This window comes from Myodes glareolus, chromosome 12 (assembly GCF_982192425.1).
Source record: "Myodes glareolus chromosome 12, mMyoGla1.1, whole genome shotgun sequence".
NCBI classification, from domain to species: Eukaryota; Metazoa; Chordata; class Mammalia; order Rodentia; family Cricetidae; genus Myodes; species Myodes glareolus.
Window position 1 is genome coordinate 28,383,461 of NC_142037.1, and position 288,358 is coordinate 28,671,818.

General features: G+C 43.2%; 7 protein-coding genes, 2 long non-coding RNA genes and 1 pseudogene across 11 annotated transcripts; 6 read left to right on the top strand and 4 right to left on the bottom strand.

Annotated features, from left to right (window-relative positions):
- The first annotated feature begins 46,107 nt into the window (after positions 1–46,107).
- Positions 46,108–53,747, top strand: LOC148120238 (uncharacterized). Of its 2 annotated transcripts, XR_015739465.1 has the most exons (3): positions 46,108–46,511; positions 52,690–52,755; positions 53,173–53,747. It is a non-coding gene; the product is annotated as an uncharacterized LOC148120238 (long non-coding RNA). The 2 variants fall into 2 exon arrangements; XR_015739464.1 differs by having other exon boundaries at positions 52,690–53,747.
- A 6,755-nt stretch (positions 53,748–60,502) lies between these two features.
- On the bottom strand, positions 60,503–65,343 carry LOC125392427 (uncharacterized). 2 transcript variants are annotated; one of them, XR_007229510.2, is made up of 3 exons: positions 65,245–65,343; positions 64,534–64,724; positions 60,503–61,163 (listed from the first exon to the last, which is right to left on the bottom strand). It is a non-coding gene; the product is annotated as an uncharacterized LOC125392427 (long non-coding RNA). The 2 variants fall into 2 exon arrangements; XR_007229509.3 differs by lacking the exon at positions 60,503–61,163 and adding an exon at positions 61,545–64,259.
- A 5,946-nt stretch (positions 65,344–71,289) lies between these two features.
- Positions 71,290–202,870, top strand: Wdfy2 (WD repeat and FYVE domain containing 2). Its single transcript, XM_048421708.3, has 12 exons — positions 71,290–71,652; positions 117,158–117,225; positions 134,782–134,855; positions 153,385–153,439; positions 163,373–163,523; positions 169,925–170,037; positions 181,874–182,000; positions 190,799–190,904; positions 193,907–194,008; positions 195,093–195,223; positions 197,074–197,182; positions 198,218–202,870. Exons 1-12 carry the CDS (start codon positions 71,516–71,518, stop codon positions 198,245–198,247), a joined length of 1,203 nt encoding a protein of 400 aa, XP_048277665.1. The 5' UTR covers positions 71,290–71,515; the 3' UTR covers positions 198,248–202,870.
- Positions 202,871–217,187: 14,317 nt separating this feature from the next.
- Positions 217,188–217,768, top strand: LOC125392184 (ubiquitin-like protein NEDD8). The gene has a single exon (XM_048421957.3). It carries the CDS (start codon positions 217,249–217,251, stop codon positions 217,492–217,494), a length of 246 nt encoding a protein of 81 aa, XP_048277914.3. The 5' UTR covers positions 217,188–217,248; the 3' UTR covers positions 217,495–217,768.
- Positions 217,769–225,895: 8,127 nt separating this feature from the next.
- Positions 225,896–229,875, bottom strand: LOC125392078 (beta-defensin 109-like). Its single transcript, XM_048421836.3, has 2 exons — positions 229,818–229,875; positions 225,896–226,158 (listed from the first exon to the last, which is right to left on the bottom strand). The coding sequence occupies exons 1-2, from the start codon at positions 229,873–229,875 to the stop codon at positions 225,953–225,955; spliced, it is 264 nt and encodes an 87-aa protein (XP_048277793.1). The 3' UTR covers positions 225,896–225,952.
- Positions 229,876–239,407: 9,532 nt separating this feature from the next.
- Positions 239,408–244,101, top strand: Defb108b (defensin beta 108B). Its single transcript, XM_048422124.3, has 2 exons — positions 239,408–240,045; positions 243,810–244,101. The coding sequence occupies exons 1-2, from the start codon at positions 239,988–239,990 to the stop codon at positions 243,968–243,970; spliced, it is 219 nt and encodes a 72-aa protein (XP_048278081.1). The 5' UTR covers positions 239,408–239,987; the 3' UTR covers positions 243,971–244,101.
- A 6,657-nt stretch (positions 244,102–250,758) lies between these two features.
- Positions 250,759–254,476, top strand: Defb130b (defensin beta 130B). The gene is made up of 2 exons (XM_048422170.3): positions 250,759–250,944; positions 254,089–254,476. The coding sequence occupies exons 1-2, from the start codon at positions 250,827–250,829 to the stop codon at positions 254,268–254,270; spliced, it is 300 nt and encodes a 99-aa protein (XP_048278127.1). The 5' UTR covers positions 250,759–250,826; the 3' UTR covers positions 254,271–254,476.
- A 6,028-nt stretch (positions 254,477–260,504) lies between these two features.
- LOC125392042 (beta-defensin 43-like) lies at positions 260,505–265,122 on the top strand. The gene is made up of 2 exons (XM_048421771.2): positions 260,505–260,562; positions 264,968–265,122. Exons 1-2 carry the CDS (start codon positions 260,505–260,507, stop codon positions 265,120–265,122), a joined length of 213 nt encoding a protein of 70 aa, XP_048277728.1.
- Positions 265,123–272,464: 7,342 nt separating this feature from the next.
- LOC125392020 (dehydrodolichyl diphosphate synthase complex subunit Nus1 pseudogene) lies at positions 272,465–274,648 on the bottom strand (annotated as a pseudogene).
- Positions 274,649–280,856: 6,208 nt separating this feature from the next.
- On the bottom strand, positions 280,857–283,555 carry Defb135 (defensin beta 135). The gene is made up of 3 exons (XM_048422192.2): positions 283,415–283,555; positions 281,651–281,822; positions 280,857–281,061 (listed from the first exon to the last, which is right to left on the bottom strand). The coding sequence occupies exons 1-2, from the start codon at positions 283,470–283,472 to the stop codon at positions 281,653–281,655; spliced, it is 228 nt and encodes a 75-aa protein (XP_048278149.1). The 5' UTR covers positions 283,473–283,555; the 3' UTR covers positions 280,857–281,061; positions 281,651–281,652.
- Between the last annotated feature and the right edge of the window lie 4,803 nt (positions 283,556–288,358).

The window sequence follows — 288,358 nt, forward strand, 5'->3', positions numbered from 1 at the left end:
ATCAAAAGGTTCAACTCTTCACAGTCATTTTAAGAACACCTGTGACACTACCAAGGCCATCGAGAGTATACATATACACACCAAGTGTCAGAGACATTATTTTAAAGAAGCGATGTGTGCCATTCCAGTGGTGTAACAGTGGAGTCAGTAGTTGCAGCCAGGTCAAACAGTGGGGATGGCCACAGGGTCAGTACTCCCCTGCCCCAAGGACTGATTTTTTTGCTGTACATGCTTAAAAAATGGAAAGAGTAACGCTGAACTTTGGGACTTAGATGTAGTCCTTCATCCAGGTGATCAAAGCACCTAAGATGTGCTGTCAAACTTACAGAGCTCATGGCTGGACCAACCCATACATGTGCTCCCTCTGGGACACTGAGATGGTCCTCACTGGGAAGGAATAAACTGCTCCAAAGCCGGAAGAAGGAGGTAGCACAGAAGAGACATCCTAGAAGAAACTGAAGGAACTAATACAGCATGGGAATAGCTTCAGCATAAAAGAAAAGCAAATACAAGTAAATTTTCCTCGACAGTGGTGGCACACGCCTTTAATCCCAACACTTGAAAGGCAGAGGGAGGCAGATCTCTGAGTTCCAGGCCAGCCTGGTCTACAGAGTGAATCCCAGTATAGCCAGGGCTACACAGAAACCCTATCTCAAAAAAATCAAAGGAAAAAAAGTAATTAAAAAAAAATGTCCCTGTGGTCTTAACAGTCTCAACAATATTCAAAAGTACAAAAGGCACTTCTGAGACTCAAGGTAATCTTTTAACTGTGATCCCCTATAAAATAAAATTTAAAAATCTAACTTCCATACTTCCAACATACAGTGTCACAGAATACACACGAGCACTCCAAAAGGAAACAGTGGGGGGGGGGGGGGGAGTGAGAGGAGAGGACCAAAGGAAGTCCAGCAGGGCAAACCCTAAGTTCTGTGGCTTCATATTTTGCTATCTGGGGCTTTGGTTTCAAGGGGCTTAGACAGCTCTGGCTTTGTCGGACTGGCACTGCCCACTGTATGCAGCTCTCCTTGGCTCACGTCTCCTTGGCTCTGGCATCTCCAACTTCTTAGAGTCTCTATTGAAACTTAGCTTGCATTATCAGACCTTCACACAATGACTTCTCAGGATATCCCCTGCCACACATTACCAGGCCTCAGTGGCTCTCTGAAACCACAGAGAAAGAGTACATGTGTTCCTCAATCTTGTGTCCTTTGTGTCTCCGAAACCGGTACCACGGTGACAGCATTGCTGAGTTGGTTAGCAACTTGGTCTGGCCCCTGGCCCCTTGGACCACAACTGCAGCCGCTTTTGTTTGTTTCAGTTGCTTTCAAAAGTTGGAGGCTTGGCTGGGTATCTTGCCATCGCGGAACCTTTTCTGCTGCTGATAACCTATTCTGTTCAGGGCAGGGCAGGAAGATCCTCTTTAAAGCTGCTAGTGTCTTTAACAATGACAGCCTCTTTTCCTGAATATGACTAACTGCAATCTTAATCTTGCTATTGTTCTTTTCCTCCCCTTTCTGTCTGCCTTGTAGGTTGCTTTTTTCCACCGTAGATCTGAATAAGAGATGACCGTACCTCAGGCACAGAGTTAGGGAACCTTGAAATTTTCTCAACCAAAGTAATTACTGCGGCCCTCACAGAAAAGCCTCAGGATACTGGCAGAACGCAGCTGTATCCCTGCTAAAGTAGCACGTGAATGGCCTCTAGCCCAATTGCTAAGAGTCTAGTTTCCCTCTGAAACGTCCTGAGCTAGGCCTCAAGCCCCGCCCCCTTTACCCTATAGGCACCAACTAGGATGGCCTATTGAGCTCTGCCTGAAGCATTCAACAGTCCCCAAGCCTTCCACGCTCCTCCCGAAATCACGGTCAGGTTCTTCACAGCAGCAACCCCGCTTTTTTTTTTTTTTTTCTTTTTTTTTTTTACCATTTCTGCTGCTGTGATAAAATACCAGGAGCCAAAACAATTTAAGGGGGAAAAAAGGTTTCTTTTGGATTATGGTTCCAGAGGGATGGAGTTCATCATGGTGGGAAGGCGTGGAGGCAGGAGCAGGAGCGGGCTGATCATGTCTCCACCCACAGAGAGGAAGCAGGAGGTGGGGTGTGAACAGGTAGTGGGGTAAGGCTGCAAACTCTCAAAGCCCCCGTCCGTCCAGTAACATGGTTTCTCAGGAAGGCTCCGCTTCCTAGAGGTTCCATTACCCCCACAAACGGCATCACCAGTTGGGAACTGATGCTCAACTATGTTTGCCTTGGAGGAGCATCTCTCGTTCAGACCAGCGCAGGCAAACGAAAAGAATGTGTGCTCATCTCACTGAATGGAATGTAGCGCTTGTGTCTAAGGACTGTGTATCTTCCACAATCTCCCGGAACTGTGCATCTGTCCCTCCTGTAGCATCCCCACTTGCCATCCGCAGCATCCTCCCTGTCGACTAAACTCTTCTCGCTCAAGAGCTGATCAGAAAACCGCATTAGGTGAGCCCTTGGTTAATTCATAATCCCAATATTTACCGGGCTGTTGTTATAATATCTGCACAGAAGCCGGTTGATTTAGCTAATGCTAGATAATATGAATTATTCCACAAACCTGCTCCAGTTCATCTGTACTTTCATGGATAGAACCCTCGTTTTGCAATACACACACACACACACACACACGCTGAATTTTTCTTGAATATTTCATTTTTTTTAAAGACAATATTTTATTATGTAGCACAGGCTGCCCTGGAACTCACTATATAGACGAGTCTGGCTTCAGATTCACAGAGATTCAACTGCCACTGCCTCCCACATGCTGGGATTAAAAATGTGCACCACCACCCTGGGTCAAACATTTCATTACTTTGCTGTGTCTCCCTTTAAGGCATTCAATCTTTTGCGGATAAAAAAAATTAAATTGTTTTAATTTTTGAAGGCATTTTGCAAGATCCTTTTATGTTTTAAGGAATACCATTTTTACTTTCATAATGAGTATGAAGCCTATCCAGGTGTGGTGGTACACATCTTTAATCCCAGCACTTGGAAGGCTTAGGCAGGTGGATCTTTGAGTTTGAGGCCAGCCTGGTCTACAAAGTGAATTCCAGGCTAACCAGAGAAACTCTGCCTCAAAAAAAAAAAAAAGAAAGAAAGAAAAAGAAAAAAAAAAGAGAGGCAAAACCAAAAATCAAACAAATAAAACAAAACAAAGAAGGAAATTTTTTATGTACTCAGATCCTTTCCATAGGTCAGACTGAACAAACTCGCCTGGCAAGAAGCCACCACAAATCTAGCTGCACATTCCTGCCGTATTTCTTCACACAAAGCGCCTGGAAGGTGCTAGTGACGCCATTTCTCTTAGTCATCCTTAACCTTTCCCCAAGAAGAGGAGAGGTGAAATGTGAAGCCTGGGGGTGGGAATGTAAACCTGGAACAATACCGCGTGCATATATTATGGGTAATAGGTGTTCTAAAACAGAGTCTTATTCTCTCAGCTATAAACTGTTCCACAACAATTTTAATCAGTCAATTCTTAAGAAACTATTAAACGTTTTTGTGCGTTACTTCCACTGTCTGAGGTCTGTGGCACTCAAAGGGAAATTCTTTTTAAAAAATCCCTATGTCATTAAATTGTTCTAATAATAAGAGACCTAAATTTGAAGCACTTGGGGACATCAAGGTACCATATCCAAGCTCTGGCAGGACGCCAGAACAGATGTGTTACAGGCAACAGAACCTAGTGTAACCTCGGTGCTGATAACTCCCTAGATGTATCATAAAATTATCAAGATGTATTGTAAAATTATCAAGATGTTTAAGACCAGGAGACTATTTTAATAAGTGAACAAAGCCAGGAGGACAATTTCTAGATGTTTCTATTCCAGGATATGTCTTGTAATTGCCCATTTCTCCTCCTCGAGTGACTGTCTCCCTTCCCGCGTAGGGCTCCCTGAGTTGCTGCAGAACTCTTGAGGGAGCAGTCACTTAAAATAGAGCTATGGAAGCCCACATTTCAGCCTTGTGAGGTGACTTCCTTATGTGATGACCTTGGAGATTCAGCTTCAAGTACACAGTCTGCTCAAGGGGGCTCGCTCAGCCTAGATGTGAAGATTTACTCTTGGTCTTTCTGGTCTCCTTGAGGAAGGACAGTGGGCATTGGTGTAATGTTCTTAAGTCTGAGAGCCAAAGAGTAACCAGGGAAAACCCCATGACTTTCAGATGGTGACTTTGAGGACTGGCACAGGATCCAAGTTTACCTTTGCACTATTAAAAAAAAAAAAGTCACTAGGCTTTTGGTAAACAGTAGAGTTTTTTTTTTATTTTTATAGTAAGCATTAGACTATCCAAGGTCATTTAGCCTCACACATCATAATAAAGAGGAACATCACAGGCACACCAAAACACTTCCGCATTTTGTTGTCACACGCATTTCTTTAATGAGTTTTAAAGTTGAAGTATTCGTAAAAGTTATCGAGTTATAGACTTATTTAAAGTGGACAGATTGACAACAGAGGATGTTTGTGTTTTACTTTTTTTTTTTTTTTTAATTTGCCTTCTCCCTCGTTGGTCTCACCTGGAGACGTTTCCCTGGGAAACATGTCAAGAAATGAGTGAGCATTTTCTGTCTCCCAGTGGTCAAGGGCAGTGAGGACTGAGCTTCATACCCAGTGGCAGTCACTAAATGCAGACACATCTATCAGCTGTGGGACCCACTGTCCCACAGAAATATGAGTTTTCCCACTCTACTGCCAATAAGACAAAGAAAACACAACAAACTCAGTGAAACTTCCACTTTGAACAACCACAGAAGCAGGGGAATGAGCATAGGGCACTCAGGGTTGCCTTTGGAACCAGACGGCTTGACTTGAAGTCCATTTCAGGCTGTGTGTCTGGAAGTCAGTTGTCCTAGTCAACAAGACAAAACAGCAGCTTACAGAATGGGAAAAGATCTTCACCAACCCCACATCTGACAGAGGGCTGATCTCCAAAATAATACAAAGAACTCAATAAATTGGTCGTCAAAAGAACAAATAATCCAATAAAAAATATAGGGTACAGACCTAAACAGAGAACTCTCAACAGGGGACTCTAAAATGGCTGAGACACACTTTAGGAAATGCTCAATATCCTTAGTCATCAGAGAAATGCAAATCAAAACAACTCTGAGATTCCATCTTACACCTGTAAGAATGGCCAAGATCAAAAACACTGATGACAACTTATGCTGGAGAGGTTGTGAGGAAAAGGGAACATTTCTGCATTGCTGGTGGGAATGCAAGCTGGTACAGCACCTTTGGATATTAGTATAGCGATTACTCAGAAAATTAGGAAACAACCTACCTCAAGACTCAGTAATACCACTTTTGGATATATAGCCAAAGGATGCTAAATCGTGCCACAAGGACGAGTGCTCAACTATGTTCACAGCAGCATTGTTTGTCATAGTCAGAACCTGAAAACAACCTAAATGCCCCTCTCCAATGAATGGATAAAGAAAATGTGGTACATTTACATGACGGAGTACTACACAACAGAGAAAAATAATGACATCTTGAAATTTGCAGGCAAATGGATGAATCTAGAAAACATCATATTGAGTGAGGTAACCCTGAACTAGAAAGATAAATATCGTATGCATTCATTCATAAGTGGCTTTTAGACATAAGCAAAGAAAAATCAGCCTACAATTCACAATCCCAGAGAACCTAGACAGCAATGAGGACCCTAAGAGAGATATACATGGATCTAGTCTACAGGGAAGTAGAAAAAGACAAGATCTCCTGAATAAATTGGGAGCATGGGGACCATGGGAGAGGGCAGAAGGGGAAAGGAGAGGAAGGGAGGGAAGTGGAGAAAAATATATGGCTCAATAAAAACAATCTTAAAAATTAAAAAAAATTCAGTTGTCCCATCTGTAAGATGAGCATGACAGTAATACTTGAACATGGAACATTGCTACAAGTAGCAAATAAAATATAAAACAGTGCTTGGCATATGGTATGCCCCCAGGGTTGGCCATTGCAACTACAAATTCATGCAAGTTCTTTCTATGCTAATGAGTATAGGTAAGAAAATGTACAAACACATTTTCTGAAAAAGCTTCTAAATTTAAAAATCTTCAGGCTAGAATCTATTGTGTGCTAGAAGAATCTTGAAGCTTGGCAATCATAATGTACATTGTTCTTAGTGTGTTCTAACAAAGCGGTAGGAAAGGATCAACGAACGCGATGAATATTCCTACCAGAAGAGGATTCACGGAGCCCATCACAGGGGCAGAAGGAGGTTCTTCCCTGGGTGACCTGAAGCAGAGGAGGCCGAACTAGAACTGCACAGCTGATTGTAGCTTATGAGATGCCGCCTTGGGGAGTTCATGGCTAATCTGGTACTAGAAGGAAAACCCAGATCCAAATCAGTCAAGGTGGAGGGCATTTGTGGGACACTTCCCTGAGCCCAGGGTGTACAGATGGAAAATTCTGAGCAGTTCAATGGAGACTGAGACGGAGCAGACCTCTCGCTCTGCAGTTGAACCTAGGCTTTGCTGTTAGTGTGCGGACGGCCTCACTGACGTCACTTTTCACATAGCCCTCGAATGTAAAGCCTAGGGATGTTAGCTTGTGCTCCCTTTAAGGATTTATAAGTACAAAGGTGAACTGGACAGTAATTCTAGAGGTTTATACATTAAAAAAAAATAACAACCCAAATAAAAACGAGGTTACTGTCCATGGGAAGAATAGACTCACTCATCATAGGTGAGTCACACATCATTCGTAAGGACAGAGTAAGGAGCCTGAATCAAAAGCACTAAGATGATAGAAGAATATAAATTACTGTTCTGATATTCCAAATTAAAGTCCTGTCAACTGCCAGTGTGCTAGAATGATAAGTCAATGGCAAATGGTTCCATCATAAATAGGACTGGATAATATCACCATTAGTTTTTCCAAAACAACGGGACTGGGTTATATTGATTCGTTCTCTTTCAAAGACTACCACAAAGCACCAAGTCCCATGTAACTGCTGGCAGTCTGTTGTCTTCCTCAGTCCCTGCTGGCTCCTCCTCCCACCGTCTCACCTTTTGCACTATTAAAGCACTATGCTCCACTATCTTCTCACACTCCATGCTCCCCCATGTTCACCACTCACCTTTCTTTGGAGACCCTCGAGTTGTCTTGCAGGACTGGCACTACTGTGACTTTCTCAGGCCTCCGTCTCCATCCTTGTTCTGTCCTTTGTATTCCAAATATTTTTTCTGATATTCTATTCTAAAACTTACTCATTTTCTTCTTATAGCTCACATCCAGATAGCCATATATCTGTTCTGCTAGGTTTAAAACACATACAGAGCATGGCCTCACTACCTCTTTCTGGGTACCACTAGCTCTTCCTGAATTGCTGTTGTAACCTTCTTCCTGGTCTCTAATCTTTTTCACCTTTATCCTACTTCACAATCTTGTGAACTCTACATCCAAAAGGATGCTTTAAAAGCAGAAGTCACATCACAACAACTTTGCACAAAATCCTCCAATAGGAAGCTTCCTCTATGCTGGTTACCTTTCATCATGTCAGGAGATGCTATTCAGGTTGTTGGAGAGAAAGTCATCAATGATCTCAATAAGCTATCCACCAAGGTATACTTGTGCGTGTAATAGTGGCTTGACTGTCCCAAGAGTGACCAACCCCTTCTTGATTGGATCCGTACTCCATGGGAGGCAATTCATACCTGGTGCTGTGATCCTGGTATAGCAGTCAAAATGAGAATGACTCCTATAAACTAATATAGTGAATGCTTGGTCTCCAGTGGGTGGAATTGCTTGGGAAGAATTATGGGGTGTGGCCTTGTTGGAGTGGTGTGTCACTGGGGACAGTTTGAAGGTTCAAATGACTCTCACCATTTCCAGTATTCTGTTCTCTGCCTCTTACTTTTTGATCAAGAGGTGAGGTTTCAGTTGTGCCTACTGTCATGCCTTTGCTCTGCCATCATGGACTTTGATCCTCTGAAACCATGAGCCCAATCAAATGACTTCTCTTGTAAGTGGCCTTGACTGTGGGGTTTGTAAGAGCAAGAGGAAAGTAACCTGGTCAAAAGCCTGCGTCGCACGGCCTAGGGAGGAATCTACTATTGATGCTTTGCTAAATGAGCATGTAGTCTAACTGCCTTCCAAGCATTTCTGTTTATATCCCACAGACTGGTGCAGCTCCCAGTCTTAGGGAAGCCTCTTTTGACAGTGGGCAGTGGTCTAATGCAAAACTCATAACTAACTGGTCAAAATCTGAGAATAAGAGGCTGCTAAAGGTGAAGCCCTAAGTGGAATGTCTTCGTTACCCATGTAACGGCTCAAGGAGGAAAAATCATGAAAAAGGGAGTAGAGTAACTAAAGCGGAGGATGTGGAACACTCTAAAATATGGCCCTGTGGATGTGGCGTGGATATGGCACAGCGTAACATAATAATATAATCAGAAGCATTTGGCGACACAAGACCTGCACATAAAGAGAAAAAAAGACAGTCTTCCCAAATACCAAACAATACGCTCATCACAGCACCCCATGAAATCGTCTCTAAAATACATCACATTAGGAAACAAAGCAAGTCTCAGCAAATGAAGAAAATTGAAACATTCTCTATCTGACCACATGAGTTAAAACTAGAAATCAATAGCAAGAAAATTACAGAAACCGCAACCTTGTTGAAATTAAACAGCTATTGAATGATGACTAGCAGATCACTGCAGAAATCAAGAAGGAAAACTTCAAAGTTTCAGAATTATTCTCATTTTATGTACATTGGTGTTTTGCCTGCCTGTATGTCTGTGTGACAATGTCAGATCTTGGAGTTACAGATAGTTATTAGCTACCATGTGGGTGCTGGGAATTTAGCCCGGATCCTCTAGAAGAATAGTCAGTGCTCATAACCACTGAGCCATCTCTTCAGCAAGTTTCTAGAATTAAATGATAATCAAAACACAACATGTCCAAATCCATGAGCTACAGTCTAGTCCTAAGAAGGAAGTTTATAGCTCTAGGTGCTTACTTTAATATCAGAAGGAGTTTAAATAAATAAGCTCACAATGATCCTTAAGGCACTGGATAAACAAAAACAAACCAATTTCAGAAGCAGTAGATGGATAAAAATAATGATGATCAGGACAGAAATTATTGAAATAGGAAAAAAAGGATCCTAGCAACAACAAAAACAACAAAAGAGAAATATATAAGTCAATCTCTCTGTATCTGAAGACAGACACAATCAATCAAATACTGTAATAAAGAACACATCCAAAGGATCATTCACCATGATCAAGTTGACTTCATTCCACAGATGGAGGTATGATTCGACGTAGGTTAAATCAGTAAATAGAATTCACCACATAAAAGAGACTCAAAGACAGCAATCACTTGCTCATTTCAGTTGAGAGGAAAAGGCCTTTCATAGAATCCAACATGATTAAAAAGGAATCCTATAGAAACTAAGGATGAAGGAACATATTTCAACATTTTGACAAACTGATAGTCACTATCATATCAAATGGAAAACAACAACAGCAGCAGCTCTGAAGCATTGCCACTAAGACCAGGAACAAGTCAAGGGTGTTCCCGTTCACATGTCCATTCAGTACAGCACTTACGTCCTACTTAGAGCAGTAAAACAAGAGAAGACCACAGAAGGAGTATACATAAGAAAGGAAGAAGGCAAAGTATTTCTATTTGTATATTGCCTGATTCTGTAAATGAGAGACCCTGAAGACTCTACCAGGAAACTCTTAGAGCTAAACACTTTCAGCAAAGTGTTTACAAGATAATATTTAAATCAGTAGCCTTCCTATACACCCAAAACAGGCAAAGAGGGGGCTGAAGAGATGGCTCAGTGGTTAAGAGCACTGGCTGCTCTTCCAGAGGACCTGGATTCAGTTCCTAGCACCCACATGGCAGCTCACAACTGCCTGTACCTCCAGTTCCAGGGGATCTGATATCTTCACAGCAATGCACATAAAATAAATTAAAAGAAAAAAAACAAAGAAAGGAATCAGGGAAACCATCTAATCCACAATAGCCATATATGGCAATAGAATCCTTCAATAAACTTAACCATGGAATTGAAATACTTGTACAATGAACTTTAAACTACTGACAAAGGACATTAAAGATGACACCAGAAGATGGAAAAATTGCCTATGCTCATGGATTAGTAGGATTAATATGTGAAAGTGACCATCCTGCCGAAAAGCAATCTACAAATTCAATGCAATTTCCATCAAAATTCCAGTGCAAAGCTTCACAGGAACAAAAAAAAAGTCTTAAAATAAGTATGGATCACAAAAGACCTAAGTTAGTCAAAACGATGTAGAACAACAAAAACATTGCTGGAACTACCATTATAAATTTCAGGATATAGGCTCAAATAAGGACTTTATGAACAGGACTCTACTGGCACAGGAAATAAGAGCAACAATCAACAAGTGGGATTTTATGAAATTAGCAACTTCTGTACTGAAGAGGCTGTTACGGAATGGAGAAAAAAACTTCTCCAAGTATACACTTGATAGAGGATTAGCATCTAGAATATACAAAGAACTCAAAGACGGAACACCAAGGAAACAACCCAATTTGTTAATGGGCTCTGGAACTGAGTGGAGTTCTCAGAAGAATACAAAAGGCTAAGAAATATTTTCTAAAGTGTTCTCAATCTCTAGCCCTCAGGGAAATTACTTTACTAATTAAAATACTTTGGGAATTCATTTTACCCTAGTCAGAATGGCCAAGATAAGCAAACAAAAGGCTATAAATGCTGGGGTGGGTGTGGGAAAAGGGAGCCCTAATGCACTGCTAGTGGGATTGTAGATTGATAGAGCCACTATGGAAACCAGTGTGAAGCTTCCCAGGAAACTAGAAATAGATCTCCCGTGTGACCTCGCCTATTCCTGTATATATAACCGAAGAACTCTCTTTCCTATTACAGAAGCATGTGATCATCTGTGTTTATAGCTGTGTTATTCACAATAGTTAGGGCACAGAAATAGCCTAGATGTTCATCAACTGAGGACTGGCCAGTGAAGATGTGGTACCTGCACACTATGGAATTTTATTCAGCTATAAAGGAGAGTGGATCTCCACACCCCCAAGCTTACCTCCTGACCCACAGCCTGTGAAGCATCTTTGTTCACTAGCCACCTTTGCCTGATAAGTGTAGGTCTCACACCTCTTCAAAGAAGCTTCTCTTGGCAGCAGACAGAAGCCATCACAAAAGACCACAACTGAACAAAACTGGACAGAGAATACTGACCATGGGGTGCCTAGCCCCAGTTGGTAATATCTACAACACAACTCCTATGCCTACCATCGTGGAAGAGGGGGCAGAAAGCTAGTATGAGCTAGAGAGATAGGAAGTCTGCGATTAGATTTTATTCATCAGTAAAGATAATACACACACATATACACACAAGAGTATAATTAGAGTTACCCTACACAGGGGATTATGTTCATGCAAGAATCCATATAGGTCACCAAATAAAAAGCTCAGTGTCAGCTGTAGGACACTTCCCCTTGATTTTCTTTTTAATCAGAAGTGTCCTGGAGACACCCCCAACTATACAGGCCATTGCCATTGCTCTTGGTTGCCCATTAGAACTTGATAGTACGACCTTACTGCTGAAGACACCACATTCCTCGGTCATGGGACATGGGGAAATCAAGTTGATACCGAGCAGAAAGCTTCCTGTCTGGTGACTAGCTTTTATACTACTGGAAAGTACAACACAAGTTGCTGGGCTTGGGGAAGTCATCAGATCAGGAGTCTGCCCCAGGTGTGAACCACGTAAACTGCAATAAGGATCAGCAAGATAGGATATGTATAGAGGTGAAACCGTGGCATGAATGCTGTGGATTTAAGGCCCGTGCCACAGGAAGAAACATATGCCTGCTACTGTAAATCCGGCCAAGAACCCACAGTCGGGGAGCTCACAGGCCCCAAATAGCAACCTACTGTTATTATTCTGTAAATGGATATTGTACCAAACTGCCTTATAAATTCCCATCTCTACTCACAGATCAGTGCAGCTCTCAGTCCTCAGCAGAGAAGTTTCTCTGTGGATCTCAGTGATTGACGCAGAAGCTCGCAACTGGTGAACGTGAAGGGAGTAAGTGTCACTAGAGTGCCCAGCCACACATAGGACATTTTTATCACACTGCCTTCCCCCAAGCCTCAGGGACCATCACAGCAGAGGCAGTAGCAAGGCTGTAGGAGCTAGAGAACAGGGAAGACCCAAGTCAAAGCAGATATGACCAGGACACCCTTGAACTCACAGCTGCTGTGGCTGCCTGCAGGAGACCTGAAAAAAATCAACCCAGTTAACATTCTAGCATGGAGTGAGGAAATGGTCCCCGACCCAGATCCCCGAGGAGCTATGTACAATCAACGGCTTCTGGAAGATGGAGTCAGTTTTCTTTAAAAACATGGTTCCTGGCTAGGCAACTGTACTTCAGTGGGTGGCTCAAACTTAAGTCAGTAGATTTGTTTGTTTGTTTGTTTGTTTGTTTTAAAGAGAAAAACATGAAATTGGAGTAGGTAAAGATATTCGGTCAGTGGACTTGGGATGAATTAGAAGGAGTGGAGGTAAATATGATCCAAAAGCATTGTATGAAATTATCAACAAATTAGTAATTGGGCAGGAGGGAGCCAGCTCCGTGGATCAGAGTCCATACTACCCTTCCAGAGGATCTGAGTTGGGTTCCCAACACCGGTGTTGGGAAGTGCACAAATGCCTGTAATTCTAGCTCCAGAAAACCTGCTGCTGCTGGCCTCCACAGGCACCCATACACACCCAAGTACACATTATTAAAAAATTAAAATAAGACTTTAAAAGGAGCTCATGTTAGTCAAGTGGTTGTGCTGCACACCTTTAATCCCAGCTCTCAGGAGGCAGAGGCAGCCAGATCTTTGTGAGTTAAAAAATAACCTGGTCTACAGAGGGAGTTTCAGGATAGCCAGGGCTACACAGAGGAACCCTGTCTCAGAAAAAAAGCAACAACAACCAAAAAGGAGCTCATGTATGTGTACAAAACATGAAAGAAAGAGGAAACTAGTTGAGAAGAAGGGGATCTCCAGGAGTTGGGGTGTAAGAGAAGATCACAGGGGTGAGAAGCATCACAGTACACTGGATACAAGTATGACAGTTAACAGTTAAGATGTGCTCACCTCCAGACATTCGCAAGACTGGCTTTCTCTCCTCCCTGAGGTCCTCAGTTCATGGCTTCTCTGCAAGGGCTCCCCTAACTGCCTCCGAAGTTCTTTATTTCTCTGCCTTGCTTTCTTCTTGTTTGCAGTACCTGTCATTGACATAAGCTGCAATTTACATATGTTCTGTCTGCTTTTGTCTCTCCACAGAAGGCCTGATGCGGTCAGTCTGCTTTGTCCACTGCTGGATCTCTGGGCACCGCTTTGTCCATTTGCCTCAATAAGCACTTTTTGAGCAAATCCAGATCTGCTGCTGAACTGTCTGAAACCGGCTCCTGAGGCAGACTACTCTTTCCCCTGAGCATCACTGGCTTTCTCTTGCTAAAATATGTATCCAGATTAAAAACGTGGCAGTTATCATTGCCTCTGGCTGCAGGATGATCTGATTTGCTACTGATTTCTTTCACTGTCGTGGGGTTATTAGAGTCGGCCCCGTCTCTTCTGCCGCGGTCAGCTTTGTGAATGGCTTAGGTTGGCAACAGGCTTGGGTTTGCATCCACTCTCCTCTGCTAACTAGACATGAGACCTTGGACAAGTTCATTGGGAGGGATAGAGGAGGCCTCAGGGCCCCACTGATCAAGAAGGATCTATGTGGAGGGTGGTTATAAATATTAAATAGATAACGTATCTGAAAGCTGGAGTGATACCAGAGACATAGATAATCAGTTGATTCCTTCACGTATGCGTGACGACAGATTTGTGTCACTCATTCTTGCTCTGTCTTTTGTAGCTCAGGCGGGAAGTGATTGACTTAAGATTTTTCAGCCCTGTAGTGGTGCCAAAGCAACACATGCTGAAGAAAAACCACGTGTCGCTCTTGGATTTTTGAACTCTTTCCAAGCTAGCAACATACAGTACCAAACTCTCCGATCATTCTGGTTCATGGCAGGCCTCGTGAGCCACGTGATACAGCCGATGCGTCAGTCCAGACTAGGCTTCCTGTTGGATTACCTTTGCTCGAGGGTGGGCAAAGGAAGTGGTTGGCATTCGTTTACTATAAGCTATGGCGAACTACGATGTCAGGTAGGCGGGGTGAATTAAATGTATTCCGTGTTAGCACATGCTCAATTTAAGACAGGTCTTCTGGGATGTAACACATCATAAGGGGAGGAGCATATATGTATCGCACCACCTCGCGCAAAAACTAACAACAACAAATCTCCTAAATACTGCAGCTGGGTGACATAGCAACCTTCAAACTTTTTCTCCAAATAAATAGAATTGTAACTCGTCTGCCTACTACGCCCCATCTGTTGTCGTCACACTCTGAAATCTAGCAATGCCAGAACATTCACCTAGAGTTCACTTCCCACCAGAGTTAGCAGCCTCCCTTTTTCCCTAGGTGTGAGCATTGATTTATGGACCAACTCGAGTTGATGTGGAACCCACATATTATTTAGTTGCCTGTTTCTCAATTTAATTATTTTTTTAGACAACACTTCGTGAAGTCAGTAGACTTTGTGTGCAGAGTACACAATGTGCAGGAGGACCATCCAGTCAGTTGAACAGGACCCTCAGGTAAAGCTGGGTCAGAGACATAACACAGTGTAGAGCTCATTCCTAGCTTGAGTGAGGACCCGGGTTCTGTTCTTGGTACAAGATGAAAGCAGAGTAGTAACTCTAGAGAAAGAAGAAATTGTGCTCCAGATTGCTGGGCTATTTACCTTTCTGTATTTACATTTGACTATCCCACCCCATTATCCCATGTATCAATTTCTTCTAAAACACTCCTCTGTCTCTCTGTCTCTGTCCCTCTCTCTTACACACACACACACAGCTGGTTCTCAGTGAGTACACTAGTCATGTCAGCCAGCCATTAGAACCTTATTAATTTTTTGCCGGGTGGTGGTGGTGGATGCCTTTAATCCCAGCACTCATGAGGCAGAGGCAAGTGGGTCTTTGTGAGTTCGAGACTAGCCTGGCCTACAGAGTGAGTTCCAGAACAGGCTCCAAAGCTACACAGAGAAATCCTGTCTCGAAAAACCAAAAGAACCTTGTCAATTTCTGGTGGCCCATCTCCTAATCTATAACTCTTCAGCCAGTAGTAGTTAGTAGTTTATTTTTCATTCATAATTTCCTGAACTTATCCAACATCTCTCTTTGTACTTATCCAACGTCTCTCTTTGTGTTGATATAATAATTTTCCTACAAGGATGTATGATTTTCTACTTCTGTTTCTTAGTAGCTGATGAAAGTTGTCTACTATTCTCCAGCCTTTATTGCTACATTGTAAAATGAGGGACTAACTCTCTAAATGAGTCGATGTATAGGGAAGCCACATTCTCACAGTTTTGTGAAACACCGTAGTGGAAAATGTGCTCAATTCCACCAATCCCCTGTGAAGCTTGTGTGGCAATGAATTGAGCCACACTGTATTCAGTCAAGCTGAACAGTGAAGAATGAAGACAGCTCTGAAAGGCTAGTTGGTTAAGAAAAAAAATGGAAGCTCTGTTGATCTATGATTGTAAGGATGTGCACATAAGAACCCAAGTGTGTGTGTACAGCAGATAGACACCAAAAAGACAGGCCACGATGGAAGCAGCCAAGGAGACTCAACTTTCAAGATCAAAGAATCTATTGGCTTTGGGAGAGTAAAGCAATTCTTATGCTTTAATCAAATGTAATGCTCAGAAGAGGAACTCTAAACAGTAAGAAATGAGAATAAGGTTATGAAATCCAAGGCAAATTTCCAGTCCCAGAGACTGGGTTCTCACATCAGCAGAGGAACAGAAGTTATAGTCAGCGTGAAATCAGTGAACATTATGATGACCAGGCTAGCCCTGGAAATGTTCTAGGGACAAGGCCAGTTCTAGGTGACAGCTACAGAAACGTCTACTGATTAAACCCTTGGCATCAGAGAGACAGCAGAGCCCAAAAGACTTCTGTAGAAGCATCTTAAGAGAATCAAGTCTCAGAGGTGCCTTCCTTTATCTGTAGGCCTAAAGCTTTCTCTCTGCGGGGATTGACATCTCTATCAAAAAGTGTGGGATCAGCGCTAAGAAGTTTACTTTGACTACAAAGGTCTCTCTGCTCAGTCACGCAGCAGGATCTGGGTAGGAGTGTGAAGACTAGAAAGTTGAAATTAAATTTTGCCATTGATTCCAGTACATGAAGGCTGCTGATTGGTAGTAGAATAGCCCTAGTTGCTAGGCATGAGGGTGTCTGGTGTAGCATTTGGAAGGCTACTACAGGACTATTATGAGTTAGAGGCCAGTGTGGGCTCTTCAGTGGTCTTTAACTCAAATCAGAACAACCGAAGTTCTATGCTAGGTCAGCATTTAACTATGCATGCAATGGTTTGTCATGTGTAATGTAAAGGGTGAAGTCAGTGCCCAGCAGGAAGTACAATTAGCCATATAGCATTAGGGTAATTTAGTGGCATTTATTAGGGACTGATCCCACGCAGGTGGTACAGTTCAGATCCGGGTCTCACTCAAGGCCCTCATATTAAAGGCTTGATGCTCTGCTCAGCACTAATGGGATATGGTGAAGCCTTGAAGAGGTAGGTCCTACTCTGTGGGGGGGGGGTCTTTAGGTTACTAGGGACAGGGCAATCATAAAGGGTTATGGTACTCCAGCCTCCTCCTTTTCCTCTGTTTTGCTTGCTAGCCACTTAGTGAGTTGCTTTGCTATACCATATGGTTCATAGAGATGCAGGGCCTCACTGTAGGTCTCAAAATAATACTCAAATGATAATGCTTGGAAACTTCTAAAGATGTGGGCCAAGATAAGCTTGCAGTATCTGTTTTATAGTGGAAAGCTGATTAAAACATCTGGTTAAGGGAAAAGACAAAAGGTAAGATGAACTCAGAAGCCGAGCGCTTATGTTTCTTGGACCCAAAGGGGAACTCACGGAGCCTAAAAGGAAAATCAGTAGGTCTTCTGACAGGACAGATGAGTGACCTTTGAGCAAGTGTCCCAGCCAGCTCTTGGCAAGCTCTTAGGCTCTCCTTTCCTTCAAATCCCTTTTAACTAAACTTATTTTAGGAAGCCAAGGAGTATAGACCAATCTGGGTCAGCATCAGACTGAGCAGTCAATGGAGAGGGTGTAGAGTGTAGAATCTCAGAGCAAATTGGTACCTCTGAATCCCCAAGACAGTTAGATCTCCTTAGAACTTACTAACAGGAACAGTAAACCAATCAACTCCGAGCTGTTCCTAGGAGTTTCTAGGCCCTCACCCTGCCATCACTGTAACAAAAGACCCAAGGTAATTATGAAAAGGACTTAGCGTACAGTCTTCGAGGGTCCACATGATAAATGGCCCCCATTACTCTGGTAAGACCTTGGATAACCACAGCAGCTCACCTTTGTAGATCATTTTCCTAAGTTCCCAGCACCCCAGGCTTTTGTCCTGAAAGCGCCCTATCTATATGTGGACAATTCTCTAACTAAAGACAGCATTCCGAAATAGAACTTGTGATAGTTACCGTTAATTTCTTCCCAGATGTTTTCCTCTCAATTCTTCAAATTCTGTTAAAAAAATCTATACATCCATCAAAGTATGTGCTTCAGCACCCCTTCTTCTACCCTTTACAGAGCTCTCTACAGAGCCTTGCTGGATTTTTCTTCAACAAATAAGATCTTTCCCTCCAAATTCCTAAAAACATTTTTCAGTGCTGTTATTTTATCCTGTCCAAAAGAACATTTCTTAGTCCACATTAGAAGCTTTTCCTAAGAATGTCTTTTACAACTTCCCTTAATTTTCTATTTACTATAGAACTGTTTATTTCACAGAGATAGTTTTAGGTTCCTGAGATGGTTAACCTTTTGTCAACTTGACACAAATTCAGATCATCTGAGAATAGGGGACCTCAACTCAGAAAGTGCCTCCAGCAGACTGGCCTGTAGGCAAGTCTATGGGGCCTTTTCTTCTGATGTTTTGTTTTGTCTTGTCTTGTTCTGTGAGACAGGGTCTCACCATGTAGCCTTGGCTGACCTGGAAGTCATTATGTAGACCCAATGGCTTTGGACTTGCAGAGACCTCCTGCCTGCGCTTCCTGGATGCTAGGATTAAAGACATGTGATAACACACACGTAGTAATGATAGATTGGAAGAGCCCAGTCCATTGTGGGCAGTGTCACCCCTGGGCAGATAGGCTTGGGTTGTGTAAGGAAGTAGGCTGAGCAAGTCATTGGAGAGCAAGTATTCCTCCATGATTTCTGCTCCAGATCCTGTCTCAAGATTCCTTCTCTGCTTGAGTTCCTACCCTGACTTCCCTTCATCATGGATTGCAATTGAAACCAATAAGCCGTCCTTTCCTCTCTAGTTGCTTTTGGACATGGTCTTTATCTTTATCATAGCAATAGGAAGCAAGATAGGACATTCCAAAACCACTGTTAAATAGTTGCTAGGTTGCCTTTTTCCTTACAAAGAACTGCTTATGAGTCCGACCTGGTGACTGTAATCCCAACGCTCAGAAGGTTGAAAGCAGGAGCATCAGGAGTTAAAGGTCAGCCCAAGCTACACGGGAAATTTGAGGCTGCGTGAAACTGTCTCTAAAGGGCTAAATAAAGAGATGAGAACTGACTGTAACCAGAGATCATGCACACACAACAAACCATAAAGACAGACTGTGCCCACACAGCTCACCATAGGCATCGGCTGTGCCCACACAACTGACCGTAAGGGCAGATTGCGCCCACACAAACTCATCATAAGGACAGACTATGCCCACACAACTCGCCATAAGGACAGACTATGCCCACATACAACTCACACTGTAGGTACAGACTATGTCCATACATGTTTGGAATATAACCACATCTCATGTGTAATCTCTGCCCCTTGTTTACTAGGATGAAAATATTCATAAGAGTATTTCTCATTTTGATTCCTTAGACAGTAAATGCCTACTAGTCTAGTCTATTTTATAAGAAAAATCTCTTATAGCTAAATATTGTATGCAAAATATGTCAAAGAAAGAAATGAGTAATTAAACTTTTTGCCTGGATTATTGGTGATGCTGTGATAAAAATAACAAAGACTTAATTATATACAAAACAGTAATTTCTTTAAGTTCTTGGTTCAAGGTCTAGGAGTTACAATAATATGGCTTCTTGCAGCTGCATCTTTGGAGGACAGCAATGCTCATATGAAAGAAGAAACAGAAAGACATCAATCTGTTCATAATGGCTCCCAAAAGCTCATACTGGCTACAAGGCCTGAATAACATTATTGCAATCAGTTTTCCAATGCTATCCCAGCATACCTGAGCCTAGGTACTTTACAAGACATAGAGGATTATTTACCTCGTGGTTCTGGGCACTAGAAAGTTCAAGAGCGCAGGACAGCATTTTCCTCAACATCTGGTAAGGATGCATCATAATATGACAGCAGGTATTACATGGTTAGAGCAAGCTTGTTGAGTCTTTTGTCTCATGAAGCCATAAATGGCATATGTGGGCCCCACTCTTATGACCCCATCTAATCCTAATTATTGTCCAAAGGCTTGCTTGACCTCCAAATATCATAGATTAAGTTTCTTTTTTTCCCCCAAGAATTTACTGATTATGTATACAGTGTTCTGTCTGTGTGTATGCCTACAGGCAAGAAGATGGCAACAGATCTCATTATTGATGGTTGGAGCCTCCACAGTGGTTGCTGGGAATTGAACTCAGGACCTCTGAATGAGCAGCCAGTCCTCTTAACCACTGAGCCATCTCTCCAGCCCAGGATTAAGTTTCTACTACACGGACGGACGTGGTGGTAAAACATACACAAACCACAGCAAGCTCCGAACAGATGGCATTCCTGTGACTTTACGATGAAGTACATTGTTCCTTGTTCACTACAGTGGTCTCTGAAGCCTGCTTCCAGTACTTGTTTTCCACCAGTAAATAGAGAAGAACACCAGGAACAGAGGAAGGACGGTGATCACGAACCAGGGAATGACGTTTGCTAAGGAGGTGCTCCAGGGGTCTAATTGAAAGCTCTGTGATGTAAGAGCTCTAACTGGTGATTAACCACTTCAGTTGGAGAGAACAGAGAGGACTGCTACTCAGAGATGTGCTTGAGACTGCCAGGGAAAGCACACTGAAGGATTATCTACCCTTTTGTTGTTGCTGCTGTATTAAAACACCATGATCAAGGAAGAAAACTTGAGGAAGAAAGAGCTTATTTGGGTTATGGTCCCAGTGAGAGAAGCGCGCTTCTTGAGTGAGGCATAGTAGGGGATAGGCACGGTGACCGGCGCAGGAAGCTATTGGTGGGTTCGGGGTCCTCTATACGTGGGCTGGGGCTGGAGGATCTGCTTTCAGTCTCTCATTTCTGTTCATAGGTCTCCCAGTTCCTTACACAGGTCTCTCTCCCTGCGGCTGCTTGACATGGGAACTAGTTTCCCTCAATGTAAGTCCATGAAGGAATGAGTGGGAGGAGCTGCAACCTGGCTTAAGGACACATGTGAGACTCTTGCCATTCTGATAAATGCCTAAGGGCACAACTTCAGGGAAGAGGGGTCTGTTTTGGTTCATGTTTCCAGAGAGAGATTCTGGTCCATCATGGTATGAGTACAAAGTGGTGAGAGAGAGAGAAAGAGAGAGAGAGAGAGAGAGAGAGAGAGAGAGAGAGAGAGAGAGAGAGGTAAGGGATTTCATCCAGGCCCAAGCCTATGCTATGCTATGATACTTCCCACACCTGGGAGCTCTTTCCTTCTTAGTTAATATTCTCTAGAAAATCTTCACAGAGATGTATAGAAAAGAGGTTTTTTGTTTGTTCATTTTCTTTTCTTTTTGGTTTTTCAAGACAGGGTTTCTCTGTGTAGTCCTGTCTATCTTGGAACTCACTCTGTAGACCAGGCTGGTTTGAACTCACAGAAATCTGCCTGCCTCTGCCTTCCAAGTGCTGGGATAAAAGGGGTGTGCCACCATTGCTTGGCTAGAAAGGAGTTTTACCTAAATCCCTAGACATGTCTCAACCCAATGAGGCTGGCAAGCAAGATTAGCCATCAGAAATGCATTCCTTGTCAACTGGTCACTCCAGTACATCATTTTATATCATAATATATCACCCCTAGCCCCCAACGGACTCATGTCTCCCACATAATTCAAGATTTGTTTAGCTCACCTCCAGGAGTCTCCATAGTCTTTACAGTTTCAGAATTGTTCAACTCCCAAGTTCAAAGTTCCCTTCAAGACTCAAGGCCAGCACTTAGCTTGTGAAAAACAAATAGAAAGAAAAAAATTATATCCCTCCAATATAAAATGGTGTAGGGTTAATGTTACCATTCCGAAAGGACAGAGTTGAGGGATAAGAAAGAGTAGCAAGGTCTGGAGACATGACTTAGTGGTTAAGAGTGTTTTCTACTTTTCCAGAGAAGCAAAATCTGATTCCTGGAATCTCTATCAGGTGGATTACGAATTAACCTGTAACTCCCGAGCTAGAGGCTCTGACGTTCTCTGGCCTCTGTGAGCACCTACACTCATGTGCGTGTATGTGTGCACACACACACATACACGAACACACTTGCACATAAACACAGAAAGGAAGGAAGGATGGGAGGAAGGAAGGAAGGGAGGAAGGAAGGAAGGAAGGAAGGAAGGAGAGAAGGGAGGAAGGAAAGAAGGGGAAGGGCAGAGCAGAGCAAAGCAAGGCCAAACCCCAGCAAAGCAAGTATCAGGTCCCACAGGCCCATGTCTGGTGCGGGGGTTCATTGTGGCTGTAAGATAGGAGCCCTAGAAGTCATAGGAAGCCCCACCTCCATTTCTAACCCCTCTGGCCTCTCTCCTGTTAAGTTCTGCTCACAGGACTCCAACATTGCTGGCCCACATGGTCAGGAACACTAACAGTAATTACCTTACTTAACAATTTTCCGCGTTAACCACTTTTGCCTCTGTGACAGAGTACCTGAAAAAGTAAGATGGGTTCATTTTGGCTCACGGTTCAGGGATTTCAGTCACCATAAAAGTATGACAGAGCTAAATGACTTATTGTCACGGCAGTGAAGAAGACAGAATGCCAATACTCATGGGCCCCTCTTTTCTTATCATTTATTTCCAGTTATCAGCCTATGGGATGATGACCTCACTGTCAGGACAGATCTCTACCCTAGTTTACCATTGCTGAAAAGATGCTCATAGACTCTCCCTGAGGCATGGCTTTACTAACTCCTAGGTATTTCTCAGTCTAATCAAGATTGTCACTGATCTAGGATCAGAAGGGACACAGCACATCTGCCTGGTCACACTGGTCAAATCTGATACAAATGGGGAACATGAGTACCAGGAAGGAGGGCGGTATCACTGAAGGCTGCTGTGGAAGCTAACGACCGCTGCCCTACTATGGAACTTTCAATTTAGCATACTAGCTGTGCTGTTTTTGCAAATGGGCAATTCACAAAACAATTTGTGTAGGGGTAAGGAAGACCACCATGGGATACTGCAAGTTTCTGGAACTCTGAAAGACAGAATCTTGGAGAACAGGTCATGAAAAGAGTCAGGTGGGAAGCATACAGCCAGTAATATTCCAGAACCAGCTGGATGGTGGTAGCGTATGCCTGTAATCCTAGCACTTGGGAGGCAAAGACAGAGGCAGGTGGATCTCTGTGAGTTTGAAGCCAGCCTGGTCTACAGAGTGAGTTCCAGGACAGTTCCAGGCTGTTACACAGAGAAGCCCTGTCTGGGGGGGAGGGGGAGGGCGGTGGTGGTCAGGAACCAGCTCACTAACACACAGGTGTGTGAGTGTTAGCTTTGTTTGCCACTCTGTATCCAGTGAGGTCACGAATGCAGGCATCAGTCATGCCTGTTGGGCATAGTGTGCCCTTTGGTACTGTAGTAGTCAAGTACTATACATTAGAACGTTCTCTGTCTTTCAGAGCCAGATGGTCCACATTCACCAAAAAAGCACTGAGCACCATTTTGCCAAGGCGGATGCTGCCAGAGACTGGCAAAGGGGACTTCTGCTCAGGCCTAACTCTCAGGACTTAGGCAAAGCCAAGCACAACAGTGTTAAGTTGGGAGTGTAGCTCCCCAGCCCCCAGGCCTGAGAGTTGTATTGGTCTGGACTCCAAATCCCAGGATGCCAGAGAGTTATTTAAGACACTTTTCCTTCCTCCTGGTGGCCGCGTTCGCAGCTTCCCGGTTCCCCCACAGGGCCACCCGAAAGCGCAGGAATCCCATTAAACCTGGATATTTCTTAATTTGGCTTGTTTTGATTTGGCATGATTGGAAATTTACGTCGGCAGAGAGCTCATGTTAGGAAAAATTCCTAACAAACAGAAAGCCAGAAAAAAAACAGTAGCCTCTTCCACACGGTCCCTAGAAACTGTTTCTTGGGCACAGAAAGTGGGGTGGAGAAGGATTCCAAGAGAAAAGTAGATGTAGTGTAGTAAGGCTGAAGAAGAACACGTAAAAGAAATCCCACACTAGCTCAGAATTGAAATTAATAGAGGGTTATTTATTTAGGGGTAGACCCACAAATCAATGTCCTCTGCTGGAACAGAGAACAGCAACTGAATCTGCAGATGGAAGAGGCCAGATGCATGCTTTACATCTGCATAGATAGTATAAGAGGCCACACCCCAGTGGGCAGGTAATTTAGGGGTTACTGGCTGTAGGATTTCCTACAGCACCTCCCCATTTTGTTTAAAGAAGAGAGTTCTAAGCCTAATACAAAATTATATACAATAAGAACAAATATATTCAATAATTATCCTATCCTAATTAGCTTAAGTCTTAGGCCAAGTCATGAGAGGAAAGTAACTATAGCTATCTAGTCTTCAACCCCATCGAAGACGCGAGAAGGGAAATAATGTTACTTGAGTAAGCAGCAAGTACAACCAAGCAACTTCCAAAATGTGCAACAAATGACAGAGACAACTGGCTACCTGGGCAATCACCCAACCTCTCATTTGCAGTGTTGAAGCAACCAATTTTGGCTAAGTCCTAGAGTAACTGACAGACCATTTTCAGATGCAGGAAATTTTTCCAAACTGTCTTACCCACCCAGGGACACCATGGATCCGCTGCTGGAGATAGACGTGCTGAAATTTTGCTGGTAGGCCATGCCCTCGTGGTGATACACAGATTAATGGAGATTGCTTAAGTTAAGATGTAAGAGTTAGCCAATAAGAAGCTACAGCTAATGGGCTAAGCAGTGATTTAATTAATACAGTTTCTGAGTGGTTATTTTGGTTCTGGGCAGCCGGGATAGACAAGCAGCCCCTTCTCCTACATAAGGCTACATATCAGGGCCTGTTCTGGGCAGTTATGTGGACAGTGGTTTGAACTGTGGTAAGGAAAGCAGATGAACTATCATTTGATGCAATCTGTTTACTTATTTGTTTATTTTTTTATTCAGAGTTGGGATTCAGTGTGTTGCACAGGCTGATTTCCTACCTATTTATTGCAAACTAGTTCTGAGCTTGTACTCTCCTGCCTCAGACTCCTGGATGCTAGGATTACAGGTACGTATGCCATACCTGCTTCTGGTGGCTGATAATTATAATTATGCATGTTCTCTTTTTTCTCTCTTTCTTCCTCTTCTTCCTCTCCTTCCTTCCTTTCTCCCTCCTTCCTTCCTTCCTTCCTTCCCCCCCCCTTCCATGTAATGCTGGAAGCCAAGTTCAGGCCCTGCACTCATACACGGAAGGTATAGACTCCACTCCTGAGTCACACCTCCACCCCCTTCGTTAGATATTCTCAATCCATCTTTCTTAGTCTTGATTTTCCAAATCAATCCTGAATAAATTTATCAGAAAATTGTAAATATTCTCAGGTTGTATCAGAAACTGAGTTGTCTTTATTTACTATAGAGATTATGGGGGAGAGAGTAGTCTTTGTAGAGGACAGATGAGGGTGTATGATCCCTTGGGGCTAGAGTTATAGGAGGTTGTGAGCCTACCAGCATGGGTGCTGGTCTTTCAGAAAAGCAGCAAACTCTTAACCGCTGAGCCATCTCACCAGCCCCAATTTTTAATTTTGGTTTGCTTGTTTATAACAGGAGAACCAACTCTGCCTAAGGCCAGAAAGAATGTATTGATAGATGTGGAACAAGTCACCTGAGAAACAAGGTTCAGGAAGGACAGTCCCAGATTTCCTGGGGGACAGACAGCCATCTGTAAACTCAGACACCATTGTCAAAATAAATTCTCCCTCAATAGCACTTGAGTTACCTGGTTTAAGACACACTAGCCTGGAGTAAAACAAGGCAGGCCTCATTAATTAACAGGCTGTCTAGATTGCTACAGGGAGGGCCAAAACAATTACCTACAAGGAATGCAGAGTATTCTCAAGAACTCAAGAGTGCTAAGAAGCCAGCGAACAACAAATACCCAGCATAGTCTGAGCTGCTCCAGGGTTCCTCCTGTTTTGTGCAGGGAGGATGGTGGCTTTCAGGCCAGCCTTGAGGAATCAACTGGTCTTTCACCATCTCTAGGCATGATGTTGCTAGCTTAAAATGCTATTTGTCACGAGGAGAACTGGTGTTTCAAAACAAAGGTACGAGTCAAGCACAGTGGTACATTCCTGTAATCCCAGCATCTGGGAGGTGGCACCAGGAAGGTCAGGAATCCAAGCTTTTGCTACACAGCAAGTTCAAGGCCAGACTTAACTGCCCAAGACTCTTTCTCAAAAGACAAACTAAAGTCCCCAAAGGTATGTAATAAATATCGATCCTAAAATAGGTAGGAAACGAAAGGGAAAGCTGAAATGTGGTGATGTTTAAAAGAAAACTTACCCTTGCCCACTGATTTTATGACGATAAAGGTATGTTCTAGCAGCATCAAGGCAAAGTGGGAAACCTGGAGTAAGGGCAGAGTGGGGCCACAAACCTTTCCTGTTTATGGGAAACTTGCAATGTCAGTAAGGAAAAGTATCTGGCCATTAATGGCATGGTTTACTGGCCTACCTTGTTCCATGGCTTTCCACCAAGTTCTACTGCCTACAAGTCAAGATTTAGATCACCTGTCTTATCTCTGAGCCAGCCTACCAAATTCAACCATAACCAACCAGTGCTTCCTGCTAATGCCATGAGTTTGTTCATTCTCAAATGTCCTCTTGGCTTCTTACCATTCTCCTCCTCCTTCTTCTCCTCTTCTTCCTCCTCCTCCTCCTCCTCCTCTTCCTCCTCTTCCTCCTCTTCTTCCTTCTTCTTCTTCCTCTTCTTCGTCTTCTTCTTCCTCCTCCTCCTTCCCCTCCTCTTCCTCTTCCTCTCCCTCCTCCTTCTTCTATTCTCCCAAGACAAAGCTTCTCTGGTGTAGCCCTGGCTGTCCTGGAACTTGGTCTGAAGATGAGGCTGGCCTCAAAATCACTGAGATCAACTGCCTCTGCCTCCTAAATGCTGTGATTAAAGACGTGCATGACCTCCACCACTCAGCCTTCTCGCTGTATTTCTATGCTTCCAAGAGTATGGAAAGCATAATGGACAATAATGACAAGCTGAATTTTGGAAGTTTACTGCAACTCTGTGTGTGTGTGTGTGTGTGTGTGTGTGTGTGTGTGCACGCGCGCGCACACAGAAGACAACCTCAACTATCATTCTTTAGTTCTTCCCAATTTTGTTTCTGGGACAAGATTTCTCACCAATTGAGGCCTGGGCCTCACCAATTAGACTAGATTTGCTGGCCAGCAAGCTGAATGGACCCTCGTCTGCCCCTGCCTTTCCAGTCTTAGTGCCACCACATCCAGATACTGTAACTTTAAAAATAAAACAAAACAAAACCTGGTCTCTCAGGCAGAGGCAGGCAGATCTCTGAGTTCCAGGCCATCCAAAGCTACACAGAGAGACCCTGTCAAAACAAACAAACAAACAAACAAAATAAAAACCAACACCAACAACAAACAGTCTCAACTTGAGCCCTGTCAGAGCATTCTGGAAAGTCCCCCACACCACATACCAACAGCTCCACTCTTCCCAGGGTGACTCATCCACTGCAGCCACCAGAGCTCTTCTCCCAGCTGATAAGATCTTGTCAAACCTAGAGTTACCTCATTATGACATAAAAGCAAGCTGAGTCACCCACAATCCATAGCCCTGACCTAACTTCCTAGCCTTCTCTCAATACCACCTGGAAATGTGCATTTCTTTATCCATTCATTCTTTCTTGCCTTCATTTTAACTGTGCGTATGCATTTGTCTATGCGTGTAGATATGTGCAGGTGAATGCCGGAGCCTTTGGAGGTTAGACCCTCTGGAGCTGGGAGTTACAGGCCTTTGTGAGCTGCCTGACACAGATTCTGGGAACTGAACTCAAGTCCTAGGCAGGAGCTGCAAGCTCCCTTAACTCCTGAGCCATCTCTCCAGACCTAACACTGCTTTATTTACTCATTCGTTGGTTTGCTTGTTTTTGAGACAAGGTCTTGCTGTGAATCCTTGGCTGGTCTGAAACTCACTGTGTAAACCATGCTGCACTGAACTCATAGACAATCAACTCCCAAGTGCTGGAGTTACAGGCCACCACAGCTCCGAAACCACTCTCTTACTTCACATTCCCAGAACATTTCTGACCCTGTCCCGCAACGAATTTGGCAGAATCTGCTCCCCTTGTCTTGAGTGTTCTTACATCATCTTCCTCACCTTGCACATATTACCGATGAAAACAAATCATTTTTCCCCAGCAACAATAACTAGCCATCATAGAGAACTGAATAGGGACCCAACATAATGGTTCAGCAGGAGAGTGGGGAAGGCACCGGCCACTTAATCAGACCCCTTGAGTTTTTTCTGAGACCCATATGATGGAAAGAGAAAACTGACCCGTGCAGGGTGTCCTCCCATGCATGCCATGCCCCCTTCAAATAAATGAGTGAAGGTACAATTGGAAGGGGAGGGGAGGGAGAGAGAATGAACCGAAGAGGACTTTCCCGTGGGCTGTCACATTTAGCCTTGACCATAATCCAGCAGGTCAGGAATTACCAGTCCTCATTCCCTGTCCAGTGTCGCGAGGACAGCTGTGCTTCCAAACCCAGGAGAGACTGTTTTAGAAACCTGACTAATGCCTCTGTTTCCCCGTCTGTGAAATGGAGAGGGTAGAGGCGAACACAACCCTTTCCTCTCAGGATGGTGCTAACCAGGCCACATGTTCTTTCGGGGAAGAAGCTAGAGAGATATCCTGTCCAATGCATTGTTCCAGGTCTGTCTCTTTAACCATTCCAGGTAATTCTAGTACATGAACAGCACCTAACACAGGATAGAAGTAGACCTAACATTCACAGCCACTAACGTGTAGCGCAGACGTAATTTGGACGGTGATAAAGTCATTCACGGTGAATGGCTTCTCTTTCCCATTTTCTCTCCTCCCTTTGCTTCCTTCAGCTACTTACATTCTTTATTCAGTGTTTCCCATCAAGAGTACAGGCCTCTGCTTCCAAAGCAAGAATTCTTCCTTCAGTGTTACTATTTATCCATGTTTTAGTTTATTTATTATTGTGTGTTGTATGCATGAAGTATGTATGGGGGGAAGTGCTCCTGCCACTGCACACGTGTAGAGGTAGGAGGACACCTTTACACAGGTTCCAGTACTGAACTCAGGCCATCTGTCTTGCAACCTGGGCCTTTCCTGCTGAGCCAGCTCACTGGCTTTCAGTTTTCCCTGGAAAAATACACAGGTACACACAGACACACACACAGAGACACACAAAGAGACTCATACAGACACAGAGAGAGAGACACACACAGAGACACACTTACAGAGACATAGACAGACACACATACAGAGATTCATACACACACATATACACACACACATAGACACAAAACACACAGATACACATGCACACACAGAGACACACACAGAGACACACACAGAGACTCATACAAACACACAGAGAGACACACAGAGACACTTACAGAGGCACACACAGACACACATACAGAGATTCATACGCACACATAGACACAAGACACACACAGATACACATGCACACACAGAGAGACACACACAGAGACTCATACAAACACACAGAGAGAGACACACGCAGAGACACTTACAGAGACACACACAGACACACACACATACAGAGATTCATACACACATACACACACACACATATACACACACACATAGACACAACACACACACACAGATACACATGCACACACACACAGACACACACATACAATTTTTTAAAAGATTTATCTATTTTTTTATGTACATTGTGGTTTTGCCTGCATGTTTGTCTGTGTGAGGGTGCCAGATCCTCTGGAACTAGAGTTACAGACAGATGAGAGCTGTCCTGTGGGTGCTGGGAATTGAACCCAGGTCTTTGGGGAGAATGGTCAGTGCTCTTAATCACTGAACCATCTTTCTAGTACCCACACTTACTTTTTTTTAATTTTTAAACTTTGTTTTTAAAAAAGTTATAAAATTTTAAAAAGTTTGGTGTGTGATGTTTTAAGTTTGTTTTGTGGCTTTTTTCTTTTTTGAGGCAGGCTCTCATATGGCCCTATAATCTTGAGCTTGCTATGTAGCCAATAATGACCCTAAACTCCCAATTTCCCTACTCTACCCTCCTCAGTGCTAGGATTGCAGGTCTATGTGAACCACATCTATTTTATGCTATATTGAAGATCAAACCACAAGGTTTCATGCATGGTAGGCAACTCTATCAACTGAGCTTCATCCTCAGCCCCGCTATTCCTGTCTTGCCCGACAAAAGCACTTTGCTATAGTTATTGTGTGTTTTAGGAATTCAGTATAAAAACTGAAAACAAGCATGCCCTCTTCATTGTTCTGTAAGTCTAGATACAGAGGAGACCACAAGTTTAGAACTAGGCACTGACAAGATTCTTCGGTGGGTAATGGTGCTTGCTGCCAAGCCTGGCAACCTGAGTTAGACCCATGAGCTCAACATGAAGAGAGGAGAGAACCAACTCCTGAAAGCTGCTCTTTTACCTACACACAACACACACACATTTGCACGTGCATGCACACACCATAGCATGTACCACCTCAAATCAGTAAGTAAATAAATGTAATTAAAATTTTAAGTAGTGTTGAACTATTCCTATTAACCAAGAAATGGAGTTGTCTAAGGTGTCCATTGACAGCGAATGAAGAAACTGCAGTGCATTTATGCAATGGAATATTACTGTGTCAAAACAAAGAACTGAATCCTCTTATTTATCACATGGATGGGAGTAGAGGCTCTTATGTTAACGGAAAAGAGTCAGGCACAGACAGACAAATACAACACATTCTCATCTGTAGACACCAAAAGAGGGCACAATAGTAGCTATTTGGATACCAAGAAGGTCTCTTTGTTTCTTTTCTCATCAATGCGACAAAATAACAACTTAAGGGCAAAGAGTAGGTGGTGCGGGAGAATTATCTGTATTCTGTCAATCATGTATTTTAATAAAACGCTGATTGGCCAGGCAGGAAGTATAGGCAGGTCAACCAGACAGGAAGTAAAGGCGGGGCAATAAGAATAGGATAAGGCTAGGGAGGAGAAAGCTCCCTCAGCCACTCCTGTGCAGACCACCAAAGAGACAGCATGTAACTTGCCCAGCTGAGAAAGGTACGGAGCCATGGGCTAACGTAGATAAGGATAATGGGGTAACAAAAGTTGTAAGAACTAATAAGTAGCCTGACCTAGTGGGCCAATCAGTTTATAACCTTATGGAGTCCTGTGATTGATTTTCATTGGGAGTTGCCAGTTGTGGGGTACCGGGCAGGACAGAAACCCCAACAGGCCGGCCCCCTCATGCTACATATGGCGCCCACGTGGATAACTGAATCCACAGAAAGCTTGAGAAAGCTTGGGAAAGAGTAAAGCATGTTTTCTTGGTAGCAGCAACTTCTCGGGTCTGCTCTGCTTGCTAAAGGCAAGCAAGGCTTTCATCTAAGAGAGGCTTCCTGACTCAGCTTCAGCTGCAAAACCCTGCAGCTCTTTTAAGAGGTCCTGCCGCAAAACACTTAAATGGTGTTGATGAAAAGCTGAACACATGCTTTTCGGTTTTCAGCCGTAGCAGAAAAAAAGCTGCGCTGTTTTAAAATACCGGTTTTCTGGGCTGTCCTGCCAGGTCAAACTCTGACTCTTTTAGGCAGGCAGTCTGACTGAGTGTGGTCTGTGAGCAGAATACTACAGCTTGCTTGCTAGCAAGGACCTTGAAACGCCATAGAGTTGTGGCAGTGAACTGAAGCTCTGGCTGGTATCTCAGCCATGAGGAATGGGCTGGATCTAGCCGTCAAAGCCACAGCTCTCCATATTGCTTAGTAAATTAAAGGCTTATGTAGTCAGAAAAAGAGAGATATACAGTAAAGAGAGATTCAAAGAGGAAAAAACCTCTAAATATTTTACAGTGTGTTAAAAATATATGCAGGCTAAAAGTTAGTTCTTAATGTAAAAAAAGGAAGAAAGAGAGTAGTTGTGTGTGGTGGTACACACCTTAAATCCCAATGCCTGGGAGGCAGAGGCATATTGATCTCTGTGACTTCAAGGGACAGAGGTAGAGATTGACCTCTGTGACTTCAAGGTGTGGTAACACACGCCTTTAATCCCAATGCCTGGGAGGCAGAGACAGATCTCTGTGAGTTCAAGGTGTGGTAGCATACACCTTTATTCCCAGCACTGGGGAGGCTGAGACAGTGAGATCTCTGAGTTCAAGGACAGCCTGGTCTACAGTGTTATTCCAGGACAAAGATATATACAGAGAACCTGTCTCAAAAAGCCAAAAGTTAAAAGTAAAAATAAAAGAAATAGAGGTTAAAGTAAAGCCACATAAAGATGGAAAATATACAGAGAATTTTGATACTGTATGCTATTATGCTCTCTTTGAATTGTTTGAATGCTGAGGAAGGAGCAACAGCTGCTAAAAGACTTTTGTTTATAAATGCTGCTGAACTAACCCAAGATAGGTATTTTGAAAATACCTTGGCTTCAAAACTGAAGTCAAAAGGTATGTTACTTTGGAGAAGAGATTCTGCTTTTGTTTCCACAGAAAATGAGAGGCTATGGATTTATTCAGAGTTAAGAAAAATCATCTTTGACCAAGGGAGGCCACCTGAGAAATCTCCGACAGAAACAGGTGGCCCAGATGACAGAGTTCTACATCCAGAACAGATTCAAGACTGCTGCCTGAGATGATCAAGACTCCCAGGATACTTCAGTCAGGACTTGATTATAACTCTAAATTTTCTTTAGGTCCCCATAAGATCATCAGCGCCCCCAACCAGCAGGAAGTAGCCTGAAATACTACGCCCACGGTTCCCATCAAATGGACCATGGGTATTTTCCTTTGTTTAAAAAAAAAAAAACAGGCCGGCCCCCTCATGCTACAAGTAGGAAGGGTTGTTTTGGCTCTGGGGATACAGTTGATCAAGGTGGGAAGGCCTGACAGCTGGGGCTCATCTCTTGGTGGTGAAATCTTGTGGTGTGACCTCTTGTATCTCTACAGGAAGAAGCAGAGTAAGCCTCAAGCTGCATTCCTAGATCCCCTGGCCCACCCAGCTAGGACTTATTACCAGAGGGTTCCATAACCAACTCAGAAAGCATCACTCCTTAGGGAACAGGTTCAAATACATGAGCCTGTTGGGTGCAGTAAACTTTCAAACCACAACAGAAGGGTGTACTCCAGGGGAGATAGGCGGAAATCTGCCGACAGATCTCAAGAAACAAGTAGGGAGGAAGACCAAGTTCAAGTACCTATCTCACAGTAGGGTACAACAGTTTGTAATAGTTCATTCGTCATTTTGTAAGTAATGAAAAGGTAAGAATTAGGTTTCCCCAACTATATAAAAATATAGATATTTCAGAAGTTAGAATGCTGGCTTTCCAGATGTGATCCTTTTGCATTGTTTATATGTATCAAATTATCACACTGCAGCACATAATGTGTGCAATTATGTGCTAAATTAGTATTTTAAGGGTAAATAAGACTTAGTGCTGGCAAGAGGGGAGTGCTGGAGAGTTGGCTTAGCAGTTAAGATCTTGGTCTGCCAGCTGACCTGAGTTAGTGGGAGCTCACTGACTCTGGACTGACAGCAGGAGGGGGGGGACCTACTTAGGTTTAAACTGGGCCCTCTGAGTGGGGGTGACAGTTGTGAGGCTTGGGAAGTCTATGAGGCCGCTGGCAATGGGACCAGGATTTAACCCTAGTGCTTTAACTGACTTTTTGGAACCCATTCTCTATAGAGGGATACCTTGCTCAACCTAGATATACTGGGGAGGGTCTTAGTCCTGCCTCAAAGTGATGTGCAAGACTTTGTTGACTCCCCATGGGACGCTTTACCCTCTCTGAGGAGTATGGATGGGGGCTGTGGTTGGTGGAAGGTGGGGGGAGTGGGAGGAGAGGAGGGTGATGGAACTGGAACTGGTATGTAAAATGAGAAAAGATTGTTAAAAAAAAAAACCATACACACACACACAAAAAAAAAAACCCAAAAAACAAACAAACGAACAAAAAAAACCACTGTCTGCTGTTTCAGAAGACCAGGGTTCAATTCCCATCATCCACCCACAAGAAAGAACACTGTCTGTAATTCCAGTCCCAGGGGACCAGACAACCTCTTCTAGCCTTTGAGGGCACTTCGGGACCTTAAAGATCAGCTGTCACTGGGGCGGGAGCCATTCTGCCTGCTCTTGAATGAGTGAGAAACAATGACCCTCATTTCATACTAAGAGCCCTGGAGATGTGGAGCAGCTATTGCGAAGCAGGGGTCAGCCTAGAATTGCAGGCCCTCTGACATAGCACCAGGAACAGTTTATAAAGCTTTCTGCATGAGCCGGCCTCCCTTCCCCTTTACTGAGTCATCGGGAAGGTGAAGTCTCAGACGTCACCTAGATCTTATCTTTACATTTGTCTTTTCTTTTTTTTTTTCTCAACAAAACTATGTGTGGGTTCATCTCTACATTTTTCATCCTGTTTATTTTTAAACGAATCAGACACATGACCTTGCAGGCAAGCTTAGCTGTTAGTAATTTTATTCCTGAACCTGTGTAGTCTGGGTGAGAAGGACAGCTTAGCTTAATGGAGGGGACCAGCTCACCCAGCAGGCATTTCAAGGGGCTAGAGTTTTCTGTTCATTTCTATCTGGACCGAAGCTGGCTCCAGGCACCTTGGGAAATGAGCTCACTGCACCTGACATTAGCATCTCAGGGATTCGCCCGCTTCGTTGAAAACATTGGGAGACTGCATTTTTAGTGTTATTTCAATGTGTTATTCAATTCAGTATTTCAATGTAATTAATCATTCTTCTGTGGCTTTATGGTAAGTCTTAAGGCAGATACATTGTCCAAATGTTTTTTTTTATCATGTTTGCTATTTTTACCTTTTAAGAATCCATTTTGAACCAATTTTACCCTGAAACATGGAATATCATACCATTTATTCAGACTTTTAAAATATCTCAGCAGTGTTTTGTATTTTTCAGTCTGCAAGCTTTGCACGTGTTTAAATTCCATGAATATTTCATGTCTTGTATTATTATATACAATCTTAAATCCATTGTCTTTGTCTTCATTGTTGGTTATATTGCTCGTTTCATTATATAAAAACCCAATTGACCCTGTGTATTAACATTGTATCTCAGGAATCACCCCATACAAGGATCTTCTTCGTGGTCCTTCAGGATTTTTTATGAACACAATAGCCTTAATTATGAATAAAGTCAATTTTATTTCTTCATTCAAATTTTATATCTTCTTGTCCCTTCCCTCTCCCCCTCTAATGTCCTTCAAGGATCTCTAGGACAAGGTTGAACAGAAATGCTGACACCAGGAAAAACTTGCTATATTCTCAGAATTCAGGAGAAAACTTTCAGTATTTCAACATTAAGGATAGCTTTAGCTTTGATATCTTCATTTGTTGTTTGTTTTGTAGTTATCTTTCATTAAATCAGCAAAGTCACTTTCCGTTACATTTTTTAAAATATATTTTATTTTTAGAATTGTTTGTATGTGTATGTGCTTGTGGTTTCTCTCTCTCTTTTGCACACACACATGCACACATGTATGTGTGTATGCATGTGTGTGTGGAGAGGGTGTCAGGTTTCCAACAAGTTCAGAAGAGGTCATTGGATCACCCGGAGCTGGAGTTACACACATTTGTGAGCCACCAAACATGCTAGAATTCAAATTCAGATCCTCTGGAAGAACAGTCTATGCTGTAAACACTAGTAAGCCTTCTCTCCACTCCATCTTCCATTTAATTTTTTATTTCATCATGACAAAATTCATTGTAGTGTGGTAAATTACACTGATCACCGTTCATTATGTAATAGCCTTCTCATGTTTGTCAGTATTCAATTTAGAAGGACTTCTGTCTAGGGATTTTTCTCCTTTGTTAATGTTGGGGATCAAGCTCAAGGCTGCACACATACTAGGCAAGTACTCTTTCACTGAAGCGCATCCCCATATCCTAACTATAGCTTTTTAGACTTGGGAATCTTTGTGTATATGTTGGAGTGTTGCCTATGTGTATGTGTGTGCTGGTACCCACCCATCAGAGAGGGAAGAATAGTCAGTGCTCTTAACCATTAAGCCATTGCGCCAGTCACACGGGGCTGTGAATCTTAAGAGCCAGTGGAGTTAAGTCAATCAAGAAACCAGCTGATAAGAGATGCAGGAAAAGCTGATTTTTCAGTCTGAGTCTGAAGGCAGGCTAAGGTCAATGCCACTGATCAAGCAATCAGGCAAAATAAATTTTCACTTGGTCTTTCTGTTTTGCTGAGGTCTTTAGTTGATGTCACGGGGAGAAAATCTGCTTTATCTAATCTAGCAGTTCTCAGCCTGTGGATTGCTATCCTTTGGGGCTCCAACAACCCCTTCACAGGGTTGCCTAAGACCATCGGAAAGCACAAATTTTACATTATGATTCATAACAGAAGTAAAATTGCAGTAGCAATGAAAATAATTTCATGCTTGGGGGTCATCATAACATGAGAAATTGTATTAAAGGGTCACGGTGCTAGAAAGGTTGAGAACACTGCTCTGTCAAGCACCTTCACAGACTCAGACCCAGAATAATGCTTAACCAAATGTCTGGGCATCTCATGATCTAACCGATTGACACATAAATCTAACCATGAATGGCTGGAAGACAGAAATACCAGAAGAATTGGGACTTGTATCCCTGATCTGGTTCCTATAGTGGGTCTTTCTATCATCGGACTTTCTTTGGACCACCAGTTCCCAAATAATGACAATGAGACTTAGTATTAATTATGAAAACTTGGCCTTAGCTTAGGCTTGTTTTCAACCAGCTCTTATAACTTAACCAATTTTTATTAATCTACATTTTTCCACCTGGTTCTTTACCTCTCCTCAGTACTATGTGTCAGACTTGTTTCGAGTCTCACTGGTGAAATCTGCACACTTAGATTCATCTCCTTTAGTTCCTCTCTCTGCCCGGAAGTCCCACCTAACCTCTCTTGCCTAGCTATTGGCCATTCAGCTTTTTATTAAACCTATCAGGGGCCTTAGGCAGGTGAGACAAAGCATAAATACATCTTCATGAAGTGTAAAGAGGTAGCCTGCACCAGGGTCCTCAAGGACTTTAGGACTATTTCTTCAGAAGGGGCAATGCCGTAGTAGCATTGAAGGCTCACCAAGGGAAAGCTATCGCCTCCCACCCAAAAGACTGAAATCTACCTCTGGACTGAGACACGCCACTGTCTCCTGCCTTAAGAATTAATTATGTTGGGCTTGTCAGTCATCTGACTCAGTAAAGTGGGTTCCCCTTAAGCCAATGCTAAAGAGATGGGAGGAATACTTAGCCTTTTAATGAGACACTGTACTTTCCCTTCCCAGAATTCCCACATCCTCACACAGTTCCTAAGAGCCACCATGCATTCTGTTGAGTCTGCCGGGTCTCGTCTTTCTAGCGAATGCTGGCCAGGGCGTAAGCATTCTTTTTCTGGTGCTCTGAGATTCCTTACTCTTTCTATGACATCTCCCACCCTTTTTTGCCAGGCAGTTGCTTGTCCAACATGTAGTTGACAGCTGCCTAACTCAAGTAGCATGACTTCCTCTCTTAAATATCTATGAGTCTATAAGAAAACCCTCTAAAACTCAAAACAAAACTAAACCACCAACAACAAAACAAAACTAACCACTCTACCTCTGAGATGAATTCTCGGAAACAAAATTTCCCAGGTGAAAGCTATATTAGTTAGGGTTCTCAAGGAATAGAGCCGAGGTTGTAATGACATTGAAACCAACCATAATAAGCGCTAAATAAAAATCCTCTAGTTGGCATCCTTGTTTGTGCTCAAGCGATATACAGAGGCATTATGTTCTGACCCCAAATCAAAAATATCCACTCATTTACTTAAACATTTGAAATTCATAGCAGGCGGTACAGGACGAGCAGAGACAGAGTGCTTGCTGACTTCTATGACACAATGCTCTATTGCATAGGGCTGTGGTGTGAGGCCCAGGTTCACTTCCCAGCATAAAAACATGATAAAAATATTTAGGGACAGTAAGATGGCCCGGCTGGTAAAGGTACCTGCTTCCAAGCCCAATGACATAGGTTTGACCCTTGGATTCCACAGGGTGTAAGCGGAGAACTGACTCCCAAAAAGTTCTTCTGACCTCCACACATACCCAGTTGAACTTGCATGCCCATGTACATAAAAACACAGTAAATTAATGAGTTAATAAAAGCAAATTGTGTATATTGGTGTGTGTTCATGTGTGTGTGTGTGTGTGTGTGTGTGTGTGTGTGTTCATATAGTCCATCACTCAGTGCCAAGGCACCTGGTTCTTCTGAGTACTGCCTGTTACTTCAACCTTCCTCTCCCATATAAAACTTACTTTCCTTTTAGGCATTGTAGGTTGTAGGCTGAAATCCTTTTTTTTCTTAAGATAATGATGAGATCCCATTTATGGTTGAGCACTCAATAGTCAAGTATTCTCATCGCTTTGACCAGTTGCGATTAGTCTTCATAGTAAATGCCGACCACTGCAGTTCCTTAGCCAAGACTGAGGGCAGCCACTAATCTCTGTGCATAAACACAAACATAAACATAAGGCAGTTTGACAACATGTCATTTAGCAGTACAACAGCAGCAATGTCGTGGTCTGGTGCCAGCCCAGACCACAAATTATTTTTCAGGACCAGAGGGGAGGCAGGGGAATAATTGGGACAACTCACATGACTTTATCGGGAAAGAGTTTTTCAGTGATCCCTCATGAAATCCTGAGTTGACATCCTGAAAATTTCTCACGTTTATTTTCCGAACAGCCTTTATACCAAAATGTAAACTGAGGGTAAATTCATTCACATTCTGTTTCCTAGGTAACCAGGTGAATGGCTTTAGTCATGTTCACATCTTTCTATGCCTGTTCTGTCACATCTTCCTATCTTCTTGCTCTGTATGCCAGCTCTGTCACATAGGCTGAATTATCATCTCTATCCTAGACGTCCTCCAAATTACAAAGAAGGAGCAGAACAACATTAGCATGTCCTGACCCTTTGTTAGGGATGTGACCACTTCCTGTGTGGCAGGTGCACACTATGGCCTGGAAGTCTGGCCGCCATTCAGTGTAAAAATATGGGCCTACACAGCAGGTTTCCCTTGAAAGACTCCTGTGGGCGTCTTCCCTCGGGAGAGGCTCCGTGCCCCAAAGATCAGTCGAAAACACGCAGCCGGATGCAAGCAGCAAGAGGTTTATTGGGGATACACGGGTACCCGGGGCGACCAAGTCTCTCGGAGGACTTGCGCGCCTGCAGGTTGGGGGTGAGGGGTTTTTATAGGAGAGCAAAAAACGAGGTTTACAGAAGCGAGATGCAGGGTGGTAAATTCTTAACCTAGATAACAATGAGGGAACTACTCAGCGGTTTACTGTTTCTCTTATCCTGCCTCCCCCTTTCCTGGCTGGTGACCAGATGTCTGATTGCACAGCCCCGACTCGTGATGAGCCCCGCTTTATACGTGACTCAGGCCTCGCAATCCTCTCTTTCTTTGTTTTCTATGGCCAGTTCATAAATTCCCTGTTTTGCAGCCAGATAAGGCTGTCCTTGCTCTAACCTCAGGTATCTTTGCTCAGCATTCCGGAGGCACTGAATTCCGGAGGCCTTTAATGGGGCTTGTTATCTGCTCAGCATTCCGGAGGCCCTGAACTCCGGAGGCCCTTAGTTAAGCTTGCTATCTGAAAACCTTTGCAGAACGGCATAACTGTGTTTAAATCGAGTTGGGGTCCTTCACCCTCTAGGGTCTTTGTCCTCCAGACCCAAGGGCCTTTACAAGGTTTATAGTATCAGGCATGAATTCTTTTCTGTAGAGAAGACCTCAAATCCAATCCAAAAGTGATTGGCTACCCCCATATCTTAATGCCACTATTGCATCAGTGGGTAGACAGACACTTTTAGTACACACAGCTTCATTATCCTAGAAATGAAATTCCAGGAAAGTGATTGAAAGGAAAAATGTACATTTTAAAAAGGAAAAAACTGAAAGACTTACATTTTGAAATAGATTTTAAATTTTTGATTATACAAATCCAAAAGACTAAATGACAATTGGTGCATAGAGTCAGTCTGTTTTCATCATCAATTTAGTCTGTGGGAAAGCTATGTAAACCTGTGGGAGTAGAACTGAAAATGTTTTTTTAATTTGTTTTTTTTGTTTTTTTTTTTGTTTTTTTTTTTAGTTTTTGAGACAGGGTTTCTCTGTGTAATAGTCCTGGCTGTCCTGGAACTGACTCTGTAGGCCAGGTTGACCTTGAACTCAGAGATCTGCCTGCCTCTGCCTCCAGAGTGCTGGGATTAAAAGGCATGTGCCACCCCAAGACCACCTGTTTTTAAAATTTTTAAGCATTTGGTTATTGTCAACCTGATGTGGATCATTATGGTATTACTGTTAAGCTAAGTGTCAGAATATGGTCCAAGAACAGAGTCATGTAAGGAGAATTCTGATTTGTTGTGAGAAAGCCCCCAAAACAAAACAAGAGTCTTGTGACCTCAGCTTCTTCAAACCACGGAACTGTTTTTGGAATGTGTTTTTGTGCTCCTCCCAGATAAAGTGGACAGAAGTGAGTTTCCTTCAGATCATTCGTTACATCTGGCTTTTGGTATTTGCTTATGTGCCTCTATGGAAAAACAAGTTTTTGCCTCATGTGACTTGCTCACCATGTGCAGCTTGTCCTTGGGACTGTGTACTTTACACGGGTGACCCCTCTTGACCCTCAGAGTATAAACTGTCTGCTGCTCAGTATGAAGTTGGCTGCTGCATGAGACTTCTGTGGGCCTCATTTGTGGGCTCCATTCCACTGCCTACAGAGCAGCCACACTGAGCAAGCAAAAATAGGAAATGGTCGAAACTGGACGATAGTAGTTTAAAGTCTTGAATTCTTTTTATTTTTATTAGTAAAGAAGACAGTGAGGGGCCTTTTATCATATTAAAATAAGCAGCAAACCAAACACCCAAACACTTTTGTATTCACTTATTCACTGGGGACACTTTTCTTGCGAATGGAGAACCATTTGTGACCTGGGTTGGGGTGCAGAGACTTCACTAGACGCTTCTGGAGACCGATATTAAAACCTTTTCATTTCTTTAAAAAGAAACAATACAAAACAAACTGTGGCTGGGCAGTGATGGTGCATGCCTTTAATCCCAGCACTAGGGAGGCAGAGGCAGGCAGATCTCCGTGAGTTCGAGGCCAGCCTGGTCTACAAGAGCTAGGCTCCAAAGTCACAGAGAAACCCTGTCTCGAAAAAACAAAACAAAACAACAAACAAACAAAACAAACCTATGAATTTCTTCACCCTTGTCTAATTCGAGAGTCAGCTTTACTGTTAATAAAATCATCCTGTGATCTTTATAAAATTGTAAGTTAACAAACTTCTAGCATATTGTTATTAGTATCGATGTGGCCAAGGTGGGAAGTATATATCGGAGTGAAGATCTGTTTTCAGGGCTGGAGATGTGGCTCCGTAACAGCAAGTGTGCGGCCCTGGGATAAAATTCTCCCTACTGAAGAAAAATTTTTATTGTATTTCCAGTTTAAAACTTTTCAAAATTCTTTCTCAAGCTTTTTAATAGCTTTTTGCTGTTCTGGATATGCACTTATCTGTCTCTGTATCCATCATGATAATGTCTAGACAAAAAAATCACTTGGTGACTTTTTACATAGTACAGCAAATCATGAATAATCCTTTTCCTGGTCTACATAGTCCTGATGAAGAAGAGATATGGAGGAGCTGGGAGGATGCCTCAGTGGGTAAAATGCTTGCTGTCCATGCATGAGGACCTGAGTTTGGACCTCCAACACTCACAGAAAAGCCAGGCATGCCAGTAACCCCAGTGCTTGGGGGCGAAGACATGTGAATCTTGGGGCCGCACTGGCCAGCCAACCTATATAAAACAGTGCATTTCAAATTGAATGAGTGACCCTGTCTCAAAAAATAAAGTAGAGAATGATAGAGGAAAGACATCCAATGTTGACCTCTGGTCTCTATGCATGAGTGAGCATATCTGTACACACACACGCATACACACCCTCGTACACATACACACAGAGAGAGAGAGAGAGGGAGAGAGAGAGAGAGAGAAAGAGAAAGAGAGAGAGAAACACACACACACACACAGAGAGAGAAAGAGAGAGAGAGAGAGAACAAAATAGAAAGAAAGAAAAGATTGATGGGCCTAGATTGATGTCACTAACACATTAATGTGTGAACTGAAGAAAAGAGAAACAAGAGAATTAGGCACAGGACTAGATCATGAGGTTAGAGCATGGGAGGGGTTTTGTCTCATCCCAGCATTCCTAGGACACACAGGCTATGGAGCCCCAGCACAGACCTCCCCTGTCAAGAGCACAGTGTCCTCTCAGACTCAGCGCTTCAGTGGCATTTGGGGTGACCCCACCTCCTATTTCCATCATAAATGATTCCACAAAAGCCAAATATGATGAAATTCCATGAAGTTTTGTCTTGAGCTCTGAATGACTCTTTCAAAATAAGTATCACTTTGCTAAATGGTATCTTTCCAAAGCAGAACTTGGCCACACTTCATCCTGAAGTTTGTTTGACACTTGAGAAAGCACAGAATTGATGGGATAGGCCCTCCTTTCACTCATGCGCCCAAGAAAGCCATGGTGCTTCCCAGGGAGAGGTTTCCTTCCACTTTTTCAGACCCGTAGCTGAGACAGCATGTTCTGGCCTCTGAAATCTGGGCCTTGGCACATTTGTCATTTTTGAGTACCCTGAAATATTAACAGCTGCAGTCAGGCCTGCCAGACCATGCTTTCGTGACCCAAAAAGTCTTTCATTACAGTTTTAAATTGTTAAGTACAATGTGAGGGCTCTTCTGCTATTAGCACTGTTGCTGAAGGTGGCTTCTTGTTGGAAGCACTTGTTAGGATTTCGGGATTGGAATATGGAGGTGGGTCAATGGTAGAACACTCACCTAGTGCAGTGGTTTGAATAGGAATGGCCCCCATACGTTCATGTATTTGACTGCTTGGTCCATGAGAAATGACACTATTAGGAGGTATGGCCTAGTTGGAGGAAGTGTGTCACTGGGGAGGCAGGTTTTGAGGTCTTCTATGCTCAAGCTACGCCCAGTGTGACACACAGTTTACTTTCCATTTTCCTGCAGATAAAGATGTAGGACTCTCAACTACCTCTTCAGCACCATGTCTGCCTTCATGCTGTCTTGCTTCCAGCCATTATGATAATGAACTAAACCTCGGAAACTGTAAGGTAGCCCCAATTAAATATTTTCTTTTATAAGGGTTGCCATGGTCATGGTGTTTCTTCACAGCAATAGAAATCCTAACTAAGACACCTAGCATGCATGAAGTACTGGACTTGATCTCCAGTATTACAACAAAACAAAACAAAAAACAAACAAACAAAAAACTCCACAAATTGGAGAATGTCTTTTCCTTAGATTTAACTACTTTGTGCACATAGTAATATATGTATACTAAATATGGTTATAGAACAAATGATCTTCTAGATGAAATAAGAATAACTGAGCTGTTCAACAAAAGTCAAAATTATTTGTGTGTGCATGCACGTGAACTCCTGCACATGTGTGCACTCATGTATGCATGTGTACATGGAAGGCAGAGGACAACCTCAAGTGTTGTTCCTCTGTTTTTCAAACAGAGTCTCTCAACTGTAGTTTACCAAATGGGCTAGGCTGGTTAGCCAATGTGCCCAGGGATTCACATATCTCTGCTTCTCCTGCAATGGTATTACAAGCATGTACCACCATGTGGGCCCTAAGGACAAAATGCAGGTCCCATGCTTGCAAGACAATTATTTCACCAGTGAACCATCTCCTCAACTCCAAAGCCACATTTTCTTAAACTACTTATTTTTATTTAATGGGCATTCATTTTTTGCCTGCATGTATGTCTTCATGAAGGTGTCAGATTCCTTGAAACTTGAGTTACAGGTCGTTATGAGCTGCCGTGTGGGTGCTGGAAATTGAACCCAGAAGACAGTCAGTGCTCTTAACCACTGAGTCATCTCTCCAGCCCCCCTAGTCGCATTTTTAAAAGGTGCCATGACTTGTCAAATTTTGTCATCTTTCTGATACCAAGTCTTCATATTGCTTCAGATTTAGAGATTTCTTTAATCGATTTCTTAAAGAAAAAGGTATTTACGGATATTTTAAAATAATGACCATTTTTTCTAAAGTGTGGGCTTAAGGATATTGATTTCCTTGCTCTGTGCCCCTGGGTAACACAAATGAAGGCCAACACACTGAGTTAGCACGGGTTTCCCTCTTTTATATTAACATAACTTGTTGGGTTCTAACCTCTTCATATCCAGTAATAAATAAAAAAGCAAACATAGTTCTTAATGTTAAGATTATGATATAGGGGATGGGAGATGACTTAGTGATTCAGACCACTTACTGCTCTTCCAGAGGACCCAGGTTCACTTCTACCAGCCATGTTGGATGTTCACAACTGCTTCAAACCCCAACTACTGCATGCATGTATGTACAAATACATATAATATACATATATATAAAAAGATTATGCTGTACTTAAGCTCACAAATAATATTCCTAGTTTCAAATTATAGCCTTAGCTAAGAAGAGATGACATGTCAAAAAAGGTCTTCTTTTTAATATTTTTATTTATTTCATGTGCTTGAATGTTTCGCCTTTATGTATATCTGTGTACCATGTGAGTGTCTGGTGCCTATGGACGCCGCAAAGGGCATCAGATCCCTGGGAACTGAAGTTGTAGAAGGTTGTGAGTGATCATGTGGATACTGAGACTCAAACCCGGGTCCTCTATCACCATTAATAGTTATAAATATTATGTATCTCTTGATAAAGGTTTGGCATATACTACATTATACACCTGTGGGGAGCATGCTAGGGCTCTAACCCAGGACCTCATTTACGCTAGGAAAATACCACTGAGTTATATAGTTACCCCTGTACTTTTTGTGAGCTACAGGAGAACTGAGTATCTGTCAACAAGGATCATGTTAATTAGTAGGAGAATTCAAATGTACATATGAAAATATCATTGCCAAGCTATGCTGAGAACTATAGTGGAGGCTGTGGAATAAAGATTTTCAGAACTGACACTCACTTCTCCAGCTGCTGGGAGTGGTGGCTTCGCAACATTTAGCTAACTTGACCAGAAATGTCCTCACCCAACAGCTGCCTTCCTTAGGTTGGCCGTGCCTCCCTGAAAGCAGGCTATCTCCGATGACTTGTTAAAGACTGCAGGGCAATTGAAGTCTGAAGTTCCCCCCTTGAAGCAGGCTAATTCGGTTAGAACCTCCCATCTCTGGAGCACCCTGTGGGGCCGCTTGACCTTTATTACAACTATCATGGTTTCATTTCCCACTCTCCCCAGCCCACAGGCTTCATGCTCCCGTAAATATTGACCACAGAACCTTTAGAAGATATTTCCTGAACACAGACATCTGCCCCGGAGCCTGATTACTGTGGGAACCCAGATGAAATGGCACCAAATTCCTCCATAGTCAAAACCTGCTGGGTACACTGGAGAGTGGAGCAGGAAGATTGACGGGGGTCTGAGGCCAGCCTTGGATACATACAAGACTCTGTCTCAGTAAACATAACAATCAATCCTAGAGATCCAGGTCTTGTTTTTGTTACTGTTACCATATTGTGTCACGTTTCTCAACTGCCTTCAGTAGGGTTGGACTATCTCTCCAGAGCAACCCATGTCCCTGAAAGCCTGATAGAAGCCATAAGGACTCAACCATTGCTCCTCCTCCTCTTCTTCTCTGGTTTATTTGAGACAAATTTTCACCGCATAGCCTTGGCTGTCCTGGAATTCACTCTGTAGACTGTTGCAGAATATTTGTTCAACCATGTAAAAGGTGTGTTGAATTTGTTTAATTATTTAAAGGTGTGTTGCTGTTTTACCTTGCCTGCCTAAGGCACCTGATTGGTCTAATAAAAAGCTGAACAGTCAAGAAGGAGAGAGGAGGTATAGGCTGGACTTCCGGGCAGGGAGAGTAAGAGGAGGAATTTATTTAGGTTAGGATTAAGAAAGGAAAGAGGCGCCAAGGGCCAGTCAGGCAGACATGAAGAAAGCAGGAAATTAGGATACAGAATGAAAGAAAGGCAAAAAGCCCCAGAGGCAAATCATAGATGAATAAAAACAGGCTAAATTAAGTTAAAAGAGCTAGTGGAACAAGCCTAAACTAAGGCTGAGCATTCATAATTAATAATAAGTCTCCATGTCTTTATTTGGGAACTGGTTGATGGCCTGAAGAAAATTCCAGCTACAGTAGACCATGCTGGCCTCTGACTCATACAGATGTTCCTGCCTTTGCCTCCAGAGTGTTGGGATTAAAGGTGTGTGCCACCACCTCCTGGCAATCACTGCCTTTTTAAATATTAGTACTATCTACTGAAAGAACTAGTGTCAAAACTCAGAGAACTGGATTATTTCCTACATCAATTACTAATTTGTTTGTAATAAGAAATAGACTTCCTGTGTATCTCTTTAAAAGGAGAAGCTCTTTTGACTTGTCTGTGTTCTGATTTCTACACCCCTTCACCCTCCCATCTTTCAGTTCCTTTCTCTGTGCTCATAGGCAGAAATCAGGAAATTCTACTCAATGCCGGTGACAGCTAACCTTGGTTGTCAACTCGATGAACTGGGCGCTCCTGTAGGGGTCTTCTTGATGAGATTACTTAAAGCGGACGACCCACTCCAAATGTGGTGACATCTGGTGGCATCCCAAATAAAACGGCACGGAAGGACACTTTGCCTTTTGCTTGCTTGCCCTCACTCTTGCTGGGACGTTCACTCATCCTCTTGCTGAGGGGTACCTTCCCTATTATTCAATCCCACTCCTTCAGGATTCCAGTGTAGACTGAAGACCAGCAGCTCTCTGGGAATCCTTATGGCCCTTAGCACCAGATTGGAACTGCTGAGACACTGGGACAGCCTCGTGGACAAAGAAATATCAGGTATGTCAGAATCAAACACTACTACACTAATAGTCCTCATTGGTGAATTTAAAAAGAATGAGAGAGACGCCTTTAAAATAATTTGATAAAGATAATAGAAAAATCATAACCAGCCTGGCTGTGGTGGCACATGCCTTTAATCCCAGTAGCTGGGAGGCAGGGGCAGGCAGAGCTCTGTGAGTTTGAGGCCAGTCTGGTCTACAGAATGAGTTCCAGGACAACCAAGACTACACATTGAAACCCTGTCTCGAAAAACCAAAAGTAACAAGAACAAAAAAAAAAAAATCAAATCATCACTGATTTACTAAATAAACTCTATCCAACTAAGTATGACATGTGACTTCCTACTTAAGGTCTCAAGTCCCTGGCATTGTGATTAGGTAATAACCATTGCAACAACCCCTGAAACACCTGCATTAATCTTCTTGACAGGTCACTTAAGAGAAATTGAATCCTCCAAAAGAAGCACATGAACAGCTATTGCTACTGACTAGAATACTGTTTAGGGCATGAGGATGATGATGATGATGATGATGATGATGATGATGATGATGATGATGATGATGATGTGGGTTTCTCTTGCTATTACCTTTTGCCTGCTTACATGTTTTGTGTTAAGATAAGATCTCTGGTAGCTCATGTTAGCCCTGAACTCGAGATCCTCCTGCCTCCACACCTCAAGTGTCTGCCACCCCACCCAGTTTGGTTTTGTTTTACAGTGGTAAGAAGGAATTGGGCCCTGTCCTAAAGTGACAATGACGTGTGAATGACGTGTTTTTTTGTTTCTTTGCATACCCTGCTCCACTGCTGGAACCCTGTTCAACCACCTCCGTCTCTGGTTAGTACCTAACTCCCTTCTCACCCTCAAAGGTCTCAGCTGAGGACAGTGAGGGACCCTCTACAGTCCTCCACAAAGGCCCTAGCCATTAGGATAAGAGCAGCCAAGGATGTTTACGCAGTGACTCTGAATAGGACCTTTAATATTTTAATAGGTGATTTTTAAAATATTTCTTTTTAATACTTTTAATTATTTGCATATGGGGCGGTATATGTGTGCAGATGTCTGTAGAGGCGACAGGTCTGGAATTTCCCCGAAACTCAGATGTCAGGTGTCGGTGAGTCAAGCATATGGGTGATGGGACTCTGAGTTCAGCAGTGTTCTGGTTAGTTGTCAATTTGACACAAGTTAGGTTCGTGGGAAGATGGAACATTTTTCCAACATAATATTTGTATTAATTCTTTGGGCTTTCCACATCATGTATCCCATCACATTTGCTTCCCAGTCCTTCCCTGTTCATCCTCCCCTCATCCCCGATGCCCATGTGTCTCCCCACCCCCAGCAAAATAGGAAAAAAAAAGTCCAGTTTGTGTTATCTATGTACTCACTGAAGCACGGACAAACTCTCAGCAGCCTGCCCCTTTAATAGGGCTGAGTCCTTTCCCTCCTGCAACCAACCGGAAGCCATCTGGTGTGGAGAGAGATACTTCAGCACCCTATCACAGTTTACTACTTTGGGAGGCAGGATTGGAGTGGAGGTAGGGGTTGTCACAGAAGTCTTTCTCAACTGTGTGTCTGCAGTCATCGATATCACTGTCAAAGTAGCTTATTTGCTGTTTTCGGTCCGAGGGAGCAACGGATTATGGGCTTTTACATGGTTTCTGACATCAGCACAGGGAACGAACTCGGCAACTGGGCTCCGCGGCCTGCAATATGAACATGGACCCTGACAGAGGTCTCGGATGCAGATGGGGTCATGGACATCAACATGGCTTCAGGCTGCAACATAGACCACAGAAATCTACCCGACCTTCAGTGGCAACGCAGGCCAGAAGATGGAATATTAATTGAGAAGTTGCTCCATTAGATTGACCCAAAAGCAAGTCTGTCGGGCAATTTCTTGGTTAATGATTAATGCGGGAGGGCCCAGCCCACTATGCATGGTGCCATTCCATGCCAGAGGTCCTTCCTGGGAGGTATCAGAAAGCAGACTGTGCCAGTAAGAAACACCCCTCCACACAGTCTGCAAGAACTCCCGCCAGAGCGCTTGCCCTGGCTTCTCTCAGCAATGGAGTACGCCCTGGAGGGTGTAAAGCTGAAATAAAGCCTTTTCTCCCCAGGTTTGCTTTGGTCGGTGTGTTTACCGCAGCAATAGAAAGTAAACAAAGACAAGCAGTATGCTTTTTAACAGCTGAGTCACCTTTCCAATCTTTGACGAGATGGATGTCATTTTCCATGCTAGGGATCCAGCCTAGGTCTTGTAGGTCTCAGTAAGCACCCTAACCCTTGAGCTACACTCCCAGTCCCACAAATGAAGTCTTTAGACAAGCAAAAACATCACTACCTTTCCAGGTTTAAGGTTTAAGGCATCGGAGAGGCAAGTTGGGGTGGGGATGGGGGAGAGGGACAGGGGACACAGGTGAGGGGTGGGCAGAGGGACAGGGGTACTCCTGGGGCTCTGTACCCACTTAGATGGCTGTGTTTAGACATTTTTTGGGGGGCAGATGTTTGTTTCCTACGAGGCATTCATGCTAGGCTCTCTTGCCCTGTTCTAAACTGTTTGTGTATTAGATCTTGATTTCTATTTTAAAAAGCAAAAGCAAAAACAAAAATGCTTCGTTTAATTGGATAAAAATTCAATTAAAACTGTCACCTCTCCCTCCCATCCTATAAAATTAGAATCATCTTTTGAAGAAAAAAAAATTAAAAATCTTTAGGGTGACCTTTTTTCAGAATACATATTTATCTGATGCTATAAAACTTAGTATGGTTACAACTTCCACTGTGTCAGAGTAAGGGAAATAGTGTTGGGCCCAGCAGACTGTTCAGTTAACATCTTTCTGGAAAAATAAAATCAGCATTCAATCAAGTTTAGACAAGACATTACTTTTTGGTAGGTGTTTGATTGCTGCGAGGCATTCACGCTAGGCTTTCTGGCCTGGTTCTAAATTGTTTGCAATCACCTCCTGCCTCCCCAGGGGCTATGGAGTGAGTCATCAACTTTTCCTCCAGAACACTGTTAAATGACTCCGCAGTCTGCAAGTCTACCGCTGCAGGAGCAGAGCTCAGTGGGCGTTATTTCCAGCAAGGCGAAGGCAGGGAGCAAGGCCACACCACTGGAACAAAGTTGAAAACGGGTTCTAAGGGCTGGAGGAGTCAGGCTAAAACAGGAAAGGTCGATTTGAATGTAGGCGCGAAGGTGAAGCCATCATTTCTTTGAATCCAGAAGCGGTAAGTGTCACCCATGCTGAGAAAAAGACTCCAAGCAACTTCTTTCAGTCTTAGTCTCTCTCAGGTGCCTGTGAAGGATATCCACATGGGAAGCAGCGTTGTCCAAATTCCAGCGTGATGATGTTAAAGGTTCCTTCCACTTAGTTTTAATTTCAGGAAACATCAGTGTCGAACATCAAACCATCATCTATGGGGCTGCAGAGATGGCTCAGTGATTAAGAGCACTGACAGCTCATCCAGAGGTCCTGGGTTCAATTCCCAGCACCCACATGGCAGCTCACAAACCATCTGTAACTCCAGGATCTGACACCCTCACACAGGCATGTATGCAGGCAAAGCACCAATGCATGTAAAATAAAAATAAATGAGTCATTTAAGAAACATCGTCTATAATGAAAATCAAACCTTTGTCGGAAGACCCATGTGAAATGGGAGATGGAGAAACACCTCCTTGAATTCATTCTACACTGCTGTCACTCTGTCCTGGGCAGGGGCCGGGGATGCAGCAGAGAAGTAAACAAATCTCAACCCTACCCTATGGAAAGTCTATTGCATACAGTATAGCACACATACGCTAATAATAGTAATAGTAATAAATCTCAACCCTATTCTATGGAAAGTTTATTCTATACAGTATGGCACATGGCACATACACACTAATAATAATAATAAAATAATAATAATAATGATAATGACGGAAAATTAAACAAAGTGAAAAAGAAACACAATAAAACAAACTTAAATCTTAAAAAGGAGAAGAAAAGGAAAGATGGTATCCAAGTGAGGCCATGAAGGTCTGACTGTGAAGGGAAAGAGTGCTCCAGGCAGAAGGACAAGCACAAGGACCCTGGCATGGCTCGAGGATGGCTCAGAGTGTCACCTGCAGAATGGAGAAAAGGGACCACACTCTGAAATCAACTCACAGTAAAGCACACCAATGAATGACAGATTGTGTAATTATTAAGAGCACTGTGAAGGCCAGGCAGTGGTGGCACACATCTTTAACCCCAATGCTCAGGAAACAGAGGCAGAGGTAGGTGAATCTCTGTGAGTTTGAGGTCAACCTGGTCTATAGAGCAAGTTACAGGATAGCCAAGGCTACATACAGAGAAACCCTATATCAAAAAAAAAAAAGGAAGAAGAAGGAGGAGGAAGAGGAGGAGGAGGAGGAGAAGGAGAAGAAGAAGAAGAAGAAGAAGAAGAAGAAGAAGAAGAAGAAGAAGAAGAAGAAGAAGAAGAAGAGAAGAAAAGAAAAAAAAACCCAAAGATCTTGGTTTTTACTTCCTATGAAGTAGTATTGTTTTTTATATCTACTTGATTCTCAACTCTATCAGATTGGTCTGTGAGCATGTCTGTAGGGATTTTCCTGATGAATGATTGATACCTAGCCTGTGGCTATGGCCTGTGCTGTAAACAGGTTGAAGAAAGGCAAGAATAGATTAAGACAGACACTAGACACCCTGGAAACACTCACCTGTTACAGACTGCATGTTAACATTAAATCCCCTTTACCCCCAATTTTTCTACCTTTTAAATCCTTGTTTTACATTATGTCCTTATTCTCCATGTTTTTCGAGATTGTCTTATATTCACACCGAAAACAATACAATTGCGTTTTTAAAAAATGTTGGTGGGGTGGGAGATGGATCAGCAGGTAAGAACATTTGCTGTGCAAACTTGAGGACATGGGTTCAAATTCCCAGCACCAAGGTAGAAAATCAGGCAAGTTACATGTGTCTGTAACCCTAGAGCTTGACATGGAATGCAAACTGGAGGTGAAGGGGGATGGGGAGCAGGAGACTTCAGAGACAGGCACAGGAGGATGGATTATCCAATACTGCTCAGACATTGAAAGCCACCAGTGTCTGTTGTCCTCATTACCAGCATTAAGTCTTGTGGAAGATTCCTTTACACTGTGTGACTGTAATGTCACTGGAATTGGGTTAATGAAAAAGCTAAATGGCCAGTAGCTAGGCATGAATTTCGGGGCAGAGAGAATGCTGGGAGAAGAAGGGTGGAGCTGCAGGAGTTGCTAGCCAGATGCAGAAGAAGCAGCATGGAAAGTACACAGATGATGTGAACAAGCCAGAGAGGGGGGCAGAAATGGGTCAATTCAAGTTATAAGAGCTAGCTAAAAGCAAGCCTAAGCTACTGACCAAACTTGTAGAATTTATAAGAAGACTCCATGTGGTTATTCAGGAACAGGCTGACAAGACAGAAAAGTCCAGCATGTAGAAGGAAAAAAACACCTCACTAACCTTAACCTGGTTAATAAAGAAATGACATGTCTATGTATGAATTGATTCTTTGTGAGTTTGAGTTGCTTAAATCAACACCTCTATTTCCCCTCTGCTGCCCCCATATTGTTCCATCTGCATCCGGTCTACAGGGAACAATGGCTCTCAGAAGCAATGAACCGCCCTCCAACATGTTGGGCTGGGTGGAGTCAAAAGCAAAGCAGCCTTAGTCCCAGTAATGCCACTTAGCATTTCAAGAAGCACTCCTGGACAGAAAATGATTTCAGATACATAATAGGACAGATTCAGACATAAAAGACCTCGATACAGTGTATTTAAAAATGTACATAGGCTTGGGAGAGAAAAGAAAAAGAGTAAAGAGACAGTAAGTGTAATATAAAAGAGTACAGGCAGTCATAGATTAAAGGAGTAAAGATAACAAAATAAATATTAAACTTGTAGAAAAAGTAATAGAGTAAGAAAAATAAGCCACATAAAGATGGAATATATAGAGAGAATCAGGATTATGAATATCATTGTATTTTCTTTAAATTTTTTTGACTGTGAAAGAGCTAAGTACAGAGAGACATTTTATTGTATGGGCTGCTAAGCTAAACCAACCTATATATTTTAAAGATATATTGTTTCCAACATTTGGGTCTAGGATTTGTTGCTTTGGAAAAGAGGTTTTTTTTTTTTTTTGTTTCCACAGAGGATGAGAACCTATGGCTTAATTCCAGACTAATGTGGTTTGATGGACCAAGATCCCCCCCGAAAGGTACTGTGAGCACTCCCCCAAAAATTACTTCATCCAACAAAAAGCAAGAAGCAATATGGAGAGAACTATGCCCAAATTCCCCAAATATTGTTTAAAAATATTTGTTTACATTTAAAGGGGAATATGCTATAAAGATTTAAACTATTATGGTTCCTGGCTTATTGATACAAATTTAAGGTCAATTTTGTTATATATATTTCTGCTCTTGATTAAGGTATTGTGTTTGTGAAGCTCATTTAAAAATGTAGTGTATAATTAAGAAATATAGGTTAATAGATAATCATCTATAATAGTCAAGCTTCTAGTCATGTTAGTTAGGTTTTCTAGATATATAGAGATATATTTCAGTTAGATAGGTATTCTTCAAATCTTTCAGAGACCTTCAGAATATGACATTTAAATGTTTTAATAACTTAGAACTTTTCCTGACAATGAGACACATCTGCTCCTGGCAGTACCATTTACTTCAAGAGGAAGACAGGCGCTGAAGAGGCTCCTTATAGAATTTGCTAGCCATTTGGGCAAGAAGCTGCTCTTGCCTGGACTGTTTGATGTTATCCTATATGAACTGAACATGCAGGACCCACAGAAAAATGACTGCCGAATTTGTCTAAAGGTGAGATGGTCCTTCAGAATTCCTGCTTCATGAAAGAGTCTGCCAGACATTCTGCAGGACACAGAAGAAAGTGATCGACAAACTGCCAATATAGGAAAAACTGTCTTTGAAATTTCCTGCTTCATGGAAAAGTCTGCCAGATACTATGGGCCTGTAGGCTGAAGATGGATGCTCCAATGATACAGAACTTTGGGTGACTGTCCAGGTAGTAAGATGTCTCTGTCAATTTTAGAGTTTTGGAAGTTGCTTACAGTGCACTTCCTGTTAACTTAGGTAATATTATCCTTCTGGGTTTTTGTTGGGCTTGAAGAAGTGATAGTTTAATTATAGTTTTCTTTAGTTATGATAAAAGATAAAGTAGATATAAATATTGTAACTATGATTCTGGCTTGATACCTGTTTAGTTATATATTATTTTACTATGTTAAAGATAAAGCTTTCTTTTTTATTTAAGCAAAAAAGGGAAATGGTGTGGGAAGTCCTTCTGTATATGTGTTGCTTTTATTAGCTAATGAATAAAAAATCTGTTTGAGCCTGTGGCTTAGCAGAGTAGAGCTAGGCAGGAAAACTAAACTGAATGCTGGGAGAAAGAAGGCAGAGTCAGTTAGATGCCATGTAGCTGCCAGAGACAGATGCCAGACGGAACCTTGCCAGTAAACCACAGCCACATGGCTATATATAGATTAATAGAAATGGGTTAAATTAAGATGTGAGAGCTAGCCAATAAGAATTTATGGCTAATATGCCAAGCAGTGATTTAATTAATACGGTTTCTATGTGGTTATTTCGGGACTGAGCAGCCAGTAACAAACAAGCAACCTCCTACAACACTACCCAGTCTCAGGTGTTTTGGTATAGTAATCAAAGAAGAAAAAGACGGTGCTTTAAATAATATAAAATATCTTGGGGGTAACTTTAATCAAGCAAGTGAAAGAAGTGTATGATAAAACAAAACAAAACTTTAAGACTTTGAAGAAAGAAATTGAAAATGATATCAGAAAATGGAAAAATCTCCCAAGTTCATGAATCAGTAGATTAATTTAGTGAAAACAGAAAACTACTACAGTAGAAGCTTCTTAATATATATACATATATGGAAGATATCTAAATGGAGTCATCAAATAATCTCAAAAAGTCTCAACTGAACATCCCTTTCTACCAAGCAACACCTCTGTTGCCAGGAATAGGTTATATCTAATTGAATTGTTGGCCAAAGAGGCCCCGTGGAAACCCCAAACAACTGAGGCTATTGCCAAGCCTGCTGGTTAATCTTCACCAACTGATGGTAAGACCCTATGGTTGAAGATGATACTTAACATATTTTGTTGAACATGGAAAAGATGTGCTGGTGCCTTCCTAGAGCCTTCCACCTCCTGACTAGGATTTATGGTGATAGAAGACACTCAATACCCTCCACTGACTTTTACATGAGGGCACATTCTGGTCCACACGTATGCAAGTATATCACTCACACACAGAAGCCAACTTTTGGAAGGGTCTAACTCCCAAAAGCTGTTAACAAGTTGACTGGCGGTATGAGATTTTACCCATGACTGGGTGTTAGCAAGTCAGTGTGAAAGCAGCAGATTCTCTCATTCTCCTTTGCCTCATAGACGGTGCAAGGGCATCCTTGGTAGACTCAAACACAGCTGGAGGCCTCACGAGTTTTCAGCACCAGGAAAGCCAGTCCTTCTTCCTCCAGGCACCAAGGAGGCAGCAGCGAGCCGGTCGGAGGTCTCCTGCTCCCATGGACTGGAAGTGGGTCTCCACTGATGGTACAGCAAAGTTTCCTCTACACAGGCGAAGCAGACAACCCATTTTGACTTCTGCAGATCCCTGTCATTACAGTGCATGCTTGCATCTCTCACAGTATCTATACCACAAATATTCATTGAGTAGCTTCTGTTAACAGACTCTGGCAAGTGCTGGACATTCTGCTGTAAATTAGCTCTCAGGCACGGCACTTGCAAGACTTGTGGGAACATAGCCTCATGGACAAATCTCAGATCAGCATGTGAAGTGCAATGGTGGGAAAGGTCCATCAAGCACCCGAGGTGCAGATATAACACACAGAAGGGACTGGTGGACTCCTTCTAGGATGATATCCCGGTTTGGGTTTGAAAGGTTAAAGAATGTTTCACAGGCGAACCAAAGGGAGTGAAAGTGGCGTTCGGAGAGGCACGGAGGCCAGACAGAGGCAGGCACAGTCCAGGAGCTATAAGCTGATAGTGAAAGAACACAATGTACAAGGTACACTGGAGGCAGGAAATTGCTGGGGTTTCCAGCCAAAGGTGTCTGTTTTCTTTGTGAGATAAGAGAGAGGTTTACAGAATGAAACAGGCACAGGCTCGGTCGGAAATTTGAGGCTTAGATGAGCTGCGGAAATGTCCATAAGATGAGGAATGGGGCAAATCTGAGAAAGGCTTACGGGGGACTGGTAAGACAGATGATTGTCCTATATAAAAGACCAAAAGGTATGGAAAGAGCTAAAGACAGAAATTGTTGCCGGGTGCAGTGGCACATACCTTCTCCAATGAGTTATTAATTTTTTAATGTGCATTGGTGTTTTGCCTGCATATATGTCTGTTGAGGATGTTGGATCCCTTGGAACTGGAGTTAGACAGCTGTGAGCTGCTGTGTGGGTGTTGGGAATTGAACCAGGGTCCTCTGGAAGAGCAGCTAGTCCTCTTAAGCACCGAGCCATCTCTCCAGCCCCACAGCACATGCCTCTAATCCCAGCACTCAGGAGGCAGAGGTAGGAGGGTATCTGTGAGTTTGAGGACAATCTGGTCTACGCAGTGAGTTTCATGACAGCTACAAAATGAGACCCTGTCTTGAAAAAACAAACAAAAAGAAATTGTTGTAGAGTCAGGTGGATCTCTAAGTACTGGTCTAAGCCTGGTATACGGAGTGAGTTCCGCACAGAGAAGCCCTGTCTCAAAGAGAAGAAAAAAAAAAGGAAAGGAAAGAAAAGGAAAGGAAGAAAGGAAGGAAGGAAGGAAAAAGGAAGGAAATTATTTAGCAGAAACAAGTAAGAAGCAGGACTGTATGTGCCAAGCTATATTTTATGTAAAGACCACGAGAGAAAATTAGCATTTCCTTATATGCATAAGGCCCCTCTGGCAAGGTGCGTAGGAATATGACTACTTGGTGCCCATGGTGATGTTCTGGGGCTGAGGAAGGAGGAGCTAGGAGATTATACTGTGTAGACCTTTGAATTAGCATAGACCCCTACCACCCTAACATACCTATAATCCCAACTAAACTATGTAAAGGAATTCTCTAAAATCTTTGAAGTAAAATACTTTAAAGAATAATATGGCGATAGTGGAAAGTAACATTTAAAAGAATGTCTGGGGGTATTGGGAAGTAAAATAATCACATTTTGACCTGGTTGTGTTCCTTGAAAAACGTATGCTTAAGCCTAAACTTGACAGAGGTGAAGTGAAATATTCATTTCCAGGAGGGATTCCTCCTATCAGGGTAAGGTGAGTTGGTTGAGCCATGGGAACTAGAATGGAAAAAAATATCTTTAGAATAAAACGAAGGACACGCAGGTGCGTGCACAGGCGCAACCAGACCTGCTAACTGCTCTGGGATAACATGCCTCTAGCCACTCCCTCCTCCATAGTAGCCACGTTGCTTTGGTTACAGAGAAGCAACATCTCATAAAGATTTCTTATCACTTTATTGCATCTGTTGATACAAAAGTCATATAAGGTGAGTTTATAGCCTCCCTAAAGGATCTAGGGAATTCACACACTCTAAGTATCATATCACAGATTAGAAACTAATGAACCAACTGGCTTTGGGTGTGGATTGTTGAATAAAAAACATCATCTTGTTGTTATGCCTCTTTTTCTTCAAAAACAATATTCTGGGTGTTGTTCAGCAATGAGCCTGTGAAGTGTTGTGATAGGCAAGATAGTGTCAAGCCAGAGAAGACTAAATCATGGTCTCTATTGTCCTGGACCACAGGTAGCTATAAAGAGTAAACTAGAATCAACTGGGAGGCCAAGAGATGGCTCAGCCAGCAAAATGTTTGCCTTGTAAGCAAAAGGACCCGACTTGGATCTTCAGAATTTAAGTTTTAAAAAACTGGGTATCACACTCAGGAGACTGAGACAGGTAGAATCCTGGGGCTTACTGGTAAGCCAGTATAGCTACTTAGGGAAATTCAGGCCAGTAGAAGACCCTGTCTTAAAAAAGAAAGAAAGACAGCTGGGCAGTGGTGGCGCACACCTTTAATTCCAGCTCTTGGGAGGCAGATGCAGATGGATCTCTGTGAGTTCAAGGCTAGCCTAGTCTATAAGAAAGCGTTCCAGGACAGGCTCCAAAGCTACACAGAGAAACCCTGTGTCAAAAAAAACCGCAAAAAAACAAAAAACAGAAAGAAAGGAAGGAAGAAAGAATGAAAAGAAGGAAGGAAAGAAGGGAGGAAGGGAAGAAGGAAAGAAGAAAGAAAGGAAAAGAAAAGAAGAGAAAAGAAAAGAAAAGAAAGGGACCAGCACCTGAGGAACAATGCCTGAAGCCAACCTCTGGCCTCTAGATGCACATACCTGTAAACATCACACACACACACACACACACACACACACACACACACACACGAGAATAGAATGTGATTCATCTGTGGAATTCTGTGGCAATCAAGAGAAGGCAGGGGCAGGGAGTAACTCAGAATGCTTTGTGGAGAAGCAAGTTAGTAAACCAGTGTAAACCCTGTCTTAAATGAGGAGCTGAAGTGAAGGTGGGGAAGACATTCCACCCAGAGGTACAACTTTGTAGATGTAGAAAGTTTGCTTTGCACGCGTGAAGCCCCGGGTTTGACCTTCAGCACAAAAAGAAGGAAAGAACAAAAGACAATTCAACCAGATGACACATGAGACAGTCTAGGCCGACACCTTCAGCGGGCGTATTTTTCATGAATTGACAAGAATCCGTCATGGGGACGCAGGTTGGGACAGGTTACAAAGTATCTAATGTGTCTGCTTAACAAGTTTGGACTTTGCCTTGTCTGTAAGACTGTCTTTTCAGTGGGTGCCTGGAGACCTCTTACCTTTGCCATTCCCAAACACCTTTCAATCAGTCTGTCCTTCTGTCGGCTTCCCTGGTCTTGGAAGAGTTAGGAAAGTTGCAAACTTGCTGTTTTCCCCATTCTTCCTATTGGCTTGTTTGTTTTAAGGGTCTCACACATCCCAGGCTGGTCTCAAATTAACCATGCAGCTAAGGACGGCGTTGAATTTCTGATTTTCCTGCTTCCATCTGAATGTCAAGATTATAAGTGAGCCCCACTGTTGGAATTTAATCCAAGGCCTCCTGCATGCTAGGCAAGCACCCTAGCAGCTGAGCTACACACCCAGCCTTACTTCCTCTTTTATTTTTCCCTCATCTAGTAATCAAAATCTGACATTCTATCACATATTATTTTTCCTTTGATAAACCATTTAGCAGCATTTTCCTGTGGCAAGGACTGGAGTCAGAGCTTTATAGACTTCTCTTATTCTGTCCTCAAAACCACTCCTGGGAGATTGTGTTCTATTCCAGATTCTTGCTAACAGTAGGTAACTGGATGGAAAAGAGGACAGGATTGCCCCAAGGAAAGGTGGAGAAAGTTATTGTACACGGGGGGATAGAACAGTTAGAGGAAAAGTCCAGACTGAACCCAGGCCATGAGGAGGGGAGAGGGAGAGAGGAAGAAGAGAGAGAGAAGAAAGAGGGTTCAGAGAGGAGCCACAGACCAAGAGGTCAAGAGAAGAACAAGGAGCCAAGAAAGTATGCAGGCGGAATGGCTAGGTTATATAGGAGAAAGGAGAATCTGGGGGAAGAGAAAAGAAACTTGGGGGCTGGAAAGGTAGGTAGGGGGCAGGGTATGACTGCCAGGAAGACTGTAACAGGTGTAGTAGGGACTGGGGAAGCCTAGGGGCTAGCATAGACCTTGATATACTAATAGGTACCACAGGCACAGGTTAATTAAGAGTCTTTTGCCAGAGACAAGAGAATGATGCCTTCTAGCAGGTAAGAACTATCTTCTTAAATCCCTGGGGAATGCTGGCTTTTGTCTAAATACCAGACTCTGGGAAAAGGAATTTCTTGGGGCCTGACAGTAGCTTACGGAACTAGACTTTGTAGAACGTGCTTAGGCAACTCAGAGCACCCACTGGAAAGCCGAGGATTAGAAACAGATGGGGCCCAAGAGAAGAGGCAGTGCGTGAAGTGAAGTTCAGACCCTATTTCAGTGACAATTTATGCATTTTATTTCAGTGGCTTTGTTTACAGAGTCTACCCCTACAGCAGTCTGACCTTGAACTTGTTAAGTGACCCAGAGTAATCTCCACCCCACTGCCTCCTGCACAGGCGTGTGCCTGTGGATTAGCTGCCAGAAACAGAGAAGAACAGCTTGGTCCATTCCAGTCAGGAAGGCTATTCAGATAGCAATACGAAGAACACTTGCTGTACACATCAGCTCTTGACTGTGGGCGTGGACGAGAGAAGAGACTTAGGGTAGGCCGACGGGTTACCCAGGTAACTTGGGTAGACAGTGGCAGGGCTGGAATTGGAGTCCAAGCCAGGTTATCTGCAAACAACCCACGCTGTTGTGCAATAGGCGATGTTGCTCTGGCTAACCATTTCCACTGTATTCCACAACTCCCCCAGGAGGGTGGCTCCATCATTCCGCTTATAGTACAGTCTCCGACCTGACCCTCTTGCCTTGTCTCACTTCCCTTCATTTTCCACCCTGTTGCTATGATATGATTTTTAAAAGTACGGTTTTTTTCATGTCAGCCTCTTGTTCAAAAATCAGTGACTCGACCCCTTGAAGAGCCTTCCGTGACTAACACCGTCTCATCCTGATCACCCCCTCCGTAATGAGTCAAGGGATGCTGTGACTGGGCTGCGAAGACACATCATTTACAGCATACCGCCTTATACTTATTAGTGGTGACTCGCACTTGCATTTGTATGTGACTTACCAAGGTCACAGAGCTGTCTTCTGCCAACTTTATAATTCGAATGAGATGGAAACATATATAATGGCGCATGTGTTGTCGTCAAATCCCAGAACCCTTTAGAACAGCAATTCTCAACCTGTGATTCATGACCCCCCCAAAGATCATCAGAAAACACAGATATTTACATTACGCTTTATAACATATCAGTAGGAAAATGGCAGTTATGAAGTAGCAACGAAAATAATGTCATGGTTGGGGATCACCACAACCGTATTAAAGGGTAGCAGCCTCAGGAAGGTTGAGAACTGTGAGTTGTCATTGTCCTCATTAGTGTTTTCAGAATGAAGCTCATTGGCTTGTTCATTATTGGCCTATCTGAAATCCCCCTTTGTTTCCCACATTTCCTGGCTGTAGATCCCATACCTAACCAGGAGTAGATGTACTAAAGACTACTAACCGTAATCATTATCTTCCTGTCTTTGAAATATTTGATTCCTTACCTCCACAACTGTTACTGAATTAATTAATTGACTGATTAATTAATTTATTTGTTTTAAGCTCTGGGGCTGGGCCTTGTCCGAGTTAGCTAAGCGCCAGCCACTGAGCCGGTAGCTTCAGATCCTGTTAACTGTGGAAAAGCAGCGGTAAAGTGGACAGTTTTCCCAACTATAAGATGGGAAGGTGCTGGGGTGTGCTCCCCCCTTTTGACTAGGGATAAGAACGGAAACATGGGTGTAGATCGGTGACTGCCATTTCTTCTCTTACTTGCTGGTGTCCTGGGCTCCCGTGGAAGTTTGGTGGGCTGTCTCTTCAGTTTGCAATGCCAATGCAAGCCACACCTATAGCGGAGAACACAGTTTGGTTAAAAAAAAAAAGACTTTCAGCAAAATTAATAAAATAAAACCCAGAACCTGGGGCTGGAGAGATGGCTCAGTGGTTAAGAGCATTGCTTGCTCTTCCAGAGGTCCTGAGTTCAATTCCCAGCAACCACATGGTGGCTCACAAGCATCTGTAGTGAGATCTGGCGCCCTCCTCTGGCATGCGGGCATACATGAAGGCAGAACGTTGTATACATAATAATAAATAAATCTTTTTAAAAAAAAAAAACCCAGAACTTATGCAAGGGGATGCTTATGTATGCTCTGGTCATTTCATAGTACCAAGAGTTAAAAAAGAAAGAATGAAAAGAAGAAAGGAAAAAAGAAAAATAATAACGAAAATTAAGACAGGGACTCTCCCCCAAGGACTTAACCTTCTGTCTGGAGACACCATGTTCCAGTAGAGATAAGACCTCAAGTCTGCTGTGACACACAGTAAGAATGCGGGGGGGGGGGGGCTGAGGTTTGGTTGGTGGTGGAGTACTTGTTTAGATGTGAGAGGCCGTGGGTTTGATGAGGAAAGCAGAGTCACAGAGAAGGGAGTAGTAGGATGGCTTTAGGAAGGATTAGATAGTAGTAGATCAGAGGCTAAGAGAGTAAGAGTTTACCAGAAAGCTGAGGAGGAGCATGGGGGGCGTCTGAGGAGGCAGGTGGGGAGGTGCACCAGGGCCTTAGAAATGGCGAGCAATTCAGACTCTGGAGCTGCCTATTAACATCTATTCTCTTCCCATTCAAATTTCTCAGTCACAGAGTTAAGAACAACTGACCTCATTCCTAGTTCTTGGGTGGGCCCCAGTCACCAGGATCCATTCTCTTGCCACAGATGGTTCTCAAAAATCATGTCCTCCAGGCCTAAGCGAATTAGTCATGGCATCCTCAGGGGACAGGGACACACTCAGTGCTATTGGACACGGAAGAAGCATGCAAACCTAAGATGGCTGTTTCTCATTTTGTTAGGATAAGGAAAGCCAACAAGAAGAAAAAGCTGTCACAGAGAACTAAGGGGATTGCACAGAAACGGAGCCGGGGACTTGACTGGGCTTTGATGAAATGGCCAGAGGCCCTGCTTTCAGTGTTTAAACAAGCTTTTGGGATGGCTTCTCACTGAAACCATTGGACTCTGCGGAGTTGCTGGCTTGCACTGCCAGAGGATGGAAGATGAGCCCTGCAATGAGAGCGGAGTCTGCTCTGAGACACAGAACGTTCCTAAGGCGTTTGGTCACGTTAGGGAGTAACATTATCTGAGATGACTTTTTGGCTGTGAGCTTAGCCTTTAATGGCTGAGCCATCTCTCCAGTCCCTTTTATGACTTTAAAAAGACTATGTAGCCGCAGTGTGAATGGCCTGGGGAGAGCAAACCTGGACTAGGGAGGAACCCAAGTCATGTTTCCTCTTTTACTATTCCTTCTAAATTTTTTTTTTAAGACAGGGTTTTTCTGTAGCTTTGGAGCCTGTCCTGAAACTAATTCTGTAGACCAGGTGGGCCTTGAATTCACAGAGATCTGCCTGCCTCTGTCTCCCGAGTGCTGGAATTAAAGGCGTGTGCCACCACCGCCCAGCTTCCCCACCAATCTTAAAAGGGAATTATATTAAAAAAAAATATTTGATTCAGCCTGGTGCTGGTGGTGGTGCGTGCCTTTAATCCCAGCTTTCAGGAGGCTGAGGCAGGTGACTCTCTGGTTCAAGGCCAGCCTGGTCTTCAGAGCTAGTTCCAAGACAGCCAGAACTACATAGAGAAACCCTGTCTTGAAAACAAAACAAAAGATAAAAAAATAGAAAGCAAAAAGATTTTTTGTTTTTTTATAATTCAGCCAAGTGTCATAGTTCCCACCTTAATTCCAGGACTCGGGAGGCAGAAGCAGTAGAAACTGTGAGTTCCAAGCCAGACAGAGCTACACAATGAGACCCTTTCTCAGAAACAACAAGTAAGCCTAACTCAAGGCTGGAGAAACGGCTCAGAGGTTAAGAGTACTTGTTGCTCTTGCAGGGGACCTGGGTTTGGATCCCAGCAAACACGTGTTGGTTCATGACTCCAATTCCAGGGATGCCTTTTTCTGATCTCCAAAGGCACCAGACATACATGTTGTGTACAGACAAACACACGCATAAAGTAAGTCTTCACAAATTAAAAAGTACTTCATTTGTGAGTGTATAGTGTATGATTACAGAAAGCCAGACCTTTCTGTGAGTGAGAGGAACCCAATGTTGGGATATACAGTTTGGATATCAGTAACATCTTGGTCTCCATTTTGCTCCGGCACTTGCGGTTCTTCTGTTCCTTATATGAACTTTTCCCACCTGATCAATACAGCGCTTTCTTCATTTTAAAGATTTTGTTTGGTTTTGCTTTTGTTTATTTTTTTATGCTAGAGATGTAACAGCAGGGGCAGTAAAAGAGTAACATTAAATCTTCAGTACAAAGCCCCTTTCCCTGGACATTTGCTGCTCTTCAGGGACGTGAACCTGATCCTAAGCAATTTCTGCGCAAGTGTCTTGGGTAAGAATCATTCGTCCTGATCTTTTTGAGCTTTAGGAGAAATTAACAAGTCAACTCTGGTGATAGGAGAAGTATAGGCACTTCGCTGGAAACTATTTTGAAAAGATCCAAAAGGTGGGTCGGTCTTTCTACCTTGGCTGTCATTATTGTGTTCCCCCATCAGGCCTTGCTCTCCATGCCAGGGGCGGGAGGTCAGGAGAGTGTCTGCCTAAAAGGAGTTTACAATGTGGTGCCCAGGGTGGGGAGCATTTTGCAGGAGATCGTGTTGAAGAGGCAGAGGCATATACGACAACAGCTGCTTCCTCTAAAGTGAGCTATGCATATTTTGTTGGCTACTGAAGCATATGAAAAGTATTTAAAAGTCTCAACAGATATATCCCCAAACTGTCAGATTCCATTTCTGCCCAGATTCTAGGGACAGTATTGCAATTCTTGCCGTTAGCCAGTAGACTTCAACTAATATCTTAGAGGAGACAGACAAGCTCATTCTTCACCAACAGAGCCATTTCTCTTTCTCATTTGTGTAATTTGCAGTGGAGAACTGAACGAAAAGCAGGCACCTGTTGAAAAACGTGTTATTGCCAGATTTGTCACAGGATATAAATTGTTCATTCCTTAACCAAGGAACTATAATTATACTTGCACTTCCAAGTTAATAAATCATTTTGCCTAAATAACAATATGTGTCCACCCGCATCCCTCCCCCATTTGACTATCCCTAGAGTCTATCTTTGTGCTGTGTTGGTACTTTCTTCTAAATCCTCTTCGATGCCAACCGCTTGCAATGGCTGTCGCCAAACCCTTATCTTCAGCTGAAGTCTGACTTGTACTTACTAAATTCTTGTCACATCAGTTCCTCTTGTTTACTTGTTCCTTGTCTCCCAGAGCTGGAGGCCTTTTAATGATAAATTCAGGGTAAGTGTGGCTTTGGGCTCTGCCCTTGATTTCATAAGACACTTATGAAATAACAACGTCCAGTAACCAGCTCAGTACCTGGTGCACAGCAGAAACTGAATAAATATTTTCTGGAGAAAAAAATGAATAAAGAGAAGGCCTATTGAATGGTGAGTGAGACTGAGATTCCTGAGCTAAAACCAAGGACATTTTTGGTTATTAGTCTCCTGAGGTTTCTGTTCTTGCTTCGGTTAACCACCAGTTTTAGAGAGCTGCCCTGCCCTCACTTTTCCTGACCAAGTGCCCTTGGGATTCACAAGCTCTGGGTCTTCTAAGACGCAGACCTCCTCAGCTGTAACCTCTGCCCTTCTGTCAGCCAGTGCAGAGCCAGTGACTGGTGCTTGTGTTTGTAGTGGCATGGACGCTGTGGAAAATGCCTTGCCTTACCTCCCCATTCACCTTCTCCACCCTAAGACTGGCCTCTAGTCTCATTTTGTTTTCCTCTGTTCTCTCAGTTCTTATGTAGAGAATCCCAAGAGTTGATCTTCCTCTGAAGCGTAGGTAAATCTAGCTGACATACATTGCTGGTGAGAATGCAATGCTCCTTTGGGAGACAGCTTGCCAGTTTCTTATAAGCCTAAACAATCTTACCATAAGATCCAGAAATCTTGCTCCTTCATATTCATTCGAGTTAGTTGAATTGTGTACACATTAAAGCAAACACAATGATATTTGCAGTTACTTTGCCGAACCCTGGTAACAAACAAGATGTCTTCAGTAAATAATAGAGAAGCAAAGGATGGTGTGTCTAGATAACAAAATATTCCTCAAAAATAACAAGAAATGAGTCATAAGGAAATGAAACACCACAGAGGACCTAAAACCCAGGTGAGCAACTGAAAGATGTCCGAAAAGATCACACATTGTAGGATTACAACCATGAAACATTCAGGAAAAAAAAATGAGTAGCTGTCCTGGAGACATGGAGTGATAAAGTCCTTCCCCTGCACATTCCAGGTCCTATAGCAAGTCTTTCTCTGTCCTGCCAGCCAGTTCCCAAATAACTATATGGAGACTTCTTATTCATTATGAAAGTTTTGTTTGATTTAGGCTTTTTTCCCAACTAGTTCTTATAATTTAGTTAACCTATAATTTTAAATCGATATTCTGCCATGTGGCTCGTTTACCTCTTTTTTTTTTCTGAGATAGGTTTTCTCTGTAGCTTTGGGTGGGGTCTGTTCTGGAACTAGTTCTTGTAGACCAGGCTGGCCTTGAACTCACAGAGCTCTGCCTGCTTCTGTCTCCTGAGTGCTGGGATTAAAGGCATGGGCCACCACCACTCTGGCTTCATTTACCTCTTTTTAGTACAGTACATCTGTCTTGCTGGAGTCAGCTGGCAAAATTTGAATGCCTAGATTCCTCCTCCCAGTTCCTCTCTCTTTCATTCTCTCTGGCTCTGCTCAGAAGTCCCACCTAACCTCTTCCTGCCTAGCTACTGGCCGTTCAGCTTTTTTACACTAATCACAGCAATCCATCCTCACACAGTGCACAAATATCCTTGTGTATTCAATTCCCAGAGCTGTAAAACAAAGCAATGCTGTGGAGACAGTAAAAAGACCAGTGGTTGATAGAGGTCGGGGAGAAAGGGGGATGAATAGTTGGTGCACAGAGGATTTGGGGAGAAATAAACTGTGTTGTGTGATTGTACAATGGTTGACACATCTACATTTGTCTAGAACTGTAGGATGCACAATTATAAAAATGAAGCCTTGTGGAAACTTTGGGTTCTGGGTGACAGTGGCAGCCACTGTAAGCTCACTGATGGAAACAAATGCTCCACACTGGTGGGAGATGTGGGGCAGTCAAAACACTGTAACTATTAGCACAAGGAGTATATGAGAACTTACTCTGCTTTTAGCTCAATTTTACTGGGACTATGTTGTTACAAAATAAAGGCTATTTTCAAAAGGTAGGAGCTGGGCTGCCAAGATGTCTCAACTAGTAAAGGCACCAGCTGCCAAACCCGATGACCTGAGTTTTGACCTCTGACACCCACATAGTAGAAGGAAAGAATCAACTTCTGAAAATTGTCTTTAACCTCCACACTCATGCGGTTGCATGCATCCCCCGTAATAAAATGTGAGGAAAAGTTTTAAGAAGGGTAACTTAAAAAAAGTAGGTGGGTAGATATATAGATAGATTAAATATATAGATCATAGGTAGATAATGGATAGAGAATACATACGTAAATCTAGCTTCGTTCCTCTATATGGGGAGAGCTTTACTATTGGCCTATATTTTCTGGGTTAAAGTAGAGGAAATGGAGAAGAAGATTAAGAGAAAATAGGGCAAAAAATAAAAATCTAAAAACGTGTTTATTGTGTTTTTAGCCAGGCACTGTGGCATACACCTGTAATCTCAGCACAGAAGGACCAATGCCAGTTTGGGTTACACAATGAGACATGGTCTCAAAATCAAACCACTGGGAACTGGAGCAACGGCTCTTTAGTTAGGACTGTGCATTGCTCTTGCAGAGGATTCAAGTGGCTCACAGCGACCTGTAACTCCAACTCCACAGGATCTGGCTTCCAACGGCATCCACACACATATTACACACACACACACACACACACACACACCAAAACAAAAACACCTTCATGGCAGTTCCCAGCCATGTTTCCTGTCCGGACTGCTGATGTTCCCAACTACCTGGCAACTGTTTCCCAAATTACCACACAGAGGCTTATGTTAATTATAAATGCTCGGTCGATAGCTTAGGCTTGTTACTAGCTAACTCTTACGTTTTAAGCTAACCCATATTTCTTATTTACACTCTGCCACATGACAGTACCTTTACTAGCAAGGCACATTCATCTCCTATTCCCTCTGCATCTGACTGGCGACCCTGACTCCGTCCTTCTCCTTCCCATCCTCCTTAGTTTGGTTGTCCCGCCTGTACTTCCTCCTTAGCTACTGGCCAATCAGCGTTTTATTAAACCAATCTGAGTGACAAGTCTTTACAGCGTACAAGAGGATTATTTCACAACACAAGAGTCTTTGAGTCAGTCAGAAAACTCACTCAGGTCCCAAACTGAATTCTAAACCCGATTTACACAATGAAGGAGGACATTACTGTGAATTTCTTATCCTCAGACTTTTAACAAGTCTTAACTTTTAACAACTTTTAACTTTAAGTTTTAAAAGCTGAGTGAGACTTTTACTACTGTACTTCAGTCTGACTCTGATGATGACCCATGCCCCTTACTAGCAATCTATTCCTCACCATTACATTCCATTGTCTTGAGACAAAGGTGTCACCTCTGTCCCATTTCTTCTCTTGAACTTCTTCCAATTCCTTCTGTCTTGCCCTTGTCCTTTATAGCTGTTCCTTGCAAGATATAGAGCTTATTCCTCCAAATAAAGACTCTCCATTTTTCTTCCTCCTCCTCCTCCTTTTGTTTAACCATGGTATAAAGTTGGCACTAGGAATGTCCACCCATAACTTACAGATAGAGAATACAGGGCTCGAAAGGTTTAAGCCATTTGCTTCAGTATACCTTGTGAAGCTCTCATTTTCTGTCTCATCCCTTTGGTTTAGAATATCAGTTCCTCTACCTCCACAGCCCTTTGTGTCTTTCCTCTGTTGCTGTGGATTTGATCCTTGCTCTTGAATTCCTACCTGAAGGTTGGTATATGGACACTTGTCAGTTAATGTCCACTTATGACTGACTACTACCTCTATGAGTCTCAGACTGCTGGATGTACCTGGATTCCTGTGTATTTCATCAAACGACTCCAGGGGCCCAGACCCCACCCTGTCTTCTATTACCAGTTTAGGTCGCTGAATGTGCCAGAAAAATACGAGTTGTTTGTTACTAAAATGGGCTGTGGAGTCTTTTGTGACCCTTGCTTTTCTTGACTGAAAGTCTTTTATAACTGGCCATTCAAGAGTGAGAAGTTATTCTAATAAAAGTCATTTTAATACAATGATCAAAAATAGCCTTGGTAGTGGGTTACAGAGATGACTCAGTAATTAAGAGCACTTGTTAGAGAACTTGGGTTTAAAACCAAGCATCCATATCGTGGCTCACAATAATTTGTAAATCCAGTTCCCAGAGTCCATCTCCTCTGACTTTGGTGGGCTCCTGCATATATGTGATACACATACATATATTCTGGCATACATACATATACATAATATAAAATAAAAAAATAGTTCTGGAGAGATGGTTCAGCAGTTAAGAGCATAGGCCACTCTTCCATCAGAACCGAATTTGATTCAGAGCATCTGCTGGAAGCTCACAACTGTCTATAATTCCAGTTCTAGGGGATTCAATGCCCTTCTCTGGGCATCAGGCACATACATGGCATAAGAACATACATGACCCCAAAACAACCCTCAGACTGCTTTAATCCTCCCTTTCCCAATTCTGTGCAGTCACTAATCAGATTTTTTGTCCGTGTAGCTTTGCCTCTTCTGGGTATTTTATGTAAGTGAAATCTTAAAATAAAATAAATGACTCTTTATGACTGGTTCCTTTTACTTGGTATTTTGCTTTCAAGGCTCTCCTATGTGTAACATGTATCTATATTTTATTTCTCATGCTAAAGAAATGTTTAGCTATTTGTAGCATTTTACCTGTTAGATACTGAGGTTATATGCACTTCTTGGCTATTACATTATTCTCTAGGCATTATCTTCCCAGTTCGCACATTATCTCTTGAACACTCAATGGCTTTTTTAGCCAAAGATCTTCAGTCCTCTCCCTTTCTCCCATGGAACTGTCCAAGACATAATGTTGGCCATAAACAACTTGGGGGAGGAAAGATTTATTACATTTCACAAGTTACAGTCCATCACCTTGGGAAATCAAACTGAGATCCTGAGGCAGGAAACTGGAGACAGGAACTAGAGCAGAAACTACAGAGGAACACTGCTTGTGCTCCCCTATGGTTTGTTCAGCTTTCTATTTTCTACACAGGATGGCTGGTTCCTCACTTATCAGCTATTTTTCAAGAGTATCATCAGTTGAAGTTTCTGTTTCCTGATGATGCTAGTTTGTGTCAAGTTGACAAAAACTAGCCAGCACAATTAGCATATTTCGTTTTGTGTGAGACCATTTTCATCTTTGGTCTATATGCAGAAGTGGAATTGCTAGGTCACATGGTATCTGACTTAAATGATGACATGACCTCTCTAAAGTACGGTTGAGTAGATTTTCATTGTAGATATGAGGGAGAGCACATCAGAGGTTTCTGGGAAAGTTCAGCGCAGGGAGGGAAAGTAACAGACTAAAAACCATGGCCAGTAGACTCCAGGCCATGAGAAAAGAGAGAGGGGGAGAGTGAGAGAAGAAACATCGGATTAAATAGGAATGAGAAGCTGGGGCCAGTGAGCTTGAGAAGTTTAGAGTTTAGGGTAGGGGGCAGTGTGAGAAGAGCCACAGGTCCTGTGCGAGCCTGGAGGCTAGCATGCACTTTGGTATCCTAAGAGGCACCACAGACACCGAGTTTTCAGGAGTTTCTTTTGAATCTAACAGTAGCACAGTGTTTATCTCCTGAAACAATGCTACATTTTTTTTTCAGAGACCAAGCCATTTTACATTCCCACCCCATTGTATGAAGTTCCATTTTTCCACAACCCATTTTTTTTTTTTTTTTTTTTGGTTTTTCGAGACATGGTTTCTCTGTGGCTTTGGAGCCTGTCCTGGAACTAACTCTTTTAGAACAGACCTCGAACTCACAGAGATTCGCCTGCCTCTGCCTCCCGAGTGCAGGGATTAAAGGCGTGTGCCACCACCGCCCGGTTTATTCTATTGTTATTATATTAACTGTCCATTGTCGCCGGAGAAAGCAAACATGTTTAATTGCTGGGGATTGGAAACAAGAACAGACAAAAAGGCTAAGTTCAAGTCCTTTTAGTCATATAACACAAAGAGATGATTGACATCATGATTCCAAAACACCCTCAAAGAATCCTGTATGAGTCTCTTCTTTCCCTACTCCCAATCCCCACTACGAGGGGTGGAGGTGTGACACAGCGAGACTTGTTCAGCAGGGTCTGCTCTTTAGTTCTCCCCCTTAGATACTAGCTCTGACAGTGCCTTGAGCAATCACCCACAGAAGCCGCTGGGCTTCCTTTACCCACATCTCTCCTCCAGGGCTGAGAAGTGGGAATTACCGCCTTCTGGAACAAGGACCGGGAGGATGAAGAAAACTACAACACCCAGGAGTCCACGCGGTGCTGACAGGAGCGTGCGCTCCATTCTAGCCGATAGCACAGCGCCCTCCCCGGTGCACTACTGTTAAAGCCTGGAGGCGAGTCAACTGCGCGCACACACAGTCTCTCCTCAACTAGTTTAGCCTCTGTTCTTCTTCCAGGCCCTTCTCCGGCTGGGATGACGCAGCTTTTCCCCGCCCCATTCTCCGGAGTCTGGAGAAGGTGGGGCTCTAGGCAAGCGCGTTCACAGATTTTAAGGGGCGGAGAAGGTAGGCTAGGGACCTCGGGAACAGAGCGCATGCGTCCGCGAGCTGCACGGCTACGAGAGTTTACGGAAGGGTGTAGGGGGGCGGGATGACGGGACACGGGGCGGAAGTGGCTGCTGAAGTGACGCACGCGCATTGGCCGCCAGTGCCCATCCTCCGGAAGTGGAGCGGCCGCCCTGCGACAGGCTCCGCCCCAGCCCCGCCCCCGCTCCCCGCCCCCTGCTCTCTTAGGTGGCGCCGGCTTGCAGCCGGTGTGGCGGCGGTATTGGTTCCAGAAGCCGGAGCTGGCGCGTTCCCTGGACAGGCGTCAGGGCTATGGTCGCCAGCTTCCGAAGGCCCGCTTTGCATCTCAACCCGATCCTGAGCGCGCACCTGAACTGTCTCCTCAGCCCAGTCCCCCGGAGCGGTCGGCCGCTCCCCGGGCGCGCCCCCTCAGATGGCGGCGGAGATCCAGCCCCAGCCCCTGACCCGCAAGCCGATCCTTCTGCAACGGGTCGAGGGGTCGCAGGAGGTGGTGAACATGGCGGTGATCGTGCCTAAGGAGGAGGGTGTCATCAGCGTCTCGGAAGACAGGTACGGACTGCTTGCCGCGCTGAGGTCAGATCGGGGTTTGGTGGGAGTGGAGACCGCGCCTACTGGTCCAGTTCCGAGCGCGGGGACTGGCTCCTGGCAGAGTCCGAGTGGCCCTTGGGCTGAGGGTGCCGGGGACACCAGACTAGGGTCCAGCTTCGGGAGTGGGAGGGGCAGAGGGAGGAGCCGCCCGGCCTTGCAGGTGTGTTAGCTTGGAAGAAGCCGCTGCACCAGGATGATTTGGGGAAGCTAGTTGGTCCAGTTCTTGACTCCCCCAAAGAGAAAGGAAAAGCTACTACTTTCTTCTACACAGTCTTTCTACCGACCTGTGTGTCTCCAGGACATCTTTCACCGAACTCAAGGATTGATTGTTAAATTTTGAAGACAGTAACTGTGGGCTTCTGCGTGTGGTGCCTTTCTTTCCTAAGATCTTACATCTTGGAGCTCAAGGGGGAAGTTTCTGGAAGTTGCAAGGCGCCACTTTTGCAGACAACTGCTTGAGTTCCTTCCCTTTGCCTGCTTCCTTTCCGCTTGCTTAGTTAGCAGAAGTTAACTCTAGTTCTTCTGCCGTCAGTGTCCTCCCTTGCACTGCGTTTTTGATTTCCAGAGGAATGTCGCTTGAACATGGGAACTAGGGTAATATATATGAAATATATATGAAATTGGGCAATATCCACAAGCATTCTAAAAACAGTTGTATCACGGGAGAGGGATGTGAATATCTGAGATTTTAGCTTCAATCAAGTGGTTAGGTTTGGTACCATGCTGAGGTAGTTTTCTTCCATAATGACTCCTAAACTTGCAAAGGTAGAGCAAAAGTGTTCATTTTTTTTTTCCAAATAATCGTTTCGGCACTTTTTATGATGTAAACTCAGACATTGTTACTTGATTGGTCTCTTAGGTTCTTGAATATAACTAGGAAGAGTGTAATACATGTGTATATTACACATCTTCATCATGCTTGGTATAAAGGGCGCCGGCTTCATTTCCTATGCAGATCCGTGGGAAAACACTGCCAACATATGGTCAATGGCAGTCAGTCCCGGAAGAACAGGAGAAGTTGAGTGAGGTGAACATGGGAGCCTTTTGAAATTCATAAGGAAGTCTTATGACAGTGTTTCACTTTTTCCTTTGGTGCCACATGCTTAGATGGCATCAGACCGCTTCTGGGCTTCTATTTTTTTTTTTTTGTCAAAGAATTGTCTTTTTGGAGTATTTTCTATAAAATATATTGAAGAACTATATTGATAAATGTCCCTTGCCATTACTGGAGATGAAATTGTTTCCTAATTTGTAAGCAATTCATAAAATCATTGAATCAAGTCAGAGGAGGAGAAAGCTTGTCAGACCTCAGCTCCTTCAGATTAGTTTCGAAGCATCTGATTCTCATTCCAATGTCTTTTCCTTGACGGGAGCAGCTGTAGTGGAGGTGCTGGTTCAGTGTCTAGAGAAGCTAACAGTGTATGTGGAAGAAAGTGAAGAGTAAGTTTCATTTCATCTCAGGACAAAGGAAGTGCAGCGTGTAGTTATCTTTTGCTTTCCTAGTTTGCAGTGTATATAACAGGATTAATTTTGTTGTGGAGTTACTGTTGAATCAGCCCCTACAGAAATCCAGGGTCCTTGGCTTCGTAAATCTGATTGTTCAGCTTGGCAAGGCTATGCTTCTTTGGGTCACTCAATCATGAAAGTAACTGTTTCAGAGAGCATTTTTAGTTATAGTTTTCACTAAAAGAGAATTGATCTGTGTGTTCTTGCTTCTCAGAATCAATGTTAGTGCCTCGTGATATAATGCTAAAGATAGGAAGACAGAATATTGATTTTTCTTTTTCACCAGCACTTACAAAGACTTTACCATTAGCCGCTTTGCCAATTCATTATTGAACCGCGACGGTCAGCTACAAATAATACCATAGCATTGTTCTTAGGAGACCCTCATTTCCTTTTCTAGTTCTGGCTCATTATATGTGTATGTGTACCTTTGAAAAACGCTTCATATTCTTTGTTTTAAACAGTAACATACATACTTCGTGTCTATTTTGTGTTCTTGAATTCTCTAGGGAGCTTTGTGTGTCTTATCAGTTGTGATCTACACAGTGCCTGGCACGCAGGAGCCCCTCAGTATTTGTTGTATCAGTGACTGTTATAGAACCTCCTTCCACTCCGTTTCTGGAAACACAGCATCTTAACTGTTCTGGATTTAATTGATATTTGTTGAGTGACTACTTTGATGACCTATGAAAACCTTATGTAGATGAATACACATTTGTGGGGGAGGTATTAGACTAGGTGGCCTTAGACGCTTTAAAACTGAGACGTCCAAACACTGCTTCATTCATCCCGTTAGACAGTTGGGTTACTAATGTGTTCTCGTCGTGTGTGTGCATGACGGTGATGCGCACAGTTGAGTAGCAGAAATTTTAGAGTATAGGTTTTGTTTTGTGTGTGTGTGTGTGTGTGTGTGTGTGTGGTGCTAGGGATGGACTCTTAAGTCTTGTGCATTCTAGGCAAGCACTCTACCACTGAGTCACATCCCCAGGCCAAGAATATTATGTAATAAACCAAAAACCCCTACGTTTAAGATACAGTATTGGAAAGAGAACTTTCAGCTGCGGAAGAATGGCTGGACTCCACACTCCACAGCCCTTCTTCTCTGAATCCCTCTTCCTTCGGAAGATTGTTACACTTGAGGTACATTTTCGTTCTCAGCCTTCTCTCATTAGTAAACTGATGGTTCTCAACTCTTCAAGTGAAGAGTAGGTAAAAGAAATCTTCGCTTTCATTGTTAGGGATCTGTCATACACCCTAATTTTATGTGTTACGTTGTTGGGATTAAACTTGACTAAGACAAAGTGGTTAAAAAAAAAAGAAATCTTTGCTTTCAGGTTCACTGTGGCACAGTTAGGACAACTTGGAACTTTCCATGATATCCAAGGAGGAAACACAGGGAAAATAGGGAATATCAGAACAAACTGAGTCCCCTCACCAGCTAAGCTCTGCCCTGATGCAGAACCTGTTCTCAGAACTCACTGGCCTTGTAGACGCTTTCACATGCAGAGGCATTCACATGGTGCACATACATACACGCAGACCCGACACTAATACATACATACAAAGTAAGAATTTAAGAAGATGGAAAAAGCCGTCTGAGACCAGAGCAGCAACTCAGATCTCTGTGCTGTTTCAGTAGAGCCTAAGGTGAAGAAAGCCAGGCAGAAGCTCTGTCTGGGGCGGGGGGGGGGGGGGGCACGACGACCAGCCCTGTTTAGATCCCTATCTTGGTCTTAGTTAGGTTTCTATTGCTGTAATAAATCCTTAACTCAGAGAACTTGGGGTGGAGAGGGTCTGTTTTGAGCATGAAGAGAAGTTAGGGCAGAAACCTGGAGGCAGTAATTGAAGCAGAGGCCCTGGAAGAGTGGTGCATACTGGCTGGCTGTCCCCAAAGCTTGCTCATCCTGCTCTCTTGTACTGGCCAGGACCTGCCCAGGGTACCACACCCACAGTGGCCCTCCCACATCAACCATTAATTAGGAAAATGCCTCACAGCCTTGCCAGTCTGGTGAAGGTATTTTCTCAGTTGAGATGTCCTCTTGTCCTGATTCTAGCGTGTGTTAAGTTGACAGACTAACCAGCACACCTTCCTAAGTTCATTATATGCAATGCTGTCTTACCTTACAGAGTCTCTGTAACAGGTAGTTTCTGTAAGTTGTTGAAAGCTGATATTCTTCTCCACTGCGTGGTCAGAGAAGTACAGCAATCCCTCCCTTAGATGGGTATTGTAGGATGAGTAGGAGTTAGGAGGAGAAAAATGGGGTAAGCCAAGCCTGGTGGCAGCTACTCTTAGAGGCTACTCAGGGGGTGAGTGAGTAGGGTTATGTGTTTGAAGTCACTGAAGCAATTTAGGGAGACAAGCCTCAAAATAAAACAGTGAGATATGGACTATGAGTATGTCAGTGGAAGAGAACCCTTGACTAGTATTTGCAAAGCTCTGGATTCAACCGCTAGTGCTACCAAAAGCAAGAACAAGATCTGTGGTAGAGGACAGGGCACTCTAGATAGCAGGTCAGAGGGACTAGCACCTGTGGGCAGGCGCAAAGGAACCAGCTAAGACTGCAGCCAGCCTGCACTAGTCAGGATCAGCTCTGAGAGTTGCTGGGCCTCAAGGAGTCTGGGAAATGAGTGTCTTCAGAGGAATAACTAAAGCCAAAATGAAAAAAAAAATTACTGGAACACCCGGGTGCAAGCAAGCATTTGGGATTCTTTTTCTGGATAAAATAACTTGTGGAGGCAGGGGTGGGGCTGGCAGGATAAGAGGGGACCTGAGGGAGGGTGGCCTACTTTGATTCCTGCTGGTGTGATAAAGCACCATGCCAAAAGTACCTTGGGGAGGAAAGGTTTTATTTGGCTTTCTGGTCCAATCACAGTCAATCATTGTGGGAAGTCAGGGCAGGAGTTCCAGGCAGGAGCTGAAACAGAGACTTGGCGGAGTGCTGCTTACTGGCTTGCTCCCCATAGCTTGCTCAGCTTATCTGATACAACCCAGTACCACCTGCCTAGTCGCTGCCTCCCCCATCAATCATTAATTAGGATAAGCCACATAGACATGCCTGTAGGCCAATATGATAGCGAGAGTTCCTCAACCAAGGTTTCCTCTTCCCAGTTGACTCTAGTTTGTGTCAAGTTGACCAAAACCAACAGGCACAGAGAGGTTAAGTACTCAAAAGAGGACCTTGGGGAACTTCCCTGTACTTTGGCTATTCGGACCAACCCTTTCAGCAGTTTCCTTTAGGGGAGGACTCGTGAATGATAAGGGACATCAGAAAAAGGAAACCCGGTGCCCAATGGCTAGCACAAAGGAGACTGTCAAATGGACCCTGACTTTGAGTTGTAATGGGCTGAGTTTCCCAGGCAGATACTTAAAGCTGAGCCTGAGGCAACTTGCTTCAGGTAGGGAGAACTCTTCCTCCTGGGGTGGAGATGGCAATGAACTGTCCTAGAGAGGACCTGGCTGTCTGTCTTTAAAGCTTCACACCTCTAAGTCTTGCAACTGTCCTGTCCCTAAATGGCCTTCATTACTTAATTTTATATGGAAAAGATAGGTTAGACTTTTATTTCTTTTTAAAGTAACATTTATTTATTAGTGATGTATACAGTGTCCTGTTTGCATGTATCCCTGCCCGCCAGAAGAGAGCACCAGATCTCATTACAGATGGTTGTGAGCCATCATGTGGTTGCTGGGAATTGAACTCCGGACCTCTGGAAGAGCAGTCAGTGCTCTTAACCTCTGAGCCATCTGTCCAGCCCTAGCCTTTTATTTCTTATAAATCATCATAATAGTGGTTAATATGCTACTGATTCTTTCACTGTGAAGTGAAATTGCACAAAGACTTACGTGTAAAACACAGTCCAGTTCAGCTGGGCTCCTGATAGAGTTTCATGTACCATGGATTTTTAACATTTGTATATATTTTTTGAAAAAAGGGCAAAGTTTTTCCTACAATTGAAGCATAGTTATGAAAGTTGAGGAATTCTTAGAGTGATGGGCTGAAGTTCAAACTCACTTTTGACTATGTGAACTCTATTTAATGGCATAAAATAAGTAAACTTTCACCTTTGTACTAGAGAGCTATCAGTTGGCACTAATGTTCCTGTTTTCAAGTCTCAAAGAGGGAGTTTGCACCATGGCCATGGGATTGTTGAAAGTGAAGCTTTTACTCTGGGGGGAGGGAGGACTGCATCTGTGGCCCCGAGGTCAGGAGCAGGCTGACTGTCAGATCTTCGTGGGAAAGTGTGTTTTGGATTACTAAGGAGGCCTCAAGGCTGTTGACAGCTCTGACTTTCTTTTAGATTGTGGAACCGGATTTTCTGCAGGACTCTACAGATCTTAATCACTTGAATTGCAAAATTGGAAAGTGCCAGGATGGCATTTCTGACACTCTTGACATGACTGATTTTGAGCCTATGATACGTACTCCTAGTATAGAACAGAAGGAAAAATCCAGAAGACACTTGAGAGAGAGAATCCTGCCCAAGCAAAGGAGATCAAAACTTGGAAAAGCAATCCTACTTTGTACTTACACAGTGCCTTTTCATTGTCGTTTTTGCTTTGCCATTTGGCATAGAGAGGGGGACATTTTTTCGTTTGTTACTGAACATCATCTTGATGTCATTAAAAGAGTTTGGAATAGTGGGGATGTAGTTCAGTTAGCGGAGAGCTTGCCAAATGTGGAGGAAGTGCTGGATCCACTCCAGAACCAAATAAAGGGGGCCTGGTGGTGTTCACCTCTAGTATCTGCACTTGGGAGGTGGAGGCCAGAGGAGCCGAAGCTCAAGGTCAGCCTTGGCTAAATATGGAGTTGGAGGTCAGCGGGGGATACACTGGAAAAAAAACACTTTAGAGTTTGGAGGAAATGAAGCCACTTTATGGGATTTAGAGGTTAGTAAATTGTGATTTAAGACAGGAGTATTAATCTGCTGATACCTGTAGTGTTAAACTGAATGGTATAGAGTATATACTTACTTACTGAGACAGAAAGCTCCTCGGCTCAACGAGACTGTTGAACGGAGTATCAGGATGCTGATACTCCTCCCCTCAAGCAGGAGGCCTCTGGGGTTAACCATTAGTAAAAATTAATCCAGGGTTCTAAGAAATAGCCAGTAAGGCTGAAAGAGGAAAGGAAGTGGCCTGCTGTCCTCGGCAAGGGTGCTGCTTCATGCACTTCTGTTTTTAATTTAAAATTCTTGGAAGAAAGCTGGGGCAGAGGCTGAGACCCCAGCCAAATCCGTTTCACTGCATATTCAGCCTGAGTCTCTTCATCTTGGAAAAGTAGGGAGTTTGTGTCTCAGAACTACTTTGTGCCCTTGGGGTGACTGGATAAACAGAAGATCCCTGCAGCCACCTCACCCCGAAATCACCAGTGAAAAAGAGTACCGTGGGGAGAAAGGCGTGCTTGTGTGAGATTGCCCCCAGTTCACGGAGCAACTGAGAAGCAATGCTCTTTGGAGTTTTTGGATAGCAGTGGTTGTTTCTTCCCGGCAGAAATCTTGCAGATGTGTTTGTTTTGTTCTGGTGCCTAATACCCAGTCGAACAGGATTCACTTTATTCCTGCTTCTAGATGGATCCTTAAGTTTCAAGTAGTGAACATTTTAGCTCTGGGTAGCTCGCTAGCACCCAGTCAGGCCTTGGGAATGCAGAGTAATGTTTTGGAAATTGATCAGAAATCATAGTATTTAGCGCCCCTCTCCCTCCCACATCTCACTCCCTCCAAAAGAACTGGGGCAGGGAGTGAGATCCCAGCCAGCTCTGTTCTGACCTTGGCATTTCTTGGGTTTCCTGTGCTGTGAGGTGGTGGCCTTCTCTTGTGACTTTCTGCTCTGTCATCTCCCTTTTGATTGACTTCCTGACCTGCTAGTGGGCTGGGAACCAGAGTTTGGAATTCAGTTCTCTAGAGGGGCTGCTCAGGTTCTTTCTCTGCCTTCATAGTTTTAGTTTTGTGTTCTTTTATAATATAAAACAAAACTGGATGTGGTGGTGCATGCCCTAGAGGCAGAGGCAGGCGGATCGGATCTCTGTGAGTTCGAAAGGCCAGCCTGGTCTAAGGAGTGAGTTCCAGGACAACCAGGGCTATGTAGAGAGACCCTGTCTCAAACAAAACAAAACAACAATATGAAATGCAGGTCAACTTGGGGGCCTATTCCCTATGAACCGATCCCTACCCCTGATCTTCCCTGCCTTTCTGAAATTTGCACTATAGCTCTGGAATCCAGTTTGAATAGAAGTAGATGGAGTTCACAAAAAGCTGGGGCTGCAGCAAGGGAGTAGTTGCTTGAGTGGCCTTTTGGCTTTCTGTGGTGTGTTCCCTTATTACTGATTTATTACTTGAAAAATGATGCATCTCACCTAATTGTGAATGTCATTGCTGACCTCTGTATGAGGACACTTTTCTTTAGAGCTGGGCAGATATGCCTGTAATATGCTGCCTAAAGCCCTTAGTGCATTTTCTTATAACTACATTTATTTTATTTTATTAATTGAAAACAAAGTTGTTTTCATACAGTATATTCTGATCACAGTTTCTCCTTCCTCATCTCCTCCCAGTTCCTGTCCACCTCCCCACCTTTCCATCTCCAGGCCTTTTCTCTCTCTTAAGAAAACAGTATCTTTTCTCTAATTCTAATGAACAACTTAATTTTAAGTGATCATGATAATTCTTCTGGAATATTCTTCCATCTTAAATGAAGACGGTATCATTAAAGTTAAAAAAAAAATAGGTGCCTGTTGACCTAAACACACTGACAACTGTCAGGTCTAACAACTTTCCTGAAGCAGGCTTCAGAAGTACAATTATAATCATACTTGTCTGTAGAGTTGTCCCCACTTAAAACTCTGCCAGGAGCTAGCTAGTCTTTACCTGTCATTTTGAGTGGGGATATGGCTTTCTTTCCTTCTGTGGTCGCTGGTGTCTGCTAACTACAATGGCCTGTATTTCTTTGGTTTCTTATCTTCTTTACTTGCCTTACTGTTAGTTCTGTGTATAACAAGATTGAGAATAGGTGGTGGAGTAGAAATCCTTGTCTCACTCTTGATTTTAGTGGAATTGCTTTTTTTTTTTCTGTTCAGCAGGATGTTCACTCTGGGCTTGCTGTATATTGCCTTTATTATGTTGAGATCTGTTCTTTCTATTCCTAGGTTCTCTAGGATGCTTATCATGAAAGGATATTGGATTTTTTTCCTTTTTTCTTTTCTTTCTTTCTTTCTTTCTTTCTTTTTTTTTTTTTAGTTTTTTGAGACAGGGTTTCTCTGTAGCTTTGGAGCCTGTCCTGGTACTAGCTCTTGTAGAGCAGGCTGGCCTCGAACTCACAGAGATCCGCCTGCCTCTGCCTCCCAAGTGCTGGATTAAAGGCATGCACCACAACTGCCTGGGCTAAAATTGATTCTTTTTTTTTTTTTTAAACTTATTTATTATGTATACAATGTTTTGCCTGCAGACCAGAAGAGGGCACCAGATCTCATTACAGATGGTTATGAGCCACCATGTGGTTGCTGGGAATTGAACTCAGGACCTCTAGAAGAGCAGTCAGTGCTCTTAACCACTGAGCCAACTCTCCAGCCCCGGAATTTTTTCTTCATTTAATGAGATGATCGTGTCTTTTGTGTCCTTGAGTCTATGTGATGAATTCAATTTATTGACTTATTTATATTGAACCATATCTGCATCTCTGGGATGAAGCTTACTTGATCATGGTGGATTATCTTTTTGATGTATTCTTGAGTTCATTTGGCAAGTATTTTATTGAGAATTTTTGTGTTCGTGTTCATCAGAGATATTGGCCTAAATTATTATTATTATTTTTTTATTGGATCCTTGCCTGGTTTTGGTATTAGGGTGATACTGGCTTTGTAAAAAGACTAGGAATGTTCCTACTTTCTGCAGAAAAATTTCAGTATTGTGTATTTTTCTTTGAAGGTCTGGTTGAATTTTGCACTGAATTCATTCAGTCTCTGCTTTTTTCATTTGAGAGATTTTTAATTTCTGCTTCTATCTCATTGAATGTTATGGGTCTATTTAAGTAATTTATTTCCTCTTATTTTAGCTTTGATAGGCCATATCCATCAAGAAATCCATCCATTTCTTTTAGATACTCTAGTTCTGTGGAATACAGATTTTTAAGATACGTCTTTAGAGTCTGAATTTCCTCAGTGTTTGTTGGGACACCTCCTTTTTATCTCTAATTTATCCACTTCGATCCCCACTTTCTTTCTCTTGGTTAATTTGGCTAAAGATTTTCCAGCAGTGTTAAGCTTTTAAAGAAAGGACTCTGTTTCATTGATTCTTTGTGTTGTTTTTTGCTTCTGTTTCAGTAACAGCCCTGATTTTGGTGATCTCTTCTGGATTACTGCTTTGGGTGTTTTTTGTTCTGGTTTTCCCAAGGCCTTTAGGTGCATTATTGAATTATTAACTGACATTCCCTCAGTGTTTTTGATGTGGGTCTTTGTTGTTAAAATCAGATGCATTTTAAGAAGGGTCATGCACAGTAAGAAGACTGAATATATAATCTATCAGTCAGAATAGAGAACTACTCAGACTGTGTCCCTTAGTATAACCAACTCCCTCTTTCTTTAGACACCATAAAGAGACCCTGGATCGTAGCCTGGGCCCTGGAATAGCCGTATCCCTGTGGCTTGCTATCAGTCTTGACAGTGTCCTTTAGCCTACGCTGTTGTTTTGCTCCAAATAAAGTTTCCTTGCTGATTCTGCAAATCTATGTGTGTCCCCATTTTCAACACTTTGGGTAGGAGGCCAATCTGCTAGTTACTGTGAAAATTCACTCAGATGCCATGTGTGGAACACCTGCCTGCAAATTATTGATCAGGGAAACCCCTGAGGTCCCCCAAACCACACAGCTTATTGCCATTGCTCTTCTTTGCCCACCATAACTAGATGGGAAGATGCTCTTGCTGAAGACACAGCATACTGTGGATTGTAGAGAAACCAAGCTGGGACTGACCTGGAAACTTCTTTTCTGCTGGCAAGCTCTCATAATACTGGGAGGTGCTGTCTGGCTACCCGAGGAGAAGAAGAGCTTCCAATGCTAGTACCCATTGGTGAACTGACCTGCTAAAGCAAGATGTGCCCACTGGCGCAATGGTGGTCTGGCTGCTATAGTGGAGGGTGGCTAACTAATCACTTTTATATTGGATTTGAGGTCTGCTCTACAGGAAAGAGTTCTTGTCTGGTATTGTAAGTCTAGTCAAAGGCCCTAGAGGGGAACCTATTACTGTTGTCTTTCTAAATGGACAAGTTGTCAAACTTCCTTCCAGCTGTTTTATGTGTGTACATAGATTAGAGGCTGCCCTCTGCCTTGGCGGGAGAAGCTCCTCTCTCTGTAGAGCTTGGCAGTTAATGCAGAGACTCTAACTAGTCATAGTGCTGAGAATAAGGGGCTGTTGAGTGCTTAGCCGCTCTATATCTCACACAGTTATCCTCGCCCCTACCCAGTTCGCCAGGAACATCATAGGAAAGGAGAGCAGAAAGAATGTAAGAAGAAGCAGAGGTGGGGAGGTGTGCTCTGAAGTGCTGTCTTCGGGATGTTATACGGCTGTTGTACTCGTGGACTCTCTACAGCTGTGGTTACCTACCCAAGACCAAGCAAACAAGATCAGCCAATGTTCAATCGGGCAGCACTAACTAGATTCAGTTAGTGGGGTGCGAGAGGGTGATAACATGCAATGGGGGAGCATGCAGAGGAGGAAGGAGAGAGTTGGGAATGGACATGTTTAAGATACATTATATTATTTTTTGAGACAGTGTTTTTCTGTGTAACCTTGGCTGTCCTGGAACTCACTTTGTAGACCAGGGTGGCCTCTGGTCTCTGTCTCCCACATGCTTGATTAACAGCCTGTGCCACCATGCCCAGTAAGATTCATTGTTTGTTTTTCCAGCATTGTTTAAATGTATGAAATTGCCAAAGAATAAGTGAAAGGTATTTCATTAATAAAGAGAAAATAAAGTCCCTTACAGTTGCCTCAGTGCACTTGGGTGTCGCATATCTGCATTCAGTGTGTGGTGAACTGGGCTCCCCGGTCTTCATGGGAACAGTTCAGTGGCTTCTGTGGGAAGCCCCTGGGACATTTGAGTTGGAGCTGCATTCTAAGTCTAATTCAGAGTGTGCATTGTTTTGTTAGCTCCCCAGGAAAAGTCCTCTTGGATTATCGCTGATAGGTCAAAGATGGATTCGCATTGTGGGTGCATATAGTTCACATTTTCTTCCTGCCCACATCCCGCCCCCAAGTCCAGAGGGTCTAAAAATGGCAAAGGTACAGTTCCCTCTGTGAAAGGTTGGCCGACTTTTGAGGTGGGATATGTATTATTTACTCATGGCTGCAATAAAATACCTGACAGAAAAGCAAAGGAGAGAGGCTTTGTTTGGTTTGTGGCTGAAGAAAGAACACAGTCTGTTAAGGTGAGAAAGACATATCGTCAGGAGCATGTGCTGGCCACACCACATCTGCAGTGAGTATGAGCTGACCACGTTACATCTGCAGTGAGCATGAGCTGGCCACATCACATCTGCTGTGAACATGAACTGGCCACATCACATCTGTAGTGAGTATGAGCCGGCCACATCACATCTACTGTGAGCATGAGTTAGCTACCCCATCACATCTGCAGTGAGCATGAGCTGACCATGTCACATCTGCAGTGAGCATAAACTGACCACGTCACATCTGCAGTGAGCATGAGTTAGACAACCACATCACGTCTGCAGTGAGCATGAGCTGACCATGTCACATCTGCAGTGAGTATGAGCTGACCATGTCACATCTGCAGTGAGCATGAGTTAGACAACCGCATCACGTCTGCAGTGAGCATGAGCTGACCATGTCACATCTGCAGTGAGCATGAGCTGACCACATCATATCTGCAGTGAGCATGAGCTGGCCACATCACATCTGTAGTGAGCATGAGCTGGCTACGTTACATCTGCAGTGAGCATGAGGGGGCCACATCACATCTGCAGTGAGTATGAGCTGGCCACACCACATCTGCAGTGAGCATGAGTTAGCCACCTGTATCACATCTGCAGTGAGGTGTCCAACCAGTGAAAACTATTGCTGCTGCTTCATTCAGTCAGTTCGCATGTATAGTATTTGAAGAATACATGTATTCACAATAGTTCAATATTTCACATATTATATTTAGGTGATTGTCTTTATAGTTTTTAATTTTGTGATTTTTAGAAAGTATCTTTTGTTTTCAGAGAATCTCTTCTTCATTGAGATTGTCTTTCCTTCCTTCCTTCTTTCCTTCTTTCCTTTCTTCCTTTTGGCAGGGTTTCTCTGTGGAGCCCTGACTGTCCCACTATTCACTCTGTAGACCAGGTTGGCCTTGAACTTAGAGATCCTTTCGCCTCTGCCGTGGCTGGGCTTACAAGTGTGCACCACCACTGCCCATCTGAGATTTTCTTCACTGAGACATGAAATGTCTTCCTAACCGAATGATAATCTCTTACATTTATAAAACATCTTTATTTATTTACTTTTTTGATTATTTTATTGAAATAGATTATTTTCTCATATAATATATTCTCATTACTGTTTCCTCTCCGTCTATTCTTTCTAGTTCCTCTTTCCTTCCCTTCCCATCTGAATCCACTCCCTTTCTGTCTCTTTGAAAGAACTGGCTTCTAAGAGATAATAATAAAATATTACAAAGTAAAATATAATAAGACAAAACAAAGCTAACACATCAGGGTTGGACAAGACAAACAGAAAGAAAAGAGCCCAAGAGAAGGCACAAGAATCATACACCCACTCATTCACCCACTCAGGAATCCCATAAAAACACTAAACTGGAAGCCATATATGTACATGCTTGTATATGAATGAACCGGGCAGGCTCTGTGTATGCTGCTTAGTCTCTGAGTTCACATGAGCTTTGCTCATGCTGATTTGTTTTCTTGGTGTCCTCTGTCCCCTCTGGCTCTTACGTTCTTTCTGCTGCCTTTTCATCAGGGTTCCCTGAGCCCTGAGAGGAGGGATTTGGTGGAGAAATCCCATTTAGGGTTGAGTGTTCCAAGGGCGTTCACTTTTATAGAGATCATTTTTATAATTGGCAGTTTGTTTTCATGTTTTAGTGTTTGATTCTTACTATAGTACTGTGAAGTCATAGTTTCTCAACACTCTTATCTTTGCAGCTGTTTGCTTCATCCTTTTTTAGATTTATTTTTAATTCATCTGTATATATGAGTGCCTGCATGTATGTGTGTTCATCACATATATGTCTGGTGCCCTCAGAGGTCAGAAGAGGTCATTGGATCCCTGGGAACTGTGTACAGGCAGCTTAAAGCTGCCATATGGGTGCTGCGAACTGAACCTGGGTCCTCTGCAAGAACAGCCAGTGCTCTTAACTGCTGAGCCATCTCTCCAGGTCCCATCTTCATTCTTGCTGACTGATAAGTTAACCTGAATCTTCTATTGTTTTTGTTTGTTTGTTTTTACAGGTTTTGTTCAAGTATCTACCCCTCTCTCATGTGACTCTAGGCTGAATCCTGTTTTGTTCAAGCCTGTTAACATTTAGTTCCCTTTGCCAGGATTGGTTTAGGTCTAGGCATGTGGTCAGAGATTTAAGAAAGAAGACTGATGGAGGTAAAGTAGGGAAGCACACGTTCCCTCTTTGCTTGGAAGGGATTCTCAGAGAAGGAAGGACTCCTTTTTTCCCTGTGCCCCTTATCTTGGCTGGCTGTCACTATCTGGAGCTCGGATAGCGGGAAGGAGAGGAACCTGAAAATGTGGACATCTGTTGCATATAGCTGAAGAAAAAGATGGGGAGCCAGTTGCCACATTGCCAACTTTGGAGCTGACTTACCTCTTGGCTCCTAGCTAGACGCTGTCACTCTACAGGAAAGGAATGGAGACTCAGAGAGCTCAAAATGAAGTGACCAGCAGCAGCTGATGAAGCCACTCTTGAAGTCGTAACTGTAATGTGGCCACTGATTCCTACTCTGGTGGCCTCTGTTGTAGTGGACAGCATTTCTGTAAACAGTCTTGCTTGGATTTGAGAGGAACCGGATTGACAAGGGAAATTGTTTATGTCTGAAATAGTTTTAGATGGTTCCTAATTATTTGATGATTGGGTCACCTCTGACAAATGCTGCTCTGGAATTCTTACTGCTCAGGGCATGGTGGCATTTGCCGCACCATGACACATTTGCCACAACCCCAGCATTCAGGAGGCAGAAACAGAAAGACGCTATGGATTCTAGACCAGCCAGGTTCACATAGTGAGTTTCAAGTCTGCTCAGCTTTGTCAAGAGGACCTTTCTCAAACCACAAGCAAACAATAAACATGAATTCTTACTTTGATTTCATTTTCTACTTTTCTTTACCTGAGATGAGGGCTAAATCAATGTATGTTCTTGGGAAGGATCTTGCCGGTAGCAGTGGTTCAGTAGTTCTCTGCCTGTCCTCCTCTGCAGGAACACTAAGGAATATGATCGATGGTAGTAGGATTTGGGACATCTTCTGGAATAGTTCCTTTATTGCAGAGTGATTAATAACATCAAAAACCCAACCCGTCTTTCCTTAGTGCTAAAAATTCTCCAACTGTTTTCTCCCCTTGCGGTGCCCTGATGAGGGTGCTTTAACACCAGGGGTACCACAGGTGACGCCGTGTGGTCCTGGTTACTGACTTCTCTGTAAAGACCATTCCATGTCCGGTGTAGTGCTTCACAGTTCGGTTCCTCTTTTTAAAGTAAAATGTGGTTGTGAATGTAGAACTTGCCCTTTAAGCCAGCAGAGCTTTTCTTCAGGAAGTCCGCTCAAGTCATGAACGTGGAAAGGGTGTTTTGCTGTGTAGTTTAGATACTAACTTCTGCTGGAGTGACCAGAAACCCCAGACACTAGCAGTGTTCTAAGTTGGTGGACTGCCCACGAGTGGTAGGAGGCTCAAAGAAGGCTCAAAGAAGCCATCCGAGGTCAAGCCTCTTCTGCCTGGTCATGCAGTCATTGCGGTGATCTCTGGATGCTGCTCTCCAGTCATCCCTGGGCCTGCCTTCCAGACAGCAAGGAGGAAGAGAGCAGATGGCAGAGGCATCCGCCAGCTGCACCTGTTCTCAATCAGAGCCTCCTGGAAGCTCAGTTCAGTGACTTCTGCTCACAACTCCTTAAGCAGGCGTGTGCCACACTGCCACCCCTCATTCACACAAGGCTGGCCCATGGGCACCCTAATTTGGCAGGGAAATGGTTTGAAAAGAATTTATACCATTGTTGTCTGTAAACGAGTGGGACTTGGGGAGAATAGAGTGTCTGAATAATTATAAAAAGCCTGCTGCGCACTGGGTGAGGTGCTGGTTCTTTTTGAGTAACAGCACCCTGAGAGGCCATATATGCATGTGAGAAGACATAAGCTTAGGGAAGACCTAAAGAGCTGAAAAGGGAGAATTAATGTATTATTTTGTGAAAGCATTCCCTTGATTGTCATGCGGTTGTAGTTAATTTAGAGGATGATGCCTTGAAATCCTGAAATTACAACAGGAAATTTTGGCAAATGTAAGTGACATTCATTTCAAAAGCCAGTGTTAAGAGGTCTGCAAGGTGGCTCAGTTGGTAAAGGCCTGAGTACCTGAGTTCAAACCCAGGGCCCACATGGGGGGAAGAGAGAACGGACTCCTTCCTGCAAGTTGTCCTCTGATCTCCACATGTGTGTCATGGCACATGCACCCCTCCCCTGAATAAATAATTAAAAAAAGGTCAGTGTTGAAAGCCATTATTGTAAATGAAAGCCTGGAGGAAAAGTATTAGTAATATATATTAAAAACTATATTTTTTTCAAAATAAAAGTCTCTACAAATACATAATAATAAAAATTCAATTTTGTTAAAAATCTAAATAGGAAGACATTACAAAAATGTTGGAAATAAATAGTTGGGATCATTACAACTTAAACAATGAAATACCACTGAGTTTCCCATCTTGACAAATGTTTTTAAAATTTGATATTATGCAGTCTTGTAAGGCTCCGAGGAGAGAAGGAGCCTCCATCACTATGGTGAACAGCTGGGGCCTGGCATATTGACTGAGATATACAGCATGGCCTTTGACTGGGTAAATTTTAGACAGGTGTTAACATGGCTTCACATTGTGACTAAGAAAAATGTGAGACAAGTGGTGTATCTGTGAAGGCTTGGATATCTAAATCGTTTGATCCATACAATGTAATTATTAGCAACATTGTCTATGGGCTATTAAGTTGCAAAATAATGTGTAAGCTGGTTTTATGTAAATGCTTAAATTCCATGTACGTCTAAAAACATGTAGTAAGAACTCTCGTTAATGGTTTTTGTTTTGAGACAAGATCTCATTGTGTAGTCTGAACTCATAGAGATCTGCCTGCCTCTGCCTCTAAGTGCTGGGATTATAGGTATATGCCACTCTCCCAGTTGTGATTGTTCATTTTTGATGCTTATAGTTTTGAATTTTTAAAGTTTTACATTATGTGTGCAGATGTTTGACCTACATGTATGTATGTGCCATGTGTGTGCCTGGTACCCAGAAAGGTTAGAAAAAGGCATCAGGTTCCCTGGGACTGGAGTTATGGATGATTGTGAGCCATATGGGTGCTGGAAATTCTGGAAGAGCAGTCAGTGTTTCTAACCACTGGGCCATCTCTCCAGCTCCATATTTGAAACTTTTGCAAGGGTAGATTGACATGTACGTTTTGCAAGAATGAGTCATCAATTCTTTAATTAATAATCACCTTTTCAAAGGAAGAATGTTTGAAACTAAGAGGACATCTCAGATCGATTCCTCGAATGTTAGAATACAGAAAGCAACATTTATGACTTGTCTTCAGGGAGGTGTGAGGGTAGCGAAGGATGGCTGTGGTGGTGACTAACAATCCTCAGAGAAAGGCCAGCTTCCATTTCAGCTGGAGTTGAAAGGCAGTTAGCAGACAATTGCCCGATCTTGGGGTCTTCTCGGTGATGGTCCATGACAGAGCGGATAGGCAAACAAGCCAGAAGAAACTTGAGCAGTGTGAGTGAGGGTTTGGGAGCCCCTGCATTTGCCAGCAGGAACTGTGTAGGGTGTGGCTGACCATGCTGCTTACTTAGGAGAAAGGAAATGGGTTTGGGCAGTTGCTGTGTGAATGAAGGTCAGACCCTGCAGAGTTCTGTACTTTCAGGATGGTGTTCTCTTTGTGGCATCCTGCAGTTTCTCCTCTGTTCTGACCTTCTTTCATTTTCTGTAATCATCCTACACTTTTTATTCTTTCTGTTTCCAGGAACTCTGCTCTTGTGTGTCTTCCTTTCACTCCTGTTTTCTCACAAATGCAAAGGCTTTTGAGGACTTCCTGTTTCTCATCATGGACCATTTACACAATAGATCTTCCCCTAGAATCCAAGATAATGGAGAAGAATCTCAATTGCCTTTTGAAAACAGTGGGTCGAGTCTCAAGAGATGTCGTGCATTTTGTCCATAGAATTCCTCTCCTGAGATAACGCAATCAAGCACTCTGAGCCCTGAATTTTCCACATGCTAAATTCTTTGACTTATCGGTTTAATTTTTCTTCTTTAGTCATCAAATAGGAAAAAGCTTTTGAAAGGTTTTACGAGATTTCAAGCTGCTTTATAAAACTGAAGTTGTGTGTGCGCTACTCGTTGTTGCTGATTTTCTCACCATTATTCAGCAGTCTCGGTCTGACCACAGCATAAAATCCTCTAACGAGAGCAGCTACATCTTTATTGATGTAGATATTGCTCTATTGTTCAAGTGCGGGGTGCTTTGTAAGGAGGAGCTGCACACACTCTGAATTCTACAAAATATTGAGCCCAAATGTAGCTCCCCTCCCATATGTACTGCTACATCTTGGCAGCACTTCCTGAGGCATGGCAGATCAGGAGAGAGGATAGGGAAGAGAATTGCTGGATGTGCTTGTGCGTGCGCGCACGCACACACACACACACACACACATTTGAGCACTTCTTATGTGCTAGCACATTACTTCAAGAAGTTAGGGCAGTGGCTGACTTTGCTCACATGACTGGCAGTGGTATTGGCGATAAATTAAGAATCAAGATGGAGCTTTCTTGGTCTGTTAATAGCTTCTGAGCATCTTGAGGGCCGAGATTGTAGGTACCACAGTGGTGTTACATGATGTGTGACCAGCAAGTTACAGATTCTCCCTGACTTACAATAGGGTTGTGTCTGCTTGCTTCTGGGAAAGCTCGAGAAACTTGATATCCTAAGAGCTGTGTTCCTGAAGAACAGAAAGGATTAAAAAACAGGATTATCGGGAAAGGAAGAAAAGAAGAAAGGAAAGAGAAACTTCTTGGTGCCCATCATTAATAGAAAATAAACATCAAATGTATTTGTTCTATCTGCGCTGCCTACCATCTTAATTCAACAACACTGCATGTGGAATTAGTTGTTTACCCTCATGCTTTTAACTGGGAGCTGCAGTTGCTGCCGTCCAGCATCCAGAGAGAAGGCTGGACTACAAATTGCTATTCCGTGAAGAGAACCACATTCAAAGTTGAGTTTCTACTACAAGATTTTCACTTTTACACCACTGGAAAATAAGCAAGTCAGAATACTGGAAGCCAGCAGCCATCTGTAGTTAGATAAAGCTTGTGTGAATAGATGGATGAATGAACGAAATCACAAAAAGACCACCTGGTCCTCAGTCTGGAGGATTTTATGATTTAGAATTAGTTAATGATTCTGGAAAATGACTGATGAATGCTCAAAGCATTTCCTAACTGGTAGAGCACAGTGTATTCTGTCTGTCCTGTGTCAAGTGAGCCTACCCGTTCCTTCCATTCCAAATGCCATTCTTAGTGTGTAGCATCCATCCCCAGTGAACTAACTCAGAGTCTCAGGGAATGTTGGAATTTCTTCAGACACAAAGCGTTATAGTTCTAGAAGATGGACACTTGCCAGTGCAAAACAATAAGGACTTCGCCTGCCTCCTCCCTGCTTGTGTGAGTCCTGGAGGAGAGGCTGGTGAAGAGGGATAGGCGTCCATATACCTTCACCTAGCAGTGGCCACTAGACTGCTGTGAAATGGTAGATAGTGGCGCACTGCCGCGCTCAAAGGAGGAAAAGGGCCAATGGTGCCTCGCTTTCTTTGTGTCCCCTTCTCTCAGCTGTGACTGAGATCCCTTTTCTGCTGATACAGGTAAATAGAGTCTAGACCAGTTTTTGTAGTGATTCTCCTACCTCTTCCAAAATGAGGTCCTTCATATAAGATTAGGGATGACTTCCCTAATGCTGCTTCGTGTATGGCCAGTCTACTCTAGTTAGAGAACCATTTCCTTGTTACCTGTGTAGACAAAGCGAGTGCTCTTTTGTTTTCTATAATCTGGGCTGATCTTTCTCACTGGTTCCCTCCTTGTACAGAAACAGACACGGAGGCATATTCTCAACACAAAAACAGCAGCTCTCATTTTAAAGGGAGTAAGATGTAGCTTATTCTGGAGCCATTTTGAGCGACCATGTCCTGGGGATACAGATTTAGGTTACCCGATATTCGATGTTCCAAAGTGAAAGCAGTTTCAGGACATTTTATAGTTTTACAAAACAAAGTCATAAATCTCAACAAGTTCACAGTACCAGAGAGGGAATTACAGCAAGATGGGAGAAGCTTTTCTGTAGGCCCAAGATGCTCTCTGATGACATTCTTAGCTTACTTGGCGAAAGTGAGTAGTCTGTGTCCAGATGCTGGTTCTTCACCTTTCATTTTTCTAATTAAGATGGTGTCTGGAGATGGGCAAGTGGGTAGGTTGAGAGCCTCTGTGGGTAGTTGGACTCCGGAGATGCCCTAGTCATCTATGGATCCTTTTTAGCTCAACAGCTGTGGCCCATGGCCTGAACTGAAGAGTGGTAAAGAACAATTCCCTCCTTGATGTCCCCTAGTGGAGACTCAAGTGGTTCTTGCCCCTCTTGGCCGGGCCATGCTTGTCAGTGCTTCTGACCAGCTCTGATTCACAGAACCTTCTGGCTTGCTTCCTTCATCTGGTCAGACTTTCTAAGTCTTGTGGAACCAAAGCCAGGGTGGCAGGGGAAAAACTGTAGCTGTTATTCTGACCGGCCTTAGCTCTGGATTTTTTTCTTTTTTTTTTTAGGCGGGCTGCCTTAGGCAGGAGATGGTGTGGTACAGCCTGTGCGTTAGTCTTTACCCAGAATCCCATGTGGAAAGTGCGGCCTAAGCTTCTGGCCTCTAGGTTTCTTTTACCCTATGAGTGAGCATACCTCGTAGGAGGGAGGAGTGGACACACATGCTCATGCACTTCCTCTCCTGCTGGTGACTTTCTTACAGTCCCTGGGTCCCACTGGCCTCAGTGATGAGGTCCATTCTTTTCTCTCTCTTTCTTACCTGTTCTCTAGCATTTCTGCTAGAAACATTGCCCAGAGGGCCCAACAGATTGGGCCTATTTGTATTTAGAACATAGCTTTAAGAAATAGCCCTTCATTAGGTACAGAGGTAAAGGGGAATTGATTATCTGGAAAAACAGACTTAGACACACTGAAGGGCTATTTTGATTTGAAGAGTCTGAAGGATTCTTCAGATTTTAAACAGTTTTGAGTAATAAATTATTTGAAACAGTTTTGAGTAATAAAGTAGAAATGTCTCAGCACTCTGATTAACAGTTATAAAGGGTGTATTAAAGATTACAAATTGTTGTTCCTGGTTCCCTCAGACACAATTGATCAAGGACAGTTTCCCTTGAATCCTCTCAAGTTTCATTAAAATAAACTGAAGTTTAAATAGGGAAAACATGTTTAAATTTATTGATATATGTAGTAATTACTTAAAATGGTTGATTTTTTTTTTAACATTTATTTGGTTGCTTTGTGTAGGGGTAGGTTTTTAGGTGCCAAAGCATGTGTGTGGAAGTCAGAGGACAACTTTCAGGAGTTGGTTTTATCCTTCTACTATGGGTTCCAGAATTAACTCTATCATGAGGCTTAGGGGCAAGCATCCTTCACTGAACGAGTGAGCCCAAATGGAAAGATACCATCCTGTAGTGAAAGTCGTGGCAGTTTGAATGAGAATGGCCCCCATAGGCTCATATATATGAATGATTGGTTTGAATTGTTTAGGAAAGTTTAGGAACTGTGACCTTGTTGGAGGAGGAGTATCATTGGCAGTGGGCTTTGATTTTCTCAAAACTCCGACCAGGGAGGCTTGTTCTCTCTTTCTGTCATGTGCTTGTGGGTCAGATGTGGACTCTCAGCTTGTGCTCCAGCGCCATGCTTTTTTGATTGCCTGCCAAGCTAGGTGGTCATGGACTAACCCTCTGAAACTGTAAAAAATGCTTTTTTTTTTCATGAGCTGCTGTAATTGGAATTTTTTTTGGGCCACCAACCAGCTCCCAAATAAAGACATGGAGACTTAGTATTAATTATGAATTCTTGGCCTTAGCTTAGGCTTGACCTACTAGCTCTGTTAACTTAATTTGACCAGTTTCTATTTATCTACATTTTTCCTGGGGCTTTTTACCTTTCTCTCATTCTATATGTCCTACTTTCCTGCTTTCTCTGTGTCTATCTCTCTGACCCCTGATGTTTCCCTGATGTTTCTTTTCTTTTTTCCCCTTCTTTCCCACCTCTCCAGCCTAAAGTCCTCCACCTACTTACTCTTCCTGCTCCTCCAAAAACATCCTCTTGGTGTTCAGAGGCTTGTATCCTAGGTGATTCTAAATCTAGTCATGTGTTGACAAAGAAGATTAACTGTCACCCCTGTTTTCAGTGAGGGAGATAATAAATCAGGGCGTGCATAGTGCTCTACAAGCCCATGCATTTATACATGTGTTACACTCCACACTTGTGTAACCTCAACAGCACCATCAACTTCCTTTTGCTGTGCGTGGTAGAGAATTAGGAGCCTTCACACATAAATCAACTTGAAAGTCCCTACCTGAGAAGCTCGGTTTCTCAAGAAACCCATGAGATGTGGCCAAGGGCAGTTGAGCTTCCTCTTCCCTTCAATATCACTTCCCTTTTATTTCTTTGATTTATACACATTTTCCCTTTTTAGCTTATACTTTTTAGCTTTAAGTATTCTTAGGAAAAATATAAGAGGTCTAAAAAAAGCATAAGAAGCAAAAGAGGATAAACTACTCATGATCTTTCCAGTGTGTTCAACCATGATATATCTATACTCACAAAAGCACAATCTTTGTCTCACACTGTAGCCCAACCTGGTCTTGGACTCATAGCAATCCTCTTGTCTCATCTGGCCAGTCTGAGATTAGAGGCACGGGCCACAATGCATGGAATTCATGTATATGTGTATTTATAAAGTTACAAAAAGCTGCCAGGTGACAGTGCACATCTTTAATACCAGATACATACATACATGCGCTTTGGGTCTAGTTAATTTTGGTGTGTGATTTTTTATTTGCAGTTTTTTTTAAAATAATAAACTTTATAAAATAAAAACCCTCAAAGTCTATCTTACTCCTCTGTGTCTATGTGTTGCATATTATGTTGGTAAATTATCATGTTTTATTTGAGCTCACCTAGAAGCTAGTTCTGGAAGTAAGGATGCCCTTCCCCCATTTCAGATCTAAGCATGTTTGTCTTAAAGTATCTTCTAGGGTTTTGGGGATGATTGGACCCCATGAAAGAGAGTATAGTTAAAAAAAAAAATTCTAAGTCTAAAATATTGTGCCCTTGAAAACTGATTGTAGTTAAACCATCTCCAACCAAGCTACTGTTGTGTATCCCGTGGCATAAAAGTGCCTGCAGGGGAAGAGAAGCTGAAAGTGCAGCCATGGGAAGCACAACAGTTTATAGAAAGCTTGTCCAGGAACTCCCGCCCTTACTTAGGCAGTTAGTTTCTGTTGGTTGTGAACATTCAATTTGATGACATTATCAGCTGCTGTTTGTTCTATTACTTGGAAGCCTCACCCAACAGGACAAACTTCTCTACCTGAGACCCCTCTCTCTATGGGGAACTCACGCTGGTTGCCCTAGGGAGGCTGTCAAGTAGACAATCAAGATTAGTATCACACTTAATAAACTCACTCATTCAAAACTGAAGATACGGCTATCACAGATTATTTTCCATATCAAACAGAACAGTGTGGTGTATGAAGTGTGTGGGTGTGTATATGCAGGTGTGCTCATCCCTTTGAGTGTGTCTGGAAGCCAGAGACTGACATCAGGATGTCGGCCTCAGTTGAGACAGAACCTTTGGACCTCATTATAAGCTGTGAGCATCTTTTGTACAAAAGTGATTTTCTTTTCAAGCTTTTGTGGAAGTATAGATGTTTATTCCTTTTCTTCTCTTTACTTTAGAATTTCCCCAGGCATCCACTGGCCCTTTATGGTGAACTTTGCTAACCTCCGAGTGGGTAATTTCCATCTGATCAGCTCAGGTTTTAAGCTCTGCTCCTCTCCCATTCCTTACTCAGTTATTACATTTGTAACTGTTAATTCACCCTCAGAAATCCTGGTTTCCTTAAAACCCATGTTGAAATGTAATTGCTATTGTAAAAGAACTGTGGAGTAGGATGGCAAAGAGGGCTCTACCCTCATGGATTGGCCAGTGCTGATAAAAGACTCAGACAACTGAGCCTGGTGACTCCTGACTCATTTCAGGACTTGGAAGGCTGAAGCAAAAGGATTTTTTGTTTTGTTTTCTTGTTTTTCGAGATAAGGTTTCTCTTGGCTGTCCTGGAACTTGCTCTGTAGATCAGGTCTGCCTCTGCCTCCTAAGTGCTGGGATTAAAGGCATGCACCATACCACCTGGCAGAATTTTTAATTCAAAATTAAAACTTGTCTCAAAAAATAAAAAAACCAAAAATGTTTGGGTAGTGAGAGAGGTAGGGAGAGAGAGCGAGAGAGAGAGCAAGCATCTTAAAAGGCTGAGAGTTTCAGCCATTGCGGAATGACATGAAAGCAGGAGGAGGTCCCTTGACCTTGGGCATCCTGGTATCCAGATTTGTAAAGCCAGTGAGCCAGTATATTTCCATTCATTTTAATGCCCAGTCTGTGGTGCCCTGTTAGCAGCTGCATGAAGCTGACAGACACGTCATGTCTTTGACCAGCTGGTTCTATCAGTCAGGTGATGAGTTTATCTAATTATTCTTTATCAGTAAATCTCGGGAATCAGATAACTGGGTAAGAACCTGAATGATTAGAAAAGCAGCAGAGAAGTGACCAGTGATGACCTATCTCTGTCTTTTCGTCCTCCAAAAGAGCAAGACCCTCTCTAAGCTCCACAGGACTAGATATGAATCTTCCTATTCTCAGTCCTCCAAAACCTCTATGGTAATTTTGGTCAGCTAGTAGCTAGCTCTGCCTTCTCATTCAAAGCAGACTTTATTGTCAGAACACAATCAAAATATCATACAACAGTCAGGTCTTCTCATTACACAATTTCTTACTTTCCTATTCATTCAAGACTGGGTTGAGCAGCTTGAGCAGTGGCTCAGCGGCTAAGAGCGCCTAACGCTCCCGTGCCAGAGAACCCGGGTTCAAGTCCCACCTGGCTCTAATAGCGATCGATACATTGATAGATCAATCGATCGTTATCAATAATCGGGGGAAAAAAAAAAGACTGGGTTGACCTGGTCTCCAAAGACAGCAGGTCAGGTTTTCTGCACCAACAAGCCTGTACCTATGCACTGCTCTTGGGCTAACAGTTCTGCGTTTTGCCATCAAATATTATTTTATGTTGCTTGGTTTTTATCTTTTCTCACAGTAGCCCTGTATTAGTGATTGCAGCATCTTTTTTGGATCACAGAGAGTGTTCACAGAGAATGTATATTTTGACAAATGGTTCTTACAGTTACCCTAATTATTCAGGTTTTTCCACTTCTCTTAAAATAATTAGTCTTTTCCCCTGTCTGGCCTGCTAGATTCTCTCTCTTCTGCCAAGTGAGTGCTAGTTGGTTCATTTTAGTAGTGGATATTGTGTTGTCAGAGATTATGTAGGTCGTTGTTAATTCTCCTCCAGACATAAATGGGGAAAAGAGTTAAGATTTGTCTTTTTTGTTGTGGGGGGCAGCTTTGAATTCTAATAGTATGGGATAGCGATGGGGCTGCAAGTAGTGGGAGATAGTTGCAGGACAGAGTGGACCTTTGTTCAGAAACAGTGTTCTTTTGTGTCCCCTTGGCCCCTTGAGGCATGCTGAGGCCTGGCCTTGGCATCTAGGCAGAAGTGCCTACACAGCTGCTTCATTCCCTGGCCTCCTACAATACAGGAGCCAGCAGAAGACACTGCAGGGGGGATTGTGTGGGGTTGGGTTCTCTGAGGATGGCAGCGTGATGGAGAGCTTAAGCTTGATTCCTAAGGTCGTTGTGTTCCTATCCTAGTTTTGCTTCTTGTTAGCGTGTGACATAGGCTGTCTAGTGACTCTCTCGGCAACAGTTTCCTCATGTGCTTGAGAATCTGGAATTTGCAGTGACTTAAGGTGCTTAGTAGGGTGTCTGGATCTCCTAACTGGTAAATGGGAGCAGTTTACTGTCAAAGTTCTGGCTGCTGAGTGAACCGTGCCTTTCTTAATTTATTTTTAAAAAAATAATTAGAAATTATATATGTATATACACATACATATATGTATTATATGACATATATAATTTTACATAAATAAAAGTAGTTAGTCATTGGTAGAGAAGTTTTCCTACTAAATTAGGGATACACATACCCTGAAGGGATGAGGAGTAGAATCTTAAGTGTCTTGGTTCCAAATGTTCATGTGTAATTCTTTAAAAGTACCTAAAGTTCACTTTTCAAATCACCTGAAGTGAGTAAAAGGTCCACAATTATTATATAGCTATGATTAAATTCACATTCTGCACATTATTTTTAGTATGTATTCAATGTGCTTGCTAGTTGAACCTGTGTCTTAAAGTGGCAGGAGAGGACAGTTGGAGCAGGCCCTTGGGTGTAGATCCTTTAGGCTGCTTTTGAATTCCGAAGAGGCTAAATGAATTACTTGCTTCTCTTTTCCATTTATCATCTTTAAAAGGGACATAGTGATAATGCCAGCTTATAGGACTGTAATAAAGATTAAAACAGGTAATTCTTTTAAAGTAATTAAAACTGTGCTTGGCTCAGTGTAAGGGCTTTAATAAAGCTTGCTGTTATATTTTAAGATTTACTCCCCTGTTCATTGTGGACTTTCTGTTTTGGATCTAGTTTCAAACTAAGGAGCAAAAGAATGTAGATTCTTCCATTTCATGATTGTCGTTCCTCCTCATTTCCAAGCAACAACCATTAAAAGGCTTCAATAACACCAAGAGCTAATTTTCTGTGTAAGTAGTATTATTCATTACTTATTGTAACCATATCTGACCAAAGTAACTTAGAGAACGGTTTACTTTGGCTCACAGTTGGAGAGGAAGTTAATCAGCAGGGAAAACATGGAAGCTGGGCTGGGATTATAGACTTGAACTACCAGACCCTCTTTAATATGTGCTTCTGAAAATGAGGAATAAGTCTGTAGTCCTATTGCCCTTAAGTGTTCCCAATCTTTCTTGATCTTGGAAGCTAAACAGGGTCAGGCCTGGTCAGTACTTAGAGAGACTGCTTGGAGATTCTAGGCTCTGTAGGTGAAAAAATAAAATTAAATTAAATTAAAAAAAGAAGGAAATAAAGAGGAAAGAAGGAGGGAAAAAAGAAAGGAAGGACAAAGAAAAAGCAACATTCTAGCTTTTTTATACTCGGGGTTTTAAAGTATGGACCCAGATGAGAGTTAATTAAGCTAGTGTAAATTTACAATACCTGCTACACATTAAGACTGCAGAAGATTTTTTTTATCCTCATGCATTCACTACCAAGAAATAAATACTAGAAAAATAAATACTAAAGAAATCAAGGAAGATTTCTTTGCTAAAACATTTATGTGTTGACCAACTGGATATGTTATTTGGATTAAATGAATTTCTTCCATAATAATAATAAAAAAGCTGAAGACAGTGTAGTTAGGGACTGTCTTCTAAAGATCTGACTTCAGAGATATGTCCTGAAGGTTTTGAGTGACTTATGAGAAACTGGCAGATGAATTATGAAATGAGCATTGTTTTTTTTGTTTTTTGTTTTGTCAACCTGTGAAGAACACAGCTCTGTGTAACAGACAAATGGCTTTGTCATGCTTTCTCCTGTACCTGAAGACTTGGCTTAGGATGGGTGGGGCTAGGTGCCAGGAGGCCCAGGAGCTTTTCCATGGTGGCTTCTCAGTAGTAAACCTGCTGTCATGCTTCTGTTCCCACCTTTGTCCTCTTAGTCTGATTTCCTCTTCTCTGAGTATTAAACAACTTCAGAAACAGTTTCATGGCACACGTTGAGGATCTCCAAAATCTGAAATTGGCAATACTCTAAGTTAGGACATTTGAGGACCAAGTAAGGCTACAAGTGGAAAATTCCATTCCTGATCTCATGTGGTGAGTCACGGTCAGAAGGCAGATGCACCGAGAATGTCAGTAGCATCACCCCAGGCTGTGTGTGTGAAACGGTGGGGTTTGTGTGTGCACTTGAGTCGTGATCCTAGTTAGTCTATTTCATTATCTATGCACAGGCATTCTAAAATATTAAATGCTACTTTCCTATGCATTTCTTTTGCCCCTTTTCCTGTAGCCCAGACTAGCTTTAAATTGACTCTTAAGTCAAGGATGACTTAGAACTTTCTGATTTCATGCCTCTACCTCCCAAGTGTTGGTAAGCACCAGCCATACCTTGTTTTATGCAGTGCTCGGAATCAAACTTTATTCATGTTAGGCAAGAGCCTAGCAACTGGGGCTTCACTCCCCGTCTTAAACATTTCTGGTGAGAGATTTGCAGTCTGTAAGAGTTTGCCTTTCCTGTTCTACGATGTTTCTGAAATGGAAATATAAATAGGATCGCCATCTTAGAACTTATATAAGGATTAAATGATGTAAACCAGGGAAAGCGTTGTGTGTCCTGAAAGTACATTGTCACTGTTTTGTGTGTCTGTTGTTTTATTTAACTCTCTCTACTAGTAGAATACTGTGGTTTGGAAGTGGTAGGCAAGGAGAGTGTGTTGCCAGTCTGTAGTGCTATTGAGAGGTAGTCTTTAAGAGGCGGTGTCTAAACATGGATGCCCGGGGTCTGGGATACAGTCTGTGGCCAGGTGGGTGTCTGACGGCTGGGCCCTGCCAGGGCTATAATGTTGGAGTGGCCCGTATTCTCCCTGAGGCTATGATGTTGTCCAGGCTAGGGCTGCTGCCTAGGGCCATGTCTGGGTCCATGGCCTTGCAGTGACATGGGTCTGGGTGATGTCCATGGCTCCTGTTGCCACTGAGGGCTCTGTGGATGCTCAGGTCCTGTCAGCCACCCAGGACCGTGTTGGTGTTAGTGTGTGTGTGTGTGTGAGTGGGCTGGATGTGGGGACCTGTGGACAGGAGAACTGGCCTTACTGCCTGTTGTGTTCAGTGAGATAGCCTGAACAAGGCTGGGGAGTTTGCCTGGGTAGTAATGATGAGGGAAAGCTGGTAGGCTGACCAACCCAGCTACCACCCAGGCCCATAACCAGGATGTTGGGTTAGCCCAACACAACATTCACCGCACCTATGAACTGTTGAAACACATGAAAGGGACAAACCTACCAATCCAAAACTGCAGTATCTCCAGGACAACAGGCTATCTAAGAGAAGCCCTAGGAAGAGCCCAGTATTGATAGTGTAACAGAAGCCAGAGGCCTCAGACAAGACCAATGGCAATGAACACTTGCAATAAAGATGAATGGAATAAAGGGTGAATTGTGTGACTCACCAGGCCACACTACAGCTTTCACAACAAGATTCTTCTACTCCCCCTTTTCTTGTTTGTTTGTTTGGTTTTTCCTTTTAAATTTTGTTTTGTTTTGGGGATGAGGTTGCATAGGCAGAGGGTGGGAGTGAGGGTACGGGGCAGTAAGTGGAATTGGAATTGCATGATATTCACAGAGAATCAGTAGAAGCTGACGAAAAAGAAAAGAGATGGGTATAGATGGAGGACACTAGCCATTGAAGAGATCACTGGGGCCTAGACTTTTGATTTTCTCTCTTTGCTTCTTGACTCCAAGAGATGAATAGATTGTCTCTGCCACATACTTCCACTTTAATGTATGGTGCCACTAGTGGCCAAAAACCATAGGGCCAAGCAACCATGGCTGGAAACTACCCAAATGATCCTTCCCTCCTCCAAGCTGATTATCTCAGACATTTAATCACAAACAGAAGGAGAAGTGGTGGTTCTGATCAAGCCACCGCTCTCCTCCACTTCTCTTCCCGTATCTGGCTGGGACAGACTAAGTTCCCCTTTAAATGGAAGTGCCTTATACACTCTCATTAGTCTTTTAGCGCTTAATGGAAGGGATAGAAGTTTGTCTTTTGCTGAGTTTTGCTTATTTTTCACATCCATACGTGGTGTGTTCACGTACTCTTGACTTATAAACATGTTTTAGACTAAAAGGCCCCTCTTTTACGGTTAGCAAGTGTAGACCGAGTTTTTCATTGGGACTACTACCTCTCCAGTAACCACACAGGAACTTATTATTAATCATAAATGCTCGGCCGTTAGCTTGGCTTGTTACTAACTAGCTCTTCAACTTAGATGAACCCGTATTTCTTATCTACCATGTGGCGGTACTTTTTTTCAGCATCTTATGTTCATCTTGCTTCTCTCTGCTTCTTACTGGTAACTCTGCACTCTGTCTTCCCCATGCTCTATTTTTGTCTGCAAGTCCCACCTGACCTTTTCCTGCCTAGCTATTGGCCAGTCAGCTCTTTATTAACCAATGAGAATAATACATATTCACAGTATACAAAGGGACCATTCCACAGCAATCAGGTTACTTTGCCTGCCATTAGTAGACCCGTTTCTGCCAGAGGGGACAGAGAGGGAATTGATCTTGACATCTTTTGGTATGGTCGAAACCAGTTAGTACTCGTTCTTTAGGCCAAGGAAGATCTTCTTAAACATGGAAAGCAACATCTGGAAGGAGTCAAAAGACTTTGCATAGTATATTCATGTCAGACAGACAGAGGCACAGGAGGAAGTACAGTGGACCTGGTCCAGGTCTTCTTTCATCCGCAGAATCTGTTTATCCTTGGATCAGGAGCCATGTAGAGAGATGTGGGCTTGCCTAGACAGGTGAGGGACAGACTACAGTTCAGAAAGAGACCCACATGGTCAATTTGATTTTTGGAAAAAGAACAAGGGCAACTGAGTGGAGAAAGCATATTCTTTTAAGCACACGGTTCTGTAACAGTTGATATCTACTGTGAGAAAATGACTTCAGGCCATTATGTATTCCTCCACAGACAGAAATGGACACGAAACAAGTTACAGATCCAAATGGAAACACAGGCCAAAATATTTGTGGTATGAACTGGATGCAGTGGCACATGCCTGTGACCCCAGCACTCCAGGAGGGTGAGGCATCATGTGTTTTAGCTTGCCTTGACTATGTGTGAAGGCAGAGAGATCAAGCAATTAATAAAAGGAATCCCACACTAGCTCAGAACTAAGGAAACAGATCAGTGTTTATTAAGGGGTAGACTTACAAAGCAGGATGTTCTGCTTGAACGATGAATGAAGATCAGATCCAAAACAAACTGAACAGCCAAAACAGGGCCCAGGGGCAAGCAGAGAGAGGAAGGAAGGGGCTGGACGTGCATCCAGGTAAATAGTCCATGGGGCCACACCTCAGTAGGAGGGTAGGTATTAGCTGTAACCTTCCTGCAGTGTGAGGAGTTCAAGGCCAACCAAGCCCATCTCAAAAGAACAAGGGCTAGAATTTCAGTTTGGCAGGGAAATATTCACCTAGCTTATGTGTATTGGTTACTGACAAATATCTGATCAAAGCAACAGAAGGAAGGGAAGGAGGGAAGAGGGAAGGAAGGGGATGGGTTTCTTTTGGCCCAGTTTGGAGGTATGGTCTTGCATGGTGGGGAAATCATGACAACAGGACCGTGAGGCAGCTTGACCATACGGGAATGCTGGGACTCTGTTCACTTTCTCCTTTTCGTTTAATTAAGGACCCTCATCCTTGGGATAGTGCTGCCCACATTCAATGATCTTTCCTCCTAAGTTAAATCTTTCTTCAGACTCCCCCATAGACACACCTACCTAGAGATGTGTTTCCATGGTGATTCTAGATCCTGTCAAGTACAGAATTACTACTAACAATCACAGTTGGGTTGGATTGCCAACACTACATACGTGTGCCAACATACACACGCACACACACATGGCCAGAATTTGTCTTTTATTAAGATGCTCAGAAAGGTTCACTGTAAGGTGAATATTGAGATGCACTAGCTAAGCAGATGGTGGATGCTGGGGAGGACATTGTGTTTCAGCAGCAGGCCAGTGTGCATAGGAACACAGAGGAATAATGAGTCAGGGCAGCCAACTGGTGAAACTAGCCTATGCAGAAGGTTTACAAGTGTGCAATGACACAGAGAAGACAATGCAGTCAAGATTTTTATTCTTAAAATTTGATTTGTACAAGTTCTAAAATTATAAGGTTCTATTTTTCATAGCTTTTTAAAATAGTAAAATAAAAGGACTAACAAATTATAAGTTTTTTTTACTTGAATTATTCTTTTATTTGGTGTTTGCCTTCTGTATTACTTATCCTATCAGCTCTTTTTCTTATTATTCCTCCTGATGTATGAAACTGAAAACTGGCAACTGCTGAGCAAGAGGACTAAGAGTAGTTTAGTGAGAACAAGGCATATTGGGAGCTGGGCTGTGTAGGGCAGGAGCAGCAGACATAGGTGAGATGCTGGAAGACTTGGTAAACCATAGAATTGTACTTGGTCCTGAGAATGCCGAATGACTAATGTAGTTAGGTTATCTCAGAGAAGGGTGAACGAGGAGCTAGCAGTCTAGCTGGGAGCATAACACAAAGAACAATCAAAGTGTAATAAGGCAGTGTAGCTAGCACACAGGACCAAACTCATACTAAGGATGGAGGTAGAAATGACAGAGATTAGAAATTTATTGATTGGTAGAGAAATTATCCCCTGACTTTAATTTTTAGTTAATTTAATATGCTTGAATGAGTGCAAGTCAAACTTAGCAATAGATTGAAATAACTAGAGTGATTGAGCTCTGTGCAGTGTGGTCTCTCAGAGACAAAGAGAAACTCATTAAAGTGTTATCAGAGAGTTAATCCATCTTCTCATTAAGTACCCATTCATGAAAAGCTATGCTGTGTGACTCAGGAAGTGCAGATCTCATTCAGTGTTTTCCATACATCACTCCTGGGACAGTGCTGGCTGGCAGTCATACTGGGGACTTTCATCTCCGCAGGGCTTCTCTCCACGCTGGTGCCTGTTACATAGAACAGGGATTTCCCGTCAGGCCTGCATTATAGAACGGGATTGTGTGACCTTTAGTGCCATGAGATTGTGTGGCTTCCCAACTTTCACTCAAGAGTTTTAGGTATTTAGTTCTTTTTGCAGTTTAGTGAATTCTTGGAAGTTTTAGGAATTAAGCTGTAGCTGCTCCTTTGCTTCCCCAACCCCACCCCAAGAAGCATAGATTCACAAATAAATGTTTCGTAACTACCATTTCTCCAGCTTCTTGACACATTTACTCAGTTTAATTTTATGTTTTTTTGGTAAGTAAAACTTGAAACCAAGGAGATCAAGAAGTAATCAGTTATTTTTGCTAATAGTTACTTCTCCAGCCAACATATAGAGAAATTTTTACTGTTTTAGGGCCATCTCCATTTCTTTGTACTATGCATTTGACATGTTGGGGAATATTGATGCTAATTCTTTGGAAATTATAGGAAAGATTCAATGTGAAGAAAAGCTAATCTGATTTGACTCTGAGGTATATCAACATCATGACTAGACATTATTTTAAAAACCACAGGAAGGCCAGTAGGTGGTGGCTCATGCCTTTATTCCCAGCACTCAGAAGGCAGAGGTAGGTGGCTCTCTCTGAGTTTGAAGCCTGTCTGGTCTACAGAGTGGGTTCCAGGACAGCCAGGACGACACAGAGAAACCCTGTCTCAAAACAAAACAAAACAAAACAAAACAAAACAACAACAACAACAACAAACCCCCAAAAAACTACTAATACCCCCCTCCCAGCAACGCAGGAAGAGGTTATTATGGGGAGGTATGTATATGCTTTGATGCTTTGGTCTGTCTTCCTCCCTCTCTTCTCCTCCCTCCCCTCACTCCCTCTTGAGAAATGGTCTCACTGAGTAGCCCTGGCTGTCTGAAACTCTGTTGAGTAGGCTGACCTTGAACTCACAGATATGCCCCTGTTTCTGTCTCCCAAGTGCTGAGATTAAAGGTGTGCTCTACTATGCCCGACTTGGTTTCCCAAGATGGCAGGAGTTTTGTTGTTTTTGACCCATTCATTCTAATTCCTCACTTCATATCAAACAACACTGTAGAGGGCAGTGGCCACTCTTGTATGTTCATTTGACTAGGCAGAGTAAAAATGTAATATTCATTGCCTTTGATTTTCATGGTTTGTGCTTCCTTTGTACAGAACATCAGATTTGTATTAAATTTGTCAGAATTATAATTAGTTCTAATTGCTTTAAGAAATATTTACGTGGCCAGGCAGTGGTGGCTTATGTCTTTAATTCTAGCACTCAGGAGGCAGAGACAGGTAGAGCTCTGTGAGTTCGAGGCCAGTCAGGTCTACAAAGCTAGTTCCAGGACAGCCAAGACTATTACACAGAGAAACTCTGTCTTGAAAAACAAAACAAAACAAAAAAAAACAAAAAAAAAAAAAGAAAGAAAAAGAATTATTTACTTGATAAATGTGTTTAGGTGCTCCAGAGACCAGAAGGCAAACCCTTGGAGTTGGAGTTATGGGTGTTTGTGATCCATGTGACTTGGGTGTTGGGATCTGAGCTCCTTCCTCGTGCTCTCCACTGCTCAGCCATCTGAGCTCTCCACTGCTCAGCCATCTCTCTACCTGTTCCGTTACTTCCTGAACAAGGTGGAGCTGTAAGGGCTTCCATGACTCCACCTGAAGCTCAGTATTTGTCTCTCTGTCCTAAAAGAGAGCAGGCACATGTTTAAACTGATTATATTATTTAATGTGGAATTATTTTATGCCACATAGCGGTTTTCTGTTGGGAGAAATATGTTATGTCCCCGCCCCCAGGCATTATGGACAGCACTGTGGAAATCATTTCACTTCGGTCAGCTCACGAGAAGCACATGTACCACTGTTTCTCCCTTCACTGTTTGCTTCTGTCTCAGAAATGTATTCAGAGATTTTGATGTGACAACTTAAATTTTTTTTTTTCTGGTGGGAGGATTTAGTACTATGTACAAATTTCTTAACATTTGGGTACATCTGTTAGATAAATAGCACTGAGTTGCCAGTTTTAAAAATATAACCCGTGCAAGAGTCTTCAGGTCCTGTTACCTAAGAGTAAAAGGCATTTGTTTCTGTGAACTATTTATTAATATCAATAGAGGGTATTAAACCAATTCAAATCGCTAATGGGTGACAAGGGGCTTAGTATCTCTCAGATTAATATCCACTACAGTTTTCCTGTGATCTCTGTTCTCCCAGAGGAGGCTGTTGTTGGTAGAATATGCATATATAGTTCTTGATAGAAATCAAGAACTCAAATAATCTAAAAGCAATTTAGTGTGAACAGTTCCAAGCATATACAAGAAACAAATATAGTGAAAAATCACTAACTGGTTTCAATTGTCATTCTCTGTCACTCTGTTCATACATCTGCTACCCCCACCCCTCACTGCGAAGGGGTGACTGGGGTTCTCTAAACAGATTCTAGGTCTGGGTTGTAGCTCAGTGCTGCAGGGGTGCTTGGGGCCCTCCCTGTGTTCACTCTTTGATGTATGCACACACATTTCATCTGATAACCCACAACATGTATCAATAAAGGATAACTTCTTTGTACCGCTGTTATACAGAAGAACTAAGGTAACAGTAATGTCATAATATCATGTCACAGTCTGGAGCAGTGTCTAATCAAGGGCCACACTGTATCCAGTATGGGGTGACTGGGACTGGATGGGACACCTGCTGCATAACTTCCATCAAAGCATTAAACTCCCCTAGAGTTCCAGTGCCTTCACACAACCCCTGGGGCTGCCTTTGTTTTGCTCATTTCAGGTGATTTGTAAAAGGATTAAGAGAATAGAGGAGGACAAGCAGAATGGATGGTGGTCTTTGTTTTCTGCTTTTTTCAGTTTTGTAGTAGAAAATGCTTCTCAGCCCCAAGTTCTGCTCCACTCAAGCCCATCTTATCAATGGAGCTATCTAACAGCAGTAGTTCATGGACTATGTAGACTTGGGTTAATTTCAATGTGTGGACTTTTTATTTATAAGATCTTTCTAATAAAGTGTTTAACAAAAACTTTAAGAATTATGTCTAAAATTTCATTTGCCCTCAGAGATTCTTATATAATTTTAAGTTGCATTTTTTTTTTGAAGGTGTTTTTTGAGACAGGGTTTCCATGTGTAGCCTTGTCTCAAAAACCACTTTCTAAGACATGAATGACATTGATTTTGTCCGTCCTTCTCAAATGCTGGGATTACAGGTGAATGTATTACCATGCCTGGTGCCTGTTCCCTGCTTTAGTTTCCTTCACTTTTCAAATATTGTTTACTTACCCTATTCATAGTTTAAAGGTTTGTTTTATTCTTGAAATAAATATGATTATCTTCTATTTAATGTCACCTATCTGCTGTTAATTATAACTCATTCATTTTTGTTTAGATTACTTTGGTCTGGGGACATTCTTGGGGGCTTCCTTGAAGGCGGGTGTTTCTAGAGGCCTGGTTTGCTTTCGTTCCTGTGTTGTTTGAGGACAGTGTAATATTGGACCACTGGAGACTTTTTTGATGATCCAATTAGATTTTGTCCTTATAGCCTCATTGTTTAGATATCTACTTTTTATCCAGACATATTTCCTTTGCTGTCACCTTTTTGCAGGGTGGGATTTATTGTCATTCCCTGTCATTCTTCAGAGTGCCACCCTTGAGCTCTCCACCTGTCCATCTTGGCCTTTGCTTCTGTGCCAGGCCCAGTGGCCTTCAGAGTTCAGGGGGGTCTTGGAACTAAACCTGGGAGGTAAACATTGTTAAAAAAACCTTCCTATTACCTTGGGTTTGGGGATCTGCAGGTTACTTATGGGCAAGTTGGCAGTGTTTTTTGTTTTGCTTGTTTTGTAAACACGCATTCCTCCATTTTGATGGTTTAGTTGAGGTCTTCCTCTGCCACACCACTAATTTTTCTCTCTTGGAAGAGTGGTTGGATTTTGTGAGGCTTTTTTATGTTTTCTTGTTTTTAAAAATATGGGTAATTATGTTGTAGTCAGCTAACTTCCAGGCTGGAACAGTAGCAACCATGTCGGCTCCTTCGTCCTTTGATTCCATCTTCCTTCCTGTACCTCGGTTGTTACTGCTGTCAAAATCAGTGTCCGGAGACTTCTCTCATGATGCAAGCATGGTTCAGAAACTCTTTTTATTCTTCCTTTTTAGAGTATCATGCCTGATTCTTTGAGCCCAAGTTTCAGTTGGACTGAAATGCTGCCCTGCTCTGGAGTGGCCAGGTGGACCCCATTATCACACTGTCATCCAGGATGGCTTTGGGTCACTCCGCTTGCTGCTATACTCTAATTGTTGTGTTGTTGATGACCCTATGAAAATGCCAATTTTAGAAATTCTGAGTTGTATTTATTTATTTATTTAGATTTTTTTAAAAAAACAGGGTCTTTCTGTATAATTCTAGCTGGCCTGCAGTTTATTACCTAGACCAAGCTGACTCTCACAGTGATCCTCCTGCCCCTACCTCCTGAGTGCAGGGGCTACAGCTGTGTGCCACTGCTTGCTTATTTATTTATTTTACCACGCATGGCTATCTGCAATTTTAAGTCTATGTTTAGGTGATTTTCCGTGTATAACCAGTATTGTAAAGCCATTAACACTGTTTACTTGCAGAACATCTTCATCATCACAAAGAGACTGTCCTTTCCTTCTCCCTGTAGCTCTGCTGTGACTTAGACGATAGGAGAGAGCAATTGTTTCCACTTGCTGATCTGGGATCCTGACAGTCAGGACATTCTGAGTGGCTTCTCTTGCTTCTCAGTGTTAATATGATGTTCCTCTGGAGCCTTCATTCCATGGCTGCCACTGTCACAGGTGACAGGAATTTACCCACCGTGGATGGAGCCATTCCTCCAGTGACATCCAGGTTCTTCCTTCTGGGCAATGCTGACAGACATGAGCAAATCTCTTAGGTTCAAGGTTTCTACTCCTCATAGTTCCTTTGCTACGAGAACAGATGACATTCCTGACTACCAACCAGGCTCCGCCCGCCTCTGACCCACTAGCGCGTCACTTCTGCTACCCTCTATTATCAAGAATATGTTTATTTTTCTCTTTTATGTTTTATTCTTTTTCCTTTATATATTCACTTTAGCGTTTGAAAGCAACCCCTCTGTTAAATAGCATAGGTGATAAAAATATCAGTATTACAACATGTAAACCCAGAGGTATTCTTAAGAGTTTAATATAAAAATACTAAAGAAAATACAAAATATAAAAATACTTAAGAAAAATTTGCGCAGTTGTCAGGAGGACTCCTGTCTCCCAAGTGAACAACCTTGCTGACTGGTGCTGACAGCTGATGTCATGTGTCCTCATAAAGACACAGCACAGGGTGATCGTGGAGCTTTGTCGTGTCTGAGGAGTCCCAAAGACCTCACAAGGGCTCTTCCTTAGTGAGAAACACTTAGTGCTGTGCAGAAACACCGCAAGCAGGAGGGTGTCAGGAAGCCAGATGCCCACAGTGGTGAAGGACAGAAACTGCAACACGCTTGCCACTAAAACACAGACCACAGCTTGAGGGAGCAGAGCAACGACACAGTTTGCAGACATGGGTACTGCTTACTCTCACAGCTACTCAGTAAAGCCCATGGGACTTCCTCCAGGGCCCAGACTGCTACCCAGAGACCCTGGCCAGAAAACCTGCCTCTGGGTGCCAGTACTTGCTCACATTAAAACTATACACAATCGAGAGAAACAGAAAAATGAATTTACTTATAGTTTTGCCTAAAACTGGGGAGAAGAAAAGGTCCTAGTCTGTCCCTGCTTTGTCCACAGCACTCTTACAGTTTACCGACAAGGTGGCAGGGAAACTCAGAAGTGCTCAGTGTTAACCATTATCTGTTACCAGGACTGGAGCTGAGTTTGTTGGCATTCCCAGCATGGTGTGAGATTTCCTCGAGGAACGCTGATCCCTGGGACTTCATACATGGGTGGTGACAGATGATAGTGCAGTTGTGGTCATCATCTTCGTTATGTGTACCTGTCACATGGGTCCCTTTATCTTCATTTTAAGGCTCCGTTTTATCCACTTAAAAGTACTTTTAAACCTGACAGTCATGCCTCTTGTGATTTCTGTAACCAGTGTAAACTGTGAAGGTTCTCCCAGACTGTGGAGTAAAAGAGTCACGCCTCCGGTGGTAAAATGTCCAGGGAAGGTGGCTGTCATGTGCAGACCTTACTGGCTGCTGTGTGACTTCAGATGACCAAAGGCTGATAATGTTTGTTGAGCAGTAATTCCTTCCACTCAAGGTGCTGGGCTGTGGCACTCTAACCTCTTCTCCAGCTACCGACAGATGGCGCTGCTTAGAGGCGCTGAGTCAATGAACATGGCCAGTGTCTGTGAGTCAGCAAAGCAGTGTAGGTCTTTAACAGTGGGGTCCTTGATTTAAGCAATTGAACTCTGTGGCAGAAGCGACCAGGGACTGGATGGCACCCAGCTTTAATTGTCGTTATGCACTGGCAGCTTCTGGGCACCAAAAATACGTCGGGCATCAATGAAGATTAGATTTAGGTTATTTACTGTGCGAGCTGAATGCAGTATTAGGAACAACATAGTCATCAGAAATCTATTATCGAAGAGAGAGCTTTTTCCTTTAAGTTAATCTCTCACATCCCCTTTCTCAGAACCTCTGCAGTTGTCTTTGCGTTTGGAACATTTTTTTAATCCATTAAGCCAATTACTGTAAAAACTACCAGAAGACACTAACATCCCATTGCTGAAACTCTTCCTACTAACAGCTTGCCAAGGGCAGGTTCCTTGTCTGTGTGTTGCCGCGGCAGCGAGTAATCTGTTTGAGAGGCATTCCCTGGAAACCCAGATTTACCACACACAGTGGAATTTGCTCTCTACCCCTCACCCCAAGTTACTTCAGTGATGCAAAAACAGTTGTCCTCAGAGAATTGAAGCTCGTTGCCATGGTAACTAATGAAGGTTGCCTCATTCTCAGGCACATTTTTAAAGCCTAGATTTCAACGTGGATAGACTGTCCTTTTTTTTTTTTTTTGTAGCTTAGCAACCTGTGATACAATGTTTGTTGACACCCCAACCCTCCCTTTTCTCCTCAGAAAAATGAGCTCTGAAGATAGTATTTGTGTGTTCACTGTGAGTTTAGTGTAGTTTTTTAGGTATCTAGATGAGAATGATCTTACTTTCTAGATCTGAAATCAGGGCACATTCTGTCTCTAAAGGACCATTCCTTTGCTTTTCAGTGACCTAAGCTGGGAGATCTCTGCACTTGTTTTTCTCCCACACCCCTTGGCTGTTGGTGCTATTCAGGGGCTTTCCTAAGCGTTCTCTTCTTATTTACTCCTCTCAGCTCCTGTGTGCTGTGACTCCTAGCTCACACCTTACACTGAATCCTAGGTAGGCAGTTCCTGCTATGACAGCCCTGAGTGAACTGTCCCCACACTCAATGTGTTCCAGCGTAAACACTGCTTTCCACAAAAAACAAACAAACAAAAACCACTTGCTAATAATGAAAGGTACCACCATTCTCAGATACCCATAGTCAAATCGGCACCCGAGACTGGCAGTACATTTCTCAACCACTAAAAATCTGTCCTTGTGGTTTTAGACCCTTAGCATGCTCTCTCCCTACCCCTTGGCACCATCACCCACTCACTCAGTGCTAGGTCAGGATCGATCAAGGCCATGTGGAAATAAAATAATAAACCAACCTCAACAGAAGCAGGACGGTGGAAGGACCCCAATCCCTCCCTGGCAGTGGAGTCGTTGCACCCAGGCTCAGGGGACTTGGGGCTTTATCGGGAAGTTAGGGGACCTTTGGGGAGGGAGGTTTTATCAGTGGATGTGCCCGTTACAGGCTCAGGGCTGAATGAGTTCAGTTGTTCTGTATGTTGTTTTCTGGTCAGGCAGGTGTTCTTATCCTTATGTTGAGTTGGGAGTTTCTCAGCTGTCTCAGGTCGTTTTAGGTCATTAACCCCGCACTGTGCTGGAGATGTGTTGTACATGAAAGGCAGTACTCTAGCACTCAGCAGAGTCCCCCAGACATCTTGTCTTTATTTTGGGGGGGGGGCTAGTATAAATTGAAGTTTCTGGGGGTGGGTAGAAAGCCAGTTTTGTGTTAGTGACTGAATCACTGAGTAACATTTTTCAATTGTTGACAGAATGTTGCCAGATCTGGAGCCAGTTATCTGGGGGCTGTTTTTCAGTCTCTTTGAAAGTCTTTTATTGCCTACTCTGTGTCTGGCCTGACATCCTTTTGACTACCACTTAAACCTTTGACATGTAATTTTTTATGCTTTTATTAGCATATGTTAATTGTACTTATTAGGCATCATTGTATCATTTTCATGCATGTGCATAATGTATTTTTACCATCTCTGGTTCCTGTCTACTCCTCACGTTTCCTATTTCAGCTTCTTAGCAGAGCACTGGCTTCCACCAGTAAACTAAGAATGTCATCACTCTTGGTCCCAACCAGTGAACTGATTTGGTCTGACTTTGTTTTGCTCTGTTACTAATAAAAGCGCATGTATTTACTGTCAGTGTAGAACACACTATTTGATATAACCCAATTCCTGTTCCCAGACCATGGCCTGTCATAATTGGCTCAGAATAAATTACCTCTAAGGAGAAAGCAAACCAATTACTTTAGGGCAATCAGGATTTTCCCTGCTTCCCGCAAACAAACAAATGGGGTTCTGTCTCTAGCTCCTTATTCTAAGTGGCCTCTATAGCCCTCCATGCCCTTCTGGCTGGTCCTTTTCTCACCATTGCTGCCCACTAGGGCAGTCTCCCTGTTTGTCCATCGGCTGTGCTCTCATAGTCCTTAGTCCTTACCTCCCTTTACTGTAGTTCTGCCTCTGCCAGCTATCCCTGTGAATGTGTGCAGCTTTCCCCTACCGCCCCCCACCATGAAATAGGGCAGCGCATTCAGCAGGGGCCCAGTTTCCTTTCTCAACACACTGACCTCTACTGGCTTAACCCTGTCTCTGAGTCATAGTTATTTTCCTTTCTTCTTTGCTTCCCTTCCTCCCTCCACCACAACCCCCAAGGAAGCAAGGGACACGAGGTAGCTGGTCACATTGGACCTGCAGCTAGGAAACAGAGATGAATATTATTTTCTGCTTTTATTCAGGGTAGGACCTGGGCCCTTGTGGTGGTGCCAGTCAACTTGACAATGAAGACTAACCATCACATCTTTTATTTATTTGACTAGTTATCTAGGTTGTGCTGGTAGCGGCTCAAAAAAGGGGAGCATACCTTCCTTCTTCCTAATTTTTAGGGGAGGCTTTCTGTAACCAGTGAGGATGCTCTGAGTGTGAATTTTCCATGAATACCTAGTGTGGTTCATCTTCATTGTCGGCTTGACTGGATTTGGAGTCACCTAGGAGACATTGGGCATGTCTGTACCAGCATTTACAAAGAGAATTTCAGAGAGGAAGACTTGCCTTAAATGTGAGTGCTTACATCTTGTAGATGGTGTTCTGAGTTGGATAAAATGGGAAGCAGGAGAAAACCAGATGCTTACCAGCATTTGTCTCTCTGTTCTGTGCTCTGCACAGAACACCAGTCACTGCGCCTTCCTGCTATGATGGGCTGTGTCTTCAGACTGTAAGTCAAGATAAAGACACCCTTTAGTTGCTTCTTTAAATATTTGGTTTGTAGAGACAGGAAAGTAGCTAATAGATGCCCTACATTAAGTTAAGGAAGATTCCTTCCACTTGAGGTGTACTCTTTTGTCATGAAAAATTGAATTGTGTTAAATGCATTCCAGTTAGATTAGCTACTTTCAACCTGTGGGTGGAGACCTCCTGGGGGTCAGCTAAGACCATCGGAAAACACAGGCATTTATATCACCGTTCACAATGGTAGCAAAATTACAGTTATGAAGTAGCAATGAAAATAATTTTTTGGGTGTTGGGGGGTCACCACAACATGAGATACTATATTAAAGGGTCACAGCATTAAGAAGGTTGAGACCCACTGAGTTAGATGATCAGAGATGCTCTACTTTACTGATAAACCGTGTTATATGGGTTGATTTTCTTACTCTAAATGACCCTTGCATCTTGGAATAAGTCCCACCTGGTCATGATGTACAGTCCTTCTGTTGTGCTGTTGAGTTTGATTTGCCAGTGTTTTGTTGAGAAACTTGGCATCTATATTCATAAGAAATATGAACTTGAGATTTTTTAAATGGTATGTTTGCCTAGCTTTGGTAGTTTTTTCTTCATTTATGGGATGGGTTTTAAGTTGATTTTATTAATTCTTTGAGAGTTTTTGGTTTTGTACAATGTGGTTTGACCATACTTGCCCTGCTCCCCTACCTCTTTCCAGATCCACTCCACTTTGTCTACCCACTGACCTTTGTGCCCTCCCCCCTTTGAATACCATTTTGTGCTGCCCAAATATCCTTGCTCTGAGGTTTTCCGCTGGAGCACGGTCAGCTCATCAGGAGATGTACTCTTAGGAAACTGTCTCCTCCCTCCCAGTACCTAACAGTTGTGTCACCATTTGCGTCACTGCTGGGGTGGACTTGTATGCCAAGCCCTCCCTCCAGGCTTGGGTTTGGTCTGCCTTGATCTGGCACAGGTTTTGTGCTTGTCGTCACAGACACTGGGAGTTCACGGTGCAGCTGTTCTGCTATGTCCTGAAGATGCTCCTCTGTAGTCATCCCCGTCTCCTGGCTGTTACACTGCTGCCTTTTCTGCAGTGATCCCTTAGCCTTGGGATGTTTGTGTGTGTGAAGTATATAAATTCCCACTGAGGCTAAGTAGTTGCTTACTCTATACTTCGGTCAGCTTTAGGTCTCTGTGTTAATCACCATCCACTGCAAATGGACATTTCAATTAGGGCTCAGAGATGCCTTGGTCTGGAGGTGCCCACTTAGACTTTCATTTTTGCAGGGCAGGTCAGCAGATAGTTTTTGGTTGATAGTTATTTCATTAAGCACCTCCCCTCTTTCTGTCCTCCAGTCTATGAGAAGTTAGTTATTGATACCCCCTATTGAATGGAATGACTTGTTTTTCTCTCTCTGCCTTTAAGATTTTTCTCCTTGGCATTTGATGATTTGATTTCAATCTGTGTGTTAAATCTGGTTTAGACTATCTTCTTGGAGTTCTTTGAGGTTCTTGGATGTGTATCTTTCACCAAATTTGGTAAGTTTCTGTTTTCCCTGAAGAGGTTTTCTCTACCTTTCTCTTCTTGCAGGACTCCCATGTTTGTGTGCTGCTAACCTGAACCCTGCCGCACAGCTCCCCTAAGCTGCGGCTTTGTTGTTGCTTATTTTGTTCCTGTCGGTTATTCTTTTCAGCGTCAGCTTCTCAGCTGGGCTCAGTTGTCCTGGCTCAGGAGAGGCTCTTCTCTTTTGTCTGCTCAGATCTCCTGCAGGTCTTCTCTGGTCTTCCTTGTTCCTCTAGCAGTTTGGTTTCAGTTACCGTGCTCTGCAATATTTCAACCCAATTTCCTTATAGAATATCCATCAGAAGTGATACTCCAGGTCCAGTCATACATTTCATACTGGTTTTGTTTTGTCATCTGTAAGTTCTTAGGCGGTCTGCCAGTAAGCCCAGTGCTTGGACTTCTTCCTGGTTAATTTCTGTCAATTTTGTTCTCCCGTTGAGATGATCCATGCTTTCTATTTCATTGTATACTTCACAGTTTCCTGTTGAGAGCGGGCAAGAATGCAGTAACCCTGGAGTCAGATTCTCTGGAATGTAGCTGTCTTACTTATTTTGTGATTTCTGCAAGGACTGTATTCCCTGTGTATAATCTCTGAAAACTCTTTTCCTCTGTCTCTGAGGTCAGCCAACAGTCTGGGTCCAATAGGAAAAGGAATGTTTCTGTCATTCATTTCTGTAAGGATGCCCTTCAGCCCTAAGAGGGTTGAGTCAATGGTCAGCCTCTGTTGTGGTCACTCACTGGACACTCAGGTAAATCAGAACACATGTCACCACATTGTCGAGGACTTGTCTCCACTCTCACTCCAGCAGCCTCCGTGGCTACCTGCCAGATGGAGCCCGGATGGTGGAAGTTACTGAATGCTAGAATTCAGTGCCATGCCCCTCCCCCCCCCTTTGTTTCTAGTTCAGTACTTCTTCAGGTGATGAAAATGTCATTTAGTAGACCTCAGAATTCGAAATAATTGATTTTAGCAGTTCTTGTCAGCTCGGTAGTTGATTTGGTAGAGAGACTGATTTTTTTCAGTGTTTTACCTCAACATCTTCTAGGATATCACTCCTGTATTGATTCTTTAATTTAAAGGGGGTTTTGTTTATTTATTTTATTTATGTGTGTGTGCGTGTGTGTACATGCATGTGTACCTGGAAAAACTGTTTCTTGAGATAAAAGCCTGGCTTACAAGGCAGGAACTTAATTGTTTTGTCCCTTTCCTGTTGTCTGTTACATATTATTTTATGTGATCTCTGCACTTTTCATAGAGCAGTTTCTCTGTGGTTCAGTAGTAATGACCTGTGGTTTCCTAAAACAGTGGATGCTTTTAGATCACTAGTGCAAGGCCAGACACTTGGAAAGACAAAACAGTAAAGTGAAATATTTTTTTAAACTGTAAGGAATATAAGATTATTGGATAGACTCATGTAGTACGCATTCTCTATTATACCTGCCATGAATCTGTACATATATAATATTGAAAGGTTTGATTTCTGTGTATTGCTGTCTTGGCATGTCTCCAAAGGCTATGATTTCATGTATCCATTTTTCTCTGTTGTAGGACAGTTCGTGTTTGGTTAAAGAGGGACAGTGGACAGTACTGGCCAAGCATATACCATGCAATGCCTTGTAAGTATCTTGGTTTCCTGAGAGAACCCAGATTCTATCCCAGTGACCCTTCCTTCCCTGTTTACCTTGTTGTATTTTTATCTCGAGTTGTTAAACCATTTATTCAAAATTCAAGACACTCAGCATTGAGTATTCCATTCTCAAGAATCGAAACATTCTAATTGGAAGTGAATCTGTTTTTACCAAAATCTTACTGGAGAAATATGTCCATATACTACTAATTGGTGCAAGAGTTTACTAGTTTACATCATTGGCATAAGCCGTCAAGGCAATAGTGGACTCAATCAATGACAGCAACCAGTTTTCCACTCTGGGAGATCACAGGTCTGAAAGGGGAGGAGAGGACAGGAGCGAAGAGGTGGGGGAAGAAAAGAATTTCCTAGATTGTTGCTCTAATACAAGTTCCTCTTCAGCTGAAAAACTGACCTGTCAAATTCGAACATTACTTTTAGTCTAGAAATTTCAATCTTTAAAATTATTGAGATTTGCCAGGCAGTGGTGGCACATGCCTTTAGTCCCAGCACTTGGGAGGCAGAGGCAGAGGCAGGTGGATCTCTATGCAGAGCAAATTCCAGGACAGCCGGAGCTGTAACATAGAGAAACCGTGTCTCAAAAAAGAAAAAAAGAAAAAGAAAGGAAGAAAGAAAGGAAGAAAGAAAGAAAAATTAGCGAGGTTATTCATTCTATTGTTTGTTTTGGTGTAAAATAATTGTTTGATTTTATGCGGTAAAGGTTTTTTTCTTTTTTCTTTTCTTTTTTGTTAAGATTGGGTCTTACTGTACACCTTGTCTGATCTGGAACTTGCTATGTAGACCAGGTCTGCCTCGAATTCACAGAGGTCTATCTGCTTTTGTTTCCCCCTATATCTCCACTGTCGGGGACTGGAGTACTGGGATTAAAGACCTGTGCAACCATGCCCAGCATCCATTTAAATCTTCATTAAAGTTGGTATTGCAGAAAAATCTCCCTGACTTGTTAGGGCTCATACACTCTGACTGCTTGTAGTGTCTGTCTCGTCCCGTCAGAAGTACCCCGGCTTCAGAAGTATATGACACTATACCAAGCCAAAGTAGATTCTAGGTGATTTATTTATGCCTCTGACAGAGGAATACTATAATATTTTGCCTATTCATGAGTAAATGATTTATTTTTTATAGTTTTTATACAGTATATTTTGATTGCCTTCCCTATAACTCATCCTAGATCCTCCCCACTTCCTTACCCACCCAAATCTTGTCCTCTTTGTTTCAAGAAACCAAATGAAAACAACCCCCCAAAATGAAAATCAAAACAAACAAAAATCACTAAGATTCCATATGTCAAAGCAAAACAAAGAGTCCCCCCCGCCAACCTACTCATTCAAAACTAAACTCATGGAGTTCATTGTGTTGGCCAACTACTCCTGGAAATGGGCCTGCCCTAGAGTATGGTTGATATAGACAGTGACAAATCAGTTGGAGGGGGGAACCCCAATTTTCCTTTTTTTGCAGGTATCAGTTGTAAATAGCTTCCTAGTTAGTGGTAGGGCTTTGTGTCTACTTGCCTTCTGGGATTTGGCTGGCTTGACTGTGCAGGGCTTGTTTGTGCTACTACAGTCTCTTTGAGATCCTATGCGGATCAGTCCTCTTATGTCTGCAAGACACTGTTTCTTTGGGGTTACCCATTACCTGTCTCTTATACTCTTTCCACCTCCTTTTCTGCATAGGTCCCTGAGATTTGAGGGTAGGGGTTTGATGAATACATCCCATTTAGGACTGAGTGATCCAAAGTCTCTCATGCTAGGCATATTGTGCAGTTGTAGATCTCTTTGTTAATTACCATCGACTGCAAGAAAAAGTTAATTGCCATCTACTGCAAGAAAAAGTTTCTATGGGTATACCAATATGTCATTTGGAGGTATTTATGTTATGTTCCTTTATCAGAATAGTAGTAGTAGGATTTCCCTTGGGCCCATGATTTATCCAGTCTCAGGTATTTGGCCACATTAGCAGTGTTAGATATGGGTTCCACCTCTCAAATGGGCCTTAAATCCAATTTTTTAAAAGTTGTTGGTTACTTTCATAACATTCATGCTATGTTTGTACCAGTATATGCCGCAGACTTGTTGCTGTGATAGTCAGTTGTATTGACAATGACTTTTCTCCTCTGGTAGTGTGCAGGGTGCCTTTTAGTATCGGGAGTACAAGTCAGCATGGGTGAAGCTTCTAGTTGATAACACCTCAACTTCTCCATGTTCTGTGATTTAAGTGTTGTCTCTAGCAATAGGCCTTGCCATCAGGTTGTGAAGAGCAACCAGTAGACCTGGTAGTAGCCTGTGATGTAAGGGGTGGGGTGCATGGAACCATTTTGGGCAATAACTGAACAAGAGTCCTGGCATGTGTGTTTTTACTTAGTGACATAAAATGTCTAGCTAAGATAATTGTCTCCTCCATTATAAGTGACTCCATTTGAATTTTTTCCATTCATGTATATATTTTAGGAAGCTTCTATGGTTATACATTTCCATATGGCTTTTAAAAGACGTTTATTGTGAGTTGTCCTTCACCATATTCCTTTCTTTACCCTGCTCTCCCATCCTACTCTCCGCTTAGTCCTTCTTTTCTAGTTTCTCCTTTATCTTTATATAACCCTATATTTCCCCTTCACTGAAAGTTCTACTTCTCAGTGCTTTACTAGGTATCTAATATTTGTGGTTATTTGTATTGAAACACTTACCTGCTGGTTAAAAGCTAATATCTATGTATAAAAGAAATAATGCAATATATATTTTTTGGGGGGGCGGTCTGGGTTACCTCACTCAGGAAGATTGTTCCTGTCTGCATTCATTTATTTACAAATTTTATTTTTTCCTAGCAGTTAAATGATATTCTACTGTATAAGTGCACCACATTTGTTTGTCAGTTGATGGACATCTAGCCGTTTTCAATTTCTGGCTATTATGAATATCACAGCAATGAACATGAATGAGCAAATATCTCAGAAGTAGGTGTAGAGACCTGTAGGTATATGCCCAAGAGTGGTATAGCTGGAAGGTTGATTTTCAGCTTTTTTAAGGAACTTCTCCAATGGTTTCCACAGTGGTTGTACAAATTTGCATTCTTACTAGCAATGAATAAGTGTTCTCCTTCCCCCAAATCCTTACCAGCATAAACTGTCTTTTGTTTTATTTATTTTGACCATTCTGACTGGGGTAAGATGAAATGTCAAAATAGTTTTAATTTGCCTTTCTCTGATGGCTAAAGATGAATACATACATACATAATGTCAAACATTACTTTAAGTGTCTCTCAGTCACTTGCATTTCGTCTTTTGAGAACTGTGCTTAGTTCTTGTGACAGTTTGAATAAAAATGGCCTCCATAGACCCACAAGGGAGTGGCACTATTTGGGGGTGTGACCTTGTTGTAGGAAATGTGTCACTGGAGGTTGACTTTGAGATTTCAGAATCTCAGGCCAGGCACAATGGTTTACTCTCTTTCTGCTGCCTGCTGATTCAGAAATAGAACTCTCTGCTTCCTCTCCAGCACCATGTCTGCCTGCGTGCTCATGCTTCCTGCCATGATGATGATGACTAAACCTCTAAATCTGTAAGCCAGCCCCAATTAAAGGTTTTCCTTTGTGAAAATTGCTGTGGTCATGGTGTTTCATCACAGCAAGAGGAACCTTAGCTAAAACAGTTCTGTACCCCATTTTTATATTGCATTGTTTTCTTGATATCCAGTTGTTTTAAATTCTTTATATATTTTAGATAATAGCCTTTAGATAATAGTAATTGGTAGCTTGCTGCTTTGCCAAATGATGGTGTCCTTTGCCATACAGAACCTATTCAGTTTCATGAGATATCAATAATTAATTGCTTATCTAATGCCTACAGTATTGATGTTCTGATCAGAAAGTCCATCCCTGTGATAATAATGAGGTCAAGCCTGTTCCTCACTTTCTCTTTTACCAGATTCAGGGTATCTATGTTATGGTCATATCCTTGATCTTGGGGTTGAGTTTTGTTCTGGGTGATAAATATGGATCTGTTTGCATTCTTCCACATGCAGCTACCCAGCTTGACTACCTAGCACCATTTGTTGAAGATGCTGTATTTTCTCCAGTGTGTATTTCTGTCTTTGTCAAAAAATCAGGTGCCCATATGTGTGTTGTTTTATATTTGGGTCTTTGATTCAGTTCCATTGATCAATGTATTTATGTCAATACAATGCTATTTTTTATTACTATAGCTCTGTAATACATCTAGAAATCAGGAATGATGACACCTCCAGCAATTATTTTATTATCTGAGATTATTTTAGCTATCATTTTTTCTTTTTTTTTGTGTGTATGTGTTTTCCATATGAAGTTGAAGATTGTTTTTCAATTTCTGTGAAGAATTATGATGGAATTTTGTTAGGAATTGCATTGAATTTGTATATTGCATTTGGCAGGGTTGTCATTTTTAAAGCATTAATCCTACTAATCCATGAGCATCTTCTGCATCTTCTGATGTCTTACTCAATTTCTTCAGTGTCTTTTTATTATGCAAGTCTTTCATTTGCTTGGTTAGAGATACCCACATATATGCAGCTATTCTGAAAGGTGCTATTTTCTTGGTTTATTCCTCAGAGTGCTTTTCATTTGTGTCAAGGAAAGATACTGATTTTTATGTGTTAATTTTCTATCCTGGTACTTTGTTGAAAGTGTTAATCAAATGTAGAAGTTTCCATGGAGGAATGCTTAGGGTCTTTTTTGAATAAAATCATATCATCTGCAAATAAAGACATTTTGACTTCTTTTCCTATTTGTATCCCGTTGATCTCCTTCAGTTGTCTTATTGCTCTAGCTAAGACTTCAAGTACCATGTTGACTAGGTAGGAGAGAGTAGACAACCTTGTCTTGTTCCAGATTTTAGTGGAAAAACTCTGAGCTTCTCTCCATTTAAGAGGTTGTTGGTTGTGGGCTTGCTGTACATATCCTTCAGTCTCTCTCTCTCTCTCTCTCTCTCTCTCTCTCTCTCTCTCTCTCTCTCTCTCTCTCTAAGATTTTTATTTATTTATTTATCCTGCCTGTAGGCCAGAAGAGGGCACCAGATCTCATTACAGATGGTTATGGGCCACCATGTGGTTGCTGGGAATTGAACTCAGTCAATTCCCAGTCAGTGCTCTTAACCACTGAGCCATATCTCCTGCCCCCAGTATGTCTCTTGTATCCCTAGTCCTGGGATAAAAGTCCCAGGACTTTTATCATGAAGGGATGTTAGATTTTGTCAAAGGCACTCTTTGCAATGAATGTGATCATGTGGTTTTCTTTTAGTCTATCTGTGTGATGAATTATGTTTATTGATATTTGTATGTTGAACCATTCCTGTATCTCTGGATTGAAGCCAAGTTGTTCATAATGTATGATCTTAATGATGTGTTCTTAAATTGGGTTTGTGAATAATTCTATTAATAATTTTTATTTCTATATTCACATAAGGGAAACTGGATTGTAATTTTCTTTTTTTTGTTGGGTCTATATGGTTCAGGTATCAGGGTAATAGTGGGTTTTTAAATTGAAAATGTTCCTGAAGCTTCTATTTTGTGGGATAATTGGAGTTTTGGTGCTAATTTTTTTTTTTTTTTGAAAGCCTGGTAGAATTCTGTGCTGAATCCATTTAGTCCTGGGATTTTATTTTGCTGGGAGATTTTTAATTACAACTTTGATTTCATTAGGATTTATAGGCCTATTTAAATTCTTTATTTCATCTTGATTTAACTTTGCTAGATTGTATATATAGAGAAACTCATACATGTTTTTTAAATTTTCAAATTTAGAGAAATACAAATTTTTAAAATATATCCTTATTATTTTCCAAATTTTCTTGATTTTTGTTTCTGTGTCTCTGTTTTTATCTCTAATTTTATTAATTTAGATCTTCTCTCTCCTTCTTCTGGTGAATTGCCTAACATTTGTCAATCTTGTTGCTTTTCTCAAAGAGCCACTCTTCATTTCACTGACTCTTTTATTTTGTTTTATTTTTTTTGTTTTTATTTTTAATTTCATTGATTTCAGTCCCCAGTTTCATTATTTCTTGTCATCTACTTCTTTTGGGTGTTATTCCTTCTCTTTGTTCTAGAACCTCCAGGTGTGGAGCTAAGTTGTTGATATGAGATTCTGCAGTTTTTTGGTGTTATGAACTTGTGAAGTTATGCTATGAACTTGTCCCTTAGAACAATCCTCATTGTGCCCCATAGGTTTGGGTATGTTGTGTTTTCATTTTGTTCAGTTCTGAAGAGTTTCATATTTCCTTCCTGATTTCTGTCTTGGCCCATTTTTCATTCTCTAGTGAGTTGTTCATTTCCCATGAATTTGTATACTTTCTGCTATTTCTAGTGTGGTTGATATCCAGCTTTAATCAAGGGTATTCATATAGGATGCAGGGTGCTATTTCACTTTTCTTCTGTTAGTTGGGGCTTGTTTGTTTCCTAATATGTGGTCAGTTTTGGAGAAAGTTTCACAAGCTGCTAAGGATAAAGATTTTTTTTTTTTTTGCATTTGGGGAGAATGTTCTGTAGATGTCTGTTAGGTTTTTGATTTATGATGCTATTTAAACCCAACATTTCTCTGTTTAGTTTTTGTTTATATGGTCTGCCTATTGGTGAGAGCAGGCTATTGAAGTCACCCAATATCATTGTGTTAGGGTTAATATGCGATTTTTAGCTGTAGTAGTGTTTCTTTAATGAACCTGGGTGCTATGGCTTGGTGCATAAATATTTAGACTTGTAATGCCCTCTTGGTGGATTTTTCCTTTAATGAGTATGTAGTGTCCTTCCTTATCTCTTCTGATTACTTTTGGTTTGACTTTTACTTTGTCAGATATTAAAATAGCTACAGCTCCTTGCTGCTTGGTTCCAGTCGCTTGGAATACCCTTTCCTTCCTTTACGTTAAGGTGCTGTCTGTCTTTGATGGTGAGATGGGTTTCTTGGATGCAACAGAAAAATCAATACTGTTTTCTAATCCAATTTGTTATTCTGTGTCTTTTTATTGGGGGAATTGAGGACACTAATATTGAGAGTCATCAGTTTTATTGATTTCTGTAATTTTGATGTGGTGGTGGTATGTGTCCTTCCCCCAACCTCCCTTGGTGTTCTGTTCTGAGATTATTCCTTGTGTCTTCTTTGGTGTAATTAAACTTCTCTTCGGCCTGAAGCTTTCTTTTATTGACTTCTATAGAGCTGGATTGGTGTACAGAAAATTTTTTTATGTGGTTTTATCATGGAGTATTTTTATTTCCCTCTCTCTCAATTGTGATTGAGAGTTTTGTTTGGTATAATAGTCTGGGCCCCTTCTGCTCTCTCTTAGAGTTTGTAGAACACTTGTATAGGACTTTCTGTTTTTTAGAGTCTCTATTGAAAAGTCAGGGGTTATTCCAATGGGCCTGCCTTTATATGTGATTTGTTTTTTTAACCCCATGTAGCTTTTAATATCTTTTCTTTGTTCTGTACATTTAGTGTTTCTATTATTATGCACTATGGAGAATTTTTTTTGAACTTGCCTGTTTGATGTTCTATATGATTCTTGTACCTTGATAGGCACCTCTTACTTTAGATTAGGGTACTTTTCTTCTATTTTTTCCTTTTATTAAAAATAGATTCTTTTCTCACATAATATATTCTATTACAGTTTACCCTCCCTCTACTCCTCCCAGTTTTTCCCCATCTCCTCTCCCATCTGGATCTACTCCTTTTCTGTCTCATTGGAAAAGAACAGGTTTCTAAGTGATAATAATAAAACAATAAAATATAATATAAAACAATAATTATCACACCAGAGTTGGACAAGACAAGCAAACAGAAGAAAAAGAGCCCAAGAGAAGGAACAAGATTCAGAAACCTAGTCGTCAACACACTCAAGAATAAAAACACCAAACTGGAAGCCATAATATGTACACGGAGGGCTTGGTACAGATCTGTGCAGGACGTGTGCCTGGTGCTTCGGTCTCTGAGTTCATATGAACTTTGCGATTTAGAGAACCTTGTTTTCGTGGAGTCCTGCATCCCCTCTGGCGCTTACACTCTTTCTGCCTGCAGTTCATCAGGGTTCTCTGAGCTTTGAGTGGAGGGATTTGATGGAGCCATCCCATTTAGGGTTGAGTGTGTCAAAGTCTCTCACTCTCTGCATAATGTCTGACTGTTGGTTTCTGTAATTGTTTTCATCTACTGCGAAAGGAAGCTTTTCTGATGATGGCTGAGAAAGGCACTGATCTATGAGTATAGCACAATGTCATTTGGAGTCATTTTTTTTTTTTAAAGACCAGTAGTATTGATTTTATCCTAGGTTTCTAGACTATCTAGTCTCTAGTTCTTGATCGCTCAAGCAGTGTTGGATATGGGTTCTATCTCATGTAGCAGGCCTTAAAGTCAAATCAGATATTGATTAGTTCCCAAAGGCTTTGTGCCACCATTGCCCTAGCGTATCTTGCAGGCAGGACACCATTGTAGAACAAAAGGTTTGTGGCTGGCTTGGTGTTTAAGGTTTTCTTTTGGTAGCACGCTGAGTACCTTACTATACCAAATATGCTAAAACATAGGAGTGAAGGCTCTGTGTAGGCACCTGCTTGACTTCTCCATGTTAAATGAGTTTGTAGGTATTATGTTTAGCAGTTGGGCCTTGCTGTCTGTTTGTGGAGAGCAACATATTTGTCTTAGCAACAGCCTGGGTTGTTTGGGGATCCCCTTGGGACCCTTTAGGCCAACAACTCAATTAGATGTAACCCAATCCCCAAACTGGAAGCTTCATTTGGTTACATGAGATCGCCAGTTGGGACTGAGTCTCCCAATTATTTGATGATTTCATTTAGACTGCCTTCATATATGCTTTAGGAACCTTCTACTATATAAGCTTTCCATACTACCCTCAAATGGTTCTTTCTTTTAACTGACTCTCCCTATATTCACTTTTTCACCTCCCTCCCTCCCCGCTTCTCTTTCTTACTTGATCCTCTGGTTCCAGCCCTTCTCTTCATCTATAGCTATACTAGTTCTCTTTCTTAATGAGGCTTATCTGTACCTTCTAGTTCCTTACTCTTCCTATCTTTGGTTCTATAGATAGTAGCCTGATATCATTGACTTAACAACTCTTAGTTATTAGCACAGAGCATGATATTGACACAAAAACAGACATGTTGATCCATGGAATTGAAGACCCAGACATAAATCCACACACATATGGACACCTGATTTTTTTTTTAATAAAGAAACCAGAAATGCACAGTGGTAGAAGATAGCATCTTCAACAAATGGTGCTGGTCAAACTGGATGACTGCATGTAGAAGAATGCAAAGAGATCCATACTTACTGTTTTGCATATAACAACTCCAAATGGACCAAAGACCTCAACATAAAACCAGACACACTTGACCTTTTAGAAGAGAAAATAGGGAATAGTCTTGAACTCATTGGTACAGAAAAAAACTTTCTGAATAAAAAACCATTAGCACAGGGACTAAGATTAACAATTTAAGGGGCTGGAGAGATTGCTTAGTGGTAAAGAGCACTGGCTACTCTCTTCCAGAGGACCCAGGTTCAATTCCCAGCACCAACATGGCAGCTCACAACTGTTTGTAACTACAGTTCCAGGGGATCTAACACCCTCACACAGACATGAATGTGGACAAGACACTAATGCACGTAAAATTAAATTAAATCTTTTTTTAAAAAGATCAACAATTAATAAATAGTTCTTCATGAAATTGAGAAGTTTTATCAAGAAAGCAAATAACCTAATTTAAAAATGGGGTGTAGATCTAAACAGAGAATTCTCAATAGAGGAAATTCAAATGCCTGAGAAACACTTAAAGAACTATTTGGCATCCTTAATCATCAGGGATATGCAAATCAAAATTACTTTGAGATTTTATCTTATTCCAGTCAGAATGGTTAAGATCAGTAAAACAAGTTACAGCTCATGCTGGCAAGAACTTAGTTAGGGTTTTTTATTGTTGTGAAGAGACACCATGACCACAGCAACTCTTATAAAGAAAACATTAAATTGGAATACAGTTTCAGAGGTTCAGTCCATTATCATCATGATGGGGAGAATGGTGATGTGCAGACAGATGTATAGCTGAGAGTGCTATATTCTGCAGGGGACAGGAAGTTGACTGGCTGTCACACTGAGGGAAGCTTGAGCACAAGAGATCTCAAAGTCTGCCCCCACAGTGACGCACTTCCTCCCACAAGGTCATACCTCCTAATAGTGACACTTCCTTTGGAGGCCATTTTCTTTCAGACCATCACATGGTGAGAGCACAAACTTGTGCAGCCACTATGAAAATGAGTGTGGCAGTTCCTCATGAAGATGGGAATCCATTTACCTCAAGCTCCAGCTCTAAGAGTGCTTCATCCTAACACAAGGACACTTGCTCAAACATGTTCATTGCTCTATTTATAATAGCAAGAAATTGAAAACAACCTAGATGTCTCTCAACAGAAGAATAGATAAAGAAAATGTGGTAATTTACACAATCGAGTTGTAGGAGGAGGGGGCTGCTTGTTTGTCCCGCTGCCCACCCAGTGTCCGGCCACCTGGCTAGCTTAGCCCTGAAATACTCACACAGAAACTGTATTCATTAAATCACTGCTTGGCCCATTAGCTCTAGCTTCTTATTAGCTGTCTCTTACATCTTAATTTAATCCATCTCCATTAATCTGTGCATCACCACAAGGTTGTGGCCTACCAGCAAAGTTTCAGCACATCTATCTCCTGCCGTGGATCCATGGTGTCTCTCTGACTTTGCCCTTCTTTCTCCCAGCATCCAGTCCAGTCCTTCCTGCCTACCTAAGTTCTGCCCTATTAACAGGCCACTGCAGTTTCTTTATTCATTACTGGTAATCACAGCACACAAAGGGGACTCCCACATCAGCTTTGAGAAGTAAGACTGTTTAGTTATTTGTTCAGCCTTCAGAAGGAAATTAAAGCAGACCTACTTCGATCCTTAGATGGTTTTCAGCATTGCCTGAGCAATTTGTTGGAATTATGCTATTGGGCTCTACCCAAAGCAGCTGACTTCGAATCTGCATTTTATTAAAATCTCCAGGTGGAAATCAATGTGTATTAAAGCTGAGAATATGATCTTGTAACACTATAGCTTATGTGTTGCTGAGCAATATGTACATATTTAAATGAACCCAGATGAAGCCCTGTGCATATACAATATTGATTCATAAATATGTAAATGATGTTAGTCAAACATTTACAGCATGTCTGTTATGCATAGGCCAATGATGGGTGCCAGGGATTTGCAGATGAAGAAGGTTCATAGAGCAAGGCGATTTCTGAAATTTTTCATTCTTGGGTACTTTCAGTATTGCACACAGGTAAAAGAACAAACAAAGGCTATGTATATATTCATCACAGTTATCAGAAATTAGCCTTTATTGTCATAGTGAAACCTATGATAATTTTAAAATAAGTTGGAAAAAAAAACCCAGAATTTAGCTTTTATTTCTAGGAATCTTACAAATTCAGGACACATAGTAACTAACTGCTTAGCAAGTATTTCAGTTTTACTCAGCTTGAGAGTGAGAATCATATTGCATAAGGAAAGAAGCTATACTTGATCATAGAAAACCTGAAGTGGATTTAAACTTTTAATGAATTGTTCTGTAAGCTTTCCTATTAGGAGAGAGAGAGAGAGAGAGAGAGAGAGAGAGAGAGAGAGAGATTACTTAGTATTATCCCTAATTAATGGTTAACTGGTATTGGCTATAAAATAAATGAAAAAGAAAGAGAACCAATTGAATATATGCCACAAGGCAACTGTGACCATGTTGTGTGTTTATACTGGTACAAAGTAAGTAATATTCCAAATGCAGAAGGTAGCTTCTTGACTTTGTCCTCTAGAATACTTTCAAAATATAATAATTGTTGTGTTTGGTAAGAGAGTAGGTATTCTGTATCTTTGGTAAGAAGTTGATTTTTAACAGAGAAGGGGGCAGGAGCCCCTGGGTGAGAAGAGTGATGAAGGCTGAGTTTGATGCTGAGTAACTGCAAGGCAGAGTGTGATAATGCTGAGTGCCCTAGGGGAGTGACCAGCAGGCAAGTGATGATGAACAGGTGCATCGTTACAAGTCCCAGCTGCTGTCCTTGCTAGTGTCCTCATTGTTTTTTCTAAGCTGTTCATTCACCTGAAGGAAGGAAGCCAAGAGAATCCGGCCTTGTGTAATTAAGGTTATTTTTCCTGAATCAATCTGACTTTCCCAGAAGTTTAGCACTTTGACTAGAAAATGCTGGTCTTGGTCCTGGCAGGCCCCTAGAACTGGCAACATTAAACCCAAGAGCTTCTGGGCATTTGTGCTTGGGGATGCAGTAGGAACTGATGGCAGAAAAGGAAGGATGAGCCAGGCAGAGGACCCTCTGATTCCTGCTGGGAGAAGCCCAAATGGTGATATTGGAAGGCTTCCTTCCTCATCCTCCTAGGCCACCGAGAATCCTGGCAGGGCTCTGCCTGTGAGATCCAGACAAGACCTCTTGGCCTACCAGATGCACCCCATATGCTTCTGTTTTCCTGGCTGTCACTGCAAGTGTGTGTCTAGCCTGCCTGTCACACTCTCCGGGACCTCTGTGATCTGTAAAGAGAAGGGCTGATTTATAGCTAATCCTGTTGGTGTTACTGTAGTGTTGAGCTGAACATGGTCTGGCAGGAGTGAAGCCATGGAAAGAGGGAAAACAGAGAAGAACGGTTTATCTTCCTCTCTTTAGTTTCTTGGGACAGTTTGTCCAACTAATGTTAAACACTGCTTCTGGCTATGTGCATCGTCCAGAGGATGTGGTGGTAAATATGGCGGTCGGTTCCTGCCCTCTTGATGCTCACACGGGTGAGGGAGGCAGGTGCTAGCTGAGCACCGCCCACAGTCCCTTGAGGATTGTAGCTTGAGAAATAATGCCATAAGGACCTGGTCACTGGTGGTCCCTGAGGAAAGTCTGCTTAAACTGTTCTCAGCAGAAGTTTGCATATGTCTATGCTGGGAATTGGACCTTGTGCCTACTAAACACACTTGACTATATCCTTAGTGCTTCTGTGGAGAATCCAGGGCGCTTATTGCCTTGTTTTGAAGTTTCCTATAAACAAGCTGGTATTGCGGGCAAAAGAGAAATTGGAATGAATATTCTTTCACTCCTCCCCTGGTGTCTCCATGCTATTGCTGCTAATTGGTGTCAGTTTACAGGCTGCCGATCAGGGACCCTTCCTACCCACCTTGGTTAACTGTAGAGGGACCTTCCTCAGGGCCCAGGGTTGAGGCTTCCCTGCAGCCATCCTTGTGTTCTAGGCTTCTAATGGGTACTATTTCAACTACCATATTCTCATTATACATGAAAGTCACTGGTGTCCACGATTGATATATTTTAGATTTACTTTACTAACTAGCTTTGTCACTCGTGGATTTAAGATAAAAGAAAGGTAGGGAGGAAAATGAAGTGTCAGCTGGGGTGGCAGGTGGTGGAGATGTTTGTGTGAGGGGATTGGCTGTCACAGTTGGGCCTTGGTGTCAACTTCTCCTTTGGGAATAGAGGACAGGTAAACTTCCTCGACTGCCAGAGATACAGTGCCTAGGAGGTTGAGGGGTGAAAGCCTCAGGCAGGGAGGGCCATTGGAGAGCCGGAAGCTGCTGTGGGATCTCTTTTCATGCCAGGCAGGTGGAATTTACATTAGCTCCTGAGTTTTTATGAATTTGTCCCCAAAACAAATAGAAGGCTGTTTTCCCCCCCCAAAGATAATTACAAATACAAAGATAGACACATCTTACAAATAACTGCGAGAGCTTGTTTTGTTGTCTGTCCAGCTCTTGCATTAGCTGTGAGGTTATGGTCAGGCCCTGCAGATCTTACACAGGTACAGCCACTGGACATCTGCTCAGCTAGCAAATGTAGGAACTTGAGCCCTTACTGAAACACTGATTTGAACCATCTGTTTTCCCAGATCTAATTAAGGCCTAGTTGAGAGAGATCCTAATTGTGGTGGGCAGCGTGAGCCTCAGCTAAGTTCTGAGTTGTACATTTGTAGCCCCTGTCTATAAACACCTTCATCTGCTGTCCTTAGCCTACATGTACATCAATGTGAAATTCTCTGTGACTATTTATTTTTTTAAAGGGAATAAGAGACAGTTCATTGTGGAGCCGTTTTGAGTGGCCATGGCCCGAGAATATAGATTTAGGTTACCCCAAATTCCATGTTCTATTGTGGAAGCAATTTCATTAAGTTTTATGGTTTTACAGGACAAAGTCATAAATCAAGCCAAGTTTAAAAACATTGGTGGGTACATCAGAGAGGCAGGTACAATGAGATGAGGGAAGCTTTTCTATAGGCCCAAGATGCTATCTGAAGCTAGTGGTCTGCTAAGTTAATAGAATCCAGAAGACTTTTATCCTTTAGTCATGGGGTGTTTGTTCCAACAGAGATGGGCAAGGAATGGCTGTCCCTGGGGCTAGAACTAGCCCAAGATAAGGAGTCACTGCTCTGTTGTTAATCCACTCATACACATTTAAATTTGTAAAAGATAAGTTGCGGGTACCAATATAATAAATATTGTTCAATTTAAAAGTTATACTATAGGACGTTTTAGGTATTAGTTAAGTCAAGAAACACCATGAATATTGTTGTAATTAGATATTAATGTCCTTTGTATAATTTGCATAAAAAGAATAAATTCAAATCTTTGGGTATTCCTAGTTAGAAGAAATGGAATTAAAGTTAAATTAGAAACTATTTGTTTTTTGTGTTAGCCAAATTACACTGTATAACAAGAATATGTGCGTGTGTGTGTTTATAAAGACAATGAAAAATCTTGACCTTTTTGAACATTAAGGTTTTTTTTTTGGTTATTGTTGTTTTGTTTGTTTGTTTTGGTTTTTCCGAGACAGAGTTTTTCTGTAGCTTTGGAGCCTGTCCTGGAACTAGCTCTTGTAGACCAGGCTGGCCTCAAACTCAGAGATCCTCTTACCTCTGCCTCCCGAGTGCTGAGATTAAAGTCGTGCGCCACCACGACTTTTGTTTTTGTTTTTTGATACAGGGCTTCTTTCTGTAACCTTGGCTGTCCTTATCCAAATTTATGAATATAACATTCAATTTTGTAGCTTAATGAAATCTTATGACTCTAACAAATGTTCTTTTATATAAACAATTAGCATTTTAAGGTTTTTAAAACATTTAATATACTTAAAGATATTATGTAATAGGTTTTAAGATGTTTCGGGTACCCAGATTTATAAAGTAATACATATTTATTAGGCCTTAATATTTTATCATAATATTGAAATTCAAAGATATACACACATATGCTGGGTGTTGGTGGCACACACATTTAATCCCAGCACTCGGGAGGCAGAGGCAGGTGTATCTTTGTGAATTTGAGGCCAGCCTGGTCTACAAGAGCTAGTTCCAGGACCAGCTCCAAAGCTACAGAGAAACTGTCTCAAAAAACAAAAACAAAAGATGTATACTTTAACTGGATATACCAGAAACTAATAATAATATTTTTAGTATAGAATAAACATAAATTTTAAATAGAGGAACTGAAGTGGCCATAGTTTGTTCAAAAAAATCTGACACAAATAACATGAAAACAAAACACAAGAACAATTATAGACACATATGGCACCCATTGCATGAAATTAGGTGCACTCAGTTTAGAAAAGAAAAGGGCATTCTTTTAAGATGAGAGAAGGGCTTATTAATACAAGGGATCAAAGTAAAGTTAGCCATATAGACTTAAGGTTCCTACCATCTTTAAATGGCTTAGGGGACTGTTATTTTCCTGTGCCTCACCTGCATTCTAGGAGGTAACTTGGAGATCAAAAACTGTGCCAAGTCATGTCTGGCCACCCTTCCTTACAAGTCAACTAAAAGAATCAAAAGTGGGAAGCAGAAAAATAAGATTTATGTGGTTACATTGAGAAGGGGTGGGAGAACAAAGAGATCCAACAAAGCCTTGAACTTCATCCTTAGGGTCCTGAAGTAAGATCAAAGTTTATCTAGAAGGCCAAGGGTGTGCACACACTCCAAGCAGGCCTGATCAGAGTGTGGTCATGCCCACTGTTGTCTGATAATGATTTATTTATTTTTACTCTCATCCTATAAGGTGATTTGACAAGTTATTAGTACTGTATGTAAGAAATACAGTAAAGGAACTACCAAAATGGCTGCTCAGCTGCACGCTTCCAGTTCAGTGAGAGACCCTTGTCAAGGCTATAATGCAGAGAGAAGTAGGGGACGACAACAGGACATTTTAATTGGACATCCCAAATGACCTCTGGATGTGTGTACACAAGTGCACCCGTCTGCACACTTATGAAACACACACATACACACATTCACTCTAATAAGATAAAGTAAAATGATGAATTTGGCAGTTCTGTTTTTTATAAGGGAGTAGGAAAATCCTATCATTCTGCTAAAGGAGCATAGCAATAGAATGACTCCTGATGACATATTCCTGTAGCCGCAGGTCAGTGAATCTCTCAACATCCATGAGGGAAGCTTTTTCTTGCAGTAGATGGCAGCTAATACAGAGACCCACAAGTGGACAACATGCAGAGAGTGAGAGACTTTAAGAGAACACTTTTTATTCTTAATACTGCCACACAGTGAAGTAACTCCTACATTAGTTTTCTCGGGCCGCTATAAGGAAGTACTACCAAGTGAGTCACTTCAATGGCAGGGCTGTCTGTCTTGCCTTCCAGCTCTGGAGACTGAGATCTCTGGGGAGGGGGTCCTGTGCAACTCTGGCTCCTTCTGAGGGCTGTGAGGGAGCTTGAGCTTCACTCCCCTCTGACTTTGTGGCCTCCTGGGTTCACCCTTAGCTCTGGCCGCACCCTCACATGCTGTTCTTGCTGTGTGCATGTCTGTCTAAATTCTGCTCTTCCAAGACTTCAGTGATGCTGCATCTTTGCCAGTTAAACCACTGCTCACTTACAAATAAAGCCACATATTCTTACCACCATAGATTTCTGTTTTATTGGCATTTAAACTGAGGTCTCTTTTAGCTTCATATAAAGAAAATGACCCCACAAGCATTTTCAACACTGTCAACTTCCATTATACTTCTTGAGTACTTGGAGTAAAACCCCCCAGTAGTTCATTTGCTCCATAAATTCTGAACCAATATACTTTTCAGCACTGGTGTGTGTATTTGAATGTCTAGCAGTGGAGGGTAAAATCTTTCTGTTTTCTCTCCAGCCCGGAAGACATTGCTTTCTTCTGTTTAAGTTGGGATTTGAGTGGGATTAAGAGAGTGGTGGCCAAAGGTTTACACAGCACAAAGTAGAGTCAGTCTTACGGCCAGCACAAGCCAAGACTCCAGCCGTTAGGATTTGCCATGTCTGAGAATGTCTGTCTTGTGTATTCATTAAAAGGGCAACTTAAAAACTCGTTGCAAAATTGCTATTTTTCCTTTGTTGCGAGTGTGGTTTAAGTGAACTGTTTCAGGAGACAGTGGGATGAACCTAGCCACACACTTAGCTCATTAGACACCGCTGAATCGATGAGAATCATTGTTTTGTTAATTTCATCAACATGTTCATTTCTTTCAGCTCCATGTTCATGCATGTCTTTTAACCCGGAAACAAGAAGACTGTCCATAGGTCTAGACAATGGTACAATCTCAGTAAGTACAAATAAGTAAGATTTCCAGTTGAAATACTTGCCCTCTTGTGGAGTGTTATGAACTGTGATAACAAGTTATCTAATAGTTTTTTCAAGTATACAGTCATTTTCTGGCCAAGCGAGTGCCTGGAGCACAGTAAGTTATGGTGAGGGGGAGGTTCTGTGCCGGGAGAGGCTATCTTTACTTCTGTGCCGTGGCTCAGCATGCCCTGCTGCTTTGCTGGATGCTAGGCTATGGACCTTAGCAGGCAAAGAAGTAGCTGTGTGCGTCTGCATCAGTGAGAGGGAGTGGACTTGCTGTACTGTGATACTGAGCTTACACCGGCTGTGACGTCTGAGTGTTGGGAACAGACACATAAGGGAAATGCTTTCTTTTCCATCTGCGTATCTGATCTTGTGTTTTGATACTCTGTGTTCTCTTGACTTTTTCTTGTTGTCTCAACTCTGTTGTAACGGGAATAGAAAGCTGTAGACTTGAATGAGCTTGTGAAGAAAGTAGAGATAGAGGTTTGGAACTAGATCCAGATCAATATTAGACCCGCTGGCTACAGGACTTGAGGGAACTGAGTGCTTAGGGTGGACATTTAGGTTTTATCATCTTGTTTCGTACTGACTTTCATCTAGAATATTGACCAGTAGCAAGTGTGATCTGGTCGTTTCTTTATTGAATATGTTATTCAAGCCGGGTGTGGTGGCACATATCTTTAATCCCAGCATTCGTGAGGCAGAGGCAGGCAGATCTCTGAGTTCAAGGCCAGCCTGGTCCACAGAACAAGTTCCAGGACATCCCAGGGCTACGGAGAGAAACCCTGCTTTGACAAAAACAAAAGATGATCCAGGGCCCTGGGCAAGAGAAGCTCTGCTTTGGCACTTGTGAACTGAAAGTCCTACCCTGAGATGCTGTGAGCATTGTAATCCAGTGCCGGGCAGGTGGTGGTATTCCAGCACTGTGAATTTTGTAACCTGGGTACTGGGCGGGTGGTGTGAACTGAAAGTCCTACACTGAGATGTTATGAACCTTGTAATCCAGGTACTGGGTAGGTGGAAGCGATATTATAATCAGTAGTTCAGGGTTGTCCTTGCTTATATAGTGAATTAGAGATCAGCCTTGGGTCTGTGTCATCTGTCTCTAAAACAAACAACCAAACAAAACAAAAGCCAACAAGAATACACCTCTGAAGGTTATGTGCTAGAGGAAGTTTGACTCAGACAAGAAGAAAGCATCAATCTATATTATTGTTATTACTGTGTAAGAATAAATGTAATTGATCATATGTGGATTTACTGTTTGGATCATGGCTTTCCTACATATGTGTGTGTACACTTTGTTTGGCGATCAGAGGTTAAGGTTGCATGTTTTCCTCAATCACTTTCCACCTTATATATTTTTTTTCATTTGCCAAAACAAATTTATTCATTATCCAATAAAAGCAACACATATGCAGAAAGACATCCCACATCATCTCCCCTTTTCTGTATAAATAAAAAGAAAGTTTTTAGTTTCAACATAGTAAAATTACATATAAAAACAATTATCAAGCAAAAATTATAGTTACAATATCTCTTTGTGAGTCTAAAGCCTTATATCTAATTTATCTTTTTTTTTTTCAAAGTTTTGAGACAGGGTCTTTCACTGAACCTGGAGCTCACCAATTAGAGTAGTCTGACTGACTAGCAAGTCCTAGGGACCCTCTTGTCTCTGCCTCTCTAGTACTGGGATTTTATGTGCGTGCTGCCTTTTTTGGGGGGGAGCAAGGACGTCCTCATGCTTGTACACCAAGCACTAACTGAGCCATCTCCCTGGCCCCACCGTATTCTTACTGCATCACTTTTTGTTAACTGATATGGGTTGAGGAAATAAAGGAATAAGAACACTCAGCATTGGCATTCTGCTTCATCCCTGCTTCACACTAACCCTGAGGTGTGGGCAGTATTCCTCATGTCTCAGGTGCAGAGAATGAAGCCTGGAGAGCGCACATGTTTTACCCAGCTCAGAAGCGGCCAGCTGACATGGGGAGTCTGTCCATGGACTTGGGAGTCATTTTCTCAGTATGTGAGTCTGTCTCCTTCCCAGTCTGTGAAAGCTTCCAGTTTGTGTTGAAACAGTTCCTTGAAACACCATGGTGCTTTGCTGCATGTGAGGTGAAAAAAGAGAAAGAATGTGAGCTCATCTCATCAGGGCATGAGCATCTAGTTCTGTACTGTGCCATGATGTTAATGTGCTCTCAGTTGACATGTGAACAGGTCCTGTGTTTATATGGTTAGCTTAGGCCTGTAGATGCCCACCCAGACTCCACTTCTTGGAATCATCAGACTTGTATTAAGGAATCAAGTGGAAAATCTAAGTAAGATTGGAGGTTAGCTTACTCAGAGGGTGCTCTTAACATTTGCAAAGCTGAGAAGGAGGGAGGGAGAGAGGGAGGGTGAAAAGGATGGAAGGAGGGAGGGAGGAAAGAAGGAAGGAAGGGAGGGAGGGAAACATGAATGGACACCAGGGCTCAATAAGTAGAAGCAAAATGTGCTCTTGACAGTTTAAGGGAACTTAAAGCATCTTTGTCTTAATGCAGCTGAAAATCTCATAAACTTTGGCCTTCTTGCATATACTGTTCTGAAGAGATTCATATTTTGCAAGTTAATGAACAGATTCCTGAAAATATCACTGTTTTCTTCTGTATCATTAGTGGTATTCTTCAGGTGGCCCAGCTTGATGCTGTGTCACATGATGGGACTCACAGTGGTGTGTATTTTCACAGAAACCCCAGGGATGGAATCTGTTTTCCCGGTAACAGGAGATACCCATTTGGACTCTTGAGCCTTCAGAGGCTCCAGGGAAAAGAAGGTAGTTGCCTTAGGAAAGGGCATTTCTTTTTCAAGTGAAAGAGAAAAAAATGCTTTGGAAATAACAGTATTTAGCATCCTTTAGAAGGGACCGGACATCATTAGAGATGTCACCATCCCCCAAGGCCAGTGTCTCACTGCACTGAGAATGCACAGGACAGTGCACTGTTTGTAGTGACCTGTATGTGCAGCAGTCCCTTGTCTGCATCTGGTTCTGCAGTTTTCAGTTACCCACAGACAGCTGTGGTCTGAAGCAGTAGGCAGAAATTCCAGAAATAAATGACTCCCAAGTGTAAGTAATCATTCTATCTTAATTGTAATTGTTAATCTCTTATTGTGCTTAATTTATAAATTAAACTTTGTCATAAGTTCATAAGTGTGTATAAGAAACAAAACAGTTCTGTAGGGTTCAAATCAAAGCAGTCTCATAGGCATCCATTGGTGGTCTCGGAAGGCAGGCATCCTGCGTAGATATGAGAGAAAACTGACCCTTCCTGTGGGAGCAAGGCGAGTCATGAGCAGCAGCCATACTCCAGGTATTAACACCTCGCCTGCTCCTTTGCTAGGGCTGCTAGAAAAAAGCATCACTAATTGGATGGCTTTAAACAACAGAATGAATTTTCTCAGTTTCAGAAACTAGACATAGAAATCAAGATGTTAGCAAGGCTGTGCTCATTCTGAAGCTGGCAAGGGAAGCTCCTTCCTTGCTTTTTCCTGGCCTCTTGGACTGGCTGGCAGTGCTCCATGTTCTGTGACTTGTACATTCACCGCTCTTGTACTAACCTGTGTCCTGATGTCATTTCCCATCTGTGTATTTATCTTACAGGATGCCAGGCCTTGGGCTTAGTCACCACTAATCCAGTGTGGCCTCATCTTAACTTGTTACATCTTCACATCTTAACCTACTCTCTTTCTGAATAAGGTCATCCTTGGAGGAGGTTCCAGGTGACTTTGTGACTCAACTCAGTTCATCTACAGTGTTTTCTTGCCGTGTTCTTACAGAGTTGCTTTATGTGAAGCATGATTTATGAAGAAATAGCCAACAATGTTAAAGAGGATGAGCCAAAATTCCTCTTGGGAGAAAGATCAAAATTGGAAAGAATATTCTTCTGCAACTAACACTGCCCTTCTCTAGATAAGAGGCATAGTGGGTAGGTCACAGGTCAGGACAGTGTGGCTGAGCTGGTCTTCCTGACCCTGGGTAGATTTTCCAAGTATTGTTCCAGGCAGATTTTTTCTTACCATAAGGGCAGTCTGACTACTAGGAGTTGTGTACAGTGTTTACTAGGGCATTGGGGGCATTTGGCCAACACTTATATGTTTGATCATTGTTTTTAAAAGAGGAGGGAAGAATTTGAACATTTATCCTAACAAGATGCTTTGAGTAGATTTTGATTATTAGTACTTGCCATGGATTATAATGAGCCTACAAGGACTACACCCCACCACACCTATTTGGTGAGGTCATGCTGTACGGTAATGACTGGCAGCCGGGAGGAAAGCTTTTCCACTGTGTCCAAGTGTACAGTCTGCCCATGAGTGCTGAAGGAAGTCTTTTGAACTCTTCTAGCTCAGCCGCAGCAATGTTCTAGCTGGCAGGTGAGACTGCTCTCTGGGGTTTCTGGTTTGACTCTGTCTAGGAATAAAGCCTTAATTCTGAGAGACAAAGACGGTTCTAAAGGAAGCCCTCAGAAGTCTTGTGTTCACAGAAATGTGAAGCTGGAGAGTTCAGGGGCTTCCTTCAGAATGGTTGTTCTTACAGTTACTTATGCTGCCTGATGGCAATTACATCATCCCAGTTCATTCCACTACAAGCCATTGTCAGGGCTGGTGAGATGGCCCGCTGGTGGATTCCTTGTCACCTGTCATCATGACCTGGGCTTGAGTCCTGAGACCCACGTGGTAGAAGAAGGGAACTGGCACCCACAAGTTGTCTCTGACTTCCAAACAAGGCACAAATACGCACCCACACGTTTACATGCACATGGACTGCCCCAATAAATAAATACACAAACACCATTTATGAGTTTTGTTTTGTTTTTTAAACATGTAGAGTCTCTGAGCTTTCAGGTGAGCTCTTTCTAACATAAAGATAGCCATGTTCTCCTGCTCTTGTGCTGAGTTACAGTGAACTTAACACAGGTTTTAGAGGTTGTTGAGTTGACATACAGTGGTTCAGGACTCAGGCTCTGGGTCTAACTGCCTGACTTTAGTCACAGCTCTTCCTCCTGCTGCTGCTCTGTCACACTGCACATGATGCTTTGCTCTCTGCCTTGGTCTTCAGTGCAAATGGTGATTGTATTCATTTTATATAGTTTGTGTCAGGATGACACATGGAAAGCTCCTAGAACAGCCTGTGCGTAGCACAGATAAATATTAGCTGCTGCCAATGTCATTGGCGGCGGCAGCAGTCTCTGTAGCCAGTATCCATGAACCTTCAAAAGCCATGTCAAGTGGATTTAGGAGGCCATGTCCGGGGAAGAAATGCCTTGGTGGAAGCATCTTTTGTCTTTGCTGAGTCATCACAGTAATGCGCCAGTAATTTTACAAAATGTAAACCACCAAAAGCTGTATTTTTCTCTAGATGTCTTTAAGTTATTGCCAATTCATCTTCATCACCTTCAAAAAGAGGGTAGAGGGGCTGGGCGGTTTGCTCAGTTGGCACATTGCTTACCCAAGGAACTGAGTTAGAATCCCAAGCACTTAGATAAAAAGCCTGATGTCATGACATGCCCTGTAATCCTAGTGTAGGGAAGGCAGAGATAGGAGCTTCTTTGGAGATTGTTGACCAGCTATTACTGCCAAATCAGTGAGCTCCAGGTTCAGCGAGTGACCCAAGGTCAAGGTGAGTGGGAGCAGTGTATGTGCACATATTTGTGTGTGAGAGCGGTATGCAGAGGTTAATGTTGGGTAGCTTCCTCCAATGTTCTACGAAGGTTTTGAACTTGTTTGACTGAATAACTTGTTGGCAGGGTTGAATGTGCATTTCCTGTCTCTACATCCTGTGCTGGAGTTACAGGTGAGCTACTACATCCATTGACTTTTACATGGATTCTGGAATCTGAGCTCACAACACAACATGTGTGTTACCCGCTGAGTCATCTCCGCAGACTCCTATAGTAGTTTTCAACAATAGGAATCAATTTTCTTTACTATACCCCTCAAATAAAAGAATATTCTCAGTAGACATAAGATACTCCATTAGTTTTCACATGGAGTTCATCTCGTGGAGAAATTGGAGCATGCCAGTTTCCTCCAGTTGCTATTCACAGCCCAGCTGGTGTGGTTAATCACCTGTGCCTCAGGTAATCTCTAGTAGCTCAACAGCAGCAGAACCATGAGTCGTGTCCCCCAAAGAGTCCCCTGACACTTGTTCTGTGCTGTGAAGCTTCAGAACTCACTAGAGCCAGAATATGGGAGGGATCAGTCATTCTTTCATTGCAGAATGGCTGTCAGCTGATTTTGATCCCAGACAGTCATGAGGGCTTATGTCATCAGAGAAGGGTATGGTGTCATGTCTGCCCTGGTCTCTGGGGTTCAGTGCTGGGCTGTACAGTGACCCAGAGTGTTGTAATTACGGTAGGTTTTCTTTTTCCAGGGCGTGTTCTTCTTGCCATTTATGTACCCTCCCAACACACACACACACACACCACACACACACACACTAACATGCTAGAACGTGAATCTGTGCTCCACACCACTCATCTCCAGCTCCTCCGCATTACAGATGGAGGAACAGCTGTTCTCCCAGTTGCCAGTATTAGATCTTTATCTCAGAGAAGATGGAAGAGGACTGCTCACCACATTGATGCAAAGACCAGCATGATTTTCCCATCAGTAAACATCGCTTTTAGAGAGAAGTCAAAAATGTTAGAGCAAGTCTGGTGTAGTGGAACGTGTCTGTAATTTCAGCTATTTTAGAGACTGACAATGGGAGGATTCTCAGTTCAAAGCCAGCATGGACTCTGACTCTGGACTCGCTAGACGTCCCAGAAAAGGGTGGAGCTGGTGCTTTAGCCTTGAGCTTTCTGTTTGGGGTTGGATGCCTATAGGGTGCTATGTGGAGTGGAGTCATGGTTCGGTATTTAATATGGTTTTCAAGTCTCTGAGTCCCCTCCTGATTCTTCCATTTGACACTCTGAGGTGATATTCCCTCAGGCTTCCTTCTTGCCTGCTCTTTCATGTTACTCCTCCCTGTAGGTTCACTGTCCTGTTCCTCCACTCCCTGGGACTGTGCTGTATGCTGCCCTCCTGAGCCCCAGACTCTGTCTGCAGAAACTGACTGGACCTTCAACCTCGGTGTCTCAGACACTTTAGAGTTAGCCCTTTGTCCCTTGTTCCTCTACTAAATGACATCATGTAGAGCCCCACCCAGAAACATAAGGCACATCTTCCCTCAACCCCAGAACTGTCTAGTCTGTGTTCACTAGATTTAAAATTTTTCCTATCCTTTACCGTTTTGGCTGTGACCCATTGCAGTAACCCACTGGATTGCCCTTGTTTTTTGACTCTTATTTCCTCTTTTCCCTCATATTAAAATTTATAGTTTAATTTTACCCCTCCTTAGGGTATAAATTCTCAACAACTCAGGAAGAATAAAGTTCAAAGTACTTTTTTACCCCTACTTGTTAATCTACCTATCAGAATTCTGCTACCCAATATCAGATATGTGTGGTTCACATCCATACCAGGAATTTGGAGCCTCATCACTAAAATCAGATGCTAGCCCTCACCCCTGACCCTGCTCTCAGACCTCAGGCTTACCCTGCTTTTCAGACATGCCCTGGAGACCCAGAACAGCGAGAGGCCATCTGCACAGCTTGGTAGGAAGGTTCTTAATTCACATTTCTACCTTAAAATTTATGTATATTCCACTTATATCCTTTTGTATTTAATAAAATGGTACATGGAGTCACTGAAAGTGAGAAATAAGAAGAATTTAATACGTGTTGTTCCTTTGTTTTCTTTTAGCATGAGTACCTTCAAAGCAGGGAACATATGCAGTGATATTTCCCATACTCTGTAGAAAACATTGTGAAATTGGATTCTGACTAATATTTTTTGAGTGAATAAAAACCTAACCAAGCCAGGTACAGCCTCAGATCTCAACATGCAGTAGACTGAGGCAGGAGGATCCAGAGTTCAAGGACTGACTAGGCTACAAGCAAATGAACGAGCCAGTTACATTTGGTTCCATGCAGAAGCTCCCACTCCTTATACCCTCATTTTTTATTTTTTAAAATTTAGTTTTATTTATATGTTTGTGTATATCTGTGCATGTGAGTATGGGTGCCCACAGAGGCCAGAAGAAGGTCCAGATATCCAGGAACTGGAGTTCCAGGTATTTGAGAGCCACCCAATGCTTTTTATAGATGATCAAACTAGAATAAATGTATCACATGCTTCAACTACTAAGCCGTTCCTCTAGCTCTGTATTTGTATTCCTATAATCTAGTCATTTCTTCGAAACAGTGTTTGTTGCCAGTTCTCTGGAGGGCAGAAGCCATTGTCTTCCTGTCTTCCCTCCCTGCTTACTAGCGTTCCTGGGAGAAACACTGTTACCACTGTGCCTCCAGCACTGCTGTCCCTCATCTGTGTGGCATGAACAAGGTGGCTACGTACATTTACTGTTGGCTGAGGAGAATCATACGTGGAATTGTTGTGATGGTTCTAGGAGTGACTCCCAGTCCTTTCCCAGTAAATTCCTTGTATGACAGAAGTGGTTTTCATGTCAACAGCAGGTAAACTTTACTTTTTTGACAAACAATTATTTTATCTGAAATTGGAAAGAATTCCTTTTTAGACAATGATTCATCATCTTGAATTGAAAGTTTTTTTTGTGAGCTTATCATTTTCAGACTAGTTTACTTATTCCCTCCCCCATTTTTGTTGGTTTTGAGGGAGTGTAACCCTGGCTGCCTAGAACTCTGTGCAGACTTACCTCACACATGTAGTGATCCTTCTTGTGTTCTGGGGTCACAGAGGTCTGGTAAACTACTTTGCCTTTTGTGAGTGCTGTTTTATTAGCAAGACATGATTTTATTTGTAATTTTGACTTAGTTGTTGTTACTTATATTTTATGTCCATATTTATTTCATAAATAGTGTTCAGGACTGAAAGAGCTGTGGACTTAAAGCCATAAAAAGATTTATAGCAAGTCAGAACAGACACTTTGGCTATAAGTAGCTTGAGTTGCAGGATATGTTGTTTTTGCTGACCAAGGAAGTGAACATTGTTTAATCTTGTTTGAGTCAAAAGTCATTGACTGTTCTAATTGTCAGCACTGACTAGGAAAAGTAATACCATAATAATGGATTCTGTTCCTTTTTAAATTATTTGAGTTTCCTTTATTTGTACCCATTTTATATAATTGGACTTTGGGAAGCCTTGAATCTCTACTTGAGAAGTCGTATTTCCTACTTTAGATAGAGAAACTTGCTGATGGGCAGCAAGTTGCTTTAGACTTCACTGGTGGACTATTTAAATAGTAAAAAGTTAGTATCTGTCACTCTTATTTATAGTAGCTCTCACGGAAAATAAATTTCATTTTTGTATAGCATGTTATTATTTTGTGTCCTCCAAAATCTATTACTATTAATAGAGAACTGCTCTGTCTGAATTAACACAGTCACAGTAGCATTTCCTTGCTGCCTCAGAGTCTGGAACTCCAGGACATCTAAGACTTAAGAAAGGGAAATGGAATACCTTTCATGAGCGGGTCCTAGGTGAAACAATAGTCTTGCTGAAGTTTTTGTTGTAGCAATCATGACATCATTTAGAAATAGTTTTCACTTCCATGGGGCAGCTTTTTTTTGTGTGTTTGGAATCATTTTCTCAAAAGTTTTGAGCCATTTTTAGAGCATCAGCAGCTAGCCTTTTGTGTTTGAGTGAGAATGCTCCCCGTTGCCACCTGTACTTGAATACTTGGTCCCCAGTTGGTGAAACTGTTTGGAAAGGATTCAGAGGTGTGTCCTTGTTGGAGGATGTTCATCACTGGAGGCGGGCTTTGAGATTTGTAAAGCCGGTACCAACCCCGGTTTGCTTCCTTTGCCTTGCTGTTGTGTCTCAAGATATATGCAACGCTGCTCTAGAGCCTGGCTGGCTGGCTCCTTGCTGCTGTGCTCCCTCAGTGATGGTCATGGACTCTTACCCTCTGAAACTAAGTCCCAAATTAAATGCTTTTTAAATAAATGCCTTGGCCCTGATATTTTAGCACAGCAACAAAAAGCAAACTAAGACACCTATATAAATTAGTTTCTGATATTATTTCCTGCTCGCTATTACAGCTTAACGTTTATTATATCCAAATGTTATTTAAAATATCCATTCTCTTTCACTGACCATGAGAGTAATAGGGCTTGAAGAGGGGCTTTCTTTGTTTAACTCATAACTCGTCTGTGATTTTGGCCTTGAGATGGACATTCCCATTTATTTGAACACCTTCTTAAGATTCAGAAATTGGGCTGGGGCTTCTTGAACAGATGTGTGAGCCTTTGTCTCTTGACCTTCCCTTGTCTTGAGCATCAACGTCTCGGCTTATTTTCCCTCAGCCGTGGGGAAAGCATAAAAACATTGCTGAGAGAAGATGATGGTAGATGATAAATCATGCACCAGGCAAGCCTCTGGGGAGATCTTGAAATTTACAGTTTGCTGTTTTGTGTATGAACCAAAGTTTGTGGAAGAATTTATAAGAAAAAAGTATGTGTTATAGTTTTTCTCACTGACAAAATACCCACCAATTAACCTAAGGTAAGAAGGGTTTGCTTTGACTCTCAGGTTCGGAATTTTCCTTCTGTGGTCGCTTGGGCCTGTGGTAGCACAGTATGTCATATAGGAGCACACGGCAGGAGGTCCTTGTTTACTTCACAGTGGCTTGGGCACAAAAGACGGGAAGAGACTAGGTCCCAATATCTTATAGGAGGGCACACTACTTCCTCCCACTAAGCTCCATCCCCTAAAAGTTCTACACATAGTGATACCCTGAGACCAAGAAGACTTCAACACCTGGGCCTTGGACAACAGTAAAAATCCAGACAAGTAGTTTGTACTCCTATTTCTTGTAGATGATGCTTTTGCAATGGAGAGATGGTCGGTTGCTGTTCCTGTACACGCCCACTTTGCTTTCCTTACCTTAGTCCAGTTGCTTCTGTGTGCCATTGATCTGAGTAGCCAGGAATGTGATTAGAGGTTTCTCACACAGCTGAGGGGTTTGAAGCTAAAGCTTTTCCTTCCCTCCATCTCTTAAAACACCATGGTCAGAAGGGTCCCTGGGTCTTTGTCAGGCACAGAAAAGGGCACCTCGCCTCTCGATTCCTGGGTGCCAGATACACGGTAGGCAGCAAAACCCCTTTTCATCATTGCAGACAGTCAGGAACAGCGCAGGCTAGCCAGCAGGGTCTGAAGTCAGGACTGAGAAAACCTCAGGCCAGCTGAATCACTAAAGCCAGCCACTCCCAAAACCGAGATCAACAAAATGGAAGCTCCTTTATGACAGGTCTAAGACCTTGTCTTTTCACTCCCACTTCGTGACAGATGGACAGATTTAGTGAAGAAGCAGCATGAGGCTCCATCCGTCTTCTCTTCAGGCAGATGTTATTGAGACTTGTTAATATGCTAAACAGTACTATTGTCATGAAGTTTTGTTTTGAAAAAGTTCCACTTTTCATGGACTTTATTAATCAATATGAACTTGTTATTAAATTTGCTTAATATTTTAGAACTTTTGTCAAGTTTTATTTCTAGTATAATAAATATCAATTCATACAGCCTACATAAGTGAATGTCCTTCAGAGTCCTGAGTACTTTTCAGATGCATGCAAGTTCCAGGGCACTGTTGTGAAACCTGTAGACTGCAGCCTAAGAAGAGTAAGCTTAACCAAAGCAGCTCGCAGTCCTCACACCAAGCCTGTCCACTTATTCAAAAAGTCTAACTTTCCTCCCTTCTGCATTTTTGAAAACCTGCCTAAAGCGGACACATGCTCTCCCTAACACCCTGGCTTCCTCATTGCTCCTCCGAAGACCCTCCCTTTCTACCACCTGCTTGCCTGAGCCAGAAGGCTTTATTCTTATCCGGCTCCCCCCTCCCAGCAGGTGTTGGGCTTTCAGCTTACCTGCCCTGTTGCTTTTCTCTCAAGCTTTAATAAAAAGATTCTCAAGTTAGAGGAAAAACACAAACCAAACAATCTTAGAAGGTCACTTCTCACATTATTATTCTAGGATTTGAAGTTTTATTGTGGACTTTTTGAGTCCTGTTCTAATGTAGAGATGAAGGGGTAGAGGTTTCACCCCTCTACCCTCACACTGGCGTCCCTCACACACTCCCATCAACATCTTCCTCCAGAGTGGTATGTTTATGATCAGTGATGAGCTCATGTGGACACGTTATCAGATGTGCCCCTGCTGCACCCTCAGGGCTTTCATGCCATGCTTGTCATTGTTGGGGTTCATAGTGGGCTGGGCAGAACTGTTGATTGCTTCCTTCCTTTGGAGCTTGCATGGTACCCATATCCACTGCCCCAGTCTAGACTGGCATCTCTGCCTCTGCCACAACCAACTTCCAGGCTTCAGACAGTACCTTTCCTGCCTGTCCTCCAACCTACCTGCCCATCCCATACCAAGTCCAGGTACTCCACCCAGCCAAATCTAACCCCTTATTCCAAGCTTGGGCCAGGGCACACAACTGCACACCAGCCCACCAGACTTTATTCCACCTAAGCTGTTTCCAGCTTCTAGGTCTAACCTGCTCGTACATTCTCTCTTATGCCCCAGTTATTCTGTCTATATCAAGCCTAGAACAAAAGAAGTCCACATACTCAGGTCTCATCACAAAAATATAAACAATATGAAACATCAAGCCAAAATCCACTAGTCCTGTAGAAATGCTTGCCAATGAGAATTACCTAGATGAACCCAGGACACAGAATTTAAAAGAACCATCATAAACTTCATTTAAAAAAAAGTTGAAGGAATTTAAAGAAGATACAAGCAGCTCAGTGAAAATAAGAAGGAAAATTTAAGAATAAATGCCTGAGCGATGCCCGAGAAAACACAAGCATAAGACTAATGGAAGTGACAGACAACCCAGGACTTGAGAGTGGAATTCAATAATGAGATAGAAACTTTGACGAGGACTCAGGCTGATACAAAGATGGAACTGGAATTGAAAAACCCAAGTAGCTCAACTAGAAACGCAAAGGAAAGCAGCAGGTCAAGTGACTAAAGCAGAAGGGAAAGTGGAGGAGCTAGACAGACTAGAAATCAAAACCGAAAGCACAGGGAGGAACATGAGAGAAATGTGGGATACCACACACAAATCAAACCTCAATTAAGGTCATAGATAAAGGAGAAGCATCCCAAGTCTGTGGCGAGGACCAGCTTATCAAACCCTTGATGTGTGTCTCTCCTCCTTCCAGGAATGACTTGTGTAGCACACGCCTTGTTTTAAATCTGGGGACTTCCTTTGTGACCTTTTGCTAGGTAATGAAGCATAAGCCATTATTTTTCCCTCCATTCTTTATTAATGAGGGCTGAGTTCTTTATTTGGGTGTGACCTTGGTGACTGCTTTGTTTATTTTTCTGAGAATAAAACCTTAGGGCATGTAACTATAGTTTTGTTTTCTTGATAAAAGTAGACTTATCATGCATTCCGTCAGTATGTCTTTGGTACACCACACACTTAACAAACAGTTGGTAGCTAATGATCTAATTTTAGATTCTGTTTTTAATTTGTGAGGTGATGTTAGATTTTTAAGAAGAGAGATTGTTGGCAGGCTTTCAAATAATGCAAGAAACTTAATTTAAAAAATATTTATTATTGTGTGTCTGTGTGTTTAAGGGGGGAGGGTTACATACATGCTGAGGGCAATTTTGTGGAATTGATTTTCTCTTTTTATTTAACATGAATTCTGTGTTATAAACTAAGCTCACCAGCCATGCAGGGCCTTTTGCTGCTGAACTATCTTGCTACCCAGTAGATTTTTTAACGTGTAAGGTACAGTGGTTTCATCATCAGGATTCTTACGGATCTGTTTCACTGATCCTTACAAAGCAAGTGAGGTGGTGGACAGTGCTTAGAACTGTGTAATATCCCTTGACTGGTCACACCAGAAGAGAGAGACAGAACAACTCGACAGTACCAAGAACTTATGAAGTGTAGGGTCCTAAAGATGACCAGAAACCAAAATGGTATGTTTATTCCGGTGAAAACCACACTGTACTGCCTACTGTGCTTAGACTCACAAAAACTTGTTAACAAATGGGAATAGTTGAAGGAACTCGATATTACCAAACAAAAGCCGTGGTGTATTTGACAGATGTATTTCAAATGCAAATAAAAAGTGGCAACAGTTCTTGTGAAGCATTCAGCAGCGTTGTGATTGGCATGTGTCTAGGCAAACGTGGACTTTTTAATACTTTTAAAAATGACAGGACATGTTAACAACTTTTAAAAAATACCATAGCCCAATTAAAGTAATTTTACCATCTGATTGACTAATTTTGCTAGGCTTGGTTTTAAGAGAAATTGAGAGACAAAGGAAAGCAAAACACTGGTTGCAGATGTTCAGAGCTGCTCAAACTAGTTAAAGAGATTAAATAGAAAAATCTGAGTGTTATTCTCATGGAAGACATCTCAATTGAAGTTATTTTTATAAAGAAAACTTTAAAATTATAGTGCTGAGGATATAGCCCAGTTGGCAGAGTGCTCGCACCTAGTATGCATGAGGGCCTGGCTTCCATGCACAGCACTTTATAAATGGCATGGTGGTGCAAACATGCAGTCCCAGCACTCTGGATCACATAGGGAGTTTAAGGCTAGTCTGGGCTGCTTGCAACCCTGCTCGAAAACTCCCCCCAAGTGCAATTTCAACTCAGGATACCATAGTTGCTTTTTGTTTATCAGTGATTTTTCAATACAAAAGACCCAATAAGTAAAGTACAAAGGCAGGATATTGGGAGAGGGAAAGGTTTTACTTATTAGACAGTGGGTTACAAAGTCTGGTAGTCAGAACCTTTCTAGACTTCAGTAAGAATATTACAGAATATAACATGGCCGGGGCCACACTGTATTCATTGCCTCGGGAGTTAAATTACTGTTATCCAGATCCGCTGGGTTTACTGTTACAGTCTTAACCAAAGCCCAGAGGGCCTGGTTCCTCTGCCACTTTCTCACATCTAGAAATACTGCTCTGCCAGTTAGATCTGAGTTCTCCAGGCTGCAGATGGGGCTGGGTTACGCTATTTCCCAGAGGGAAGGGGAAGCTGAAGGCCTGCGGAGCTCTAGTATTACAGTCCAAAGGAGATGGAGAAAGCTACAGGGAAATCCCCTCCCCTCCTGTGTCCTTATTTCTGTCTGTCCAGCCAACAATTTCCTGTGTCCTGGAGACCAGCTGGATTTCCCTGAGACTCGGGCCAGCTTGGTGGTGATGTGCCAGCATCTTTCTTGATTTCTCTTTGTTGGGCCTTTGCTTGTGTTGCTGAGACTTCTCACCCAGATCTAGCATTCAATTGCAGACTTTCCTTCAGAGTCAGCTGTTCGTTCATTTGTTTATTTTGTCTTAGGGTTTTTTTGGGGGGTGCAATGAGAAAGTCTAAAGCAAAATCTAAATAGAAATTTATACAGAAAAATGAAAGTCCCCCCCAAAAAAAGGAAAGAAAGAAAAGAAAATAGTCCCATATATATGAACATTAGTGTATATTAAACCACAATGAGATGCCACTTTCTTGCACATTAGTTTGGCAAAAGTGAAAAGGTGAACACATCTGTGGATGGAATTGAGTAAGTCACAGTGATGTGAAGGTAGGGGCTGAGCACCGTTATGTTTCATGGAGAGTGTGATGTCATTCTCAGTTTTTGAGTCAGCAACCTTCTGTATGCATCAGGTCATATGGATACGCGTGCTGTTTTATAATAGTGAAAAATAGCAGATAACTAATGTTACCGTTTAAAAAAGGCAGTACTTGAAAAACAAATGGTATACACATTTTATAGAGTTTTGTGGGGTCACCAAAAAGAGTAAGTTAAATTAATTGATTCCTGGAAAGATAACTCTGATATATATTAAGGGAAAGTAGTTATCTTATTTTTATACAACCTATTGACAAAACCCCTAAATGTGTATTTTTATCCTCCATGTATGTTTATGAAAGTGTTTATATTTTTAAATACGGTTTATTAGGACACACCAAATGGTCTAAGTCTGTTTGCTTAAAAAGGAAGATTGACTGTGCAGTTACTAACTTCTCCATTGTGCACCCTCTGCATGTTTAATGTTCTGTAATATGCATTAAAATTAATTAGGTGATAGGTAGACAGTAGAATGGAAGTATGTTTTTTCCAAAATAATTTAAAATGTGTGTAATCTAATTTTGACTGGCCAATCCTAAAGGAAATGAATGTGAGCTTTAGCCAGAATGTCACATAAGATTTTTGTGAGTAGTAATATATTAGATATATATAAAATTCTGACCAGTCAATATCTATCAGTATCATTAGACATACCCTGTCATGTAACACACCTTCTGAACAGTGCAGCATCCTGTGAACTCATTAGAAAATGAATGTAGTTGGTGAGTAAAGGATGACTGCCTAATTTGTTAATATTAAAAAGCATCACCAATTTGTTTTTACCTTGCATTTTATTATAGATTTCATTATTAAGATGTATAATAAAAGTATAATAGATATACTTTCAATACTACTTATATCAAAGAAATGATCTCACAAAAGGACCTTTAAATATTTATCTTTTGTATATTTAGACTAGTATGTGGTTTCCATAGTATATATATAAAGTGACAGGATCACCCCCAAATTTTCCTTGTCTATATGTTATTATCAATGGAAGAAAATAGTTTTAGAAATTAGTTTACTAGTTCAAAATAAACTTCTCGTTTTCTATTTTGTATACATTTCTTAAATCCAAAGTGAAAAGCTGCATCAAATTGTTTTATTGTATGCTTTGCCTTTTTCCAAGAGGAATTGCAGTCTTTTTTGCCTAGGATGATGAACTATATTTCAGTATATTTAATATGAACTAAACAGATTTGCCCACTTACCAGTTGTGTTTGCTGCAGACATGTTCTCTGTCTGTGCTGGAGGCTCTGGAGAGGTAGATAGTCTGTCAGTTCCTCAGAGGGGAGCTGTAAATTTTCTTCCAACTTTATCTGTCACACTGAGTTGAACTCTTCAGAAATGAGTAGATATGGTGCCACTCCATGAAGGATTCACTGTATGAGGTTAAACTGGCAAGTTGAAGAAGCTGAATCCCAGCACTCGGGAGGCAGAGGCAGGCAGATCTCTGTGAGTTTGAGGCCAGCCTGGTCTATAGAGTGAGTTCCAGGACAGTCAGTGTTGTTGTTACACAGCAAAATCTTGTCTCAACAAACAACAACAACAGCAAAAACCTGGCAAGTTGAGTAATGTTTTTCCCAAGAATAACATAAAGAGGTTCCCTTTGTAGTTAAGCTTCTTATGGGGCCTGTGACAGAAAAGCACAACCAAAGAAACTAGTATATTCTGTCATGCTATCCTATTTTACCTTTGTGGCATCTGTCACAAAAATAATACAGTATTTTCACTAAAAAATTACATAATCTATGTGAACTCAGTAAGCACCTAATAGCAAGGAGGGAATGTCTGTCTGTCCTCCCATCCCCTTTGTCAGTCATCAGAGAAAAATTCTAGTAGATGCTTCCAACTGTTGTGAAAAGCTTTATTGTTCTGTTGTAAGCCCAGAATAAAGCCCTGCTTTATTTCACGCTGTTACTTTACCCCTGCTCTGCAGTTCACCTTCAGAGATATGTGGGTGTTTGCATTTGAGAAAGCTGAAGAGCCCAGCCCTTGGCCAGGCCTTGTAAATAACCTGGTTGGAGTCCACACTGGCATCACCAACTGCCTGGGTGCTTGGGTGCAACCCTTTCGTGTGTTCCCGCAAGGTGTGCTGTGTAGAAACTAATGTCTTCACAGCTTTTGTTGTCCAGACTCAGCTCATTAACTTTGGAGGTGCCTTCCACACAACTGGCAGACATGTTGACAGCTCATTGTGCCAGAGAACTCTGCTGTGCCCCTAGACACACAGGGACTGAGCAGAAGCAGCCGCGGGAGCTTGTTATAAGGGAAAGTGAATTGCTAATGCTAACAGCAGACTGCAAATACCTAACAGTATTTCTCAGTAGAGAATTGCCGCCTATTTGCTCACTGCTACGGTCTTTAAGTGTTTGCTGTGGTGCCAGTGAGACTTTGAATCCAGTTAGAATTAGCACTGACCAGAACTCTAACTTGGAACATGATCTCATGTGAGTTTGGGCTACTCTTGGAGAGTCACACATGTCAAGTTGATTGACAAGCCACTAATGTTATATGTAATTCTGTTATGCAGTCTGTTTACCAAAGCATAATTGCTCATTAAATAGTTTACTTTTGCTTGGGGTCCTGAAGATGACTCCACTGTTAGGAGCCCTGGCCATCCTTCCAGAGGACCCGGGTTCAATTTCCAGCACCCCCATGACAGCAAACAACCATCTGTAGCTCTAGTTCCAGAGGCCCCAACTCCCTCTTCTGGCTTCCAAAGGCACTGCATGTATATGGTGCGCAGATATACGTGCAGGCTAAACACCCATACACATAAAATAAAAATAAATAAAATCTCAAGAAAAAAAATCCTTTTGCCTTATGGTTTTCTTTTGTCTTGTAGGAATTTATTTTGTCTGAAGATTATAACAAGATGACGCCAGTGAAGAGCTATCCAGGTAGGAGTCGGAGCACTGTTTTTAGCTGGCTCTAAAACTATTTCTGGGTAGTTTTCACTCCCTCTAAGAACACTTCAGTTATGTGGGGGAACAAAAAGAGAGCCCCTGTAAGGTCAGTATTGTCTTAGTTGTGAACTAAGTTGCTGAGGCCTGAAGAGCCTGGGTTTCTTACCAGCCTTGTTGTACAGAGGTCCAGCACAGCCCAGAGTGGGTCAGGGTGACTGCCACACCCGTAACTCTGTCTTTCTGTACCATGCTTCCTGGGGTGGTGCAGCAAGCTCAGAAAAAGTGGAGTCAGCCTCAGGTTGCTCCAGATGAGCCTCATTTTATGTTTGGGGAAACGCTTTGACGCGTGAGGGGAGAGGGTGGGAGGTGGGGTTGGGAGTGGATTACGTTTCTATTGCATTTTCAGCATTGGCTTGTTGGCCAGATTTATTCTGTCTGTCAGGAGTAGTGTTTGGAAGGAGCCTGTTTTCAGGCCAACAGTATCATGTAATCAGAGCATTAGGCCTTTAAGACCCAGATGTCATTTTATCCAGATATCCTGACCTCATTTATTCTTTGTGTTCACCCAGCATCACATCCATGACCTCCAAAGACACTATGCTATCATGAGTTTGAAAGGTTCTAGACATTGCATTCTTTAAGATTTAGAGTTAAATTTCTTTCCCTGTGGATTTTTCCTTAGTTGTTTTTTGTGCATCACTAATGAAATATTTACTGAGTTCTGTTTACCATGTTCTGTTAGCTCGGGAGCGTAATAATGAACAGACGTATAGTGTCTGTCTATCAGTGGCTTATGTGGGGTGTATCAGATTGCACCCTTCCGGTTTTTGCTAAGTTTGTTAGAACAACAGAAATCGAGTACTGCCTTCTTCTCATGACAGCCTTTGGCTTGTTTTAAACAGCTGTGGAAAGTCAGCCTGTTGTTTCTCCTCCAGCATTCTTTCACTTCTCTAGCATAAGCATTCTATGTCCCAACTGTTTATGGTTCTCTAAAAACATGTTTGATTGTCTTACTCACAGATTTGAGGTCTCATGTTGTACCAATAGGACCTTTTTCAAATATGACGTGATGTGGCATGTAACTTTTATCATTGTTCCTAATGATCAGTCTCTCGCCCCCATAAGTGAGAGATGGACTTAGAACATGGGATGAGATAGAGACCACACCCACGATTATGTGCAGAGACTGGGCATGCGTGACACTCACCTTCCTGTTTCCTGCTTTGCGTGTCTCATGAGGGGAGCTATCTTGTAGAGAAGCCTGTGTGCTAGGGAGCTAAGAAGCAGCAGTCAGGGAGGAACTGGCACTCCCAGCTCAGCAGCCCACCAGGAACTCAACCCAGACCAGAGCCATATGAGAGCTTAGCCCTCCCTCTGTTAAGCTTTCTCTTGAGGCCCCCATGCTCTGATTTCCTCCTAAGAAACCCTCAAGGATTCAGCATCCAGCTAAGCTGTACTAGCATTTTTGACCCACAGAAGCTCTGGGATAATAAAATGCGTTGTGGCATTAACTTCAGGATAGTTTATTACACGACAGATGATGAGTAGTGCATGCATGTTATCTGCCAGGCAGGTCCTGCTCTCCCCTCTCCTGGGCACTCTGCTAAGAGTGGGTTCTGGCAGCCGTTTTCTACCCTGTGCTCATGTGGGGTAGGTAACGATTGGTGTTCTCGTGGGTTGTTTTTAGACTGTATCCTATCTTTTGGGACTTCCATTTTTGTTTTTATGCCAAACCTTGGACGTCTCAATCTGTTACTTATCATCTCATTTCGCCTGTCAGCTCAGCTTAGCAAGATGTTCCAGTTGTCCTTACATAGATACAGTGGTTAGTACATATGTTCCCGTTGTCATTACCTGTATTAACTCCCTTTTAGTTTTTCTTTCTTGCATCTTTGTTAAATATACTGATGAATCTGCTAGATGCACATCTGAGATGCCCACCACTCGGAGCCTTTGTTCTCACACTCTTCCGTGGCAGGTTTTCTAGCATAGTTCACATGCTTTCTATCACATAATCATAAAACTCAATACCCAGACTCCTGTGGATGCCTTCTTCACAAACACCTGGAGCTGATGGTAAAATACTGTGTTTTCATTGTTTTCTTTAATTCAATGTTAAGTTTATGAGAAAAATTAAACTTTCCCATGTTCCAGAGCAGAGAGAAAACGAAATCTCGGAGGTCTGGGTATGCACATGCACTGACTTCAGAGAGGCTGTATGTGACCCATGCCCTTAGCAGCAGGAGGTACAGCCTGAAGCCTGAGTAAGATGAGAAATTGGAACTGAGATTTCCATAGAAAGTCCACAAAGGATCATATCCTCGTGAAAAGGAAGGGGTGGAAATCCTACGTTCATTGGCCCAGGAGACAACAGGGTATTTATTCTGATCTTAATTCTCTATAGATGAGAAAAATCTCCTATGATGTCAAACCCTGTCTGAAAAATCTTGCTCACAAAATACAAATCTAGAACAATTATATAGAGCTAGAAGCTCTATGTTTTATAAAATGATCATAAAATAGTTATTAATCATGATGTTCCCAAGCACCACCAGAAATAAACGCAGACCTCTTTAAGACAAATTGCATATGTGTCCCTAGAGCTGAACAAGAACAGCTGGTCTAACCAAGGCTGTATGCAGGTCAGTGGCAGAGCATTCACTCAGTACACACAGGTCCTGGAACTGAGCTCCAGCCCTACAGAACAGGCAAGCAGAAGGACTGCCTAAGAGTGACTTTTACTTTTAAAAGTGTTACACAAGTACATGAAGCCATCACAAATAAATGTTAGCAGAGATCACGAACAGAAAAGTTAGACTGCCAACAACGTTGGAACATGATCAGTAATCTGAAAGAGATTGTAACATCGCTTTTTAAATTTTTAAAGAAAGCTAAGGCTAAGTGGTGGCATACGCCCACTCTCTCAGTCTAGGGCGGTCAGCCTGGGCTACATATGAGTGAGAGCCTGTCTCAAAACCAAAACAGAACAGATAAACAAAAAAAAATCAAGGTAGGAGCTAGAGAGATGGTTAACTGGTTAAGAGCACCTGGTGTGCTTTGAGAAGACCCAGGATTGGTTCCCAGTGCCTGTGTGGTGGTAACTCTAACTGTCTGTAACTCCAGTTCCTGGGGATACACTGCCTCCTCTGGCCTCTGTAAGCCTTGACCCACTTGGTGCTTTTACATGCAGACAGAACACTCAAACACATAAATCGAAAATAAATATATATATTTTTAAAAAGGCCTAGAAACTAGGAGCTAACAAAACAAAAACACTGTGATTAAAAGTCTTTGAGGGGTCCAGCCTGTTCTGGAACTCACTTTGTAGATTAGACTGACCTTGAACTCACAGAGATCCATCTGCCTTTGCCTCTGCTTCTGGAGTCCTGGGATTAAAGGCATGTACTAGCATGCCTGGCTAAATGTCATATTTTTAAAAACATGAAAAATACCATTGAAATTCTAAAAACCAGTGGGGAAGTAGATTAGACCATAAATTATTAAGCTAGTGGTAGATTTGATATCAATAGAGCAATATGTTTAAAGTATGAAGGAATTGTTAAAAATAGAATTCTATACTCTGAGAAGGTATCTTTCAAAAATAAAAATTAAATTAAAACTTTTTTAGTTATAAAGAACCCAAAGAATTAATTTTGTATAAACCTCCACTAGAGGAAATGTCAACGGAAAATCTTCAGGAAGAAAATAATGTCAATGGGAAATATGCATCTACTCCAAGACTGAGTAAAACAAAATGCTCACTTCAGTGTAGTCTCTTTAAAGGATGTTTACTAACAACAACATCGAACTGGTGTCAGATATGAAATTAACGTGCGTAATAATATTTATAAAAGTAGAAAAATAGGAATATGCTGTTGTGAAGTTGTTACGTTAAACATGAAAACTGGTAAATTAGAGATACATATTCTTTCCCATAAACAACTGTTACTATGGCAAACAGCTGTTAACCAATGAAATAAAGTAGAATTGTAAAATTATTTCAGTGCATAAAAACAAAGACCAAAGTAAGAGAAAGATGGAGAAAGAAAATGGAAAAAAGAGAATAGGAAGGGGATAGGTTTAAACCTAAAATATCAATAGTAATTAAATATAAATAAAGTAAAACTAGTGACTAAAAGTTGGCAGCTTTTGATTAAGCCTGTTGAGTGAGGATTTGAGATTCAAATGTAACCTGTTCATAAGGCACTGTCAGTCATTTGAGAAGCAAGTTGATGGTAGAAGGGTAGAAGTCATACCACGAGAACACTAACCAAAATGAAGCTCAGGTAACTTTATAACTATCAAAGCAGATTTCAGATCAAAAATAGTGAGTCCAGCAGAAGACCATAATGAGTCTTTTTGTATGTTACTAACATAGCTTTGAGATAAGGGTAACAGTGAAACTTTAGGGGACAAATGGCCACACACACAGTTGTAGTCAGAAATTAACATTGTCTTCCCAGTAACTGATAGAACAGACATGCAGAAGGTTGTCAAGGACAGTTCAGTGCCTTCCCAGTGGTCACCTGTAGACATTCACTTCTAGCTAGACTAGCAAGGGGAAACACTGGAAATTGTCAGTGTCAGGAAAGAGTGACCTGCCTCTCTTCCAAAGGCTCCGTGTGTGCACAGGGTGGTAAGGAATACCTTGAGCACTGTGACCTGACACTCATCCAGAGGCTGCGTGTGTGAATACTATATTGGTGTGCGTTGATATAAAGAACGAATAAAGTCAACAGATCTTTGAAAGTCACAAACTGCAGATCACTCAAGAAGAAATAGATGGTCCTAATAGCTCTATATGTGTAAGAAGAAGTTGACTTTTTAGTTTAAAGCCTTCCCTTAGGGGCTGGAGAGATGGCTCAGAGGTTAAGAGCATTGCCTGCTCTTCCAAAGGTCCTGAGTTCAATTCCCAGCAACCACATGGTGGCTCACAACCATCTGTAATGGGGTCTGGTGCCCTCTTCTGGCCTGCAGGCATACACACAGACAGAATATTGTATACATAGTAAATAAATAAATATTTAAAAAAAAAAGCCTTCCCTTAAAGAAAACTTGTATTAGTGAGGGTTCTCTACCGCAGGGGTTCTCAACCTTTCTAATGCTTTAATACAGTTCCTCATGCAGTGACCCCCAACCATAAAATTACTTTTGTTGGTACTTCATAACTATAATTTTGTTAATGTTTTGGATTGTAATGTCAATATCTGTGTTTTCTGATGGTCTTAGATGACCCCTGTGAAAGGATCATTTGCCCTCCAATGGGGTCATGACCCACAGGTTGAGAACAACTGCTCTAGAGGAACAGCACCAAGAGATTGAATCTCTCTAGATAGACAGCTCAAACACTGGCGTCATAAAAGAAGCAAGGTTTATGCCATTGGGGGGAAAAGGGAGAAAAATATATACATAAGGAGAGAAAGGGAATTTATTAGAATGACTTACAGGCTGTGGTCCAGCTTGCCAATAGTGGTTGTACCAATGAAAGGTCCAAGAATTCAGTGGGTTGTTCAGTCCATGATGCTTGATGTCTCAGCAGTCTTCAGTCTGTGGCAGAGTCCTGAAGTAGTCACTAGTAGCAGTAAGGAATGGACTTGCTAGCAAGAGAGAACAAGCAGGCAAAGATCAAAAGCTCCCTTCTTCCATTCCCTCTATACTCCTAGACCAGATGGTTTTGCCGGTTATATTTAATGAAACATTAAGGAAGAAAATATGTGAAACTATAGGGACTCTTTTGGAAATTGAGGAATGAAAGACTTCCCAATCTATTGCAGGAAATCAGCATTTCCTGATACTAATGTTCTACAAATCAATATGTGAAAATGAGGATGCCATTCTCCACACAAACAGATGCTACAATCCTGAATTTCACTACATGCAGAAATATGTACAAAAGAATACTGTATGGTCAGGTGATGTTTGTCTCAGGAATGTAGTGCTGGATTCACATGAAAAACTAAGTGGCAATTGGTCGGTGGTAGTGCACACCTTTAATCCCAGCACCTGGGAGGCAGAGGCAAGTGGATCTCTGAATTCAGGGCCAACCTGATCTGCTTAGAAAGGTCCAGGACAGTCACAGCTAGCTAGCTAGCTAGATCCTGTCTCAACAAATGAAACCACAAAAACCTCAGTGCTGTGTTCCCCAAATAAGAGAAGTAAACTCGGACAAATGGTTGTGCACCCATTTTCATGGCAGTATCGTCACAGTCCACCCAAGGTGAAAGCCAGTAGTGTGCATCAGGAATTGAGTGTGCATCAGGAATTGAGTGTGCATCAGGAATTGAGTGTGCATCAGGAATTGAGTGTGCATCAGGAATTGAAGGCATATCACAGAACCTTCAGAAGGAAAGAATGCCCGCATGCTTCAGCATAGCGAATGCCCATCCCAAATGAACATATTTTGAAGAAGTCCATGTATGTGTGGTACTTACTACAGTCAAAGCTGTAGAGATGGAGATGAAATGGTAGTTAATGATGAGCAGGGAAGCAAGGGAAGTTGTAAACTAGTGTTTAATAGGCTCAGGGTTTATGTTGGAAAGATGTGAAAGTTCTAGAGAGATGATAATTATCATATGTTAATGTGAATGGTTTTAGTTCTACAGAATGTATGTCTGAAAGTGGTTAAAATGGTAAATTATATGTCATTTTCTATAAAAAGTTTTAGAGAGATTTTATGTATGAATTGCCTGTTGAAATGTCTGAAGCATCTCAGTTAATATGAATTCCTTTGGAAAAATTACTCTATGCTTGATGACACATACCTAAGGCAGGAGAATTATGAGTTCACGGTCTGTCTGGGCTGTACATGGAGAACCTATCTCAAATAAAATAAAAATCAAATGAAACAGCTTTGAAAGTAATGTGAATAGACTAGAGTTGCTGATGGGGATATGAGATGACATAGCTTCTTTGAGAAATGTTCCATCAATTTTTCAAAGAGTTAAAATAGTTATCTTGTGGCACAGTGTTTTTACTCACCCCTGTATAACTAGAACTGAAAAAGAAAAGGATGTGTAAACAGATTTTTAGAAACACTATAATAGCCGAGAGAGGGAAATAATCCTGACTCTTATTAGTGGATGAATGGAAGTTTGTGTGTGTGTCTGTCTGTCTGTCTGTCTGTCTGTCTGTGTAACAGAATGGAATGGTGATGATACATGCTGTAACATATGAACTTAAAAACATGCTTAGTGGAAGAAGTCAGACACAAAAGCCACATCATATGACTACATTTATGTGAAGTGTCAAGAATAGGAGACTCAATAGAAACAGAAAGTATACTGATCCAAGTCAGGAAAAAGGGAAATTGAATTGTTTGGGGAAGTAGGTGGTGGTGATGACCATGTAACATGAATATGCTACAGCCAAACTAATATCTAAAAAGGTCAGAAGTGTAGTGAGTTTTGTCTCAATAAATTCATTTTTAAAAATCAACCATTGATAGCTGATACCAATACCAAAGATATTACTTCCTTTCTATATTAGGACAAGTGTAAACAATAGTCCAAATGCAGCGATACATAAATGATTTTTCCAGCATGACCCAGCGAGAGTTATTACAGTTATGCAGAGCTGTTCAATTAAAAATCAACATAGTCACTAACATCAACAAGCCAAAGGAGAAAAACCCTACCATATATGTCAGTGCAGGAAAGGGCTAGGGATGTAGTGCAGTAGACAGCTCTCCTGGCCTGCACAGGGCTCTTTTCTACCCCCAACACCACCACCAGGGTGGGAAAAGGCAACACAGGAAAAGCATTTGGTGAAATCATGATTACAGCTCCGAAACCAGGGAAGAAAAAAGCACTTCAGTGTGGTGAGGCACTGCCTGCAGACCCTGCAGCTGATGACGTGGTAGTGAGAAAGCTTGCTCCCCTGCTAAGACTAGGAGCCTTCTCTGCCTGCTTCCTATTCACAAAGCCTGGTGTCAAGCCCAGATTTCCCTATGAGCTTCTCAGGTGTAGAGATAACTATCTGCCTTCAAAGGGTTTTCTTCTGAGTAAAAGAGTTCTTTCTCCTTAGACTGTTTTGAGTTTTTGAGATTTTTGTTTTCCCACTGACAGCCAGACACTAAGAGAACTGACTTTGTCATAGAAATGAAGGTTTACTTTGCTGGTGTGTGTGTGTGTGTGTGTGTGTGTGTGTGTGTGTGTGTGTGTAAGACAGAGAGAGATTCAGACACTCTACTGTCGGTCTCCACAGTGACTAAATGAATGTGTTAAATACCGTGAAGTTGGCAGATGGTTTTGCTGCAGTGGGCTGCAGACAGCCACCCACACTGTCTGACGCTGCTTGGTAATAAAGGTGGAAAATCTACACCTCACCATACTCAAGAGTATACTCCTGGCCCACCAGACCACTATCCAAGCTGCAGAGTGTGTCTTTGTTCATTCTTTTACCTGTGTTCCATTGCCTGGCATCACATAGCAAGAAAGCAGAACTCACACTCTTCCTGCCAGAGTTTATTTAGTAACTGAGAACCATGAGACCTTAGCCAAACCACCGAGCTTCACTGCACTTGTTTGCCCAGGTGAGCAACAGAGAGAGGGCTAGAAGGTATGAGCAGTCTCTTCTCACTCTGAAGTTATGTGATACAAAAATTCTTCTAATAGGGTTGCCGTTGGATATAAGTAACCATGGGAATTTTCTCTCTTTCTCTCATATGTACCGAGTTCTGCAAAACAGGTATTTCATTCTTATTATAGTTAGTTTTTTCTGTTGCTGTGGTGAAACACTATGACCAAGTCAACTTATAAAAGAAAGCATTCATTGGGCATATAGTTTGAGAGGGAAAGTCCCTGATGGCAAAGCAGAGACAAGGAGGCAGTAACAGCCTAAGAGATCACCTATTGATCCACAAGCAGGAGAGAGAGAGATTCCACACTGGGAATGGCCTGAGTCTTTGGAAACATCAAAACCTATCCCCAATTACACACCTCCTCCAACAAGGCCACATCTCTGAATCCCTCCCAAACATTTCCACCAACTGAAGAGCAAGCTTTCAAATAGATTGTAACACGAAGGCCGGCTTGTTGGGGTTTCTGTCCCGCCCAGTACCCCAACAGCCGGCAAGCAACAAAGAAAATCACACACAAGACTCCATAAGGTTATAAACTGATTGGCCCATAGGGTCAGGCTTCTTGTTAACTCTTATAACTTATATTAACCCATTATTCTGATCTATGTTAGCCATAATGGCTCCATACCTTTTTCAGCTGGGCAGGTTACATGCTGTCTCTTTGGTGGTCTGTACAGGAGTGGCTGAGAGAGCTTCTGCTTCCAGAATACTCCCAGTCTCTTTGCTCCACCCCTACTTCCTGTCTGGCTTTCCCGCCTATACTGCCTGCCTGGCCAATCAGCGTTTTATTAAAATATGATTGACAGAATACAGATAATTCTCCCGCACCAATAGATGAAACTATTGGGAGCCATTCTTCTTCAAACAGCCACCATCCCTTTTTTTGTAATTATTCTCCAAGCTTTTGGGTTCTGACAGGAAACTGTCAGAAATTTTGTTAGGAGTTTAAAAATCAGATTTCACCACCAACAAAAAAAAATAATATACCTTTCCTTTGAGGGAAGTGCACATAAACTGACCAGTGACTGTGTTGTAAATGTCTCTCCTAATATTTCTTGTGGTCACACTGATCCAATAGCCCTAGTATGCTTGGCCAAGCTTTGGGGTAGGGAGCTCTCTGAGGAAGTAATTCTTGGATGGACACAAGCAAGGATGTGAAGAGATAGATTATTTTTAAAAAGAAAAGAAAAATGAAACAAGTACCCAAGGAAAGCTGTTGTTTGTCCTGTCCCTGGTGGCTTTGTCCTTTAGTCTCTTCTGGGATGGGGAAAATCTAACAGTGGGCTGCATTTTCCCATTTTCTTCAGGATGCTTTCTTTATCATTTTCTCATCTTTTGATTTTTTTCAGCACATCAGAGCAGAGTGACGATGGTCCTGTTTGTTCTGGAACTGGAGTGGGTGCTGAGCACTGGGCAGGACAAGCAGTTCGCCTGGCACTGCTCTGAGAGTGGGCAGCGCCTGGGATGTTACCGCACCAGTGCTGTGGCCTCGGGCCTGCAGTATCCTTTGCTGAGCAAATCCCTTTCTCTTTAATGCATAGAAATTTGGGATATGTACATTGTTTTCTATTTTTTATTTACTATTTTTCCTTGTATGAAAAAGATGCTCAGAGACCTTCTTAAGGTACAAGGTATTGGGGGGGGGGTTCCCCACATATATAGGGTGAAGTAAGGCAAAATCATTGAAGTAACAGGCCTGCTGACTGCTATGACCAAGTTCTGACACCCAGACAGGACACAGTCCAAAGTGTGGCCCTCAGCTGTCAGGACTGTGGTTCATGGGGCTACAACCATCAACAAAATACATTTGATTTTAATAAACAAGTTATTTCCTTAATAGGAAATCCCCCTAACATTATAAATACCCCATTGGTGCTTAGAGAGTAGACCATGAGATTTCTGTTCATTTAGAAATATTTTGGGGACCATTGGGATTGCTTAGCAGGTAGAAGTGCTTGCTGTACACGTTTGGAACCTGAGTTCAGTCTCCAGAATTCATACTGGAAGGAAATAGCCAGCTACTGGAAGTTGCCCCCTTAGTCCACATACACACTGTGAAACACACTAATAATAATAAATTAAATTTTAAATATTTCTTAACAGGCTGCCATGCCAGGGACCAGTGAGCTAGCTGTCTTCTAGATGGTATCCTGCAAAGAAACCATAGTGTGATGTTTTTTTCTCCCAAGTTGTCAGTCCATATGGTTGGGGTGGGTACCTACTAATACCAGAGAAGCCTCAGTTCTTGCTGGCTGGGCTCTGACAAGCTTAGCATCAATTGGTGCGTGGCATGTTTCTCCCACGGCAAGGTAGAAAGTTCTCTGGTGTAAAAGGTGGATCCTCCAATTCTGACTAGTGAGGCAGGACCCGGAAATCAACACCATTCACAGGTGCAGGAGCAGGGGACCTGCTTTTGGGTTTTATCTCTGTGCTTACAAAGTGTCTAGTCAGTTGTCAATAATACAGCAGTTTGCCGCCGTCTCCTTGAGCCTGTGTGGCAGTGTGTGTGTTTATGAGTGCACAGAGGCTGGTGCTGCCACTCTTCTCTCACTAGAAGGGCAAGATGAGGGACCATCTTGGTGGAAGGTTGTAAAGGAGGAGAGTGATCAAGACCAGAGACAAAGTTAACAGGAGAGGGAGCTTGTCTTTGACAGGCAGCACAACACATAGCTACAGGCAACGTCCTCAGGCATCAGATGAGCCAGCCGAAGCCTAGAAGGCTTACATACTGTCAGTGAGTAAGAAAGGGACCACTGTTTCTGAGGTATTCTGCCGTGGACTTCTGCCTTGTCCCCTTCGCTCTTGGACATCAGAACTGATAGCATCCTGTGGCTTGTTGTGGTGCCGGCAGCATCCACTGGTCATGTAATGGTGCATCTTCCACTTATCTGTGTCTTATTTAGCCAAACCAGGCAGGTCGAGCAAAGACACACATATGCCCTCAAGAAGATAACTTTTCAAACTATCTGAAAATGAAAAACAAAAATTGAAGTTCAACTTGTCTTGACCATATCAACATTTGTTTAAGATTATAACCACTAGTTCCGAAAGTCGCCTTCATTTTGTGACTGTTTTCCAAGCAGAGAATCATGTTACTGGTTATCAGAAGCCTGTGTGTGTGTGTGTGTGTGTGTGTGTGTGTGTGTGTGTGTGTGTGTGTGTGTGAGAGAGAGAGAGAGAGAGAGAGAGAGAGAGACAGAGAGAGACAGAGAGAGAGAGACAGAGAGAGAGAGACAGAGAGAGAGAGATTGGACAACCCCTTGCAGAAAGTGCATGCCTCACCAAATTCATCTTAACAGCTCCTGTTTTCAAGCCACAATGCCAGCCCTTGCTCCTGAGTATCTGTGCAGTACTAAACACTGATGGTGTGGCGTGATAGTCCTACGCTTTTGTCAAGGGAGATGGTCTAAGCCAAAAAGCATGAGGTTCTTTCAGAGCCAGAGCCTCCACCCCAAGCCATTCCCTGGGTGTGCCTGGTGAACAGACAGATGTTCAGCGAGAAGTACTGCCCTGCTGTGGTCCCACCTCCACCTGTTTGCTTCCTTCCTCCTGCCGCTGTCCTCAGTTTTGTTTTTGTTTGTTTATTTGTTTGTTTGTTTTTAACAAAAGGGAGGGAAGGAGCTCTGATGAAGCGACTTAAGCTCAGAGAGTGAAGTCATCACCTCTGTCTATGCAGAGGACAGCTGCCGGTGCAGGAGAGGCTGCCACAGATGAATGACACAATCTGTCCTATCTCCACCTGCCATTAGTCAAAGTTAGCAAGTGACAGACTGTATTGACCACATTCTGAGGTCCTCTTCTCCCAGGCCCCTCAGTAGAGAATAGCAATGGCAATAACTGGAACTCAGGCCAGGAGACAAAGAGATTGACCAGTTCACTTCTCGAGCTATCAGTTCCAAGAAATGCCAAAGCCTTCGATTATTTTGCTATATACATGAAGCTCTAGATGTCAAGTGACCGATCATAGTGACAGTGGGATGGGGAAGGAGAGGGAAAGGAGTAAGACACGGGGATAGCCGTCCCTCAGCTCAGACTGCTCCCTCAGAACTCAGTGCTCCTGCCCTCACTGCGTCACACAGGGGTAAAGCCGTATAGTTCAGCCTGGTCCAAATCTCCATCCTCCTCCCTTAGCCTCCTGAGTAGTTGGGGCTACAGGCCTATATCACCATATCTGACTAACTCCTTTTCCTTAACTGCTAGTTTAGGTAGAGAGTTATTATTCTGCCATCCTTCAGATGAGTTTCTTTTTCTTATAACGTTAGAAACCCTTAGGGTTTTGTTGTTGTTTAGGTTTTAAAAGAATATGTTTAACATATTTTAATAAATGTCATTTTTAAATATTAAAATATTGGACATATAAAATACGTCCCTTCTTTGGATAGTAAGAGTCATATACTAGTGTGTGTGTGTGTGCATGTCTGTGTCTGTGTCTGTTTGTCTGTATGTGTTGCTGATGACCAAACCCAGGGTTTCACAAATGACAAACAAGCACTACCATTAAGCTTCATTCCTGACTCTCCCCCATCTTATTTCATATTTTTTTATATTTTTCTAGGATATTTTATAGCAGTTTTAGATTCACAGAAAACAATTAAATACTGAGATTTCCAGTTCTTCCCATGCGTTACAATTCATAAACCTATGTTGGCATATGCAACTTTTATCAACTTGTGGGCTTTAAAATTGCCATGGAAACAAAGCTGTAATCATGAGTTATGTGACACTCTTCCTGGGGAGATGTGAACAGTTGTCTCTTCGCCCCAGGTAGGGGGCAAAAGACAAACCAAAGTAAGGATGCCACAGAATTCATCTTGGTGAACCAGTGAGTTTTATTGGGCCAGGGTTTATTTACAGGAGCAGAGATTACTCAGTGATAGTTGTGTACCAAAAATCCATTCTATCCAGATGACATCTTATGAAAGTTGGAAACCTAGACCACACAGCACAACTTGCAGGCAGCTCAGCAGTTGGAGTTTATCTCAGGCAGCTCGGGATGAGCCTCCTCCAAGTGCCTCACTGGTCGCTGCTTCTTTTCAGTGGCCTAGCTAGTTTCTGTTTCTTCTGGGCAGTTCAGATGCCCTGGACATCTTCTAGGACAGCTGTGTCCATCGTTGGGTTGCCATACAGCTGCTCTGGAATGGTTCTCTGTTGTCCTTACGGCTTCTGTATGCTGGGGAGGGAGGGACTGAGGGAATCCAGTCTTCCAGGTTCTCCCAGAATCTTCACTTCCTAGGGCATTAAACATTAAAGATCCCTGCCGGACGGAATGTTTCACCTCCTTTACAGCATCTCTGTCATAAGGAATTTCCCTGCAACACGAGAGATTTGCTCAGAGATCTGAGAGCTTACACAACACCATTCTCTCTCTCTCTTTTTTTAAGATTTATTTATTTATGATGTATACAGTATTCTGCCTACATATATCCTATAGGCCAGTAGAGGGCATCAGATCTCATTAAAGATGGTTGTGATCCCTCATGTGGTTGCTGGGAATTGAACTCAGAACCTCTGGAAGAGCAGTCAGTGCTCTTAACCTCTGAGCCACCTCTCCAGCCCCCACAACACCATTCTTGCGAAGGATTTTAGAGTAGGTTAATTGCCATGAAAAGACATGCCCTAAATGTGAGTGATGGCATTTCACGGGCAGCACCCCCACACAAACATACACACTGAATGGAGAGGAGAAAGTGAACCGTGCACATCCTCGCTGTCTGCCGACTAACTGCAGGCCGTGTGATCAGCTGCCTCCTGCGCCTGTCACACTGGGCTTTTCCTGCCATTGTGGACTATGTCCCCTGGACCTGGGCGTCACAGTAAACACTACCTATGTTGCTTTTGTCAGATATTTTTGTTGCAAGTGAGATGAGACTCCGGGCATAATGGCACACGCCTTTAATCCCAGCACTTGGGAGGCAGAGGCAGGCGGATCTCTGTGAGTCTGAGACCAGCCTGGTCTACAGAGTGAGTTCCAGGACAGGCTCCAAAGCTACACAGAGAAACCCTGTCTCAAAAAAACAAAAATCAAATTTTTTTTTTTTTAAAAAAAAAACCAAAAACCGAAATGGGGTGAGACAAATAGCTAGCATAGTATGTCATTCTCACCCAAAATCCCTAGCTTTCTTCAGGGTTCACTTTGGCTGTTGCACATTGTGTGGTGTATGGATCTGAACAAATGTGTCCACCATCGTGTTGTCCTACAGAGGAATGTGATTGCCCTAGAATTCCTTTAGTATTCTGCATTGCATTCTTGTGGTGGGAGCTCCCTTAATGTATTAGATTTGTCTCCTGTTGCTGTGATCAGACTGACAGAAGCGACATGGCAGAAAGGGTTTATCTTTGTTTCAGTTTGCTGTGCTGTGTATCTCTGCAAGTCAACGTTGCTAGACAAGTGTCTCAGGGACTTGGGCTGTTAAGAATTCCCATTGTTAACTAGTAAGAGTGGCCTGCTCTGTTGGGAACCACACAAATGGCAGGGCTTATGCCAAATGGCTGCTTTCTGAAGTCTGCAGTTCTGGAGAAATGGTTCATCCGTTAAGAGAGCTTGCCATTCATCCAAGTGGATTGGAGTTCAGATCTCAACACCAGCTGCCGAGGGGAGGGCTCACCAACGCTAGAAGCTACAGCTCCTACTGATCTGATGACTTCTCTGGTCTGCACAGGTGCACATGCATGTGTGTGTGTGTGTGTGTGTGTGTGTGTGTGTGTGTGTGTGTGTGTATACACATGCTAAAATAATAAAAAAATAAAATTAGAAGATAAAAATCCTCCAAATTTAAAACAAAGTAAAATGGATGAATCCTAGGTTTCTGTGTGTCCTGGGTATCTGATTGTAGACCTCCTATTCTAGATCATTTGTCTCTCTGTCAGTGCTCTCACACTTTAAAGAAATTTTGTAGGCCAGACATTTAGCAGACACTGCCTCTAAAGAGAGCAATCACCAAACTAAAAGGCAGGGACTTGACACTCAGTAGGTCAGCAGCCCTCCCAGGCAGACAACATACCGTGATCAGGTCATAGCGTCTCATCTGTACATTCCTCACTGATTTACCACATCAATAAGGGCAAAGACTGATCAAAATATATTACATGAAAAAATAATAAGTACAGATTTAAAAAATCAGAACAACAACAAATCCAGATGAAGTGTTTCATTTTGATTTGCAGATCTTGAAAAATATGGTGAGGGTTCACCTCGCCCAAATATATGTGCTTGAATCAGAAAAAGTGTAAGCCCTGCTCCAGACTCCCTTCAGAAATGCATAATTGAAGATGGCCAAGCAGTGGCTGGTCAGCTGCCACAAGGGCCTCAGCAGAGAGCTCCCCCCAGGTGCCCAGCACAGAGGAGTTGACAGCCATCAGCTCCTAATGCCTGAAGAGCAGGAGGCAGCCCTGACATTACAGCAGCTGCAGGTTAGAACACGAAGGCCTTGAAACCTAAAGGTGCTGAGAGGGTGTTTTCATTAAAGCATGTTTTACCATCTCTAAACAACAACAATAACAACAACAAAACTTTCTAGCCTATTTCCATATCTGGTAGACATGGCCTCCTATTGCATGCTGTTTTGATTTTCAAAGTATTATTGTATTTTCTTGCTTCTCTTTATTTTTCTGTGTAATTTGGGAAGAACATATCGAGCTCCAAAGAACATGTTGATATTTTTATTGTGGTTATATTAGATGTATAAATTAATATGATAAGTGACGGCTTAGTCATGTTGTGTCTGACTGTCTAGCTATATTGTATGTCCTTCATTTTCTTAAGTCCCTTTTCATGTCTCCCAGGTCATATCTTCAAGTTCTGCTAGCATGGCCCTGCACATTCCTTGTTAAACTACTGTAGATTGTTTTGTTTCTTACTCTCACAAATCCCCGCTTTACAATCCTTAATGATTACATGATAGATTTGATGTTGAAACCCGCCATGTGTTTATTGGCGATCACTCGGGCCAAGTCACCATCCTCAAACTGGAACAAGAAAACTGCACACTGCTAACGACCTTCAGAGGGCACACAGGTAAGATCTGAGCAAAGGCTCCCATCACTTGCAGCTTATTCTGGTGCTCCTGTGTTTGAAGGTGGCAGAGAACAACCTGGGCTTGGGTAGAACTACAGAGGACACAGGTGTGCTTAGTTGATTGTAAAATGGCTCAGTAAGAGTTAACACCAAAGCATTCTCTCCATCGTTCAAAGGGAAGAGAAACCACTCTCTCTTAAGAATGTTAAGAGCTGGCTTTTGTGTTGCTGTGGAGAAAGCCAGTGCTAGCATATGTTGAAGGGGTGCTTGAGACATGTAACAATGGTTCAAAACCCAGGAGACTAGCAGGACACTTGTCCTTGTCATGCTTGACGTAAGAAGACAGTGTGCAAGAAGATTCCCACATCCTGACAGATTAAAAGGGAAGAAGCGAGACTACATAAGAGGGTACAGATTCATCTTTCCTGTTGGGTCCTTGAATTTATAACAAGGTCCTCTCTTACATCACTAATGTTCTCAGGATCATTTCTGCAAGAAAATAATAATCATTCATAGCCTTGGAAATACTTGAATCAACGACAGTAATGAATACTGGCATTTTATTTTATTTTTGGAATGTCATTGGCTCCAGAAAATATTCATTTTGAGGAAACGTGCCACTGCCTGATTTTATGGTTGCTCGTGGGCTTTGGTGTGTATGTGTGTTTCTTTTTTGTAAATAACTAACCCATGCTCTAGTATAGAGCTAATACTCCATCTGGATGTCATAGATAAATAAAAGTAGATGGGAAAGGGTGTTTATTTAAATAATGTCCATTTAGTCATAAGGAATTTGCAGAGGCTGGGTGGTAAGAGGGCCAGAGAGATTGCTCAGCAGTTTAGAGTGCCTGCTGCTCTTTCAAAAGACCCGGATTCAATTCCCAGCTCCCACATAGGATGTCTCCCAACTGCCTGTAGCTCCAGCTCCATAGATCTGACCTGTGTGTCTAGTCTCCAGTACTTCCTTCCTTTGCCACATGCTTCCCAGTGCCCATGTCTTCAGCTAATAGCATCCCTCCTTGGTAATCTTGATAGTAAGAATAATCTACATTCTTTGCTTGTGCGAACCAAGAGCCCCATCTTCAGGTCACTCTTGAGATTTAGACCATCGACACCATTGCAAGAGCGTGATTTCCCAGCTGGGTCCCGCTCAGACTGGCCTGCTTTCCTTCTCTCTGTGCTCTCAGTACACTCCCTTGCCAGTCTCATAACCACCTTTTCTTTTTCCCATCCTTCTCCAGTCACCTCCTTCAAAAGCTGTCATAGTTTTTAAATGGTTTATTTCTTACCAATTCCATACTCTGCAGCATCCCTAAACAGAGGGAGCCAGCCTTTCTGCAGACCCAGGCTAATTCTCGGGAGCCTCACACCAAAATAAACTTCCCTTGGGCAACAGCTCCTCTCCTTTTATTACTACACTTAAATTTCTTGCTTCTCTGTTCAAGAAACAAACCAAACCCTTTCAATCCCATATCCTCCTGTAGCTGTTCCCATTACTCTTCTAATTCTGTTCTTAAATTCCAAGACTTGCAGAACATAGAATTTGCTATTTTAACCATCTTGTTTGGTGGAGTTAAGTACACCATCTTCATCTTGTGAAGCTGCAGCCTCTACCCTTAGATGGCAGCCCCTCCCCCATCACCCTCTGTTCTGTCTGTGATTTCTCCTAGTGTATCACATAAGTGGAATCTTTTAGTACTTCTCCATTTGCAATTGGAAGATTTTCACTCCCACTACTGAGATTCATCTTTTTTGCTGTTTTTGAGGATTTCTTTTTGTACTTCTCCATTTGGAAAGGGCTTGTTTACCTGCAGACTGTAGCAGCTAGTTATTACAAGAATGCCATTCCCCTGGTGGCTCCAGGTTCCAAGGCCTCACCTTCTATTTACCTTCCAGCCTAGAGGCAAACATCTGGTTTGCCTCTGTTATCTCATTTGACTTGCTCTCCCTGAGGTGACCCAGGGTCTTCTGGGCTGTGTTGAAGGCCTTGTTGTGCTGACATTTGGCAGCATTTTCCGTGATGGCTGTCCCTCCCTGCAGCTGCTGCTCTCCTTTCACACCTGTGACCTAGCCTTTCCCCCTCTGCCTTCTGCCTCTGGCTGTTCTCAGAATCCTCTTCTGAGCCTTTGCTCTGCGTGTTGGTCTCAGTGGATACTCAGTCAGAAAGAAAAGCACAGTTGTTGTCCTCAGATTCCTCAGAGCCCAGTGAGAGCCAAGCTCTGCTGTAATGGTGCCTGGTGACAAGAGGCCCTGAGAAGAAGCCCCAGGGACTTCTGAAGTGGAGCAGGAGCATAAGTAGCTAACTTGGAAGGAGGGGCATTCAGGGAAGCTGTTGCTTGACCTGAAATCCTAGGGAATGTGTGAGTGTTGAATTCTTTGGGGAGAGCAAGAGGTCATCCAGGACGTCCAGGAGAATGCTAGCACAGTGTGAGTCAGAGACCCAAGAGTCCATGCTCAGAGCTTCTACTCACCCCTCCAAGGCTGAGCCTCACTGCCTGAAGGAGAGGCCAGAGCAAATGCCACAGTCCATTCAGATCCCTAAGTGTCTCTCTCTCTCTCTCTCTCTCTCTCTCTCTCTCTCTCTCTCTCTCTCTCTCACACACACACACACACACACACACACACACACACACACACACACCGCCTCGACATCCTTTGGCAACCTTGAGAAACCATTAGTGAATATGAAGCAAGAAACAGGCATCCGATCCCCTGGAGCTAGAGTTGTAACATTCTGATCTTCTGTAAAAACAGCATGCGCTGTTAACTGTGAAGCCATCTCCCTAACTCCAGAAAGTGTCTCTTAAAATGGGGTGCTGATGGGGGGAAAGGGGAGGAGTGGATAGGTTCAGGGTACAATGTAAGAAGTTGAAGAAGTTGAAGATTGCCCAAGAGTGGCAGTAGTGTGTGACCCAAGGCCGCTGTGGTTGAGAGACAGGTATGCCTTGCAGAGAGGGCTTAGGTATAGAGTTTATTTAGTGTGTGTGTGGGGGGGAGAGAATAAAGAATGGGGGTAAGGGAAGAAGGAGAGAGGCAGAAGTTGCCTCTGAAGAAAGATGGGGGGGGGACCAGAGATCTGCTTGCCTCAGCAGGAAGGAGGAGATTAGGAGTGGGCGGGGCTTGTCTCTTAAAGGGACAGGGTACCCAGGTGACAGGGCAGGCCAGCAGATTACAACATTCCTACCTTTCTCTTATAATAAAAAGGTGAGGATTTAGGCGTGACAGGTTTAGGGGATGAGGGCATCAGGTTCTCAAGACTGCTTCCTGCTGATTTGTGGGCATCAGAGTCTTGGGGAACCTGAGAAAGCTGAGTGTTGGTCACATCCTGGCTTGGGGTAGCTGGTTGCTTCACTCCTATCCAGGATTTGTGGTGTAGAACTGTCCAGTATCTCTTGGACCTGTTTAAGGTGAACCTTTCAATTTGGCTCCCTGGAACTAACAAGAATTCTTTGAGTTTGTACAACATAAGTTTTAGACATATACATTGGATAAATAGCATACTTAAGCCAAAATGACTGTGACAGGTGTTTTTATACAATAAAAAGTATCTTTTTAGTAAACAATCAAAGAGAATTTAAAATCTTGATCTCACAGTAGTGGTAGTAGTAATACTCTGCCAGAGTTAAATTAATAGCTCATCCTCATTTAACTGATAATGTTAAGACTATGAAAGGCAGCATGAGAGAGAAATTTGATGACTTGCATTTGTCCTCAGACCTTTTTAACTTGCAGATACACATCTTAATAATTTACGTTTGTATATCTTAAAAATACCTTTTATTTAGAACATGGTAAGAAGTTATACTGAAATTTGTTTGGTGAGGTTGTCCTTTTTAAACTGGCAAAACCTCTCAAATCGTATCAGAGATCTTCAAGAAGGATAAAATTTTACTTGAGTTATTCATTTAAAAAATAACAGAGAACTTACTCTGTTGGCTACTTAGAGCCACTCCTCGGGGTCCTCCATGGCCGTTGAGGGCAGAGACATCAGGTCTGTGTTTGCCTTCTGTTAGCGCAGGGCCTGCGAGGCTTTAGAGGATCCTGTGGACTAGGAAGTCTGCAGGAAGACATGCCTTCTTTGCCCTGAGCAGGTAGGCAGTTGATTCCAGAGATTCTGTCCACTGTTTGGAGAACTTCAGGAGTTTAGATGAAAGGCAGTTTTTCCCAGTGGTTAGCGCTTTCACTTGATGACATAAATTGCGGATGGGCATTGTTCTGTGTCCACCTGTCTTCTGTCTTCTTTGGAAGAAATGGGGTGCTGCTGCTAGGAGCCAATCTATCTCTCTGTTATGAAAAGTCTTTTAATAATTAAACATTTAAATGCCATATTCCCCAGATCTCTGAGCAATTTATTGGATATAGATAAGTTATAACTACAGTATAGAATCTGCCTGGAGAGCTGGGTTCAAGCTTGACAGTACTGGCTCTCAACTTAACAGGTGAGATTTGTACTGTGAGAGACAAAGAAGGAAAAGCTTTGCAGCAGGAGCTTAGCGGTAGAACTGACGATCGTGGAGAACAGCTCACAGGAAAGGCTGTAGGTTAGCTCTTGTTAATCTGAAATAGATCTTTATAACCTTAAAATTTTATCATTATATAGAATATATTTTAAAGCAGAGTTGGATTACATATACATATGTTGTAACAGACTTAAAAGTACATACCAGTTTAAAATATTTGAGACTTACTGCTTTCTTAGTCTGGAATGAGATACAGTGAACAGAGCTCATTAGGGCTGGGACGACTTAAAACACATTTTAACAGTAAGTACAGGTGAAAACATACACAGTTGAATTTAAGTTTCATACACATATAGACAGAGTTAAAACTAACTTATGTTCACACATAAAGTTAACTCAGAAGTTACATGCACGCGCGCACACACACACACATACACACACACACACACATATTAAACAGGAGTTAGTTGAAGTGAATGCTCTGGTGGACCCTGCCAAAAGCATGCCACTGTGTAAAACACACATGTAACAGAGTCAGTAAGTAGAATTTAGAGACAAAAACTTAAGTAAACGGTGAGACGAGGCAAGGAATACCTCAGTAAAGATGGCGACTTGGTTACCTGCCCAGCCCTTAGTCAAAACGGCAGTGAGATTGTCTGACCTGCCCTCCTTGCCCTTAGTCAAGGTGGTGGAGGTCACATATTGCACAGAGAAACCACATTTTCAGAGCCGCAATGGAAATTTTAAACAGATACAAATAATAAGAGAGACATAGAGGATGTGTAGAACATACATTTAAAGCAGAATCACATCCGTGTGATCACACCATTCACACATTGTTTCATACATGATGTAGGCAGGAAAATTGCTTAGTGCTGCATGAGCGGTGAGGGCTGGGACTGGAGCAGCTAACTCTGGATCCAGCCAGTTATGTTGGTTCCTGCTGGACCAGTGGCAGCAGTGGCAGAGACAGAATAGGAGCATCTGCAGGCATGGGAAAGGGAGGCTGCCCAGTGAAAGGAACAGCAGACAGACATGGGATGCTGGCCAGAGAGAGTTTAGCATGGCTGGATAGAAACATTTCCATATGCCTGTTTGCTGATAGAAATTAGAAAGTTCTTACTTTAGGTTGTTATTTAAGGGGTATGCATGTAGGTCATTTGCTAGTGCAAAGGTGTTTCTGCCCTCTGCATTATTGACTGGTATGACTCTGTCTTGTGCTTTCCGCATGCCTGCTGCAATATAAACTGTTACTTAGGTGCCGGGTCTTCATCTTTCTCATAGTTTAAAGCATCCTCTCGTTTTTATCATGAAGTACCTCTGAGGCAGATGGCATGGCTCAGGAAGGTTGCTAGCTCACATGAGGGCAAATGTAGTAATGGAGACGCTTTAACTTCTGGCAGACAGGAGCTGCACCAGTTGGCTGCAGCACAGCTTGCTCAGCTACACTGAAGGCACAGTTCGCAGTATTCAGCCATTCCTATGTAGGAGGCCTCGTCTGTGCCTTGTAGTCCCAAGTTCTAGAAAGGGGTTTTTATTAAGGGCCAAGCAAAGACCAAAGCCAGATCCATTAGAGGAGGGAGGTGTCTCATCAGTTGAGACCTGACTCACACAGAGATCTTCAGTGTTTGTGGATGGAGCCATGATCATTCTCCCCGTCATTTTCTTTTCTTTCTTGGGGAGCCGTGGCCATTGGTCTCATTGTTCTCATCCTTGGGGATTCATGGCCTTTGGTCTCACTGTTCTCTGTCATAGGGAGCTGTGGCCATTTGCGCATCACTGTCTCTTACAGTGTAGAAAGTCATACAGAAATGTGGAGTAGCGGGGAACCAGCCCAACAGCTGCAGTCTCCAATCAGGGAAGATTTAGAAAACTAATTTTATGTTCTTTGCTCCCTCTGCTGGTTTTCTTTTAAAAGCTCTAAATTGAGCTGAGCGAATCAGGGAAACCTGTTTTGACCACTGTAAGTTAATAGCATCAGTAATATCTTTTTTATTTTTATGGTTTTTGTTTTGTGTGGTAAGATCTTGCTGTGTAACTCAGATTGGACTCAAACTCCTCCTGCCTCAACCTCTCAATCTCAAACTCCTTACTAGAGTGAGCCACCATGCCTAGCCCAAGAACTGTTTTAACTAACATGAACATATGAAAAATAAGAGGGTTTGAATAGAATCTGCCAAAGCCTTCTAATTCACAAACAATTAAACACAGCCTTATTTACTGTTTAGGAGAACCAAAAGAAATATTGTGGCTATTTCAAAAGCAGCTGAGAAAACCAGGAAAGTCCTGTGCAGATAGGCATCTTCAAATGGTCACAGTGAGAATTTTAACTTTTGAACACTTGCACCTAGATCTTTCTCTGAGGTCTCACTCAGTGTAGAGACTACACTGAGTTGATCAGCATTGACTTGTTCTCTGTGTGGATGGTGTCAGTGTGTAGAGGATCAGTAAAGCAAACGTAACCCTCACCTCCACTCACCTGCAGTCAATACAGCACTCACACAGCAGCTCAATAATTGCAGGTAATTAATCAAGATGTGTTGTGGGCAGAAGTGCTGTGAAGGCGCAGTGCCTCCTGTGCGAGATGGCTCAGCAGTTGAGAGCACTGGCTGCTCTCCCAGGGAACCAGGTTCAATTCCCAGCACCCATTTGGCAGCTCACAGTCATATTTAACTCCACTTACAGGGGATCCAGTGCCCTCTTCTGGCCTTTGCAGGCACCAGGCATGCATATGATGTATATGCAGACAAAACACCCACACACGTAGAATGAATAAATAAGTTATGCAGGAAAAATAGAGAGAGGAGAGAGCTTACAGGGGGAGCTCACAAATCCTCACCCCTTCATCCTAGAGCAAAAGGCAGTGACTTCGGTGACGTTTTATTTAAGAAGCACAGTGGTCTGAGCACTGGCTCAAGGCCTCTGCTAGCCAGTTATTAGCCTGCCTATCTTACTGTTGAGGGTGTGATGCCAGACTCTGAGCAAGTTACTTGTCACACTTTGGCAAAGACAGACCCAGCAGTTTCTATCTCTTGAGTTCAGTTTTGCAAGGCTATTGTACATGCCTCAAAAAATTAATCATTTAAAATAGTTCATAAGCATTTTGGTAGTAGGTATTAGATTTCTAAAAACATTTAGACTCTGACCCAGTTCCACATTTGACACTCTTGTTTATGTAACAATAAAAAATGTGGAGCAAGCAGATGGAGTTACACAGCTACCTAGGAGGCTAAGGCAGGGAACTCACCTAGCCAGAGTTAGAGGCCAGCATGAACAACCAAGATCTTGCTGTTTAAAAAACAATAGTAAAGAGAGGCCAGAGAGATGTCTACACAGCAGTTAGGGGTGCGTGCTGTTCTTGTAGAGGGCTGGAGTTGGTTCCCAGAACCCCTGTTAGGAGGCCCACAGCCACATGTAACCCCACCTCAGGGAATCTGACTCCCCCTTGGGGCCTTCACAGGCACCCACATGAATATACACAAAAATACTCATACACATAAATTTTAGAAGTTGAAAAATAGTCAAAGAATTGTGAATAGTTTTTATTGAAATGCTTATATCTATAAATTTATAATATTCAGTTAAGAATTGAGGAAAATCCAATAAGTAAAAATAACCCAGTATGTATATATGTTGTAGGATTACATTCATAAAATATCTGTAACCCAGATTTTACCATTTCAACTCTTGTGGTAGCTTTTTGTTTTGCATGCTAGGCAGCTGCTCTTCCACTGATGGCATCTCTGGCCATTTTGTTCATTTTTAAGTATACAATAGTTCAGGGAAGTATTTCTGTAGCGACCTAATTTGATAACAGAGCCCATCATCCATCGAGCCTCCGAGTTTTCCTACCATTCTTTCTCACAGTGCCCACAGTTGTTTAAATCTGATGTGGTGCTTTAAAAAGCCAAGCTACCCATTGTACAGTTTATAGGAGAAGTCACGTCTGTCACCTTGCTTTATCTGTTTCCCTGAGTGGGAAGCAAATGGCTTCACTTGTGAAGAAGACCACTTCCCATTTCCGAGCATCTCATCAGCCACACTGCCTACCCAGGAAAGAGGTGTTGGCCCTGCTTCATCTGCTGGGGGAAGGCCGAAAGCATTCATTCCTATTCCTCATCCCTCAGCGCTGGCTCCTCTGCATGTGCAGGCGGAATGTCTGCTGCAAACCCGGCAGAGACACCAGTAAACAAGCCACAGCTCTAGCCTCCCAGGGCCTCTTGTCTGTGAAGTGATAGCCACTCTGGGGGAAGACCTCTGTGAGTAATGAGGGCAGTGGTGGGGTCGCCTCTAAGGACGTGGGGTTTAGGTAAGGCTTAGCACGCACTGGAGAAAACAAGGTTTCAAATTTTCGTTCATCTGCCCCACATTCTGCCCTGGCGCTGTGCTTGGCTGCTGTTGGGGGAAAGTGGAGTGGGTGAGGATGAGGGTCTGGTTAACCACATGTTGCTAGAGGAAGTGAGGCTCGTTGTGAAGAGGAGTGTGTGCAAGCAGAATGCAGAGCAGGGAGAGGAAGAGGCTGGCTAGCAAATCCATAGCAGTGGGAGCAAGGAGGGCCCATGTGATCTTAAAGGACTCTGCTGGGACAGTTAGGAGAGAAACTTCCCTAAAAGCCTCCAAATCATTTCTAAATGTCAGGTTCCAATAAATATAAGCTACTTAATATTAGAATATTTTTCAATAGTATTTAAAAAATGAACATCTTTGACATTCCTTGGTATTTGTTGGCTATGTGTTCATTTTATATAGAAAATTTGTTTCTATTCTCATTATTCAAAGAATTGGAGGGAATTGCTGGAGAAGAAACTCTGTCAATACATTGAGTAGCCATCACTTCAGCACCTGCAGCTTAGGCCAGTGATTCTCAACCTTCCTAATGCTGCAAGCGTCCCTTTAATACAGTTCCTCTTGTGGTGACCTCTAGCCATAAAATTATTTTGTTGCTACTTCATACTGTAATTTTGCTACTGTTATGATTTGTAAGGTAGATACCTGTTTTCTGATGGTCTTGGCAATCCCTGTGAAAGGGTTGCTGCCCTACAGACTGAGCACCACTGTCTTAGTCCTGTCTAACTGATCCAGTCAGTTCTCATCCAGTAGGTGTGGAGCAGTTGTAGGGCACCGCCTTCCTCACTGTGCAGGTGAGTGTCAGTCTACTTCCCTTTCCATTGCTGTGATACAGCATCCTGATTTAGAGACGAAAGTGTTGGACTTATGCTTCCAGACCACAGTCCATCACTGGGGGAAGTCAGAGCAGGAACTCAAGCATGAATCTAAAGTCAAAACTGAAGTAATGCTGCTTGCTGGCTTGCTCACTGGCTTATGCTCAACCAGCTGTTGTATACTTCTCAGTTTCACCTCCCTAGATATGCTGTCCCCCACCATGGGCTGGGTACCCTGCACTAACAAGCAAGAGACTCCTCCACAGGTATGCTCACAGGCCAGTTCAATCTAGACAGTCTTCAGTTGAGGCATCTCCTCTCAGATGACTCTAGACTGTGTCAAGTTGACAATTAAAGCTAAGTAGAACAAGGATATTAACACTTAGGGTATAATTGGTTTATAAAGGATTTATAGACTCAAGTTCCCAAAGAAACAATTTCTACCTCTAATGTTGTCCTTAGTTATACCTAATATCCAAATATAAAAACACATCACAGTATTCTCAAATAAACACATGCAAATAGCCAGCAGCTATAAGGGAAATGCTTGGTATCACTCATCGTCGGAGAAATCAAGCCTCTCTCAGCAGGTACAGTGACATGCTGGCTAGTTTCATGTCAGCCTCACCAAAGCCTGAGTCATTCTGAAAGAGAAACTCTCAACTGTGAAAATGCCCACACCAGACTGGCCTGTGGGCCAGCCAGGGGTGCCTTTTCTTGACTGATGATTAATGTGGGAGGTCCCAGCTCCCTGTGGGCAATGCTGCCCTGGGCTGGCTGCCTCCCATGCTCTAAGCAGCACTCCTCCAAGGTCTCCACTTTAGGTCCCTGCTCTGCTTGAGTTCCTGTCCTGACTTTCCTCAGTGACGGACTGAGGAAAGAATGGAAGATGATAGAATCGCTCCCCTTCCCACGTTGCTGCAGGTCATGGTCCTGATGTTGTACCACAGCAGCAGAAACCCTAGCTAGGACAAACGGTATTGATACACGGTAGCATGTGGAGCAAAGCTATGGGGCAAGGTACTGCACTCTGGTGGGAGAATTGTAAATTATCAGTCTTTATAGAAAGTATTGTGGGGGGGTCTTCAGAATATTAGAAACTAAACTTACTTCTAGGCGTGGTGATACATGCCTATAATCCTAGAACTCAGGAGACAACGCCAGGGGGATCATCAAAACATTGAGGCCAGGCTAGACTACATAGTAACACCCTGTCTCAAAACAAATGAACAAAAAATAAAATCCCACTGATCCAGTTACTAAGGTTATATTCAAAGAAAATGGAGTCGGTGTACCAGATATAGCTGCCCCTGTTATTGTAGAATTCCTCACATAACTGAGGAATGGGAACAGACAGCCTAATGTATTATGAGTGGATAAAGGAAATGTTATATGCCTACACATATGACGGAATACTGTCAAGCCATAAAAATGAGTGAAATTTGTCAACCATGTTGGATGGACTAGAGGACATTATGTTAAATGAAGTGAGCTAAACATAGAAATAAGGACCACATAATCTCCCATGGGATTTTAAGAAGTTGGCCTCGTCGAAGTAGTGACTTGGTCAGTGGTCCCCAGTTGGTCAGTGTGTATAAATCGCAGTCAGAAAGAGTGAACTCTGGTGCTCTGTTACAGAGCAGGTAGCTGTTACTAGGAGAATGGTATTGTAGATCTCAAAATCGCTGGGAAGGGTTTTGAATACTCCCACTTATGAATGTTTGATGAGTTGAATATGCTAATTAGTCCTTTGGTTTGCTTGTTATGTGATGTATAACTAAATTAAAACGTCACATTGAATCCCACAAACATGTACAGCTATTATGTGTCAAGAAAGGAAGAGATCTAATTTAACATTTTAATTCTCATTTCCTTCTCATTTATTATTGTCAAGGTGAGGAGCAGGTAATAGCTAAGAAGAAACAGTTAATACTTCCAAATAATGCGATATTTCCCTTAGAATTACACCGGTGGATTGCCTTCTGTTGTTTATAGTAGTTGATTTTATGATATATTACATTGGATGTGGCTGCTTAAAGACTGAGTTTTTTTTATTTTTATTTTGGGAGCAGTTTTTCTTTTCTGGGGCTTACTTACCCACTCATTTAACAAATACTTAAGTCAGAGACTGTGTGGGTCCTGATCCCTTCAAGATCCCATTCTGTGGCAAGGATATTGCTCTGCAACTAACACTGGCTGTGTCTGTTCTCTCAGGAGGGGTGACAGCACTCTGCTGGGACCCGGTCCAGCGTGTGCTATTCTCAGGCAGTTCCGATCACTCCGTCATCATGTGGGACATCGGCGGGAGAAAAGGGACGGCCATCGAGCTCCAAGGACACAAGTAAGGCTGTGCTCCCGTAGAGTCTTTCACAGCAGGCTCCTGACGAGACCATACAAAGGCACCTGGCAGGATGCTGGGGGGCCTTCACACCAGAAGGTGTATGACAGGAACACAGTAACCGCCTACTTGACTCTGTGTGTCTACAAAGGCTGCTTCCAGCCACTGAGGCCCCAGTGCCTCTGAATGCATACAGTAAAATGATGACTGCGAATAAACTAAAAACAAAAATTAAAGCCACAAAGAATATAAGTGAATGTTTGAGAGTAAGAGAGAGCATTGTTAAATACAAGCCTGGAAGCCTGTAAAATCTCTGTACAATTCAGGCTTCCTGGCAGCTTGAGGAGGACAGAATTGATAGCCTTTCATACTTTACTCCCGTTTGTCCTGGTTCCTGTGTACTTGGGCTAGACTAGTAGCTAATCTGTCCTCTCCTGACCAGCAAGCCCTAGCTGGACACTAGAGCTGTGAGGTGGACGTCGGCCAGCATGTGGCAGCTGATGAGCTCTGGGGATGTGTTGTTTCTTTTCTGCTTCTTCGTTTTTCCTCTCTCCACAATTCCTAGTTTTCCTTCCTTTCCCCAGGATGACCAGCAGCCAGAGTTGATGCAAATGAGGGACGCAATTGACTTTAGGGACTGGCGGAGCTGGCATGGGTCTCTCCAGCCATCATATTAAGACAGTGCCACACGTCTTTTGTGCTACCACTTCTCACCAACCGCTCGCAGCGGCTAAACATTGGTCCTGGAAGGTTGTAGCGGGGCTGCCAAAATCTCAGGCATAGTCCTGCCTTTGATCCTTTCTGATGTGTGACTGCATTAAACACACAGCGCTGCACAGGTTTGTGTCCTATGTAGCCTAAGTGTAAACCTGGGCTATCCCTCTGGGTCTGTACACTCAGTGATGGAGTCACCTAACACATCACACTGTTTTCAAAAACCTGTCCCCATCGTTAGGGCAGACTCACCAAAACAGAAAGTGATAGATAATATTAAAGAGTTTTCATGTCCAGGGAAAGAAAACTAAGACAATATACTCTGCCATAATGTTATCTGCATTTCAGGTATTTTTGGTGTTTTCATTCCCTGTGGCAAGTGGAATGCAATTGTGTTCCAGGCTAGCTCTGTGTAGGGAAAGAACCAGGCTCCAGTTTGGGAGGCAGTTAAGATTCTCAAGTGTCAGCTGTTAGTTTTACAGATACTGCAGACACAAACCCAGAGGTGTGTGGTGCCATGCCCACCTTATCTTATACAGCAGTGCCACCTTTTGGTTTGTTTTTGAGATAGGGTTTTGCTATGTACCTCTAACCATAATGGTATTCAGACTGTCCTCAAATTCACGGAGGTCCCCCTGCCTCCAGCTCTTGAATGCTGAGGTTATAGGTAGTGCTTCAACACCTACTGGCACCATTTGCTTTAGATCTTTTCTTTTCTTTTTAATTTATTAGATTTTTTTAAATATACCAATCCAAGTAGATCTTTTCTTATTAGAATAATACTATTGTTCCCTGACCAGCCTTATGACTGTATTTTCTCTAGTCGTGTTTTCTTAGACCTAAAACTTCTGGGTGACTTAATGTACTTTGATTTCAAGCAGTGGAGAGCTTGTGTTGCCCTTTATGTTGGGACCCATGGCAGACTTGAGCAGGAGAGTTTGTGAGGCTGATCACAGCCAGGATTCTTAGATACACACAACTCTTGTTCTTCCCCTTTCCAGCATCCTAACTCTTAGTTTCATTCCTGCTTATCTCACCATGTGTAAGGTTTCCCTTATGAGCACCCATAGCCCTTCAGGAGTCCAGTGTGTTGGGATATGGTGGGATTTACCAGTAATCCCAGCCCGTGGGAGAAGGAGTTCAGGGCCATCCTCAGCCAGCCTGGGCTGCATGAGATCCTTCTAAAAAAAAAAAAAAAGTAAATAAACAAACTCTTTGGTAAAGAAATGGCCTATCAGTAAATAAATATGATGGGGAGGGTTTGAGCTTATGCCCTTATAGCAAGTAAATTGCACCCAAGGCTATGCAAAAAGAAGAATTCTCAACTTGCCGTCTGTGTTGAGGAGCCAGTGAGGGTGAGGTCAACACGTACAACAGCTTCCTTTAAAGTCCCTGGGGCAGCCTCTCCCTGCAGTGTTAGGGAGCACTAGAAGAAGGGGTAGTCTCTTATTTCTCTGGGGCAGCCTCTCCCCTCAGAGTTAGGGGGCACTAGGAGAAGGGGTAATCTCTTATTTCCAGTTATTTCACTAAACGTGTAATAAGCTAAAATATGCGGTAGAGCTTTCACAGAGGGTAGACCCCTGTCATAGAAGACAAGTCTGTGATTGGTTTGTTTCTTTTATCTTCGGTTTTTGTTTTTCGAGATGATTTCTCTGTTTAACAGTTCTAGCTGTTCTGGAATTTGCTTTGTAGGCAGCCTAGAGCTCCTAGAGACCCACCTGCCTCTGCCTTCCAAATGCTGGGTTTAAAGGTGTGTGCCATCACCACCTGGCAGCAGGATTGGGTTTAATCAGTTAGCATTCAGGCTAAGATTAGGAGCCCCAGCTGCTCTTCTGGAGGACCCAGGGTTCAGTTTCCAGCACCCCCTTGGCGGCCCAAACCATCTGTAACTTTAGTTCTGTGTCTGATGCCTCTCCTGGCCTTTGCACGCACCAGGCACACAGGTGGTGCACAGACGTGCAGGTGACACATATACATAAAATAGAGTTGGGGAAGTATTTTAAAGAGGTGATGTTCCAGAAGGCCTCAGGCTTTGATGGCCCCAGTCTGGTCTCATGTGCTGCTGTCACTACCTTCTCATTCCTTACGAATTTTTGCCAACCCTGTATTTTCACTGGACACTGATGCAGTCAGGTTACATAGCTGGGCCTTGTAGGGCATGCTTCCTCTAGCACTGCTAAGAAGCACGAGACTGTCCCTCTGAGTACAGTGTCTACAGGAGGCGAATCTCCATGCTCTGGAAAGCAGGGCTTTCGTGTACTCATCTGAACACATCGGTGTGTATGTGAAGGGCCTCATCCACAAAATGATCGTCAGCTTTGAAGTGCCTCCTAGGATAAGTGCTGCAGTGTAGCAGATGAGACATGAAGATAAGAGGTATCTTTGCATTCCTCCCCTAGTTTTTATTTGGAAGGTCGTTGAATTTCCAATCCTTAAATCAGGAAATCCCCAAGCAGATTATTATAAAGCTCGAGGTCTAGCATTCATCGCTGTGCTCCACGCTCCTGTGCTGGAAGACGAACAGTTCTGGAGCCTCGTAACACATTAGCCGCTGAATGCTGCCGCCAGCTGAGAATAGTGGAGCGCTCCTTCTGAACAACCTTTGGGGCTGCAGGATCATTGGGCTATGTCTCAGGGTGCCTTAACACAGTGGTTCTCAACCCGTGGGTCAAGATCCCCTTGAGGATTGAATGACCCTTTCACAGAGGTCATATATCAAATATCCTGCATGTCAGATATTTATATTATGATTCATAACAGTAGCAAAATTCCCATTATGCAGTATCAACAAAATAAGTTTATGGTTTGTAGTCACCATAATATGTAGAACTGTATTAAAGGGTCACAGTATTAGGAAGGTTGGGAACCATTTCCTTAACAAATGAAGTGTAGTTTAATCAGTTTGAAGTCTCTCCAGCTGAACAGAGGATAGATTCCCCCTCTTACACTTGAATATCAGAATGGAAGCACTCCATGCTTTTAAAATCATAACTTTTAAATGAATGAATGTGAGTTATTTTACATTAGTTGTTAATAAGAAAAGTGCTTTGATGTTACAACTAGTCCAGAAGACAATCCATATATAAAGAGCAGAAAATGCTTACGTGGGGGCTGGGGAAATGGCTGAGTCAGTAAGTGCTGTCCTCACAAACTTGAGGCCTGAGTTTGGGCATTAGGACCCTTATAACGAGCTAGACATGCTGATGTGTTCTTGTGAACACAGTGCTGGTGAAGCAGGGAGAGATGGATGGGCAGTGCTGCCCAGCCAGTCACTGCAGCCTTAAACAATAACAACAAAAGATGGAAGACTTCTTAGCTGTGATACCCAAGGTTGACCTCTGACCTCCACATGCATGTGCGCATCCTTCCCACAGCTATGTACCACTGAGTGCTGACGTTAGTTTGTATGTACATACCCAGTTGGCTTTGTCATGAGTTGGGTGGGGACTGGTGATAGTGGTGCCTTCACTGGGCAAGATTTTGGTACTGCCCTTTTTGTATAACACAGGGTTGTAAAACAGCAGTCAAATGTACTATTAATACAGCCCTGTAGAATGAAGTGGCCCAGAAAAGTGTGTGAGTGCACAGCTGGCACACAGACCTCATCTCAGCGCCGCCCATTTCAAACTTGTCGGTCTACTTGACAGCTCATCTTCACAACTCTGTGAGCATAACAATTTATAAAGCTCACAAAGATTTGACTTGTTTGCTTGTTTTTTATCGTTTTTATTTGCTTATTCTTAGAAAGTCTCACTGTGTAGGCCAGGCCAGTCTTACACTTGGCATGTTCTTACATCCATCCCTCCAGTGCTGGGATCACAGGTTGTGAAGGGTGACTTTTGATCACAAGAAAGACCAGAACCATCTAGTGTGGCCTAATTTTTTCTGTTTCTGAAGTAAGTGCCAGTGAACACGCATTCCTTCTTAGGCTTGCTCTGCCTACCTGGATCCATACAGCGTTCTGTTCATACCCAAAATGCTAACTACAGCTTGTCCACTCTTACAAACTTGTTAGGTGGGCTTATTATTATTGGTTTTTGTTTTGTTTTTGTTTGTTTTTTGTTTTTTCTCTGAGCTGCTGCCCCTTGCTTTGCCAAAGCTGGGAAACCCATCTGTAGTATGGAGGTGTGGGCTGTGTCCTTTCACCTGGCTAGCTTAACCCCTGAAATAACCACACCGAAATTGTATTAATTAAATTACTACTTGGTCCATAAGCTCTAGCCTCTTGTTGGCTAACTCTCACATCTTAATTCAACCCATTTCTAATAATCTGTATGTCACCATGAGGTAGTGGCTTACCGGGAAAGATTCAGCATGTTTGACCTGGCAGCTGGCTCCATGGCGTCTGCCACACTTCCCTTCTTCCCAGCATTCTGTTCTGTCTACTCTACCCACCTAAGGACTGTCCTATCAAAAGGCAAAGGCAGTATCTTTATTCAACCCATAAAAGCAACACACAAACAGAAGGACCTCCTACACCACCCATCCTGGAAAACTCCTCACCTCAGGCACCTTCATTGGTAAATCCCTGGTGTCCAGCATCCAAGTTCCTGGTCAACTACATGTCTTCCTACTGTATGGTCCTGACCAGATTTCCTATGAGAGTGTTGTAAACCTTGACTTCATAAATTCTTAAAATGACAAGGCAATTTTGATTCAATGAGCATCATTCTCAAATATAAAAGAGGCTTGGTTGTATAGTTGGTTTGTTGGGCTATTTACCTTGTGTGTGTATGGTCGGATATGGGCAGTGCATCATGTTCATGGGGAAGGGAAATATATATGGAGACAAAAGGTTGGTATTTGGTGTCATCCCCAGGTGTGTCTGTATAACAGCCTAGCTATCCTGGAACTTTCTCTATAGATTAGTCTGGCCTTGAACTCACAGAGATCCACCTTCCTCCTGAGTGCTAGGATTAATTGCTTCTTACCTTTTTTTTTTTTTCGGTTTTCGAGACAGGGTTTCTCTGTAGCTTTTGGAGCCTGTCCTGGCACTCGCTCTGTAGACCAGGCTGGCCTTGAGCTCACAGAGCTCTACCTGTTTCTACTTCCTGAGTGCTGGGATTAAAGGCGTACATCACCACTGCCCAACCTTAGCTTACTTTCTTAAGACAAGGTCTCTCACTGAACATAGAACTCACTGATTCAGCGAGGCTGACTGGCCAGAGTCCTGGAAATCCTCCTGTCTCTGCTTCCACAGCAGTAGGAAGCATACTTAGCTTTTTATGTGGGTGCTGGGACATGAACTCAGGTCCTCATGTTTGTGTGGTAAGTACTTTCTGGATTGATCCATCTCCCCATTCCCTGTGGATTGATTATTGTAGAACCCATTGAATAGCTGTATTATCCTGAAAATTAAGGGAAGTCTTAACAGTTTTGAGTTGTGGACAGTGTGAGATTGACTGGTTTTAAATGTTTTGATTTAGATTATAAAAGCAGAATTTACTAGATTGTAAGTTAGACATGGCTTAATGGAAAAGGAAAGACATCATTATATATCCAGAAAATAGAACATTAAAGCATCAGTGGGATTCTAGACAACGCATCCCCAATTTGTGGTCATTTTGTTCTATTGAGTGAGCTGTAATTCTTGTTCTGCTGGATCCTGGTTTAGTGGTGCCTGTTCATGGTGCCATCTGTTCCCAGAACAAAGTGAGTTCCCATAATTTAAGGGAATCCTAATTAGTCCACTGCACAGTTTAAGCACTGTCTAATCAATGTGATGACACTCAGTAGCCTGTGACCAGGGAGCTGTTGTTCTTCACTATGTCAGTGTTTTCAAATACTGATAGGTGTGATCTTTCTCTTGAAGAATTGAAGCCATCCATTTTGGAAGTCTGACTTGACCTTCAGATAAACAACAGAGTAATACAAAGAATATCTGTAGCCTGTAGAGAGTTACAGAATTCACAGGGCCTTACAAGATAGCTTAGACTGCCTTGAAACTTAGTGTAGCCCATCCCAGCCACAAATTCATGGCAATTCTCCTGCCTCAACCTCTCAGTGCTAGGATTACCAGTATGAGGCACTATGCCCGGATCTATTTTGTTTTGCCTTTTCTGATGCTAGATTTTAATGTAGAGCCTCACCCATACCAGTAGCATTCTGCTACTAGTCTCAGCCCAGACCTTGGTTCTATAAATAGTAGTAAAACATGCAATGCAGTTGTGTGTGGTAAAATGTAATGCAGTTGTACATAGCATCAATTTTAAGGGGAAGGAACAGATATTTATGGGTTTCCAGGACTATAGTGTGATATTTTGATCACATTCTGACAATAATGTTTGCTTTGAATCAGAGGGCAGAGCTAGCCAATTAACCATAGAGGTTTTGGAGGAGTGAGGACAGATAGAGAGACAGGAAGTAGTAAGGCAGGGCTTAGAAAGGCTCTCAGGCTTTTGGAGGGAGGAGCAGAAGAGATAGGAGGTCACTGATGGTCTCTCAACCACTTCTGTGATCATTCAGGTTCTTATTCTGATATTTGACTTCCAATTTTTTCGTGATCAAACATAATTAGGTAAACACATCATAGGACCTCTCTGGGAAGTCTCTTGAGAGAGTTTTGATATAAATCAACTTGAAGGTTATATTTTTTTTTCTGAGTAGTGATTCAGTGTTGTGGGAGTAACTTCCGCTGCCTCAACCAATAATCACTGAAGCAGGAGCCCACAGTGCAGCGGGGAGCGACTTCCGCTCCGTCAGCCAATAGCTGCTAAAATACCAGCCCACTGGGGCGTGGTATATTTCTCTCTTAAAAAGAGAAGCAGTTCCGGATAAGGCCCTCTTGGTTCCGGTGCTCGGTCTCAGCTGCTGCTCCCGGCTCCTGCTCCAGCGACTAGGCTCCCTTCCTGACGGTTTATGGTGTATGTAAGTTTTACCCCCCGCCAAATAAATAACCCCTTAAAACATAACTGGTGTGGGATTGATTCGTTAATAATTCAGTGTGGAAAGTCAGGACCAACCGTGCTGCTGAATCTGTGCACTTGCTAAGACAGGAACACTGGCTATCTAAGCAAGGCAGTAATAAATACCTTAACATAGTTCTGAAGACAGATTCTGCCGATTAGGCAGTTCCACTGACATGGAGGATCCTCTCATACTGTGGTCAAAGGCGGTAATCAGCACCTCAAAGAAGCAGTTGCTGCTGAGGAACATGGCCAACCCTGTAATGGACTTCCTGCAGACACCTTAAAAGAGAGCTCACTGCCTTCTTCCCAGTTCACCCCACATCTGGGACCGTTGGACCTTCTTCTCTCCAAAGTGTTCAGTAGGGTTTTCCCAAGCTAAATGCTGAGTGGCCTTAATAAAGTAGAAGCTGAGAATACCTATATTTGACTAAGTCTCTCAGTAGAAACAATCTTTTTCTAATCACAGTTTTTCTGTTTGGGAAAAATTATTTTTCCACTTAATATACATAAATGTCCAAGTGGAATGGATTCCTCATTGCAACTGTCAAATGAGTCTGTTTTATTATTTTCATTTTAATCTAAAAATGCAATAAATACTTTATCAGTGCTTGAAATCTCTAGCTTCCTCAAGTAAGTTTTAAAAGTAAAGGGAGGCTCTGGGACAATGGACTTGGTCCTAGTGCCCTCTCTCTCCCATGTGCAAGTTACAAGAAGTTACAAGTCTGCCTTGCCACAACTGACACGCGCCCTTTAATTGTAGTAATCACCAAAGTAGCTAGCTGATATTTCATGGAGAGAACCAGGAGGAGTGGGGTAGAGACAATTGAGAACTGCCTTATACAAGCATTTCAGAGACGAGCCAGCAAATGCACCAGCTTCCACTGTGGCACATAAATTCCCTTAAGGGAGAATCAGCAAGATGTTATAGTCAGTTCAGTAATCATCTATTATTTGAGTGTTGGTAACTGACCCAAAGTACTTTCTAGTGGGCCTGAAAAGGCTAAGGCAACATTTAAACTCACTTTAGGTCTGGCCATTGCATATTGAAGAGTCTGCAGAGATGCCTGGCTCCTCGGAGCTCAGTGTAGAATTTGAGTGTTGTCTGACTCTGATGGGTTTTCTGCCGTGGAGCATCTCATTTGCTCCCGAACTAGCTCCAACCCATGGTTTCTTCCACAGTGACAAAGTCCGAGCCCTCTCCTATGCACAGCACACAAGGCAGCTCATCTCATGTGGCGGTGACGGTGGCATTGTCGTCTGGAACATGGATGTGGAAAGGCAGGAGGTAAGTGAGTGGCGCAGCACTCGGGGGTGGCCTGCAGCTCTGTCTGCTGCCTCATGCTTGCCTCTGTAATAATAGAACGCGGAATAAGATACATGATATCTGAAGTTAGGGAATGCTGAGGAGTCGGAGCCCTTAGTTTAATAGTCCCCAAACATGATGCCTTGTCCTCTTCGGCACAGATTTAAATTTTACCATGACACTCTTAACATTAACTTTGCTTTTTAATCTATAAGCATTTTAACAATTTATATGTTTACCGACTATTCCCTTGACGAGCATTTTGAAGCTAACCATTTCCTGCTGACCTAGAATTTTTCCAGGTAAACTTTCCCTTTGACAGCCAGCAATCTTGTCATTTATTTCTTATAGGGTGCTAGAATTAAATTTAAAAAGCACACGTTATAAAGACAAAATCCCCTTAGTTTTTTTCTATCCCCTCACCCCAGTCTCATCCCAAGGGAGTCACTGGTGTAACCCATAATGTAATGCCTTCAGATGCCAGTAATTAAATGCTTAGGAAGATTACAGCTTTAATCTTGTGGAATCATAAATCCACAGGAGTTCTATTAGTAACTCATTAAAATGATCCTTAGTGGTAAGAAGCCGGGAAAAGTAGAACCTTGCTTTTGGAAAGTACAGTTGGCCCCATCCGTGTACTGGCAGGGGATCATTAAGACTGGTGCTGCTCATGGGAAGCAGGTTCCCCTAGCGCTGGGGATTGTGTCCTGGCTTGCCTTGAGTTAGGGGCAATCAGGCCTGACCCAGGCCTGGCTTTTGTGGCCTTTCTTCTTAGTGGAAGGACAGCCCAAAGGAACATAACAGTGTTGTTTCCAAAGATGAAAGTCGACATTTGGGAGCCAGCTTTGAGCCATTTTGACATGCATATATATGAACATTCAGCTCTTGCTAATGGGTTTAAGATCTTGTTAATTAGAAACTCTGATGAGCAGTGGGAATGATTCCATCCATCTTTTACAAATACCATGCTTCATATGCATCTGGGAATTGCTTCCTAGTTATGGCAGGGGTTGTGGGCTGCTAACAATAGTGAAGTTTGTTCTAACCTGAAGAGCTGACAGAAAGTCTAGAGTACTATTAAATGGTATAAGTAATGAAATTACAGTCAGCACTAGGAAGACAGAATGTCAGTGCTGGGTATGGAAGGGATGTTATGATTGGCTGTCAAGGACTGGCTCAGTGGGCCTGCACATACTATTACTAGAACAGTCATTGGCTTACAGGCTAAGAAACACCAGGAGTAAGAGCGGGCTGGGCGTGAGAGGTTGCTGTGTGTGTCAGTGCTGATGGGAAGTTAACAGCAGCCAGGCATCAGAGATGGAAGATAGTGTGGGGCAGGTGAGGGGAACCTGCTTGTCTGGATGCAGATCAGCGCAACATCTCAGATGCTAAACGTGTGTTTGTCTATACATCTGATGGGTTCAGTTGCTTACATATTATTAGATATAGTACATACTCTTTGTAGAAAAGATAGAAAATACTCATTAACAGCTAGAAAACAGGTCTGTTAATCATGATACCTTCATCAAGAAATACCATATTTACAAAATCTGTGACTTAACAAAGACTCTCTGTGTTGACAAACCTCTGTCCTTCTGTTTTTCTCTACATTTACAGAAATTCTTTTAACAAAAATGGAATCCTATTAAATGTATTGATTTCTATTAAATGTATTGATTTCTTCTCTGAATGCCCTCAGCATAGACACCCACTGTGGTGCATTTTATACCCAGATGTGTGTGAGTATATATGTGAAGGTGTGTGTGGAATGTGTGGTGAGAACATGTAGATATTTGTTGTGTGTGTATATGTGTGTGTGGAATGTGTGTGATGTATATGTGTGAGTGTGGGGGTGGAGCGAGGGTAGTATATATGTATGTGCATGTGAGTGTGTATTTGTGAGATGCGTGTGTGTATATTTGAGTGAATTAGTATCTGTGTGAAATGTATGGGTGTGTGTATCAAATTATGTGGTGTTTGCAGAAACAGTGCTGTACTGCAAGTCTAGTTCTGTCTCCACCTTCTGTCCCAGAACCATTTTGAGCTCTTCCCAACCTGCTGTAGCTCAGTGATAGAGTCCTTACTTAACATGCATGAGGTCCTAGGTTCAATCCCCAATACGACACCCATACTTACACATGTTCTCAGCATGTATGCACACACATGCAAGATCTCCTAAAGAATGCCTTTAAGTAGAACATACTTTTAAAACCTATCTGACAATTTATTAGACTAATTATGATGTGGTGACATATATGTGTAATTAGACAGTGTGATGTATCATTAGATAATAGGACTTAAGTTCTCAGCGTAATAGCCAGGAGCCTGCAGAGTGTGACCCCTGCCACTCCCCCCAGCTCCACCTCCCCTCTGGTCCGCCTTCCAGCATCACCCACCACTCCCCCCAGCTTCACCTCCCCTCTGGTCTGCCTTCCAGCATCACCCACCACTCCCCCCAGCTTCACCTCCCCTCTGGTCCGCCTTCCAGCATCACCCACCACTCCCCCCAGCTCCACCTCCACTCTGGTCCACCTTCCAGCCATGCTGAAGTTGCACACAGCCCCCTCTGCCTCTTCTCCTCCCTTCCTGCTTCAGATTTCAGCTGACTTGCCTTCTACAAAGACCCCCAGCCTATGTCAGAGCCTGTGGTCTACCTCACCAACCCCTAGCCTGCCAGAGCCACTGTTACCCTTCCACAACACTGCTTCGCTTAGGCTTTCAAACTCTCAGACATCTTGATTGCTAATAATATTTCCTGACATCTTCCCTAATGAATGACAGTCTCTATGATTTTAGGTTCTTTTTATCCACTGCTGTATCCCATCCTCGGAGCCTGGCAATTAGCAAACCTTCTGTAACTACTTTTAACTGAGGAATCAGCCGTTTCTGATAAAAAATGCCGTGATTCTGGAAATCTAACCAATGCCCATGGTTCCTTTGTTAAACTGTCTCTCACTGTGGCTGCTCTTGTTTTATTTGACAAGACCCCTGAGTGGTTGGACAGTGATTCCTGCCAGAAGTGTGACCAGCCTTTCTTCTGGAACTTCAAGCAAATGTGGGACAGTAAGAAAATTGGCCTAAGACAGGTAGGTGATATGTGCTCTATTAGAGTGGAATTATCTGGGAGGGACTCAGCCATCCGATCATAGAGTAGTAGCCCCCTGGGTAGGAGTTAGAGCTGACTAAGTGACTTTATACCTATGACACCTAAGTGTCTGTGGCAGCCCCGCCCTCATAAATTGGGTTTCCTAGTGGCTTGTTCTAAGTGCCTGAGGGTACAGCATCTCTTGAGGCATACCTTAATATTAGAGGTGTCCCATTAGCTCATGCTGGCCCCAAACCATGAATTACATGAGGATGTTTACTTCTTAGTTACTCATTTTCCGTCCTCCTGACTTGGTTTAGTTGTTTAGATCTGTTTATAACACAGCATTTTCAAATTCTTCTTCTATGGTTAGGTCTTTCGCCATGGAAATCAAATGTTAGGTTCCCTGGGTTGGGCACTGCTGGAGTCTAAGACACTGGGCCAGATCAGAGGTCGTCAGATTTGTAATCTCTCAAGGCAGCTCTTCCTCAGTTCAGTCAGCTTTAAGATCTGGTCGCTGGGTGCTTCCTCAGTGTGAAGCTCATAGCAGTGGTAGACAAAGAGTGTGGAGAACAGGAAATAGAAGAGAGGAGGCACGCTGCCCAGAAGTCCTCACTCTGAACTGAGACCAAAATTAAAAGGTGTAGAAACCCGGGGTGCCCTTGGTGTCTTTCAGGACACTGTTGTGTTGTGGTATGCTGTGGTGTGTGTATGTGTGTTTATGTGTGCAGTATGCAGTGTGGTATGGTGTGGTATCATGTATATCGTGTATTCATTAAGTTCCTGAGGGATGACTGGTCTTTTAATCCTTTTATCACTTTATAATACAGTCAAATCATGTTAAGTATCCTGGTTTACCTTAGTTAACCATAAATTAAGCCATTCTACCTAAGACACAAGTCCCAGTGTGACTTTAAATACTTGGTTACTGGGCATCAGCCTCCAGGTGCTGGGATTGTAAGACTGTGCTACCATGGACAGCTCTGGGACACTCTAGCCTGGTGTCCTCGCCCGAGAGCAGTGGGTGTGTGAGTGTGCCAGAACTGCAGCCAGAGGCATGGCAACCTGTTTCCCTGTGCCCCCAGCACCACTGCCGGAAATGTGGGAAGGCCGTGTGCGGCAAGTGCAGCTCCAAGCGCTCTTCCATCCCCCTCATGGGCTTTGAGTTTGAAGTCCGGGTCTGCGACAGCTGCCATGAAGCCATCACAGATGAAGAGTAAGTCCCTCACTCTGCCCCTTCCCGGTTATGGACAAAGCCCAGCCTGAGAGTCCCACTCCAGAGCTAGTCCGCCTGCCTTGTGCGCTGTGGGTGTAGTCCAGACCGAAACATGCAGTAAAGGCCCTGTGCGACCAAGAGGTTTCTGTGACCATGAGAGAGACAGGTGAAGAGGGGACAAGCTCAAAGAACTCCCCACTGGGCTCTCAGAAATCTCGGGGCATGTGTCTGTAGCAGATGCTCTCAAGTAAAGCTGCCTGCTCACCCACTGAGACTCTCCAAGGAGAGCTAAGGCTAGGACTTGCCTAGGTGCCCAGGCAGGTGTCTTCACAGATATTGGATCAGTCAAAGGCTCCAGCAGTTACTAGGTTCTGGGAAGAGCTAAGCCTATTTTTCCAGGATGAAGCTAGTTCCAGGTGCCCACTACTCAGCTGGTGCATTCTGCCTGGTACCCTGAGATCTTAGCTGATCTGAAAGGAACACCTCTGAGAATTCAGAACTACCCCAGACACTAAGAGAATACGCAGGAACAAGTTTGCCCCCAGTGAGTGCAGGATAACCAGCCTCCAGGCCTCCCAGTCTTTGTGGTATAGCCAGATCACATCACCCTATCAAATACACATCAAGACGTCCTTGCCAAAGTGGTTGTTCATGTGCACTGATTATTCACCCACTCAAGCACATGATGAGATTAACGAGAGCTATGGTTAGTGAAGAAGACGGCAGGATGCCGTAGAGATGGTCAAGTTCAACTTTTCATTCTACCAAGACAGATCTGAGTCTAAGAAATTTTAAGTTAAGCAGAACTCATTTGCAGTGATCATTTTACTACTGAAAGTCTTTCCAGTAGATTCAACTATAGCCAAGAGACAGTCATCTTCTGGGCATTGACAGCAGTGTAGAGACCCTGAACCAAGATGAGGGGGTCTGCATGACCTGCCCAGCTCCACCCCTGACTCTTTTGCCTTGTCTCTGGCAAGCACTCTAGACCTGCCTGTAGAGTGCCGAGGCAGCCAATGGCCTTCTCACTAAAATCAGCAGCAAAACCATAGGCCCAAGAACACAGAGCAAGTACTGATAATATGGTGCTTGGTTGTGTATACACACACACACACACACACACACATTCATACATATGTATCACTTAGTGAAGCTAATTTAGAATTCCATTTTTAAAACTTTTATTTGCTTTTACAGCAGTGGGAAAAGGAAGACAATATAGATGGTCTTCAGTTAGACAGACAGTAGTGTCTTGTACATTTTAACGACCATCCCTTTAAAATAAGTAGGCCAAGCTAGAGTGTATCCCTTCCTCCTAAGCACAGGCTTGCCAGAGGCACTGTGGTCTTTGAAATACTTCCAAAACACAAGTAGAGATTTTCCTGGATTCTATCACAGCAGAATGCTTTCCCAAAGGACCTCGAGGGCTTTCATCTTTCCTCTTCTGGAGACCAGAAGAATCATTTACCTCGCTATCCTTGTAAAGTCATGTAACAAGGCCAGTGAGGTGGTTCGGTGAATAGTGGCGGTAAATAGAGGCGCTCATGCCTAGGCCTGACCACCTGAGTTCAGTCTCTGGATCCCAACAGGAGAGAAGGACTCCAGAGAGTTGTCCTCTGACCTCTACTGTGCGCTTCCACACACACACGCACATACACACACACACGCGCACACACGCACACACACACACACACACACACACACACACACACACTAAATGAGTAATAGATCACCAAGGAGAGAGAAAAGGAGCATTTCTAACAGTGAAGCAGTGTTAGCTATTAGGCTACGTCATCCTGGATCCCTGTCAGTCAAGTGCCTACCTTTTACTCTGCTCCTGCCCCTTCCAGACGCGCACCCACAGCCACCTTCCATGACAGTAAGCACAACATTGTGCATGTGCATTTTGACGCGACCAGGGGATGGCTGCTGACTTCTGGAACTGACAAAGTGATTAAGGTAAGGTGCCATCTTGTTAAGCTTCCTATTGTGGGCTCTGTATACAGACTGGAGGATCTGCGGGCTGCCCATGAGTGCTGTCGAGGGCACACCGTACTCATTGCTCTGGTTTGCGGGATAATCTATGTAGGATATGGTCTTTAAAAACCAATAATACTAGGAACCTATGGAAATGTTCTGTTGTTGAGTGCCTGCAAGGACCTGAGCATTGAAATGTGGGCCTGACGACAAATGATTTTAGTCATAGAACTGGGGAGGCGGGGTCGGGTGTACCCCGGAGGATAGCATGGGTCTCAGTGAGCAAGGCTGTCACAGAAGACAAGGTGGATGACTCCTGAGAAGCGGTGATTGAGGTTGTCCTGTAACTTTCACACACATAAGCACACACCAGACAGGAAGTCGCATATGAGAAGTCACAGGAGTAACATGAACGACAGTACCCAGGATCCACAGAGGGAGGGGCTGCCGGGGAAGCTCTCTGAAGCAGGTGGTCTTGAACTGAGTGGGGCGTGGAAGGCAGGCCTGAGTCAGTCACCAGGTTGTACAGGAGCTTTTCCTGCTGAGATGAATACTCCAGGAGTGTTTATCCAAGCCTCTGAAGCCACGTGGGTTCATGGCTACAACAGAGGCCCAGGACAGAGGAGCCGACTCTGGCATCCTGTCAGGGGGCAGGAACAGGACAAAGTTGTTAGAAATGACATCAAGAAAGGTTCAGCCAAACCATGAGGCCTGGGCCCTTCCTTTTTGATGTCTTAGAGAATTGTTTGATAGGTTATCTGGGAAGTCCGTGGAAAAGCATGTCCAGGGTATGTTGGCCCCTCTCCCCTTCGGTGGATCTGGTCTGCCCCTCTGCTCCTTAGCTGGAACAGCATGTAGCTGCCCTTATGTAGAAGTCGGGCTAGTGCTATATATGTTGGCTTGATAGCTGGGAAGAAAGCAAAGTCCCACTTTGAACCGAGGCCAGTCTAAGTATTGCTCATGCTCAGTACAGTTTCAGCTTAACTCATCCTTGGCATTTTATTTGCTTTTTTGCAGTTGTGGGATATGACCCCAGTAGTGTCATGATATCTCGCCATGGACTAGAAGATGGTTTTCACTAAAGAAACACTTGTTTGAGCCTGAAGTCATCACGGGAGAAGCACAGGATGCCTATGAGCGGGAAGAGAGACCGAAGGCTCCGAGTGAATCTGTGTTCTCCCCAGACTGTGTGGTGAACTAGTGGAAGAGCGCTCTCGGGACTCTTCAGCTGTCCTTACCATATAAAAGAAGATATTTTTTTATCAAATGGTTTATTCAGCCTGGCTGTGCTGCATTGTGTTGAGTGCATTGGAAAATCTGTGTGGGGTGTTTAAGCTTCGGTGTTCCAGCTTTCCATTATACTCCTTGCTTTCTGTGTCGGGGGAAAAGAGAGAGAGAGAGATCTGTGGAAAGTGTTGTGTCGTATAAAACAGTCTCCATGTTTTCTTCACCTCAGCATGTTCCAGACAGAGCCTTTCTCTTCTCTTGAGTCTTCCTTCTCCAGCCACACTCACCTCTCGCTAGGGTGTGTGATTACAGTTTGTTCCGGTGTTCTGCTTTCATGGCCAGATAAGAGTTGGAAAACCGTGCGTGTCCACAACTGGCCTCTTGAGTCACCTGTGGGGAGCAATTGTGCTGTTGGCAGTGCCTGTGACTCCGCTTTCTCGGTCTATTTCATCCACGTTAGGAAATGCTTTCAGAAACTGCTGTCCCCACCATCAGCCCAGACTCTGGTCATGTGACTCAGCCTCACCCAGCAGTGCCTGTGTGTTCTGAATTCAGTGAGGGCTGCTTGAGTCTTTTGCATTTTGGACTTTGGGGATTTTGGGTTTTTGATTTTTGTTTTTATGGCTTTCCTTTATTCATGATATGAAAGACAAGCAAAAATGTCCAAGCTCCAGAAGTGTCTTGAAGGTGCGTCTTTCTACATGGTGTTGCCTCTAATGTGAACATTTATAGCTTAAAGATTAGTACCCTGCTCTCTTTACCGTTCGTATTTAGCTTCCCTTTTAAAACCAGGTACTTAAGCATCTTTATGGGAATGTACACTCTTCTATGAAGCCAGCTGTGATCTAAACAGAGGCACAAAGAAACGAGCAGGGTTCTCCTAGGGAAATCAGTCCAGCTTGATAAGGTGCAGTCCAAAGGACTCACTTTGGAATATCAAGATACATTAAAAGTAGTAGCAAGCCCGTGCCTGGAAAAAGGTCTGTCCAGTCACTTCACACATGCTCCGCCATCAGGAATATCAGTGGGGTTGCCAGGTCAGAGTCCCGTGGGTGAACAGGCTGACTGCTTGCCCTGCCTTTCCGTGTCACAGCTCTGCTTCATCGTCCTCACTCCTGACTTGACAGGTATTTCCTGGCAGGAAGTGCGGAAATGAAATCACAGTCCTCCGCTTTTATTTTGGTTCCGTTCCTAGAAAAGCCATTTCCCCCTGTCATCATTGCCTCTCTTTCTGGAGGAAGCCACGGTAGCCGGACACTAACAACCCAGAGTGCTTCCTAGGACACAGCGTCCTGGAGTCCCTTCTACTGCCTGCACGGGGAAGCAGGGCTGCTGTGCTCCCCCCACAGCCACGCCCCTGGCAGCTGTGCTGTGAGAGCAGAACTCTGCACACACTCCAGGAAGTCGTCAGCACTGGGGTTTAACGGCCCCTTCCGTGAAATGCCACCTAGGTGTGTTCTCTGCGTGATCGCTCCTTCACATCCTTGAAGAGGGACTCAGAGCTAAAATATTCAAATATCCATGATATGGTTGATGCTAGAATCTCCAGCCTCTTGGCAAGTTGTAGAGAAGTCAGTAATAGAAGTGAGTCTCCGAACTGAAGCGTGACTGCACGTGGGGAAGGAAATACAGTACTAGGAAAGCCGAGGCTCGGGCACCCAGCAAGCCTATGTGGATTTCCGCTCATGCATGGATAAATTCAGACTCCTGGGAAGTGAATTACCTTCATTAGAACCCTTTACATTCTTGGATGGCCCTACATACCTCTCTAGTCACCTCCCAGCTACAGCGCATCCTGAAGAGTCCCCAGAGGTTGAACCTTCACAGTGATAAAAGTCATGGTTGTCCACCACAGATTACCAACGTCTCCATGGCTCTGCCCTTTCCTATTACCCATGTGGCTACGGAATCTGTTGAAAGGAGTGCATCAGATCAGCTACATATTCACATAGTAATGCAGTGTGGATGCTTGTGTCTGCCTGGTGTTCTTGACCCACAGAGAAGTGTGTGCTGGCGCTGATAGGTTTCCAAGCATTCTATGAAAAAGAAGACTTTGTCCATCAGACATGAACACTGGCACGGTGCTTGGCTTGTGTCTCCTCTGAGCAAAAAAAATCACAAGTCCGTCTCCCCCTTAGCAAAAAATGATTTTAGAAATAAGTACTTGGGATTTTGTGTCCTTTTATAAAAGGTCAGTCAACATAATGTGTTTCTCGTTTAATTGTTTGAATTATTCATGAAATTACAACATTGGAAGGGAATCTTAAGATCTTGAATGTCCTAGGTTAGGCATACCGGGCTGTTAAATAGAGCCACGGTAAAAGGAAGAGAATCTCAAACACTCAAGAAACTGGCATTTGCTGTTACCAGTGGCAGCCTGAGTAGACGAAAGTGACCCCTTGCCTGAGGCAGGAAGTCTCTGGAATCAGGTTGGATACCGTTTTGAGAAGATTTGACTTTGGGTGTCTGCCTGTGGTTCAGAGTGGAGCATGTTTACCCAAAGGCAGGTAGTCCTGCTTACCCCTGTATTACCCCACCAACCACCCTGGGGACAAAGCTGAATCACACATTCAGGGCTCTGAAGTTCCCACCGCCCTGCTGGCTAAGAGCTACTCCACCAAGTCTGGGCTTACGACGTCTGTCCTTGGGAGACACTGCCTCAGCATCTCAGAGTCACGTTTCTAAAGTGTACTGTGGTTTTGTTCAACATCAATCCTTAGAAAGCTTGAATTTCAACTTCAAAGCAAAAAAAATATCTCGTAACTATGTGTCACAGTTGGTTCACAGAAATATTCATTAATGGGGCCTTTGGTTTTATTTTTTCTAATATTTAAATATATATATATATATTTGTATATGTATGAGTTTATTCACTAAGATTTATATTTTAAAGCAAAAGAAAAACATTTTTCCAAAGTGCTCTTATTTTTCTTTCCTTTAAAATAATGTTGGGGTTCATTTTTGCTGGTATAAAGGTAGATAGACACTCAGCACCTTCCCGAAGTGACACTTTAGTTAATGGTTTGTCACCTTTTCAAGCTGTAAGCCCTATCAGGGAATGTCTGTGTGTTCTGTAAACTGTAGCTCAGCTTGACAGCCAAGAACTACCCACCAGTCTTCAGGGGATTGGGTCTACATTTTTGCCTTTTCACAACGGGTTCCCACCAAGAAGCCTCAGGGCTTCCACAGGCAGCAGTGCATGTTGCCAGCATGAGGTCCTCCCTTGTACTTCCCACTCCAGAGCCTGTTGTCTGAAGGCTTTGAAAAGGAGATCAGATCTCTGAGTGAGGCATGAATTCCACCAGAGTGCTTCCAGTCCCTTCTAGACCTGTGACTCTGACTCTATGAATGTTGCTTATTACGAGACCAACCTAATTGTCACCAGCCACAGAGCCGACCTCACTCAGGCATCTGAAACCTTTCTGGTCTTTTCCATCTAGGACCTAGTAGGTGTGGTTTTAGAAAAAGATGGTGGATGTATTTGTTAGTACTATCTCATTTAAGACACCTTAAAGTATTTATCTTTAGGAGTTAAAAGGATCTAACTGAGGAGACAAAGTGTTTAGGAAATTCAGATTGGTTCAAAAGGTAGGTTTCAAGTCTGATTTAAATATTTATGTTTTTTTCTTGGTTCTTTGAGGTGTATGAGAGGGTGATTTTTATTTTTAAAGGGAAAGCAGTTTAAGTGTACGCGTCTCATTGTTTTGATGGATATGGAGCCTTTCGTTCATAGCATATGCCGGTGTGAAGTCTGGACCAAACACTCAACGTCACCATTACCCTTGTTCTGTGTGCGCTTGCGATTCATGCCATTTGCCTTGTCCTGTAAGTGGTTTTTTCAAGGTATTGTCGTTTTGGGGAGGGAAACAATCTTACATGGCAAGCGTAAAAACTGTTACTACCTGAACAGCAGGGAAGTCACTAACCTCACCCACCGCCATGCCTGCCCATGCTGTATAGTAACCAGGGACTTGGGCTCTTCTCTTTGCACAGCTGCCACCTAGGGCCCACATCTGGATGTGGCTGCCATAGGTTTGTTACTTTATGGCTATCTTTTTTCCAGAAAAAAAATCGGGAACTAGGAGATTAGGCAAGGACTCGGCAAAGCATGCTGTAAAGCCCAAGCCTAGAAGCTGGAGCAGGCATCTCCACGGTGGCTCTAGTTAAACCCCTCTGGCTCTGTGCCCTGTGCCACGGGATTCCACCAACCAGACCCACCACTCCTGAGCCTGGCCTAACGTGATGAGGTGGTACCGAGTGAGAATACTCTGTGACATCAAGATGACTGTACCCATGCAAATGTTGCTCGACACTGTGAATGTTTCTCTCTCCTTGTTTTCCCCTGTACTGATCTCCAGCCTCTCGTGTATGTGCAGCCTCTGCCAATGTACGGCTCTCAGAGCAGTGGCCTCTGTGACTCAGAATAAATGTCCACACATCTGACTTCTGCCTTGGTCCCATCATTGTCAAATGTAGCTGCATAAACCTAACAACTCTTGTTGTTTCCACCCTGGTGGGTTCTGACCCGTCAAGGCAGGGTGGGAAGTTTTCAGTTCACTCTCCACCTGGCTGTGTAGACCTCAAGAAGAGTTGCCATCGTAGGTAAGCCATTGTTGGCCAGCCTGTGCTCAGCACATGGCTGCAGCCGTGTGTTTCTCTTTAATATAGGGTACATTTTCTGTGCACAGGATAATTTCCAAGTGAAGATCAAGAACCTGAGTGTAAACAGAGTCAGGAGCCTCAGTGAAAACCCTTTAGGTCCACCTTATGGAGAAGAAGATAGGTACAGAGAAATAAGCCCCCCCCACCCCCCCACCCCCACCCCCCCCCCCGCCATAAGGAAAAACTCGGGAGGGGTGTGGCAGAGTAGCCTTATCACTCAAAAGCCCCTCTCCCTGTCCTCCCTCCCAGCACCGCCCATGCCTAGCACAGCAGGCTGCACAGGTTTCCTCCCGCAGGAAGGAATGAGGCAGTAGACAGATGCTTCCAGCCGTGCCCTCCTGCTAGCCTGGTGTAAGCCCTCCAAGCAGGTTCACGCTGAGAGCTTCCTTCTTCAGTGTTCCCTGCAGTCGAGCTGCATGGATATGGCTCCAACTGCATGGAGAAGCAGCCGAGTTTCTTCCACTGTGGGGATGGGGCTCATTCAGTTTACCTTCATCACCAAAAACTTATGCCAGCAGATTTGAAACTCACCGACTGGTTTTGTTCCAACTTTGAAGTTACAAGAAAAATTGAAATATAGAGTTTTTTGTTGTTTTTATTTTTGTTTGTTGTTTAAAGTGCATAACCCAAAGGCCAGGTGGTTCTTGAAGCTTTACAGCCAGGCCTTGTTTAAATTGCCACTGAGAGCATGTGTTGTCTTCCAGAGACATGCGTACCCAAGCAGTATGCAGCCTTCTGCCTGGGTACAGAAGCAGCTGTCCAGCAAATAGCCTGTGGGCTCCGGAGTCCCCTCAAGCCGACAGCATCCTATCTTATAAAATCAAATAAATGAGGAACATGCAAGGTCCTGGTGCTTTGGTGGCGTCCTTGGGGAAGGAGCCTCATTTTAGGCCTCTCATCCACACCCCTGGCGTTTTCCTGTTGCTCTTGGCCCTGCACTGGGTGTGGCCTGGCCTATCTCAGTCCCACATCAGATTTTCAGAACTCCTCTTGTATTGGCCAGATAGCAGCCAGGGCTGGGTGGTTATAAAAGGGACATTTGGAGATAGTGCCATTGTCCTAGTACCCAGAGGATACCAAAGAGAAGAGACTGGCTTGTGCACAAGGCCGTGTTCTCTTCAGACCCAGTTCCAACCTGCCAGACCAGGGAATGCTTCCAAAGAGGAGCAAGGTCGGTCGCTGCCCTTGAGTTGCTGTTGTGGCCAGTTGTGGCCAGTTGCGGCCAGTTGTGACCAGTTGCTGCTCGCACGGGACTTGGTCAGCTTCCCAGACATCCACCACCCAGGTAGGAACCAGGGGCAGCTCACGTGCTCAGAGGACTCAGCAAGTTCATCAAGATAAACGAGAAAGGGATCAAGATGAAGGTTCAGTCACATCCAAAAGCTCAGCCAGAACAGCTGAAGGAATCACCTCCCTAGGGATTCTAGGCTCAGTCAAGCCGAGGAGAAAGTCCTGTCCCCAGGTGACCTGGCCAGGTGGGCACACCATTAAGGCCAAGTTGCTGTCCCAGCCCTTTATCGCCTGCTTCATTACCAAGAAGGAAGGCACAGTGAAGAAAGCAACCACTGAGCAGTGAGGTTTCTGCAGATGGGCCGAGGAGTGTGTCCCTTAGCCTGGCAGGGAGCCCTGGCGTCTCACCTGGGAGGAGGAGGGGAGCTCAAGAGTGTGTGTCTGCAAAGGAAGGGATTTTCTTTTTTAATGGTTTGACTTCTTAATGCCAAAGATATCAACAAGCAAACTAATGAAGTGGGGCCTTAAAGCATTCTCTGTTTAAAAATAGCACATGTAAGCTGTTCAGAATTGATTCCAGGAAGCCTTTCTCTAAAAGCCCTGAGCGTGGCTGGGTTGAAAATACTGCGTGTCAGAGCTGGGAATGTGATGGGTCCCTGTGTCCCCCAGGTTTCTGGGCACCTGTACCTGGATCAGCTCATACCTGAAAGATCCCCCCTCTTTCTGCAGCTGCTAGTGACGCCCACACTCCCCAAGTAACTCCAATAAATGCATTGGTTTCCTGCCCTTGGCCCTTCTATTAGCTATCTCTCCCTGATGTCCTAGCTACTCTCAGATTCTGGCCCTGGGCTTCATCAACTGGTGGGCTTTACTTCTTTTTAAGAAAGAGCTCCCCCATCTTCCTTGCATCTCTTCTGCATACCTGGCCCATAGCTAGAGGCAACACTCACCTGCGTCTGCCCTGCCTGTCCCTGTCCCTGCCTGTACCCTTGGTGCCCTGTTTGTATGAGGTCACTGCCAGCTCTCTGTGTTCCCATTGGACCCCAGAGCAGCATCTCCAAGTGGAGCGTGTTGGGGAACAAAGCAGACCCCTCAAGAAGCCAAGAGCAGAAGAAAACCAGGGGTAGCCAGGCCCCACAGAGGTCTTAGGGTTTTAGAAGAGAAACCAGGGGTAGCCGGGCCCCACAGAGGTCTCAGGGTTTTAGAAGAGAAACCAGGGGTAGCCAGGCTCCACAGAGGTCTCGGGTTTTAGAGAAAGTTCGTCTAATCCAAGGTGGGCCCTCATTTTCTAAATTACAAATAAAAGAAAATCATTTGTTACAGAAAACTTAAGCTGTGTTGAGTTTTAGAAAAGGAATCTGGAACTTTCTACTGGACTCCTGAGACCACAGGTGACCACTACTGGAGTTCACTCAGCCCTCTAGAGCCCCTGGCCAGACAGACACCAGCACTGGTCTGTGCCTCCTCTCTCACATGGGGCCAACACATGGCTACATGCACAGTAACTCAGATGTCAGATCCCAGCAGTGGCCTTCATAGACACAGAATATGTAGATACAAGTTACTGTTGGCATGTTCAGGACGGTAAACTTGCAGTTTAAGAAGCTGGGGTCCCGGACAGGAGAAACTGAATATTTTTTCCACAAAGAAAGAAGAATTGAGAAACTCAGAGTCTCAACCCCGCCCCCCACCGCCATAGCTTCAATGTCATGTGACTTTCCCTAGATCCTCCTTCTGTTCACCCCCGCATAAAGGGTAACGGCGCACCAGAGAAACAAGCCCACCCAAACCCAGTGAACCGGTGAGTGTAGTGGCATTACATATAGGAGCGTGAGAACTTATCAGCAGCTATACCACAGAGGTGCTCCCGCACCCCATAACTGTTGACTGATCTTGGAGGCTGTGGAAAGCTCAGAACCCCTCCTTCCCCAGGAGGCGATGTTAACGGAGCCAATTGTATGAGAGTCTCATGTAATTAATCACACCTGCTCTGATTTCATTCCATGCCATTTCATGCCCGGAGGACAGAGTTCACACATAGTCTCCCTGAGAGCCAAGAATGTCCTTTTTGTGCACATGACAGGACGCTGTCACTATTCTAGTCTGGCGAGCCCCTAAGCTGGTTGTAGAGCCATTTTCTCCTAGTTGACACCCTGAAAGGAGAAAGTCATGTGAGTCCCCAGAGTCACAAGACCTGGCCCCAAGGTCAGAAAGGCAGCAGGATCTGCTGGAGAGAAGACTCCTGCCACGTGAGCTACTAACAAGGCTTGCAGGGAGCTCCAGGGGCAGCTTCTGGGTCTTTACCCAGGCTAGGCTGGGCTTTTGGGTCCTGTGGCTGTTTGAGTCACCCATGCCCCATGAGTAATTCCAATAGACTTGTTTCTTTGAGTGTGGTGCACGGATGTCCCTCCCCAGGAAAAGTCACACCACCAGGTCTCTGGAATGCAGCCAGGACCAATGTATATGCCTTTTTCTAGAGGAATGTGGTTGGAGCAGAACGGAGATCCTAGGACCTGTGTGTACTGTTTAGAATCTGATACCTGACTGGGCCTGGCAACTCTCGCCTACAACCCCAGCACTCAGAGAAGTCTACAGTAGATGGCTCATTGATCTGTGGCCAGCCTGGTTATCTATTGACGCCCACCTCAAAAAGTAACATGACCCCGGATGTCTTCACTTGTTGGTTTGGTGCAGACGGTTTTGTTCTGCCCTGCACGTTTATCATGACAAGGAGAGCGAGGTCGAATGGATTTCCTCTGTGCTGGAGCTCCGTGGTTAGTAATCCCACCTCCATTTACCAATGCTGGAACGAGCAGCTTCATCTCCCATGGCGTCATTCCTTGGCATTAAATCTGCTAACACACGTTAATTGGCAACACTTATACCTGAAGTGTGTTCAAGAGTCTCCAGAGCGGTGACAATAGCCTCTGGGCGGACATGGCCTCTTGTGCCTCATTGCTAACACTGTGGTGGCAAACAGTGCCCAGATGTCTGGTATATTCACGTGCCCACTGAGGGTTTACATTTCCCACTTTGTGGAGGTGCAGAATGTCCCCTCCTTTCCAGGTCATCCCAATTCTCATTTCCTCTGTGCACCTGTAATTTCCCAAATCCTAGGTGCTGTTGAGGCAACTTGGACCTGCCCCCCATTGTCTCAGGCCATATGCAGTCCCTTCTACCCTGAAAATAACCATGCTCTCCAGGACACAGAGACACCCACGGGCCTGCTCTTGGCTGTGCACAGGGCAGACTTGAGAGCAAAGCTATGCATGGGAGAAGGCTCTGCCTTCCGTGTCCAGGCCCCTACTCCGTGGAGAGGAAACAGCTCATCAGTCCAGGTCACACTGGCTTTAGGTCATCCCAGGGAGATTCAAGCCTGTGGGGCTGTGTAGACATTTTTAAATGAAGCATAGTGCTCAGCCATGAAAGGCTACAGTGTCACTGGAGTGTCACCCAGCCAGAGGTAGAAGAGAAGTGGCCGGCCAGGTTCACTAGGGACCATAGTTTAAGGAGAAAGAGAAGGCTCTCTGAGGTACAGGGCCGGCTGGGGCTGTAAGTGTCTGAGACAAGCCCCCGACACAGCCTGGCAAGGACTCTTGTACATGTTTCTCCATGATTCCACATCTTCCTGAAACATCTTTCCCCATCAAAGTTAGACTTGGATCTAGTACTGGGTCCCGCCCTCTCGGTAGGAGGCAAGAATAAGCAATGAGAACAGGGGCTAACAGACATTGGCAGCTTGCCTGATGCCAGGGAGTGCCTCAGTCTCGCTTCCCTGGTGACTTGCTCTTCTGCCCATCTCTTTAGCATGGCTTAAGGTAAACCCATCTTCCCGAGGACTGGTCCTTCAGCCCGGTCATTGATCCTGTCCCACTAGTGATGTGGGACTCCCCTCTGTACGCTGTGAATATGTTTTATTGCCATTGGTTAATAAAGACGCTGCTTTTGGCCTATGACTTAACAGAGTAAAGTCAGGCTGAAAGAGATATATGGAGAGAGTAGGCAGAGTTAGGGAGAAGTCATGTAGCCACTGTTGGGGACAGATGCCTCCGCTGGAGCCCACAGAAACTTTGCTGGTAGGCCACGATCTCATGGTGATGCACACATTGATGGAGATGGGTTAGTTTAGGCTATAAGAGCGACCTAGAAATACTCTAAAGTGATTGTCCAAGCAATGATTTAAATAATATAGTTTCTGTGTGATTATTTAGAGAGTCTGGGAACCCGGGAAACAAATGAGCAGCCTCCTACTACACACTGGAATGTCAGACCTGCACCGAGGCCAGAGAGTTTTCTCTCTTGACCAGGAATTTCCCCCTAAAGGGCCTCTGCCACTACTTTAATATTTCTCTTCTGAGAAGATAACCCTGAAGTAATTGAGGAATCAGATGGAGGATCAGAGCCCCAAGCACTTCTGGCATCTCTGGCCTTGGCAAAGAGAAAGCCACCAAGAGGCCCGGGAACATTGCTTGCTTTTAGCCAAGGGAAAAACCTGGTTTCTTTGGAGTCTTTTTACCCTAAATTAGCCAATTTCCACCTCCTGTTCTTGTCAGCCCTCCCTCTGAAGAGGCAGTCCTAACTGTCATCATAGAGTTGGGGTGATGGCCCACCTGCCTTTGCCCAGATGAATAGAGACATTGGGCCCCTCCATGAGCCTATTTAAAAAGAACCCCCCCCACCAAGTGCATGAGTAGTATACCCTCCAGATGAGGGTGGAGGAGGAAGTCCCCAAGTGGTGTCCAGAAAGAGATGTGAGGGAGAAATAAAGGCAAGAGCTGTGAGCATTACAAGGCCTAGCGAGGGAACCAGGTAGAGGGCATATTTTAAGTTATCATGTATTTTATGCACATGGGTATTTTTTCTGCATGTATATCCATGCATCACATGTATGCCTGGTGCCCTGTAGAGGCCAGAGGAGACCGTCAGCTCCATGTGACTGCAGTTACAGACAGTTGTGATCTGTCATGTGGGTTCTGGGAATTGAACCCAGGTCCTCTGGAAAAGCAGCCTGTAGGTACCCTGAACTATGGAGTCATCTATCCAACCTCCAGAGTACATTGTTTTAAATGTCTAAATAAAAGCCCATTAGAATCTCTTGATGGACTCACAGGGGTTCTGTGGGTTTCTCTTTGTTCCTCTTGGGTTTCAAAACCAGACTCTAGCGTGATGAACCCAGGATCTTGTTTCAAGCACTATGGTAGCTGTCCGAGTGGCTGGAACCATAGTGTGAGGTCGCTCCCACATGACTGCTGGAGAAAGAGAAGAAACTTAGCCATCAGTTGATGTTTGGGTTAAAGCCATAGTGGGCTCCTCTCTCTTGGCTGCAGGTAAGCCCTGCAGAGTTGAATTGAGCCAAGGTCATGATATCAGGGTCTGGGAAGCATCTCCCTTACCAAGAAGAAGATTTCTGGAGAAAAATCGTTTTCTAAACAGTACCTCACGTGGATTTAAGTCTCACATCTGGGAGTGTGATTCCTCTGAACTGCTAAAAGACTACGGATCATTGCAGTCTTTCTTCTATTTTCCTGGTAGGTATTTCAAGCCATGCAGGAAGCCAGATTTATTATTTTTTGTTTGTTTTTACTGTCAAAGCCACTTGAGAATCTGGTCCTGAGGAGTCATTTGGGCTCAGAAAGAATCCCTGTCTCCTCTACCCTTTTATCGCCTGTTGCATCTGTGTGGGGACAAATTAAGGACCTTGCTTAATTGTGACTTCACTAGGAAACATGGAGGAAATCTTTTTCTGTGTTGCTCTTCCTCTTTGTAGACTAGACACAGGGTAGAGTCTGCCAGGTGGGGCTTCCGTGGCTCCCTGAACAGGGGAACAAGTGACCTTGTCACCGTTATAGAACATTTTGAGAGGAGCCCCCACAGACCCCTGGGACATAGTCGACCTAGGAAGCCACTGAACAAAATATTGTTCCCTTAAATCCCTCTGTCCACATTAAAGCAAGTTACAAAGGTCTGAGTCAATAATGTGAAAAATAAGATGTAGCTCTTATATTTAATTAATATATGCTAAAATCTCTGAGACTGAAGTCCAGTAACACCAAACCTCTACTTAAATATCTACATTTGGTAATGATTACAAAGACTGGCTTAAAGAATAAAAGCATATATGCAATCAAGGTTTGTCTAAAAATGTTCAGTTTGGGCAGAGAGAGGGTCCCCCTAGTTCTTTCTCACTGCCACTCTCAGCCCATCTATATTTGTGACACCCCCTGACTGATTGGCAGAACCACTCTCCATAAGGGACTCCAGTGGCCACACCAGGCTGGGACTCGGGGCGGCAACCTTTATTACCCTGCCTGTCCTCCGTTCTGGTCTCTCCACACATTCTCTTAGTCCTGCTGCAGCCTGGCCACAGAAGCCCATGTGTCCAGCTCTCCTCCTTCCCCTAGGGACGCTACCTCTTGATCCAGACCCAGGGCCCCCTAGTTCTTTCCTGTCACCCCTTCCAGCCTTTCCTTCTACCCCATCTCCAGTCCTCTGTGACAATCAGTCACCCACAGAAACATTCTCTATCAGGGACCCCACAGACACACTAGGATAGAACCCAGAGTGGGCAACAGCAGCCAAGGAACAGAACACCACCCAACAGAGGAGACAGCAGATATCTATGCCAAGAACATCATGATTATCATGACTTCAAACTCCAGGTGCCTAGATCTCAGCGCAAAATCATACATGAAAAGCCAAGGCAACATGGCTCTTCCAGAAGGGCGGCAGGCACATCGTCTGTCATAGGCCCTGAGAAAAGCAATTAGCTGAAGCACAAGATAAGGACTTCAAAGTATCAGTTATGAGTGTGTCCAAGGACCTTAAAGAAGATATGAATAAATGCCTTAATGACGACCATGGAAACAATTCAATATGTGAAAGTAGAATTTAACAAAGAAGTAGAATCACTGAAGAAAACCCAAACTTAAATAAAACTAGAAATGAAAAAATCAGGATGTAAAACAAAGACCTCATTGGTAAGCCTCAACAACAGATTAAAAGACAAAAGAGAGAGCTTTAGGTCTTGAAGGAAAGGTCGGAGTAGATAGCTCAGCCAAAGAAAATGTTAAATCTGAAGAATTCCAGGCACAAAACATGCAGGAAATCTGGGACACTATGGGAAAACACAACCTACAAATAATAGGTATAGAAGAAGAAAAAAACAAGGTCAAAGGCACAGCAAATAGTTTTTTTATATGTGTAGCCCAGGCTGGCCTCAAATTCATCCTCCTCCTGCCTCTGCTTTCTTCAGCAAATCCTACCAGGGTGAGCCACCACAACCAACTGTACAGCAAATATTTTTAACAAATTATTGGAGAAATTTCCCCCAATCTAAAGAAGTTGTGTCTATCAAGGTACAAAAGCATACATAGCACACGACTAGACAGAACCAAGAAAGAAATTCCCCACAGCAGAAAAAAAAGCCAAAACACTAAAGTTACAGAACAAAGAAAGGGTTAGAAAACCTGGAAGGGAGAAAGATCAATAATGCATGAAGGCAGGCCCATTAGAACAACCCCTGACTTTTCAATGGAGTCTGAAAGCCAGAAGGACCTGGATATATGTTCTACCTCTCGGAGAGCAAAACTGCTGACCCAGACTACTACACCCAGCAAAGCTATGAATCACAATCGACAGATAAAGAAAATCATTTCACAATAAAACCCAATTGCACAGTAACTGCCCATCAGTGCAGCTCTTCAGAAGGTACTAGAAGGAAAGTTTCAGTCTGAAGAGAAGGTTAATTACATCCAAGGGGACACAAGGAATAAACAACCCCAGGGGAGGGAGATCAGTACCACAAAATAAAATGTCAGGAATCAGTAAGCACTGCTTATTAATAACCATGTTAATGGTCTCGGTTTCAATAAAAAGACACAGACTCGCAGATAAGATTATAAAACATTTCTTTGCTGACCAAGAAACATAGCCCATCATCAAGGTCAGACATCACATCAGGTGAAAAGAATGGAAAAAGATATTCCAAGCAACTGATCCCAAGAAGCAGGCAGACATAGCTGTTTTAATAGCTGACTAAATAAATGTCAAATCAAGAGTGATCAGAAGAGACAGGGAAGGACACTACATACTCATTAAAGGAAAAATCCACCAAGAGGACACTGTAGTTCTTAACGTTTATGCGCCAAACACGAGGGCACCCACGTTCATAGAAAGAACAATGCTGCAGCTAAAATCGCATGTTGACCTTGACGCGGTGGTGTGGGTGATATCAGAACACCACTCTCACCAATACACATGTCATCCAGACGAAAGGTAAACGAAGGAGTACTGGAGCTGATGTCATGAATCAAATGAACCTAACAGGCATCTACAGGACGTTCCACCCAAACACCAAAAGCTGACCACACCTTAGGACACAAACAAGCCTCATGGAAGAGAATTGAAATAATGTCCTACACCCTATCTAATTGCCCTTGATTAAAGCTGGATATCAGCAACAGAAGCAGCAGAGAGTATACAAGCTCATGGAAACTGAGCAACTCACTGCTGACGAAAATTCAGTCTAGACAGAAATCAAGAAAGAAATTTAAAACTTTTTTAAGAGTTTAATTAAAATGAAAAGGCAACATTTTCAAACCTATGGGACACCATGAAGGCCATTCTAAGAGGCAAGTTCATATCACTAAGTGCCTTCATAAAGAAATTAGATCTCATATTTGTAACCTTATGACACACCTGGAAACTCAAGAAAAACAAGAAGAAATAATGCCCAAAATAATCAAATTTTGAGCCAAAAATCAATGAAATAGGAATAAACAACAATTAAAATATAATAATACAAAGAATCAATGAAATGAAAACATTAAAGCCATAACTTAATAAATAAAGCTAAGAAGCAGTACAGTAAAAGACACCATTATTTGAGCAAAGTGGCAGCCTAGATGGGACAAACACTTTGCCATCTGATAGATCTTTTGTACATCTGATAGAGGATTATTATCCAGAATATATTAGGAGCTAAAATAAATAAATAAAAACCTGCACATAAGAAAACAAATAGCCCAATTAAAAAGGGGATACATAATTAAAAACAGAATTCTCAAAAGATGAAATTCAGATGGCTGAGAAAAATGTTCAACAACCTTAGTCATCAGGGAAAGACAAATTAAAACTACTTGGAGGCTTCATTTTATCCCTGTTGGAATGTCCAAGATCAATAAAACAAACGACAGTTCATGCTGATGAGGATGCAGGCTCAGAACAAGTATCCATTGCTGGTGGGAGTGCAAACCTGTGCAGCCACTATGGAGATTTCTCAAAAAGCTGAAAGCCAATCTACCGCAAGGTCTAGCTATACAACCCTTGGGCATATACTCAAAGAACTCTACGCTCTACTACAGAGACACTGGCTGATCCATGTCCAGTGCTGCTCTATTCATAATAGCCAGAAATGTGAAACGACCTGTATGTGTATCAACTGATGAGTGGACAATGAAAATGTAGTACATTTACACCATGTTATTATGTAAAAATGGAATCATTATGAGTGAAATAAGCCACTCTTTTATGTGGATGTTAGCTTTTGAGCTTAAATGTATTTCAATCCAAGAAGGCTCACAGCTATTATATATTATCAAACTTCTGAATATCTGTCTTGAGTTTTGTCCTTTATTTGTTTGTTTGTGGCAGAATCATTGTAGCCCGAGCTCCCCTTGAACCTGCCTGGCCTTGGCTTTGAGTTGCTGATATTCCTGACTCTATTTCGTGTTCTAGAATTACAAGCCTGCCGGCACGACCACTCCAGTCAATGCTCGGATCTGTAAATGGGAAAAATGTATTGCAATCCAATTAACCCCAGAGGTCAGGTACCTAGTAAGGGACCAGAGGGAGTGGGGGGTCTTCCAAGGAAAGGGAAATAGAGGAGAGTGTTTGAAAAAGAGAAAGGAGGAAGTAGGGTGGGAGGAGTAAGTGCGGGAGAATGATGGAGGTCAGGTTAATAGAGGGGTGTGGGGAGGAAGTAACTGTAAAGATCTTCTGCAAAGCAATATGGAAGCCTACTGCTAATAGTCAGGGTTCCCTAGAGGAACAGAACCGATGAAATAAATATACTGGTAGAATTAATATATATTCATTGAATATGAATATGACTTTAATATATTCCGTGAGTATGAATGTTAAATGAATATATTATATGAACAAGAACTGAATATAATTATTGAATATGACTATTAATTAAATATATTTAATGAATATATTTTTATATTCATCCTATCACTCTATCATATATAGTCACACCTATAAACATCATAGGCCATTGCCAAGGTTATTGGTTACGCTCCACCATCCGGTGACAGGATCCGACTGCTGAAGACAACACTTACCTAATGTCATTGAACATGGAGAAGTCAAGCTGGTGCCCAGTTAGCAGCTTCATCCCTCCTGACCAGCGATGATGCTGTAAGTAACTCTCCGCGTTACTGGAGGAGAAGGTAATCAATATCACCCAACTACAAACTCTGTGACCTGTGACAGCCACCTGCCTCGTATGCTGCTGCTATAGTGACACAAATGTGATGGGACGAACTATCCACTTTCTGATTCGGCCCACTCCTTGAGGTGGAGCTCATATCTGACCCTGATAAAGGGACCAAAAACCTGAGCCTAGGTCAGTGCTGGCCCTGGAGGAAACCCGATACTATTATTCTGTTAAAGGAACGACGTTCTGTAATACCCGCAGACCAGTGCCTCTTTCAACTCTCATCAGAGAAGCTGCTTCTTGCCATAGATGGGAACTAACACCGAGACCTCTAAGTGGACAGTGTGCAGAGAGTGAAGAGACCTTGGAGCACCCAGTCCTAAATGGGGTGTTTCATCAAGCCCCTCCCTCACCGCAGCTTCATGCACCCCTGTTACCAGATCAGCACGGAACTCGGTGCTGGAGGTGGAGCAGGACCTGATTGGAGACCTGACTCTAGGACATGGAAACAGAGTCTCTACAGGCAGTCTACACTGCTTTTTTTATTTCAGTGCTGTGGATTGAAGGGCTGTATGCATGCTAGGCAAGTGCCCTACTACCAAGCTACACCTTCTTCCCCTCACACAGCAAGCACTTTGGCCTAAGTCCATCACTTATGGGGGAGAACTCATAGCCAGCCAGAGTACCGCAAGGGTGCTGAAATGAAAAAGTGTATGTGTATATATGATATATATTTCACCTACAATGAATGCCTGGAAGATCACTGGGGCGTCGGTCGTCATGCATTGCTGTCTTCTCTGTTCTTGTGAGGTCTACCCTCCAACTAAAACAGCCGTTCTCAACCTCCCTAAATGTGGCAACCTTTTAATACAGTTCATGTTGTGGAGATCCCCCCCCAACCATAAAATTGTTTTCGTGACTACTTCAAAACTGTAATTTTGCTACTGTTATGAATTGTAATGTAAATATCTGTGTTTCCTGATGGTCTTAGGCGACCCCTGTGAAAGGGGTTGACCCCCAGCACTTAACCGCCCAGATCCAGGTTAGTTTTGGAGGTGTATGCCTTCTTCATACTTACGGATTTTTCAACCTTGATCTCTGATGGTGGTCAGCCTGCTCTGTATGCATGTCCACGTTTGCTCCTCATCGATTCCTCTGTGGTTGTGTCTGAGAGAATCAGAAAGGTCTTGCCTTCTCAGCCTGCTCTGACAGAACACTGTGAATGACACCCCAGAAGAAAGGAAGTGAATACTGTCGAAGCCTGGCTCTCTCTGCTGGGTGTCCCTCTCATCTGAGAGCAGACCCCAGCTTAGTGAGTTCACAGTCCCTCCCCTCCCTACGAGGGGCTTTCCCCACTTCATTCCCTGCCTCCTCATGGAAACATGCTTGCCTTAAGTTCAGATGCTTACAGAGTCCCAAAGGAGGATTAGCTGGGCTGCTCTTCCAGCCAGACCTTCCACGAGGGCAGTCTAGCACGCAGGGAGGGAGCATTGCTGCTGGCAACAGGCCTCTTGGAACTTGTCAAGTCCCTCTTTTTCCAAATCCAGACCAGGTATTGTGGCTCATGCTTGTAATCTTAGTACTCGTGAAACTGAGGCAGGTGTGTTGTGGGTTCCAGGACAGCCTGGTGCACATGGTGAAATCCCATTTTAAGAAAATATTTTTTTAATTAGAAAATTTCAATCCAAAGTCCACCAAGGGCCCTTCCCACCCTTCAGAGCTGTGGCAGCATGCTTCTCATTTGAATTATTAGTGTTGTGATTTTGATGCCCTTCATCTAGTTTAGAGCAACAGACACCTACCTGACCAGGTGATCTGGACCAGGGGCTGTGCCTGTCCTATGTAGCCTTGACCCCCACAGGCAGAGTGGAGCGAGCCCGGGATGCCACCTGATCTGCCAATGAAACCCTCCCCTAAGTGTAGAAATGAGACCAGTGGACAGGCACACCAACAGTTGCATTTGACCCTGTGAATGGAAGGAACAAGCTAGGCAGTTGATAAGAGTCGCTGGACAGCAGTCACAGGGAGGCAAAGTTTACCCCAGTTTCCGACAGTCCTCTATGCTGGCCCAGACACCAGCTCTGCCTCTGTGTTCTCCAAGGCTACCTGGTTACCTCATGCTGATAGCTTGTTTGAGTAGGTTTCTGTTCTTCATAAACGATCTCTAGGGCACTCATAAGTTATGGGAAGTTCAGAAGTCCTTCTGGGATAGTCAGCAAACTTTCAAAATAACAATGTTTCACTGGGGAGCCTGGTGTGGTGACCCATGCCTTTAATCTGCACTTGGAGGCAGAGGCAGGCAGATCTCTGTGGGTTCAAGGTCAACCTGGTCTACATAGTGAGTTCTAGGACATCTAAGGCTGTGACACAGAGAAACCCTGTTTCAAACAAAAACAAAAACAAACAAAAAGAATGTTTCTCTGGGCAGCAGCGGTGACCACAGCGGGAGAAACAGCATTATAGCCGCCTGCAGCCCCAACCTGGGAGGAAGATGCTAATTAAAGTGAAGACGCTGACTGGAAAGGAGATTGAGATCGACATTGAGCCCACAGACAGGGTGGAGCAAATCAAGGAGCGTGTGGACAAGAAAGAGGGCATCCCCCCACAACAGCAGAGGATCATCTACAGTGGCAAACAAACGAATGATGAGAAGACAGCAGCTGATTACAAGATCCTAGGTGGTTCAGTCCTTCACCTGGTGTTGGCTCTTAGAGGAGGAGGTGGTCTTGGGCACTGATGAATCTCGGTTCCATTTTACCTCCTTGCCCTGTCGCTCATAATGAAGCATCACATATCCCCTCACGCTCTGGGACACCAGAACTTCTGCCCCCTCCCTTGGATGCCCAGTCTTGCGTGTCTACTGGTGGGAGAATGTGAGGACCCCAGGGTGCAGTGCTCCTGGCCCAAATGACCATTACTGGCTGTTGGGTTTTAGTTTGCAGTCCTGTGTGCTTCCCTCTCTTACGGCTATATCCTTGGTTGTCAATAAAATATTTCCTGGCCTCCTGGAAAAAAAAAAAAAGAATGTTTCTCTGGAAAGATAAGGGCCAGCCATGGCTGGAAATGGTAATGAGTGGTTTCCGTCATCATTTTCCAGCATGATCCAGTCCAGCAGCTTCTTTTCTTTAAGACTCTTACCCAGTATTGGGGACAGTCAAGAATTTGATGGGGAGGGGGATAAAGCAATGATAAGGGTATAGACTCTCAGGGGAGGACAGGCCTGGGATGGGGAAGGTACTATCAGCTATTGGGAAATTTGCCCACGATCAATCTTGCTGCTAGTAACAGGGGAAGTAGTTCACCAGCATTGCATGTATTATAAAAATACTAATCAGTATTGCTAATGTGAGCAATTCCTCCCAAGAAAGTCATTATCTCAGTGGAGGCTCATTCCACGGAGATTTGGGAGTGGAATTTATGGTGGATACAGTCTTCTAAATACAGCAGCGAGGACTTTTATTACATGGATACATGCCTTGGAGCTAATCTCTCTCAATAAACTAATTAAGGAAGGATGTAAAACCATGCTCAGGGAATGGTAATGGAGAGATGCCATGTTCTTCAAGCATCACGAAAATAGGAGAATCTAAAGATGATTAAACTGCAGTGTCTCGGGTGTGATCACCTGTGGCAGCAGTGACAGTAGCTGTCTGATGGGAACTACGAGTTGTGGGTTGTCGTGGTTAGTCTTCTGTCAGCTCAGCACAAGCTACAGGTATCTGAATGGAGGGAGCCTCAGTTGAGAAAATGTCCCACAAGTTCTGACTGTAAGGCATTTTCTTGATTAGTGATTGATAAGGGAGGGCCTAGTTCATTGTAGGTGATGTCATCCCAGGGCTGGTGGTCCTGGGTTCTATAAGAAAGCAGGCTGAGCAAACCATGAGGAGCAAGCCAGTAAGCAGCACCCCTCCATGGCCTCCACATCAGCTCCTGCCTCCAGGTTCCTGACCTGTCTGAGTTCCTGCCCTGACCTTTTTTTTTTTTTTTTTTTTTGATGATGAACAGTGATGTGGAAGTGTAAGCCAAATAAACCCTTTTCTCCCCAAGCGGCCGAAGTCATGGTGTTTCATCACAGCAAAGGTAACCCTAACTAAGACACAATTTTTACACAGAGCATAGGAAAACTGATTCTATTTCCCTTAGATCCCTCCAGGACTCTGGGATGTAGCTCAGCGGTAGAAAGCACTTTTCTAGCTTGCACAAAGCCTTGAGTTCAATTCCCTGTATAGCAAAATGAAGAGAATGCCTTTAAAAAGACAGTGAGGTGACTCAGAAGGTGTGGGAGAAGCGGTAGAGGAGAGAAGAGAACAGGATAGGGCTGGGGGAATCCAACTTCTACAGAACCCATGAGGAGAAGCCACAGCCTAGGGCAGGGCTTCTTAAACTTATCCACTAGTGACCTTTTCCACATTAGAAATCTATACATGGTCCTGGGTATAGAGGTATAAAAAGCTGGCGTGCAAGTCAAGCATTTACTGATAATAAGTCGTAAAGAAATTTATTTTATAAGGTAGACACCTAATACCAACCTCCATGTGCATGTACACCTGCATATACATGGGCACATGCATGAACATGTACACATCTGTGCAGGAGTCACACACAAAAATAAATACTAATGTTTGCCCTAGTTTGCTTTCTGTTGCTATGTTAAGCACCATGAGCAAACTTAACTTGGGGATGAAAGGGTCTATTTCACCTTACAGCTATCTGAGGGAAGTCAGGACAGGCGCTCCAGGTAGGAGCTGAAGCCGAGAGCATGGAAGGGTGCTGCTCACTGGCTTGCTCCCCGTGCCTTGCTTAGCCTGCCTTCCTATACCACTCAGTACCACCTTTCCAGGGGTGGCACTTCCCAATGTGGACTGGGCCTTCCCCCGTCAGCCCCAATCACAATTTCATCAGTCTGATGAAGGCATTCTCTCAGTTAAGGTTTATTTCCCCAGATGATATCAGCATGTGCAAAAAAAAAAAAAAAAAAAAAAAAAAAAAAAAAAAAAAAAAAAGACCAAACAGGACAACTGGCCACTTGTCAAGTTAACATAGGCAGCCCATCACCACCAAAGCAGCCTTTCCTTTCCTGTCTGTTCTCAGGCTTCATACTAACGCCAGTATCCACAATGTAAAAACATTCCAGCGTTTAAAAGTCGCACTGTCTTTAAAAATTGAAATACCTTAAAAGTCCCGCCTCTTTAAAATATCCAAAGTTTTTCTCCTATAATATAAAAAATAAATTACATACTTCTTGTGCCAAGAGGGAAGAACCAGGGCATAGCTATAATCAAAGCAAAGCAGAGCAAAACTCCAACAATACAAGTTACTGTTGCTCAATGTCTCACTTTTGGAATTCACTCATGATCTCCTGAGAGCCAAAGGCCTTGGATATCTCCACCTCTCTGGCTCTGCCATCCACAGCTCATACAACTCATCTCATAAGCTTAGGCCATCTCCATGCCATGGCTGTTGCTGTTCTTTGTGACTTTCCTATGGTACTGGCATCTCCAAAATTCTGAGGTTTCCGCTGCAGCCTTAAACAATAACTTCTCCTGTGTTCTCTTCAGGGACCACGACACTACTGTGTGGTACTAAGTCTCAGCTTCTCTCTGTGATCCCTCCAATCCTAGGACTCCAACCGAGGCTGCATCTTCACTAGTGGCCTCTCACTGATGTGAGCTGTCCTTCTGTATATGTGTTGCTTTTATTGGTTGGTGAATAAAGCTGTTTCGGCCAATGGCTTAGCAGAGTAAAGCCAGGTAGGAAATCTGAACAGATATAGAGAGAGTCGGCGGAGTCAAAGAGATGCCATGTAGCTGCCCAAGGAGAAAGACACCAGAACCTTACTGGTAAGCCACAGCCTTGTGGTGATACACAGATTAATAGAAATGGGTTAATTTGAGATGTAAGGGTTAGTTAGGAATATGCCTGAACCATTGGGCCAAACAGTGTTGTAATTAATATAGTTTCTGTGTGATTATCTGGGTCTGGGCACCTGGGAAGCAACCACGCAGTCTCTGTTTACATCTCGCAGCGCCAAGCCTTAGCTGATCTCCATGACCCCTTCATGCCTTCAAAATCAGTACCACATGGGTTACTCTCCCAGCAAGAGACAGCCTTGCCGGCTCTGTATAGGATGGCTTCTCTCATCCAGAAGGTTTTATTCCAGTGACGCTGGGCTTTTCTTAATCACAGCTGACTCTTCATCCTTAGCTGACCAGAACACAGATCCTTAACTCAAAATATCACACGAGAGGCCCCAGTAGAGCCTTTAAGGGACTCCCAACCCTGCCTCTGGAACTTCGCCGTCAGGCCTCCGTCCTCTGCACTGCTCCCAGCTTTATCTCCCAGATTCCCACAAGAGCTCATTAAGTTCCACCACACAGCAGCTTTCTAAGCCCAGAGTTCTAAAACCCTTCACAGTTCTCCCATGACAACAGGGTCGGGTCTGCCTCCACATTTATCTACTCTCTGCTACCAATTTCTGTCATAGTCTAACTTTCCGTGGTTGTGATAAAGATCGTGACTGACAGCAGTTTGGCCAGGGAGGGATGTATCGTCTCCCCTCACAGGTTACAGACCCTGATGAAGAGGAACCTGGAGGCAGAAACTGAAGCGGAGGAGGTGGAGGAGCACTGCATACTGGCTTGCTCCCCTTGTTCGCCATTTCGGGATCGTCTCCCCAGTACATACTACACTGCCCCCTAGTGGGCTGGGCCCTCTCATATTACTATTTAATAAAACACCCTACAGAATTGCCCACAGGAAATGCGAGGGCAACAGTCTCTCAGTTGACATTCCTCTTCCTAGACGGTTCTACATTGTGTCAAGTTGAGGAAAACCAAGCAGGACATTTTAAAAAAGAGATTTATTTAAAAGCAGTTCTTTAAGGTCTGTAGATATGTGTTTTACTGTTTAATGGCAAAAAGCAAATTTATGTACTGATGAGATGGACATGCTTGTTTATTTTTATGTGAAGAATTAAATCTTGGCTGAATGCTTGATCCTGTAGGGTAACCTCTTGCCAACGACTTGCTGTCCCAGGAGCGCCCTCGGAGCTATTGTCATCAGGGAGGCTGCATGATGGGTGGCCTGGATGCTCGTGGGACCCCAGAGTCTTCCCCACTCCAGGGATGTCAGCCAGCGCTGACTCGAGTTGACTGGCTACTTCCACAGACACAAGCAGGAAGATACTCCTGTGTTTCTGATATTCAGCTTGAATGTCGTGTGCACATCTCGCCTGCGAGGGAGCCGGGCATCTAAGGACAGCACGCTGATCCGGGAAATATTTGGAGGCTCCTGGAGATCTCGGATCCTGAAGATCTCCTCTGCCGGGACACTTCAAGCACCTTTGACCCCTTCCTACGCATTCCCTTGGATATCTAGGCGACTCAGAGTGTGAACAAAGTCTTAGAGAATTTAGCCAAGGCGGAAGAACTGTGCGCAGAAAAATGCCTAGCTTTGCGGCGGTTGTCGGGGGGGAAAAGATGCTGCTTCCAAGACCCTGACTGTGCAAACTGCCACAAAGGTTCTCCTGATGGTGTTGAATTGTTTCTCAGTCTTCACGGTGACAAAGTGGGCTGGCATGTGAGATACCTCTAGTACCGTGGCCTGCAAGCATGCACGCCAGAGACTAATAGAAGACTATCTGGGCACGCCCTCTATGTTGTGATGGTCCCTGTCGGTTTAACTTGTCCCAGAAGACATCGCTTCTGTTTTATCAAAGCTGGCAATGGCCAGTGGTGTAAGACAGATGGTGATTCTAAGGTTGTCAGGTGTGACATGACTTCTGCCCTGCGGAAGCCTGCTTATGTGCTCGTCTACATTCAGTAGACTGATCTCAAAAAGAATGGTGCCCCTGTGCCTGTCGGTAGAGTAAACAAGGCTCTTGGCCCCTGAACACCAGGTTGGGAAAGCCCAGCAGAGGATCGCGAATGGAAACCACAGAGCCACAGGGACACACGGAGAATACAAAAAGCAAAGAAATCTCTTTAGACCTCTGGAAAGTCCTTTAGGAGCACAGCAGTCTGAAGCCTGTGCGGAATCTCAGGACAGTTAAATCCACTCTGCCAGCCAAGGCAGATTCACCAGGCCAGACACAGAGAACAGTCCTGAAAAGGAGAATTACACTTGTTGCAATTCCAACAGGCTCCTGCCTGCTGGGCGTTGGGGGTAGCTGGTGGAGTCCGGGATGGTGAGCGGTGGTGGTTGTGGGGTAATGAACACTGCGCAGTTCTGTAGTCCGGGACGGAGACCAAGAACAAAGGCAGGAGTTCCCGCTGTATACTAGCCCTCATTCCTCCTGTGGACACACTGTGAAACGGAGGACACCCTTGGAGCAAGAAATGAATTCAGCCACCAGCTAGGACAGAACGTCTCACCCTCAGGTGCTCTCCACGTGTCTGCTGTGTCCTTGCTTGCCCTCTCCTCAACCCCACCCCGGCTGATTCCCGGGAATGACAATTTGAAAATGGAAGAAACTGCTCAGGGTTTTGATAAAAGTTAAAGCCTAGAACACTCCGGGATTCTTGGGAGAAGTCTGCAGCGCCCTCTGCTGGAGCTCATCGGCTTTGCTCAAGCCTTTGATTCAGGAATTTGCCAAACCCAGGTTTGTTTGCTGTATAGAAAACATTGTAGGAATTTGTTTGGAGTCATTGTACTTGAAATGCAAATCTTTTGACCAAATAAATTTTGTTACTTGACACTCTGTCAGTCTTTTATTTTGCCATGAATGCAAATTGATATTGAATATTATCCAAGTTTTTATTGAATATTGTAGTAATATTGGCCTCATAGATTTTTTTATAGTTTTCTTTAGACAGATATATTTCTGAGACATGGATTACGAGTGAAAAGATTATCTGTTATAAATAGTGTGAAGAAAGGCAAGGGGGTTTGAGTTTTACTTTAAAGAATGTCCGTCGTGGAAAAACAGGGCATCGGCGCTATGCTTCTATGACGGAAAAATGGGGGAAATGTGGGTGTAGGAGAGGGAAGGGGGAAAGGATATTTGAAGATTCTGGCCGTGAGGGGACAGCTAGAGAGAGGCCCCAAGCTTAGGAGTACCGGCTGCACGACAGAACCAACACTGTTAGCTCGGGTGTGGGTGAACCAGCCCCGAAATTGTAACCAAGGGAGAGCTAGATGTTCCCATGTCCCATTTCGCGGACCAACCCTGCAGCTGCCCAGGCCCAGACCCAGGGTTATGACTTGGCCTGCCCCAACATCCACCCATCTATGATCTGCTGGAGCACATGAAAGGACCTGAACCGCAGACCCAAAGCTGCAGGATCTCCACAACACAGGGCAGCAGCGGAATGTCCAGGAAGAATCGTAATGGGGGCCCAGCATCAAGACCAGGGGCCTCCAGCCAGACCAATAACTCTTTGCAATGAACACTTGCAAGTAGAGATGTATGGTTAAAGCGGTACACGGGGAGACGCGGGTGGCACTGCAGCTCCCATGACGAGATTTCTAATTCCTTCCCTTTAAAATTTTTTCTCATTTTATTTTCTTCTCTTTTTTTCCCCCTTGAATTTTGTTTTAGTTGGGGAGGGGTGTGTGCAGGGGCAGAGGGCGGATGCAAAGGGAGAGGGAATGAATCGAATCAAGAAAAACACATAGAACAAATTTTTAAAAATTGAGAGTACACAAGTCTGATTTTCAGCCTCCATACTGCCCTTTGCAACCTTTTGTAAGCCCGGTCCAAGGAGATCAACTCTCTTTTCTGGCCTCTGCAGGCAATGGGCACACATGAAGCACGGACAGACACACAGGCAATAAGGCAACCCGATTCACACTGGTGTCTTAACCCTAGCTGACTGCCCACGGCTGGGTGAAGTCACCTGCAATCCCTTACATATTCCCTTCTGCATTGAGGCCTGAGCTAGAGAGGAGGTTCTGTTCCATTCAGCTAAGGAAAACAAGACTTTGTGGCAGATGGAGCAAGAGGAGGTATAGTCAGGGCAATGCTGTATCAGGAAGGGCTCCTTACAGCCTGTGCCTAGCACTTTGCTGGGATTTACAGCAAAATGGTTAGCTCTCGTGTGGGAAAACTGTCTGTGTGGGTAAGTGTAAGGTATACATACTCTGCAAGCGATTGTGCCGTTCGTTCATAGGAGCAAAACATCAAACTGTTAGTTGGGGCTTTTACTTTTGAAGTATTTAAAAAACAAAAAATTAAAATTTTAAAATGTAAAAATAAATTTTAAATTAACAATTCTAAATTAATCAATAGAAGTTTGATTTTTTCTATTGATTAATTTAAATTTATTTCTATTTATATTGATTAAATGAAGCTAGATGTTTCTTAGCCTCTTCTGCTAGCTTTCAGCCTCTCTCTCTTTCCCCTTCTTTCCCTCTACCCTCTCTATTTCATTTTTTTGATTTCATATGTTTCTGATTAATTATCATACACTTGAAGTCTTCATATATTGTGCCAAGTCATTTTCTCCTAAGCTTACTCCATTCCTCTCTCCTCTCCACTCTGATATGTTCTGGAAACCCTCTGCATCCTGCCTTCTAATTTATTTGTTCTGCTTGTGCAGATTTAACTATGTTTTATAATCTATCTTCATTGTTCCCAGTTGTTAATCTGTTGAATTTCTATTACAGTTGGAAAAAACATTTATAATTTTAAAAATGTATTGGTTTTTCCAGACAGGGTTTCTCTGTGTAGTCCTGGCTATCCTGGTACTCATTCTGTAGACCAGACTGACCTCAAATTCAGAGAGATCCACTTGCCTCTGCTTCCCGAGGGCTGGGATTAAAGATGTGTACCACAACTGCCCAGCCTCGAAACAAGATTTTAAAAATTCTTCTTATTTTTATTTTGTGGCTATTTGTGTTTAGCCTGCATATAAGTATGTGTACATGTGTCTGGGATTTGTGGAGTCAGAAGAGGGTGTTGGAGCCCCTGGAAGTAGAGTTGGAGATGGTTGTGAGCCAACATGTGGGTGCAGGGAAACTGAACACGGGTCCTCCTGAGGAGTAGCCATTTCTCAGCTCAGAGGGAGCTTCTCATATTTAAATATTTTGCTTCAGTTTGGAAATGCCATAAAGAAATGATATCTGAACACATTTGAAACCAATATTCAGTTTTATTGGCAAGTCAAATAGAGCCTGGTTAAAGAGCAGGAAGCGTTCAGTGTGGAGATTGTGTTGCTTTAGCGGCAGACAGCTCTCCTTGGGCTGTTTATCGTGCTCTATTTTATCTTTTTCTTGAGGGGCTCTTGATAGTCTGAAAAGATAACTGGGGTTGGGATTGGCACAAGAACCCACCACATCCGACAGCATTTCCATCTTCTTCGGCAACCGCCGATTTCATCTTCTATCATTTTGCAAATGTCTCGTCTGCAGATGCCCTCCAGGTTGAAACAGTGAGTCTCTGCAGCACCCAAACCACTTCTAACTGCGGAGAAGAAACCAGGGCAGCGGTTAGCCCAGTGTGTGAATGCCAAAGCATCGGCATCCTCGCCTGCGAAGGCATAATAGTTCTGGACTGAGTACCTCTCTCTCTGTGATGAAAAGGAGCCAGATCAAAGATCCACTAAGCAGCTGTTTCCCCCCGACCCCACACTCACCCTCTCTCCCCTTCTCCCAGCCGCTCACTTAGTCACAGCTTGCTCCTTGATTTTCTTATAAATACGGGAAAAGTCTGGATCAAGCTGCAGAAGTTACTTCGTTAAATATCAGACTGAAACAAGAAGGGTAGGAACAGAATAGATTCCCCAAATATACTGATGTCTCCATTGCTTTCCTCCTTTATGTCAACAAATTCTTGCTATTCACTCACCACCCGTTTTTCTTTATAAGAAAGAACAGTACAAATGGCATAAAGCCTCCCTTACTTACACAGAGGTTACAGCTGATCAAGGAATCTAACCATACAACCAAAACAAACAAACAATCCACAGAGTAACGAGGTGATTCAAAAGTGGCAAAGGTTTCAGACAAAAATAATACAATAAAGAATCAGATACAACCTGGGGGACAGAAGCGAGAAGACGGGCAGAGACTGCTTTCTGAGGTGGTGAAAACAATAAGCAGCTACCCAAGTGAAAGTAAAAGAGCACGCAGGACAGCAAGATCCGAGTCCTCAGACTAAGACTTTGATGGATGGAGCATGTCAGAAAAAGTCAGCTGAGATTAAACGTAGACTCCAGCCAGCACCAGGCTCACGGGCCGTGGTGAGGAGGAAGATTCACATCTCCGGTGATGTGGTTGTTTTACTTTGTCTCCTTTCAGGTTGTTTATGGCAATCGTCTTAATGTTCACTGTTCTCACTTTTTCTTGCCTTCTTTCCCTCTCTCCCTTTGAATAGGGCAGGGTCAAGATTTCATTGTGTGGTAGTCAGTTGCGGTGCTAGTCTCTGCTACACTAATATTCCCATTTTATTATTTTGATTGCTATAGGCATATGATGTTATACAGCATGAGATCAAACACTATTAGTTCATATTATGTAATCACGGTTTCCATCAGGTGAGGCTGTCTCTGGGATGGAGCTGGTGTCTACAGCCCTGATACACACTGAGAGAATTTGGCTCCAGGCTTAGAGTGGAAGCTAACTCCTAATAGCAGTGACTGTAGATCTTGCATTTCATGCAGACTTTGACCACTGGTGTGCATGGCCACAGTGGCTCTGGGATCGGGTGCCTGAGTGAGTTCACTTTGGTGACTGATTTGGTTTTTCAAGACAGGATCTCTCTGTATAGCTTTGGCTGTTCTGGAACTTGCTCTGTAGACCAGGCTGGCCTCGAACTCACAGAGATCCACCTACATCTGCTGCCCAAGTAGAGGCAGACACCACCACCGCCCTGCTACAAGACTAATTTTAAGGCTGGGGGTCACCACACCATGAAGAATATATTAAGGGGTTGTAGCATTAGGAAGGTGAGAACCACTTCTCTAGTGAGTATTCGTAAGATACATAGGGCAACTCCGTGTGGTGGACATGCGGGGGATATTCCAATTTGAGGTCTTAATTGGAGACTATTAAGACCTTACTCAGAGTCTTGGGTCACAATTCCACCCCTATAAAGGGAACATAGGAGCTGGGGGGGGGATATACAGGTAGAGTGACTGAAAAGGTTTAATGATAGGGCAGAAGACAGGACACACTGTGGGGAGGAGGCCCCTGATACCCAAATGGATTGAGAGACAGGAGCTCCGACAGAGACCCTTGGAGTTACAGCAGTGGAGAATCCCTGATGTTAAGTAGAGACCCAAGGAGTCCCCTGGCATGGCAGCCGCAGCTCTCTGTGGGCAGACACTACTCATAGAGGAATATGAAATAAACAAACAACCAAGAGTTCTATTTTAGACATATTCATTTTGAAATTAAGCTTGGAGACAGCAGAGATGCCATTGGATCATTCCTTACAAGTCTGGAGTTCTCAAGAAAAGTCCAAGGGGGGGATTTAAAGGACTGAGGCGAGCTAAGTCCTTAACAAGTGGATGAGTGTAGGCTGGAGAAGAGGACCAGGAAACTGAGCCCTGGGGTTCGCTCTAGGAGGAAGCCCAGAAAAGATGAGGGAGCAATGGGGAAACTGAGGTGGAGCTTCAATGAGATAGAATCAAGAGAAGTTTCCATCCTGGGGTATTTAGGTGACTCTGGCATGTCATAAAGAGAGGAGGGGCTGACTTTGGAAAAATCTGCTAACAGGCAAAGTAAGTTAACAGTGATGACTGGCTGGGCCAACAGCATGGCCATTATTAACACTTGTGCAGGGAGGAAGAGAAAGCTTTTTCTTAATGAGTAGGTAAAGACAAAAGCAGTTTCAGTATCAAAGTTTGAGGGTTGGGGAGGATGTTCGGTGGGAATCTATTTAAGAGAGAATGGAAGGGGATGATTTCAAAGACAAGACTGCAGGTCAGGATTTTAAGGCGTTTTCCACAAAATGGAACAGGAGAAGCAAAGTTTTTTTTTCAAAGATCAGATGAATATTAAAATATTTGTATTTTGATGATGATAATCCAGTAGGAATATGATTAATGTTAAATCACTGACATAATGAACCGCAGCAGAAAGATCCCTAAATACACAGAGGAGATGGAATATATGTAATACATATAATATAAACATACTTTTATAATAAATCTTCTAGTTTCTCTTTGAGTCTTGGGAGCACTGATGGTGATATCAACCCTGTCATCTGTGAAATAACTATTTTAAATAAGTTCTAAATTTTTTCTTGATCAGTATTACCAGATTACTATAAACTATGCTATTCTTTCAATAAATGAATGAATAAATAAAGTTTTTATTTTGTTGATCTTTTGTTTCCTTTGTTTCTTGTATTCATTAGTTCCTTTTCAATTTATTCTTTGGGTTTGTTATGATATCTTTTCTGACATCACATAATGCATGCTCAGCCTCCCAAATTTTAACAGCCATTTGCTATTCTTTGCATCCACCCTTATGTCTTCAATCACCACGTATAAAGCTCTTACTCACCGAGTCACTGCGGCTCGGTGTCTTTGCTTATTTGTCTATAGCTGTTGCCCCCTTCTCATCCCACAGGTCAAGTTTGCAAAGTGGTTTTCGTGCATAACAACTTTTACGAAGTGTCTTACCTTGGGTTTCTTTGGTTTATATTTTGACCCATTTCACAAAGCCAGTAAGTTCCCTTGCTAACTTCTTGTTAGCTGACGGCGGCTCCAACCTTTCACTTGTTTTGGAATCATAATCGCTTTGTGGGTTTGTCTCTTCCCATCAAATTCCCAGGTCTTTGTGACCCTTGTTCAACATTACCTCTCCCTGATGAGATTCCATCCTCTCTGAGAGAGCAGATGTCATTATGGATGCCCCTGCCAGTGTCCTAGAAGAGCTAAGCATCTACAAAGAAATTCCCATGCCTCACAAGGCACCCAGAGACACAAAGAAACGATAAAGTACAATGTGCGTTTGGCATTTGGGTTGATGGCACTGGACATCTATTTTACTCTGATATAATCTTAGTGGAACTGGTGCTATTAGGTTTCTGAACGTGGAAGGTTAAGTAGTTTCTGACTTTCCAAAGAGACTTTTAAACTGAAGGCCCCTCTCTATAGTCGGCCACCAACTTACCTGGGGGTAAGAGGGTCAAAAGGAAAAGGAGAGTATGGAGGATCAGATGGAATCTCATGGCTGAAGGGTCCACGATGTGAAGACGCGGAGACCTGCTCAAGTCTGAGGTCTTGGAGTATGGCAGACCCAGGGCTTTTTATGATGGCCTTAGATCTGTGGTTTGTTCTTGGCTAGCAGAGCTTAACCAACAGAGAATAACTTATTCTCCCACATGAAATCTTCACACACAAGAGGACACAAATGTGGCAATAATTCAATGGGTGAGAAGCAGCAGACCCAAAATAGTCAATACAGTTGTTGAGGGAAAGAACAAAGTCAAAAACCAAGCAATAACCAACTTCAATACTTACTATAATATAAGCTCGCAATAATCAAGATATATCACAAGATAGTAAATCAATGCATCAATAGGAGATAAAAGTCCCAGAACTAGACTTACACAAAAATGGTTTGACAAAAACCAAAGGTAACTCAGTGGGAAAAAAATAAATTTCTCAACAAATAATGCTATAGCAAAACTTGAAATTCATATTTAGAATTATGAATCTAAGTACATATCTTATAACTGCCACAAAAGTTAGGATGGATAATATTGCTCAACATAAAACACAGAGTGGCGTGATGCTTAGAAAATAATGTTGGAAACTCTCTAGGCAACCTAAGAGTTAGCATTGACTCTTTAAAAGATGAAATTTCAAAAGCAGGACTTAGAAATGACAGAACCAACAACTTAGACTTCATTAAAATAAGAACTTTCCTTATGTGGAAGGCATTCCCAGGAAGATGGGAAGGATGTGACGGTTGGAGGAGAGCCTTTATAAAATATCTAATAAAGTACTGGGATCCAAAATAGACAAACAATGCTTAAAAATAGATGAGAAAGCAAGCAACACAAAATTAGATCAAGAGAATGAGCAAGAACTTTTACCAGGGATGGGCAGTAAGCAAATGTGCTGAAAAGACAAAGAGAAGAAAACTCACTTAGCATCATACTTTATCGCAATTGTGCACATTGAAGTGAAATCCCATTACACACCAATTGGCCCAAACCTACAGCGCTAGCCCTACTGGATATCAGGAAAGGTGTGAAGAACAGGAGTGTCCACTCAGCTTAGGACACCACCATTGAGTGGAAATATTTAGCCAAGTTTACCTTCACCATGTTAATCCTCAGAATCTACCTAAATAGGGAGTTTTATACCCATACAAACCCTGCATGTAAACTATATAATTAATAACAATCTTTTATACTTGTTCAAAATTTAAGAAGTTAACAGGATATTTTCCAATAGACATCCAGATACAGGGTGCATTTAGAGTCCGATGAGATGTGACTTAAAAAGAAGCGCTTCAGGACACATTATAGTTAAAATACCAAAAATTCAGGACAAAGGAGAAAGTTTAAAGCTGTGAGGAAGAAAATCCAAGTCACAGATAAAGACAAACTGATCACCAATAAAACCCTGTTTCTCACCAGCAGTTCTAAAACTCAAGAGGACGTGGACTGATATGCTGCTGGCCCTGTCGAAGATTACGGCCAAACTGAAACACCATACTCTACAAAGCTACTCTTCAAAACTGAACAAGAAGTAAAGGCTTTCCAAAATAAGGACCAACTAAGAAATTTATAAGTACTAGACTAGTATCATATAAAATACTGGGAGAAATCTAGACCCCAAAGAAAAGTAAGGCAAACCATGAGAACATGAAGAGTATCGTTAGGAGAACAGCCAAGCAAACAAGAATTGGGAAGAAACCACAAATGATTGAGTAAAATGCCAAACCTCCAAAATGAAGGAGAAAAAATGAACATTACTTAAAAAGAAAGAAAGAAAGACTTTTAAATAGCAGAAGCTAGTGCATATTTTTTTAAATGATAACAGTCTTTAATATAAATAGTCTTAATTCTCTAATTAAAAGATGTAGTCAGGCAGTGGTGGTACACGTCTTTAATCCCAGCCTTCAGAAGGCAGAGGCAGGTGGATCTCTGTGAGTCTGAGGTCAGCCTGGTCTACAGAGCAAGTTCCAGGACAGGCTCCAAAGTTAGAGAAACCCTGTCTCAAAACAAACAAACAAACAGTAAATTGGTTGATTTGATTTTTTAAAACAAATAAACAACTAAATAAATCTCAACAACTTGCTGCTTGTAGGGAGCTCACCTGACTGGTGAAGATATTCTCAGACTGAATATGGAAAGAATAGAAAATTGTATCGGGTAAACAGAAGACAAAAACAAGCAGAGCTGGGCGGTGGTGGTGCACACCTTTTATCCTAGCACTCGGGAGGCAGAGGCAGGTAGATCTCTGTGAGTTTGAGGTCATCCTGGTCTACAGAGCAAATTCCAGGACAGGCTTCAAAGTTACAGAGAAACCCTGTCTCAAAACAAAACAAACAAACAAAAATAGTAAATTGGTTGATTTGATTTTTTAAAATAAATAAATAAACAAACAACTAAATAAATCTCAACAACGTGCTGCTTGTAGAAAACTCACCTGACTGGTGAAGATATTCTCAGACTGAATATGGAAAGAATAGAAAATCGTATCCAGGTAAACAGAAGACGAAAGCAAGCAGAAGGAACCATATTCATAATTAATATAGCAGGCTTCAAGGCAAAATTAGCCAAAAGAGACTAAGACAATTATCACATATTGCTAGAGAGAACAATGGGCCAAGAAGGTGTGAGGTGTGTGTGTTTGTGTGCACATGCAGCTAAAACATCATATATACAAATGATGTCAGACTACACTATTTTATAAAAATATAATACTGGGTATAAATCAAGAAATAGACTCATATAATACTACTGAGTGATTTTTAAAACTTCTTTATTTAATGATTTTATGTATTTATTTTATGTAAATTTGTGTTTGTCTACATGTACGCCTGTTGTATGAGGGTATCAGAGCCCCTGAAGTTACAGACAGTTATGAACTGTCATATGGGTGCCTGGAATTGAACCCAGGTCCTCTGGAAAAGCAACCAGTGCTCTTAACCACTGAGCCATCTCTCCAGCCCCCTAGTGAGTGATTTTAATGCCCCTCATTCATCAACGGATGGACATCCAAACAAAAAGAATTAGCAAGGAAACCCTGGAAGTTAAACACTATGTTAAAAGGACTTAACAGACCTCCACAAAACATCCCATCCAATAGTCCCAGAACCCACATTCTTTACAAGTTCATGAAGCTTTTTCCCAAAACAGACCATGACTTCAACCACGAATCAGATCTGAACAAATATTTTAAAAAGCCATATTTTTTTGTATTTTATTGAATCATAACTGAATTAAACTAAAAATAAACAGCAAGAGAAATTTCCAGATCTTTAATACACAGGTATTATAATTATACCCTTGAATAGTGAGTGTCATTAGAGAAAAATGAGAGAAATTAAAAGTTTCCAGGATCAAAAGAAAATGGAAATGCAATGTACCATGAGCTTATGAGACACAGTGAAACAGTCCTAAGACGAAGGCTTCTAGATGAGTGTTTGAATTTATAAGACAGATATTGCCAGGCAGAGGAGGTGCACACCTTTAATCCCAGCACTCAGGAGGCAGAGGCAGGTGGATCTCTGTGAGTTCGAGGCCAGCCTGGTCTAGTTCCGGGGAGGCTCCAAAGCTACAGAGAAAGCCTGTCTTGAAAAACCAAAAAAAAAAAAACAACCAGATATCAAATTAATAACCTATTGTTTCCCTCAAGATCTTAGGGGAAAAGCCAATGAAATGGTTGAGCAAATAAAGGTGCCTGTTGCCACGGCCGATGGCCTGAGTTGAATCCCTGTGTCACACGTGGTGGAAGGAGAGAACGGAAAACTGCAGGTTAACCTCTGTTCTCCACACGTCACTGTGGTATACTGGAACCTACATGTGCACAAGAACACATACAGTAGATAAGTAAGTAAACATAATAGAAATAATTTATAATTCAGCAAATAGCTGGACATAAAACCAATAGCTTTTCTGCTGCATATGAATTTTCTGGGAAAGAATCAAGATGACCATCACATTAACAATAATGGCCACACCCCTAACCCAATCAAGCATATAAACAAATAAACAGACACTTATGAGTAACACAACCAGGAAGATGAGAGATCAATGCAGAGAATATTATGAAACACTGAACAAAGCAGACATGTAGCTAAGCGAAACAGAGCACACATAACTGCTTGGGAAGACAGGTTCTCCTCATGCTGAAGAGCAAAGCCAGATGCTTGCCTCTCATTCACAAAGTCAGTTCTACGTGGCTCGTGTACAGAGTCAACTCTGGGTGGCTCAGAGATCTCAACGTAACACATGACATTTCTAAAATAAAAGAAAGTGTAGATATGTACTCATGGTTTGGGCACAGGAAAAGGCACGCTTCTAAATAGGACACTAGTAAGGAAATAATAGGAATTGGCAAGTGAACTTGCATCAGATTCAAAACCTTTGCATAGCAAAGGAATCCATTTCTGCAATGAAGAAAAAGCCTTGTGGCTGGAGAGATGTCTCAGCAAGTAAAGGTGCTTGCCAAACTGAGTTCAACCCCAGGACCCACATGGTCGAAAAAGAGAACCAACTCCTGCAACTAACAATCATAATAATTTAAAAGTTATTTTCAATTAAAAAAGAAACTATGTAGGATGGGCAATAATCCTTGTCAGCAATTCATCCATCAGAAGATTAATAACCAGAATATATAAAGAATGCAAAAAGGTAACACCAGAAGAAGAAACAATCCAACCACTGAAAATGGACACAAGAACTGGGCAAATACTTCTCGAAATAGTTGACGATGTCCAATCATTGCACGAAGAAACAGTCAACATCTTTAGCCATCAGGAAAATATAAATTGAAACTACACTGATATTCTTTTTACCCCAGTCAGAATGGCATCAACAGCAAAACAAGCACAGGGAAAAAAAAAAAGCAGCACCAGAGAGGATTCAAGGGCGGGGCAGGAACGTATATTCATAGACTATTGCTAGGAATTTAAACTAGTATAACTGTGATGGATATTGACATAGAGGGTCCTCAAAAGGCCAAAAATAGAAATGCCACGTGATCCAGCTGTAGCATCCCTGGATATGTGCCCAGAGAAATCAGCATCAGCATCTGCTATTGATCTGCATACATCTGTCTATCATGCACTCTTCATACTGGCCAAGCCACCAGCCTAGGTGTCTTTGATGGTCTGAGTGAGAAATAGCTCCCTTAGGCCTAGGTGTTTGAGCACTTTGTCCCTAGTTTGGGGTGCTGTTTGGGGTGAGGGTAGGAAGCGCAGCCCTACTTGAATAAGCATTTCATTGGGGAGCTAACTCCAAGAGTTTTAAAGCCCTGGGCCACTTCCATTCATTCTCCCTGCTTCCAATGCTTGTGATTGAAGATGTGCACACTTAGATTCTTGCTCCTGTGCAGCTATGAAGCTTGCTGCTCTGCCTCCCTGCAGGGGTCTATTTTTATATCTCCGGAACTCTTCCTTCTATAGATAAGCCGCTTCTGCTTATGGTGTGTTACTACAGAGACAGAAAAGTAACTAATACAATCTCTATCAAAGGATGAAAACATAGTTTTTTTTATTAAGCTAAATCTATAGATTGCTTTTACACAATATTAATTCTGCTGTTGTTTGTTTCTTTTTTATTGATTTTTACTGAGCTCTACATTTTTCTCTGCTCCCCTCCCTGCCTCTCCCCTCCCCTTCCACTCTCTCCCATGGTCCCCATGCTCCCAATTTACTCAGGAGATCTTGTCTTTTTCTACTTTCTACTTCCCATGTAGATTACATCTATGTAAGTTTCTCTTACCATCTGCATTGTTGTCTAAGTTCTCTGGGATTGTGGTTTGTAGGCTGGCTTTCTTTTCTTTATGTTTAAAACCACATATGAGTGAGTACATGTGATAATTGTCTTTCTGGGTCTGGGTTACCTCACTCAAAATGATGTTTTCTAGTTCCATCCATTTTCCTGCAAAATTCAAGATGTCGTTATTTTTTTCTGCTGTGTAGTACTCCGTTGTGTAAATGTACCAGATTTTCCTTATCCATTCTTCAGCTGAGGGGCATTTAGGTTGTTTCCAGGAAGAAAATGTAGTTTAAATACTTATTTATTATGTATACAATATTCTGTCTGTGTGTATGCCTGCCGGCCAGAAGAGTGCACCAGACCCCATTACAGATGGTTGTGAGCCACCATGTGGTTGCTGGGAATTGAACTCAAGACGTTTGGAAAAGCAGGCAATGCTCTTAACTTCTGAGCCATCTCTCCAGCCCTGAAAATGTAGTTTATAGAGACAACAGTGTGTCACCAGTCATAAGGAAGAATGAAATCATGTCATTTAGAGGGAAATGATGGAACTTGAGATGGTCATGTCGAATGAGGTAAGCCATCTTATCATCAGGAAGGTAATGGTCCCATGTACTCTTTCACGTGGCTTCTAAAGAATAACCAAGTTGGAAGCTGGAGAGATGCTCAGCAGTTCAGAGCACTTGCTACTCTTGCAAAGGAGCCCAGTTGAGTTCCCAGAACTTATATCAAATGGCTCAGCACTGCCTGTAACTCCAGCTTCAGGTGATCTGACATCCTCTGGCACCCATATGCACAAAAGCAGATGCACACGTACATGCAGGTGTATACACACACAATAGTAATAGTAATAATAATAAATCAATCATTTAAAGGGCAATTAAATTTAAATAAATAAATAAGACTTGGAGATAGAAAAGTCCTGCTACGAAGAAGGATTGCTGGAGCAAGCTGCAGCCGTGAGAGAGGAAAGTAGGGGCAGCGAATTGTGAGCAGAGCATTTCTGTCTATGTCTCTCACCATTATTTTGTGCAGCTAAACGTACCTTAGAAACAAAACAACAAAAAACTTCTGAAAGAAGAATAAACTTTACCCAAAGAGAGGTGCGGCTTTGCCCTGGGTTACTAGAGGGATTCTGGAATGTTCGCCCCTGAGAGGAGTATCTTCATTTTTCTGGGCCCTTGCCACAAGGTAGTCCTTGTGCCTTAGGATAAGATTTGGGAACACTGTGTTCGGTTCTCACATCCGGAAGAACTAGACAGTTTAGTCCAAAGCTCAAGCGGCCGGTGGAGACCGAAGGTCATCGGCGGAGGCGGGTTGTGGCTGAGCCAAACACCTGAGCTTCCTGCCCGTGAGAACACAGCAGCTCTGGTCCAGATTGTCAGAACGGCCACACGCCTCCAAAGATGGCGTAGGTCTAATGCTGGACAGCTTCCAGACGCTCTTCCTGAGCACTGTTCTTTTGCTTACTCCTGGTGTTTAAAAATACACTTTTTAAAATGTCTTTACAGCTCCAAATGTGCTTCAAAAATCCTACTGCTATTGTTATTTACTCTATTTTGTAGGTCCACCTCTATTTTCTATTTGTTTGCATCCTAGGGATGTGTCCGTTGCTTCTGTGTGGACCACTGTTGCCCTTAGCATCCCCTCAGAATCCTCAGTTCTCTAAGTTTGTAGTCTTGTGATCTATTTTATTTCTGATTTTAGTAATTTGAGCCTCCTCTTTATTTGTTTTTTGTTGTTGTTGTTGTTGTTTGTTTGTTCGTTGTCAGTGTGTTTAGTTTTACCCACTGTTTGGACTTTTAAAAGAATCAGCTTTTGTCTTCACTGTTTCTCCACTTTATAGTCCATGGACTCTCATTCCTTTTTTGAATGTTTATTTATTTATTTATTTATTTATTTATTTATTTATTTATTTATTATGTATGCAATATTCTGTCTGTGTGGATGTCTGCAGGCCAGAAGAGGGCACCAGACTTCATTACAGATGGTTGTGAGCCACCATGTGGTTGCTGGGAATTGAACTCAGGACCTTTGGAAGAGCAGGCAATGTTCTTAACCACTGAGCTGTCTCTCCAGCTCTGGACTCTCATTCTTTCCTTTATTGTTCCTGTGGGGTCCATGAGGGTCGCACAAAGATGGGGGACCGACCACCAAAGTTTATTACACCTGAAGCAAACTTTATTCCAGGAAAAAAAAATAAAAAATTAAAAAAATAAATCTCCATGAGACACAAAAAGCTTGTCAGCTAGCTGAGCCCACAGCCGGAGATGGACTTGTAAGGCTGTGGCAATGGGCTGTTCCGAACTCCCCTTTGTATAGCAAGAAGCAAGCACTAGTTGTGAACGAAAGAATTTTTACAATTTCGAGGTAAACCTCAGATACAAATTGCCTTTTTTAAAAAATTTTTCCATTAATAAGGTTTTTTTGTTTGTCTGGTTTTTTTGTTTGTTTTTTGTTAAACTAGTTTAGCAGGTGAGGGTATGGGAAAATGTACAACCAGAACATCAGGCACATCCCATCATTTAGAAGTTAACTCAGCTCACATCAGTTGTTGGTCATGAGTGGCCAGGGGATTATCTAAAAGCTGACTCTTAGTTTGCAGAGGGCACTTCAACCTTGCAGCCAGAGCTATGGGTTGCAAAGCAGAGTAACCCACTGTTAGCAGTTAATCCTTAAACTGCTGAGAAAGCTGCTGACAGCCTGCTCTCGTTCTCCTAGGCTCACAACTTTGTATTTCTTAATTTCTACATTTTAATTTCTGGAATCCACATTTCCATATTCTTATTCTTGGACTCTTCCGTTTCCTTCTTTTTTTTTCCTGCTCTGAACATGGTTTACTCTTTGCCTCTGAACTCTTGAGGACAGCTTAGACTAGCCGACTGTGCTTCCTTGTTGTCTAACACAGGTATTGGAAACTATAAACACCCCTCTTCACACTGACTCAATAGGCTCCTGGGGCCATACACACCCCTCCTCACACTGATTCAAATATGTTCTGCAAGGTCATATGCTTTGGTTTCATTCACAATACTAATTCCCAGTATGAATTCCTTCTTTATTTTATCCGTATATTATTTAGAAATGTGCTGTTTGGTTTTCAAATGTTTGCTACACTCCTTCATTTCCCCCACCCCGGTTCTTTCCAGCTTAATTCCATTCGGACTGGAGAACATCCTGTTGGTAAAGGCAGTCCCATGGACTTTTTTCACCCTCTGCTTGACCACATAATAATGGGTCAGGATGCCTCATCACTGAGCTATAAACACCCCACACATCCTGTTCTGGGATTATGGCACTGTGTGGGGGTAGCTTTCCGGGCTTCAGAGTCAATGTGTATTTTTTTCTGCTTAAGCAGGTTTTTACAGGTTACAAATTACTAAGGACGTAAAATAGCCAAGTGTCTTCATACACAGCGCTACACCCCTCTGCAGAACAGAGGGTTCCTTCTGCATGTCTGTACTGAGCCATCTCACTGGCCTCTGGAATTCCTGCTCAATTTTAGAAATGATAAAACCTCTTGGAATGGGGCTGAGTGCCCTTTACAGCAGCCCTCTAGATCAGCGTTGTGTTCAGCTCTGACTGGGACTCGGCTGATGCAGAATCAAGTGCTCAGGAGCTAGGAAGGGTTGTTAGTGTTTAAAGAAGGCATTTTTTTTTTCCTGCCTAGGCCCACATCTCAAGACACTAGCTGGTCCAGAGACTTTGAACTCAAACCCAGTCCCCTGCTCTCCCTCCCCCACAGTAGCATGCACCACCCCGAGTCGTTCCATTGACGACAAAAGCCTTGAGAGTAAATGACCACGTCATTCAATGTCTTCATTCAATGCCTCCCTCAAAGCAAACCGTTCACAGCACTGGGTTGGAAGCCAATCACCATGCAATAGGGTAAGCTGTCCAGGACGAGCAAAGCACTGGGGAAGCTCAAACCAAGAATCACACACAAGGTGTGTGATTAATTATTAGCAAATCTAATAATTCTGGGAAATAGTCGTCGCTGGTGAAAATATCTAGTCCCTCAATAAGCCAGCGGGCACCTAGCAGAGCCTAACTCACTGTAACTTAGTAGAGATGGCTGCGTGATCACACACTTTCATCCGTAGCCAAACTGCTTGGAGACCATGTTCCTATTTAGCAAGGTTTTCTGATCAAAACTGGGAATGCAACCACATCCTCGATGTGTCCAGTGACCAACAAAACAAGGACTCTTCAGTCTTCCCATGGAGAGCTCTCCACAGAACTCCGCCATCCATGAACATCCCTAATGAGGACAGAGGGACACTCTTTGTCCAGACCAAGACATCCCACCGATGTCATCAAGCCACAGGTAGAAGTCCTCACTGCTTCCCGGAAGCAAGGCCAGGCTTTCGTCCTCCACCATGAAGATCGCTGTCTTCTGCTTTACCACTGTCTTCCTCACAACTCAAGTTCTACCAGGTAATGAAATAAACTCGGCAGGGGCTCAGGTAAGAGGAGGTTATGGGAAAACAGTGCTCCAAGGCTAGTCACTGTCACCTGAGGCCCAGAGGGCGTTCTCACAAGAAATCCAGAAGACCCCCTGGTGGCGAGACCTGTAGTCAGGGGACTCATCCATTTTCCTCTGCAACTGTGGTTAGAGAAAAGGAAGCCGAGGGTGTTCCAAGTGCTTGTAACTCCTTTACTCTGTTGTAAGTGTGAGTTTAGCTGGACAAAGTTACTAGCAGTTTCTAGATCTGGGTAACTAAAACACTGGAACAATTCTAGTAAACCTTTATCTTCAGAGCTCTGTTTACTTCAGAAAAGTTACTGATCTGAGCCACAGACCTCCTAAGAGTTCTGTAGGCCCAGGGAGGTGGGAGTCGTGACCTTGCAAGGATTTCTGCGGGCTACAAAATCCTTACTCCAGGCTACAAAATCCCTACTCCAGTGCATGTCTGGCCTTCAACATGAACCATAATAAGTGGCATTTTGCATTTTGTGTAGGCTCCTGACTCTAACCTGGCCACGAAAAAAAAATCAAGAAATATCCCAGAATTCCCAAAATTGTAAAGCCAAGAGACAATAAGTGACATGTTGCTTTACGGCAGAAGGGAATTCATTCTCATCATCTCTGGTGCCTGCTGGACCTCCAGGGATGGGTGGGGTAGAGGCAGAAAGTGGTCTTTCATCTCACTTTGCCTGCGTGCGTTATATGGGCAAAGACATACTAAAAATGTCCAGGAGAAAATGTCATGGAAGGTATGATTATCTTGATAAACCACATTTCTTCTCTAAGTACGTGCAATTAAAGACTGCTGACTGCTAGCCAGTTCACAGTGCTTCATGCTGGGGGAGGGAGGGATGGCTTACAGCGCAAGTCCAACTCTGGTTCAGGAAATGCAAAATGGAAAAGGGGAAGATGGAAGTGGGAAGAAAATGGAGATCAAGAAGCAATTTAGCACTATAGATATTTACCAGGCACCGACTCCCTGCCAGACTGCAAGTCCACAGAGACCAAAGTCATGTGACGACCCTTGGTTCTCAGAAAGCCATACGCTCACTACTCAACTCTGGTTGCTACACGAGAGTCTATCTCAAAAATCTTTTGATTTAAAAAAAAAAACCACCTTGAAATTTGGAATACCTATTCTGATTTTTCTGTGTTTGTTTGCGGGTTTATCCATTTTGGTTTGGTCTGGTTTGCTTTTAAGAATGTGGCAGGGGTTCTCATAGCCCTTGAACTGGTTGGCTACGCAATCAGGGGTGACTTTGAGTTTCTGACCCTCCTGCGTCCACCTCCCATGTGCTGGAATTCCAGGCATGCACTACCACGTGCCAGTGGCGCTGGGGATCAAACCCTCACAAGGGCTAGGCAAGTACTCTAGTAGCTGAGTTATGCCCCCACTCCCTCCTTATTCGTGTTCTCATTGCCATTCAGACAAAAGAGAGGACATGTGATGTCAGAAAATGAACAGAGGAAAGGCCATTTCTTGTCACTGAAACAGAATTAGGGACAATGTTAAAGGAGCCGTAGGAAGGGTGGGTCCTCTCCACAGTCCTCAGGCACACATTTGCAGTCCAGTTGAGCTTTGGGAGGTAAGATTAGGAGAGAGGAAGAGAGAGAAAGCAGAGAGGGAAACAGATTGGGGACGTAAGTTGCAGCTCTGTCCTTATCACCTCCAATACCAGGTCACTAGATGATCTACTCCTTTCCCTCAGTCCCGTCTCCCCCTCGACCGGTGCTTTGGCAGGACGATCGGTGGATTTGCTCTGAGTCTAGATTTTGCTTGCATTCCGAGTACGTAGAAATGACAGGGGTCCGCACTATGAAATGGACAAGGTTTATCAGCAAAGAAGTCGTTCTACAAAAGTAAAACCAAGTTTTCCTTCAATTCTTATGAGTCCGCATGACATGTCACATATGAAATTTTGTAATTTCTCAGCTGCACAACTAAACAGCAAAACACATGTGAACTGAGGGTGACAGCAAATTCCCTCACCTGTTTGCCCCAGACTGGAAGTAACCGCAGCTCAAGCCATTGGTCCACGGCCATTTCCTGAGGTCCCTCTGTAAGCCAAGACTTGAGCCTGGCTCTAGGGTGCTCTGAGATTCCAGCCCTTGAGCAATTCATCACCACACAGCGAGGTCAGCTGAGGACACAGCCATGGTAAGAAGCAAGAGGTAGTGAGATGGAGAGACACTGGGTGATTTGGCACAGTGGTCGACCTCCCTGGGGTTCCTCTTCGAAGCTAAAGTGAATCTTCTTGCTACCACGGGACAGCCTAATAGAAAGGGAACCTGTAATTACAGCAATTGGCTAATGAAGAGATGCAAAACCCAGAAACCAATCAGTTCAGATTTCAAATGGCTTCTACCTGGCACTCAATACTTAAAAGGATCATTGGCTTAAAATCAAACCAAACCAAACTATACCCTTAAAATTATTTCCCAGTATACATTCTAAATAAAAATGGGTTACTGCTTGCATGCTTGATCTTCACATTCATTAAGTAATTTTCTCTATAAGCCACAAAAAGTTAAATCAATTTAAGGCATTTGGATGTCAGCTCACTTCAATTTAATAGCCCATACTGATTAGAAGGGATTCAAGAATTGGTGTTGGTCAAATTAAGAGAGGAGCTAGGAGTGTGCTTGATAAAACACATTGTATGTATGTACAAAATTATCAAGGAATAAAAAAAAATAAAATGTTTGCTGGTATAGAATGAAGAAAAATAAAGCATTAGCCTTAAAGGAAAAAATGCTTTGATGCTCAATGAAAAAGTTAGGAAATTGTCAAAGAAAACATGGGTTTTGTTGCTCAGAATAAAGCCACTTCTGACAGCATACATGTGCATGTGACCCACCTCTGCAGCAGTCCGATCACAGACCACAAAGCAAATACTATTCAGTGTTTCAAACAAGTAAATCTGTCTACCTCTTAAGAAGCTGAATGATTTGCTCTCAATGCGATGATTTCTAAAGCAGAACTGTAGCCACAACCAGCGTCAGAGAGGAAGGAATGAATGATGCAGCACCAAGGTGCCACAGATATCAGTGAGAACACGTGCGTCCATGAGAGGCATAGACATGTGGCCCCCTTCCCCAGAAGAGTATCATCTCTCTAGCAATGTCCTTGAGATATATTTTCTTTAAGGTCAGTATTTTAGTTTTAATTCTGACAGACAAATATGTAAATATGGGAGATAGATAGATAGATAGATACGTACGTAGGTACATACGTACATAGATACATTGATACATGGATGCATAAGTAGATAGGTAGATACATATATAGGTAGATAAAGGTAGACACATAAATACATTGATACATAGTTAGATAAATAATGGATAAATGGCATATAATGTCTAGAGTGTTATCCAACAACCTAGAAGAATAAGTGGTGAAGAAAGGGTATTAAAAACTTTCTTGCTGTTGTTGTTAGAAGACAGGAAAGAGAAAGAAGAAAGAGCTGTGTGCATGCCTAGAACTCTTGAAGCAGAGAACACTACTCAGTCTCAGCCTTTGTTACTTAGATATACCCAATATTGCCAGATTTCTCAAGGAGAAATTTCCAAATGTTTTTGTGACATCGGGGTTTTAAGTGTTGGTGTAAGAAATCAAATAACAATGAACATACATACAAAGTCATTTCCAGATGTGACCCCTACCCAGTCTGTAGACTAAGTAAAAATTCATCAAGTCGAGTAAATAGTTACAATAACCCTCTTCTGTATGCAGTCAGGGGCAAGTTCAAGGAAATCTGTGAACGCCCAAATGGTGTTTGCCAATCATATTGCCTTGAAACGGAAGTCTACGTTGGGAGGTGTTTAAATAAACGACCGTGCTGCCTGCCCATGGGGAATCAACCCGGAGTTGAGAACGTCACACCCAAGAGCTGAAGCCTTTCGCTCGGATCCCTCACAGCGTGTTTTATCCCCGCTTCTCTCTCTCCTCTCTTTCTCTCTTCTGTGTTTTTGAATAGGTTCTTGTTCATTCCTCAATAAGTAATAAAGCAAAATAGCGGAGAGAAGGCTGTGTTTTTAAGTTATTATTTTATGTGTGCGGGTATTTGGGCTGTATGTCTGTTTGTGCACCACATGTGTGCCTGGGGCAGGTGTGGGCCAAAGATGGTGTTGAATTCCCTGGAACTGGAGTTACAGACGATCGTGAACTGTCATATGGGTGCTGGGAGTTGAACCTTGGTCCTCTGAAAGAGCAGCCAGTGCTCTTAACCGCTAAGCCATCTCTTCCTGAGACGGCTGCTTTTTAAAGTGTGTGTTCTGGGACTGGAGAAATAACTCAGTAGTTAAGAGCACTGGCTGCCCTCCTAGAAGACCTGGGTTCAGTTCCCGGCACTTGCGTGGCATTTACCTGCAACTCCAGTTGCAGAGGATCTGATGCGCTCCTCTAGACTGTGTGGGCACTGCATGGATGTGGTGCACAGATGTCCATGCAAGCAAAACGCCCATACAAATAAAGAGAAATAAAATATTAAAGTTTGTGTTCTACCTCATGTTTGACTGTGGTTGGGTTCTCAGTGTGTCACATCCTGGCCTAGGTGAACTCCTGGTTCTCAGTGTTCCCTGCGGAGTGCGGAAACCAGGCTCACATCCACTGCCTTTGTTCAGCATCTCAACCAACCCTTCTTTACCCTCTATCTGAGTCCCTTCTCCCTTAGGAAAAATGCCCTCCCTCTCACGGAAACTTGCAGGTTCTCGCTCCCTGTAAAGGGAATCCACAAAGCAGAAAATCTTTCCCCAGCCAGTCGGACATCACTAGGAATGACTCGGACATGAGGAGAATGCACAGAATTAAACACATTTGCTTCAGCACCTCTTTCAAACACTGTGTTCCCCAGCTCACCGCTCTCTCCACCTTAGAAAACACTCATTGGTGTGCTGCACACTGGGGAATGCAGATCTCTTACCTGTCAGTTCTGTGGGCGGGATGCTTAGTGTGGACTACAGTGGGCCAGAACCACGATCTGGGTGCTTTCTGGGAGCTTCACTGGTCCTTCCTCCATTTTTACCTCAGCAATGGTGGCATACCAGTCACGGCTCCTCCTTTTTGTCTTTAAACCCAGCAATCCCAAGTTGAGCTTGGCTCACACTCCGTGATCCATTCATCCTTGGCCCCCATCTCACGTGCCGCAGGACATTTGTGGTTGCTTCTGCTCCAGCTGCGTAAGCCAAGACCAGCTCCCCAAATTAAGGTTAAATGGGTAGTCACTTTGATTCTTACCGCGGTTTCTCCTTGTCAGACTAGATGGTGTGTTCATGCGGTACACTGAGTGGCTTCCATACATCTCCATATTGTGTGACCCAGGCACAGCTGTAGAACCAAGATCTCATTGTTAGGGTTTTCTTTGGGACATGAAGCTGCAAACCCTGCTTGTTGAGTGAGTGTAGATTCAAGATAGTTAAAGGTTGATTCCTAATTTTCTGAGAAACTGCCATACTGATTTCCAAAGTGGTTGCACAAGTTTGCATTCCCACCAGCAATGGATGAGTGTTCCCCTTGCTCCACATCCTCTCCAGCATACGCTATCATTGGTGTTTTTGACCTTAGCCATTCTGACAGGTGTAAGATGGTATCTCAGAGTTGTTTTAATTTGCATTTTCCTGATAGCTAAAGAAGTTGAACAAGTCCTTAAGTATCTTTTGACCATTTGAAATTCTTCTGTTGAGAATTCTCTGTTTAGTTCAGTGCAGCATTTTTTAATTGTGTTATTTAGAATTTTAATGTCTAATTTCTTGAGTTCTTTAGGTTTCTCAGAAAATTGGGAATCAACCTACCTCAGGATCCAGCAATACCACTCTTGAGAATATACTGAAAAGGTGCTCAATCATACTGCAAAAGCATTTGTTCAACTATGTTCATAGCAGCATTATTTGTAATAACCGGAACCTGGAAGCAAACCTAGATGCCCTTCAATGGAAAAATGGATAAAGAAAGTGGGGCACATTTACACATTAGAGTAAAACTCAGCGGTAAAAATCAATGACATCTTGAATTTTGCATGCAAATAGATGGAATTAGAAAACACTATCCTGAGTGAGGTAACCCAGACCCCCCAAAAATGAATATGGTATGTGGAGTAGATGGACTTTCTGTCTATGTGTTACTTTCATTGGTTAATAAAGAAACTGCCTTGGCCTTTGATAGGACAGCAGCTTAGATAGGTAGAGTAGACAGAACAGAATGCTGGGAAGAAGGCAATGAGGCAGATGCCATGATTCCCCTTCCTGAGACAGATGCTGGCTAGACTCATGCCGGTAAGCCACGACCTCGTGGTGACATACAGATTATTAGATATGGGTTAGTCAAGATGTGAGAGTTAGCCAATAAGAGGCTAGAACCAATGGGCCAAGCAGTGTTTAAATGAATACAGTTTCCATGTAATTATTTCGGGTGTAAACTAGAGTGCAGCCCGCCACTCCTTTTGCAACATACTAGCCATAAACAAAGGACATTGAGCCAATAATTCATGATCCTAAAGAAGCTAAGTAATAAGATAAACCCAAAGAAAAACCTTTATAGACTCACCTGGGTATTGGAAACAGACAAGATCACCTGACAAAACTGGGAGCCTGGGGGTGAGAGGGGAGTAGAAGGAAGGGAGAAGGGGAGGGTTGAGGAGAACTTGATAGAATGGGATATTTGAGATGGAGGAAGGACAGATATGAGAGAAAGGAAAGAGATATTTTGAGCCATTATGGGGTTAGCAAGAAACCTGGCTCTAGAAAAATTCCCAGGAATCCACAGGATGACCCCAGTCCTGTAGTCAGACTGATGATTATCTTAAATATCACCATAGAAACTTTGTCCAACAACAGATGGAAACAGAGGCAGAGAACCACATCAGAGCACTGGACTGAGCTCCCAAGGTCCAGTTGAAGAGTGGAAGGAGTGAGAATATGAGCAAGAAGGTCAAGGCCATGAGGGGTTCACCCACTGAGACAATGTGCCTGAGCTAATGGGAGCTCAGCAACTCCAACTGGACTGGAAGTGAATGGGCATGAGATCAAACTGTTCCTCTGAATGTGTTGACAGTTGGGACAGACTGAGGGGCCACTGATAATGACCCTGGGATTTGTCTCTACTATGCATGTAGTGGCTTTTTGGGATCCTATTCTCTTTTGATGTATACTTTGCTCAAATTGGATGTAGTAGGGAGGGCCTTGGACTTGTCACAGGGCAGGGTGCCTTGTCGTCTCTTAGGATACAGCAAATCTAAGTCTCCAAACATGGCGAACCCCAAGAGCCAGGACATGTTATCACCAAAGGATAAATAAGCATCGTGGTATCTCCAAAGAAACAGATATGCAGGGAATAGCATACAGTGTTCGGGAACATCTCACAGATATGAAGGCAACTGATTCTCAATAACGTGGACAAAAACATGCGGTGGAACAAAGAAAATCTTTGACAGAGTGGTCCAGGGAGCCATGACACACAAGGTCAGAAGTGACCTCCATCCCTTACTGAAAATGGGCCAACAAGCTAAATGTTAGCTCAGAAACAAAAAGCTACTAGACGATAATGGTGGAGAATTTAACAAGTTGAGTAGACAGCAGGGTTTTGTTGTTGTTGTGTTTGTTTCTGTTGTTGACTCACACCCCAAAAGCAAAGGCAAAAAGAGAAACTATACAAACAGAATAATAATCAGGCTAAAAAGCATCTTTGCCTCAAAGGAAACAATCAGCAGCATCAAAGGACAAACTGCTGAATGGGAAAAAATGTTTGCACACCATTTATCTGATGAGGAAGTGATATTCAGAATATATCAGGAACTCAATATGCAGCAAGAAAATCTGATTTTTTTAAAAGAGGAAAAGTTATCTGAATAGCCCTTTCTCAAAAGAGAGCACACGAATAGTCAAGAAGTATATGAAAAATGTAAGTGTCCAGAAAATGCAAATTGTGTTCATAATAAGGTGTCCTCTCAGCCCAGTTGGGATGGCTATTACCAAAAGGAAAAAACTCACAAAAGCCAAGGAGATTGTGAGGGGACATGACTCACACAATGCCAATGTGGATAGAAATCAGTACAGCCGAGAAACAGAGCTGAGTGGAGGCTGCTCAGAGTTCCAAACAGAACCACAGGGCCCAGCAGTAGTGCAACTAGACAGAAATGCAACCGTATTTCCAAGAACCATCTATCTGCACTCAGATGTTCACTGCGACATGATCCATGTTAGCAGAGCAACAGAACACACCTAACTACCCGTCTTTGGAGGGATGAAGAAAATGTGATATCCAGATCACGAGCACAATAAAATAGTGTCCCATCATTTAAAAGGGACAAAACTCTACCATGGTCAGGAATGTGGGCAGAACTGGAGATTAATGATGTTCTGTGAAACCAGCCACAGGAAGACAAGCACCACGTTATTCCAGTCTGCATTATTCTCTCCGTAACGTAGACGCTACCCCAAACTGGTGACTCTCTAGTGAGCTCTTCTCTCATGAAGTTTTGGAAGATGTCTGAACATCATGTTCATCTGTGACAGCATTGGTAGAATAGGAAATGTATGAAGTGACATCAACCAGGCACAGAAATGCAAATCCAGTGAGCTCTCACTCGTTAGTGGAAGCTTAAAGGAGCTGATGATATATGAGAAGAGAGGAGACAGCCAGCCCTGGAGTTCACCCGGAGCAGGCGATGGCGAGAAGAGAGGAAGTGGAGAATGGGGCCGAGACAATACCAGTGTGGGGAAAAAGCTCTAATACTATACAGTTTGCAATATTTTAATGTATCAATTTCTGAGACTGTCATATATGTCTATGATGTATTTTAATCATATCCATCACTGCTACTCCCTCTGACTCCTCCCAGACCCACCTCTCTTCCCTATCCCTTAATTCCCTTCCCCCTCCTCCCTCTAACTCCTCCCAGATTTACCTATCCTCCATGTCCCTCCTCTCCCTTCCCCCTCCTCCCTCTAACCCCTCCCAGATCCACCTCTCCTCCCTACCCTTCCTCTCTCTACCATCTCCTGGTATGGAAGGTGATGTATGCTGTGACTATGTTTTATTGCTATCTGTTAATAAAGAAGCTGCTTTCAGCCAATGACTTAACAGAGTAAAGCCAGGCTGAAAGAGATAGAGAGAGAGAGAGTTGGCAGAGTCAGAGAGAAGCCATGTAGCTTCAGACACACCAGAACCTTACTTACTGGTAAGCCATAGCCCTGTGGCAATGCACAGATTAATAGAAATGGGTTAATTTAAGGTATAAGAGTTAGCCAGAAATAAGCATAAGCTATTGGCCAAACAGTTTTGCAATTAATACGGATTTCTGTGTGATTATTTTGGGAGTCTGGGCGGCCAGGAAACGAGCCAGCAGCCTCCCCCAAGAGCCTCCTCCCTCTAACTCCTCCCTCTCTATCCCTGTCCTCCTTAGCCACTCCCAGCTTTGTGTCTTCTATTTCTTTCTTTTTCGCAAGACACACCCATAGGTTCAATCGTGTCAAGAACATATACAACATGTAGCAAACAGTTTTAAGCCCAGCACTCGGGAGTCTGAGGCAGGTGGATCTCTGTGAGTGTAAGGCCAGCCTGGTCTACAAAGAGAGTTCCAGGACAGTCAAGGCTGTCTCACAGAGAAACCGAAAACAACAACGAAGAATAACATTCTATGATGTTCTTCTCAGATTTAAAGCCCCTTCCTAAGAAGGAAACACATGCCTAGTGTGCAAATCTGGCCAGGGACCCAGAGTTGAGGAGCTCATGGGCCCCAGGAGTAAACTTATGCAACTATCTGACAAAAATACCCTGGTATCATATGGTCCTCTAAAATGTGCATCTTTCTACCCAGAAGCGTGGACCTCATTAGAGAAGATTCTTTGTGCAGTGGTGGAGGTTAACACAGAAACTCACAACTGGTCAGAGGGAAGAGAGTAAGTGACTGTGGAGTGCCACAAATAGGACACACACAAGGACACACACACACACACACACACACACACACACACACACACCCCAAGGCTCAGGAATCACTGCAGAAGAAAGGAAGGAAAGATTCAACGAGCCAGAGGTCAGAGATGAGCAGGGCAAACCACTTCTTCTGTCCATGACAGGAACTGTCCTCATGGACTCACGGCAGTGGTGATGTGCCCGCGTAAGTCCAACACAAGATGACGCCAGTCATCATTTTAGCACAAAGTGGGAAGGGGTTCGTGAGCACCCCACCCTAACTGAGGAGCTGTGGACAGCTGACGGCTTCTGGGGGAGGGATGAGTTTGTTTTCTTTAAAGTTGTGGTCCTGGTAGGTGGGCCATGCTCTAGTGGATCACCTCACACTGTAAGTGTACAGGCAGTGCAAAGGGAACACAGTGGGCTATTAGAAAAGGATATGCAATGGTTAATTAAACAGTTCAAAACACTAGGGGACAAGTGTTTGATCACGTTTGAGGAAAGGCGGTTGTTAAATATCCTAATTTAACTATTATATGCCGAGCACGAGTAGTTGAACCCAACACTGCCCTCCACAAACAGTAGCAAACATTATATGCCTTGTAAAAATTATCGTCATGAACTGTGTTTTCTGAAAAGAGAATTGGCTACAGGTGCTGACCCCTGGTGCAATCGAGAGCACATAGCAGAAGGAAAAGGTTAACCTCTTGGTTTTCTATCCTTAGGTTAATTTGTCACCAAATTTAGAAACTCTAAGGTTTGGAACTATTCCAACGAAAGCTGGTTTTCTTCTTTGCACGTTAAGCTTCACTGAGCAGAAGGAACCTCAGTCCCCCAGAAATGAATAAAAGCCCTGAGCATCAACATCTGACCACCTTCCTCACTGCCGGCCACTTAGCCATGAGACCCCATTCCTGCCTGGCTGTCCTCTTGCTGTTTGGGATGATAATGCCCAAAGGTAAGCGGGGAAAGGACGGCAGGATCGGGGCTTCCGAGGATGTCTGCTGAGGGGCTTTTTCCCCCATAACTCAGGCGTCAGCACATGGACTTGAGGATCCCAAAGTCCAGCATCTTCAGAACTGATGAGGTCCAAATTCAGAAAGATGAGTCCTAGCAACATTAAAAAGGAGCCCAAGAACTCCACCACTGGGGGGGGGGGGGGAGAGCCCAAGTCGAGAAACAGAGACCGAGAAACTACTTGAAATAAAACTTAAGTCGAAAGACTTAAAAAAAAAATGGCTACCACCAGCACCCCAGTCTCCAAAGGAGTGTGAAGACTAATTCACATTGCTGAGTGGATGGAAATATAGAGTCCATTGAGGAGACGGGGGTGTAAACGCTAGAAGCAAATAAGAGAACTTGGGAACAGAGGAATTAGGGGAAAGGTGAAGATAATAGGAAGCGTCGACGTAAAAAATGCTAATTGTAAGGTTATAGGAAGCATGTAAGAGGCTGGTACAACCTCACAGCCCGCAATTCACACGTTTGAATGTTAGAATCAGAATCAAAATTAAAACCACTCCAGTCTCTTCTGGCTGTTTCAGGCAGATCCTGGTGAGAACTTAGAAAATTCATTCCCTGCTACTTTTTGGAAGGAAGGGGGATTGCTGAGTATGCCTGAGGGGCAGTGGGCTGCGCAGTAGTAACGGTACTGCCCACCGCCAGCAGGATGCCCTCATCTCTCTGTTCTCACTGAGAGAGAGAGTCCTTGGCTCAGCTCTGAGATCCATTTAGAGAACAGCCAAAGCCTCTCTCTTGTGGATTTGGGCCTAATTTGGGAACATCTTCACATCTACCTGGCACAGTAGCTGCACTCTCAGAGAGGAGTTGATACAATTCCCGGTTCATTTCTTAGCCCTCATCAGAAAGTTTGACTGAGGCGGACAGACTCGCGGGGACGTGTGATGTAAAATACGACGGTAATTATTTGAATGTGGATAGCACTTTAGTGGTCCTGTCTGTCACTTTAGATAACAGAAGCCATGCTCACTTGAAGAACATGCTTCCACAAAGATCTCACATGTGACCGCAACGCTGAACCAAGTTTCCCTTCCTCTGGGTCGCTGTTCTTTCGACCAATCCACATGGACATAAAAATGACAGCTGATTTCTGCCAGACGTTAGCCTCAAGGTCTCATGACTGAGTAGTGAGGAGACTGGGGAGATTCTTTGCCATGTGTGGCAGCATTAAAGAACTCAGAGGGCACTCAGCTATGTGGAGTAAACCAGAGGTGTTGTTTCAGTAATACGAGGACCTAAAATACTAGAACTTGGAACACACGCTACAACGGTAGTTATCAAAGCCGGAGGCGAGGGGAAGCAGACTGAGGAGTTATCAAAAACTCAGTTGGACAATTTGATGTGTAAATTTTATAGATGAATTCTAAAACTTCCTGGCCATAGCTCTTAAAGACATGAGGATGTTGGGCCTCATGGTAAGTATTCTCATCATAATAAAATAAAGAGAATAGTGGAAGTCTGTTTAGGAGGACGGGAGAGAGAGCCTGCTGCAGAGCCGACAGGGAACCCGGAGGCCTGCATTGCAAGTGAGGGTCCCTGGCCCCTCAAGATCAGTTTTCCTTTGCTCTTCCCACATGGGTTGTCCCATGAGGACAGAGTAAACCGGAGTCATGCAGTTCTTCAGTAGAAGCAAGCACTTCACACGATCAGGTCTCTTGTGAGCCCATGATGTCAGAGACCCAGGAAAAGATCAAAGCATCTAACTTCCAGTGTGACCTTTTATTCTTCTTATTGTTTGGGAGCTTTATGCACGTCCACAATGTGTTTTGATCAAGCCTAACCCCCAACCCCCCCCTCCAATTCTTCCTATTCCCCACCACTTTTCTCTCCCAGCGTCATGAGATTTGTTTGTATTTTTATTGTTTGTTTATTTGTGCTCCAGCAGCTGTTAATTGACATCAGGTGAGTATTCTTCTTATTGTTTGGGAGCTTTATGCACGCCCACAATGTGTTTTGATCAAGCCCACCCCCACCCCCTCTCCTCCAATTCTTTCTCTATTCCCCACCACTTTTCTCTCCCAGCGTCATGAGATTTGTTTGTATTTTCATTGTTTATTTATTTTTGCTTCAGCAACTGATAATTGACATCGGGTGGACATTTTATCGCAGACCTGGAGATGCTGTGGCGGCAGAAGGGAAAGTGGAGAGGGGAGTCTGTCTGTCTGCAGTGACAGCGGAGTGGGGTACACAGGAGAAGTGGGGAAGGCCAAAGCTGTTGGGGAAGCAAGTCAGGTCCAGGGCCACAGCTTATCAACACTGCAACCCGGATTCCGTGCCCTAAGCCCTTGTGTGCTTTACTTTTAAAAGTCAGCTTCTGCTAAGTCAGCTTCTACTAAGGACCGTAAGCAGATGTGTGTCTTTTCTGTGACACCTGTTGTCATCACCAGTGGAAAGAATGACTGACCATTGGTGGTGCTGGAAAGACAAGCTGAGGGCACTGACATGTAGCTATGTTCTCCTCAACAACCAAATGAATTAAGAAAACATGTGGATATAGGTGAAGGGAACTCTCATCCCTGAGAAGTCTCTCCATGCATGTACACAAAAAAGCCATTGAGTAACTCAATAACCGTGTTCTTAGACAGTTCTGAAGGGTGAGCTGAGGTGAAGGTAGAAGGGTGGGTTGATTTTCTACAAAGTAAGTTTGAGCTAAGGACATATGCTTCCGATAAGGGTGCTGTTGAAACTACTTCTTGGGGGAAGGTATTGATGCCTTCAGTTCAGAGTGATTCACTAGAGAGGAAACTGAACAAGCCATTGCTAATCCAGTAGCGTTCCAAAGATACCTTCTCCATTGTGGTTACAGTCAACACTTCCATGCACTTACAAAGTATTGCCCAGGATGAGGACCATATCTCTAAATCCCACAAGTTAGCCTGCTCACTCCAAGGTGTATCTAATTCCAAACCCCTAACCTCTTTCCCTAAAAAAAGGACACTATTTCTGTAGAAGCATATGATCTTTCTGTGTAGACAACATTGTGTCTCCCATTCCAAAACCACCTTCTGGGGCTGTGGCTTCCTGCACACTTTCAACACTTTGAACATGATTTCATGATGTTGTCCAATTCCTTCCTGTGCAGGAAAAGCTGGCGTTATCCCTGGGGAAAAGCAATGCATTTTGTTGAAAGGCATGTGCAAAGACATAGCATGCACGTCCACGGATGACACCATTGGCGAGTGCAATGATGAGAAAAAATGCTGTCGGAAATGGTGGGTGTTCGAACCCTACCCAACACCCATTCCTAGAGGAAAATCTCCTTAGAGGGGAGGAAACTGCAAGCTGTCAAGTTTCGGAAAGCATGGACAAGCTATGTAGATTTCGGCTTAAGTACACTCACCTCCTCCCTTGCCTGGAAATAAATGTCCTGATTCCTTTTTTTCTGCTCTCTCAAAGTCTCCTAGAAGTCAATAAAGGGGCTGGGGGGGGGGGGGAAATGCCCTCCCTTCCTCAAGATGTATTGGAACATCTCTGCTTAGTGTCCAACTTCAATAATTTTAAAACATGGCTTGAGAAATTATTTGGGATTTATCATAGCAATATTCTCCTTTCTAAATAATAATAATAAGCTAGAAGAAAATGTATGAGAACTTCATACCTTGAGAATATCTTAGCAAAATGAGCACCCAATAAAAGAGATCAAGATAAAACCCGGTGGTGGTGGCGGCGGCACTCGCCTTTAATCCCAGCACTCGGGAGGCAGAGGCAGGTGGATCTCTGTGAGTTCGAGGTCAGCCTGGTCTACAAGAGCTAGTTCCAGAACAGGCTCCAAAGCAACAGAGAAACTTTGTCTCGAAAAAAAAAATCAAGATAAAACTTTAAACATGTAAAACAATGAAAATGAAGTATGCAATGTTTGATTGTCTTTACGGGAAAATAAACACTTTCTCTCATTTGCCTCTGAAAGGATAGCATTTTTCTGGACTGAGAATGTAGCTCAGAAAGAGAGCATTTGACTGACCCTGGCTCAAACTAAATATAAATATAAATATAAATGTCACTACTGATGAGTAGTAGCTCCACTACTTGGAGCCTATGGGTAAAAAGGCTGTCAGTCATGTGATCTTGCTGACACTGCATTGAGAATTAGGCTGTAACCCCTACTGCCTCCCCCAAAATACAACCTCAAGAGACAGAATCTAAATCCGTAAAATCCCCAAAGATTATATTTCTTTGTGTCTATCTCAAAAGGTTAAGAAACTCCTAAAACATACAGGATTCTGGAAGAAAATGGCTTTCGAATTTCCTTACAACACATCTATTAACATAAAGAGTAATTTATCTGTGAAACTTTAAAATATGACAGACCATCTTACAGGCTATTATATACAATAAAGTACTTAAGATAAACACACATGGCTTCACATAATAACAATGGATGCACAGGTAAAAAACAATTATGAACAAATCAGATACATCATAAATATTCAAAGTGAAATATATAAACGCATACCACTGTTATTGGTGATTGTGCGCTCCTCCTTTTAAAACTATGGTGGTTTAAAACAATCATGACAGACCCATGAAGTCTATTAACAAAACCATTAAGAAGACACTATGAATTCCCACTACAATGGCCACCGGAAGAGCCTAAGCAGTTGTGAGCTGCCTGACATAGGTGCTGGGAACCAAACTCAGCATCTTGATACAAGAGCAGCAAGTCCTCTGAACCACTGAGCCACCCTCCAGCTCCTCCCACTAAACATCTAGGGAGAAGCTAAAGTCTGAAATCAAAACTCAAAGAACAAATCTCTCTCTAAAGACATGCCAAAGCCCAGCGCCATTAAAATCCAAATGAATTAGTTCGTGGCATTGTCTTTCCCACACTGGAATTCAAAGTTTTCAATTAAATAGCTGAAAGCATCAGCATTGGGTTTTGATCCCTCATCACAAAGATCCCCCGGTGGCTCGGGAAGCTTTAGCTAATTCAGTATTGAGTCTCCTGTGGCCTTCCTGTTTCATCTGAGCAGAGGTCTGATCTCCAAAATATACAAAGAACTCAAGAAATTGGACACCAAAAGATCACATAATCTAATAAAAAAAAAATGGAGTACAGACCTAAACAGAGAACTCTCCACAGAGGAATCTAAAATGGCTCAAAGACACTTAAGGAAATGCTCAACATCCTTAGTCATCAGAGAAATGCAAATCAAAACAAATCTGAGATTCCATCTTACACCTGTAAGAATGGCCAAGATCAAAAACACTGATGACAACTTATGCTAGAGAGGTTGTGGGGAAAAGGGAACACTTCTGCATTGCTGGTGGGAATGCAAGCTGGTACAACCCCTTTGGATGTCAGTGTTGCGATTTCTCAGAAAATTAGGAAACAACCTTCCTCAAGACCCAAAATATCATTTTTGGGTATATATCCAAAGGATGTTCAATCGTGCCACAAGGACATGTGCTCAACTATGTTCATAGCAGCTTTCTTTGTAATAACCAGAACCTGGAAAGAACCTAAACGTCCTTCGATCGAAGAATGGATACGGAAAATGTGGTACATTTATACAACGGCGTGCTACACAGCAGAAAAAAATAACGACAGCTTGAATTTTGCAGGAAAATGGATGAAGCTAGAAAACATTGTTTTGAGTGAGGTAACTCAGACAAAGAAAAACAATTATCACATGTACTCACTCATAGGTGGTTTTTAAACATAAAACAAAGAAAGCCAGCCTACAAACCACAATTCCAGAGAACTTAGACAACAATGAGGACACTAAGAGAGACTTACATAGATCTAATCTACATGGGAAGTAGAAAGTAGAAAAAGACAAGATCTCCTGAGTAAATTGTGAGCATGGGGACCTTGGGGGAGGGTTGGAGGGGTCTGTGTGCTGCCGGGGTGAACAGATGTTTGCTCACGCACCTCCAAAGTCCATGAGCCACGCCCCACTGGCCTGAGCACAGTGCACACTTGGATCCCCTTTCCCTGCTCCACATAAGTGTATCTGCAACCCCAGGAACCACACAGTGAGAAAATTTGGCCAGAAATTGATGGGTGAATAAAAAACAACAACAACAAAACAAAACAAAACAAACAAACAAACAAAAAACCCCTAGGGTAACTTTATAGCATTTAAGCAGTGAAAGTAGAACCACGAAATAAGAACAAGTCAAGCTGTTGTGGAATATTCGTGAAGTGCGTTCTGTAACCGTTAAAATCATTTGTTTACCCTGTTCTCAAAGGAGGCTTGACATGACCACAGTATGGCATAGGCACACTGGAAAGGTTACGGTGGAATATAATTTGTACAGCTGGCATGCATTGTTTGCTCCGGGGGCACGCATGCTAACATTGAACTCATCCAGAGATTAGCATGGCTCCTGTGCAATTAATATGCAGCAGTCACCGTAATTTCAAACTGTTGTATGGAAAGAATGGAATGGGGCAAAGACTTGGGACAAAATTAGAAGCTAGAAATAGATCTGTGCTAGCTGCCATCCTATCATTCGAATTAAACACCTTGGTCATGGCAAATGATACAAAGAGACATTTCATTAGAGCCTTGCTTAGGGTTGGGCCGTCATCATCATGGCAGAGGGCATGGAGACAGATAGATAGGCATGGGGCTGGGGCAGAGGCTGAAGCAGACAGGAGAGCAAGACTGGGGTCTGGTGTGGGCTTTTACCCCCAGTGACACACCTCCTCCAACAAGGCCACACTTCCTAATCCTTTCTAAACAGTCCCACTAGCTGGGACCAGCCGTTCAAACATATGAGCCTGTGGAGGCATTCTCACTCAAACCCCCACAAGATCCCAAGAAGGAGAAATTTGACCAAAAAACAAATAGACCAAAAAAAAAAAATAAACATTTTTTAATTGTAGGATTCTACAATCTATTTATCACTAGGTAGAGACTCTTATGCGTTTTTCTGGTTTTCAGATAAACTGTTTAAGAATGAGAATAAAAAGATTGAGTACGCTGGGTGAGCTGATATACACCTTTAATCCCAGCTCTGCGGAGGTAGAGGCAGGTGGCTCTCGTTGTGTTCCAGGCCATCCAGGGCTGAATGATGAGTTCAGGTCACCCAGGGCTGCACAGTGAGTTCAGGCCAGCCAGGGCTACAGAGTGAGAGACCCTGTCTCAAAAATAAATAGACAGTGTAGAAGCACAAGTTCACACTTGCATGTCTGTTGTTAGCAATTTAATGTGAAGGCAAGGGAAGATGTAGAAACCTGTGGGGTAAGAAGGGAGGGTCAGGAGGGATCGGGTGGGAGAGGGGTTGAAAGGGGAGAGGGCAGAAAGAGACAGTTGGAAAGGGGAGGCATTTTGGGGCAAAGGAAACTCCCAGGAATCTATGAGAATTCTCAGCTAAGAATCCTAGCAATAGGTAAGGTGTAGCCTGAACTGGCCATCTCCTGTGACCAAGCAAGACTTTCAGTGGAGGAACTGGGACACCAACCCAGCCACATAACCTTCAACCTACAGTCTGTTCCGCCTATGGGATGTGCCAGGGTTAGGGTAGCACAGAGATTGTGTGAGTGGCCAGCCAATGACTGGTCTAGCCTGAGACCCATGCCGAGAGAGTGCACTCACCCCTCACAATGCCTGGAACACCAGGACTCAGGTGCTGGATGGTCCAGAGACTTAGAACAGAAGCAAACACAACTGGAGAAAAAGGTGTCATTGTAAGAATGCCTGACGATACTCTGCTATACTCATAGACTAGTGTCCAGCTCAGTGGTCATCAGAGAGGCTTCATCCAGCAGCTGGTGAAAACAGATACAGACCCACAGGCCTGCTGAAGAGAGGATTGTCTGAGCCAGAGGTGTCAAGGATACCACAAGAAAACCCACAGAATCAACTGACTTGGGCTCACAGAAGCTCACAGAGACTGAACTACCAACTAGGGAGCCTGCATAGGACTGACCTAGGCCCTCTACAAAAGAGTGACAGTCGTATAGCTTAGTCTTCTTGTGGGACTCCTACACAGTGACTTTCTGGCAAGCTACACTCAATGAAACCCATGATTCCTAGGCCACATTTACTATCTGATAGTAAGGTATTATCTTTCTTCTTCTGTAACAACTTGTGCTTGATGGCTGGTGACTCTCTGACCTTTGAGGAGAGGCATTGTCAAAACATCCTACCTGTCCCCACAGAGGCCCCAGGTGATCTGGCAATACCTCAGTGTTCACCAGCCTATAGCCTGAGTAGAACGGGTTTAGTCCTTTGATGTCTATGATGGCAGTCAATAGCTGGGCATCACACAGTGTTCCTGGGCCTCCAGGCAGTACCATCTCGTTCCAAACCTACCACACAGGGAAACACATATTGATTGGAAATATCAAAAAGTCCCTAAAAGCTCTGTTTTCAGCATTCCATAAAGGACTTCTACTTCCTCTCATAAATTCTGTCACTTCACCACGTAAACTCTGCTTCAAGAAGTCAAGGGTCTGCAGACATGAGACCAAACTCGGTATATTCTGGACTCATGATCAAAGAGGGTAAAAACTGGAGCCAGACTGCCCCGAGTGAATGCAAGAATTGCCAACAAGTAGCACATACCCCAAGGGCCTTCTAGAACACTGGAGAAGTGGGGGTCCACATGCACCTCTGTTTCAGCAGCATGCAAGGAGAAAGGACCCGAACCTGGACAGGCACCTATACTCTCGTGAACATTCCTGTACACAGACACACACACACATACACACACACACACACACACACACACACACAGAGTTTTTTTTTTAATTTAAAGTTATATGTATGATCAGTATTAAGAATATGGGCATACTTTATAGTATCTAAAGTTGGGGTGCTTCTGCCTCCTGTAAACCTTCTCTGAACCCCTCAGACTACTCTGGTATCCACTATGTTAGCCTCATCAGAGCCCAGTAGGTAAGTCATGGCACGTTGTTAGAAGTACACTCACATTGCCATTCCATTTGCTGTTGTGCTATATGCCTTTGTGCTTTATAATGTCTTAATTTTTCCTACATTATTCCACAACTGCAAAGTGTGAACAATTTGTGTTCACTCAGACTTGCAGTAAAAACGTCAGATGATCTCATCCAGTTAACTCAGAAACAATAACCCAAGTTTCCCTCCCCACATCTCACTAGCTTGTGTATAGTTTCACATCTGACTGTCCATTCCCTAAAACACGGGCAAAGCACCACACTGTCACATCAAGGGCTTCTCTTCCCATTACCAGCGAATGGGGTGAAGAGCTTCCCTTGGTAAGTGGGGGCTTAACTTGCACGGCTCCAGACCCCAGGAGGCGACACAGATTGTTCTCCAGGACCGCGCCTTCCCTCTCCACTGTGTGCTCACCATCTGTGCCCACACCACGGTTTGATAATCGTGCTGAAAGTGAATGCCGGTCACGGCCATTGCATACTACCTCCCTGTACAAAGCCTCATTGGAACCTAGAAATGTTCTTGCTACTGAAAGGTTCAATAACCATGCAGCAGCTCACGACTCCAGGGCCAGAAACCGGCTCTCCTCATCCTGGCCTCTGCTTCTTATGAGCCTCCCTCCTCGACTATGAGGGTCCTGCTCTCAACCCTGGGGGTCCTCACCTTGCTGTCCGTGACTCCTCTGGGTAAGACAAAAGCTTCTCATCCCAGGGACAGGAAATTAGAGGTGGAAAAAAGATAGAGTGTGTAAGAAATTTGAGGAATCAAGAAAAGAAAAATGGGCAATTAGAATAAGGTGGGAAGCCAGGTGGTGGTGAGGCAGAGGCAAGAGAATCTCTGAGTTCAAGGCCAGCCTGGTCTACAGAGTGAGTTCCAGGACAGTCAGGGCTGCAAAGAGAAACCCTGTCTCAAAATACATACAAACAAACAAAAAACAGAAAAGAAGGAAGAAAGGAAGGAAGGAGGGAGGGAGGGAGGGAGGGAGGAAGAAAAGGTGGGAGAAGGGCTAACAGACCATTGTCTTGGGTTCACAGAATGCTGTCAGCATTAAGCAAAGTTCTGTGTTATGTATTTCTTTTGTTTGTTGTTTGTTTTATTGGTTTTGTCTTTTTTTTCAAGACAAGGTTTTTCTGTGTAGCAGCTCTAATTATCCTTGAACTGCTCTGTAGACCAGGTTGGCCTCGAACTCACAAATATCCACCTGCCTCTGCCTCCTGAGTGCCGGATTAAAGGCATGTGCCTCCACCGCCCATCTGTATTTCTTTAAAATCAATTGAAACTTGGATGGTTTAACTTAATCTGTGTGGGAATTACAAAAGGTAGGTGAAGGTCCTGCCTGAATTCTTTTTTAATGTTTTTAAGCATATACTAACTATACATAATAATGGGTTTTATTGCGACATTTTCACACTTATACATGATGTATTTTGATTGTATTCGGTTTCCCACCTTGTCCCCTTCCCTTTCTTCTTCCCGACTGGCTTTCTTCTACCTCTGCCTTCAAGGCCTGTTTTTTTACATATGGTAGATACCCTTGGGTTTGTTTGTGAATTCGGGGTTTTTGTTTTGTTTTAGATAATAAGAAAATTACTTCATTTCCCCCTTTCCTTTCCTCCCTGAATCCCCCATGCACCCCTCCTTTTCTCTCTTTCAAATTCACACCTTTTAAAAATTGTTATTGCAAGCATATTAGGAATTTACACACATATGCAAATATAACCTGTTCACTCTGTATGATGTTACTTGTATGTATGTTTTCAGGGCTGACCATTTGGTACTGGATAACCAGTCTGTGTGCTTTCTCCCACCCAGCATGCCTTAGCTGCCTGTCGTTCTCTGTGTAGGGATGAGGTCTCTCCTGAGCTTTCCCCTTGCGCATCAATGGCTGTTCTTGCTCAGCTCGTGTCTAGGCAGTCATGTTGTGAGATTTTCTGGATGTAGCTTCTGACCTTCTTAGGAAACACAATCTCACAGCCATCTCCCTTCCGTGTTTTCTGAGTCTTGAATGTGGAAGCGTTTTGTAGATGTGTCCACGACCCTGCAGTTTGGTTGGTTGTGGTTTTAGATAGCAGTCTCCATTTACATCTGTTTTTGTTTTTGTTTTGCCTTTTCCTCTTCCTTCTTTCAGAATGTGTGTGTGTGTGTGTGTGTGTGTGTGTGTGTGTGTGTGTGTGTGTGTGTGTGTGTTTGATCCGGTGAGTCTCATTAGACATGTTTATAGGCGCATGTGTGGGAGGTTGTTTGCAGGAACATGGGCAAATTGCCAGCGGTTACACCACTGAAGAAAATGTTTCTCCCTCCCCCATCAGCTATTAGCTGAGCACACTTAGCAGCCCCACCTTCCCTGTGACAGGAAGTTGATGGCCTCCATAGGAATCTCCTGCAGGTCATCATGCCATACCCGGAATTCAGTATGTCACACACACACACACACACACACACACACACACACACACACAGTCCTTGTCCCCTTCCACTGCAATCCATGAGCCCTGAGTGATACAGAGGTCCCCTTTCTGCTGGGTATCCTACCGTCACTTATTCTCTGTATTGACCATCTTGGCAATCACTGACGCCCAGTGCAGAGAGAGGCTTCTCCGCCGGTCTCTGGCAGCAGCGCTGATCTATGGGCACAAGCAGCTACTTAGAGGGTGTTCATGGCTCTGTCACGTCCATTAGCAAATCAGCAGCAGCCTTCCACCAGCACCTACGACTCCCCAGTCACTGGCTTTTGACCAGGTTTGCAGCACCAGACATGCTCAGAGAAATAGACTTCCTGTGGATCAGGATCAGATCTCATTCTGTCCCTCCTGACAGCCATGTGATGGAGATGAAGTGACATCCCATTGTAGTTGCCATTTGAATTTCTCTACAAGGAACAATGGCTGCATGTTTCATTAACTTCTTGGTCATTTATAGACCTTTCTCGGAGAAACATCTGTTTAAATGTTCTGCCCATTTCTAATTTGTTTTATTATTGAGTTGTGAGTTCTTTATGTATTTCAATACTAACTCCTTGTCAGATATAAGTTTGCAAATATTTCTCCCACCCTCCAGATTGTTATCTTAAAATATTTTATTGGACACACTCTATCGTTATGTTTTCAGGGTCAAGTTATAGACAGGCCAGCCTCAACGGTTTTAAATAATTTTAAAACATTTATCATCGTACACGGGAAAGTGTTCATGATCAGTCAGTTCTTAATAGACTTTTTGGGGTTTGTATGGCTTTAGTGAATTAATTAGCTTGATTGAAGTAAAAGGATTTAATATTTGTTGGCTGGATGTGGCAGCACATGTCTTTAATCCCAGCACTTGGGAGGCAGAGGTAGGCAGATCTCTGTGAGTTCAAGGCCAGGCTGGTCTACAAAGTGAGATCCAGTACAGTCAGGGCCACACAGAGAAACCCTGTCTTGAAAAACTAACAACAACAACAACACAACAACAACAACAACAATAATAATAATAAATGATTGCTTAATTGATTTTTTAAAAAAACTGAAAAAGAACCAGTTCTTCTGATGGTGCCCACTGGCACCTGGCATCCTCCCCTTCCTGTATCTCCCGCCCCAGTTCTTCCTCCCTCTTTACTTCTCTGATGGTCTCTGTCCTACTCAGAGTTTTTCATTTATTCTAGATTCCACATATGACAGAAAGCATGAGGACACGTACCTGTAACCTCAGCACTTCTGGGCCTGCGCCAGAAGGCTTGGCACGGGTCCAAAGATAGCCTGGACTCCTGATAAGTACCAGGCCCTTCAAGGGTACATAGTGAGTTTCTGAATCCAGATCCAGAGGAGGAAAGAAGAGGAAACGTTCAGTGCTTTCTTTCTGGTCCAGATGGTTTTGCTTATGTGATGACCTTCAGTCCCAGCTATTTTCCTGCAAATGGCATGCTCCATCCTTCTTTATAACTTGACCCCTTCCTTATCCATCTGCGGATTAAGCACTTAGGCTGACCCCGTGACGTAGCTCCTATGAGTACATCTGAAAGAATTTTGCTTTAGGAATTAGCCCTGTTTTTAATTTTTAATTTATAATTTTTTATTCATTTTTTTTATTTTTGCACCATAGACAGAAATGTAACTAGTTCTCTGCCCCTGCCTCATTTACGTGCTCTTTCCAGAAGGAGTTATCATTTCAATGTACCTATCACCTTCTTGTTTCTTCTTGCACTCATTTTAATGTTTTTCTGACATCCTGGAAAAAGTTCTTTATTCTTTTCTTAAATCATAAACTACTTTAAATGATAAAAACAACAAATCAAGAAGCCTAGAAAGATAGCTCAGTGGTTAAGAGCCCTGGCTGCTCTTGCGGCGGACCAGACTTCATATTCTCAGAACCCACATGGCAGCTCACAATTACGTGTAACTGCAGTTCAAGGGGACCTGCCTGGCAGTTCCCCTGGCCTCCATGGGCTCCAGGCATGCACATGGTGCACAGATACATGTGCAGGCATTCATATCGAATAAACTTTCAAAACTTAAATTAATACTAAAAATAAAAGTATCAAATTGAGGGACTGGGGAGGCAGCTCAGTGGTTAAAGACACTGCTCTTGCAAAGAATCTGAGTTTGAGTCTCAGCACCCATATTGGGGGTTCACAACCACCTGTAACTCCAGATCCAGGGGATCCAACACCCTCTTCTGGACTTCATGGGTGTTCTGGTCTGGGACCAGCCCAGACCATAAATTATTTCTCAGACCAGAGGGGAGGCGTGGGAATAGAGGCAAAACTTACATGTCTTTATCAGGAGGGAGTTTTCAGGGATCCTTCATAAAATCCTGAATTCACATCCTGAAAATCACCCACATTTACTCTCCAAACAGCTTTAATACTAAAACGTAAACTGAGAGGGAAGTTCATTAGCGTTCTGTTTTCTAGGTAGAATCTCAGTACCCATATTGGGGGCTCACAACCACCTGTAACTCCAGCTCCAGGCGATCCAACACCCTCTTCTGGACTCACACACATGTGGCACACACACACACACACACACACACAGACTTTTAAAGTAGCAAAATGAGTCTTTTCCAAAATAATAACATATAAGCAGTCCAGTGAGACATATTTGTCTTCTCTTTTCAAAGCCAGAAGCTTTCTTGAGAGACAGGAGTGCTCCTCCGAGTACCTCCACTGCAGAATGAAGTGCGATGCCACTGAGTATGCCATCAGGTATTGTGAGGACTGGACCATCTGCTGTCGGGTAAAGAAGAAAGAAACAAAGAAGAGTAAGATGTGGTGACACGCTGAACTCCATCTTCTTCAGAGAAGCCATCAAAAGTATTTCAACGTTCCTTGTCTATCTGGGAATAAATGGGATGACGAGTAAGAGAAGTTTTATGCTTGGGTGGTCACAATGAAATAAATACGCTTTATCACATCTTACAGTCTATTTTCTCATGCGTAATATTTTACCAGATTGTGTTTTCAACTGTATATGCCAACATGTATACAGGGTTGACCTTGGCAATGGTAATCAAGCTCAGTGGATTATGAAGAAGAAGGAGAAGGAGGAAGAGAAAGAGGAGGAGGAGGAGGAGAAAGGGAGGAGGAGGAGAAAGGGAGGAGGAGGAGCAGGAGGAGGAGGAGCAGAAGGAGGAGAAAGGGAGGAGGAGGAGCAGGAGGAGGAGGAGGAGGAGGAGGAGGAGGAGAAAGGGAGGAGGAGGAGAAAGGAAGGAGGAGGAGGAAGTAAAAGCTTGATAAAAAGTATTGGGAAGAAGACCTCAGCGGGAGGGGAAGAGGCCTAAGAGAAGAGAAAGGAGTGGGGTGACTATGTATTATGCACATGTATGAAGTTCTCAAAGAACAAATTTTAAATTATTAAAAATGCTACCTATAATGAGATATCACGATGATTACATAAATTAGAAGGTGATCTTTTGACACTTTTACATGCCCTTCTGACTTTAAAGGTTTTTGTCAAAGAGTGCAGCGTTATCTAATTCCTTTGTAAGATACCAGCTTTCAATGTTTTAACACTAATGAGCTATGGAGAATTTCATTTCTGGTGTTGACCATTTCCAGCATCTCGGTCTAGAGTTGGGATATTTTCTTCTATAATTTCATTGAAGATATTTTTTATGCCTTATTGTGATATTCTTCTCCTTCTCTTACGCCCATGATTTGGAGACTAGGTCTTTTCATGATGTTCCAGAAGTTTCCCAAGCTCCATTCATCTTTTTTTCCTCTGTAAACTCTTCTGAGTGATCCAATGCCTCTTCTTTGTCTTAAATCCACAACTCTCTGTTTTTGACATGATTCATTTTGTTTTGTATGGCTTGCCACCGAGGTTTTTCTTTGGTTTGATGTTTTTCCATTTCTAGCATTATTTCAGTTTGGTTTTCTTCATTTCACCCATCACTGTTTTTTTTTTTCCTTCTTTGAGTTGTAATGTTTAGTTCTTTGTCTGGGTGTTCTTTCAGGTCATTCTCATTATAGTACATCACTGTGGGATTTGTGTTTTTATGGAGGTGACAAATTCTCTGTGTGTGTGTTGTTGTTGTTATTTCTGCCTTGAGATGTGTACATCTAGAATTAGCTTGTTGGTTGGGGTTTTTTTTTTCTCCCCGCCCCCCATCACCTTTCTTCTTTCAGCAGAGGTGTTTGCAATGTTTAGGCAGGGGTTAACTCATAGCAGGGTTAAGACGTGGGTTCCTCTGTTTATCTGGTATTTGGGGATGCAGCCTCTCTCCCAGGTCTTGCTTCTCTGTCACCACCTGGTGCCTTGATTTATTTGGTCAAGGAGTCTGGAACAAGTTTCTCCTGACAGTGTGGACTAGTCCAAGGTCTCAAACCCAGACGGAGCAACTGGAGGATCCCAGCTGTGCAGCTCTCGGGGACTCTGAACTAAGTGTGGAGCTAATGAGTCCCTGGTAGTGAGCAGGCTGGGATCAGCCATAATAGAATCTGAGCCATCAGAGAATACGAATATCAGCCAGAAGTGGTGGAGCATGCTTTTAATCCCAGCATTCAGAAAGCAGAAGCAGATGGATCTCTATGAGTCTGAGGCCAGCCTGGTCTATATAGCAAGCTCCAGGCGAACCAAGGCTACAAGGTGAGACCTTGTCTCAAAAGAAGGATGAGGAAAGGAGGAAGGGGAGGGAGGAGAAAAAGGAAGAGGTGAGAAAGATCAATGGCCTATCTGGATCTCTAGAACACTTTGCTAACAAGGACCTTCTAACAATATTAATTCTCCTGAATTAGTTCTTTCCTTTCAATGTGCCCTTAAGATTATTTCTCAGTTCTTTATAGTTTTATTGTGTAGGCCTTGAACATCTCTGGCTAAACTGTGTTTGGTGATGGGATTGTCTGTGCTAGACTATTATGTATAAAGAGAGGGTTAGTTGGTCTTACTATCTTTCCTATGATTGGCTAGTCTGTGCTGAATGAGAGAGGCTGATGTCCACCAGAGATGTTTTCTGTGGCAGTAGTTTTTCTTTGTGTATCAGGGGCCTCTGCTGGTCACACTTGACTTTTCAGCCTGTGGGTCGGGCAAGACTTCCCAGACTGCACCCTTAGGTGTGACTGCTTTAGCTAAGGGATGTCTTTCAAGTGTATTGGCTGTGTGGGAAACAGACACAGCATTGAGGTCAGTACGGGCAGAGCGCCTCTTGCATTATCATTTCCTGCAGGAAGGATGCAGCTGGGGATGTCGCGTACCCCCCACCCCCAGCTCAGAGCTCTCAGAATTTGCAGCAGCAACTGACAGGTTACCCCAGAATTTCAGTCACACTCTGACCTCAGGCTCAGAGCTATCAAACTGCAGGGTAATTCTCAGTTGATGAGGTCTGTTTCTGACTACTACAGGCAGATCTCTCTCTCTCTCTCTCTCTCTCTCTCTCTCTCTCTCTCTCTCTCTCTCCACACACACACACACACACACACACACACACACACACACTTCCTAGACTAAGCCAGGCTCCTCCCTCTCGCTCTTTGCCACTCCTCCCTGGGCCTTCTCCCAGAAGTATGGCAGGCCAAATTGAGGCTCCGTTATCTGTGGATGTTACCTAATTGTGGGCCCTCCACCAGGGTTCAGTGCTTAACGTAACAATTATCTCCCAACACACCTCCGAACTGTCTGTCCACTGCTGACCCATCTGGCAGATGAAGCATTTTCTCCACCAAAACCTCCAGCTGGATCTGAGGTTTTCAAAGGCTGTGGTTTGTCGAGAAAGGACTACATAGCTTTCTTTAGGCTTACTTTCTGGAAGTGGCTTCTGTTTCCCCTCCCTGTGCCAGACCTGGCTGAAAGTGTTCGGCTCGCTTCTCTGTGTCCCGCATTGCTTTCTCAGCTTGTTTCCGGCACCTTCCATTCCCTTCGTGGATCTCAGGAGCACTTCCTCTCTGCTTCTCTCTTTGTAAGGCAGTCTTTTGTCTCCTTCCGATGCTTTCCCTCACCAGCTCACAGAGAGGCAGCCTCTGGCTCGCCTTCTTAGCCAGAAGTTCATTTTTGTTAACGCTTCTCCACAGTTTCATTGCGGGTGTAAACTGTGGGTATTCATTCACCTCCTGGTGGGCATCTAGGTAGGCCTATGTCATGGCTGCTGTGAAGACAAGAATGTGCAGTATCTCTGTGTGGTGCTGACTTTGATTCCTTAAGGCACAGACCGGGGGAAAGAAACAGCTGGACCACATGCTCATCCATGTTTTGTGTTTTGCGGGACCTCTGGCCTGATTTCCATAGCAGCCGCACTAGTGTCTCCCCAATGGCAGGGTATAAAAGTTCCTTTCTTCTACAGCCTTGCCAGCATTTGTTGTTTGGTTTCTCTCTTTCTTGATCAAAAGAATATTTTTTTTTTTTTTAGCTAACTGACAAAGTATCATGCGCTTTTTTTTAAAATAAAAGAAAACCTAGAAAAGATTGTCATCACAATGTAATCAAGGTCTCTTGATTTTTCTTTCTCTGAATCCCCTCATTGTCTTTTTTCCTTTTGATTTTTTTCGAGACAGGGTTTCGCGGTAGCTTTGGAGTCTGTCCTGGAACTCACGCTGTAGACCAGGCTGGCCTCGAACTCATAGAGATCCACCTGCCTCAGCGTCCCGAGTGCTGGGATTAAAGGCGTGAACCACCCACCGTCTGGCCTCTAATTTTCTTAAATGTTGTTATTATTTACAGTAAATGTTTTTAAGCCTCAGCCAAATTCTTTTCACAGTCTCCTTTTCTGTAACTTTTCTCTGTTTGCAGCGATCAATTAGATCCTGGGCTACTGCTGACACAGGCCCTGGGTTTTCCTTCACCCCGTCTTAGGGGTCCCGTTAACCAGGGTCAAAGCGTGACCTTTGCCGGGGGCGGGGGGGGGTGTTCTGGTTTTGGTTGAGAGCTGCTCGCACGAAGTCTTCTGCAGCTGGGTCCTGGGTTAGAACGCACACACTCTGTGCTTAGGCAAGTCACACTTCTTACCTTTCAACTTTCTGCCTTGTAAGACTTGGCCAAGTCGTTCTTAAATGCCTCAAAAATGGAAGTCACCATTTCTAGATTGGGTGAAAATTCGACTTCTATTTGACAGTTCTGGCAAAGGCAAAACCAACCCTCTTGGTTTAAATAAAAAAAAAAAAACAACTATGTAACACTGTGAAGGTTTAACTGGTAAAAATGAGAATACGCTCCAGAAAAGAGCATGTTAGTTAAGAAATAGTCTTTGTCTCCAAATAAGTAAATAGATAGTCCTTCCGTGGTCACTGTTCAGAGTAAATACAATGTTCACAGCCACAATGGTCCATGAAGAAAATATATTCTTTTATTGAATTTTTATTCATACATCTTTACACTTTTATTAATAAAATTCAATAAATTTGATCCTTTAATCATAAAAACCTGCTGTACACATTGTTTTTATATACATTTTCTATTGATATTTATTGAGCTCTACATTTTTCTCTGTTTCCCTCCCTGTCTCTCCCCTTCGCCCTTCAATCCTCCCCCAAGGTCCTCATGCTCCCAATTTACTCAGGAGATCTTGTCTTTTCCTACTTTCTACTTCCCATGTAGATTAGATCTATATAAGTCCTCTTAGGGTCCTCATTGTTGTCTAAATTCTCTGGGATTGTGGTTTGTAGGCTGGTTTTCTTTGCTTTATGTTTAAAAACCACCTATGAGTGAGTACATGTGGTAATTGTTTTTCTGTGTCTAGGTTACCTCACTCAAAATAATGTTTTCTAGCTCCATCCATTTTCCTGCAAAATTCAAGCTGTCGCTATTTTTTTTTCTGCTGTGTAGTACTCCATTGTGTAAACGTACCACATTTTCCATATCCATTCTTAGGTCAGGGACATTTAGACTGTTTCCAGGTTCTGGCTATGACAAACAAAGCTGCTATGAACATAGTTGAGCACATATCCTTGTAGCATGATTGAACATCCTTTGGATTTATACCCAAAAGTGGTATTTCTGGGTCTTGAGGAAGGTTGTTCCCCAATTTTCTGAGAAATCACCACACTGACATCCAAAGGGGTTGTACCAGCTTGCATTCCCACCAGCAATGCAGAAGTGTTCCCTTTTCCTCACAACCTCTCCAGCATAAGTTGTCATTGATGTTTTTGATCTTGGCCATTCTTTCAGATGTAAGATGGAATTTCAGAGTTGTTTTGATTTGCATTTCTCTGATGACTAAGGAACTTAGTGACTTAAGTGTCTTTCATCCATTTTAGATTCCTCTGTAGAGAGTTCTCTAGTTCTCTGTTTAGGTCTGTACTCCATTTTTTTTTATTGGATTATGTGATCTTTTGGTGTCCAATTTCTTGAGTTCTTTGTATATTTTGGAGATCAGACCTCTATCTGATGTGGGGTTGGTGAAGATCTTTTCCCATTCTGTAGGCTGTCCTTTTAACTTGTTGACTGTGTCCTTTGCTTTACAGAAGCTTTTCAGTTTCAGGAGGTCCCTTAATTGTTTCTCTCAGTGTCTGTGTTGCTGGAGTTATATTTAGGAAGTGGATCCCTGTGCCGATGTGTTCAAATGTACTTTCCACTTTCTCTTCTATAAGGTTCAGTGTGGCTGGCTTTATGTTGAGGTCTTTGATCCATTTGTACTTGAGTTTTGTGCATGGCAATAGATATGGATATATTTTCATTCTACTACATGTTGATATCCAATTATGCCAGCACCACTTGTTAAATATGCTTTTTTTCCATTTGATATTTTTTTGCTTCTTTATCAAAGATCGGGTGTTCAAAGATGTGTGGATTGATATTCGGGTCTTCTATTCGGTTCCATTGGTCCTTCTGTCTGTTCTTATGCCAATACCAGGCTGTTTTCAGTACTGTAGCTCTGTAGTAGAGTTTGAAGTCAGGGATTGTGATGCCTCCAAAAGTTCTTTTATTGTACAGGATTGTTTTGGCTATCCTGGGTTTTTTGCTTTTCCTTAAGAAGTTGAGTACCATTTTTTCGGGGTCTTTGAAGAATTTTGCTGGGATTTTGCTGGGCATTGTGTTGAATCTGTCTGTACACATTGTTTACATGTTGCCAAAATATCTATTCCAAGCATAACAAAAACTTCACTGATTCTAAGGTTGGAACCATCACACAGATGGGGGCACTAATTAGCATGCATTCAACGAGGGCATTGTAGATATGCATAATTTATTCGGCACTGTTCATTGACATTGCAGGATTTTCTTGTCAGAAGCAAGCATCCAAGACTCAGTCATGATGTACCAGAATTTATTCCTCACCTCTTAATCAGCTTTTCATCTTCAAGCAGTATTCAGTCAGTTTGAAGAAACAAGCCACAATCCAGCTTCAGAATGGAGTCCAGACCCTCCAAGATCCCATCCGCAAACTGGTTCAGCTTGGCAGTTTTTCAATTGTGGAGAATGTCAAGAAGAAACAATTTAAATGAAACACCCTTAATACACACAAAGACTTGCATCTCCTCGGAAGCTCAAAGCGGGGTTTGGTGATGCACAGCTTGATATGTTTCTGACACTTCAAGCTGTCTAGATTGCATTAGCAGGTTAGAAGGTTCTGGAATGTTCACACTTAAATCCACACCCTAGTTGCTTGCTTAAGCAATTCTTCCTAAGACTACAACAGACTTAGGATTTTGGTTCTATCCCAATGGACAATTTAACTTCATCTTAACAATTTTGCTTGTTTGTTTTGTGTTTTTTTATTTTTGTCTTTGGCTTTTGTTTGTTTGTTGCTTGTTTTTTGTTTGTTTATTTGAGACATGCTTTCTCTGTTTAGTCCTAGCTGTCCTGGAACTCACTATGTAGACCAGATTGACCTCGAACCCACAGAGATCCACATGCCTCTGTCCACTGAGTGCTGGGATAAAGGCATGCACTACCACATCCAGCTAACAAATCTTAAATCCCTTTACTTCAATTAAGCTAAATTTAATTCACTAAACCTGTTCAACCTCTGGAAGAACTGTTAATAACATGTATATCATGTTAATGAAAAACATTAAGTTTTTAAAGTTAGTACCCCTAGGAAGAATAAAAACCAATGGAACATAGATCACTGCAAGGGACACCAGAAATGGGGGATTTTCACACAAAATTTTGGCAATAATTAAGACCTTTAAAAAAGATTTCTAAAAAAAAATAAGTGCAAAGTAATATCACTGGACCAAAATTTATTTTAATCATTTTTATTATAAGTGTATTTTTAACATCATAATTGGGATTTGTAGTCCCAAGCTAAAACATATTCTTCCCCCTCCAAATCTGAGAAGCTATTCTAGATCATACTTTTCAAACACAGTTTTTTTTCTTGGCTGTTTTTCCGATTTCTGGGGCCTGGTATTTAAAGGGCTCCACACTAGGTGTGCATGACTCTTGCTGGGAAGAGCTTTTGGAAAACTGTCCATCACATATAAAGAGTGACTGCCATCAGAACTTGAGCAGTATGGGAAAAACATTAAGTCCCTGTCAAGAACGGACTTATTCTTAAAGTAACAGAGCCTGTTCTCTGTGACACTAGAGAACATAAATAATCAAGCTAAATTGTTTTCCTGGACTTTGATGACAAGGGCTCCATCCTACTTAAACATCTATGCAAGACTGTTCCCGCGATTTACTGGGGGGCGGAGGGACTCCCAGGTGTTACTGGGAAGGGGAGCAGGCTGCTTCGGAGGGATGAGCTGATGTGGTAGCCTCTCTCAAATGCTCATTTTAAACAAAAGCTAATGGAAATGTTTTCGGGTCCTTTGTCGCATGCTATGCATACCAGCTAAGGCATCAAAACTGCCTTTTTAGGGAATTTTCCACCTCTGAAACGATTATTAATCTAGTTTTTGACTGCCTAATTCAACGTTTAAATTTTTTATTTTCTGCACTTCATTCAATACTGAACGACTTTATTTTTCCCGACGATCTTCACAATCCAGAACACAGGCACCAAAGCAGTTCTCAAAAGTCATCGCCTCCTAGAACAAGGCAATGGAAGCGGCGGGAAATCCCGAGGAGAGGTGTTCTGAACCTAAGTGTGAAAACAGGATCCCGCTCCTCTGAATTACCCTCAAAATGAGAATACTCCCATCTAATAAGTCAATATATTATTCTTAAAAATAAAAGTCTGGTCACTAGGATAAGCTGAACAAAAATTACCCTCACCCCACTCCAAATAGCCACCTCTAATCACCCCCTGTACTTCACAAAACCGGGTAAGTTGTACAGCTGAGGCCTTTAAGTCCGATGGCTCCCATCTACTGCTCCATTCCCGCTGCCTCCCTGTTTCTTTCTAAACACACGCGTGCACTCTCGGGTAAGAGTGTCTGTCTCTCGGGTAAGAGTGTCCCGGGTAAGAGTGACCGTGTCTGTTGATAAATTATGAGGAATGTGAACGAGGTGTGCACAGGGTCTTATAGGTACTTTGTAAACACCAGAATCACTCGGGTCCTTTGTTCCAAAAGCCTGAATCGAATCGTGCAAACGGGGACCACTACTTTCCCAGACGCGGTTCACTCGCTGCGTACAAACAAAGGGCGGAGAAGAAGTCCTCGTAACTGAGGTTGAGGTGAGATGGTAAGGAGATGATCTCAGCCAGTCTGATTTGCCAAGGTAGAAAGCCTAGGGTGCTGTCCACAGAACCAAACTTCAGTACTAAATCAGGATCCGGGAAGCCCTGGGAACGAAGCAAGCCGTCAAACACGTCCACGTTCAGATCTGTGGCTCTCCGTTGCTGCTGCGCCACCAACTGGCAGAAGTCCTGGGCGGCTCTCACGACATCTGCTTTTCCGTCTACTGGGCACAGCACCTGCACTGCCGACCGGCAATTTAAAACCAGACCGTCTTTGACATTACTTTTTTCCAACTCTGCTGAGTATCTGGAACAATCTAAGCCCGAAAGTTCCTGTCGTCGTTTCAAAATTTCCTCCATCAGTCTGGAATTATTTCTCTTGAAAATACCTTGGTGGTCGTAGACGCTAACGTAGGAGATCCCCGCGGCCACGCACCACACCACGATGCTCGCCACGTCCGAGAAGCTGGGCTCCAGCTCAGTGATCAGCAGAGTCAAGTGCACTGGCAGCTTGCACAGGGTCTGACGGTCGGCGCGCCAGCGCAACCCAGGGCGCGTGGCTGCCAGCGCAGGGTCCCTGTGTTGGAGGCGGTGCAAGTGAGGGTGTAGATGCGGGTGCGGGCTGGGACTGCGAGAGGTCCCACGGTTCACCAGAGGCTTGGGGAGCCGCCAGATCCAGCTCCAAGTGCCCGGGTGTACGCGCGGCGCCGAGATGAGCGTACGGTGCGGGCAGAGCAGTGCGTGTAGTGCCCGCCACACCAGTGCGCGCAGCACCCGCTGCACCAGCGCCTGCAGCCCGGCCATCGTCGTGAGAGCCCGGCGCCGCCTCCTCCCACGGCCCACGTGCACAACTGTGACCGCCTCCCGCGGCCCCACCCCAACTGCTGTGCGACTGCTTGATAGTAGCCACCCAGACACAAGTGAGATGGGATCTGGAGACATTTTAATAATTTTTAAAAAGAACTTATTTTTAAAAATGTGAATGGCGAATGCGTGTTGTGCTTGCATTAAGTTTATGTACACCTCTTACATGCAGGAGCCGGTGCAAACCAGAAGAGGGAGCCGGGCCCTATAGAACCAGAATTACAGTTGGGAGCCACTGAGGAAGCTGAGAATCAAACCAGGGTCCTCTGCAATTTAAAGTGCAGGCAGTGAATGACCCGTCTCTCCATCCCCTGGAATGCACTTTTGATTTTTCATTTTCCTGACAGATAAAAAGACTGAACACTTTACAGAATTTTATTGGTCGTTTGGATTTCTTTTTAACGACTATATATTTAGTTCATTTACTCGTGTGTGTATCTATATTGGATGGTTTTAGATGAGTTTGATTTGTGTAGCTTTTATATACCTAAGTCATGGGGTTATGACACAGCGTTCATCCTCCTGGGGCACCGCTGCTCCTCCATCAGAACAGATTTCAATCTGACTTTTGGCAGTTCCCTCTTGGTGGTGTTGACATGCTCCTCTTGCTCCCCTCCTTTCCCAAATCCCATTGTGTAAGGTTTCTAGGCCAAGGGCAGATGGTCCCAGAAACTTTGTAGCTGGCTTCCTGTCTTTAAATGTCATTTGAACTCCTACATTGCTTACTAGAGAGACTCTGCTGGGTGGGCATGGATGTTTTTCAGTCAGTATTGTCCAACGTGCTTATTATTTAACCAAGACAATGATCTAACCTTTACCCAGTTTAGCCCTAGGCTTCCAAGAGAGTCTTAGTAGTTCAAGTAATTGGGCTGGAAATGGCTTGAGCCATGAAAATGACATGATTTTGCGTCAGGTCAGTGGCCTTCCGTGGAAGCTTAACAGCTCTACTGGCGGACTCAAAACAAAAACAAACAAACAAAACAAAACCCTTAATACATTTTTAGTCCGGAGTCCTCACTTAGAGTTCTAACGAGGGAGGATTCGGGTACAAGCTCATGGGTAAGTTGTCCTCTCCAGTTTTAAATGTCTTTCTAATCTAGAAAACACTCAGTCACTGGGTCTCGGATGTTGCTAAACATAGAAGGTGCCCATGTTAACACATTAGTTTTCATTGCTGTGGCAAAAATCCCTGAGGAATGCCACTTAAAAGGGGAAACGTTCGCTTTGGCTCGTACTTCAAAGATTTCAGTTCACAGTCCTGTGGATTCTTGCTCCTGGAACAGCACCAGGCAGAATGCCAGGGCAGGGAGCATGTGACAGAACAAAGCTGCCAGCCTAGGAATAAGGAGATGGGTTTGCGAGGAGGAAGCCTGGTGCAATACGTAGTCCTTGGCGCATGCTCAGTCAGCACAAGCTCCCTTCAACTGGTGCCCTTCTCCAAAGTTTCCTTCACTTCCCCAAAGCCCATCACCTCAGGAGCACAGACTGGACTAAGGAAGTCAGAGCCCTCACCATCTGCTTACTCCTCTAAAGCTGCAATTCCCCAAGAGATCAGAAGAGGGTGTCAGATACCCTGGAATTTAAGTTACAGGTGGTTGTGAGCCACCATGTGGGTGCTGGGAATTGAACTCAGGTCCTCTGGGAGAGCAACTCTTAACCTCTGAGCCATCTCTGGAGAAATGCCTTTTTACCTTCTTTTTGAGTCTTATGGCAATATAGTATTTCACCATTGAACATAATGTCAGCTGTAGTTTTTGTTTGTGGTGGTGGCTGTTTGTTTTAAAAACAAGTTGAGGAAGCTGCCTTCCTCACCTAGTACTAAGATTTCTTAGCATTAGTTATTTGTATACTTATTTCTGCTAAAATAAAATTTCTTACACGTAGCACATGCACTATTCACTGGCTACTCTTCCAGAGGATCTGAGTTCAATTCCCAGCACCCACATGGTGGCTCACAATCACTTGTAACTTAAATTCCAGGGTATCTGACGCCCTCTTCTGACCTCTTGGGGTACTGCACACACATTGTGCATAGGTACACCTGAAGGCAAAAAAACTCAGGCACACACAAATACTAAAAAGAAGAAAAAAAGAAGATCCTGTTCTCAAAACCCTTACTCAGTGTCTTGTGGGCGGGGGGAATTACTATACAGTGTGATGAGGAGGGAAGGTCAAAGGCCACCAATTAAATTCAAAGAAAACCTCTTGTCTAAGATCAGCTACATAGGCAATCTCAAAGCATCTATTGAAAACAATTATGGGAACTAAGAAATGAGTTCACATCCAGTGGTGATGGTGGCACACACCTTTAATCCCAGCACTCAGGAGGCAGAGGCAGGTAGATCTCTGATTTGAGACTGACCTGGTCTACAGAGCGAGTTCCAGGACAGTCAGGGCTACAGAAAGAAACCCTGTCTCGAAAAAACAAATTAAAAAAAAAAAAAAAAGAGTTCAGCAAATTTACCAGATAATGGGTCAATATGCAAAACTCAATTGTATTTCTAGAAAACATCCACTGATAGCAGCACTAGCTAGTGTAACATAAACAGAGAGGTTACAAGGCTTACAGGCTCTAAAAAGCTTAGACAATTATGAGACTCACAAAGCCTGCCTCTGAGGATCCAGCCACGGTGGCCATTCCAGGAGATGCTGCCGTGCAGCTCCCTACAGGCTGTGCAGGAAGCTCGAGAGTTGCATGGCCCATCTTGGAACAGGCTTCTCAGTGATGCCCCTGCCTGAGGGTCTATCACCATCATCTCCCCCCGACTCCACACCCGTAAGCAACTCCAATAAACTCACTGACTTGTCAATACACATGGGTGGAATCATCTCTTGGTTGTCTTTGGTGCCGTGGAGAAAACAGAAACCTATTCACCTATCCCTAGAAAACGTCCCATGACACAGAGCCTGTACCCAGACAGACAAAAGGCCAAGATGGGGTAAGGCAGAGCAGTTACAAGGCCCCTGAGGTGGGTGGCAAGGCTTCATGTAACTAAGGCTGATCTGATGGAGGGCAAAGCCATCATGAGGGTGGTCCCACCGTGACCGCCTTTCCCACTGGTTGCTGAGTTGGCAGTGGTGTGACCTCTGTTGTGAGTGATGTGAGATGTGCCACCAAAGTGGAGCCATCTGTGCGTGAAGCATCCCAGGAGGCAGGAAGACACATGACCCGGTCCTGCTCAGACAGTCGTGCAGAGAAAGAAGTCTGTCTTTCTCCTGGTCCTGCCTTTGGTTTTATCCACTCAGAGAAGCAGAGAGTGTGCCCCCTCTCTATACGGAGTGTCAAGCCTCCTTAATAAGTGGAGGCCACCACACAAACATGGAGATGTGAAATCTATGATTCGGTATATGCACAGGGGCCTTGGTAATGGAAACTACGATAACTGGAAATTATCAACCCGCATCAGAGCTGTTTGAATTGAAGAAGTCTTTTAAACAGAAATGAGAGAGCGAGAGAGAGTCCTTTCCAGCATGGCCCATGAGGTCATGGGTCATGGGGACAGATGGGATCAATCTGAGGACTGTAGAAGTAGAGAAATGGAGTCACATGGCTGCTTTCCCTTTCTTGAGATCCAAGCTATGTGATGTGGCCTAATGTGAGAGACTGGTCCATACGAGCCATTAGGGACACTTGCTTTAGTGCTGGCCATGAGTCCCAGGAAGGACGGGCATTGCTGAGAAAACTGGACACGAGACAGACAGTGTTTGGTTTCCAGTTTCCCTAGCCTGGTAAAGCAAGAGACAGGAGCTAACTCATGGGATCAGTACAGGACTTTAATTGTTATTTTGTTGCAGCCCATGATGGGGAATGACTGTCACAGGCTCTGGGACACTGGAGTGACAGGGACCAGCACGTAAATGGGGTTTTAAGTGCTAAAGAATTCAAGATGAAATGGGGGCAGGGAAGCAGATGGCGGAGCCTGTCTGAGTTTCAGAAGCGAATGTGACAAGATTTGTATTGAATCAGAGTTCCCAGGGGAAAATTTTGGCAGACAACCAAAAGCCTCTGAAAGGTTTTAAAGCCTGGGCAGCAGTTTACCAGGGAGATGAAAGAAGGGGAGAACGGCAGAAAAGTGCAAGTTAAAAAAAATAAGGTTGAGCTTGTCCTAGAGCTGAACAGCGATTTCTCACGGAGAATATACTATGCCAATTTCCCTCTGCCAAAAATGTATACTGGAATAGAGGTGGTGTTGTTTGCACAGCCCAGGGCCCTTCCAACAGTCAGGTGAGGCTGACTGAGAGGCAGCAGGACTAAAACCAGCCTGTCAGGATTGGGGAGCCAACCCCAGTAGCACGCATGGCCATCGAGAACGCAACCATGATGACACACGAGGTAACTCGTGGCTCACCTTTCTCCCCAGTACTTATGAACAGGAATAGCTCATTATGGCTTCACCATGATTTGGTCTCGGGTTTGCACCGCTGACTCGTTGGTCTTAGACCTCTGGACTCAGAATGAATTAGTGCAGAGTTTCCTAAGATCCCAGCTTGTGGATGGAAGGTGCCTGAACTTCTCAGACTCTAGAATCACAGGACTTGTTTGCCAAATAAACCCATAAAGAGATTTCCAGAAAGCTTAATCATTAAGGAACCACAATGGTCACAATGAATTAACACTACATAATGTTAGTATAATGTTACATAATGAGTAAGGGTAATTATTTTAATCCAAAAATAGCAAGTACTGGTAAGAATGATGACCAATTAATTCTCTTCTGCTGGTGGAAATGCAAAATGGTGCAGTTTGGAAAATACTCTGTTCCTCAAAAGACTAAATATATAGTTTTTATATAAACTAATACTCTTACTCCTAGTCATTTATGGGCACAAAAACTTATATTCTCACCAGCTTGAGATAGAAAAATACAGACATAGAGAGATGCCCAGAAACTTCTTTAGATTTGCCCAAAACTCAAAAGTCACATGATTTTCATCTGTTAAACGGATGGACTACGATAGCTCTATAAATTGGTATTTTTCAGTACAAAGGAATGGTCCCCACGAGTCTCGCCCAGTATGTGAAGGGACTGGAGGTGGCCACTGACCCAAGCAAGTGAGGAAAATTTAAAGTCCACCGTTCCTCTTCGAACTACAGAGCATAAGATCATGAGGAGCGAGTGCAATTTTAAACAGATGTGAGTGAGTACTTCCCGTGGCTCCCCTCCCACCATTAAGACAGAAAGAATGGACAGGATAACCAACTTTCACCTTCAACCTGGAAATGGTTTGCTTGTCTGCTCACTCCCAGACAATGCCTGAAGATCAGGTTTCTAACTGGCCTGGATGTGATTGCTGGCAAGGCGTTTCATTAGTAGACATTTCCCCATTCCCCAAGCCAAAATTTCAATCAGAGCATGAAAAAACAAAACAAAACAAAACAAAATCACTCTACACCAAAAAAGAGATTTCATAGTTAGTAATATAATAACTGAATTGAAATCTTTCGTGAGGAGGTTTAACATCAGCAAGGTCAAGCAGAAGCAAAGACCCACCAGCTTAGAGACATATCCCTGACAACTAACCCATCTAAAATTAGAAAGGGAAAGAGAATATACAAACGTAAAGATAAATTATGAGATGTATCTACAGGACAGCCAAGCAGATACTGTTCCGAGCAGAGTCAGGGAGAATCAGAAAGCTTATACAGAAAGAAAAAAGTATTTCAAGTTCTTCCTAATGTCTTTTTTTTTAATTTGAAAAGTATATGTGATCATCAGTTCTAAGAATCTAAGTACACTGCAAAAATGGACAGATCTGAAAGGAGAAGTTGATGGGAACACAAGCGTAAGATGACTTGACGCTCCGCTTTTCACAATGGGTAGAAAAGTCAAAAGCCCAGTACAGTGAGGCATGCCTGTAATTCAGCCCCGGGAAGCAGAGACTGTAAAGAGGTGGAGGCTTCACGCCTGATGGGAAAGCACTCTGCAAACTGAGCTGCATCCCTGCCCAACAGAAAGCTTTAAATGATGTCGTCTCACTAAGCAACAGAAAATCTACTGCTACATGCTCAATACTTCAATTTAGCTGCTTTCCAGGTGACTTTTAGTTTCCTATTTTCTACATTAAAGCTTGAGTAAGCCCATTGCGAACAGGGAGACACCGAGCTCCAGCTGCCAGCTGTACCCCAGTCACAAACAAGGACATCTGACCAGAGAGTAAAAGTTTATTAATCATGGGTGAGTTCAGTTACTATGTATCATTAGTATACATACCCTAGAGGGAGGGCGTCTAGCTGGGATCCAGAAGCAGTAACAACATAGGTGAGAACGGAAATCAGTACAATCAATTTGAGAGACAGAGGCGAGGTTTCTGGGTCCGCAACCACACGTGGATCTACTAAAACCGAATGTGACCTATAAAAAAGAATTAAAGAAATGTCTGATACAACACGATTTGTAAAAAGTCCCAAACTGAAAACTACAGATGCAATCATTTAGCTACCCAGGAATAGCCACAGGTAAGTTCTCCTACAGAATCCTATACACCATTGAGAATGGGACTACAGTCACATGAAACAATGGAATACATTTCCCCAAAGCATTTCAGAGCAGAAGTCAGACCAGGAGGATCTAGCTGGGGCAGATCTAGTTCAGTTGTAGAACCCTTGCTTAGCATGGGTGAGACCCCCGGGCTCTGTCTGCAGCCCTGCAAGAGCACGTTTCAAAGAAGTAACTACTGGACAATTCCATTGATACAAGGTTAAAAAACGGGTACAGGGACTTCTCCTTTAGAAACGCCTGAGGAAATGTCCCTTGTGGGGGAGGGGGGGTATCTTGAGAAAAACACTGGAGACAAAGAATTTAATTCAAAATATTTCCCAAAGAAAGGCAACCAAGGAACATAGCCTACAGAAACGCTGACAGACCACAGCCAGCATTTTAACAGTGCAACTGAACTTCTCAGAATTCCCAGAGGCACCAGCAGGAGAGCCTGGATACTCACAATTACTTCACGAACAGCGTGGGCATGTCCTTTTTTCTGATACAGCACAGGGACTGAGTACCACAAAGAATGTTATAAAATTCATTTTCTTCACATTTTTCCCTGCAAACGCCTTTTGCTAGCCAGCATGTATCAAAAATTCGTCGTATGTAAATATTCATTCCGCTTCTAACTGCAAACAGAAAAAAAAAAAGAAAAGGTTAATGTGGTAGCTACTGTCTTCCAATGTCACGGATAAATTAGACTTCCGTCACACCATACGTTTTAATAAGAAACTCTACATAACCAGATATATCCATCATATCTATGACTACACACCCCTTGTAGTTGCTTTGGTCTCACCTTTCAGGGGCCCTGTTATAAGCCATTAGCGCCCATGATCCAGAATTACATGAACTACTACTGGTCATTTATATGTACAGGGCAGCACAGTAGGTTCAGCTTGCCGCTATTTTCTACATGGAAAGATCATTCCGCAGAGACTCCATACCAGGAGACACGAACAACTCCCAAGTAGCTCTGGGTTGTCAAAACTTCATTCTGAAGGAAGGAAGACTAATGGCCTAGAATTCTGAAGCCATCAATTCCATCCCAATGTGTCCAATAACGTTCAGGATGACTTTTTGTTAAGAGCCCCGTTACCTGTCCTAGCTTAATTTCAGAGTACTCAGAGGTATCCTATGGGATAATGGGAAAGAAATGGCTTGAAGTACCTAAAACCCATACCTAAGTCTAGCAATGTTAATACCTAGGTGCCCTTGGAAGCCAAGGAGTAATGGATGGGAGGTGGGGGGGAGACAGTTCATGGGAATGGGTGTAGCCCGGGCCATCCCTCTCTTCTATGGCAAGCCTTGGTCTCTCTTCTAGCTGCCAGCACAGAACCATGGATTAGACTTCGATCTGCAGAAAGAATGAATGTGTGCAAATAGTGAATAGTGTATGGTCAAATGCTACTGGTAAGCAAAGTTGCTTGCTGTATGCTCACTAGCAGAGCAGCCATTCTGGAAACAGAGGACTCAAGAGGAGACACAGTGCAGTATCCAGAGTCCTGCCGCACCCAAGGGCAGCAACCCTCTCAGTGTGTTCCCAGGTGTCTGTCTTTTTCATGTTTCACACTTGATCCTTAAGTGGCAACTTTTGAATGTGAAGGTTTGGGGTAGGAAGAAGGAGCTCTCTGGACACCCACAAGCCCCTACGTTAATTACTAAGTGGGAGTTTCTCCATCTTCTCACGTGACTCCCCCCCTGTCCAGAGCAGTTTGGCTACTCATTCTGATGCCCCCCACAGGATCCAACTATGCTACAAAGGAATTTCATGCAGGCTGACGACTAGTTCAGTTTTTAGATTCTTCTCACTGTAACATTTGCCTTGACTTCTAAATAAACAAGCAAGTGTGTGAACAGCCAACCACGAGAGGCAAGCCCCAAGAGTCCTCGCGGAACAGCTTCCCTTCCATTCCATGTCCTGTCTGTGCTCTAAGAGGTTTTTCACTTCATTCTGCCCCCATTTCTGCCCACATCCGTCCAGCCTCACTGACAAGGTTCCTAGATGCTCAAGACCCAAATTCAGAGCCAGCTTCTTCTCTAAAGAGAGCCATCTCTTGTTAGTGCCTTTGGTATCATCTCTTCGTTCCCTGCAGCAACCCACAGCACGCATCTCTGCCCATACTCCTCCTGTTTTTACTTCTGTTCTCTCGGCCCTGCCTTTGTCTCCGCCTTGTCGAGCCTCACACCGCAATTCTGTAAGCGAAGGGATTCGTTTTACCTGGTGGAACACAGCAGAACAAGACCAAGACCACAAGGACCAGCTGTAGGCGCCTCATGACCAAACCGGTGAGCAAAGAGTCAGTTGAGAAGCAGAGTCACTGTATGTGTGGCTTCTGAGACATGAGGACCCGTGTGGCTAGTGAACCTTTTGGAACAAGGACATCTGCTTGCTCCACTGAGCAGCCCAATAAATGCAAGATCTGACTTTGAATACAGCAGCTCGCCACTAACAAATGCTTACTGGCTGCCACTTCTGAGTTACCAGCCCAGTTTACGCTGTGTCAATAGTCTTGTTCAGAGCCCTGCTGGGATTCTGTGTAGCTACCTTTGTGTCTTCAGAGTACACCCACTTAACGAATGCCTAGTGTGTTTTCACCGCTCTAAGTCTCATGTGCTGGGGATGGTTATTTTCACGCTTACACAGTCAAAGCTCGGGTGGGAGTTCTCCCCTTTGGAAAAACGAGTCTTCTGAATTGTCGCTGGAAGAGATGGCTTCACCGAGTTCATGGAAATCATCACTGGCAGCAGCACATTGTACAAACTGCCTGGCCCGACCTGATTCTAGCCTGGTTGCAAGCTCTTTAGAAAACAAGAACTCCCCCAAAGGGGCCAGGATAACCTGCATAGTACCACCAGCACGATCCCAGAGAACACGGAGCCACGGCCTCCTACTGACCTCCTACGTGCTTAGGCATGCGCAGTGTGAGGTACGCACAGGAAGTACGATAAAAATGTCTTCTTTGACGACTGAGGGTCAACAGGGCTTGGCAGCTTCCAAGGTGTTTAACAAAAGCTGAACGGTCCTGTGTGAAGGCCAAAGATCCCTTAAGGCACAAAGCTGGGCACTGATCTATACAAGTTTTTAATAAGGCATTTCATCTGGCTGTAGAGCAGGTTATATATCAGGGGTCTATCTTCCTGGCCCAGAGACTTTTGAGAGCAAATGAAGCAATTGTCATGAAAAAAATCCTTGCGAGCTGTACATCTAAGGGACCAGTAAGGCCATATAACAAATAAAGACCTTTAAAACAGAGGTGACACACCTTCAACTAGAGAGCAAAGAGCCGGCACTAGAAATCCCTCTTTCATCACTGACCTAGGGCTGGCGCTATAGCTCAGGGTTAGAGCCCTTGCCTCAAATGCACAACATTGTAGGTTTGACCCCAATATAAATAAGTAAATAAACAAGCAAACAAACAAATAAATTGCTATAGCTTTGCCCTATGTTTTGTCTACCATGGTAGATGTGCATAGATGATGTGGCTTGAAAGAAAACAGCCCCCAAAGGAAGTAGCACTATTAGGAGGTGTGGCCTTGTTAGAGTAGGTGTGGTCTTCTTGGAGGAAGTGTGCCCCTGTGGAGGTGGGCTTTGAGGTCTCATATGCTCAAGATACCGCCCAGTGTTAGATCACTTCCTGTTGCCTGCAAGTCAAGATGTAGGCGCTCGGCTACTTCTCCAGCACCATGTCTGCCTGCAAGCTACCGTGTCACACTATAATGATAATGGACTAAACCTCTGAGAATGCTAGTCAACCTAATTAAGTGCTTTCCTTTATAAGAGTTTCCATGGTCATGGGGTCTCTTCACAGCAATAGAAACCCTAATTAAAATGGATAGAGAGATGACAGGAGGATGACGATAGATAGAAGAAAGGTAGGTAGATAGATAGATAGATAATAGATACATAAATAGATAGATAGATAGAAAGGTAGGTAGATAGGTAGATGATAGATAGATAGATAATAGATACATAAATAGATAGATAGATGAAAGATAGATAGATAGATAATAGATACATAAATAGATAGATATACAGACTGACAGACTGACCACCCAACCACTTCAGTGGGCTCTTGTTTTCAAATTCCATAAACCTTATAACATGGCATGGGTTCATATCTGTGAAAGATTCATGAGAGACCTACAAAGCAGAAAATCAGCAAATAATGAACAGGAGACGTGAGTTCAGAGGAACCTAAAGGGTCACATGATCACAATGCTGTGAGAGACACTCCTAACGAGCATGTTCCAACCAGAAGCACAGCCAGGTTTTCTTTCCCATGGTCCATAAGGTTTCTGATCTCCTCTCCCCCAGCCAATCACCTTGGCCTCCATTTCAGCTGTGCCCTACGGAATCCCGACTCCACTGGACACATTCTTTGCCCTTCCATCTCCGAGTTAGTGTTTCTGGGTTCTCTGGGGGCACCGTTTCTGTGCACAGCTACTGTTTAGAAGTAATCCACCTTCTGGGGCATCACAAGTCATGGGACAGGCAAGTAGCTTCTTTCGATCTCCTAATGGCTTCCTGCCCTCCCACAGCAGTACCTTCTGTGAAATGGGTACCTCCTTTCCCTCTTCCTGCTCACACTGGGTACATCATCACACCTTACCAGGCTTACCTCCAACATACAGTTCACACCCATAGACTGTTCTTCATCTCCACTGCCGCCTCTCAATCCCCTGAAGTCATCACCGTCTGTCACTAAACTAAGTGACCTTCTACCTTGTCTCGTGTTCCATGTTTAGATAACTACCATCCATCCTACACTCAGTAACTGAAATAGCCTTTATAGAAACCTGATCGTGAATTTGCCTGGGTAAAGCCCTTCAGTGGTTCCAGAGTGAGATCCACTAGCACGGACAACTAATGCGCGCTGTCCTGGTTTGCTTCCTGATGTCGTGATAAAGCACTACGACCAAAAGCAACTTGAGAAGCAAAGCATCAGTTGGGCTGATCCGTCTCAATTACAGTCCATCACCCAAGGGAGCCAAGGCAGGCTGCTGAAGGCAGGAACTCAAACACAGACCAGACAGGAAAGCGACTCGCAGGCTTGCTCTCCACAGTTTGCGCGGTTTGCTTTCTTCTACACCATCTGCCCAGGGATAATAGCCCCCACAGTTGGCTAGGTCCTTCCACATCAATTATCAATCAGTAAAATGCCACCTAGGCCAATCCGATGGGAGCATTTTCTCAGTTGAGGTTTCTTCTTCTCAGATGAGTCTAGTTTCCTTTGGGGATAGAGACTAGCACAAATGTGCTTATTTGGAAAGGTTGTAATGGAATGATTGACCCATAATTAATACATGCTAATAAGGACTAAATAAAATTCCATTATGGTGTGTATCAGCCATGTTTTTTTCTTGTTATTGTTGTTGTATTTTTTTTTCATTTTCTACTACCTGACAAATCAGGTTATTTATTGCATTCTAAGTACTGTCTACAGGGCTGGCAAGATGGCTCCATGGGTGAAAATACTTACCTGATGCTGAGGACCTGCACTTGAACCTTGAATCCTACGGTGGGAAGGAAAGACTTTCTTCCATAGCTGTCCTCAGACCTCCCTTCTCTGGCCACGGCGTGTGTGCTTCCACTCAGAGGCTCACACACAATGATAATAAGATATTTCTAAACGGATATACTGTGTACAGAAGAAGAGTGGATAGAAAGATGTTACTTTGAATTTGATTTTGTTCACTTCTGACTTCTGGTGCAGCAAGGATGGTGATGGAGGTGAGGCTGGGCCGGCGGAAATGTGTTCAATAAACTTCCAGTACTGTTTGTTTTCAGCCATTTCCGTTTGGGGATTTTTTATTTGTTTTGCATCTCTTTGCCTCGCTTATACAACTTAATTAAGTTACAGCAACTTAAATTGCCATGAATAGGGCAAGTGATGTCTTCTTCCCTCTGTCTATCAATCGCCTTCCAGTTTCTTCACCAAACTTCAGACGGAGTCTGAGAGCCTAGGAGGCAGACATGGAGACTAAGCAATTGGTCTCCAAACCCCACAGATGTTTAACCTTCATCTTCTTTCCCCTCTAATCCCAGGCTTTCCATCTGGAATTTGGTTCACTCAGGCTTTTTTCCCCCCCAAGACAGGGTTTTCTCTGTGTAGCCCTGACCATCCTGGAACTCACTCTGTAGACCAGGCTGGCCTCGAACCCAGAAGTCCGTCTACCTCTGCCTCCCAAGTGCTGGGATTAAAGGTGTGCTCCACCGCTGTCCGGCTCACCAGGGCTTTCTTACACCTCCTGCTTTTGGCTAATTGATAGAAAACTGATTTTTATTTTGCTAAAGATTGCCACTAAAATGCAGCAAAGTTCTTTTGCTAGATGGCTTGCAGGATCTTCTTTAGTTTCTTTGTTAGAGATAGTCCCTGACTTAAAATAGTTTGATTTATAATTTTTAACTTTTTGCTACAGTGTGAAAGTAGTATGAAGATTTGCTGCAGGTTTTTCATTTTTTTTAAATTTTTATCTTCTTCAAGGACTGTATGGTACAATACTCTCAGGATGCGGGCAACAGGTCCCAGCAGCCACACAATCACAAGAGCAAACTACCTCTATTTGACACAATACTCTCTTGCTAGGTTATTTGACAGGTTATGTATATTAAATGCCTCTTTAACTTACAGTATTTTCCACTTATGACGATTTTTGTTACTATATAAGTCCATCTCAAGTTGAGGGGCATCTGAAGAAAGACCACCTAAGATTAGTAATGTTTGACTTACCTGTTTCCACACAGAACGTTCTCAGCTTCTGAGTGGTTACTAGACGAGGAAGAATAGTAAAGCTGGGATTGGAGAGTTCAAATCCCTCCCCCTTTTTTTTCACCTAACCAGGCTCAGGAAGAATCCTGAGCCTAAATTGAGTACTTGAATTAGGCATGCTGAGTGAAGGCAGCGGAAAGCTCGCCAGGCCAGCGGTTCACTTAGGCGGTGCGGGGTGCGGGAACGTTTCCCGGAGCAGCTCCCCTGAGGATGGCACAGTTGGTGTGATTAAGTTAGAGAAGGATTCTGTGGGTGAGAGGCACGGGGGAGAAATACAAGGGAGGTGTACCAACATGGTCTTCATCCGGTACACTGCTCTTCTGATCAAAAGAAGCCGTGTCCATCCTTCGTAGCTGAAAAACGGGCGGCCGTTCATGGCAAGATACTAAAGT

Excerpts from the sequence above, each read along its gene's own strand:
- LOC125392184 (XM_048421957.3), top strand. The coding sequence starts at position 217,249 with ATGCTAATTAAAGTGAAGACGCTGACTGGAAAGGAGATTGAGATCGAC.
- LOC125392078 (XM_048421836.3), bottom strand. The coding sequence starts at position 229,875 with ATGAGATTCCATCTGATCCTCCATACTCTCCTTTTCCTTTTGACCCTC. Across the intron at positions 226,159-229,817 it reads TTTGACCCTCTTACCCCCAG|TTAGAAGTGGTTTGGGTGCT; the intron begins GTAAGTTGGTGG and ends TCTTCTCCGCAG.
- Defb108b (XM_048422124.3), top strand. The coding sequence starts at position 239,988 with ATGAAGATCGCTGTCTTCTGCTTTACCACTGTCTTCCTCACAACTCAA. Across the intron at positions 240,046-243,809 it reads CACAACTCAAGTTCTACCAG|TCAGGGGCAAGTTCAAGGAA; the intron begins GTAATGAAATAA and ends TTCTGTATGCAG.
- Defb130b (XM_048422170.3), top strand. The coding sequence starts at position 250,827 with ATGAATAAAAGCCCTGAGCATCAACATCTGACCACCTTCCTCACTGCC. Across the intron at positions 250,945-254,088 it reads TGGGATGATAATGCCCAAAG|GAAAAGCTGGCGTTATCCCT; the intron begins GTAAGCGGGGAA and ends CTTCCTGTGCAG.
- Defb135 (XM_048422192.2), bottom strand. The coding sequence starts at position 283,472 with ATGAGGCGCCTACAGCTGGTCCTTGTGGTCTTGGTCTTGTTCTGCTGT. Across the intron at positions 281,823-283,414 it reads GTTCTGCTGTGTTCCACCAG|TTAGAAGCGGAATGAATATT; the intron begins GTAAAACGAATC and ends TTCTGTTTGCAG.
- Wdfy2 (XM_048421708.3), top strand. The coding sequence starts at position 71,516 with ATGGCGGCGGAGATCCAGCCCCAGCCCCTGACCCGCAAGCCGATCCTT. Across the intron at positions 117,226-134,781 it reads CATATACCATGCAATGCCTT|CTCCATGTTCATGCATGTCT; the intron begins GTAAGTATCTTG and ends CATTTCTTTCAG. Across the intron at positions 153,440-163,372 it reads GCCAGTGAAGAGCTATCCAG|CACATCAGAGCAGAGTGACG; the intron begins GTAGGAGTCGGA and ends GATTTTTTTCAG.
- LOC125392042 (XM_048421771.2), top strand. The coding sequence starts at position 260,505 with ATGAGGGTCCTGCTCTCAACCCTGGGGGTCCTCACCTTGCTGTCCGTG. Across the intron at positions 260,563-264,967 it reads GCTGTCCGTGACTCCTCTGG|CCAGAAGCTTTCTTGAGAGA; the intron begins GTAAGACAAAAG and ends CTCTTTTCAAAG.